Raw genomic sequence first — 266632 nt, 5'->3', positions numbered from 1 at the left:
GGCTGGGGCTGGGTCTGTGCTTGGGAATGGGGCTGTGCTTGGGGCTGGGGCTGGGGCTGGGTCTGTGCTTGGGAATGGGGCTGTGCTTGGGGCTGGGGCTGTGCTTGGGGCTGGGACTGGGTCTGTGCTTGGGGCTGGGGCTGGGGCTGGGTCTGTGCTTGGGAATGGGGCTGGGTCTGTGCTTGGGACTGGGGCTGGGTCTACTTTGAGCTGGGACTGGATTTGTGGTTCTGTTGTTGCTGCTGCTGCTGTGGTTGTTTGTTTGCCTTTTTTATACACACACACACAGACACACACACACATATACATATACATATACACATACATACTGGTAAAGAACTGTTATTCTTTTTCCCATTTCTTTGCCTGAAAGTCCCTTGATTCCAATATAATAACATTGGAATAATAATCCAAATTATAATAATTTGGCCATTCCAAGGGAGGTTCCCACCTTCCTTGGCAGACACGTGCCTTTCAAACCATGACAGTTGTCCAGGTCTGTGTCTCTGTACCCTTCATTTTTTGCTTCCCTCCTTTCCTTGTCAGCCCTTTTGGCCAGGTCTCTGATCAGTACCTTTGCCCCAACAGGTACCCCATGCCTGGCTGGGATGGGCTGGTGCTGCACCTTGCTGGGCTGAGCTCCACTGGCACTGCCTTTGCCTCTCTCAGGGCAGCAGATTTCCCCATCCTTGATGTCCTCGCCTTTCAGCTGGGCATTGCTTTCAAGCAATTTTTAAGCTACTGCTGGGCTTTGCTGCTCCCCTGGTACTGCCTCTGGGTGAGAATCCCGGCTCCATCACCTCCGTTCTTGCCACTGCCTCTGTGCTCCTGCCAGGGATGTGCAAACTGCTGCCAGAACTGTGGGAGGAGGCTGTCACATGCAGCCCTGGAGAGTTCCTGCAGCAGGGTGTGTCTGGCAGCACAGGCGTTGGAATAATCTCACTGAACCTGGGTGAGGATTAGATGATGCTGAAGAATTGATTATAATTTGCTGCCATGTCTCTTCTCTCCCTGGTTTTCTTGTTTCCTGCACGTTCCTGTTTATTGCACAGTGTCCAGAGTGTGTTGGACCCTTTGGAAAACCAGATCAATAAAGGAAAAAAGCCAGCAACGACAAATTTAGCTTGGGCTCTTTTATGTTGCTGACCTGAAGCATCTTCTTCAAGGCAGCCTTGGCAAAGGATGCAGCAGAGCACTTAACTCAAAAGTGATCTTGTAAAAAATGTTGATTTGCTTTTGTTTCCCTTCAACCAGAACCACTTTCTCAGTGAGCTCAATGGCCAGTTTATTATAAGCCTTTTTCTTTTATATTTTCAAAGATGCAAAGAGTACCTGAGACATTTCTACTTTTTTCATAGATGTTTGTAAAGGATGAGAAGAGATAAGGATATTTGAATTTTATTTGTAACCAAGTTGTCACTTGCTTCCAGTCAACCTCCCAGAATCCTTCCAGCCACTTCCATCATTCCTTGTCCTGCTCTCTGCCTGCCCTGAGCTGCATGGGCACCACTTGGGCCCTTGAGAACCAGGGCTTTGAAGAACTCTCCTGGTAGTGCAGGACAGGGAAGCAGAGGGAGGAGTGGTGGCCAGGCCCCAGCCCACTGCCCATGCTACAGGGCAGGGTCCCTGTCTCAGTTTGGAAAGACAGGTGTCAGCTAAGAAAGGCAGGAGCCTCCCCTGAAATGGAAACTGTAAACCCCCTCCCTCTGAATTGTTATAAATTTGAAATTAAGGGGCTTTCAGGCAAAGATATGGGAGCAGGAATAACTGTTCATTATTAGGGAAGAAAATATAAGTATAAAATAAAAAATGCAGTAATACAAAATAACACTGACAGAGTCAGAACCCAACCTGACACCCTGTGGGTCAGGCTGCTGGCAGCAGGGCCATTGGAATTGTGGCTCAGCCCTCCTGCAGTGCCAGGGCTGGTTCTGCTGGAGCAGGGATCCTGGAGAAGGGTGGAGTCTTCCTCTGAAAATCCAGTGGAAGAGGCAGCTGCTGTTCCTCTGGGGAATCCAGTGCAAGAGGCAGCTGCTGTTCCTCTGGGGAATCCAGTGCAGAAGCTGTGCTGGTGTTCCAGAATCTCCAGATTATATCCAGGTAGGAATGCTTGGCTCCTCCCTCTGGGCTCACATCTCCCAATGGGATGCTGTAGTTCTTATCAGCCATGCAGAGACATTCAATGGCCCATTATCAGCAGATGTCCCCCCGAAGGGAGGATTGGTTGTGGAAGAGATAAACTGCCCAATGAACAGAAAATAACTGCCACAGCTCTAACAGATGGCAAATAGAATACATCTTGCATTGCAATCCAGGACAGTCCCTCTCCCAGATCCCCTCAGTACCTCTTGTGCCTGGCTTGGGGATGCTGCCAGCACGATGACCTGGTATCTCAGTTTTGGAGACAAATTTCAGGAGGAAACACCCTGGAATGAGCATTTCCTCTAGAGGGAAAGGGCTTCAATAACTCCTTGTTCTACTGCCAATGAGAGAAATAGATATCAGGGGATGAAAATGAAAAAAATGTAAAAAAAATGTAAAACTATTTATTAACAAAGCAAGATACCCACAAAGCACAGGAAAAAAAAATTGAACCTTTCACCCTATCCCCACCTTGCTGAGAGGTAAAGATGCTGGCTGCCCTTATTTGTCTCTGGGAAGAGGTGAGAAAAGAGTTTGTGAAGTGGCCTGGGAACCTGTTGGATTTCTGGCGTGGGACTTCTCCTCACGGCAGGTGAAGTTGGTGGACTTTAATGTCCCTTCTTTTGCTGGTTTTTCTGGGGTTTGGACTGGCCAGGGCTGCCACTGCAGGCTCCTTGGGCCAAAGAAAAAAACGAACCAAAACAGTTCAAGGAAAAAAAAAAACCAAAAAGCCTCCAAAAGGATTTGCTGGTGAAAAGCCTCCAGGCCAGGGGAAGAAAAAAACAAAAATAAACACAAACAAACCCCAAAACCAAAAACAGTAAAACACACCCAGAAGCTTCTTGCCTAAATTGGCGAAAATGAATCCAGCAAAAGCAATGAAGTAACAATCCCTGTAGCTGCCTGTGCTAGAGAGACAGAGATTGAGCAGAGCCCATGCCTGAGCTCCCAGGCTCTGGCCCTGCTCCCTGGTTCATGTTAAAGATCCTGCAGACGTTTCTGGGCATAAAGCAGATGATGAGGGCATAAAGTATCATCATAAACCACCCCAACACCAGCACACGAACAGTGCTGAGCAGCATCTGCTGTGCCCGAGCTCAGGTGCCACAGCAAACTCACAGCTCTCTCTCTCTTCTTCCTCTGGGTGCTTCTCCCACCTCTGCTCAAGGTGAGGGGGCACCCCAACCCCATCACCTGGCCAAGGGCAGGAACATCATGCTGCCCCGCAGCTTCTCCCCAGAGCAGCACGCACAGCACACAGAGGTGACCTGGTTTTGGGAGCAGGTCTCACCCTTTGTGCATCGCCACGGGGAGGGGACAGGACCAGAATGGGAAGCAGATGCTTCAATACTGAGGGTGCACTGAGCTGCTGAAGGATGGCCCTGCCCAGGGCAGCACACACTTGAAAATTTTCCATGTCCAACTCTCTGACAGAGGGAATTACACCTGTTTTGTTTAACATGGCTTAGATTATGTCGAGGCTGTGGTAGAGCTCAAGGTGACAGGTCTGTAGTTCGTGTCCTTGGTACCTCTAATGTACTTGCTTGCAGCCAGTGCTTTTTCCCTATCCTCCTGCCCAGAAGCAGTTTGAGGGGGCTGCTTTGGAAATAGGGTTTTCTTAAGTCCCTTTTTGAAAATACCAAGGTTGTCTCAGAGAGGTGAAATTACCCACCAAGTGGCTATAAGGAGATATGCTTCCTCCTTCAGAAGTGTTCTTGCTATTGTTTTCTTCATATAAGAAGGTGTAAGAAAAAGTTAGGCATTGGGTAATAAAGAATGTTGTAGTTTGTGCATTTATGTTTTAATATCCAGGCCTGTGGATTATTTTCATGCAGAACTGGCCTCCGGAGCAGATCTCTATGTTATGCAAACGAGATTGCAAGAAATGTCCCGACTCCAGGTGACATTTGTCTGAAAAAACTCTTTGATTTGCTTGTGTCAAAGTTTGTCATTGTCAGGAAGTGAAACAGCCAAATCACCACATACCCCAATATCCAGCATCCCACAGGCTCACCTGGGGTCTCTCTGTTCCCTCAGCCAGTGGCTCTGCCCTGTACATCACAGTGGAGCAGTATGAGGCTGGGGGGATGCAGGTGTCCTGCAGCTCAGCCAGCTGGTACCCACAGCCAGATTCCGTGGGTGACAGCTTCCATCCCACTGGGAAGACACTACCCTGGATGACAGTGGGCTCTGCAGGGGAGAGCAGCATCATCCTGAGCAGAGGTGTGACCCAGGAACTCTCCTGTCGCTGCAGCATGTCCCTCTCAGCCTGGAACAGGGCTCAGCCCTTTAGTACCAGTATCAGCTGAGCCAAGCCCAGGGCATCGCCCCCCCTGAGCCGAGCCCAGGGCATTGCCCCCACTGTGCCCAGGGAGCTGAGCTCAGCAGAGGCCCCCAGGGCGTGTTCAGCACATGGGCATCTCCATTCCATTTCCATTTCAGCACAGGGCCATCTCCATTCCATTTCCATTTCTGCGTGCAAACAGCTGCGATTTTGATAGGGTTTGTGCAGCTGTGCTCCTAAATCCATCGGGAAGTACAGGCCGGGGGGAAAAGGAACAGCCTTCAGTGTGGCAGAGTTTCTACAGACCCCTGGCTGAAATAAACACTGGAACTAAATGAAAAAGGGAAAACCAACCTATGCCCTTAGTCTCCCCCACTGTAAAATCCTGTCCTACAGGTTTAGTATGAGAAAGAAATCCTTGTGTCTCAATTTAGCACCTAAAGATATTGAATGCATTTTTTATTTTCCCTTGTGTCACAGGAAAGCTCCTTTTTCACTGGATGATTTGTTGGATCGAGAGCCTCGTGGGGGTCTGGTTTGGCGAGTTCTGTGTGAGACACAACTTCTCACTTTGAAAATTTAAAAAGGTTTATTAAAATAACAAAAATACAGCAAAGGACTACATAAGGAAAAAGCTGCAGCGCTGGGAACTGCCCCTCGTGCACACCACATGGCCGGTTCATCTTCAAGATGGATGCTCAGTCTTTTATACCCCTGGGGGTTGCATCAGCCAGCCCTGGCCCCTCCAAAGTCTGTCAGTCAGCTCTTCTTTGCCATTTACCATTGGAAACTGCTTTCTTGTAACTGGATTGAAGGTCAGGTGTTGCCATGCCTCACCCCCTAAGCACCAAGCTTTTCCATTCCCAGCTGTCCCATGCAAGGGACACACGTGCACACCTTCTCTGTACCTGTCCTAGACAACCCAGCCTGTCTGATGGTCACAATACAGGGGGAAAGGGAACTATGGGGAGAACAGAGGACATCTAAACTACAATAACATAACTGTACATCACTAAAGCTTTTCTTAATATTCACACAGTAGTTATCTTTTAATTGTGAGAGCAAATAATCTCATTATCCATCTATAACATCTGGACCCCAGCTTCACCAACAAGGACAAAAGCAAAAGACGAGAGACGCTCTTCTTCTCAGGACGAATGTCCCACAGCTTTATTCTGGAACACCTCCAGGGAAAGAGAGAGTCTGGGAGAGAGGTAATGGCGTCCAGGAAAAGAAAGAGAGCCTGGGATGGAGCTGTCCAGGAGAAGAAAGAGCAGGAATGGCTCATGGTGGGAGATTTTAAACCCAGGGGAAGGGGGGCAGAGGAGAGGGGCTACAGCCAATGGGACACAACTGATGGGGGGGCGAGGGGAGGAAGTAACCTGGGCTAAGACCAGCACCACGGGGCTTTGGAGGAGAGGGGTGAAGGGACAAGCCATGTCATACAAACAAACCACTCAGTGCAATATAAAAACAACTCAGTGCACAATTCCAATCACCCAGTGCAAAATAATAACTAGTTTAATAATAAATAAACTACTTAATGCAACACAACAATGATTGATTTGGGGCTGGAAATATATCAGAGCAGAGATGCAATGGTGAACTGGACTAAGCATATACCAAATGCACTGCAGCAGCACATGCTTTGAGGCACATCAGTCCCTGCAGCCCTTCTGCCATGTGGGTGACTGTAACCTGCTGGAGGTTAATCAGTGCTGGGTGGAAGGGATGATTTTTAAATTATTTGCATTTCTTTATTTTCTTCATGGGAAAGCATCAGAAAAAAATAGGTAAGTTTTACTTTCCATTTTCCAGAAACTGGAGAAATCTTCAAATGGAAGTATTCATGGGTTGCATTTCTGGGGGACATTTGGGATGGAAATGGTTTGGATACATATAATGCAATTACTTTGAATGAATCAATTTTGTAATTTTAAGGACAATCATTGCAGATCCACAGAAAGTGTGGTGGCTGCAGTCCTTCTGCAGTGACAGGTGTGGCTCTGTTGAAGCAGTGATCCTGTAGAAGGGTGGAGTTTTCCTCTGAAGATCCAGTGGGGGTGTAGATGGGCCTGGTCTTCCTCTGGGAATCCAGTGGAAAAGGCTGACTATGGTCTTCCAAATCTCAGATTATATCCAGGTAGGAATGCTTGGCTCCTCCGCCTGGGTGGAGCATCTCACAATGAGATAATGTAATTTTATCAGTGAGACTCAATGGCCCATGAACAGCAGATATCTCCCTGGAGGGAGGATTGGTTGTGGAAGAGATAAACTGCCCAATTAACAGAAGATAATTGCCCACCTCTAACAGATGGTAATAGAATACACACCTCCACCCACATCTTGCAACCCAGGACATGCATATTCCCCTGCCACAGTGTGCCATCTCCCTCTCCCACTCTGCTTCTTCCTTAGGCAGCCCCCGCCAAGAGCTCCCCTGGGATGAGCTCTGCCCTGATGTGTTGGTTCCATCTCACCTGCAGTGAACATAGTTCTGGATCCAGACACAGCCCACTGGCACCTTGTCCTGTCTGATGATGGCAAAAGTGTGAAATGAGGTGACACACAACAGGACATCCCTGAGAGATTTAACCCATGCTGTGTGCTGGGCTGTGATGGCTTCACCTTCAGGGAGACACTATTGGGAGGTGAAGGTGATGGATGCAGGAGGATGGGCCATGGGGGGACTCTATAGAATATGTGAAAAAGAAGAATTATATTCTCTGGCTTGAATTTAAGCCAGAGAAAGGCAGCTGGGCAGGGGGGCTGCTGGCAGGGTACCTCCTAGCTCTCACCTCTCCTGATCACACTCTCCTTCCTGAAATCAGTACCCCCAAACAGATCTGGATCTGTCTGGATTATAAAGAGGGATGGGTGGAATTTTTCAGTGTTGGTGAGGGTATTTCTATCTTCACATTTCCACTGGTATTTTCTGAGAGAAAAAAAATCCTCTTTTGGTTCTATCTGGGTCCTGGGACCCCTCAAAATATGACTATGATGAATGTGAGGGAATGAGATAAGGCTTTTCTAGGAGAACTTGGTAGTTCATACTCACAGAGGGATTGAGGTTAGAAGGAACCTGTGGAGTTTCTGTGGCAACCAGCTGCTCCGGGTTGGGCTAACCTGAGGGCTGCCTTTGGTGTCTTTGGACCTTGTTTAGCTGAGTTGTGTAGGGTTTCCCAGGGCAGAGTTCTTGTTATATCTCTGGACCTCTGTCCAATGCTACCTTTCTCTCAAGGGTCTGAACCAACCCTTTCTCTTTGGTCAGAATTTCTCCAGTTGCAACTCGTGTTGTCAACTCTCCTTGTTCTGTTGAACACAACTTCTACTGAAAAGATGTTCCAGGAACAAGGATTTTTTTGAAATGTACACAATGAAATTACTTTGGTGTCATTTGTTTGTATGTGTATAAGCATCGTCTCTGAGCAATGTCTCCTGCTCCTTTCAGCCTGTGGGATTTGCAGGCACTTAGGAGAAAATGGCTTACTGCATCCTGCTGGAGCCAATAAATTCAGGTCAGTGGGGCAGGTCTGTTGGGGTAAGGAAAGGGTTACAGAAAAAACAGTGGCAGCAATATCATGTGTTTGAACAAACTACGCCAGCTGAACAAGAAACCACTTCAGAACAAGAAGAATCTGAAACAAAACAGTTTTTCTGCTCTACTGACTCATGACTCTGGAAAGAATAATAGATGTCAAGAGGACAGATTTATTGTGGAACTGTGATTAGTTTTAAGCTTGCAGTTAAAAATAGCTTTTGTGCTAAGGATATAAATCTGGTGAGCTTCACAAATGAAGTAAATCCACTTGCACCTAGCTTGTGTCTCTTGCCATCATACATCACAGAGATCCATGGCTGTGCTTGTCCCCACACCTGCCAGCAGCACAAACCCTGAGGATGAGTTCACCTGTGACCTGGTGATATTCCATACTGTGTGTTGGCGACGGAGAGAGACAGGGAGACTGACTCAGTGATGAGAATCCAATTTTATTGTGGGATACAAACACTTATATATTATTTCAGAGAGACTAGTAATGTGTACTACAATGATTAGGTTAAAATCACATACACAAACTTATGCATATAACAACATCTCTTGCTTGCAGAGTTTAATGGGATTTTCTTTTTCCAGTAAACCCGGTTGATTGAATCTTCTTGCAATCCAGGTCTAATTTTCAAAGTTCCATTTGCTTTTGCCAAGGCATCCTGGTATCAAATCTCTTATGTTAACCAGGTCCAAAGTCCATCATCTGTCTTGTGTCCCCCAACATTCCAACAACTGTGAGATGGGTTACTCCAGATTATTTTGCTGTAGGGGAAGCTCCCCCTGCAAAGGGAGGAGAGCAGTGTGTTCTTTCTCAGACATGATTTCACACCAGATACTCCAATCAACTGGTGTCCAGCAGGCATGGACCTTCCCAAGGGAAGGCTTCACCCAGATACAAGTGGTAAGGAAGGAGACTTCAGTACAGGTGGAGAGTTGCAACAAGTGCCCAGACCTTTCTCCTGGAGAAAAGGTAAATACCTTCATAAGGTGTGCACGGGTTTGATGATCTGTTATGTCACAAACAGGAAACAGTTAAAAGGCCGTGCAGTATTAGAGGACCTGAGATGGATGTGCACAGGTGATTTCAGAACCATGTTCCTCTGGCAGGCACTGAGAACGAGGCACCTCAGAGCTGGTGACCCACAGAAGCAGGGCAGTGCTTCAGTCTCTGCCCTCCAGCACCACACCAGACGCAGAAGGAGCATTTTAGCAGCTCTAGACACCCACGAGCAAGGTCTGCAAGGAGAAACTGTACCAGAAGCACAGAGGGGACACTGTAAAAGAAATGATGAGTGCTCACAGTGGGTGACTCTGTTAAGGGACCGTGAGGCCTTCAGCAGACAGCCATGTGAGGTAACCTACCTTCTGTCAGCTGAGGCCTGAGACATGGTTGAGAGTGTGCCACAACCTCTCAAGAGCACAGACTGCTCTCCACTGCTGCTCTTCCATCTGGCACAAATGACACACAAGCCAGAAACTGGGCAAAATCAAGAAAGATTACAAAGCCTTGGGGGTCCAAGTGAAAAATATTGGTGCCCAAGTAATCTTTTCCTTCATTTCACCCATAAGAGGAAAGGGGAGGAATAGATGTGCAATGCAAATCAGTTTCTGGCTTTGTGGCTGGTGCCATCATGGGGGTTTGACTTTTATGATAAGAGGACTTTCTTCAATGACTACAACCTGTTAGGGAAGGATGGGATCCACATGTCTAGAAGAGGTCAGGGAACCTGACAGCAGGCCAGACACCTTGGACAGCTAGGCTTTAAATTGAAGGACTCGGGGGCACCTCCACCATCACATCAAGGAATAAGCCAGGACCCCCAGAGCAGTGGCAAATGTTCCTTTGTGGCCTCTCAAGATGAGAGCAGAAGACCAGCCACCTCAGGGGTGTGTATGGGTGTTGTGTATCCTCTTGGACCCCTCCTGGCAAGGTTACCTGCTCCATTACCCCTGAACTGTCTGCAGGCCAAGCACACAGCATGGAGAACAAATGGGAAGGACTGGGGAGCTGTGTGTGGTCATAGGGCCATGGTCCGATTGCCATTACAGAGATGTGGTGGGATAGCTGGAATGACTGGAATGCTGGCATGGATGGCTACACACTAAGAAAGACGGGTCAGCAAGGAGAGGGGCTGGAGCTGCTCTTTACATGGAAGAGGAACTAGAATGGATCAAGCTGTGCCCAGAGATGGAGGAAGACCATCCTTCCAAGGTAAGAGTTTCTGGGTAAGAATTTAGGGACTGGATATCATGGCCAACAGGACTCAGACAGTGACTGTCCCCCTGTGCTGGGCACTGCTGAGGCCTCACCTCAAATCCTGGAGTTAGTTTTGGGCCCCTCATGACAAGAGGGACATTGAGGGGCTGGGGCATTCCAGAGCTGGGGAAGGGTCTGGAGCACAAGTCTGATGAGAAGCAGCTGAGGAATCTTGAGGGGCTCAGCCTGGAGAAAGGAGTCTTACAAAGGACCTTCTGGGTTCCATGAAGGGTGGTTCACCTCATTGCAGCCTCACTTTTTGCAACACCAGGAGACCCCAGACGAGATGGTGACAAAGAAGGGAAACATAGAGAAATACCCCAATGCTCCTGCCAGTGGGGCAGGTCAGGGAAGATATATGGGCACAAGGGGGTATCTCCTCATCAGAGGCTGGGCTGCTGAGGAGGTACCTCATCCTTGTACCAATGGCCTTAACAGCAGAGACTTTTGTGGGTGGAAGAACACACCAGGGGCTTAGAAGCAAAGAATTGTTTAAATTAGGAAGTACCTTTAAGATCACCAACACCACAAGTCCAACTGTTAACCCAGCGCTGTCCAGACCACCACAAAACCACATCCCCAAGTGGCATTTCTTTTAAATCCCTCCAGGGATAGTGACTTCACCACTGCCCTGGGCAACCTGTGCTATGGAATCCTCTGAATCTTTCTCCCTCAGGGAAATCCCCAGAGCATTGCCTTGGAGAGACTTACCATAGAGCTTACCCCACCTGGGCAGATGGAAAGGACTTCCTCATGGATTCTTCCTTAACACTGATCCATCCCAGCTCCTTCCCCCATATGTCCCAAATTCCCCATGTTTGTCCTTTCCCTGTTTCCTCATTGGTTGTGGTATCCCTGGTGGCCAGCCCCATCTTCCCTGAAAGCCAAAGCCCTTTGCCCTGCCCTTTGTGCCACCCCCATGCCCTCCCCCACTTAATCTTGTGCAGAGCACACAGTCCTGACTTTTGTCTCTGGCTTCCCTTCGGCGTGTTGAAATAAACCTTGCTGGAACTGACTGTACAAAAGGCCCCTCTGCCTCTCTTCACTGAGCCAGCCGTGCTGAGTGTGGTGTGTGTGGACTTGACAGTTTTGCCTGAATTCTTCCCCAAGTGGCTTTTCCACAGGAGATGCTCATTGGGAAATAAGTATAGGTAGCAGCAACCATGCTGCTACATCTAAACCCTGCGCTGCTACACTGCACCAGCACTCAATGCCTTTCAATCCTTCAGGTGAAGAAAAATTAGTGTAGGAGGTGAGGCTTGCCCTGAGAATACTCCCTTCCTGATCATGGTGTCTCTCCTGCCAGGTAGCCTTGCTCTGGCTAAGGCATCTGCACTGCAGGGGATGGCAGAGAGGAGCCTGAATCACCTCTCCCAAGGCATTTTGGGGGGCACTTTCCTCTCCCCCCTGCCTGGAGATGTCTCTGCCAGGAGCTGTTTCTGATTCCTACAACTCCTCCCTATCAGTGTTCACAGACCCCTTCCCACCTGCTGCATCCTCAGCACTGCCCTGCAAAGATCTCCTGGCAGCAGGACACTGCCCAGGGACAGAGGTGTGTGCAGGGCCTGAGGAGCAGGGCAGCCAAGTCCCAATGAGAATTGAGGTCTTGGTGCCTTTTCCAAAATGCAGTCTGCCGACTCAGGAACCAAGAGGAGAAAACACAATGCACAGGCTCCTTCCCTTTCATTCAACCCCTGCTTTGATATTCTTCTTCAAAACTGCCATCAGAAATATCCTGAGGATGATGTGGAGCTGTGAACAGCCCTGGCCCATGAAGCACCCTCTCAACTGAAACAGGACTCTGCCCTTCCCAGCACGGTTCCTTCCACCCCCAGCTTCTCCCCAGAGTGCTCTGGGAAGCTCCCTGGGCTGGCTGAGCGCTGACCCTGGCAGGCAGCAGAGTTCCTGCCCTGGCACACAGACCCTACTCAGAAGGACAGCCCTGGGTACCTCTGGGTACACACCTAGACTCACACCCTGCCAGCTCAATGTGCCACATTCTCTGCCCCTTTTAGCCTCCCTGGAGATGTCCCGGGGCTCCAGGTCTGACAGAATGGAAAAAAGGCAGCAGAGTCACCCTCAATAAATCATCTTTTAGCTGACTAAAATAATCACTAATCATCTAAAGAGAGGAGAGAGACTGATTCTGAAAGCAGGTTTGTCCTACCAGAGATGGATGTCTGCAAAAGGTGTAAATATTTCCCTCTGGTCTCTGGTATCCTTGACCCATAACAAAACAAGGACACACAGGCAGTGACAGGGAGGTGTTGGTTGAATCCTGTGCAGGGCAGGGACTCAGCTGAAGCAGTGCAGTCATCTCATCCCCAGCTGGAAGCCCTGGGGATGGAGCAGGATTCAATTTCCCCCATGCAACCCAGAGACGCAGAGCGTTGAGGGATGTCAAGACTAGCCACAACTTCCAGCCACTCCAGAATAGACCTCTCCTGCTGTGCTGCTGTAGCTCAGTACAGTACAGATCTGCCTAGCTGCTGGAAGCCAGCCTGGTGCCTTGTCCTCAGCTGGCAGAGAGGAGGTCACTAGTGTAGGTACATATGTGACACTCTACAGTCACAAGCACACACGTGTATGGATTCTGTGAATACTGCCACCATCTGCTCTCTGGTACCCCTGCCCAGAATGCATCTTGTCCTTTCTATTCACATATACACAGGACAGGGAGATGACACAGATCATTAAGAAAACACTTAACAGGAAGATAAAAGAAGAGTGGACATTCTCCACATCCTCTAAGCATTAGCCCCTGGAGACACCATCAGCTGGTCTCCATCAGATGTGGTGCCATCAGGATGTCCATCACTCCAGCTTCTTCAACAAGACTGGACGGGAAAAATCCTCTTGTGCCATCATGCAGTTCTCCCACATACCAACCATCTTCATCCCTGTCTCCAAAGATGTAAACATACTGCCCAGAAATGAGAGGAAGATCTAGTTCAGGCCACTCATTGGGACCATCAAGAGGATCACAGTTATATTAAGCTACAAATGCTCAAAGCTCTGCCAGTTGCTTTCTCACAGCCTCCAGGAGGATAGATTCCTTGCCTGCTTCCAGGTTAGCCTGCTGCAGCTTGGAAATGACAGAGCTGGATCTTTCTGGCCATTCCAATTCCTGAAACAGCTGCTGACTGCTTTAGTTTAGCTTCTCATACTGACCATTCAATTCAATCAGCCAGGCTTGAATCAGCTGCAGGGTTGCAGTGGAGCAGCAGTACTGCTCTTGGGTCCAGGACCACTCTTGCTCCAACTCAACCCATGGTGCTTCCAGCTCCCACGTCCTCACCTCCTTCTCCCCAAGGCTGCCCAGGGCTTGCTCCAGACCCCAGCAGGACAAAGGGTGACTGCATGCATGAGGCCCCCAGCCCCCAACACACCATGTCATGGTGTCAACCACCAAGCTGGTGCCAGGGCCTCCAACAATTTTGCTCCCTGTTTCTGTGAGGGGTGCAGACCCCTGACCCAGCTGCAGCCACTGCCACCCTTGCCCAGTGTGACCTGTGGGCTGTGGTGGGAGAATGTGCTCTTCTAGGCATGTTCTGGCCATGAGCTCTTAATGGACGGGTGAGATAGTATGGCCTGAGATGGAATGTTCTAGCATTTAGCTCATAATGGAAGGGTCTTAGATGGTTTGTTGTGGCCCCTCTGCACATCAGAGGGGTACACCATTTGACATAAGATAGTGTCAAAGACAGATTGCTTCCAAAACATGCTCAAGACAACTCAACCAATTGACCTCTTCTGTCCAAGTGAGTTTGCTGCTGGAAGAAACCAGACCCAAGTGCATGAAAGTATCAAATTTGCAACAAAGTTGTGCAAACTCAGCTCATAACTACACCATTAAGGGGGTAGCAAATAACTTCATCTGTGCTATCTTTGATACAGGCCAGGTACCATTGGCCTTCTTGGCCATCTGGGCACACACCAGTTGATGTTCAGTTGCTCTTGACCAGCACAGTCAGGTCCAGAGGAAGCATTAAGTACTTCAGCCTCTTCCTCATCCTTTGTGGAAATTTTTTCTCATCACAGGAAGGGACAGAGTGTCACAGACATCTTTTCACTAAAAATCTTTTCTTTAGGATTTTTCCTTCTGAGAAGCTAAGAGGCTCAGAGACAGAATGTAAACAATGGTTATCTGCTGCTGTGGAATGCAGCAGGTCCACCTGCGACTGGCCCATCTTGGATGTTTATAATTTGTTATCATTCTTTTCTTTTCTTTTCTTTTCTATTCTTAGCTTAGTTAGCATCTGAGGAAACCTTTTCCTTTCTTTTTCTTTTTAGTATAGTTATAATGTAATATATATATATCATAAAATAATAAATCAAGCCTTCTGATCATGGAGTCAACATTCTTGTCTCTTGCCTCATCCAAGAACCCCTGTGAACACGGTCACAGGACAGAGGGTGTCCTTGGCCCACCTGATGTATCTATAGAAACACAGAAAAGTATCAATTTATAACCTACAGCATGGGACAGATTAATTTCTAGCTGGGCTTTGGCCCTTCTAACTTTCTCCCTGCCTAACCTCCCAACATCCTCATAAGTCCTCCTGAGTTCCCTGCCCCTTTTTCCAGAGGTGATAAATGCTCTTTTCCTCCCTGAGTTCCAGCCAAATTTCTCTGTTCAGCCAGGCCAGTCTCTTCCTCACCAGCTTGTCTTTCAGCACATGGGGACAGCCTGTTCTTGTGCCTTGAAGATTTCCTTCTTGAAAAGTGTCCAGCCTTCCCGGACCCCTCTGCCCCTCAGGGCTGCTTCCCAAGGGGCTCTCAATCAGTCTCCTAAACAGACCCAAGTCTGCTCTCCAGAAGTCCAGGGTGGCAGTTCTGCTGTCCTCCTTCCTTATTTCTCCAATATCAAAACCTCTGTCACTTCATCATTGCTGTGTCCGGATGGCCTCAGCTGTCACGTCCCCCCCAGTCCATCTCTGCTCACAAACAGCAAGGCCAGCAGGGCAGCTTCCCTGGTTGTCTCACTTTCCAGCTGTGTCAGGCACTTCTCTCCCATGCACTCCAGGAACCTCATAGACTCTTTTCTCTCCACTGTGTTGAGAGAAAAGTCTATCTGTATTTCCAGCAGATATCTGGTTAAGCTGAAGTCCCACACAAGACCAAGTACCAGTGATTGTGGGGAATATCTAGCTGCTTATAGAAGGTTTTGTCTGCCTCTTCTTCCTGGTTGGTCAGTCTATGATGGTCAATGTTCCTCCTCCAATCCTTAACCATAAACCTATGCATTTAACCTTATCATTGGCATCATTAAGCTCAAAGCAGTCAAAACACTCACTCACAATATGGTTACCCCAACTTGGTTACTTCCTTGCCTGCCACTTTGGAATCTGCAGCACTCCAGTCATGTGAGTTATCCCACCATGTCTCCGTGGTGGCAATGATGTCATAGTTTTCTGTAGGATATGGGATAATAATTATCAGAGTGGTTACGGCTTACGCTCACCAGAAGGCCCCACAGAAAGGCACAGCCGCAGGCCGGATGGGTGGGAGGCGGCTGAGGGGTGAGAGGCCACTGGGAGTGAGGAGTCCGTCAGCTGAAACTGAGATTGTGATTGGCTGGAGGAACATGTGGACTGTGTATGAGCGGGAAGCTGATTGGATGGTAGGATGCATGGACAGCAGTGTGGCAGCTGAGCCAGCCAATGGGTGCCTTCTTTCTGTTAAGTTCTGTTAAGTCTCAGTTTGGTTTCAGTTATGTCAGGTTAAAATTAAAGGTAAATGTGGAAAATGTGTATTATATGATTGGCTTTTCACAAATATTAAAATGAATATTATATGTGTTATGTTAGAAAGTTATGCTGTATTAATCCTTTTAAATAGTGTATTAAATATAGTTTTAGGCTACAACATAATATTAAAACAGAGACTATGCGATGTAAGATATTTTTCTGACTAGCTCAAGGAATGGATAAGATAATCAAGAAATTCTTTGCACAGAGATAACAGCAACAAGACACTAAAATCCCAAAGAGAAGAATTATTGCCTCCTTATTGGGAAGAACCAGGCTTCTTCTACCTCCTTTCAAACTCCATGGACCCAAACCATGATTTACAAGAAGAACGGGGAGAAGTTAACAATAAACAGAAAAATCGCTAGTTTGAAAGGAATGTTTGCATCATGTATAAGATATATGAATATGCAACAGGCTATTGCTTTTAAGGGTTAATCCTTTGTTAGCGGACATGCTTTTTTGAGGAAAGCATCCAAACGTTCATAATTCTTTGCTTTTTTTATTGTCCTTTATTATCTTAACTCTGATTGTCCAAATTCTTATTGCTCTAATTTGTATTACTATTTTTCTAACCATTTTATTACTATTAAACTTTTAAAATTTTAAAACAAGTGATGGGCATTTTTCACAGTGAAAAAAGGGACTGATTCTACAATAAAGCGATCTCCTTTGGATGCATAAGGGGGTCCGTATCACTTTGTTCCCCACTGCTACAGTTTTCCAGCTGCACAATGGCTCCCAGAGTTAATTTTATTCCCAGGGGCTGGTACATCGTTGTGGTTTTTTGATTCATGAAGAGAATAATGTTGATCACACACTGATTTCATTGTTTCTCATTTGTGCTCACCCCAAGTCAAGGACTTTTCATTCTCTCATGCTCTGCCAGTGAGGAGCCGTACAGGAAGCTGGGGGGAACACGGCTGGGAAAGCTGACCCAAACTGGCCAGAGGGATATTCCACACCATAAAACATCCTGCCCAGTGTGTAAACAGGGGGGAACTGCCCAGGAGGGCAGTTCTTGCTGCTCAAGAGTGGGCTGGGCATTGGTGAGCAACTGTATTGGGCTTCACTTGTTCCTTTTGCATTTTATCTGTCTCCTTTTCACAACAATTAGTAGTATTGTGATTATTATTATTGGTGGGGTTCTTTTGTGTTTTTTTTTTTTATTGTTAAACTGTTCTTCTCTCAGCCCATGAGCTTTAACTTTTCCTTCTAATTCTTCCCACCAAGGGCAGGATGGAGGTGCGCGAGGAGCAGCTGTGTGGTATTTCGTTGCCAGCTGGGATTTAGCCATGACACACTCTCAATGTCCCAACACAGATCCTTCCATATGTCCAAGCATGGATCTGATAGATCAGCAGGCATCAACAGGCCTGTGAGACTGAGGCTAGAAACTGTGCTGATTTGGCACAGCCTCGTTCTTAGTATCGAAGAAGGGCCACAACAGTGGCTTCTCTGAGAAGCTGCTAGAAGCTTCACCATGTCTGACAGAGCCAATCTCTGATGGCTCTGAAGATGAACATGCTGCTGGCCCAATTAGAGAAGTTGGTAACACTCTGTGGTGACATATTTGAGAAGGAAATCAAAATGGCACATGGGAAGGTTTTTCCAAGGGGTGGCAAGGCGTGAGCCAGGGGCGATCCTGGCGCTGGGTGTGGCCATACAACCACCACAGCCACCACATTTTGGCACAGCCCGCGGTGAGCCTTGCCTACCTGGCCACTCCTAGCCAGCTGTGCCATGGGCAGAAGGGCAGGGGCAGCAGCAGCTTCCCCTTCCTGGTACATGTGGAGAGGCATTGAAAGGTGCCAGCGCCGCAGCAGCCGCCACTGCCTGTGCAATGGCAGCAGAGCCGCATGGCTGGCAGCAGAAGCATGACGAGTGATTCCCAACGTGGAACCTAGACGAGATCAACTTCTCAGCGCTGCAGGATCCTGCAGGAATCTTTGAATTCATGGGATTTGTTGGCAGTGGTACCTACAAGCAGTAGCTCTTCTTCTAGTCAGAGAAGAGGAGGAAGTGAGGACTCATGAGGGAAAACAACATGGAGGCACCAAGATCAGTGGTAAAGAAAGAGGGGGAAGAAGTGCTCCAAGTGTCAGAGCCAAGATTCCTCTGCAAGCTGTAGTGAGGACTGTGGTGAAACAAACTGTCTACTTGTAATGCATGAAGTCCACGGGGGATGAAGAGATCTACTCACAACCTATAAGCAAAGGTACTCATGCTGGAGCAGGTGGATCCTAAAAAAGCTGGGGTCTAGTGGGAGACCTGAACAAAGAGAGAGGGCCCATGCTTCCAAACTAGAGCACCTAGCCTTAAAAGACTACATCCCATGGACTAGTGACCCATGACATGCAGTTTTGAGAAGAGTCTTTTGCCTGTGGGAGGGACTCATGTTACAGCAAGCTGGGCAGGACTGCTACTTGTGAAATTAGAACCGTGCTGAACCACAGTCACTGAGAACTGTCTCCCATGGGAAAGACTCCATGGCACAGCAGAAGAAAAAGACTCCTCTTCCTAAGCAAACTGTAGAAAGATCTCAAGTGACGAACTGAAAGGCTTCTTTTACTCCTCATTATCCTCCTCTGACCCTGTTAATATTAAATTTACTTTATACCTTTAACTTTGAGCCTGTTTTGCCCCTAGAGTGTTTTCTTCCAATCCTTATCTCAGCTCATGAGCCCTTCATTATTATTTTCATGGGTGCCTGGTATCTTGACCAGTGTCAAACCACAACAGAGATAAATTCCCTTTTCTTGAATGCCCGTAGTCTTTAACAGCAAGGATTGCAAATGACACAGGATTTATGAGCTGAAACCTGTGCTTTGAATTACATTTGAAAACAAGTTGGTAACCAGTACATTTTAAGACCATCCTCTCCCCTCTGCAAAGGGCCACACACTGCAAATGAATGTTGGCATATCAAATCCTGAAAAAATTTACTATAGCTGTAATAGCTGCATTTCTGTTCTGTCCCCCCTAGAATGGGAATGCAATCCCATAAATTGGGCCCCACAATTTAAAAAGGAATGTGAAGGTCCTTGAATGAGTCCAGAGGAGTGGAACCAAGCTGGGTGGATGGCATGCCCTTGAGGAGCAGCTGAGGGCTCTGGTCTTGTCTCCTTTGGAGGCTGAGGGATGACACTGTTGCTCTCTGCAGCTTCCTGAGGAGGGGATATGGAGAGGGCAGTGCTGAGCTCTTCACCCTCAGGTCCAGGGACAGCACTTCTGGAAACGGTACAAAGCCATTCCAGGGAAGGTTCAGACTGGACATGAGGGAGCATTTCCTTATGAAGAGGGTGCTCAAACCCTGGGATGGGCATCCCTGAGAGGCAGTCAATGCCCCCAGCTTGTCAGTGTTGAAGAGGCATTGGGACAATGGCCTTAAGAGCAAGCTTTAGTTTTTGGTCAGCCCTGAAGGGTTCAGGCAGGTGGATGAGATGGTTGTTGTAGGTCTCCTGTAGCAGGCACAGGGCCTGCAAGGTCTCTCTGGTGGCCAGCAGCCTAAGATAAGAAATGCCTAGTCATGATGACTGGACCTAAGAAACCCCTCTTCTGCCCTCGGACCCTTGTTATCTCTGTAAAATGATAGGTCACTTTTGCCTCGACCCTTACTACTGGACTGTTTTCCAAAACTCCTATACCCATATAAACCCCTATTTCTGCCCAGTTCAGCAGAAGAACTGTCACTGGGACCCTTTGAGAAGATATCAATGAAGACACCTCTGTGGAACCTCACACAGCCTTCTCCTCTCTCTCCCTGGTCTGCTGAGGCACTTTGAAAGCAAAGAGCTGAAATCACTAAAGAGCTGAAAATCACCAAAGAGCTGAAAATCACCAAAGAGCTGATCTCACTTAAGAGCTGAGCTTGCTAAGATTGCCAGCAGCTTTGAGCCTGCCTGAGAGGCCTGGACAGGTTGTGCTTAACTGGACTTCCCTGTCTGGGACACTCATGGCAGCCGGAGTCGGTGAGACCCCGAAAACCCCAGAGCTGCATTATATCCTGCAACTGAAATATTTGAGTCTGTTCAGTTCCTAGGGCTAGCTGCAGGGCTGCAGGGTCCCACCTGTGCCATTGCAAGGCTTGGTGAAGCCCTGGCACTCTCTGGAGCAAGAGCCTTGGGGTGGGTATGAAAGGTGTATGCAATATGCAGCACGTGGCCACCACTGAGAGACGTGATGAGGACTCAGCAGCCAGTGTTCTGTTCGTGGTGTTACCTCAAGTAACACCACTTGCACACATTCATCTCAGTACTTCTGTATGAATGCCAGAGAACCTGTGAATGAAATTTAAAGGCAAATGAATGGAAATGAAGTCAGTTTTGTTTCTAATAAAATCAGCCATTCAGTATATCATCCTGAGTTTTGCTGCGCTGGCTGTGCAAGGGAAGGGGAGGATGTTCTGACACTCCAGCAGGCTTGCCTGGGACACTTCACCCTCTTCAACAAAAATGTCAGCAAGGAACCCTTAAGTGTTCAGTGACGTGAGTCCTGAGGTCCTGACATTCACTCTGAAAATGGTGCTACAGGATGAAATCACAGCAGGTATGGGCAGAGCCAAGCACTACAGAAAGGGCACTGGATTGCTTGCTGAAGTTGCAGTGTCTAATATTAGCCACAGGTCGGACACTTTAGAAAGCCTTTCAAGAAGGACAGAGGTTGTGGGACAGCTTTCCTGCCTGTAATCCCCTGGAGCAACACACTCAACAGCAGGTCTTTGAGGCTTGTAACCCAAATCCTGCCAGGCTGCGCAGAGAGTACAAATGGCTCTTGGATACTTAGGTCTGTATCTAAAATAGGAACAAAGCTGCTCCCATGTGCCTCCCCACAGAGCTGGGGGAGGGGCTCACATGATATCTGAGAGTGTCCGTGGTGTCTGCATCTCTCCTCTTTCTACTTCACTTACAAAGTTGTACCTTTCTCTCAAGATACTGAACTTTGGCACCAGGCAATAAGCCACCTTCTCTGCACACCCAAGGTTGTAAGGATATCCAAGGACAACCAATTCAGGCTGATACATGGCAGGAAGAATGTGGAAGTAAGACTGTGCAGCAGCCGCCAGCAGCAGGAGCGGGTAAGTGAACTGCCATAAGCAGCGATGGGTGTGCGGTGTGGGACGTGCTGTCTCTGCACAGAGAATCTGAGGTCCCTCTCTGGCCCTAAACATTAGGGTTCAGAATCCAAATGACACCATAATAGCAGACACCAGTGTCAGAATATTGGGGTGGGGGTGCCAGCGGGAAAGAGAGTAAGTGGAGTTGTGTCAATGGGCATCACCTGTCACTGCAGGATTTAGGGCAGAGTTCAGGTAGCAAACAGCTGCTGAGAGACAGATAAGGGGGATCCAATTAAGCCCGAGCAAAAAATTTTGCATCAGGCTTGAACAAACGAAGAAACTAAATGGCACAGAATTCAGGATTATCTAAGTGGGAAAAAGGAAAGTACATACACCAAAATATCAAGACAATGGTGTTAACAGGAAGCTGCATGTTAACTTCCTAGGAATAGTATGATCAAAAGGAATGTCTTGAGAGGGTGTTGACCCTCAAAGAGGAGCTGTTATTCCAGAAAATTCATAGAAGACATTGCTTCTACAGGAATAGCCATTGGTAAATGGAAGGAGACCTAGAAGATTTTCAAATTTTCCTATTTAAGAATGTTCTTTAAATCCCACCAGCCACTCTGCATTTCAGGGTAACTAAGATGGCAGAGACCTGTTCAAAGCACTCTGAGCACACTCTCTAGGAGAGTATGTAATTTATAAAGGTCCTGTGAGTAAAACTAAGCTCTTGCTGCTGTAGTGTGCAGGCTTCGATAGCATTCACAGATCCAGGCTCTGCACCACTGGCTCATACATTCCATTCCATTACTGCTGTACAGTTTTTTTTAATTGCTAGACTCCTTCTGCTTATATCATGTAAAACCCAATACCCCACTGGCCACAGCCAGTGCCAAAATGATGCCACATCTGGTACTGTGAGCAAGCAGATGTGGAGGAACCCAGGTGGAGCTGGAATTCACAGCCTCTACAGAAGGAATCAACAGCAGACTTGGAACAGAGATACCTGCTTTCTGTGAAGACACTGGGGATTTATTTTAATGACCTGTCTTAGCTGATGACATGACGACTTTAAGACTCCTCAGACTGTTAGTGTTAGGAATGTTGGCATGAGTAATGTCACTGATTCAGAACATGAGCATTTCTAGAGAGGAGGTTTGGTGCAGTTAATCATGGTTGGGCTCCTCTTGAGAAGCATCAGTGATGTGTCAGCCATAGTATCTACCCCCCTGACACCTTCATTGCCTGACCATAAACATATGCCTCACCATGATCTACAGGAAAGCCAGTTTCTGAGTTTGTCTGCTAGTGATGATTCTTTCAAAACTCCCACCTTACCCTGCTCTGACAAAAAGGCCATAAAGTGATAATAGAAAGGCATGTTCATAAGGATAGTCCTGTTAGCAACAGCATCTTATCAAATTTCAGGTGTAAATAATTGCACGTTCTTCCATGAACTACCTGTGCAGGTCCAGTTAGACACTGTCTCACAGCATCTTCTCTCAAGACCTGAGGAATTGCAGTATCTTCCAAAGACAAGCCTCCCCCTTTCTTCATAAACAGGATCTGTTTCAAGAGTAGATGAACCAATTCCATGAAAATGCTGTGTCCTGGTCTTGAGTTATAATGGCTTTGGGATCCTCACTAGGATGGAGAGGTGCACGAATAATGCAGTAGGATGAAGTGTTATGAGAGTCACAACTCAAGAGTGACTTAAATGCAAGAATCCACACAAGGTGAGATTTGTTGCAGATGGACCAATAAGGCTCCAGTGGGCAGCACTCTGCCCAGATCAGTGCCACAGCAGGCACAAGCATTCACTCACCATTGCCAGACCTGAGCACATCCAGCTCTAGGGGTACCAGTGCTCAATTGCATTTGGAATTTCATAGAATTACAGAATGGCTTGGATTGGAAAGGACCTTTAGGTCCATCTCATTCCCACCCCTGCCATGGGGCAGGGACACCTTCCACTATCCCAGGTTGCTCCAAGTCCCATCCAGCCTGGCCTTGAACACTTCCAGGGATGGGACAGCCACAGCTTTCCTGGGTAAAGTGTGCCAGGCCTCACCATCATCACAGGGAAGAATTTTTTCCCAGTATCCCATCTAAGCCTGCCCTCTGGAAGTAGGAAGCCATTCCCCCTTGTCCTGTTCCTCCACTCCCCCTTGTCCTTCCTCCTTGCCCAAAGTCCCTTCCAAGCTCCCTTGGAGCCCCTTAAAGGAATAAAAGGGGCTCTGAGATCTCCCTAGAGCCTTCTCCAGCCTGAACTAATTTTGCTTACCTCAGGTCCTGCTGACTGGGAGGAACTTAATTTTCCCACTCGAGGGTGCTGTTCCCATTGGCAAAGGCCACCCTTCTGCTTTTCCAGTGCCCAGCATCACATCCCAGAGCTCACAGACAAAATGGCTATCAGGCTTGCTCAGAGCTTCATTTGGACACACTGAACAGGGTTTCAGAGGGTAACATTCTTGTGGACTCTAACTAGAGGACTTGTTTGACCGCTGAACATATTATCATCCTGTTCACAGTGGGCATCTGCTGGATAAATGATTACATTTTTATAAACCTGTGTATACTCATAAATATATTGTCATATAAATACTAACCCAGCAGGGGTTCAGCAGTCCATATTCTGAAATGATAAGTGATTTTGAAGCACCTCATATCCTAATTGTTTCATGAAGTATTGAACAAACCTGATAGGTAAGAGACTGGGTGCCCATCTTTGTCCTTCAGACCCCTTTGGATGTCTCAAGGTACAGATCCCAAAAAACCTGGTATCTTTCAAGGCTTAAAGGCAGCACTCTGCAGAGGGATTGAGTAGCAGTATTCAGCACTTGTAATTCTAGACTCACCATGATTTATGATTATGGACTGCTGAGGCATGCAGGGTTAGCCCTTCTGAGCAAGGCTCTGCTCTGAGCTGCTTTGCTGTGCGGAGGTTGGTGCTGGGTTGTGCTGCTGCAGCTCTGCGTGCTGGGAACCCTCTGGTGAGGACACAGATGGGTCCTCCTGGGTGGGAGGACTTGGATCACATCTCTGTAACTAAAAGAGTCAAAGTGAACGCAAGGGAAATAAAAGGCAAACAACACCTGAGCACCTTCCTTTGCTCCGGGAGTCTTAGATGGTTTTGTTCCACCTATTGCACACACTGAAACAAGCAGACTTTTGCTTGTGGAAAGCCCAATCCCAATCCTTTGGAAGTCAGTGGGAGTTTTCGTCAGTGGGCTTCAGATCAGCCCCAGAAGAACTGGCTCTATAAATATGGTCATTGCAGATAAAGCACTGTTTTGAGATGGTTTCAGTGATGTCACACAAGGAGATACTGGACAACCACCTGCTTGTAGGTGTACAGGTGTCCCCTGGCGCTCTGAGAGGGCCAGAGTTTCCTGACAGGATTGTAAAACCAGGGCCCCAGTACTTTGTGCAACTATGGTCTCTGATATGCTGTGGCAACCTGGCTACTGTAACTGAGACTGTTTACAAGCCATCCCTTTGCCAGCAGCTGGACTGTGCATTGCCTAGTGGGAATGGAGCAGGTGGATTCAAATGGGTAAGCGAGAAAACTATCAGCAAGTCACGGTGTTTGTTTTAAAATTGTTCACATTTCTGTCTGCAAAGGTATTTATAACCATGCTCATCATAACCGTGCTGACTACAGCTTTAGAAAAGTCTGGCAAGAAAGAGCTGATGGACAGCATTTCAGTGAGACAAGGGAACAGCCTTAAGTGCTCCAAGAATGCATTACAGCACAGGAACAGCAAACAGGATCTGTGCTCCCAAGGCTTGAGAGCAAGAATGACGGAGTGGAATTTTTTTTGGCCTACGTAACACAGGACAGAATAGATCATCTCAAGGGGTTTTTTTTCCGGCCTTAAAATCTACACAGCTGTACTGCACTGATTCCAAAGCCGTGGTCCACAGAAGGAGCATTTTCTCCCTGTTTCTACTGAAATACTATGTATTACTTTAACCACTGTTTTCTGTGTAAAGACCAGCTGCAATTTCGCTGAAGGAGCCCCGGGTCCCCCGCGCCGAGATCTCCCCGCGCGGCCGCCCTGAGCCGCCCTGGGCCGGGCGGGCAGGGCAGCGCCGGGAGCGGAGCGGGGCAGCGCCGGGAGCAGAGAGAGGCAGCGCCGGGAGCGGAGCGGGGCAGCGCCGGGAGCACAGAGAGGCAGCGCCGGGAGCGGAGCACAGAGAGGCAGCGCCGGGAGCGAGCGGAGCGGGGCAGTGCCGGGAGCGGAGCGGGGCAGTGCCGGGAGCGGAGCAGACAGGGCAGCGCCGGGAGCGAGCAGAAAGAGGCAGCGCCGGGAGCAGAGAGAGGCAGCGCCGGGAGCAGAGAGAGGCAGTGCCGGGAGCAGAGAGGCAGTGCCGGGAGCAGAGAGGGCAGCGCCGGGAGCGAGCAGAGAGAGGCAGCGCCGGGAGCGAGCAGAGAGAGGCAGCGCCGGGAGCGAGCAGAGAGAGGCAGCGCCGGGAGCAGAGAGAGGCAGCGCCGGGAGCAGAGAGGGCAGCGCCGGGCCCGCCGCCGGCTGCTCCGCCCGGGCGCGCGGGGGCCGCTCGCGGGGCGCGGCGGGGTCCGGGCCGGCGCCGCCCGGTGCGCGAGGCCGGAGGTGAGCGGGGGCCGCGGGGGCCGCGGGGCTGCGGGGCCGGGAGCGTCGCTCTCACCCCGTGGCATGAAAAACGATGCGACTGAGGAAGATTTTCTTGGCAGCAATGAAAACTGTTCTCAGAGAAAAGGACGACAAAGCTGGGCAGGAGGCTGAGATATTTCGTTTGTGATTTGAATTGTTTTTAGAAAGATTTGTGTAATGAGCAAAATTCAAGTAGGATAACGACAAAAAACCAACCAAGCAAAGCAACCCTAATTTTAGACTGTAGTTGCCGAAGACCTCAAATCAGATACTTGACAGCAAATTCCACTTCTGGAATCGTTTAAAGCCTGACCAGCTGGTAGGTTTTAGGAGGTAATGGCAATCAGATAAGAGTAAACTCAGGTGTCAGGGCATGAGGTGAGTGTTTCTGGAGCAGACCGGTGTTAATTTGCAGTCTGACAGCTGAATTTTAGCTCACCAGATTGGAAAATGCATCTTTATCTATATCAGTTTATCATCTTTTAAAGGTAATTCCTTCTTTTGAAAATGTAATATGGAGTTTTGTGAGATAAGTTTGGTCAAAGTCAGATGGAAGGTGTGTGTGAGAGGACGCATGTGGTGAAGTTTGTCCTCAGAAGGAATCTACCTCTCCTTCTGCCAACAGTGAGAACTGGGGTGAGGTGTGAGACTCAGCTGGTGATTGATGAATCTACATGCTCAGGTTTATCAAGATAGCCATGAGGCTTGAAAATGCAGAGGATTTTTTTCTGTATTTCTGTTTAAAAGAAAAAAGAAAAAAAAGGACAAAGCTTTTTTTTACCTGGGAGTTGTACACTGAAAGATAAGACTTTGAGATGCTTATGTTCAGAGCAGCAAAGAAGCTGCCAAAATGGGAAAATGCAGCCAAAAGAGCTTTTTACTGAGAATCAAAGCTGCTGAGGCTTATTAGCTGTTAAAATCTGTTGATCTGTTGAAATTTGCATATAATATTAATTTTCTTAATCTTATCCCTATCTAATGTCAGAGTTTTGTTAAGGAGATAAAGCAGAGTAGAGACTTCACAGCTTGATAACTGCTTCCAGACAGGAAGGAGGGTAAACACCTGCAATGAAAAATTATTATTGTCCTTTTCTTTTGTTGTAGTCTACCAAAATCCACAGAAATGGCTTTGTTTTGCTGTCACACCAGTAACTACAAGAGACTTGGCTCCTCTGTTCACATGTGGCAAAGATTAGATTCATGCTGCCAACCTTTCATGTTGGGCTGAAGGATTTCAGCTCTAATCAAAATTAAAAACTCGTCTGAGTTGGTGTCCTTTTCCCATGTTGTTGGACGGTGTCTGGGAAGCCCCTGCATTGCCAAATGAGAGACAAGTGGTGCTTGAGGATGTCTCAGCTATCTGCTCTTGCTTCCCAAGTCTGTCTGGGGACACCAACCTGTCTGAACTCCAGAGGCTCACAGTTGGGTACTCGTGCAGGCATCCTCACAGGCTTCAAAGTTCAGTTTCCTGGTATCTGCCTTTCTGTTGAAATAGAGTTAAATAAGGCTTCTTTTTAAAGCTTCTCCTCGTGATGGAGCTTTTTTCTTCACTTCCTGAGGTCACCAGATTGATGGAGCGCATTTCCATTGGGTTTTTAAACACCACTTACAGTTTCTGATGTCCTTTTGAATGCAGAACTTAAATGATGTCTGATCTGAAGGAGAGCATGAGCTCTGGAAAGTCAGTATCTTGACAACATCCAATCTTTTATAAACCTGCCAGCGTCCAATAAACACAAAAATTACTAATTCAGGCATTCCTGCAATTTATGTTTTTTCTGACAGGCCGCTAATTAGAATCCTTGATCATATTCATGAGCCCAAGAAGGCTCAAGAAGCAAAAAAGTGTCAGGAAAGTGCAATTGCTTTCTGTTCTTTGAGATACATAACAAGAAAATGGATACTGTTTTTCTAAATTTTTATTTTCTATTTTAGCTCTAGCTTTTATAAAACCCTCGATTCTTCCCTGCGAAGCTCTTTGGGGGAAATTGCTTTCAGGCTCATAGAGTTATCCAAATTTTTCTTTTCTGACATGTTTATGGCAGAGAACAATACTTTGCAGGGCAGGAAAGGAAGTGAAAGCCTTTGTAGATCACTTATTTTAGCATTATTCTAGGAAGTGGCTTATGTGGGCTCAATATACAGAAGTCAAACTGCAAAGCTGCTAATTCTGCTTGTGAAAAGTGACTGTGGTAAAGGAGTGTTTAGTCAATACAGCTACAGATGACAAGGCTCCAGCCATCTGGGCGCACGCCTGAGCTTGGTCTCCTTTTCTTCCAAGGCAGTTCCAAGGTACAGGTCCATGGGACTTGTCTTTTTGGAGAGCACTGTGCACAGAACTAGTACACGAGTTGGGTTTGTGACCAGTGCTTGAAGCAGATTGAGGCACATCACAGCTGAGCTGCAGCAGCTGGGTTGCCACCTGCCAAGGTCATGAGGATTTGTCCAGACTTTGGAAGCAGTGGTTGTAAATGAAAGATCCCTCAGGGAATCTCCGGATCCTCATTCATAGCAAATTTCTCTGCAAGAGAGTAAAATGCAGCTAGAATGTTATTGGACGCTACTTTTTCAGGTCTAAGATGAGTAGGGGATAGTTCTTTTAACTTGTTACTCACTCCTGAGAGAAATAGGAGAAAAATACAGGCATGGTGTTTGGTGTGATATGATCCAGAGGGTCCCTCAGTTGTGTATGTACACCCAGAAATTGCTTGGGGGTGCATCTATCACATATTTAGGCTTAATTTTCTGGTGGGTTTTTTTGTGTGTGTGTTTTGGGTTTTTTGTTTGTTTGTTTGGGGGTTTTTTGTTTGTCTTTTTCTTTTTGTTGTTGGTGGTGGTTTTCGTTTGGTTTGGTTTTTTGGGTTTTTTTAGGTTCCTTCTGCAAAGGTCAGTAAGGACTTGATGATATGAATCCTGATATTTCCAGGTATGATGTAGCAGATGGGTGTTTGGAGCTCAGCAGAGGTACGGTTTCATTAGCTTGAGCTGTGTTCCTGTAGAGAGAGGTGCCACCTTTGCCAGGTCCAGGCCACATCTCATTTCCCCTTACAACTTACACCGAGCCTGCACAAATGATTTTGAAGCCGGGAGGTAAATTGCACTGAGGAACTGGCACGGGGTAAAATCACCCCCAAGTAATAAAACCAGAAAAAGTTTGGTTTAAACCCAGATCTTTTTCTCAAGCTGGTTCTCTGTGAAGCCTGACAAATCGCTGTGCAGAGCGTGGCAGGGTGGTGGCAGTGATGTGGGAGAGCTGGCCAGGAACGGGTGGAGGCCGGGGTCCAGTCTTTGATGGCTCTGTTGGTTTACTCTGGCTCTCAGTTGTAAGGAGCCTCTCTCAGCAGGGGGATCTTCATGCTGGAAAGAGCAGCAGTTTCATTTTAAGGACTGTAGTGGATCTCTCCACCCACTGATATAATCTTCAAGGAAGCACATCTGTTTCTTTTCCCACTCTGGTCCTCCAGTCTTAGGCTTTGTTCAGGTGAAAACAAACTTAGAAGAAAGGAGATTGTAGAACATGAAAGAACTGACATGCACAAGTCAGAACAAATAGTCCATCTTGATTTTCTGTACTGTAGGGTGTAAGTAACATGTAGTTGTTCTTTGAAATGCTGAGTCATTATATCACAGCATTTTCTGAAAAATCACATTTGTTTAATACATTTAGGCTCATTAGATATATCCAGACATTACTATGACATAACAAGTCCACACTAAAATCCAGTGGGGGTGCAGCTGAACTGAGGGGCATGCAGTTTTGAACTGACTCCCCTTTAGCTGTGAATTTAGAGCCTGTTGATAAGAACAAAAGTGTCATGAGATTTCTGGAGTCAGAATTGTTTATTGTGCTCTGTGTTTTATATCCTGCTTGTATTTCCAATGTCTGTTCCAGGTTTCTTCCCTGTGGGAGAAAAGCCACGCTTTCATGTAAAGGAAAAGTAGAAGTCAAAAGGCTTACTTCAAAATAGATTGCTCTTGAGGAAGCCAAAATCTTGTAATTATTTCTTACAAGTAAAATTAATTATCCTCGTTCTAGTTAATAGTGAGATATTGAACATTTCAGTGGCATCCATTGTAGGTGTAGAGTTTGCACATTTCCAGCCCCATTTCATTGCAATGCCACACACTGCAGGTTCTGTTGTAAAGGCTGGAGCTCAGGGAGCCCCTAGACCTGGAGTGCACCTGAAAGGAGCTGTAGGGGAACCTCTGCCAGGAGCTGGGCACTGCCCCTGCCCAGCAGCATGGACAGCCCTGGAATGCCCAGTGCACCTTCTGGTCCTGGATGAGTTCCAGGAGCTGCTGCCAGCCCAGGCTGGGCCTGTGTGAAGCTGCCACAAAGGGCTGAGGATGCAAAGTGTTGTTCTCCACTGGATGCATCCTGGCCACCACAGGTGTTGGCAGAGCTCCTGTCCTTGGGCCTGCTTGTGGTGTGACTCAGTGCTGACCTGGCTGTGGGGTGCTTTTCACCTTAACTAGGTGTCTGCAAGTCTGTTCTGTGCCCTTAGCCACCCTCCTCATTCAAATTAAGGTTTGCATTTTATTGTGGGTCTCTGCTCTATGCATGTATTCACCTTTAGTATATCTGTATCGAAAGTTTCATATTTAATTCTACTGGCATTCTATAGCAGGTTCTTCTTAAGTAAAAAGAAAAAAAGTCATAATTTTCCCAGTTTTGAAAGTCCACTTAAGGCTGTTCTGTTGGGGGTTGTTTTTGTAGTGTATGCCTCAGCAGGTTTGTCCAGAATTAAACAGCAATGTCAAGAACCCAGTGCATGTTCCCCACTCCTTTTCCAATATGCATTAGTTTTAATTAATCCAGGAGTTTTATTTGGAAAAATAGGAAAGACATTCAAAGAGGACTGCAGTAATTCCATAAACTTTGAGACTGATTCACCTTTTACCGAAACTGGTTTTGATCAGAGCTAGTGTCTTTGTTTTAAAAGTCAGTTCCAAAAATAAAGAAATTCTTAAAATACTTTTCTTTCTGAGGTTGCTGCGCTGGTAGTCACAGGTTATGGCATATGCCTTCCAACCCAACAAATGCCAAGGCTTTGAATCAAAGCAGATAAGGAAAAATAAATTGTGAAAGAGGTAAACTACAGGCTGCGTTCACATTGTTTTGTTTGTAATGAGCAGTGTTATTTTTATCCCTGAGGTACTATAAGAGCTTTTGGGACAACAGCTTCCCTGTCGTTCATCTGTCTGTCTTCATACATATTTGAAAGATCCTTCTGCAGGGTTTGAAAGATGAATTGTCAGAGTTTGTGTTTAATGTTTTCAAAGAAAAGATCAGAGGAATTTTTCTGTTTAGAGAGGATATTGAATTAAAAGCACGAAAGCAGAATTCCCCAAATAATCCCTTCTGTATGACTTTTCTTGTAAAGTTACTTGTGGTGAACTGAAGCAAGAAGAAAGTGACCCTCGGTATCAGCGTTTTAAAAATAAACCCTTAGCTCAGGCAGCTGAGCCAGGGCTGTGCCCGGGAGCCGGGGGTGCTGCTGGGATGGGGGATGGGGTGTCCGAGTTCTCTCTCAGACCCTTCAGCAAACACAGGCTCCTCAGTAGAGCAGGAGGGGGAGTCCGGCTTGAGGAGGGACTGTGTTCCTCAGAAGACCAAGAGGACCCCCAGGGCTGAGCAATCCCAATGAGCGCTGTCTGTGTCCAGCAGGATCCCTCATTGAAAGGGTGCCGCTGCACATGTGGTTATACCATCCCATAATGCCAGAATTACTGGATAAATAGCACAGTTGTTGCAGCCTTCAAATCTTGACAAGGAATACACCGTCCTACAGTGATTTGTTTATGTAATAGATAAAGCTCCATTGGAGGCAGGTTCTCTTCATGTTAGCCACCTTCCAGCAAAGAAAAGAGCTCAATGCCTATGGAAACAACTGGAGTTTTTCATTCTGCTTTATAGGCTGCTCCTAATACAGAGCTTTTAAGTTATCTGCACTAATGAAGAATAATTCATATTCACATTTGTTTTTCAATGAACATCATCATGTGATAGATTGCATTACTCATTAAGCAGTAATGCTTGTGAAAAGTGATTCTCAATGGTTTTAATCTTGGAGAAAGGCAAATCTTTCTACCAGTTGCTATCTCAATGTTTTTGACATATTTTGCTTTTGCAGTAATGTTGGGAATGTAGATGTTCTCAGATAAAGTTTTATGTTTTGTGTTTTGAAATGAAAAATCATGAAAGCATGTACTAGTTTTACAGGTAGGAGTATAATTTAAAAGAATCTTAATTTTAGCATAATTAATTTTTTTTTCCCTAAGCTTTGGAACAGGCTGGGGAGTTTGCAAGAACAAATACCTGGGAAACTGATGGAACAGTTGATACTGAAATTTAAAGACAACTCATAGAAAGTAATTAAAGCCTGTGTGTTTCCTGCATGAGGGAGAAGAACGAGGGTTGTGTGAAAAGTCATTTACTGTGTGTGTAGGTGTACTGCATTGTAATACAGGATGCTTCCCTCAACTTCACGCAACAGATTAATCCTAAATGATAGGTAAGCACTTTTCTAATCTATGTTGGCATTAAGGATGATCCAATTCCACTTTGCTGTTTGATCTTTGCGAGGTCTGTGGCAGAGGTTGCACAGATCGGTCCCTGAGGCCTCCTTGTTTAACACAGCAGGTTCTCTTGTTTTGACCCAACATTGGCTGTTCAGGAGTTCAGCGCTCAGGGGGATGCTCAGATGTGCTGGTGTGATGAATTAGAAAACTTGACTGGGGAAATGGCCTGGCTGGAGAAGAAAGAGGGATAAGAGTGCTTGATTCACTGTAGGGCTTGACTGTATGAATTAGGAGCAATGGTGACACTTTGGGCTGCAGGGAAGTAGGAACTGTAGGTGAAACTATGGATGAAGAGCTTCTGAGGGCTGCACAGACTGTGGAACCTGGGGTGTGGCTGAAGACAAAAGGACAGGAGAGGAGGAGCTGTCCTGGAAGGGACCAGAAGGGCTTGCCAAGGGTGATTCTTAGAGGTGAGGAGAGGGCCATCACAACAGTACGATTATTTAGGAATGTTTATGCCTCAAAAGCGCTGGAGAGTCAGGTAATGCATTGGAGAAGCATTGCACTGTCACATGAGCTCATAAGAGGCTTTATTGAGTGCTGTGTTGGTATTTTAATGTGATTCAAGTATGGCTTGGAAGCTTGAACCTACTACCTGCTTTTTGTTATTCTCAATTTTTAAGTTAGGATTAAACTTTTTAAGGCCTGGTATATGTTTGTAGAGTAGCAGGGTTAGTGATAATCTGTTGAGTGATTGCAGTTGGTAGTAGAAACAGTGTCAGGGGTATGTACTGTAATGAATTATCTGGACAAATATTTTTTGCTCCTCCAGCATCTGAACATCCATGCACATAAACTGGGTTTTAAGGCCAGAACTTGTCTTTGGAAGAGTTTCTCACAAAGTTATTGCTGTCCAGGCTCAAAGTCTTGAGCCTTATTCAGTGTGTATTCTCACAGTGTGATTCCTTTTTGTGCCTTTCTCTTCCAAAATCTGTCAAAAGGCTTCTATTGGTGCATGAACTGCTTGTTGGTACAATCTTTGTGGATAAATAGCATTTCTGTTTAGAGGCTTTTTGGCAGTTTTTACTGTCTCTTAATTCAGATTGAAGGACATGATCTTATTAAGATTGCCTGACTCTTTCTTTGATACTGATCAAATTTAGAGAAAGAACAGGTGAGCAGTTCTAGGAGAAGTAATCTCCCTCTTGATTCTTTGAGTGATCTTCCAGCCTGACTTCTTAGCTCACTGTGGCCTGAGGCCAATAACTTGATTTTCTTCCTCAGTTCTATCAAGTGATGTCAGACAGTGATGGCTGTTTCTACAGTGAGACTGGAGGAAATAGTAGGTGTCAGGAGAAAGAATGAAGGAAAAAATGCAAAGAAATTGATAAGTAGCTCCTTTGGGGTTTATAGGTACCTCCTTCTTATATTTTACATTTGCACTCTTGAGAAACCCACATAGGTCTGGACTGTGTGTTTTGTGGAGATGTTGTAGCTGGTGCTTTGACACCGGTGGTGTCTGATGTTCTTACTAAGCCATGATATGGTCTCTAGTTTTCTGCACAGGGATGTGGCCAAACAGTCAGCATGCAGTCTCCTGTGGTTTTCCGCTGATTTTTGTTTTGTTTTTGTTTGTTTGGACAGTTAATGTTCAGTAGCAGAACATTGTTCCCAAGTGTCAGGACAACAAGGTTTTTGTTACCTCACTCTGTCCTTGGAAGGCGTGTTACTTCATGTTAGCATGTAACAGGAATGTTACTGCATTTAATAATTCAGCCGTGAACTAGGTACCAGCCAAACAGCAAAAGTCTTCTTGCTTTTACCCTGATAATTCAATACAGCACTTTGTTTTTCAGACAGTTTTGTTTTTTTTGATGAGTGCTGCAGTTCAGCCCAGGTTTTTTGCAGCATTAGTAGGGAAGTATCGCCAGGTTCTTGGAGGAAAGATATGGTAGAAACAGCTGTGGTATTTCAAAATTTGAATCTACCGTCTTGGGTTTTTCTTAAGTTTCAGGAGAGGAGATTTGTGCTTCTTCAGGGATCTGCTTGGCAGGAGTTCATGGGAGACTCTCCTGGCAGGTAAAGGTGCTGATCTTCCAGGACCAGATCCAAGCACGTGTAGTCCATTGCAACATGCAAGAAGACAAACAAACATGGTAGGAGGCAAAGGAGCATGAGCATGGAGCTGTTGTTTGAGCTCAAACACAAGCAGGAAGCATCAGGAAGGTGGGAGAGGTATGAATGGCCAAGAGCAATATAGAAATGTTGCCTGGGGAAAGAAGGATGCAGGGAGGAAAGCTGAAGCTCAGCTGGAGTGAGGGGTGTGAAGAGCACCCAGAGCAGCTTCTGAAAGTACATTGGTAGCAAGAGAGAGGCTAAGAAAAATTTGGACACACTGCTCTGACCACCTTTTGACCAAAGACATGGTGAAGCCAGAAGTATCTGGGGCCTTTCGGCCTTTTTTTTAGCTGAATAAACTAATGCTTGTTTTTCACTGGGCAAAACCAGGAAGTTGTACTCGTTCCCCTCAGTGAGGGATGACTGAATGAGAAGAGCTGTCTGATTTGCATTCTGACGTGGTGAGTGACATCAGCTGAAACCCTGCTGTGCTGTGGGTGATACCTGCAGTCTGTTCAGAGCCAGCACTCACAGGCACAGCAGCCCAGCAGGGAAGGAGCTGGCAAGTGGAGCATAAGGTATGGGAGGTTAGTATGTACTTTATGCTGGGTGAGGAAGATGTTCTCTGCAGATCTAGGTAAGCAAGTTTGTCTATTGCGGGACTTTTATTTGCGGTTTCAAATGTTTAATTGGGCATTTTAGGGGTTTTCTGCAACAGAGCTCTCCCAAAAGATGGAAATTTTGGCCTTTGAACAGAGCAGCGTGTGACTTGGAAAATGAATTTATTCTTGTGTAAACAGCAGACATGAAATAATTTGGTAGGAAATGTCAGCTGGTAGATCTAGGTGAGGAGAACATCCAAAAGCTAGGAAGTTGAGGGTAATTGGACATTGGTGGAGAAACAAGGCTGCACAAATAATTTCAAATTTTCAGTTATCTTCCAAAAAAAAGGATATGGAGAACGGAGTCTGGGTGAGGAGAGTGAGCCTGGAGAACATAGTGTTGGTGATTACAAAGGTGAGGAGGTTGTGGTTTCATTTCTCTTGCTACTGGTCAGAGTTGAAACATCTTATTTGAGTCAAAAACAAATGGAGGTTCTGCCAGAAGCTGTAGTTTTAGGGAAAAGGGTATGTAGAGTCACAAGAGAAAGAGAGAAGAAGGCTGAGGAACTAGAGAAATAAAGCAGAATTATCTGCAGGTAAAAAGAGATTAATGACAAAACTTGTACACGTGGTTGGAGATTCTGCATCAGTTATGGCCAGAGCAAGCAGGCTTGTAAAAATCTGCAAAAGAAGTTCAAAGAAATAGAGGTGTACAGGGTGATGAGTTCCATAGGAATGTTACTTTGACAGGTTGAGGAAGCATGCTAGGAGAGCTAAGGCCAATAAGTTGTTCATGGACTGGAACTATATGGAAAGGTTTAAATATCTTTTCATTACCATGGGAGGACCTTCTTAGGCATTTTTCTTAATTGATAACTTTCAGCTGAGTCCCTTGGACACTGTCCATCCATGGTTAAATTTACATTATAAGAAAAGCCTTAAAATGGTGAAGAACCAAGGGAAACATAGTTAAAAAAGGGATCTCGGGCAGGGGAAGTGTTGTTTTGAGTAAGGTGATATCTGAAAGCAGATATGACTCCAGGATGCTAACAGAGATGAGGAAATGGAAATGAACATATCAAAACTGAAGTGAAATTTGAAAAGCCTAATATATTCCCTTCAGGCAGGTGACTCTAACTAACTAATCTCTGTCTCAGTATCCTGAAAATAATGCTACCTGTAATTAAAAATTTTGGAGCAGAGATTTTTTTATCCATAAATTTTACCAAATCTTTAGTGATTTTTTTTATCTATAAATTTTACCAAGTCTTGATATATATTAGGAGAAATGTATAAAAGATTTTACCAAAAAAAAAAGAAAAAAAGAAGCAAAAATTATCCTAGAACTATAATACTATAATACCAGTATTGTGATCATTAGTGTGAAAGTTTAAAAAAAGAAAAATCCTTGGAGATGGAGATTAAGATATTAAATATAATATGGGTGTTCAAAAGATAGCCTGTGCTATGTTAGTCAGAGCTTTATTTGATAAAATTATTTCTTTATACCTAAAAGAGACACAGTAATTTTTGTGTCTAAACTAGTAACTTCTCTTGGGTTGCTCTAACAAGTAGTTTTAGTTGAAGACATCAGAATTATGGAAAATATCAAACAAGAAACTGCCTAGAAAAGCTATCGGGAGAGAATTTACTCATGGAGTTCTTGGCTAATTGAATTCTTAGTAAAATGACTTAAAGGTTCAAAGACATAATAGGCAATGGAAACTCAAATTTAGGCAATATGGACCAGAGTAGGAACACAATGGCTCCAAATTCCAGTTTGAAATAACAGGAACCTTTAGAACTATATGGAAGACTTTGTTTCTCAACCCCAGTTTCTTGGGAAGATAGGACAAGCCTCTCCATTTTGGTCTCCAGCAAATCAAGATTGAAGAAGCTTTTTTGGTTTTCTTTAGCCTCAACCCCATGGAAAAATAAAGCAGCTTGACTCGAGAAGCAGCATAACTGCATCCTTGTGGTGGTGTGCTTCCCCATTAACTGGTGATTTCCCCTGTGGCAGTGCTGTGCTGCAGGGGATATTTGCATCCTGGGAAAACTGGCCCTACCAGGAAGGCTGCTGCAGGAATCCCCGCGCTGCTCTGGCAGCCAGGCCATTAACGTGGTGCTGCAATTAAACTAATAAGACTTGGCTGACCTAAATGGCTTGGCCCAGAGCCACTGCAGGGATGTTTGTACCTTTGGCATGGTTCACCCACAAACCTGTATAATCCACCTGCAGACAATGGCCCATGTCTGCTGTAATTGAGCACTCGAGGCCTCTGTAGCCAGTTCTTTCCAAGACGTGTAAGCTGTTTGTTTCGTCTCCACCCTTATCTGCTATAGTCACGCATGTAAATTTACATGAATATTTGTGTACCTATATATTAATGTTTTGCTTGGGAATGGAGTCTGTAAGTGAAGCAAGAGAGTAACTCTTTGAAGATGTAAGCAACAGTTAACATTGCCTGGGTAAACCTGCTTAGCCATTTTACCTGTGAGACGAGCAGTAACCTCCTTAGCTGGAGTCCTGCTTCTTCTCAAACAGTTCTGCTTTGAAAGTAAAACCAAGCACAAACCTGGCCCTGCAGGGTTCAGTGCAGTGGTGTTCTGTGGCTCAGGGTGGGGAGCCCTGCTGTGCTGCTCTGCTGCAGGCACTGGAGATGCAGCAATTCCTGCTCTCCTTGGAGCAGCCCAGCAAGCCCAACAGCAGAGACCTTTGCAATGCTGAGGATTCAGATGAGACCACTGTGTTCACAAAAACCAAAAAAACAAGCAACACCAGGAAAGGCAAGATTCAACAAAGTAAATACAGTGGATGAAGCCACTGGGCAGCAGAGTCCAGTTGCTTCAAGATCTTCTGGCTGTGTCACCTCAAAGGACCTCAGTGAAGTCTCCTCTTGGTGCACTATGGGCTCGGGAAGTGCTGAAGCCTTGTCCTCCCTTACCCAATGGTGTAGCTGTGATACTTCTCTGGTTTTGATTTCATCCTTACATGTACCTTTCTACAACCAACCTAAAGCTGTTCTTTCAGCATTTACTATTTTGTTGGTTGGTTATGAAGTCCTTATGTTGATCTGTCCAGTGTTTCCCACGGCTGTTTGTTATCTCTGCTCTTGCTGAGCTCTGTGTGAGGGGGTGTCTTCTCTGTTAGACCTGTGTTCAGAGCTGAAGGGTTTGGTTCTGCACATTCACAGTGCAGGATAGGTGCTGTGTGAGGTGTAAAGAACTGAGAAAGAATGGGCCCACTTACACTTTTCTGTGGGTGCTCAAAGGGCCTTTTAGACACACCATTGTCTTCAGCTTTCCAGCAGCCTTGACTTGAGAACTTGACCTGTATAAATTGCAAAAGATATATGTGTTGCTTCATGTAGTACCGTGTTCTGTATTTTTGGTTTTTTGTATTTTTTGTTCTGTATTTTCTGCAATGTGTAAAGACTGCTGCAAAGATGAAGAAATATTCCATGAGGGTGATCCTGCCTATCTGTGTTTTGCACACAAGAGTCAATTAGGTACTGGCTATTTGCTTCCTTAGCACACTGAATCTATATATCCCCCCTAAGCAAACTGGACGTCTATTTTATGTTCTTCCACAGAGAGTCCCCAGTGGAGTTCAGCTGCTGTTCTCTACCAGGTGTGGTTTTGTGTTGTTGCCAGATATAGACAGTTCTGGAGGGAGAATGTGGGAATGTGTAGCTGCAAAGCTGGCTGTGATGGCAGCTTTCCCCAGCATGCCTTCTGTCTGCACAGTGGGAAAACCTACTGAAGAAATGGTTTTTGAAGAGCTGAGTCAAAGAGGAAGTGTAATTTTTCCCTGGAGTTCTCCTAGGTATTCCTAATGATTTTCCCAACTAGAGCTGAGATTTTTAACAGCAGAGAAAGTTTACCAACATTTTGAGGTTGGTATGTTCAATGCCTGTAAAGTTCTTTGCAATTCAGACACCTCACTCTGGTTATCTGGCTCTTCAGGCTGGTGTCCAGTACTGTCTGAAGTGCACAAGTTGTTTTGGTGTGGTGTCCCCATGCTTCATGGGGACAGGATGTTGAATTCATCCTAGGCTAAGCCCATATACAGTTTGCTTCTACACAAACACATTTTTCTCTAAAAAATGCAAGCTTTTATGGAGAAACCTGGGTTCACACAGTCTGTAGGAAATTTGGGGACATCCTGAAAAAATGGTTCACCGAGGTCTGGGGGTTCAGCACAGGCCCCCTGTCCCGTGGGCACAGGGCTGTGTCACCCAAGTGGAGCTGTAGCGTGTTTACTGAGCAGTCTGAAAAGCTTTTTCTGGCAGGTGTGTATGTGTGCTTCAGCTAGCTCTGTCACCAGGGAGCCATCACCAACCTCCATGGTCCTGGCTCCAGGTGCTTTTGCCGGAGCACTAAAGGGAAAGGAAACTGTCCCAAAGGATCCTACAGCCCTGCCAGAGGAGCAGTGGTTGGTAGCAATGTTCCCACCTCCAAACAGCCTTGGTGGGGACAGGCCCCTGAGAGCTGTAGACACTCGAGATTTGGCAGGCAATTCCAAAACTGCTGCATCCTGCTTGTCGGGCTCTTAAAACAGGATTTGAAGAATCTTTAAACTCTCTGTATCTCCATTTAGTGGAGATGTGCCAGTGGTTTTTGTCCAGGTATTGTCTGGAAGAAGAGCTAGAAGAAGGAATGGAGAGCAGCCTGGAAGTGGTATCAAAACTGCAGTTTCAAGAGGCCCAGGAGCTACACCAGCAAGAAAATACTGTTGATTATTGTCAAACTGAAGTCTAGTAAAAACCTGGATTGTTCTTGACAGTGCTAGTGAAGCCATACATCCACTTCTTTTGGTTGCAGTTCTTCAGTATGTCAGGTTTTTGATTTTTAGGAAGATTTTTATGCTGTGGGTTTTACTATGAAAAGCTGAAATCAGGCAGTGCACAGTGGAGGAGAAGAATGCATTTTTCATAAGATGGTTTTCCTTTTTCTTTGGGGAAAAGAGGAATGTTTTCCTCCTTTCTATATAAGATATATAAATTCTGTATATTATATATATTTTAGGGATTAGAATTTAGGCTTTTATAAATATATAAGTGATTAGAAAGTTTTCATCCACTTACTATCAATTACACATATATTTTTAATCAGCTTTGTCCTCAAACCAAATTGGATATGCATGTACCAGGAGAAATGAGTCAAATCTGAAGAAATAGCATCCTCTCCTTCTCTGTTGTAGTCAGATAAAAGAAACATTGAGGGGAATAGTAAAGTCCAAATCAAGAAAAGATCTCACATTTCCTTCCAGTGCCTGAAGGGGGCCTACAAGAAAGATGGAGAGATACTTTTTCAAGGGCTTGGAGGGATTGGACATGGAGGAATGCCTTCAAACTGAGAGAGATGGGATATTAGGAAGAAATTCTTCCCCATGAGGGTGGTGAGGCCCTGGCACAGGTGCCCAGAGCAGCTGGGGCTGCCCCTGCATCCCTGGCAGTGCCCAAGGCCAGGCTGGACAGGGCTGGGAGCAGCCTGGGACAGTGGGAGGTGTCCCTGCCATGGCAGGGGGTGGAATGAAATTCAAGGTCCTGTCTAACCCAACCCATTCTATGACTCCAGGGCTGTGATTCAGAAAATATCCCTCAGATACCAAAATTGTAGAATGAGTTTAACAGAGAAATTGCATCAGAATTAAAGATATCTTCAAAATAAAATGACTGCTTAATTTTTTATTTGATAGGCAGTTCTTGCAGAAAATAGGCCAGGCCTTGGGACTGTGCTTGAAGAGAAGCTTTATAATACTTGGGCCAGACACTTACATTCTATGCTTTTTCCCTAGTTTCCTAAGGTGGCATTTCCTGTGCACTGTTCTGATTATCTCAAGGGGCATTTCATTCCCATATTCTTCTTCTGTGCTTACACAGAGTTTGTTTGACTTCAGAGCTTCTGTTTGGGATGTTGGTTGTTACCAGCTAAGAATGAGCAATGTGTATTGGAGGGTGGTGCAGCTCATATTTCTGTATGAGGTAGAGTTATCTAGAAACAGTATTTGTGTGTTGAATTGTCACATCAACATTCTGCTGTCCATTTTGCTGCTAAACTCACTGATCATATATTTAGATTCCACATTCAAGCATAGTCTTTAAAATTACCTTAAGAACACAGCACAAAATCCGCCTAGCACAAAAATTCTTACCTGAAGTACCTTCCTTAATAATTCAAAGCAAAAAGATGATTTCTTTTCTTTTCTAAGGCGAAGTCTCAGAATAATAATGCATATACACACACACACACATACACATAATGGAATTACAATCTGTAAATAGAATCAAATAAATGCAAAAGATCAAAAACTGAAAAATAAGGATACATACATAAAAAGTAGAGCAGACTTGCCACATCCCCACAATACCTAGCTGTAGAGAGGAATCTCTGAACTGAGAAGTTTGGCACTAATACTCTGTTGAATTCTGAGGCACTTTTCTCCATTTTACCCCTGTTTTGGTTCAGTGCCAGGAGTCAGCATTTCCCAAGCACACGATAAGGATCTGTGAACAGGTTATCAGTTCTTTGGGCAGTGCTGTGTCCCACAGCCAGATGCCACCTCAGCAAGGGTGTAATCCTTCCTTGGCTTGTGCTGACAGGTTTTCTGTGTGCAGGGCTCACTCGATTCTGGTCTCTCCTCCTTCCAGGATGGCTCGCTCTCTGTATGAGTGGCTGTGGCAGCACGAGTTCTGGCTGCCCCCAGGAATCACCTGGGAGGACATGCAAGAGTCTGAAGACACTCATTACCCTCAGCCTCGTGATCTCCTGCTCAGTATCCCTTTTGCTTTAATCTTGGTAGTCATTCGGTGTGCCTTTGAAAGGTAAGTTATTTAATACTGTTTGTGGTTTCTTAGGTACAATGGGAGCAGTTTGGGTCCAAAAGCTGGCTTTATTGTCTGTGCCAATGCATGACTGAAGAGATCCACAGAGACTCCATGTCACAGTCTGCTGGCATTTTTCAGCACCTTCCTTTCAGCCCTGTGTACTGGCTAAAGAAGTGTGTTGAATGTAGAGCACAAACCCTATCCTTAGGGTCTATTTGCAAGCACTGTGACTTTGTACACATTGAACAGATCAGTGTAGGTGAGGTTTATGTGTGTGTTTTGCTGGTTTGTGTGTGTTGCATGTTACTTGCTGTTTCTGGGTTGAGTGTGGCAGAAATCATGTTAAGACTCCATCATACAGTAAAGTCTCCTTTATCTTGGGTGATGGGGATCTGGAGTATTGCACCTGACAGACAAACCTGAGCAAGATGCATCAGACTGGGCTGAGCCCTGTGCCTCAGCATCAGCCCTGCCTGGCACAGGGGTGTGTGGCACTGATCCCCATGTGGGCTGGCAGTGCCACTGCTCTCCTCTGCCAGGGACAGACATTTGCAGCTGCTTCCTCTGTCTTGAAGTTGCTACAGACCCTTCAGTGCTGGGCTGCCAGGATTTCTGCTCCTCTCGTTCTGCTACCAAATCTGCTTTTGGGGCTGCTTTTTGCAAACTCTGTGATATCATCCTCCAGTGCTGGCACAAGAAGTTACTCTGACTCAAGGATCTTTCTGGCCAGAACCATTTGAATGTTTTTCACATTACATTTCAGCACAGAAAATTTGGGCCTTATGACAAAAGTAAGGGCCTTATGACAATAGCAAGAAATCCTGCAGGTGTCACTAACTCTGAGTTTAATCATTAAAGTCCTGAACTGGTGCCATTGCTTAATGCAGTTTGGTCAGTAGTTAATGTGGTTGGTGACACATGATTTGCTGGTGGAAAACAGATTTACTACAGCATTAACTGTTGATAAGACTGCAGAGCAAGTCCCCTTCATGATTTTGAATACACTTTAAAGTGGTTTTCAGTATATTCAAAACACAGTACTCTTAGTAGCTCTCTGAATAAGTAATAATTCAAAATCTTCATTGGTTTTAAGTTTGGAAAGAGGGGAAAATGACAATTTAAAAAACGTTTTATTATTCTCTTTTGAAAAGTGGGTGCACAACAAAATGGAAATGGACTTTTCTGTAGACTAGAAGGATGTTTCTTCTGCAGATTCTCTGTGACACAAGGGTAGCTTGGAAAAACCTATAGAAGTTGAAATGATTCAGAACTCTCCTATAAGAATGTTTTTATCTAAAAATAGTAGCTGTAAGTTGGGGTATTTTATTAAAACTAAATGTGTGAATAATTACTGAAATAATCATTTTAGGATGATACAAGATTGGAATTAAAATATCTTCTTTGTAAACAATATGTTCAGTGTGCATTCCATAAATTCCATGGTTTTTGTCCTACACTTTCCTGGGTACGGGGCATCTTGGTTACCTCTATTCATGTGGAAACCAAGGTGCTCTGGGTAGCCATTAAAACACAAGTGACTCACATTTCTTTCCTGCTGGTGCAGAGACCTGGCTGGATTCCTGCTCCTCCAGGTGGGCCCTGCTGGTGGGTGACACAGATGTGCTTCTGGTGTGGAGCTGGAAATGGGGCCCATGTGCCACTGATGGCACTTGGCCAGTTTATGGCTCCCCAGTGCAAGACATGGCCAGGAAGGAGGAGCCAAACTCTTCCCAGTGGTGGCTCCTGACAGGACATGAAGCAGTGGGCACAAACTGAAATGCATGATGCTCCATCTGCACACACAAAAACTCTCTTCCTACTGTGACGGTGGTCAAACATTGGAACAGTTTCCCCAGAGAGGGAAGGAGTCTGCCTGGGCAGAGATACACAACACCCAGCTGGACACAGCCCAGGCAGCTGCTGGAGCAGCAGAGCAGGGCTGGGTCATCTCCAGAGGCCCCTTTCAGCATCTCTGATTCTGTGCTTCTGTCACTCCGTCCCTTTATTTCCTTACCTCCTGCCACACCACTCCCAGTCAATCTAAATATCTTTTTCATCTGCTTTTAGATGCCAATGCCCAAGTAAAAAGATTTTTTTCTTTCCCATCCAAGTGCTGCCTCAGCTGGGAGTGTTTCCACAGGCCTGGTCCTACTCATTAATTTTAAAGCTGTTTTGATTCACAAACTTCATTAAATTAAAGCTGCATGTCACACCCTTGAAAAAGATAACATCACAAGCCCATTTTACAGGTCCAGGAAACCTATAATCATAGTACTATTTTACCTATGCAAATTACAAGCCGGTGTTCTGAGCTGTATTCTTGTTTGTCCTAACTGTGCAGTAATTTATTTCAGCATGACTTTTTCTCATTCTGAATCATTACTGTTTCACATCCAGTTCATGCCGGAGAAGAAATCTTCCCCTGGGAAGGTGAGGTGTGAATCCAGCCCTCAGTTTCTCCATTGCCTTATCTGTATCTTTAAACAGTGGCACTGGCCCTGTTTAAAATAATTTATACCAAGTTTTAGAACTGCAGAAGGAAACGTTTATTTCTCATTTTCTGTGTAGATAACCCTGACTGTATATTTTTGGACACCTAGTCTGCAGATTGAAATGAGTGGCTGTAACTAGGGACAGGTTTGGGTTTAGTGGCTGTAGCTTGCCCTGTGGCAACTTATTCTACCTTCAGCCACCACCAGCTATTACTTGCAACTCTGCATTGGGTGCCAAGTTTTTCTCTCTCTAGATAGTTCCTGGTGGTGTCTGCTTTGGGATTTCAGACATGTTATAATGTGATTCATGTGATTTAACTGTGAGAAATCCAGGTAAATAATAAGAGGCAGGGGAAGTCTGGAGGATTTTCTGCAGTGTGCCATCATTGGCCACATCAGCCGCTGTGCTGGGACCAATTGTTTCATCCTTTTTTTAGGCATTAAACTTGTGAAAGGATGGATTTTCCTCTCCTTTGCACCAGCTGGCTGAACTGAGGAAAGCTGAGACAGCAACGTCCTTCCAAGAGGCAGCGATGCTGGGGATGAGGTGGTGGCTGTGGGAAGAGGACCTGCAGTGTCTGGGTGTGCCTGGGAGAGCTCAGGAGGTTGTGGGTGCAGCCCTGGGGGAGAAGAAACAGCTCATGGGTTGTGAAGCAACTCCCCTGTGAGCTGGTTTGTACTGAGGAAGGTGGGGAAAGATGGATTCAGGGCTGGAGAGTAGAAATCCCATTTCTGCTGCAGTGCTGAGCTATGCCACAGTACTGAGGCAGGAACTGGGGGAAGCAGTTAATGATGTCCTAAGAAGAGAGAGGACCTAGAACTTGGAACCTCCCCTGTTCCTTTAATGTTTCCCGATTGCACTTGTGAGTAGGAGATATGTCCAGCAACCATAACTTGGAGCTTGATTTTACTTAGCAGAACTTTTCCCTAGGCATAGTCCTGCAAGGATGTTGGCTACTCTTCTAGTTATGTAATGTTTAAGACCATTTCTGTAAAAATCAAGTTCTTGGAAAGCTATGATATTGAAGGAATATTGCAAAGTGTTTCTTACCTGCATAGTTAGTAAAATGTGGCAACTAAAGTCCTTTGAGAAATAGTAAAGCCATTGAAAACCAGACTTTACATACAATTTTTGATTTGTCTGACTTTGGGCTTGTCCAGAAACTTTTGGGTGTTGGGCAATTGAAAGGAATTGTCAATGAACTTGAATCCACACAGCTCCCAGATTTCACTAGAAGAAGATTTTAGTCAGAAATACTCGGTCTCTTTGTGGGAGGGTGGTGCCAGGATGTGAGCCATATGTTATACATTTAAAGAAATAGACACTCTTGATCAGCAGGAACAGATACTTGAACTCAAAACCAGAAGAAGGAAAGGACACCAATTCTGAATATTTTATTTAGAAATGCATCTTTCTAAAGCTTATTTTGCATTGAGACTTTTGTTGTTGATCAGTAATCAGGAAGGATCTGGAAACAGTTTCCTGTTAAGGTCTTCCAGGCAGGGCTTGGTGCAGGGATGAGGGACACATTGCAGCATTGAACTGAAAACGGACCTGGCTCAGTCTGGACAGCAGCACTGTAGTGAATCCAGGCCTTGTATCAAATGGAACAGTCAGTTTAACTGGTGTGAAACATTCTCCTGCAAGCAGGAGAAGGCAGAGACTACACCAGGAGCACAGCAATAGCCCGCTGCCAAAGGAAAGCAAGGAGGCCAAAAGAGACTGTGCAGTTCAAAGAACAGAAGTTCAAATTGCTGCTATCACTGGTTCTGTATTTCTTAGTACTTGAAGGTATTTGCAAGCGGCACCCTTATAAATAATATTTTAAAAATCCACCTCCAAAGTCAAATATTTCTTTTACCTCACACTAGCTCTGAAAGCATCTGCAGGAGTGTAGCCCACTTTTGAAAGATGGGAGAGTAGCAGTTTAAACCCATTCATTTAAATCCACTTAGTTTCAACTTCAGGAGGTTTTGCACAAGACAGCTTGTTCTGTGATTACTGAATAAAGTGCCTTGGAGAGACCTCTGCCATGTAAAACATGGAGTGAGATGTGCTCACTGATGGAGGAGTCGGCTGGTGATGAGAATCATCTCCCTGACTGTGTCTGACTCTGAGAGGAGACAGTTTAGTCCTCAGATTTACCCTTTTGTCTTGCAGAGAGCTGATAAAGTGCCATGATGAGGCTGTCTCTGCCACTGAGATGACATATCTGTGATGTTGAAATCAGTAGAAGCATCATCCTTTTAGGGCTGTGCTTGGAACAGGACTGAACTGAGAATTGAGTCAGAGCATACAGCCAACACATGCAAATGTCCCTTAGGAAGAATTTCAGGCCTTGTTTTCCCAATGATGTTCATAAAAGTAGGATTGGTTCCATAAATCACGGGTAAACTCAAAACCGGAATAACAAAGTAATTGTAACTGGTTACACCCTGTCTTCATCCACTGCTAGTGGCTTGTTTCTGTTGCAGAGAGATTTTATGCCGCAACCATAAGAAATCATCAGAAAATATAGAGAAGTCAGGGATTAAACAAAATTAAGAAAATTTTCAGGATACTTTTCAGTAAAATAAATTTGTTGGCAAGCTGCATTGACACCTGACATTCTCTTTGTTTAATGTATCTGGAAAATGTCATACATTGCAGTTCCCAATATGGCCTGAGAAGAAGTGGCAATAAGGTAGTTTTCAACAATATAATTTATTACATCTTCCTCTTCAGAGGTGCTTATATTGATGCCTGTTCTTTGAAAGATCAGGCCCACTGTTTAATATAAGAACCAAGATCTAGTGCAGAGCTTAAGGTGGATGTTTTCCCAACTTCAGTGGAGTTATGGATACTACTGAAATACTGTGTTATTGTTCTTAGCACAGGACCTGCCAGTCCAGTATCACTCTTATTAAACCAATCACTTCATATACAAAAAAGTCATTAGATGCACTTAAAACATTTATTTAGAGCAGTCAGAGCCAAACCCCAGAATTCCCAGTGATGGCTATATTCCTTTGCCACCCAGCAGCAGTGCCAGAGTGCTGCTAAATTTCACTGAAACTGGTTAATGCTTCCTCGTGTTTTTGTGATCACTTTGTGTCTTGTTGCCAGCAAGCACACTTATACCTGGCCCTTCTTTTAGGGTAGAAACATGTAATTTTTGTCGGCCTTGGTACATCTTTGAATGTTCCTATAGCCAGTGATGCCAAAGGAATTTCCCAAAGATAATGACAAAGAGCAATTGATACACAGGCAGATGGGTTGGCTGTGCAAAAGAAAAGTGAGAGCTGTTATATGAGTGAGCAAAATGTGTACCCATCCTGTGGTTTAACAGAAGTTACAGCATTCCTTAGGTAGGGGGTCTTTTTATTTTTTTTTTTTTTTTAATACTAGATAATTAAATTAAGAAATGAGTTCTTGAAAAGAAAACTTCTGAAAGACCCATCTGGAGGATTCTGGACCTGAAATAGTCCCTAAAGATATGCATATGGAGTATAAGCTCTATGACTAGCAGAAACCACAGGTAACCACACCAGATAATCACAGCCATAAATATATCCCATACTATGTTGAAGTAGAACACCTTTAAGCACCTGAACAGTGAAATAGCTTTTGCAGCTTTTTTTAACCAAAGTGAAAGGAAAAAAATCTTCTTCTGTGTCCAAATCATTAGGGAGAATGGATCAGAGGACTTGCCTGGACATCAGGAGTGACCAGGCAGAGCAGGTGTGGGCTCAGCACTCACTGCCTCTGCTTGGTGCTGTCAGCTCAAAGCAGCTTCAGCACCAGTTTGCAGTAGCACAGAGACCCTTCCCCACTGGCAGTGTGTAAAAGGGAGCAATTAATAAGAACAGTTAATTCTTGAGAAATTAAAGTAAAATTCAGATTATTTGGATATTAAAAAAAAATTGTTTGACAAGTTTCCTCTTTGTGCAGTATTTATGCAGGATCTCACTTCACCTTCAATGAGGATGTTTTCTGCTGCTGAGGTAGAGAAGGGTGTTGGTAGTAGAGGAGTTGAATTGTTGAGCACAGGAATCCTCTGACAGTTTTCCTTGGATAATTTTTTCTATTTATACAGGGTTTTGTTGTTTTGTTTTGTTTTCTTTATTTCTTCAATGTGAAAGACTGAAGATGCACAGCTGGTAACTGTGTTTGATTTATATTAGGAAACATGGGGGTAAGTTACTCCAGGAAAGACCAAATGGCTTCCTGTTTCAGCAGGACATTTCTTCTGCATTAAAAATACACCTCTGGCAGAGCCTCCCTCTTGATCCTGAGCCTAGGCCTTAGTTCAGGTGAATGCCATGTATGCTCCATGTTCTAGATCAAGCAGGGAACAACATTTAGGCCTTATCACCAATGTGGTACTCCCCATCAGCTGCAAGGATGCCAGAGGCATGTGACTGGTGATTCAGAAGCTGACAAAGGAGGATATTGCATTTGCCAACCTCATGTAATTTTGAATATCACAGCACAGAGCTCAGAGCAGTAGGGTGCAAGTCCAACAGTTTCTACTGTAAGTTTGTGATTTTACCTGCTCAACATAATACTCATATTTAGATTCATATGTGGGAAGCAGCTGTTATTTCCTGCACCATGTTTTAACAGTGCTGCAAAATCAGAAATCACTGTTCTACTTTTGGCTGACCGTTTATGTTTTCTTTTGCAGAGCCATAGCCCTGCCCCTCAGTACCAAATTGGGTGTGAGAGACAAGCAGAGACCAAAAGCTCAGCCCAACCCCGTGCTGGAAACATTCTATAGGACACGCTGCAAGAACCCTAAAGAGGTGAGTCCCTTCTTTCTTTGCTTTCCTGTAGATTTAGTGTCTTTAGCCAAAGAAAATCCCATTTGGAATCCTGAAGTTTAGCAATGCCATTCGTATCTGGAAGCTCAAGAAAGGAAACACTGTCGCCCTGGTTAGCTGAGAGCAGCCTGCCAGGAGGCTCCTCCTGCAATTCCATCAGTGCTGAGCAGTGGCAGCTCCTGTCCTTGCTCACCCATACACAGCACAAGCTGCAGCACTGGGGGCTCTGCCTGAACATCAGTGACACCTTTTTACTGTCAAGGTGCCCAGGGAGCTTGGGAATTTATATCCTTGGGAAAACTCAAAGCTCTCTGGACATGGTCCTTGACACCTGGCTCCAGGCAGCTCCATTTGAGCAGGGCCCATTGGATGAGATGATTTCCATGGTCCCTTCCAACCCCAGCCGTTCTGTGATGGCTTCTTTTCATACACTGGCAAATCCTGAAAAAAATCAGCTGCCTTGAGCTCCCACATTGCTACTCCCTGCAGCTCAGCCAGTGTGTCTTGCTTGATCTCCTAGTCCTAGACTGGGTCATTCTGTTGCCATGCAGTCCCTGAGTTTGAGATTGGCCTTGCAAGAAGCCAAAGTCTTGGCCATCGTCACAGAGATTGGGAGGGGCTTCAGAAACCTGCAAACACAACTGGTGGGTAGTTTTCCCCTGAGGGGTAAGAAAAATGTTTTTCAAGAAATTGGCAAGATGACCCAGAGTTATAATGGCTGCTGCTGATGGGAAAAACCATTAGCAGGATTATGAATTGTCAGGCAATATTAGAATTCAGCCTGGTCAGGGAAGTCTCTGAGTGTGAACTATGTGGTAAGGAAAGCAATCTGATTTTATTTCAGCTTGTTTTTGTAGACTTTCTCTTGGCCTCAAAGCAATAGCTGTGAACTCATAGAGGATGGGTGAGTAGGGTGCTCACCATGGGTTCCATTCCCAAGGAACAATCCTGCTCCAAACACATTGCTTCACCAAGGCTTTTGCAGCATGGTTTTGCTGCAGTGGGGCATGAGGAGCCCCAGGATATGCAGTACCAGGTTAGAAATAAAGGAGAAGAGACTAAAATTAAAATGCAGGCATTGATCTGGGTAGTGCAGCCAGCCCATCTCTGCAGCAGGGGGAAGGAGTGTTCTGAGGGACACTTGTCAGTGGTTGACCTTCCTCTTGCCTTTCTGTCCACAAAATCCAGACATTTCTCAGTATAACTGCTGCTACGTCAGAGATCTAACTCAAGGCCTGGCTTTGCCAGCAGGTTTTTCCTGTGGCTCTTCCTGCACCCCTGTTGCACTAAGTGGTGCTTTTCTCCCAGCAGATCTGGGATACTGGAACAGATCCTCACCATGAGACAGCAGTATGAGGTGAAGCAGGAACTGCTGCCTGGCTCTCTCCACTCGCTGGGTACACCTCAGCCAGTCTGCTGGCTCCCTTCCCCTCCCATGAGCTCTCAAACCACTGCTTAGAGGCAACTTTTACTTGTCCAGTACAATATGAGATTTTGCAGCTCTTGGCAGCCATTTCTCGGGAGAATTCCACATGATGGAGCAGTTAGAGAATGTAAATTAGCATCTCCATTTGTCTCTACCTCCAGAAAAGGGCTCATAAAACAGCACATTTGAAAGCAGCATATCTGAAAATTGGTCATCAACTTATTTTTGTACAGCATGCTCAAAGTATGTAGGCCAGTCTCACATGATACTAATTCAGGTAAATGCATTCCATGAAAAACTATTGCTTTATTTAAAAAATAAGGTTATCCATGATGACACTTCCAAGTAGGAATATAAAACATGACAAACTCTCAACAGCCTAAGGACAAGAAGGAAGGTAATTGCAGGATTTCTGTGAGTTATATATTGAAGAATTACCCCAACAAGTTTACCACAAGAGGAGAATATCCAGTAGGAAAATGATGTTGTCTCTGTTTATGACATCCACCATGATGCTGCATCAGAATTGCTGAGAGGCGTGACAAGGTTCAGTGCAGAAGCATAAAATAGGATTTAAGCTGCAGTGATCTTTATTGGACTGACAGATTTTAAGGATTTGATCCCTGAAGACAGGGTGAGAAGTGATTAGGCAACAAAATCACGTGAGGAGACAAGACCAGTTTGAAACTGGGGAAGTTAACATAAAAAATGAGAACTTTCAACATTAGTATTTATAACCAATTGATTAGAGGAGAATGGAAAGATTTTCTGCTATCCAAGATCTTTACACTGGGAATGGAGAGCTTTCAGAAAGATGCCTTGGCTTGAACAGACTTCGGCTGGCCAGGGGCTCCAGCTGGGCTCTGTGGTGGGTCAGATGAGATATTGCCCTGTCTGACCTTTGAATCTGGATCTGAGCCTGCTGCCTCACCTCTTTTCCAGGGTGAGCTCCTCAGTTTAGCCAAGCAATGTGACTTGCCAGTGAGGAAGGTGGAGAAGTGGTTCCGGCACCGGAGGAACATGGACCGGCCCAGCCTGTCCAAGAAGTTCAGCGAGGCCTGGTGAGCAGGAGCACAAGCCATGAACTCAGGTTTTCACTGGAGCTGAGCTCCACAGACAGCTCACTGCCTCCCCCTGCCCTCCATCCCTCCACAGAGATCCCAGCTCCCTGTCTGCCCTCCATCCCTCCACAGAGATCCCAGCTCCCTGTCTGCCCTCCATCTCCCCAGAGAGATCCCAGCTCCCTCCACAAAAAGCATCTTGGGTCTCCCTGACCCACTTGGCTCTGCTATTACTCTCTGCTGCTTCTCTGTTAAGAAACATTTCTTGCTTTTCCCCCTTATTTGCAATCTCAAATCTCCTTTTGCTATTGTACCTTTATTCCTTACTGGGCCCTTGTTTCTGACCTTTCCTGACTTTGTCACACTGGCATCCTGCTTTGACACACATTTGAACCTGAGAAACTCTCTGCTGTTTACATCTTACTGCTTTGCTGTTGCTTCAGTTCCTACTATAAAGGCATCCTTTCTGTTGCCTTCCCCATAGTTTCCCTTTCTGCATAGATTCCTTCTGCTGCACCTTTTCTGCAACTATTTTGCACACTGTTGCTTTCAAAAGCTACAGGCAGCAGGCTGGATTGGATTCTGCTGTCGTTTGTCTTCAGCATCCTGAAAGTCACAAACCAGCATCCTTCCACAGGGGTGGAAGTTTGTGAGCAAAGAGCAAAAACTGCCTTGGAAACAGTTGTGTGGAAATCCTCCTTGTTATGTGGAGGCACAAAATAAATTTCAGGACAGACAGATTTGCATGTGAGTCCTGGCTCAGCTTTCCACAGAAAAGGAGGGTTCTCCACAGGCTGGTTGGAATGCCTCATTTACAAGGGGCTGCTCTGCTATTTGTGTAAGGAATTGGGCTCCCCCAGGAAGGCCACATAAGCAAAAGAAATCATTAAATACCTGGAGTACTATCTATCTAAAAGTACTATACCTGGAGTTCATCTATCTAAAAGTGTGTATCTGTATCCATTGGGTAGTCATCAACTTTGGGCTCATCAGCATGTGTTCCATTTAACAATCCACCTGTAATTTGAAACCCCTGCATAAAAACCCTAATTCAAAAAGAAAAGAATGTGTATTATTTAGAGTCTTTCCCCTGGCCCTCTGTTGCCATGTGCAGTCTGTAGACAGAATGTCTCTCTGATGTGACATAGCAGCTTTACAGAGTTTATTTTTGTCTTGGAATTCCTGGGGCTTTCATTGACAGGTGGAGTCTCTCAAAATGCAGTTATGTCTGAATTGTTATGGAGATTTTTGGAAATTAAAGGACTAGTTTAGGCAGTTTTACTCCTTTTCATATTTCCGGTGGTTCATTTATTAATAACTTGTTTATTCAGTTGGGCTGAAATTCCCCCATTCCTTACTATGTGTGTGAATATTCAGGTGACCTGCCTCTGTCCACTGAACTGGGCAAACAGTTTGTTGTATTTCTGTGTGGGTTTAATGTTGGAAAGTCATTTCTGGCTCCTCACTGGGCCAAACATGACAGTAATTAGTTACTGTACATGATAACAAATTTAGCAGGCTGGATCTCCAAAGGCCTAGGAGAGAGATTGGCATTGTTTCACTTTTACAAATGCATCTGCTACTGCTGGGAAGCTTTGGGATTATTCTCCTCAGGATTTTAATCAGCAAGATTCTTGTGTCCTCTGCCATCTCTACAGCAAAGGAATTGCTCTTTGTGAGGTCTGTGAAATGTGCTGGTAAAATGCAAAGAGCTGGTCCTGTTTTGGTCAAACCTTGAACATACTAACGTGTCTTTGCCTTAATAGTGTTATTCTTTTAATTAGTGTGAGACTTGCAGCTCAGGGCTTAATGAATAGGATTCTAATGCCCTTTTTTTTTTTTTTTTTTGTTTGTAGCTGGAGATTTACATTTTACATCATTTCTTTCTTCACTGGACTCGCTGTCCTGTATGATGTGAGTACACCTGCTGTTCTACCCAGCCAATGCCTGCGAGAATGGCAGAGTTTGTTGTCAAACATGCCTTTTCAGATCTTCTTCTAGAGGTTTTCCATACAGGTTGGTGTGTATCCCCTGCATAGCACACTTAGGAGACCACAGACATACTGGACCATGCCTATTTTAAGGACTCCAGAACCAAGATGTTTCCTCTTCTTCTGGCAAAGCAGAAGGCAGTTGAGATTGTATAAAAGTAAATTTCTGTAGGGTAGGAGATAGAACACTTACCTAGGCTGGAAGCTGCAGGGCCTGTTTGTGTGTTGTACCCAATACCTCTTTAAGGCAAATAAATTTGGCTTCCTTTGGAGCATGGACTGCAATTTAATAATTTTATCTGCTAATTTTGTTTTCCTTAGCCAGGATGTGATTGGTTGAGGCTCATGCCTCAGCCTTTTCTCTAATTTGATAAAGAGTGAGTTCTCTTCATACAATTTGTACTGCGTCATCAGGCAGAAGTGGTAACAGGAGCCGTGGGTGTGCTCTTGTCCCTGAGCTGTGGTCACTGAGCTGGGACTAGGGCACTGGCCATCTGCTGCCTCTGTTTTCAAGGTTCCCCTGACTCTTTTGCTGTGTCTGGTTCCCTAGGGGAGATTTGCAAAAGTCTTCTGGTACAGTCTGATGAGTTAAGCAATGTAAAATGTGCACATTCCAAGGCAACAGGCACAAACTCTCCTTGTAACCTCTCATTGTAACACGTGAAGGACGTTTCATTTACACAGATTTTTAAGTCAGATTTTAAGGTACTCAAAAGTATGAGGAATAGAGGATGAGCTAGCTGAGGAGTGAAGGTATCTGAACCCCAGCTGCAGTGTTCTGTGGATCTGTACATCGAAACAGAAGACTGTTCTTTGAGACCAGCTATTGAAATTTGGTCTGTATGATCTACTTAGCATTGTACAAGAGCCCTATGGCAACAAGGGACAAAATCATATTCTTCAGCATGTTGTCTGTCCATTATATGGATGAAATACCATTTTCACTTTTTGTGACCCATGTCTTTATTCAACACACATCTTACAACTTTCACAAAAAAGGGAGACATCCATCCTACAGATAGCACCTCTAGATCCTGTAGCAAATATATTATTGTTACCTAAATTGTACTAAAATGACTACTTTAAAAAGAAGGACAAAGAACTAACATGACAAGGCATATATACCTGTGAAATTTTCTAACTTTCACAGGTTTATTTTGTAACCTGAGCAGCTTTTAAATGTGTGTTTGTTTTTGTGAAACTCCCTTCTTTCTTTAGGAAAAAATCAAATGTCTAAATTCTGCATTAGTAGTTTTGGGCTGACAGCAAAAACCTCTGCCCGAAAGTCAGTGAAACAGCCTGTAACAAAAGAAAGTTATCTTCCAGCAGGCCACTAGAAATCAGCTATGTTTGCTGAGAATAGAGGAATGATGAAATTCAGGGATCTGGAGTTCCTTTCTAGCTTAGGTAAACAGTATGCCATAGTTGTTTCGCAGTTTTTACCTTGTGCTTTCTGGTTCTATATCACACATCTCTCCTGGTTCTGCACATGTATTTGCTGTAAATTCTATTCCCAACCTCACTCCCAGTCAGCAGGAACCGTGTCTGTTCCAAGTCACCACTGCACCTAAAACCACTGCCTCCTGCTTTGCCTCTGTATCACCCACATACCAGCAGTGCTCAGTGGGAAGAAGAAATGCTGCCTTCTTGCCTGAGCTCTGATACCTGGAACGCTGTAGAACTTAAAGAAAATTACCCTCATAGGTGTGAGGCATTGCTGTGCTCCGTGAGCTCTGACCCAGTCTGGGCACAGCTCCAGACAGAGCCTGCTCCATGCAGGGAGGACTCTTGGGGACTTTAGTTGCCATGTTTCTATGAAGGTTTCAAAACTGCCAAGTTCTAAACTACCAATTTTCTGTTGAACAGAGTAGGATCTTTTCAGAGGTTCATTACTTAACAAACTGCAGCATAACCTTCACTGTTAAAGGAAAAAAACACATACCTGACGCACCAGTTTTCAACCTTGTATCCACATTTAAGTGTTATTGTCTAAATCACAGATATTCCTAATGAAATATTTATAAGATTATTTTTAAATGGTCAAAACATCACCACCACCTCAAGCTTGTAGAAGATGGTAAAAAGTTGGGAGAAGTCTTCTCTGAGTTATTTTATTTGGAACAGTTAAATAGCGTGTGAGATTTCAGGCAAATAGCCATAATTTGGAAATGTCACAAGCAGATGCAAGTCCTTGTAGTTGAAATCTCTTGGCAATTGGATTCCAGACAGCGAGACCAGCTCTGCCTGTAATAAAAGACAACAAAGTCTATAGTAGTAACAAACTAAAGGAATTAGACAACTGATACGTAAAGAACTTCTCTGATATTCTCACATATGTGTTGCATTTTTGTTGCAGAAGCCTTGGCTTTGGGACCATAGAGAGTGCTGGACAGGATATCCACAACAGGTGAGTCACACAAGAAGGAGAATTGCTGTTATCAGTCTTGTATTTGTTTCTGTATTTTTTGAAAATCAAATTATAATAGTGACAAAAAGAGGACACTGAATTAAATTCAGACACAGAAAACCTAAGAATTCAAAGTCAGACCCTCATCTGAAGAGAACATCTTTGTACCTGGTCTCATCTAATGGAAGAGAAGATGAATTGGCAGAGCACTTTGTCACTTCTAAAAGAAAATGAAGACTTATGTTCCAGGGGTTTTGTCTGACAGTCAAAGCTAGAGCAAGACCCCTTGACTGTATGTGGAGGTTGCAAACCCAAAGAGAAAAGTAATGCCCAATTCTAACAGCATGAGGCACAGGAAATGTAATGAGACTAATGACTTAAGAGTGAGGCAATGCCTTGGAGGATGAGTCTCTGAGCAATCCAGTATTGCTTGAAGACAAAAATTTTAGGGGCAAGTCTGTAGTTCTGTGTAAAAATTAAACCATACAAACAAGTGAGGCTTGAATAGGAATGTAAGACTGCAAGGATCACTTGGCTCCCTCTGTCTCCTGCTCTGTACACTTGTGATCCATGTCTTGTCAAAACAATGGGAGCCTCCATAAGGGCACACTGTGATGGACTGACCCTGGCTGGCCACAGTGTGCCCACCAAGCCCATTTTTCTCTCCCCTCCTCAAATGGAAAGGGGGGAGAAAATATAGAAAAGGCTCATGGGTTGAGATAAGGACAGAGAGAGAGCATACCCAGTTGCCATCACAGGTAAAACAGGCTTGACTTGGGGAAAAATATTTTAATTTACTGTTAGTGAAACAAGAGTAGTTTAATAAGAAATAAACCCAAATCTTAAAAGCACCTTCTCGCACCCTTCCCTTCTTCCTGGGCTTAACTTCACCCCCACATTCTCCACCTCCTCCCCTGCAGTGGTGCAGTGAGATGTGGAATGGGGGTTGTGGTCAGTCCATCACACCTTGTCCCTGCTGCTCCTTCCTCTGGCTCTGGTAGAAGGGTTCTCCAGCGGGAGACAGCTCTCCATGAACCTCTCCACTGTGGGTCCTTTCCACAGGATGCACTCCATTAGGAATGGACTGCTCCATCCTGGCTCCAGCACAGGTCCACAGGTGCTGCCAGGAGCCTGCCCCAGCACAGGGTCTCCACAGGCTCAGAGCTTCCTTAGGCCACGTCCCCCTGCTCTAGTCAGGGGTCCTTCAGGGACTGCAGGTGTATTTCTGCTCCCTGTGGACCTCCATGGGTGCAGGGGCACAGCCTGTATCACCATGGCCTGCTGGGGAGTCTCTGCTCCACCACCAGGACCTCCTCCTCCTTCTCCTCCTGCGCTGACCTGAGGCTCCACAGAGCTGTATCTCATATTCTCACTCCTCTCTCCACACCACTCTTGCCCAGCAGTTTTTTCCATTCTTAAATACATTGTCCTTGAGCTGCTGCCACTATCATTTATGGACCCAGTGGCACATCCATCTTGGAAGTGTCTGGAGCTGGCTCTGTTGGACAGGGGGCACTTCTGGCATGTCACAGAAGCCACCCCTGCCCTTACCCCACTAGCAAAACCTTTCCATGTAAATCCAACACACTCATTTTCCAACATTTGTAACAACCAGAAAAGACCAAAACCAGGGTTGGTCATGTCCCACTGGGAAAAAGCAAGTCAAGGACAAACCTGTGTATTAGCAGGAACAACAAATGTATTAATTACAATTTCTACTAAACAGACCACACCGTGCTACAGACAATGACAAAAGAAATACCAGTTCTCCCAAATAGTCTGATCTTTGGGGGAAAAAATAGCTTCTGATCCAGAGCTCCTGTTTGGATAACCTGGAGGGTGACCAGCACATACCAGCTAGGGAGATGTTCATATCCTCCCTGGAAGCCCCAGGGCATCCAGGTGTGCTTCCTCTTGTGGCCAATTGCTGGTGCTACAAAGGAAAACAAACTAAAATTTATGAAGGCCATAAATAACCAGTTGGTATTAGGGAGCACGATACTTCATGCTCCTTTGAAAATGGTTGCAAAGCCACTTTAGTCATAGTAACTATTAATCAAATAGATTCAGGTTTAAAGAGGTCATGTAATGCAACAACAGCAAAAATTGCTTGTTAAGTAACAAAATCTTGCTGAGTGGGTCTAAGCTTTCTGTTTCCCAGCTGTAAAAGCCCAGATAATTTACCCAAAAGAATGTGAATTACATTTCCTGCTGGGGTTGGATTTTCCCCCCATTAGTTTGATTAAATTGGAAAATTTGTGACAGAGTGCAGGGTATCTGAAGCATCTTCAAGCCTAAAAAGGGAATGGTTTATTCAGCTACTCCTTTTCCACCATAATGAATTGGTTTATGTAGTTTTTAAAACTCTCTACTGTCTGCTCAGGAATCTGAATAATGTTGAAGAAATCCTAAAAATATTCATGATCTTCATGGTGGTTCCCTAAATGTTTGACATGGTGTGGTAAAGTTGAATTTCCCCTGCTGTTTGATTTAATCTTGGCACAGATGACATTTAGTAAGTGAGTGTGTTGTTCAGTTGAACTATTTCCCCCTGTAGCTGCGGGAGCCTGCTTTGTTGATTTGGTTGTAATATTGGGTTTTCGCTGCCTGTTTTTGGTAGCAGGGGGCTACAGAGGTGGCTTCTGTAAGAAGTTGCCAGAATCCTCCTCCGTGTCCAGCAGAGCCAATCCCTGGTGGCTCCAAGTTGAACGTGCCACTGGCCAAGGCTGGGCCAATTACAAATAGCGGTAACACCTCTGTGATAACAGATTTAAAATGAAGGAAAAAAAAAAAAAAAAAGTTATTGCACAGTTGTACTTGCAGCCAGAGAAGAGCAGGCTGAGAACATGGGAGAGGAACAACTCTGCAGACACCAAGGTCAGTGGAGAAGGAGGGATAGGAGGTGCTCCAGGGACCAGAGCTGAGGTTCCTCTGCAGGCTGTGCTGAGGACCAGGGTGAAGCAGCTCTGCCCCTGCAGCCCCTGGGGATCCATGGGGATGCAGAGGTCCACCCACAGCCCTTGGGGGTACACAGGGGATGCAGAGATCCACTCAGCCCATGGGGATCCACAGGGGATGCAGAGATCCACCCACAGCCTGTGGGATCCACAGGGGATGCAGAGATCCACCCACAGCCTGTGGGATCCACAGGGGATGCAGAGATCCAACCACAGCCTGTGGAAGAGGAGCCCACACCAGAGTAGGGGGATGCCTGGGAGGAGGCTGTGGCCCCGTGGGAGGCCCATGGAGAGAGGAGCCCTGCTCCTGTGCTGCAGCAGCCTGTCCTTGAGGGACTGCACCACATGGAAGAGTGACCCATGCCGCAGCAGTTTGGGAAAGACTGTTCTCCATGGGATGAACTTATGTTGTGCCAGTTCACAGAGAGCTGTTGCCTGTGGGCTGGACTCACACTGGAGAAGTTAATGAAGAACTGCTTCCCATGGGAGGGACCCCACAGCACAGCAGGGAAACCATTCCTCTCCCTGAGCAGCAGGAGAAGCCATGGGTGATGAACTGACCATAACCCCCATTCCCTTGTCCTTGTCACTGGTGTTTGAGGTAGAGCTGGGAAGGAGGGAGGGGCAGGGGGAAAGGTGTTTCTAAGGGTTTATTTCACTTCTCATGATCATGCTCTGATTTTGTTAGCAATTAACTTAATTCATATCTCTAATTAGAGTCTGCTTTGCCCATGACTATATTTGATGAGCAATCTGTCCTGGTCCTTGTCTCAACTCATGAACCTTTTGTTATATTTTCTCTCCTCTGTCTAGCTGTGCAGGGGAGTGACAGAGTGGCTTTGGTGGCTGCCTGGCATCCAGTCAGCATCAACCCACTACAGTTGTCTTTTGCCTTGGAAGGAGTTTTCACTTGCAGCCCTTGCACTAATGTATCTGATGGGTGTTTCCCTGTCTCTCCCTCTCTCACAGCCTCTCCAACCCTCCCTGTTCTGGTACTACATGCTGGAGCTCTCCTTCTACTGGTCACTGGTCTTCACCTTGCCCTTTGATGTGAAGAGGAAGGTGAGTGGCAGTCTCAGGGGAGAATCAAGTACAAACAGGACTCAAGCTGAACACTTAGGAGAGTGATCTCGAAGAGCATGTGTATAGTGACAATCAAGGTTTTGTGGCAGTCTCTCCTTGCTCATTCACAGGAATTTTCATTACCACTCATTGGAAGTGGAGAACACTAGCCCTGATATAGAAAGGTGCAAAGTACTGCAGAGTTCTCAATCCAAACTTAAAATCCAAATATAAAAATTGCTCTTTTGTAACTCTTCCAGGCTGCACTGATCATAGAGACGGGAAAAGAGGTGGTTCTCTGCCAGTAAAGCTGCTTGTGTTCCTGGTGCCAGTGTCCCAACAGACAGGGTGCAGCATCAGGCCATGGCTGGTGGAGGGAAAGAATGTTCTTTGTTGTGAGATCCTCAGTTTACACCATGAGCTCTTCATTCCTGGGTCTCCTGGTTGCCTACATTTCTAGAATACATTTAGTAAAATAATTATGTGGGTAAGACTTTGTAGAGGGAGGTTTCTTAGTCACTAGGTAGAGAGATATCATTGCTACCTGCAGGCACCACGTTTAGACTGGAGCAGGAGGTACATTATGCATTTTATTCTCTGCTGTTCCCCTTCTCACCAGGATTTCAAGGAGCAGATAGTCCATCATGCTGCAACCATCTTCCTGATCAGTTTTTCATACTGTGCCAACTACATCCGCATTGGGACACTGGTGATGGTGATTCATGATGCTTCTGATTGCTTCCTAGAGGTGAGCCAGGCAGAGCCTAATCAGCAATGGTGCTCTTCAGTCACAGAATGTCCTTCTGTCTAACACAGGCCAAGCACTGGGGTGTTCCACAGATCTTCTGCTGCTCTGCTGACCCAGCCAAGGGTGCCCAGCTGAGAGCTGGGCAGAGCTGTGGTTACCTGCACGCAGATTGTGTCATACATGTCTCATTAACCCCCTGGAGTGTGTGCAGATGCTGTCTTGGCTGCAGTTTAATTGTTCTTTTTCCTTCCAGCCAACTAAGATATTCAATTACATGAAGTGGAAAAAAACTTGTGACAGCCTCTTTATGATCTTCTCAGCTGTCTTCCTGATCAGCCGCCTGGTCATTTACCCCTACACGTGAGTCTGCTCAGTGAGGGGACATGGAGGAGCTGCCTCCTGAGAGACAGGAGGATTATCTGGGGGCTGCAGCCTTTGGTTTTTGTCCTGGAGCATGGATTCCTCCCCTTTGCACCTGCCTTGGGGTAAAAAGGCTGCTCTTTGGGTTCATAGAGCAGTCCTGGAGCCCTGGCTCCATCTCGTGTACTTCAGGTGGGGAACTGAGAACTGGGATAGGTATAGATGGAAGTGGCTGATCTGAAACTTCCTCTGTGACTACAAATTTCTGGGGCTTAATTGTGGCCCTGTTAACAACATGCTTTCCCTGCACTGCAATCCCCTCTGTTTTGCAGAGTGCTTTATAACACCTACTATTACTCCATGGAGATATTCCAGCCCTTCTTTGGATACTACTTTGTGAATGTTCTCCTGATGATTCTGCAGCTGCTCCATGTCTTCTGGTCCTGCCTAATTATTCACATGGTCTACAAGTTCGTCCTCCAGGGCACGGTATGCATCAGTTTGTACTGTCCTTTACATCACATGGGGAGGGAGGGTCCACCTGGACTGCTTGAGAATACAGGGGTCCATCTGGCATGGATTCCTTATTGTTCTATTGAAATTATACATGCATATTTCCAACAGTGAAGTAGAAGGAAACTCAGTTGTATTAGGGAAAGTTGACCAAAAAATTTTTTATGAATACTGGGTCCACTTCTGATGCTTATATTCAAGAAAATTATGGATTGGACTCCAGGAGAGATGTCTGTGAACAATGCCAGTGACTTCTGAGTAAAAATCCCAACACTTTGTGCAGTGTGATTTGCATTTGTAACGAGACTAAGAAATCAAGGAAGAGGAAATTGTCATGACTGGTGAGGTCAGTGCAAAAGTGTTTCCCTTATTGTACAGGATTTTTGATTACAATTGTGTTATGGTGCTGTAGATTTCACACAGTAGGTATTTCTGTCTAAACCAGCTGCCTGGGCTCTTCTTCCAGCAGTGGAAGGCAACAGGCATGCCCAAATTAGATCCATTCCATACTTCACCTGCCAGTGCTGCTCAACAGGCACAAAGCAATCAGAGATGAGTATCTGAGCTCCAGCTGTATAAACTGAAATGGAATGCATCCCGCATCTCACTCTTTCTGGCCTGTAGTATTTGCTGTGCAACCAAAGTGCTGCTCAGTATGTTCCCAAAATCAAAGCCATGACTGGCCACATGCCAAGGATAAAGTCCAAAGGTGACCAGTCAGTGCCTTGTGGGAAGTGACCTCAGAGCCCAGGATGATTTGTTTTATTAGTATCCAACTGAAGAATTCTGTCTTACAGGAACTGAGAGCAACCATTAAAGGCTCTTCTTTATCCTGATTGTCCCCATTTTATTTACCTGCCTTCCCTTAAAGTAGCACAGAGCAAATTACTAGCAGATCAGGAAACAGGGCCGGAAATGAAGATACAACTGAATACAGCCTTTTACTGTTTTCCTAGTTTTTGTATGGGCTGAATTACCACTGCAGTTACTGTCATGTAAAATGATGGGGTAATAAATAGTCTTATTAGAAAGTAAAGAACCAGCAGGGAAGAAAATCCTGAAGCATATCCGGAATTTTTCCTATTTTATCTAAAATGGATATGCCAGATTTGATATAAAATATATTTGAAAACTTTCTGTACTGAGCAGTAAAAAGCAGAAAAGAATTGTCCTAAACAGATCCGTTTCAATGACAATATTTAGTAGCCCAAAGCAATATCAGCAAGAATACAGGACATTCTCTCTTTGAGAGCTACAAAACTTTTGCTGCAATCAGTTCATGTTCTTCTTGCAGGCCTTTCTGGTCTCCACAGTTTTCCTCTCTGGCTACAGAATAATCTTTACCACCTTCTCACATGATGTTTCCTAATCCCAAGTAATTAGTACTCAGCCTAGATACTGAAGTACAAGTTTCATTCCCTCATAGAGGGAGGAGCTTTATAGTTCCTTTGGGAATCTTGCCAGATTTAAGGCCTCAGCCACATTCTCTGGCTATAAATGGATATATTTAGAAATATTGACTATTATTTGTCCTTATGCTGCAGGTCCAGACTCCTGCATATTTCCTGATCTGTCAGTTCCAGAGTGATCTAAGGTGCAGGTTGTTCACAGCAGATCCTATCTCCCACCCATATTGTCCTTGGAGGCAGAGTGAATTCAGTGCAAATTTAGATTTTTACAAATCCTGTCTGCATCTGGTTGTAGTGATCTCTGGAAAGAGCATGAGCTGAAATAGAGTTCTCAGTATGATTTGGGAGATCTCAAGAAGAATGGACAGCCATAAATGGAGACTAAATTTCTGGGCAGCACCTGATTTTCCCCTGAGCAGTTTCTAAAGCTGAGGTCACAGAAGGGGTTTGCAGCTTTCCCTCTCTGTCCAACAAGGAGTGTGACACTGTGAATTTGTCCCCAATATTGGCATCTTATATGGCAGAGTAGAGACAGCCTGAGAAGCCAAGAAGTGCTGAGCTGCTTTTTTCTAAGCTGTCATTTTATCCCATTATTTCTTTTTTGCCTTCCTTTTAAGGCAGATAATTAAATACTTAGAAGTGGATTACAGATCTCTCAGTCAATAAACAGCAAGAGGAAAAACCTGACCATAAACCTGAATGCAGTCAGAGTGGAGTGGCTTTGTGTTGAGCCTTTGGGAAGCATGTTTCCAGCCTGTCCCGAGTGTTGTCAGCCTGCAGCCACCCAGGCATGTAGGCAGAAAGCTCCTTGTCCCTTTTGGAAAGTGTAAACGAGCTTGACTAACTGCCTCCCCCATCCTTCTCCCTCGTGCCGATGACCAGGGCAGCAACGTGGATCTCCTCAGGCTCTCCACAGTTGTCCTCAGTCCTGGGCATTTGTGGTTTTGCTCTGCTTCACAGCCTGTAATTCCTAATTTCAGGAATTATGTGTATCAGGAATGTGTATCAGGGTCACAGATGAGATTCCAGTGAGACTGAAAGCAAAGAGGCAGGGAGAATCTGCTCCCAAGGGTAATGTGAAAGCTGAAGGGACCCTGTGCTGAGTGGCTTAGGCAGCAGGTGCATGGTCAGCCTGTGGCTCAGCCATCACTGCTGCTTGTGCAACTGCTGTGTTTATCTGGCTTCTCACTCACCTGCCTTTGTAGATGGAAAAGGACATGAGAAGTGACACAGAAGAAAGTGACAAGGATGAAGAAAGAGATAAAATTAGAGAAAAGGAGAAAAATGGGATCACGTGTTTCAGCAACGTCACAAGCAATGGTTACATCCAGAGTAACGGATCTGAGCCCCTGGACAACAGAGCTCACCGTGCCAATGGCCATGCCAAGGAAAGATAGCTGCTGTCCTGTGCTGCTGGCCTGGCCTCCAGCAACCCCAGGCCACCATCTGTACAAACAGTTTTGCTCACTGTGTAGATAACCTGGAGTGCAATTGCAGTATTGTAGCTGAATTCCTGCTTCCCATAAACCGAAGTGTTTATAGCCAGTGGATATTTGAAGGAAGTTTTTTGTCTTCCTTCAGTAAAAGCTTACTATAGGTTGTAGCCTCAAAACAGATAGCAAGGGATCAAAGTGGTTTGACTTGTATTAAGACTGTACCATAATTGTTGTCAAATGTGTTAATCTTGAAAAATACTTTAAAAATAAGACGGTGGGTAACTCTGGCAGTGTCAAGTTTTACCCACCTAATGTTTGATAGGAATCTGTTTAGCCTGGATCAGCCTCTGGAGGCCCTGGCCTATTGCCAGTAATTATTATGGCCGACGAGTAACAAATCTTATCACTGGGATACCTCTTCTGAGAAAACAGGTGCCCTGTATACACTCAAAAAATTAAAACTGAGTATAGTGAAATGAAAGCTTTTGGAAAGGCATAAGATAAAACATGCTCTTCTCAAAGGAAGTACTCTTTGTGCCAGTGACCAGTTTTGTAATGTGTGGATCTCAGTCCCTACTTACTGCCCCTAAGCTCCAAAGCCCAGGCTGGAGGAGTACCCACAATCACATTGGAAGAGCTGGGAGTACCACAAATCACATTGGAAGAGCTGGGAAGTCCAGACAGCTGTTTCTCAACACTTAGGAGTTGGACTCAATGATCCTTGTGGGTCCCTTCCAACACATAAAATTCTGTAATTCTGTGATAATTGAAAGTTGGAAGCACATGTTGTGTATGCTGTGATCTGAGCGTATGGTCCCACCTCTCTGCAGGTGCTGTGCTCAGGAGGGATATTGAAATGCTACATCATTTTGTACTACTGAATGTAAATGTTCTTTATAAATTACTTTTAAAGGTTTGATGGTCTGGTCTCTTTTCTACTTCTTTACCCACCAGGAGGTAAACCTGGCTGGCTGCACCTTACAGGTGGATGTGTGATGAGGGAGACCCATGTGGGTGCCATTGCCAAGGGGAAGATGCTGCCTGCACAGGACACACAGCCACACTGAGCCATGCCAGTAAAGACCTGCAGCTGCCACGTTTGTCTCCTGTTAGTAAGACTGTGTTTGGCCCTGTAACAAGGGACAACTTGGAACACCCCTACACTAGACTTAGGGGCAGGCCAGGTTACTTGGTACTGCCAGGACAATGGCAAGTCCAAGATGGCAACACTGGGGAGGTGCTTTGGCCTTGCAAGAGTAGGAGGAGAGAAATTAATATCTATTCTTTTTTTCTGAGGTTTTAGGAGGCTAGGAAAGCTCCCTGTTGTAAAATCACATCACCTCCCCTCCTAGGAGCAGAATTCTTCCCAGAGTCTGCATAATGCCCAATGGAGCCAGTGTATGTTAATGCCTGCTGGATTTGACCCTCAGGGCTTTGTTGTGTCCTTGAAGATTGAGATAAGCTTGTTAGGAGGCAAATCTGGTTTTTATGAAAGATACATCAAGGATACAGGAGAGCTGTTGGATTTGAGCAAGAATTACTGAGTGCTGCCTTTAGCTGAGCATAACAGTCATGAGTCATTGAGGCAGATCAGCTGATGAATTTGTTTTCTTGCCATCAACTTGCTAAGGCTTGAAGAAGCATTCAGCTCTCTCCCTGCTCCTCCACCTTCTCTCTTTATGTTTGCTCGAGGGCTGGGAAGCTTCTGAGTAGTGTGACAGTGTTTAAGACTTTAGTGTATCCATCCCCTTCTCTCTTCACACATGGGGCATCACAGCTCCCCCCACAGAACAACTGTTATAGAAAACTTGCAGCTAGTCTGTCACTTGTCTGCTGAGAAACCCAGCAGAGCATATCATGGAACCACCAAATCCATTAGATTGGGGAAGGCCTCTGAGATCATCAAGTACAGCCTGTGACCAGTCACCACTTTGTCAATCAGAGCAGAGTCCAATCACTTCTTAATTACTTCCAGGGACGGAGACTCCACCACCTCCCTGGGCAACCCATTCCAATGTTTAACAACCCCTTCCATGAAAAAATTCTTCTTGATGTCCAACCCATACCTCTCCTGGCATGGCTTGAGTCCACTTCCTCTGCTCCTGTCATCCTAATTCCTACCTGGCTGCATCCTCCTGTTAGGGAGTTGTAGAGAGAAGATCACCCTGAGCCTCCTTTTCTCCAGGCTGAGCCCCCCCAGCTCCCTCAGCTTCTCCTCAAAGGACTCACTCTCTAATGGAGAGTTCTGTTTCCAGATGGAGCACTGGGCACCAAGCAGGGCCTGACTCTCTTTTCCCCATACTTTTATCCCCCATATGCACTGATGAGATGTGCATCACACAGTGTGTGCCCACATAATGTTAGTGAGCAGCTGTGGGCGATGAGGCATCCAGCTCCAGGTGAGCCATGAGAAAAAGAGCATATATAGATGCTTCCAGGCTGCTATGAGGTGGGTGAGTCAAGGCTGCCACAGTGTGGCCCTCAGGCTGCTCTAGCCCAAAATTATGGCTGACGTCAATCTGCTGTCCAATCGTGGACATCTGCTGCCATTTTGGATCTTATTTTAAGAATAATTTGGCACGGTTGTTTCCTTCTTCCTGCACACAGTAAATTTCAAAGATCTCCATTATCATGTTATTTCACATTATTTCATTCAGAAATGTATGCCCAAGGGAACCTTTTCTTGGACGGCTGCACTTGGAACAGCATTGCTTTTCTCATTCTCACAGGTACAGCAGACACAGTGCCTGCAAATAAAGACAAGGCCTTGTTCAAAAAGCTGAAGTCATGTCTAAACAAGGGAAGGGACCTATAACTTTGTCAGATGAATGTAAGCAGGCCAAGAAATATCCTGAGAAACAACTTGAAAGGCAATATGAAACACTGACAAGATGGCTGGATTCAGAAATGATGGTGGCAGACAGCAGCAACACAGGGATAGGTCAGGCTAGAGCCAAGAAATGCAGTGAGCTGCCCTGTGTGGCTCCCCAGCTGAGGGAGAGAGGGTTCAATACCTGACATCTCACTGAGAACATATTGCAAGAGGATCCACTTCAGGCCAACAGGGGAGAAAATGTCACCTAGCACACAGATTACCTGAGTAACAGCAAACCTTCAAACCCACTGGCAGGAGGAAATTTGCACTTAAAGGAGTTCAACTACCAACTGTGGAATGCTGTTCTTTGTTTCAAATCATCTTGTTATCAGAAAAATTTAAGAAGGTTCCAGTGGGAATGTAAGAAACTTCAGCCTTCTGTAGTCTGACATGAAGACTGGTCAGAGCAGTAGATAGTATTATATGTGATAGAATGTTGTGTTATTATGCTCCCCCGGTTTAAGCTGGAATGTTCTGTTACCCCCTTTTTCTGTATAATGGTTCTGTCTGGAATTCCCCCTCTTTCCCAGTTATCTGTCCATCACCAGTTACCTTGGAAACTCGTGCCCTTTCTGTCATCCCCAAATGCCCCCCTTTTATCCAGAAACTTCGGTGGTATACATGGAATTATTGGACCGGGGACTGGGGTCCCACCTTTGAGCTCTCTCGGTTGGCTTCCCGTCCTGTCTCTCTGATAAAGCCCGCGCTCACGGTGGGCTCCCATTCGCTGCCTGTCTGAGCTCTCCCGCTCCCGTCTCTCCCATATAACACGTGTATTCCCTCCCCCCGTCGCCCTTCAATCCGGCAGCTCCCCCTGGCTGTTACTCCGCGTTCTGGAATAAAACCTGGACTAGTCCCGGTCGGAGGGACACTCTCCCATCCTTGTCTGTTGGTGCCGTGCCTTTTTATCCGCCTCTGGCAGAGCTGAACGCCGATCCAGCGCGTCCCTGAGACGGAGCGGCTCCCGCTCGCCGAGCCGCGAAACCGCGCACGCTCCCTGCCGCTCCGTCTGCTACCGGGCAAAGAGGCGGCGCAGGCGGGATTTTTAAAGTCACGGTTACCGCAATAGAATTTTTGGAAATAGATGTGAACGTAATAGGAAAGAGTCCCCACAGGGCGGGGGGGTCTGTGGGGAAGTTGTCTCACTCTGCTGGAGTTACCCCAAAGAATTGGTGAGCACATCTAGTGGAGAGAACCTGCACCCTGCTCAGCTTTGCAAAGGCATTCAGAAAGGTCCCTCACCAGCCTGATGAGGAAACCCACCTGAGCTGACTATGAGAGACCAACACTGGTCATTTGCAACTCTGTATCGGTGCAGGTGCCCCCAAAAAGGGGGAGGGAAAGACAAAGCAAAATCAGCTGATAATGAAGGTTCTTCATGATGGTGTTGCAGGCTGTCTGCTGCAGTTCACAGCGCTGAGAGACTGACAGAACACAGGTGAAGCTGAGTGGAGCAGAGGAAGGTGGTGCAGGAGAAAGGGTGTCCTGAAGTTCTGGTCTGTGTGTGAGCACTCCAGAACTGCTCTGGGGAGCAGTGCCTCAGCTTTGTGCTCAGTATATGAGGATTCAAAATGCAAAGAGGATGTGGGATGTCACTGGCCAGGATGAAGGAACCAAAACTGGGACTGCTGGGGCCTTGAAGATGCCAGAAGATTTTAATGGATGTAGACAGTCTCCCCTGGGACCTCCATCCACACCCTCTGCTGGGTGTCAGAGCTGATTAAGAGATGAGGGCTTTGCAGAATGAGAGGGAAAGAAAGAGGGGGGCAAAAGAGATGACTCTGCTGATAGTGTCACCAGGTAGGTGTCATCTGTGAAACAGAGTGAAATTGAAATCAGCCACCTCCTTGACACCCTCTAAGTTACTCTCGTGTACTAGGACATCTTGCCCGACCTCCAAGCTCACAGACATGTCAAAACAAGTGACGATATTTCAACTGGTCTGACATACTCATGGGATTGAGCAAGAGATTGGGACAGTGAGTGATGAGCTGTTGAGTTGGGAATCCTGATTTAGCAGTGAGCTTTATGCCTTACTAATACCTGCTTGCTGCAGGCAGCCATTGGTTTCTGTGCCCACCGTCTTGACCAGAATGGGAGTGTCAGAGGGGTCCTGGCACCATGAATACTGCCTGCCACCTGGAGCTATCTGGGAAGACTTGAAGGGGTCTGTAGACATACAGTACCCACAGCCTCAGCACCTCCTGCTCTGCATCCCTGGTGCCCCATTATTGATCTTTGATGCATCTTTGAAAGGTGAGTGCAGCACCTCTGGTTTCTCCTGTGCTGATTGCCACCAGTTTTGCAGGGCTGCTCCAGAATTATCCTTGCCTGCCTCCTGACCACTACAAAGTGCACTTGGGATTGTCCCCAAGAATTATGAATCTCTCTGCTTTTCATACCATATGGAATTGTATGGTATGGCAGCTCTTTCCCCTGCCCTCCCTCTCTCCTGTACCTGTAGTTGTGAAAAGACAAGTCAATCTCTCAGTCACACCTTAGCTGTGGGTGGGTCCCTCTGGAGACAGTCCAAGACAGATAAGGCAGCTTGCAGCACAGATAAGGGATTTACTGGGTATGTCAGTGCTGGAAGCCCCTAGCTGAGCCAGGGTTCAGCCTGATCCTAGAGGACGCTCCTGAAGGTGCTGTGTGAGCTCCCTACCCCAGAGCTCCTAGGGCTGCCGTGGGACCTCTTTGCTCACACCACTCTTTGCCCAGCTCTGCCTCACTTTCTCCTCCTGACACCAGAGAACCCCAGTTCTGCCAGGGGTGATGATCCACTCCAGGGTCCCAGCTGCAGGCTTGTCACCCCCAGGGAGCCTGAGGACTGGTTAGCACCTTCCCAGAACTTGTCTGTGGAAATGAGGCAGATCCACATTGCTCATCCCATGAGATGGATTCAGAGAGGGCTTTGAGCCCCTTTTTCAGGAACAAGGACTGACATGTGGGGAGGTGCAGATCAGACCTCATGCTCAGAAAATTGGAAGCTGGTCAGTTAAAGCAGGGCTGTGTGCCCCTGTGGGCAGAACTGCCAGTATGCTTCCCACCAGGCACAGCAGGACTCCAGGGGGGGAAAAGGGGAGGACATGAAGTATCAAAGCTGTGGTCAGCAAACCTGCCCTAAGCTGGGACAGAGGGTCTCTCCTGGAGGAGGCAGGGAGCATTGACCCATCTGCCCCAAGTGCTGGCTCCTGCCTGCAGTGCACAGCCATGTAAGAAGATGAGGCAGATGAGGGCTGTAGGAAGAGCCAGAGTTAATTCCAGGGTCATCAGGTCTTCCCTCAAAGAAGGGAAGGCATGTTGCATCTTCTTGGCTTCCTAGAAACAACATGATTTAAGACACAATGCCTCCCACTAGAGCTTTGTTGGGGTTTCCTGCAGGAACCAGCATATTCCCATGTGTTCTGTCCTTGGCTCCTGCTGCAGACAGTGGTCAGGTACCCTTGATACAGAGCCCCTGGGACACTCAGACACTTGCAGACTGTTTTTGTAGCATCCTCTGGACTGCTCAGGAGCGCAGTAAGGAGGGCCAGCATATACTCCAACACAGAGGCATGCTCTGTGTCCTATTGCCTCAGCAAAATTAATTATTGCTTATTTAGCCATCGTTACTGTTGTCTCCACTCCACCTTTGCTTTGGTGCTTTGGTGCCATTGTGCTTATGAAGAAAGAGCATGGACCTAGCAGAGGTACCAAGCCCTGAGTGTGCACTGGAGCAGCATTGGGAGCCTTGGGCTGTACCCTGAGCCAGGTGTGGGAGCACTCTGCTGGTGCTGGGGCTCTACATCCAGCACAGAGCATGGCACTGGCAGCATCTTCCTGTTGGCTGACCCTGGCTGCCAGTGTGGGCACACAGGTCCTCTCCTGCCAGAGCTCCTTCCTCTTACAGAGCCCTGACTCTGCCCTTGGGCAGGACACGGGGGTGAGCGACAAGCGAAGGCCCGAAGTTCAGACCAATGCCACACTGGAAGGCTCCTACATTCTGCTGGGCAGAACCCCCAAGAAGGTGAGTGTCTCCTGTGTCCCACTGTCCCAAAAGCCCAGGCAAGCAACACCTTCTCTCTGTCCCCAGGCCAGGCCAACCAGCCTCACAAGCCAGGCAGTTGCTGTTTGCCACCCTTCAGGGAAGAGATGTACCAACAGATATTGCAGCAGCTTCCAACATGTTCAGCAGCTGCAATCCCAGCACCCCTGACCTGCTGCGTGTCAAACACAGCAGCTGCTGTGACAGCTGCTGGCTCTGGCTCTACCCTTTGGGTAGAGTCTATTAAGGCTGCTTATTTTTGGCAGAACTCCAAGTCCTTCAGAATCACAGAATCATTTAAGTTGGAAAAGCTCTCCGAGATCATGAAGTCCAGCCATTCTCCCAGCGCTGCCATGTCCCCATGTACCACATCTACCTGTATTTTATATCTCTTCAAGAATGGGGACTCCACCACAGTCCTGGGCAGCCTGTGCCAGGGCTTGAAGTTTTTCCAATCTAAACCTCTCCCGGAACAACTAGAGGCCATTTCATCTTGTTCTACTTCTGCCAGGGAGTTGTAGAGAGCGAGAAGGTCTCCTCTGAGCCTCCTTTTCTCCAGGCTGAGCCCCTCCAGCTCCCTCAGCTGCTCCTTATCAGCCTTGTGCTCCAGACCCTTCCCCAGCTCTGCTCCCTTCTCTGGACATGCTCCAGCCCTTCAGTGACCTTCTTGGGGTGAAGGGCCAAAAACTGACCCCAGGACTTGATGTGGGGCCTCACCAGTGCCTAACACAGAGGGACAGTCACTGCCCTGGTCCTGCAGCCACACTGTGGCTGGTACAGGCCAGGTGCCATTGGCCTTCTTGGCCACCTGGGCACACCTGGGCTCACGTTCAGCCACTATTGACCAGCACCCCCAGGTCCTTCTCCACCAGGCAGCTTTCCAGCCACTCTACCCCAAACCTGGATTGTCTCATGGGGTTCTTGTGACCCAAGGGCAGGGCCCGGCCCTTTGCCTTGTTGGCCTTGGCCCATTGATCCAGCCTGTCAAATTGCCTCTGCAGAGCATTCCTGCCCTCCAGCAAATCAACATGCCACCCAGCTTGGTGTCATCTGTGAAATGACTGAGGGTGTCCTTGATCTCCTCGTCCAGATCATCGATGAAAATATTAAATGTGACTGGCCTCAAAACTGAGCCCTGGGGGAAACCACTGGTCTCCAGCTGGATTTAGCTTCATCCACCACCAGTCTCTGGGCCTGGATCATGACTCACACTGATGCATTGATTTTAAAAAATAATTTACTGTAATCATGATGAAGCTTTGTCAGATTAATTATAAAATGCTCATGAGCTCATCTTTACATTAATTTTAATCACAGTTTATAAACCTTAACTCTTATCATTGTTACGTTTGCCCAATTATCCCATCATAAAAAAAACCAAACTATTTTAGGTAGCAACAATTTTAATTGAATAGTTTAGAAAATATATATTGACAATATAATTTGATAAAAAATAAGGGATAATTTGGTTCCAATAATAGCGCATAAGCAAAAGATAACCATGGGGTACGGAGTGCAGGGCTCTGGACCCTTGCCACCTCACATACAAGCTTGCCAAATGAAGATTCCCCCTTTTATGCCATGTGTCAATGCCATCTCCTCCCATTTTCGATTCATCACACTTCTACCTCCGCCCTCATCACCACCTTTACCGCGCATGCTCCACCACTCGTTTTGGTGGTCGCACCAGTCTTTGGAGGTCGTTTTTGATGAAGGCCTCTCCTCTTCCTCGATGTCCTTTAATTCACCTTTGGGTTACACCTGTGCACCAAGCCAGTACAATGTAAGCCAAGACTAACATATTACTACATTTAAGCATCAAAGCAATAAATCTCTTATAGTTGGCATTTTCCTGGGACCTAACCAGATTTCCCTTTCTTTCTGTTAATTTTTAGTAACTGTTATCTCTTGTTATTTTCTCCTGTCCTTGAACATCTGCAGGAAGGGGGGGGTGGGGGGGGGGGGGGGTGGAACCCCTCCTCTCCCATTCTTTCTTGGCATTACGACTTTTAACTGTTTTATTTCCAAGTATTAATTACTGCATCAATATTGATTACTGTTTCAATTTTGTCAGCACGAATCATACCTATTTAGCACATCATGTTATTTGGAATTCATGAAGAAAATGAGAATGATAGAATTGATGCCTTCGAGCCTGTGACTGCCACTTCAACAGCTGAATGGTTTACTGACATTATGGAGTGAACCGTGTGTCTATTTCTTTATCTTTCCAAGTTGAAACTTCTTTTATCTTCAGCTTTTATCAATAGCTGATAATTATAAGCCAAAATTGTATCAGAGATGAAAATAAATGTATTTGGACTTTTATAGCCAGACATTACATCCCATTGTGTACAGGTGACAAAATTTAACCAGGGAGAGGCTGTGCTTACTTCTGAACCTGCATTGAGGTATGTCTGAATTGGAGTTTTAAAATGGCCAAAACAATCTGGGAGTTCACAAATGCAAACAGAGTTGATAGAATTTTTTCAAAGAAAGGTGTACTTTGGGCAGAGGTAGACAGGCAGAAGCAGGCCCTCCTCCTCCCTCACAGGGAATGACAGCCCCCAGAAGGTTCAGTCCTTTCTCCCTGCTCTGTTTTCCGGGAGGAGCTGGTTGCACTGGCCAAGCAAAGTGACCTGCCTGTCAGAAAGTGGAGACCTGGTTCAGGACCAGGGGGCCCAGGACCACCCCAGGTTGATGAAGAAGTTCTGTGAGGCCAGATAGTTGGGTTAGATTTTGGTGATGGAGACCTCCAGCAGGCCTGCACATCATCAACATCCTCTGTCCTGTCCTTACCCCAAACCCACTCCCAGGGAGCTGCTGTGGCTGCGAGCAGAGCCTCTGTCCCATGAGGGGAGGTCCCCTTAGTGCACACAGAGCCACACTGCAGCACTGCCAGCTTCCCATACTTACCGTTGAAAAGTTAAATTTGCCTCAACAGAGTCTACTGGCCTTGATGGAGAACAGGTTTAAATCTCAAAATCCCTCAGAGGGATTTTGAACACAAAAGCCGCTTGTAAAATGTGTTAAACTTATTTTCAAAGGTGATTTTGATACAAAATTAAAATTTTAAGATCTTGTCAGCATGGATGGTTGGACAGAAAATTAATCCATGAAGTGCAGTTAGGAGGCAGTGCAAGCCATGAAAGAGGGAGGTTAAAACTGAACAACCCAAGAAAGCACCAAAATCTTGACAGCTTTCCTTTTCCCTAAGTTGTTTGCTCTCTTATATTAAATCTTCCTGCATATCTTAGTAATGCATGGAGTCATGGTGGAGAGAGGAGTCACCAAGTGTCTTGATCAAGAGAATCAAGTTATCTCTGGTTCTCACCTTGAGGTTTAAGGCTATATGTACATAAAGACCCCCATCAGGTAAGAGATCTACTCCTCTTCCCCCTCTAAAAAAGAAATTATTCTGTGCTTGAATCATGTTATTATGTTTAAAAAAATATACTCTCCACCTGAAAGCTTGTGCATTGCTTCCTACTGCAGCATTTCTGAAGAAACTTATAAACGCCCCAGTATTCCTGTGCCATCACTGAGAAAAATTTGTTGCCTTCCACTGTCTGGGGTGTATAAGCATCTGATAGGTGATCTACAAACATCCACACAACAAAAGGAGACAGGGAGAGTCATCTTGGTAGTCTTACTGCATCCTCTTTAGCACTGATGGAATGCCCAAGGAATCTGGGCAAAGGGTGGATCTCAGCAGAGCCTGGCTGGGCAGGGAATACCCTGAAGCACATGCTTCCATGTGCCAGCAGAGCTGAGATTCTGCAAATCTCTGTCCACACAAGCACAGGTTCCCCTGTGGGCATCCTGAGCACAGCCTGGGGAGCTATTTCAACTCTGGAGGAGGTCTTAATTCCTTGTTTTCTGTTTTATTGGAGATTTACATTTTATTTCACCTCATTCTTCTCTGGACTGGCTCTTCTGTATGATGTAAGCATGTGAACAGGGTCATGCTGTGAAGTGACACCTTTCAAGGGCTCTTTGTTCATTGCAAATGAGGCTGATGGTCCCAGGCCACTTTAAAGAGCCCATCCAAAGACGATGGGTGGTCATGACTGTGGGTGCAAAGCCAAAGAAGGACAAATTCAGGGGTATGGAGCAGAATCATCCCCAATCCTGATTCAGAAGTTCCCTTCTCCCTGGATGGAGATGGCTAGCTGTCAGTGATGTCACTCTGCTGTTCTTGTCTTAGATCCTGGTGTAAGTGCTCCCCACAGATATCTACACACAGCTCCTGCATCTCAGACAAGAGCAGACCCTGTCCTGACTGTGGCTGCTGCCCACTGCTCCAAAAACTTTCCCTATGACATCTTGTACATTCACTAATGATAAATGCATTTTGCCAACCAGTTTCTCCAAAGCTCAGAGCCAGATTGGATCTAGCATGGGTACATTGAGTCCTTGCAATACCTCTTCCCATGGTCTTCATGTGTCATTAAAAGGCACTGGGTTCTTACTGCTGCCTTCTCTATGCACAGAAGCCTTGGTTTTGGAACCACACCAAGTGCTGGTTGAAATTTCCACAACAGGTGAGCAGCACATACATGGAATCACAAGATAATTCATATTGGAAGAGAGATAAGAATGATTCTTGTCCAACCTCCTGCTTGCAGAACTTAGCTGTGAGATCAGATCAGGTTACCTAAGGCTTTTCCCACTTTAGGTTTTCCAGTTTACTTTCGAAAACCTTCAAGTATGGAGACAGCACCACCTTATGACAAAAAGCTTTATACTCATACCTCACTATATCCACCTGTCTTATTTCAACACCCCTCTGGTCTCTCATCCTCACATTATGCATTATGCAAACAGTTTGACACCTGCTTGATGAGCTCCTCACATGTGCTCCCACATGACAGCCCATGGAGAGCTCTGCTCAGAGCAGGCACCTCTTCTCACTTTCTCTGTCACCCAAGACTTTTTGGAAGCGGCTGTCTGTGCCACAAAAAGTGGTCAGGACATCTGACACTTCAAAGCAGGAATAAAGATGAGGTGTCTGAGCCTCTGAAGAGGGGAGACCCCAGCTGCTCCCAGTTCAGTTGCAGACAGACCAGGGCTAGTCCTGGCTTTGGACTTGTCAGTACATCAGCAAACAGTTAAGTCAGTGGGAACAGGAAAATTTAGGCATGACCAGCACCTGCTGTCCCAAACATGGGTTGAATGAAGAGGAAGACTCTTCCCCTCTCCTGAACCCAGGCCTAGGCAGGGCTGTCACACTGCCTGTCATTTGTCTTACAGCCTCCACCACCCATATTGGGCTGGTTCTACCTCCTGGAGCTCTCCTTCTACTGCTCACTGGTGGCCACCCTGCCCTTGCATGTGAAGAGGAAGGTGATTGACCACAGCACAACCAGATGGTTCAGTCAGCCCCCTATGCCCCTGCCCCACTGTCAGCTCCCTGGGGGTGCAAAGGAGAAGGCACAAGTGCTGCTGTGAAGCCCCTTGTGCATGTGAACCCCTTCAGCTCTCAGAGCACCCTGCACTGGGCCCTGCTCGTGTGTGGCACGGCCTTCCTGTCTGCCAAGCTGGGGAAGTGCTGGGGGCCCAGGGCTGGTCAAGGGTCAGCACTGGGTGAACATCACAGCCTTTCCCAGCTCTCAGGTGCTGCCTGCACCACAGGGCTGTGCCCCCCGATGGGAGGGACCTGGCCTGCCCTGCCCTGATGAGGGTCCTGTAAATGTATGTGTGACTTTTGCAGCACAGTCAGCTGAAGAAGCACAGGCAATTGAAGAGCTCCTCCATTATAGCCAATGGGTAGGACCTGCCCCAGGCCAAGGGCAATCTGCTGTCATTACAAAAGGCCTTCAATACACAGAGGAGGCATCTGGAAGAAAATATGGGGTATTAAGAAAGCAATGTTGGAAGGGCAGATTGATTCACGAAAACTTAAAAAAATCCATCTTACAGCATGTTTGCACCTACATATGTCTCATGGGTATTTATCTGGGTTTCCATAAACTGGGCATAAAGGACAAAATCCTCTTCTTGAGATTGTGCAGGACCTCAGAGAGCTGTAGTGTGGTGGGGAGCACTGATGATTTGTGGAGATGTTTGACACATCCTAGTGAAGCAGCACTGTGCAGGATCAGATGCCGCCAGGGCAAAGTAAGACTGACAATCTCTCCTCTCATGACAGGACTTTAAAGAACAGATTGTCCACCACATCGCCACCATCACTTTGACCTTTGTCTCCTACTGTGACAATATGATATGGTTTGGGATGGTAGTCATGCTGGTCCATGATGCCTCTGGTTATATTTTAGAGGGGTGTTACCCTCACCTGGAAATCATGGAATCACTGGATGGTTTGGGGTAGGAAAGGACTTTAAGGCCCATCTCATTCCACCCCCCTGCCATGGGCAGGGACACTTTCCACTAGATCAGATTTCTCCAAAACCTATTCAACCTACCCCAAGGATGGGGCAACCTCAGCTTCTCTGGCCAACCTGTGCCAGGTTGGCAATTATTTACTCTCTGAGTAAATAATTTCTTCCTAACATCTAATCTAAATCTCTCCGAGTTTAAAACTGTTGCCTGTGTAAAAAGTCGCTGTCCCAGTTGCAGGCCTGTGCTCATGCCTGTGGGCAGCCCTGGCAGCTGTGCACATTGCTACACATGGCACATGTCAATGCAGTGCCCATGAGTGGGACACGTGAGTTGGTGACAGAGAAATTAGGAAGTACTTGTTCTGCTGCTCTTGGGGAAAGGTAATTGGATGCAAAGAGACTAGGACACATCCCTACAAGCCTGGTCATCCTTGCAGGATGTGGGAAATCCCTCAGCCCCTAGATGGAAACACAGGCACAAGGGACATACAGAAATTTGTTTCTCTACAGCTTGCCAGGATACTCCATTACCTGGAATACAAGTGGGTCTGTGACGAGTATTTAATGGTTTTGCTGTGGTTTTCATCATCTCCTGGCTTGTCATTTTCCCATTAATGTGAATAACATTTTGATGTCCTCTGCATGTGGGTGTTATGCGTTGTTAGAGTTCCTGGATAGGTGACCCTCCATGCTGAGGGAGGAAAGGCAGAGAACAGAACACTACAAGTTCAAAAATTAATTCAACTGGAACAGAAGAACACACAGGGGGAAAAAAAAAGCCCTAGGGTTTTAACTATATTAATGAATTAATTCTACTAATTAATCTAGAGCCACAGCCTCTGCTCCTCTTCTCCCACTCCTAATGTTATAAACACTGGTTCCTATTAGAGAGAGAAGGTGCAGACCATACTGGTCAGAATTTCCCAAGAAATTCTTAACAGACTAAAAAAGCCTTAAAGCTCAAGGTCTACTAAGATACAATTAGTATACCAAAAAAAAAAAAAACCAAAAAAACAGCACAGTAAATTTAAAGTTGCCCACCATGGATCTGAAATAAAACAAGAAAATCATGAGGCATTCAGGGCATGCTGGGAGGGCAATGGCAATGGTTCCTCCAGAAGCCACACACAGGTACCAGCCTTGGAGAACGGCTTTTGGATACACACATCTGGCAGCTCTTCCAGCCTTTAACTGGGCTGAAGTTGTTCTTTTTTCTTTACCTTTGCCAAGCTGCCTGGAAAAGCTGATAGTGACTAACTTCCCATAAACTTATTCCACAACACTAGCATTATAGTCTAATCTTTCTGTTTTCTTTCAAACCAAACATTTCATTTGTTACACCAAGAAGAATTTTAAAAATAGGGCATGCTATACACACAGAACGGGATAAGTCTCTGTTGCTGTCCTTTGTCCCTACCCTTGCTGCATACCACCACTGAAGATGCTGAGTTTTGAACTATGGTCATGTTGCCATTTAGTCTGGATGCCTATGAGGCTGACTTTGCATGACAAGTCCCACATTCTGGTTGTTATAAGTAAAAGTTATGTTAAAGTAGGGTATAGTTCAATTATATTGTATTAATTATGTTATATTAATTGTATTATGTTAAGAGTGGGCAGGGGGTTATTAGAATGTTCTAGGAGAAGGGTCCAGGGTTTGGTGGAAGGGTGGTCTGCCGGGGCAAGGCGAGGTCGAAGAGGGATTGGATGGAAGATCTGACCAATCATTCGAAGCCCTGCAGAAATGATTGGTCCAGAATGAACGGTGTTAAAGACCAATGAGAAGCCTGGAAATGGACCAATCACCATGTGGATCAAAAATGGACCAATCCTGGACTCAAAGGGGGCTATAAATGGAGGAAGTTAGATTGAACCAGGGTTCTTTTTGGAAACTTGCTTGGTGCAGGGGGCCTAGTGCACTTGGGATAGCGCACTGTTCTGTTTTTGGCTTGCTTTGTGGCTTATCCTAGGTACTCCGTTCCTTGCAGCTATTTTAATAAACGAGGACCTGTTTCTCCAGAGACAGTTTGGCCTCGTTCATATTCATAACATGGTGGTCATATGTCTGCCTTAGAGAGAAAAGCACTAAAAGCTTGAGGCAACTTTCCTGAGAATAAGCACAACTTAAGTTGTCTCCACTACTAAGTGTGAAGTCCCAGAATCCCAAACTGCTGTACCATAATGTAAGGACAAAGAAGGTAAGAGGTGTCAGACTAAGGGTCCCCTGAGATCAGCACGTCTCAGCACCAACAGCAAGCAGCAGAGATCGAGGAAGGCAAGTGCAGAGCAAATACATGCTCTGTCCAACAAGGTTTCCCAGCATACAATATATTCATGTCATAGGTAATTTGTGGAGGAAGACATACTAGCAACTCATCATTTCTCTCCTGTGCTGAACTGCTCTCTGTCCTGTCTGCTTTCCATTTCCAACCCAGTGCTGTCCTCTTTTCTGTTCTCATCACTGAGGATACCAACTTTCTGTGACTTTTGTTAAAAATAATGCTGTGTCTAGCTGGTCATCTGCGCCCTTAACTCTTCCCTAAATTCATTTTAAAAAGCCATTATCTTTTTATTTAAGTGAGGTCTCCTTATGGTTTCACTTTTCCCCATTGTTCCTCTTAAGATTTAGTTTAGGAGAAATGTTGCCAGTTCCTGTCTCTTCTAAGGGAGCATTGCAGGTGTCTGATAACTGACCTGTTTGCAAAGCCTATTGCATTGCTGGTGATTTTAATACAGAGCTTCAGCAGGTCCTCTGAGACTTGCTTTGTGAGAGCTGGGCACAGTGTGAAGCCTGGTGGTGCCATCCTGGTTCAGCTCAGCTCTGCCCTGGGAACACCTCAGCCAAGTCATTCTGCAGAAAGACACTTGATCCTTGTAAGTCTGAAGATACTTAACCTGCTTTCTTTACTCTTGTGTCTTCTGATTTGCCTCTCCCTCTCTTTCCCACAGCGTACATTATTATTTCATTACAAAAGTTTGGTTGTTCCCCATAAGCTGTCTCATACATGCTTTCCTGGTGATCCTATAGTTGTTACACATTTTCTGGTCCTGTGTGATCATCCAGATGATCTTCAATGTCATCCTCTGTGGTGAGGTATGAAAAGTCTTTGTCTCCTTTGTGCCACCACTGCTCATGAGAGAACGTGAGGTTCAGGGTGACTCCTACTTGCCTGCAGGAAGGAAGGAGAGAAATGAGATTGCCCCACAAACAGCTAACAGCTTCTTAAGGCATATGTTGGGAGCTGTATGGATACCTTATCTCACAAAGATCAGAGCAGGAGCTCACTTCTAGCTTGCAGCTATGTTCTAGTGACATGGGAGCCATCCACAGACCTTTCTCCTCACCACCTAATGGCTTCTCAGTATGTAGTATCAGAGAACTGCAACCTGTTGGTATGTCCAAAGAGGAGTAAGGAAGGAGCAAACAGGTAAGCCTGGCAGATAGCACACTGTGTATTTGGATCTCTGAGTTTTGGGTGCCTTCCACAGGCTCTTGGTTCATGCCGGAGTTTGTATAGGGTTCACTTGGACAAATGTCATCAGAGAGGGCAGCTCCCTAGCCTGCCTTGCTAACAGAGGGAGATGACATTGAGGGAGCATCTGAGAAGATTTTGTGAAAGCTTTGAGGACACGGGGTGAGAAAAAACCTCTCCGCCATGTTGGTGCTATGCCTTCAACTTCCTTGAGTTACCCCTTCATCAAAGCTAAATTACAAGAAAAAGCAGTTTTTCTGAGGAAATGATGGAGGACACCTACTAGTTGGAAAACAAACCTGTGGGAGCTTTCAAGTAAGAACTACAATTTAATAGGAAAATTAAAATAAAAGCAGAAAACACTGGCTTAAACTGACAGTCAGGATACAACCTGACACACTATTAGTCGGGGTGGTGGTGGCAGTCCCATTAAATGGTGGCTGCAGTCCTCTTTTAGTGATAGATGTGGTTCTGTTGAAGTGCTGATCCCGTAGAAAGGTCTGGTCTTCCTCTGAAGGTCCAGGGAGGTTATGAAGCTCTTCTCCTCTTGGAATCTAGTAGGTAAGGCTCCTCACGGTGTTCCAAACTCAGATTATACCCGGGTAGAAATGCTTGGTTCCTCCCCATGGGTGGAGCATTGCACAGTGAGATGATGTAATTTTTGAGTCATGCAGTGAGACTTGATGGCCCATTAGCAGAAGATATCCCCAGGAGGTGTTATCAGGGCTGAGTCATGGAAGAGATAAAGAACACGGCCCTGCCTGTTTTTAACAGTTTATGAAGATGATGATAGAATACATACTTTTGGTTACATCTTACATTGTAACCTGAGACAGACACGCTCATGGATTGTAGACAATAGCAAAAGAAGGAGTCCAGTGCATATGCTTGCTGGACAAATCTCTGTTGGCTTTCACAGCTTCAACAGTAATATATTGCATAGAAAAATATGCTGAACAACTATATGTAGAATAAATACAAACTTATTTTCAGGAAATCATATTACAAGACACATTATCAGGGCGAGAAAAATTGGGTGAAACCATAATAGAGTTAACACCTGTCAGTTTAAGTCAATCTCCCAATGCAGGGACAATGAGGCACTGGCTTTAATGACATGATCACACCTCTTTTATTTTAGCTGCCATGTTACGCCCTGAGGGCAGTGAAGGAATATAGGACTAGTCTTCTTAAATACAATTTAAACTTTCTTTTCTTCCAAAAAGACAAGATGCCAGAAGTGACACCAAAGAGAGTGACAAGAGCAAGGAGAGGATCTGGCAAAGAACAAAGAATAACACGGGGCTTGCTGCAAAACACCAGGATCCAGGGCAGTGCTTGGAATGCAGGAAGGCTGAACAGGAGTTGGGAGAGAGGCTGGACAGGGTTTCACTGCAGTGTGCCTGAGGCCTAGGTGGTGAATTTCATCACATCTATAGGCAGTTAAGTCACTTCAGGAGTTGTTTCCTATAATTCTTCTATTAGGATTATTCTTTTACTATTACTCTATAGCCTTTAATCCAGGAAGAAAAGGGTATACTAGCCAAAGACCCACTGTATAAAGAGAAGATGGGTTGAACAAGCTGCTGAAGATATGACTCCTATCTGTGATTATCTGAAAGCCTTCCCAAAAGGTTCATGAGATAATAAACTAAAACTGGGGAAGATTTAACCAATTTGCAGTTTCAAAAGACAGTGGCATTCATTGCCAGCCACCCCACAAAAGGACTTGCGTGTGAAAGGTACTGGTTTGAATGGCAAATAAGTTTTCACTTGGGAAGTATAAAATGGTCAGGCTCTGGGATAAACCATTTCTGCAGCTAAGGCCAGGTTAAATTACACAAGCTGTATTTTCTGTATGAATTATTCAAAATAGCTCTGATGTCTAGAAGATTTTGCTTACTGCATGTCCACTCAGGGAAAAGTCTCCTAAAATGGAAAGGAACTAAATTCTTCCAAAGGCACTTTTTTCTATCAGAAATTATACATAATAAATGAAAGCTTTCTATATGGATGTAATAATTTTGTTGAGATTTCAGTTTTAAAATTGGAAAATAGGAGCATTACAACACTATCATTTTACCTGGATAGCTTAGGAGTTGGATGATGCTTCATCTTATAATTTCTTGCATAAGTTCTAATTTTCAGAATTTATAGCATAACAATAAATTTTAAGTAAATGTAAAAATTAATTACACCCAAAAAAGTCTGTTTTATGTACATTTTGCCTGAAATCTTTTTACACTAGCAGACCATATGTCAGTAGGAAAATCTTTGAAGCTTGCTGGCAGCCTGACATCATGTAACTCAAACATTGAACCAGCTTTCACTTGAAGGACACTGGAATTTGGGTCTGCAGGCTGCAATGCTGGAAGGCAGGCAGTCACCCTCTCTCATGGAACATCAGCCTTGAGCAGGATGTCACCTCATCCCCACTAGCTGCCCTTTGGTGAGGTGAAAGACCCTTCATGGGGATCCCTGTGTAAGGGTTTGCCCATGAATTAATGTACCTTCTCCCTTCAAGTACGATGCTTTCTTTAAAAGCTCCAAATGACACATGAGAATTTCATAATTCAAAAGACTTATACAGTCTCCAGGGCACAACTGGCCTCTGGGCCCAGAGAACAGGCCCAGCCTTGGCTGCTGCAGCCCCATCATGGGACCCCCAGCTCTGGGAGGGAGCTGGCAAGGAGAGGAAGCCAAACCAGACCTAGAGGGCTCCATGTCTGCAGGCCTGCTGTCCTGACAGAGCTGTCACAGTGGCAGGATTGTTTTTCATCAACACCTCTCAGTTTTTAAGGCCTCTCCCCTTCTCTGGAGATGATAATAACTCAGCTCAGGAGGTCTCTTGCTGTGTCACATCAGAGAACAGACTGACAGCACAGATGACAGCAGTGCTTGCAGTGCAGCCTCCCAGCTCGTGTCTGTTGCACCAGTGGGGCTGTCACTCTCTCCCTCTCCACACTTGGGAGGCCCGAGTGCCCTTGGAGATCAATCCCTACCACCCTAAGGCCATAGTTCTGCCCAGGAAATGCTCTTCCTCATACACAGTCTTTAATTACAGCCATGTGCAGGACCCTGCCTTGCAACTTCATTTTCGTGCTTTGGGATGGGCATTTTTATTCTGAGTCTCTGCAGCTGTGAACCCAAAGACAACTAAGGAAACTGAAGCTAGATTCTTAAGACTCAGTGTGCAGAAGTTTGTCATCACATACCTGAATCCATAAGTCCAGAACAGTCTCCCTCCTTCTGTGGTGCTCTTCAGCCTTGACTAAAGATAATTTTAGCCATAATTAACCTGTGAAACTTGCTTATTTCAGGCTAAAATGGTACTGGATATTAAGTATGGCTTGACAGCAATTGCTGTTTGGGTTTTTGGCTCTGTCTACAGCACTATGGGCTTATAACCATGCTGAAGATTCCCTTGACACCCATTTGATTATTTAAATCCTATGATATTTTCTAACAATGAGGCAGTGATTTTCCAGCTGTTCAAAGAACAGAGAGACACAGAGGTTAAAGGTCAGAACAGCCCTTTACTAAGCATCAACCCTAAGGAGTTTATATGCCATAACAATACCAATCACCATTTCAGCCTTTGTGTAGACAAAGTTTGCACTGGCTTTTGCTTCAAGTTCATTTGTCAAGTAGAAAAAAAAAGATAAAATTACAAAGGAATAAAATTTTTTAAATGTCACAGGCCAAAGTTGATGCAATCTAACTCCCTTCAGCTGTAAAGTACATATCTTCCACTCTTATGCCCACGTATCAAATCTTCGCACAGAGACACAGCCATGAATAGGAAGGGGGCAAGGGAGCTTGTTATCTATGACCTGGCACGCATCAGTGTAGGGATCAAAGAGGACTGCAATGGGGAGGGTGCTGTTTCCCTTCCTCTGTCCAAGAAGATAAATTTGTCCATTCACGGTGCTGCATCCCATGAAAAACTTCTGGGTCAAGCATTCCTCATTCACCTGGGTCCATTCATCTGTCTCCACATCAAATCGAAAAGCTTCCCCTCCTACAGTGTACAGAGCCCCATTCAGGGATGTGATGCAGAGGTCATACCTGAGAGAGAAGAAACCCTTGATCAGAATCAACAGAAAGATTTGGCCCCTGAAATATTCAGGGTGATCTTGGTCCTCAGATCAGAAGTCCTATTTAAACAGAGAATCACAGAAGTGTTGCAGAGACAGAACTTATGGATTTCTACACTATAACCTCTTCCTGGAGCCGGATCAACACTAGAATCCTTCATCTTCTGCCAGGTCCCAGAATATTATTTCTTACCTTGGAAGAGGGGAGAACGAGATGACATCCCAGCTGTCTGTCTCTGTGTTCAGCCTTTGGACTCCATCATACACGTGTCCATTCTCATCCAGGCCACAGACCACATAGATCCTGGTTCCCACACTGGCCGCGTCGCCTCTCTCCACAGGCTGAGCCATAGGACTCATGCTTTCCCACTCTGACTCCATCAAAGCCATGCGCTCCACTGCTGGGATTATCCCTTCATCTGTACTCCCTCCGAGGACATACAAGTGGAGCCCTACTCCTACTGCACAGTGGCTGTTGCGGGACTTCTTCATGGCTGGCCCTTCCAGCCAGCAGTTGTCCAAGCAGTTGTAGATGAGCACCCAATCCACACTGTACCACACAAATTCATCCCGGAAATATCCTCCTGTCACAAAAAGGAAGCTCCCTGGAAGCACAGCAAAGAAAATACTAGTCATGTGAAGGCTAAAAATTGCTCCTGATACCTGGGGTTCTCATTTCACCCTGGGCTGTACTGATAAGGTGCAAGATGAGGAGAGAAAATCACTCTTCTATCAGTTTGTAGTATTTAATTCATTGGGCCTATGGAATGCAGCCAGTCTTTCCAAGCCTGCTCCCATTTTTGAACAGAATCATGGAAACACTGGTTGGAAAGAACCTCAGAGATCTTACTTCTAAAAACTCCTACCAGAAATGGGACTATTGCCAACACTAATACAGGAAGCCATAGTACTGAGCTGGCTTGAAAGTCTCCAAGCATGAAGATTTCCCAGCATCTGTAGATAAGTTTAATGTAATGGCAACTATAAATCAGAATTCACCTGTCATATGTCTAAATCACTACAAAAGAGAAGGCCAAAAAATACACTTGGCTTTAAAGCCAAGTCCTTAGACTAATTCCAGATAAAGTCAAGGTAAGGAGCTTGGGAGACTGCATAGTTTCTGCTATAGGAGAATAGTATTGTCTAGCACTCTCCCAGGACTAAGGAAGAAAAAAACATTCTTTGAACAAATGTGAACACCAATATGAATGAGGTTTTAGCAATGCTGAGCACAACAGTTTTACAGCAACAGTTGAACTCCCTGCATTTGGGACTCAGTCTCAACTTCTGTTTGCATCTGCTCAGTCTCCCTCCTCTGTAAGTTACCTACTGCTGCCACTGCATACTGGGTGAGGTTCTTGCGCTGCAGTGGAGAACAAGCCTGCCAGGTCCCTGTTTTAGGTTGAAAGAGAAATAATTCTTGCTGTTCCTTGTCATGCTTTCCTCCCAGGACATATAAGGTGTCATAGCTCCGGCCAGCATAAGGGCACAGTTTCGGATTTTGCCAGCTGGGTGGGGGACAGCTGTCTAACTTCTTTATTAGTCTGGAAAAGATATCTGTCTCTCCAGCACGCTTGCTGCGTTTCACCAAGATATCGAGGAAGGACAAACTCAGAAAAGTGACCCTGACTTCGCCCACCAAATCCAGAAATTCTTCCTCTCTTGTTGCTGGGTCCTCCATTATCCAAATCACAATACTGTCAAAAACCACATCCTCTCTTGAAATGAAGAGGTCATCACTCTTCAGGAGCTGCACCAGCATTTCCTTGGGTAATGCCTTAAATTCTTCCTGGCATATCACATCCCCCCAGTGAGTGAGAGCCACATTCATAGCAGACACATATAACTCTGTAAAGGCAAATTGCTGTGAGTAGATCATCAAGCCCAGGCAGTTTGAAACATGCAGTTCTCTCTCCAGAAATTTCTCACACAACAGTTTCACCCTATCAAACTGAAAAAAATCAGCTGTTTCCAGTAAGCTGGTCACATTTTCTTGACCTATGAGCACTTGGGCTGTGCGAGTGAACTCAAGTAGTGCCTGAAATGGCACTGCATCGATCCCTTTGATCACTATGTGCTGTTCAGAGCTCTCTCTTGCTCCTCCAAAAAACATGGCTTCAAAATATCGACTGTGTACTGAAAGCACCCTACGGCTGACCTGGAAGAGTCTCTCTCCAACCTCAAGAATTGTGTCTGCAATCATTTCTGTCTGAGGTCCCAGCTCCTGTGGCTCTTGTGCAGGCTCCATGCTTGTATACTGCCAGGCAGTTAATTTTAACTCAGTCTTATGCAGCCCTTTCCATCTCTGGAAACACTATCTCCCTGGCTAGGATAAGCATGAGATAAACCAATCTTGTCCTAAAAATAGCATGTTTTCTACTCTCCTGCTTTGTTCTTCTGTCTTTTCTGCTGCTTTCTGAACAGCATTAGCAGAACAGCTGTATAACCTAAAAATTACAGATTTGACTGGCATCTACTTTTACCAGGTAAGGCCACAGCAAATAAGGGGAGCTGTTAGCCAAGCAAAGAGCCTGGGCTAAAAAGAAAAAACTGGAGAAACAACCAAAAGATTCCTAAGCAGTGAGTAAATATAAAGAAGTTGTAAAAAACATTAAACGCATTTGGAAAAAAACAACTATTACCTCATCTTTCATTAGTTCAAGTTTAACCAAATACCAAAGTGATTACAGTTTTTATTACATATCTAACTTTATACTTTAGTAAGAGAAGGAGTGAGCCCCCATTCAAACCCAGATGGCTTCACATGTTCAGTCATCCTCAATCTGAAAGCACTAAAAAAACACAGATGTAGGACAAGCAACAGCTAATGCCACCATGAATTTTTCCAAAGCTATTGCATGAAGAGACTTGCATAGGGATCTTGAAGTAGAGTCCCTTACCCAAAGAGCCCATACCAGCAAGACTCACTCCCAGTTCTTGGCAGAGCTCAGCAAACAGAAGCCTTGCCAGTGTCTCACCATGCCATCATAAAAACTTTCTTCCTTATTTCTAGTCTGGATCACCCTTCTTTTAGCTTAAACCATTACCCCTTGTCCTATCACAACAGGCCCTGCTAAAATGTCTGCCCCCTATTATTTTCAAATTCTTCTTTTCAGGTACTTGACTCCAAAGTATAACCTCAGAGTCTGTGCTGCAGAAAAGGAGAGCCATGCAGCTCACAACAAAGACCAAGCAACCAAACACCTGAGCAGGAAATGTTGGGAACATGCCCCTCTCCAGAGTTTACACACTTGACCCACACCTTCAGGCAGATCTCCCAGCACCGAGAGCCCAGAATCCAGCCCAGAGAGCCCCAGCAGGCCTGTTTCTGATGCTATACTTAGAGTGCAAAAATAGCACAGCACGTTATTGGCATCAACACCAGCAATCTTTCTCCCACCTAAAAGGACAGTTCAAGACTCTGCTCAGGCCGATGGCAAGCAAATTCTACTCCTCACACTCTAAATAAGGATTATCTTTTGAATTGTGCAGTTTCACAAGCAAGTTTTGTAGCATTAGAAAACTAGGTTGTGAGGAGCACAACTTTATAGACAGCTCTGTGAGTCCCCAGATTAAAATCCAGACGCACCCAAGTTCACACAGGCAACACATCACACACAACACCAGGTCCCTAGTTTCAGAGCCTCCTGGAAGTCAGATTCACTACAATGAAATTTACTCTAAGTTCCCACCCATTTTGGAGCTGACCCAGGAAAGGTTATGCATGGGAGAAAAGTGCTGTGGCCAAAATAACCAAAACAACCTGTACTTGCCATGTGTTCTTGACACCCTTCAGGAACAAAACTGCTGCTGCCAGCAAAACAATTCACTCTGCCACAGCCTCCTCATAAAGGGTCCTCTATAAAGGCAAGAGCAGGTAGCAGAAGCAGGTTACAGGCTCCAGGCACATGCCTCAACCAGGTAGTCTTTAAAATGCTTCAGAAGAGGGACAAGATGCTCTCAGGCCTTCTCCATCAATTCCCTGTTTGAAGTACGGCTTCTGCTCTGGTCCCTCCTGATCCTGCAGTGTTTATGCACCTCCTGAACTAATTTTATTTAGATTTATGGCTGGAGAACTGTAATGTCAGCTGTAGTGCACTTTTACAGACTAAAAACCAGACATTTGGAAACAGATCAATTTGTCTTTATTCACTCAGAACTCCTCAAATCTTGCATTTTCTGCAGTATAAAAGAAATAAAAATGTTTACTTACAAATCAAGTTATAACAGGCAAAACCACAAGTGGATAGCTACAATATAAAAATATGCAGTACTTCCAGACACTGCCTACAATTGAACAAATATTAGGATATTAAATATTCTCCTCCTAAAATTCCAAGTAACAAATAGCTACCTCCATAAGGTTTAGGTCACTTAACCAAGCATTATCCCACAAGTTAGACCAATCCTCTGTAGAAATATGTGAGCCTGCTGATACACAGATCACAGCCCACCAGTTCTGGAACAAGTGCTGAAAAAGACCTTCTTGGCTACATCCCTTGTAAAGGCGATGACACTACACAAGGAAGTAATTTTCCTGCACAAGAGACTGAACTCAACAGCAGAAGACTACAACATAATGCTTCCCCAGTTGAGTACTGATATCTAAGAGGAAGAAAAACATGTTCTACTGTATTTAGGCTTTTAATTTCGATTAAAGGCATTTTAATGTATTTAAAAATTGAAAGAATATAACCAATATTCAGGGCATTCATAACTAATTTTATGGGGTTGTTTCAAAACTCACAAGATCAAGAAGGTCTCAGACAATTCATGACAATATGTTCTCTTCTGTCAGCTCTAAACAACATAGTTACACGCTTATTTGGGGGGGGGGGAGGAAAACAAGAACATGCTTCTTACATTCCTCATCCTCTCATCATTTATGAAAGCCACAAAAATAAAAGTTGACTTCTTTCACACTAACAAATACACATTCAAACTTCCCCCCAAAACAGGAAGCTTCTCACACACTGATAGTTTTCTCCAATGACTTGCACCCCTGAAGTTTTCAGAGACAATCCAAAGAAAGCATTAGCCATCCTGCTGCTGAATGAAAGGGTTTGGAATAGCTTCCATTCCATCCTGTGGACAAATCAGAACCACAGAAGTTCCTCTGCAAACCACAAGTCCCAGCTGACGTGTGTCTTCTGTTAATTTAAATTGATCATCCGGATCTAAAAAGCAGAGATCCATGGTTAGAACAGGAAAATAAGAAAAGGAAACCAAATTCCATCAACTTCAAAAGGCACAGACATGCATGTTCTTTCCTGGCATAGCTGCTTTGTTTTATTGAACACATGGATCATACAGGTGATGCAGCAGTGACATTTGATGTTTTCAAGACCTTACCTACAGTAAGCAATAACAAAACTTGCTTTGTATGCAACAAAAAGCAGAACACACTTATTAAAGAATTCATAGGCCTCTAACTAATAATATACATGCAAGTGATTAATAAAAGTTCTTGATCCCATTTCAAATGTCATTTTAGACAAACAGTTGGGGATTAATGCAGATCAGAAAAAGACCCTGACTTCTCAATGCACTAGGGAAGAGAGCACCAGTCCATTCTCAGACCAGGCCAAACAGGGCTGGATTGGGACAAACACAAACCAACCACTTCTATCTTCCATATAGAGATATCTCTATAGTCAATAGAAATGAACAACACATTTCAAAACTCTCTTTTAAAGATGAAATTCAAAGCTTCTGTGCTCCCTTTTAAACAGGTAGGAGAATACTCTTCAAAAACATTGTCCTATCAAATGATAGCTTTTGTACCAGAGAAGAAAGAGACACTGCTTTATTGAAGCTTTAGAGGACAAGGGCAGCCAATGAGATAACTATAGAGGAGCTCAAGCAAGGACTACCAGGGATGTTCTATCACAGGGAATGTGCTTAACCTAACTTCTGCTGCAGAATCACCTTTAAAGGTCATCTAGTACAGCACCCCTGCAACAAGCAGGGACATCTTTAACTAGACCCAGTTGCTCAGAGTCCCATCTTTGAATGCTCCCAAGGATGGGGCACCTACCACCTCTCTGAGCAACTTGTCCCAGTATTTTTATCATACTCATTATAAAAAAACTGTCTTCCTTATATCTATATCTTCTGTTATATCTACATTGACCCTCCTTTAGTTTAAACCCATTACCTCTTGCTCTGCCACAATAGGGCTTGCTGAAGCATTCACCCCCTGGCATTTCCTTTTATGTCCCTTTAAAACTGAAAGGCCACAATACCATCTCCTCAAAGATCTCTCTTCTTCAGGTGAGCACCCCCAGCTCTCCCAGGCTGGCTCCAGAGCAGAGGGGCCACAGCCCTTGGAGCATCTCTGTGGCCTCCTCTGGCCTGGCTCCAGCAGCTCCACGTCCTCCTGCTGCTGGTGCCCAGGGCTGGGGCAGCTCTGTTCATGGGGTCTCATCTGAGCACAGGGGCACAGGGGCAGAATCCTCTCCCTGGGGATGAATCCCCTCCCTGGTAGAAATGCAGCCCAGGATACAGCTGGCTTTGTGAGCTGCAAGCACATATTGTCCAGCCTCTCATCCACCAGCAAGTCCAAGTCCCTCTCAGCAGGGCTGCTCTCAATCTATTCATCCCCCAGCCTGGGTCTTGCTGAACCTCATGAAGTTCATTTGGGCCCTCTTCAAAAACTTGTCCAGGTCCCTCTGGATGCAGGGTCCCTCTGGATCCTTCAGGTGTGTCACCTGCAGACTGAGGGTGAACTTGATCCCACTGCCTACATCACTGATGGACACTAAACAGTACTGGTCCCCAGAGATCTCTGAGGGACACCCCCTGTCCCTGATGTTCATAGGGACATGAAGCCATTGACTACTACCCTCTGCATATGACCATCCAACCAATTCCACATTCACCAAACAGTCCACCCATCAAATCCATTTCTCTTCAATTTAGGGAGAAGGATGTTGTGGGGTGTGGCAGCAGCTCTCAGGCCACAGAGAGCAACAGACAACTTTCTCAGGCCTTTCTGGAAAAGGCTGTGAGAAGATCAGAGAAAAGAGTGAGAAATAGTTCTTATCTTGGCCTGCTGCACCTGTTATTGTGAACATGTGGAATGTGTTATGGAGATTTGTTTACCAAAGGATGATTTCTTAATTAGCCAATGGTGATAGCGTTTGGATTGGAGGACCAATTCAGTCCAGGTGTAACGTAACGGTCTATAAAAGCAATGGGGTTCTTAATAATGATATATATAAATACATATATATACAAAATAAAAATATTGATCAGCCTTCTGTGAACCATGGAGGCAATGCTAATTATTACCCAGCCGGGGGCCCACTGCTGTGACAGTGGGGGATTGTGTCAAAGGCCACTGGGTTGTTCAGACAGGATTTCCCCTTGGTAAAGCCATAGTGGATGTCTAAAATCACCTCCCTGTTCTCCAAATGTCTTAGCAGAGCTCTAAGGAGGATCTTTTCCATGATCATCCCAGGCACAAGAGGTCAGGCTGACAGCACAGTAGTTCCCAGGCTCCTTTCTTCCCTTTTGAAAAATGGTTTCAATGTTTCCCTCTTTCCCTTTATCTGATTGCCATCACTTGTTAAATGTTTTAGAGGAGCCTGGGAACTGTAACAGCCAATTCCCTCAGGAACATGTTATCAGGTCCCATAGACCCATCACCTTACGTCTTTCTTTAAAAGATAGTTATCCCAAGCATGCTGCAGTTTGGGTGATGTTAATCTGCCATTTCTGCTTATTCATTTACAGAACTGTAAGATTTCTGTCAAGAAAATCACCCAGGGAAGGGAAGCTTTCCAAAGATCGCACATTACTTACCTCGCATATACTCAATGGTACCATCCAGCACAAGGTTCAGAAGAGGGTCAAATCCTTTCAAGACACCACTTGCTATTGAAGACCACACAGAAAACAATGATTAGGACCAAAACAAGGTATACAGCAACATAATACTTCATGAAAGGTAGATTCAGTTCTCCAGGCCTCTTCCCTCCTTCAGGCAAGTCCAAACAAATGAGGCCAGAGATATTAAACAGTGTCTTCTTTATCAATGGCAAGTACACAAGAGCTGGTCTGCATTGCACCAATTAAAAGTTACAGATTTTTCAATCAATTCTTCCAAATGTTCTTCAAGACACTAACTTTCTTGCTTTCAGACAACTTCAAGGGCACTTTAAGAATACTGCATAACAAATCAGTACAAGGCACACAAAGAAAAAAAAAAAAGACAACTCCAACACAAAATACATATCCTTAATGAAAGGTTATGGTTAAAAATGAAGCAAGACCATATTTTAAGTTCTTTCCTCAGAAACCCCATCTTCCAGGTGTCCTCCTGGCACATCATGTCTTTAGCATAAGCACTGCCTCACGGGAAGGCACTGCAGATAGACCAGCACTTGGTCCTAACGGAGAACGTGATTCCACAAGACTAGTCACTTAATATATCACAAAATTACACAGAGTGACTTCCTCGTTTGACAAATACACTTCTCAGTAAGGAGTTCGAGTAACTTCCAAACCCTTATAAGCACAAGGTTGCAGTGGAGTTTGAAAATGCAGCACATGGTAAACTCAGACAAACAAGTGCCTGCGGGTGGCACCAAGTGCACTGGGATGTACCTGCCCAGCTGGGAAGGGACGGGGATGCAAAGGCACCGTGGTATATATTGAACCACGAACTCTGGGCATGCTTACCATGTCAAGAGACGAAAGGCACGACAGTTGCATTAATTGTTACATCCATAAATGTTTCTTTGTTCCTTTAAGTGCATCCTTGCAATCCAAAAAGAAAGAAAAAAAAAAACCAAAAAAACCCCAAAACAAAACAAACAAACAAAAAAACCCCAAAAATAAAAACAACAAAAAAACCCCCAAAAAACTAACCCCAGCCAAAATAAGGCTGTTCAAAACAACTAATAAAAGAAGAGATGCACAGATGAGCCATAAAAGTGCACCCAGGAGATCAACGGAATACTTAAACGAGAGAAGCTTCGCACCATTAACTACAACCACTAATAAGTAAAAGCACCCGCTACTCCTCCACTTCCCTTGATGGGAAAGCAGTGTGAGCAGGAGGGCAGAGCCCACAGGCATCGGCTGAGGAAAACGCCGAGAGGCCAAAGAGCTTCGTGCTGCAGCCACGCGCCAGGCTCACCTTCCCGCCCGCCCTGGAACTTCACCCGGATGGTCTTGTCGATGTACTTGGAGAGGTCCAAGATGCTCTCCTTCTTCTTCTTCTCCTTATCCTACGGCAGAGCACAGGCGGCTCAGTTAAAGCGCGCCAGCCGCGGAGACACAGACCCGGAACGCTGCTGCGGGATGCCGCGGTGGCGGGACGGGGGCGCGGGGGCGCAGGTGCACCACCGGCACCACCGGCACCACCGGCACCACCGGCACCACCGGCACCACCGGCACCACCGGCACCACCGGCACCACCGGCACCACCGGCACCGAGCCCACACTACCCCGTTCCTCACCGCCATCTTCCCCGCACCGCCGCCACCGCCGCCACTCGCCATTTCATTCGGCACCGCCAGAAGTGACGTCGTGCCCCGGCGGAGCCGGTTGGCGGCTCGGGGCGCTGGGGCGGGACGTCCGGGGCGGGCTCTGGGTGCCCGGTGCGGAAGGGTCCGGTCCGGCCCGGCTCAGCTCGGAACAAAGCGGCAGCGGCGCGGCAGGCCCGGCATGGCGGCGCGGCCGGCCCCGCTCCGCCTCTGGCTGTTCCTGCATCTGCTGCCGCAGGTCAGTGGCCGTGCCGGGCCGTGCACTCCCCGAGCTACGCGCCCAGCCCGGCTGAGGGCGGGGAGCGGCCCCCGGCGCAGCCCGGCCCGGGCGGGCTGTGCGGCGCGTCCGAGCCCGGAGCCGCCTCCCGTGGGCGCTCGGAGGCGCTGCAGCCGTCCCGCAGCGGGCCGGGGCCGAGCCGCGGCCGCAGGAAGGCAGCGGAGCGCATGGGGCTGCCGGCCCTGCCCTCCGCGATTTGGCAGTATTGATATATCTGTGGGTCTGGGGTTGTTTGAGACTTTTTTGTTCTTTCCGTAGTAACTAGCGTTTTCCTCGTACTTCCTAAAACTTCGGGGCCCCCGTGGGCCCAGCCCAGCATCCTCGCCAGGCAGCCCCAGGGAGGGGAGCGCAGCCGAGCCCCCGGGCCAGATCCCCGCAGTGACGGCTCTGGCTTTATCCTGACTGCCAAACTCCCTGAGAGGAAGCGTTCAGCAAACAAGAAGGGATTTCTGCTGACCCTGACTCTGTAGTCTGTCTTGAGTCTTGTATTGTCATTACTAAAATATTATTTTGTGGGATACGTTTCTAAGGGTGTGACGAACTGGGCATGAAATCCTGATACAGGAGAGAGTGGATTTCTAGCAATTGCACTGCATGGTATATAGCTTTTGCCTTTTAAGTTCAGTGTTTTGTGTTCTGAAAATTTTGAAATGTCATTTAATGTGTCATTTAAACTTCTTGACTGTTTGTTAGGTAATTTGGAGTGTATTATGGCTTCTTGAATATTATTGGTGTAACATTGTAACATGGAATTCTAATTTTTCCTTCTTCTCCTTCTGTCTCCTTACTGTTTCCTTGCCAATAATCTTTAGTTACAGAGTAGTCTGGTTGTCAGCTATCTTCTTTATTTCTATATCATTCCCTTTTTGCATCCATTATCCTTATCTTCATTATGTGTTCATTATGCTCTTGCATGCGCCATTCATTTTGTCATCTCCAGTGAGGCTTCGCAGGGACTGGTAGTGCCAGTGTAGGCCCAACAAATTAATAAGATTTAATTAACGAATTAACAAGAATGAGTCAAAGACTGGCATGGAGTCCGTTTGATCCATCAGTTTGGGGAAGGTGAGCATATGGCAGTGCAGAAGGACAGTGGGTGGATAGTCTTGGAGGTCTTATGTTCAGCTCCATGCATTGCAGCACGTTCCTGTCTGTAGACATTTGGTATATTTGTGCAGTGGAAGTGTTAATGTAGTTGAATAAGCTTGGGCGGACTGGCCAGGGTGCTGAAGCAGTCCTGCTGCTGCAGTGAAAAGTGGATGTACTGTGTGCTGCCAATATGTTTCTGTTAGCCAAGCTCATGTTTTAAAAATTTGCTTGAATACCTTGTATTGTGCCTAACTTCTGCGTCTCTTGTGCTTGGACTTGTTGGGATGGCTTGAGTAACACATCCTCCTTAGTGTGAGGCAGAGAGGAGTGCTCTGGTGCTCGTGTCCTGGTTTGGTACCCCTGTGACTGATGGCTGGAGTCATTCCAGGGGACAGTGCTGACAGCTGTTGTCAGGAGCTGCTATGTGGGTTTTCTTTGTGCCAGCTGTACTCATTCTCAGTGCTTTACTCTTGCCTTAGTGAGCATATACCTTTGTCTCCCTCCTTGAAACAGGATAATAGAAATGTTTTGTTTATTTGTTTTCCCTGGGGCAAGAGGAGGTAATGTCCACATTTGCTTCTATCTTCTGATTTAGGGAGAAGGATCAGCCTGGCTACTGAAGCATGGCTCTTCCAAATCTGGGTCCTTATCTGGGAACACTTTAAGGGTGGTGTGATCTTATAGATCCAAGTACAATCTGCACTTAGATCTTGCTTTGGTATTTGAGTTCTCACATTTCATTTAAATTCCTGTTCTTTCCAGGTATTGTTACCCCTCAGTTTCCTGTAACAACAGCAGATATGTGAGCCTTTGACTAGTGACGAACATAGCAACATGATCTGCAGCAAGTGTGTTGGATCTAGCTGGCCTTCACTATAGCAGCTTTCAGCAGAATATGTTGAATTGAAGTGATGGGTTTGTATTTTAAATTAGGGCACTCTATGATATGGGTCCAAAGAATTGGAAAGTCTGTCTGAAATTCTGCATTATGGTGGTGGCTGACAATTTAAGTCTCCTGGAATTATTGCATTATGAATATGTAGCTCTCTGCACTGTGTTTGTTGAAGGAGTGTTTTATTTGTGTGCAGCTTTGCTGCCTGCTGTTGCTGGTCTCCAGATGGATCAGTGCAGTTCATGGGAAAGAATGACTCCAGCTCCTGGGAACTCAGACATGGTACCTACTCTAGGAGTAGGATAGCTCATTCATTCCTTCTTCAAGGAACACAGCTCCCAGTGTCTGTGAAACCTCTCTTGAGATATGAGTGGCTAGGTCAGTTAATAGAGCTACTAAAGCAGAAAAGGTGTATAGGACATCCAGTGAGTGTGGGGCCAGAGGCAGGGAGGAACAAACAAGACAGACATTGGGTTGGCTCAGTCACACACACTGAAGTTTCTTGAAATACTGGTGAACTGAATTCTTCCTCTCTGCCCTCTTCTATCATTTAACTTGCAAGTCCAGTGCTTGCCTCTGAGCTGCATTAATTCACCTAAAAAAACTTGCACAGCAAATAAACTGGGGAGCATTCTTGTCTTTTATGCATTGATCTGTGGAAGGCCCTGATGAGATTTAGAGCTAACAAGTATGCCCTTCTATTACCACAAACATTAGATTAGCTCATCTGTCTGTTAAATTCTGCCCTCAGATTTTACATTTCTGTTGTGTGAAAACCCTTTCCAGTTTTGCAGCTTTATAGAAAACACTTCCTTTTGTGTTAATTTTACACTATTGTGTGCTTTTTAAGCCACAGGATCAATAAGATGCAAGTATTATAATATACCTTATTGTCACAGCAGCTGTTGTTTTCTGTGTTTGAAAAAGGCTGGACTTGATATCCAAACACTTGGAAAAGAGCCTTTGGTGTTGTAGGCACATTGTATAGGATTGCACAGGAGATGATATTTTCTCCTGGGTTAATCTAGGATATGAAGTGGTCTCTAGGAGTAAGAAATCATTATAAATGTTCCCACTATGCCAGTGCATCAGCAGCACTGCTCGAACTTTTGTTGTCTCATACCTACTGACATGAATAAAAACAAACCTGGATGCATGAAAGTGGATAAGAACAAACTTCAGAACTATGCTTTGCTTCTAAGTGATAATAGCTTTGTAAAAATGTCTGTTAATCCACATTATCCACAGATTATGTTCTCTACAGAGTTTCTAAAACTCTCTGTTCCCTCTTCTGCTTTTAGCCCTGCTCATATTGCCTTTAATTCCTCTCATGCTTGACTTTCGTTTGGCTTTTGGAACACAAATCTACATAGCTTCTAAAATGTTTTGAGCATTTCACATTAGGAACCTTCTACTCCCTTAATATTTCTTTGAAGAATGTCCATTAAATGGCTCAGAAAGCAAAATTGTGTATAACTGCCTCCCAGGTGCCTTTTAGGAATTATTCCTGAGTTCCAGTAATGCTTATCTCCACAGAAATGTAGCAACACACCCTATAGTTACTCTCATTTTAAAGATGTGTGCCATATATTTCATAGATGTAAAACTTTTAACTGTACAGCTTGATTGTTTCCCATATGCATAAAGCTGTTCAATTACAGGAGAGCTCCTACAAAACTGCCTGAAGATTTTGGAGAGAGTTGTACATGTAATATTCAAAGCTAAGATACTTCATGTTTTGTTTTTTATCTAAGCCTAGTTAGATTATGTACAATAAGCAGGGAGCATTCTTTTGTTCTTGTCTTTTGTGTATGACTGTATTTGCATCTCTGTTGTTTGATACTCTTCAAAATCAAATTCAAGATAATAAGTACAGGTTATTTTTCTAAATTATTTGTTTCTGTTGTTTAGGTGCTATGGTTGGATACCTGAGATATGAGTTAACAAGTCCACTATAGCAAGGAGCTGGAGTTCTTGTTTCCTCACAGCATATGCACAGTAGTGTCTCTCTTTCTTCACAGATATCTTGGAAACTTGCACTGTGCTCAAGTGGCTTTAATCTGCACTGAGCTAATCGGTGTGACCTCCCCTATCAGCATGCTTCAGGACAAATGTCATTGGCTCTAAAGGACTTAGTTAACACTCATGTTATAAAAAAGGGAAAAAGTTGCTGCATATGTTAACAAAGACCATTTATACACAGAAGAGCTAAATATAAAAATCTCTACCTCCTGTATATTTTTACAATGACGTGTCTTTACTGCTTTGCTGACATCTTGCAGCAGAATGCTGTCATTGCCTCTGGGCACACTGTGTGTGTTAAAGAGGGATTTTACAATGTAGGTGGTAAAAACTGGCACAGTGTAAAATACTAGTAAAGCACACAACTCCTCACTGTGTCCAGAGAAGAGGTAGGTGTCCCATCCCTGAAAGTGTTCAAGGCCAGGTTGAACAAGGTTTGCTCTACTTGACAATTTCCCAGCCCATTGCCAGGGATTTGGACAAGGTGACCTTTAAAGGTCCCTTCCAACCTAAACTATTCTGTAATTCTCAAAAGTTTTCCAAAAAACATCTTTTTACCCTGAGTGTCTCCTAGGGATGCATGATAATTTCTGTGTAGTAGGGTTTGAAATAAAGAGGAAGAAATAAATGCAATGGATTCTTTTAATGGATTTTTGAACAAGCATGTTAAGATACGACATTTTTGCTGACTCCAGTCATCTTTAGCATCTTGTTCCTCGGCTGCTACATGAAGAAACAGATGTGTTAGGTGTATTTGTAAGAGTGTAACTGCATAATTATCATATCATTGGTGTGTTTAGGTTAGGAATGTTAAACTAGATGTTGACAAATTAGTCTGTCACAACGTTCTAATTAGTAGCAGTGATGGTTAGGGATATGATATTATATTTATCTCCTGAACAAAGTTTCATCAGTTCTGGTAGGCACAAAGTGATTTCCTTGAGGAAAACTAAAGCAGAGCAATAGACCAGTTAAACACATCTTCAGTCAATGACTTCAGTTTTGCTTGAGTGCTGGACAAGAGAAAGAGAGAAGGAAGAATGGAAAGGAAGGAATTGGATGTGTGGGTATGAGAGGAATATGACACAAAGGGGGATGGTAGAAAGATAAGATGGTTGTGATGGGAGGGGGCTTGTTTGGTTGGTTTGAGGGGATTTTGGTTGGTTGGTGGATTTTGGGTTTTTTACAACTTCCAAGTGCTAAGTGCTACCAAGGATTAGTGTATGTCCTCAATAAAATGGAGAAACTTCCCATTACAATAGGAAACAAATGCTCTGGGAACACAAAAATGATAAGAGGAAGAATCCAGTCACATTAACAGTGTTTGGTATTCCTAAGGACTGGATTTCCAAATCAGTGAGCTGAAATAGTATTTTGAGACTGCTACATTTAATATGCGGTCAACTTCTTCCTGACTATCTAGTAGCTTGTATGAAGCTAAAATACAGATATGATTTGCATTTGCTCTCAGCATCATCCTTTTGTAATCTATTACCAGACAGCATTTCTTGAACATTGAAATTGCTCTGTAAGAGCACTGTGAGGCTCTAAAGCAGCAACTGAAGATCAACAAGACTCTCCTTCAAAAAGAAGCATTGATCTGGGTTTGTATAATTGAATTACATTTTTAAAGTTAGGTTTTGTCCTGCTTTCTGAACACTACGTTTGTATCTTAATGTATTTTTATGTGAAGCATTAAAATCTTTTTGCAGCAGCTGGTCAGATCTTAATCTGAAATTGAATTCTTAATGTGTTGATGTTCAAACCTGACCAGATGGCCCCAGAATGCATATAAGCAAACTTCACACTGAGGAGCTGATGTTCAGTATTTTGTATAAAGGAAAGACTTCTTGACTTACTCTTTTTCAATGAGTGGAAATGGTGCCTGACAGTCCTCCCAAGACAGAGCCTGCAATCCCTGTGTTGCTGCTCTGAGGAGCAAGTGTCCGGTGGACTTGATGGCTGATTGATAAAGCGATGATGCTCTGATGCCTTCTTGTTCAAGCAAGGACAAGAGCCTCTTGTCAGAGAGAGAAGCATTGCAAGGGACCTGTTTGCCACTTAGAAATGGCCCAGAGGATTATTTCAGCGTCCTTAGAACACTACAACCAGACCTCATCATATACTTTGTGTTTCTTAACCATTTCCAAGATCAGGGAGGATTTACAATTATTTTGACTCAGTTAATACAAGAATGAAATCAACACTAATTAAAGGAAACCATCACTAGTGATAGGGGAGTTGTACGTATTTCCACTGTTATTTTGTCTTCCTACTTCCCGATTCCCTGGGTAAACATCTATTAGGACTTGGGGTGCAAACAGACAACTGCATCAACTCCACAGAAGTACTTTATTTTGCAGGTTATGTATATATATACATATGTATGTGTGTGTGTATATATATATACTCTTGTAGGTGATTTAGGTTCAGCTTTTTGGGTGGAAGATGAGGAATATACCTAGTACTCACAAAATTGTGTCACTATACACAGGGAAGGGAAGGATAGGAGTAGATGTTTAAAAGAACAGACCTCATCATGAAGAATGAGATTTGTGAAAACAGCTGTGTTAAGGAAATGTTTGCCAGTACCTACTTGTGAGCCCCCAGATCTTCCAGTTTTGCTGGGAAATGGCCTGGTACAATCTGACCTAACCAAAATAATGAGGAAATTACTGTGTTTGCTGTGGTTTTTTGTTTGGTTGGGTTTTTTTTTCAGGGATGGGAAGCTGAAAATATTTGTGCTAAAATCAGCACATCTTGCAGTTAGGTGTAGTATGAGCAGTTCACTGAATGAGCAAGTTACATACTGTGTATCACAACTGAGACGTCTAAAACTGGTAGATTTGCTGCATGTTACTATTTTTATTTTTTGCTGTAGTTCTTGTTCTCTTTCTGCATGTTACAACAGGATCTGGGTTCTGTTACCTCAGTTTCCATGAGTTCTTCAGGAGAATTCTAACATGTGCATGATGCAAAAGATAGCTAACCTCCTTATAAAAATGAATGTGATATGCTATGGATGTGGAATATCTCCTTGTTGAATCATCTGCCTGGTTGGGACCCCTTCCAAACCTCTTGGGCATCTATTCACCAGGTGAACAGGGTGAGAAACAGAGAAGGCCTTGACACTCTGCTCACTGTTCAGCAATAGCTAAAACATTAGTTTGTTATCAGCATTGTTTTGGGCACAAAACTAAAACACTGCAACATCAGCTGCTATAAAGAAAACTAACTCCATCCCAGCCAGACCAAGGACAGGCCTTTAATTATAAATATTAGATACGTAATCTCACTACTTACGTTGTTGCAGATGTCATTGGAGTTTTGACAACAGTGACAACTGGTCATTGAAGCAGTGATAAATAAATGCAGTAGGTAGACTTGAGAGTCTACATCTACTACCTAGGACAGAAAAAGAGCTGCTGCTGCTTTGGGGTCTTGCCACATCTTCAGCAAAGGTGTCCAAGGTTGAGTTTTGGAGTGATACAAATTTAGAATTGATCATTATTTCAGGCTGTACTTTCAGGAGTTGGTATCTTATTCATAAAATCATGAAACGCTGTGGTTATATACATATGTGCATATGGTTATACATATATACATATGTGCACCAGTGTTGTTTGAGGTTGGCTCTTTTGTTTGTTGTGTTTTTCTTTAAACACATCCAATATTGTTTCATTTGATTCTTTAGCCAATTGCTGTGTAGGAGGGAATCTGTCTAATGTATCTAAAGTCCTTCTTTGAAGCATGATGGAAATAATAACAAATTCCACTGTACTCCCTGCACAGATATGGAAACTTTTTAGACTCTTGTTTTTCTTTAAAAATATAAAGCAGGCCAGTCAACACCAAGTTACTCCCTTCACTTCTGATATTTTATGTAACCTAAAATTCTTGTGAAATTTTTGTTACATTTTCAGGTGTACTGTGAGTATGGGATGGTACATGTCCTTTCAGAGAAGGGGAGCAGCAAAGGAAAAGACTACTGTATTCTCTTCAACTCTCAGTGGGCCCATTTGCCACATGATCTGGGTAAAGCTGTAAGTACCTAGCTAACTGATGACAAAAAATGTATAGAAATGCCTTTGTTACAAGGAAACTTCTGATTTCTTAGTTGGATTACTAGAATTTGAAGCAACTGCTTTGTTTGCTTTGCCTAGAAAGTGTTTTATCTCCTAAGATCACTAGGCAGTGCTAGGATGGCAATGTTCATTTCCAGGCATTGTGCAGAGATAATGACTGTTGCTGTTCAAAACAAAAATACTCCTTTTCAATGGTGTGAATGAAATTAAAATGGCACATACCTGGGCTTGCAAAGGAGTTTTTGTAGTCAGCATGGTACAAGAAGATATCTCATGGCTTTTCTTATATAGTGACTGGGGCCTTTAGTGCTTTCTCAGTGTCAAGTGTAAGATTAGGTAGTCATAAACTGTGTCAAGCTTTTGCTGCATTATTCAAAGCTGTATGAGCTGAAAATGGAGTAAATTCTTCACTCTTTTCTGTGAGACAAAGTTACTGGCACTGAATGATGAAATCATTAAATGCACTTTGAATGAGCCCCACAGAATTATTAGAGTTCCTTACCAGTGTGTAGGCAAGTCTCAGTTACTTCTGGTGGGTTTATTGCACCTGTAGATTAGTCCCTAGATACATCAGTAGTTGTCTTTGCCTTGTATAGACTCAGCTAATAAACTCTTGCAGTTGCCCTGACTGTGTAATGTGAATTGTCACATGCATGACTGATGGTGGTAGTTGTGAGACTGTACTCTAGACACCTTGTTTAAATCAGTCTCCTATAACTTCACTAGATTCATATCTCAGTAGCTCTGCAGGAGCCAGTACAGTCCAGAATAGCTTGCACAGGCTTGGTAGAGTATGCTATATCCCTTGCCTGTCCCTGTCTCCTTCCTTGGTTCTTTCCTGCTTTTCTCTTCTTTCACATTCTTGCTCCTCCTCCTTCAGTCCTCCAGCAGTACAGTTCATTCACTGAGGCCATGCAGTGCAGCACTCTGAGCTCACTCTGCATTTGTGTTGTGCTCCGTGCTCTGAGTCTTGCCTGGCCAGGAAGTGTGGGTTGGAGCATTTCACTGTCTCCAGAGGTCAGGCTGGAGACAGCAGTTTTCTGAATAAGGTGGAAGCTCCTGACAACCTGACACTTCCCTTCCCCTCCTAAAACTGTAGAGTTCATTACACAGGTATTGTATGTTGTGTACCTGTGGATTTTTAATACAAACTGTTCCATTTTTTCACGTTAAAACTTTACCTTGACTCTACTCAAATCTGACAGCTCTCCTCAGCAAGGGCTGAGACCTGCTTCTCTTAGCACAGCTTGGTTGTTTGGTAGATAATTGCAGTTTTCTGGTAACTTGCAAATAGAACTGGGCAAAGATGCTGGTGGTTGTTTAGATTTTGCAAGGAACAATTCATGCCAGTGTTATTTCTAAAACCTTGAAGTGTCTTTGGGATGTTCTTGTTGAAACACACCAGATTAGATGCCTTTGGGTCTGAGGAAGGGCAAAATTAAGGAATTGGGACAGGCTTGCAATGTCTCTGGATCACAAGTGGTGAGAGAAGTAGCTTAGAATCCAGTATTCAAGTACTTGGGATGCAAAATCTCAGGTCACTGGATAGAGTAGGTTTCAAGATGGAAGTTTATTCCATATGCTTCTGTACTTTTCCCCAGCCTGTGTTTTAGTTTCTAGCTGTTCATACTCTCCATCATCCCAGCCTGCCATTCTGCTACACAGGCAAAGATAAAACCTTGCTGTACTCCTCCCACATCCTGGCCGTGTGCATCAGAACAGCAGCAATGCTGAAGAAAATAGATGCAAGTGAAGGTCATATTTTATTACCAGCAGAATTCTGTACAATAAGGTGAAACAAGGCAGGTCCCTACATAATAGAGAAGACTGCATTGTTTCAGCTTTCATTTTGTTCTGAGAATAGTCTACCACTCCATTACTGGAAGGTTTTAAATTACTCTTTAGAGACTCTGGCTTCTGCTCTTGACTTCTTTTATTATTTTATGTTATATATATGTATTTAACTAATTTCTTTTTTTCAGTCACTCCTGCAACTGCAGGATCAGACAGCATCTGTTTTGTGTTCTCCTTCTGATGTACCTCATGGGGGATTTAATAATCAAATCCCCATGGTGATGCGAGGAAATTGCACCTTCTATGAGAAAGTGAGGCTTGCTCAGATAAATGGGGCCCGTGGGCTGCTGATTGTTAGTAGAGAGAGACTGGTAAGTTGCTTTTTATCTTCCTATGCTGCTGATACTCCTCTGATGCTAGATATTGTCTTGTCTTTGGTGCACATTGCTGGTATTTGATGTTCCTCTTTAAAGTAAATAATGCATGTGTGTTCCTGCATGTACATATGTTGCATAGTTATGTGTGGAAACCATACATCTGATGGAAGAATGAATGAAACAAGAATCCTCATTTCAGCAGGAAGGGTTGGCAGCTCATGTGAAATTCAGGTTAAGGGCTCAGGATTATCCTTGTTCCAAATGAAACTGGAGTCAAAGGATGAGGTTGGTTTGTGACTCCATCATACTACCACACTGAATCTAGTGCTTTAGATTCAGCTGGAGCAGCCACAGCATGTATTTTGTAAAATTAGTAGTTTTGAAAATAAAATTAGTAGGTTTGAGTCCTGGTCAATACTAGAGGCACACATCAGTCATAAACCTGTGACCCTGATGTGCAAAAAAACTGCTTGAAATTTGGTTGCTTCATTTTGCTGTTACAGTCTTATATTACTTCTGTTTTACTGGGAGCAGGCATATATTTTGACTTTTGAGTGTTTGCTGTCATTAAGTTCCCTTCTAGAGTATTTTTTCAAATTAGCCAGAACAGAATTTGCAACTTTAACCCTTTTGAACCAGTAGAAGTATTTCCAGAAATAAACATATTCTTACCTGGTCTGAACTGTCTTTCAGGTTCCTCCTGGAGGTAATAGGAGCCAGTATGAAGAGATTGATATTCCTGTGGCTCTGCTTAGCTATACTGATATGTTAGATATTGGCAAGGTAAACTCGATACTAAAAGCTCTCATTTATATTATCTCATGTAAATGAGTCACTTCTCAACAGTATTAAGTCCACCTTAAGAGCTTTGAATATGTAGAGAGTGTATTCATGAAGATTGCATTATTGTGTTTTGGAAAAAAAAATCTCTTGGGAGGTTATTTCTCATCTTTGGAATAAAATCAAAGTACAGCCTGGTGCTGGAAATAAATATCACTAATAGAAGAGCCAATAGATGGCTCTTATGTGTTTATAATAAAGCCTGATTCTGAGGTTGCTTAGTGAAAATTAAGTAAGTGAACCTTTGCTAAGGTGGATTTTTGGATGTCCTTCCTAACTTGTAGTTCCCTCCACAGAGCTTTGGCAGCTCAGTGAAAGGAGCAATGTATGCACCAAATGAACCTGTGCTGGACTACAACATGGTGATTATCTTTGTCATGGCCGTGGGGACTGTTGCAATTGGAGGCTACTGGGCAGGAAGCAGAGATGTGAAAAAGTGAGTAACTAAATGCAATATACCAGTTTTCCTGTATTTTTCACAGAACAACAAAAAAAAGGTGGTGTTTATGTAAGCATCACCTGGCAGCTCTGCTAGTGAGGTTAGGAGACTCTAGGGAAAATGCTGATGTGATGTTTAAAAGGCCCTTTTGGTGCGATGTTTAAAAGGCCTTGCATTGGTTTGGTCACTGTAGGAAATCATTAGAGTTTAAATTGCATGTAGATTTTTTTAGGATTTTGCCATGTTAAAAGACCAAAAATTTGAAAAACTCAGAAAGAAAATTATTAAGTAATAGGCTTCCCTTTTGCAAAAATTCACCACATAAATGCTCTGTAAAAAAATAATAAAATTTGCTGTTACTGGTATAGGGCAAACCAAATTGTTTGGATGGCTAATATATGCTATGTTTGTTGCCAACTTTTAAACGAAGTTTTATGGTTACTTTTTGGCAGCAAGTGGGATTGGGAGAAGGTGGTCATTGTCCCACACTAATTTTAACATTTATTTTGTATACACAACCTGATTCAAGGATTTCTTCTGAAGTTAACAAATTATTCTGTGGTAGTTTTCAAGATTCAGTTGAGTTTTTAGCAAATGAAATAGTTCTCTAGATAAGTTAACACAGCAGTTACTGGTTTATGCATTTGTGTTACAGCTGATGTTCATACCTCCATGGAAAATATGGTGTCCCACTGACTTGAGTGGGAATCAAAGCAGGCATTGGTGTTGTTTCAACCCCTTTTTGAGGGGTTTTTTTTTGCTGAAGATTCAGTGTCCTTGTGTATTTTGTTGCAGAAGGAATGAATTGATGGTAGCCATGTTACTCTTTCAGGAGATACATGAAGCACAAGCGCGATGATGGGGCAGAGAAACATGATGATGAAACAGTGGATGTGACTCCCATAATGATCTGTGTGTTTGTAGTGATGTGCTGCTCCATGCTCGTCCTCCTTTATTTCTTCTATGACCACTTAGGTACTCTTAAGGTTGTATTTGTATTGATACATCTTCAATATCACAAGGCTGACATCGTTCAATGTACACTTTATTGTGAAAATAATAATGAAACATCTCTCTTCTGTCATGTGTCTTCATCCCAATATGATTTAAAATACTGTAAGAAAACTTACTGAGTAGATTTCTAATCCTTCTTTTTGTGAGGTCGATCATAAAGCTTCTTTCAAACGTTAAAGACTATTAAGTAGATAGAGACTTAGTATTTTCCACCTTTTATTTTTGTTAAAGGGGTTCTCAGACCTATTCTTTCTCTCTATTATTGTTCAGTTTGAAGTCAAGACAAGGATCATTTTTTTGTCTTTATAAAGATTATCATTTTCTACTGATCACTTATCAGATTGACAAAACATGAGAGCCTAATGCTTCTTCATATTTTTGAGGAAGTAGTGAAACATGCATCCCATCTGTATTGATTCATTTTGCTACTTAGTGACTTTAATAGTTCCTTATAATGCTCCTGTGTACTCATAAAGAGAAGATAAATGCTTCACCATAGGTTGCCTTTGAGGCTTATGAGTCACTTAAAGAAGATTAGGATAGAGGTTTTTTACTTTAAGTAGGTATTGCATAAAGTGCACCTGAGTAAAAGGAGCTAGAATTAGATACTTAAAGAGCACAAATCTAATCAATCATTTGAAGTCTCTGTATTTATCTTTCACTGTTGAAATGCAAGCCTTATTTCTCATTTAGTCTTACTGACTGACTGTTCTTTATTCAGTCAGGATATGCAAAAAGCATTTCTTGCCTTATCCTACTTGGACTTAATACTTTTTTCCCCTCAGTCTATGTTATAATAGGAATATTCTGCCTGGCTGCCTCGATTGGTCTTTACAGCTGTCTGTCTCCCTTTGTAAGAAGATTTCCCTTTGGAAAGTGTAGGTATGTGGCAAATTTCAAACTTTTAATAGGGAACTTAGATTTTTATACTGTTGGGTAGGTGTGGGGTTTAAAAGGTGGTTTCATGCTTCAAAGTGTTGATAAAGGAAGAGGCTATTAACAATTGTAGCTTTGGTGTGATTCTTTTTCAGAATCCCAGACAACAACTTGCCATATTTTCACAAGCGTCCCCAGGTCCGGATGTTGCTCTTGGCAGTATTTTGTATCTCTGTCAGCGTAGTCTGGGGAATCTTCAGAAATGAAGATCAGTAAGTGATCTGTGCTAAAAAATTTTCTGTGCTAAAAATTGTAATACACTTTATAGTATAAATAACTGACATCCACAGAAGTCTACATATATCCAGAAATTAGGAATGACAGGAAAAAAAATAAAGACATGCAGAAATTCTTAGTTGTTCCTTATGTACTTCATTTTTTTCTTGTTCATTTAAATTACAGAAAACTGTCTCTTGTTAAGCTTGAATTTCTCTTAGTCTCAGTCAGTATTCTGATCTTTGACTTAAGACAGCTTTTCAGAAGTGATATGGAAAGTTGGACACAAGTTGTCTAACTTATTTCTTAATGAGAATAAGAACTGGTAAGATTGTCAGATCTTTAGTTTCTCTCAGCTTTCTTGTACAAGTCAGTAATTCTCTACAACCAGTGTTGCTGTAGTACCTAATTGTAGCAGGTTCTTACCACTTTTGTTAGAGGTGGATCTTTTACAGTGGTGTGTTTTTGTTTGTGTTTGGGATTTTTTACCTCTTACCTCACTCCCAGATATTCCAGTTTTCCCATATATACAGGTTGTGTTCATCTTCTTGGTTCATCTGTTGGGGGTTCAGTATTGGAACTGAAATGCTGGCTGTGTTTCTGTTGATGATATCAAAGATGTCTGACTTGTGCTTTGAATGCATGTTAGTGCTTATGTGGGATCTGTGTTCTGTGTGGACCAATCAATGACAGAACTCAAATCCAGGAATTATCAACTCTGAAAGACCCTTTAGAGAGATAAGTGTCAGACTGAGGAGCACAGCAGTACTATAGAAATGTTCCAAAATACTTAGGACTAGGAAATCCATTTTCTGCATCAGAGCTGAAGTGGGCCTGAGTGTTTCCTGCAAGAGCTCCATCAGCAAGTACACATGTATTGATCCAACAGCACCATCTGTCATTGTACCTAGACCATAGCAATTTTTGGGAAACCTTAGTGTTGTTTTTGTCAGATCCTCCTTGTCTTTAACCCTAGCCGTTGAGAGTAAAGCAAAGAGCACTTCTATACTCAACTTGCAAAACACAATTGAAAACCAGGCCCAGCTGTAAATTTGCCTCAGCACACAAGGGTGCACACCAATATACAGGACAAAGGACCCCAGCACTTCCCATTTCGCTATCCCCTGACCTCATTCAGCCAGTTTTCAGTCCACCTCACTGCTCATTCAGCTAGTACTTCCTCAGTTTCTCTGTGAGGATTTTATGGAAGATTGTCAGTGGAAAGCCTTACTGAAGTCTAGATAGACAATCACACAGGTCTTCCCTCATCTCCCAGGCATTTCTTTGTGGAAGGTTATCAGGTTGATGAAAAACAACTTCCCATTTGGAAACTCATGCTGACAACGATGTCAAGCAAGTACTTTGAATAAAAGGGTTTTTTCTTTGTCTCTTGTCCCTTAGTGAGGACAAGGCTTGGTCTGTTTTTCCTGCTGTTTCCTGCAAAAATGTTCCTTTTCTCTCTTTAAGGTGGGCCTGGGTTCTGCAAGATGCTTTAGGAATTGCTTTCTGTCTTTACATGTTGAAAACAATTCGCCTGCCTACATTTAAGGTATGAAAGTTAAACAGAAGTTATAGACTTTCAGAAGAAAGTTAAAGAGAAGTTTGCATGTATATGTTTGAAGAGGAGTCACTTAAAATGGAGTATATTGTCTTGGAAATGCAACTCCATTCATATGTCAGCATGGAAAAAAGGGATGCAATGAGTATAATGAAGACCCAGAAGTGGTATATGATTGTTCTGTAGATTCTGTTGAGTGTTGACTCGTAAATCACACACCACCTCTTTATTTATGTATTTGGTATTTGGGTATTTTGTTGGGGGGGGGGTGTGTTTGTTCTGGTTTGATTGTTTTGATTTTGTTTTTCAAATTGACATACAACTAATGCATCAATCTAGTGGGTTTTTTTCCAAATCTTTCTGACCTTAGTCAGTATCCTAAGACAAAAATTAATATTAGTCATTTATTTGCCCCTTAAGCAGCTCTTCAAACTCTTGTTTCAAATTGTCTTCACCTATAAGTTTGTACAGACTGACAGTAAATGGTATATAGTGTTTCAAGCTATGCCTGGCATCTTCCAGTGCAGAGCTACTTCATATTTCCCAGCAAACTGAAGTGGCACCATTTTCAGATTTTACACAATAAAGAATTTTGGGCAATAACATGTAATTTTGTGGTTTATTATATATGGTGCATGCAAGACTCTATTCCTTTATCTAAAATATTTAGGAATTAAGAAAAATACATTACTGACTTGTTTTAGTCTTTGCAAGCTTTTTCTTTTAATAGCCTTCTAATTATTAATTCTTTGCTGTTTGCCAATGCGTTGTATGTAAATACCAAATATCTTGTCTCTTCCTTCAGGGTTGTACCTTACTCCTCCTGGTTCTTTTTGTGTATGATGTATTCTTTGTATTTATCACACCTTTTCTAACAAAGGTAAGTAAGGTGCTTCTCTATTGCCTGCTGCCCACAGAGCAAAGTGTAATGACTTGTTTCTCTGAGTGTTCCTAAATGATCCCAGAGCTGCTGAGTGAAGTGCTCATTTACAATTTTCCCATTTTTTCTTTAGACTGGGGAGAGTATAATGGTGGAGGTTGCTGCAGGCCCATCTGATTCTGCCACTCATGAAAAGGTACTGCATGTTGGCTGAAAATCTGGCACTAGCTTTCAACTATTACACTTTTAACTTCTCTAAAATTCAAGACCACAAAGCTGAAATGAAGATGTCAGTCTGAAAAGAACTTAATATGGGAATAAGTGCTCCTGAATGTTTATTCTGGAGGGGCAAAGCAGACTTGTAGTGGCTCATCACACCAGCTTTGGTTTTCCTTTATCTTTTTTTGACAGGGTTTCAATATAAGAAAGCTGGTGAGCTCAGCTTCACACAAACATGACCACATCTGTAAATATTAACTTGTTGCTAATTAAGCATGAGCATCTTTTCCTAAAGAGATAAAACATATAATCAGTCTGTCTCTTCCCCCTCCTTCCCTTTTTTGACATTTGCTTTATGAAAAGCTGAGGCTGTAGGTAAAAGAGAGAAACACAGATTGGAGACAGAAGAAAACAGAAGTCAGTGTTCAGTGGGTTTTCACCGTTGGACAGCAGCCAATTGCATGAACACCTTACAAGATGTGGCTGACTCAGGGAGGAAAGTATGTGAGATATAGGAGATAGTGAGATTTAGTGAACAAAACAAAAAAACTAATCAGTAGGAAAACCTAGTTATGTTATTTTAAGGATTAATTTGATCTATTTCAGCAATGAATGTAATAGTGTCATGTGGGAAAATAGCAAGGAAAATAGTTGTTTGCAGGATGTGGATCAATCCATACAGTCCATACTAATTTCTTTGACTTCTTTTGTTCTTCTCTCCTGTACCCCTTTAGTACCCCTTTGGATTCAACATTATGTCATGAAAGTATAAGTATATAAAATTATTTTGGCACTAATATAAGAAAAAAAAAAGTTTCTTTAATGTACTGTAATAAAGAAAATACAGGTTTGCAATGGACCGTGGCATACTGTGCCTCACATTGCAATTTATGTAATAAATAGGAACACAGGGAAGAGTCTTTAAAGTGATTTGAAAAATGACTTTTTAAAATTATTCATGTCTTGGTCTTCTGAGACTTTTATTGCACCCAGGTGAATGAACTATATAAATTATTATTTCCTATGCATGTAGCAACTTACCTAAATTTTGCACATACGTGCAGCTAAAGCAGAGTTGATACCCAAATGTATATGAAAACTTTGAAGTTAACCTAGTATTTAGAAAGTATTTCATTGCTCCCATCTTAAATGCATTTTGTTAGTTGTCAGTAATATTGTATGTAATGAATGTATAAAAAGATCCATTTGATGTATTTGAAACTTGCACTTTGAGTACAACAGAAACAAGTTCTGGTAGGTAGTGTCACTGTGCTTTTCATCAGACATGTGTCTCTCTCATTCCAAGCTCCCAATGGTCCTGAAGGTTCCACGACTGAATTCCTCACCATTGGCTCTATGTGACAGGCCTTTTTCTCTCCTAGGATTTGGAGACATTTTAGTTCCAGGTATTGTTTAGCATGTTAAGAATTTTACATGTTGCATTGTCATATTAGTTTATTCTTCTTGTACTCCTGCTTCAAGTGGTAGGTTTGATTTTACTACTGTAAACCTGATAAGTTTTCAAGTATAGGGTTTTTTTGTGCACTGTTCACTTTTTCAACAAGAAAAATGCACATTAATCTCATGGTTCACTTTCACATGCAGTGATGTCAAGAAATGTAGAGAAATTGCAGGAGTAGATTTAGCAACTGATTCTATACTAGAAAGCATCTTTGATAGTGTGGTGATAGAGGAAGTTATTTGTCCATTTGCACACGGATTAAGTACGGATGCTTGACCACTCAAAACTTCCTAACTGTTAGTCACACTACACCCAGTATTTCTGCCACACTTTATCTCAAATTTGATTTTAGATAGTATGTAGAACTATACCTGGCATCACTGCAGATGAAAGAATTATGCACCTTCTGGCTTTCAGATTTCTTCTGCAAAATAATTTGTTTACTTTCTTGTATTTTGGGAAATATGAACTCTGTCATGCCCATTAGTCTCCCGTCCTCACCCCAACCTGAAGCAGGCATAGTCATTAACCATAAAATTCTACTGTCTTCAGTACCAGCTCAAAGGGCTGAACTTACTCTTGCTCTTGTCGTGAACACTGTATTTTTGCAAATGTTTAGTAGGGATGAGATTACATTTTTATCTATGATCTGCATGTTTGTAGCTGTGTATTTTACTTTTGGACTGCTTCCAATACACGGGGCTTGTACCATCAGATAACTGGTTTGTAAATTGTGCAGCCTCCTGGATATATTGTCATGGTGCTTATACACAGGGTGCCAAGGAAGTTTTTCGGGAAAAAAAAGTTCTTGCAAGTTCCTAGCTGGTTTGATGGTTTTATTTTTATCATGAAGTGTGTGACTAGGTTGAAAGCATATTGTAACTGTTCTTTCTTTTCCTAGGCTTACTGGTAGCCTATTGCCATAGATTTGATATTCAGGTGCAGTCATCCAGAGTCTATTTTGTAGCCTGCACAATAGGTATGTACCACAGTGCCACCTGAACACAAGACCTACAGGAGTGGCTCCCTCTAAAAGCATGTCATCAGTCTTGCATGGCATATTTGGGGGTTTTATCCTGTTCCTCCTTTTATTATTAAACAGAAACATTTAACAAAGTGCTTTCAAGGCTAGATCTTCCATCACCAAACTAGCTGATGTTGCTTTTCTGAGCTGTTTTGCCTGCCTTACATAAGGGGAGCTCTTGTTACCATGGCTGCCAAGGGTCTCAATCTACCCCTTGTAATTACACTGTTTTTACATGTGCTCAGCTACTCATTGAGGTTTCTTGATTCCTGAATCTTTGAGTTTATTGTGCATGAGAATTCAGGTTCAGGGATATCATCCTTTGACTTTGTTCTTAATTTCTTGTGTATTCTTAAAATCCATAACCTATGATTTAGAGAATTTTATTATGATGACTATAACACCTCTAGATAAGTTTTCTTTAGTTGTAAAATCCAAGGAATTATGTGCCATGAACATAAATACTACTGATGAATAGGATCTGACAGATTCCTGTTGTCTTTACAATGCACTTCTGCTAGCAAAGACTTCTAATGCTTGCAGTGAATTTCATGACAAATTGTCATTAACAACTTCTTTAGAAATTCTTCTGGGAAAATATCTAGGTTCATGGACACTTCTAGCAGGGGTAGAGAGATGCTTTTATTGATGTTCCAAATCACTGTCTCATATATAGTAAAACAAAATTGTTGTCTTATCTGGTACTTTAAAAATACGTTTGCAGAAATCGGAAAATGTTGTATTGATAAAGAGGCAGCAGTGTGCTATTGCAGCACTGAGAATGAGCCACATACAGGGCTGAGTTAGCAAGATGTAGTCAGCAGTTATGAGAGGAATGATTATTCCTCAAAATTTGTCACTTAAGACTGAGTTAAGCAGGATCCCTGGTGCCAGACAGACATTGACATGCTGGAGTAAATCCAGTGGAGACCGTCAGGAGGGATGAAGACTGGAGCACAGGGTTGTAAAAAGAAGAGAAGGCAAAAGGGAGATTCTGTTGCTTCCCACAGCTGCCTAATGGGAGACTGCAGAGAGGACAGAGAGGCTTTTCCTACAGGTGTGAGGCAATGGACTTAAATCGTTGTAAGAAACAATAAGAAATAATTATATATACAGAACTCTCAATAATAACAGAATATGCCCCTGCCCAAAAAGCATTTTCAAGAGCTGTAAAAAGTTATTGATTATTCTAATCACAGCCCTCTGAGATCATCAAGTCCAGCCAGGCCCCCAGGACTGCCAAGCCCACCTCTAACCATATCCCTAGATGCAAAATCCATACATCTTTTAAATGCCTGCAGAGATAGGTACTCCATCACTGCTCTGGGCAGCTGTGCCAGGACTGGAAAACCTTTTTGGAGAGGAAGCTCTGCCTAATATCCTAAACCTCCCCTGGCAGAACTTGAGGCCATTTCGTCTTCTCCTGTCCCTTGTTCCCTGGGAGCCCACCTGGCTGCACCCTCCTGTCAGGGAGTTGTGGAGAGTGAGGAAGTCCCCCTGAGCCTCCTTTTCTCCAGGCTGAGCTCCTTTCCCAGCTCCCTCAGCTGCTTCTCTCAGACCCTTCCCCAACTCTGTTCTCTTCTCTGGACAGCCCCTCAATGTCTTTCTTGACTTTCTGAAGAAAAATCTGGATCTGAAGAAAAAGTTGGATTAACTTCATTGTCTTGAAAATGTAATTGAAAATAATTACATTATGAGATCCAACCTACTTCTGTTCTGCTAAATAAATTTTGCCACATTTATGCAGAAATTAAATAGAAAGTAATAAAAACATATAACCTAGAGCAGGCTGGCTTTTTTTTTTAGCTGTGTGGCAGGATAGGAAGAAACAGCTAAAGCCAACCCAAACAAGAAGCACATAATGGTCAGAATATTTGTCTGTATCTGCTGAGTTCATAAGTATAATATGATGCACAATATTTCATATATTTATTTTGCTTAAGGTAATTATTTAATTGTACAGTATGGACTAGGCCAATCACACTACTTTCACATGTTATCAATAGAAAAACTGTAGTAGTCCATGTTTACATGGTGTAAATAATGCTAAAGAGGCCTGAAAACTTCTGGAGATGTTGTACATATTGCTTAAAAAAATAATCCAGTGAGAATGCTCCTTTAGCCAATTATTTAGTTGTGCTTGAGCAAAGCTATATCTGAATGACTGTGTTTTGCTGGGTTTGTTTTCTTCCAGCATATGGCATAGGCCTTCTTGTGACCTTTGTTGCCTTGGCACTGATGCAGATGGGCCAGCCTGCTCTCCTCTACCTGGTGCCCTGTACTCTCCTCACCAGCTTGGTGGTGGCCCTTTGGAGAAGGGAGCTTGCCATGTTCTGGACGGGCAGCGGCTTTGCGGTGAATACCAGTTTGATATGAGTGTCTTCAGGAAATACTAATATTATAAAAACCTAACTAGAATTAAAGTTGAGTAAAATATTGCAGTATTATCACACAAACACAAAGATTTTGGTTTTGCTTGATTGTTTGCTTTTTTAAATAATTTTTTTGCCTCAGTAAAGGTTTTCTGTTTTTTGCAATGTTTATGGCCACTTAAATCAGAGTAGTGAAAAGTAAAGTAGATCTTGTCCATCCTTGATTCTGCCAAAATGTTACTTGTTTGATCTCTCTTGAAAGTATCAGTAGTAGTAAAAGGTTATAATATTATATAAAATGTGGGGTTTAGTACTATATAAAATATACCCTTAAAATGCTTTCTTCTATTTTTTCATAGCATATTGTTTATGAAGGTGGAAATGTAGTTCAGTATTGTAAATTATCCCTTTGTTTCACTGTGCTGCAAGTGAAATGAACCTGATTCAAAAAGGAATAATTTCTATCATGCATTATTTTAGTTTTTGAATACTTACTAGAAGGCCAAATTTATGAAGCTGGAGGTTCCCCCAGTGAGTTTTATTTTATTATTCAACTATTTGTGATAACTTTTACAAGCTTCCGCTAGAGAAATTAATTTAATTGTTAGAGATCATCTGAAATGTTATGTAAAAGTTGTCAGTTCTTGTACAGTGATAGTAAAGGTGGGCAGAACTGGATAGTGGCCAAGGACCAAGTGCCTGTTGCTGCCTTATCAGCAGAGCACATCTGAAACTGGTAAGGAGCAATCACTCAGAAAGCAAATACTTTTCTGGAAGGAAAAATTCTCCTGGTGTCCTATAAAACACAAAGAAAGGATAACTGTATGCATCTGTCCACTGCTGGAGAATGAGAACAGAGTTGATGGACCTTTAATCTTCCTCTTGTATGACCATTACCTTGGATAACTGGACACAATAGTTCTTGTTTTCCATCATTTTGACTGTGGTCTTCCATTTACAGAAAGACCTACCTCAGCCTCCTGTGGTGATAGCTCCTGTCAACTGCCCTCAGCTTCCCAAAGACAGCAGTGTGCCAGCCTCTCAGCAAGACACAGAGCAAATGACCAACCCCACCCTCCACGTGAAGGAGCTGCACGGCTCCGCCTCGGCTGAAGAGGAGCTGGCTGATACCAGCACAAAGACAGACCAGTCAGAAATCTCTGTGGCCCACAGTGAGGAACCAACCGCTCAGAATAAGGATGACCTTGAAAGCAAATGCCTAAATGCAGAACAAAACCAGTTGGAATAAGTGATGTGATAAGAACTCCTTAACTTTCCCTCACAAACATACATAAAACCAGTATGTATTTAGGACTGGTTTAGTAGGGTTTGCTTTCATTGAGGAACCTCACTAGGAGTCTGATCATCAAATCCAACAAGGAATGTTCTGTCTCCAGCTTTGGTACAGCTATATACTTAAAACACCTTTCTGAAATATGGTGCTCTCCAGGAGTTCTGATGTGTGGGTTTCAATGATCGCTGTTAGTGAATGCCTTTGACCATTTGTTCTCTTTGCATTAGAGCAGGGTGGCATCAAGAGTCCTTATTTACTCTGTGCTTGTATGGCTGTTTCACTGCTTCACCATGATGTGGGGTAACATGGAGGAAAAGCATTGAACAAGTCTGCTACAATGCTTACTTGAGAGAAATATGGTCTGGTTGTTTGTTTTTTGGGGTTTTTTTTGGGCACTTTCCCTATTGTCACCATTTACTTTACTTCTCCTGACTTGTCAAAGCCATTGATATAAGGGAATGCATTATTATAAACTGACATTCAGGAAATGCAGATAATGGTTACATTACCATTACTCCTAAAGGCTTTATGCTACCATGATGCATTAAATGCATCTCTTAAATTTTTGTCTTTGTTTTTACTTCTAGGAACCTGAGCTACCAGTCTAGTTTAAAAGGCAGGTTGAGTAGAGCTCCAGGAAGCTTTCTAGGCATTCATATGAACTCTAAGGGCTCTGATAATAAACAGGGCTGGTCACAGAATAATGCCTGGAAGCAAATGCATAATAGGAATGTTTAGAAATAAAATATAAGCCAAATAGGTGAAAAAACAATTAGGTAGTAACACTATACTAAGCTTAACAGGCAGCATTTTCATTGGGAAAATGTTAAAGCGCAAATGTTCTTATGTTTGGGGCTTTGAGCTTCTATTTGTTCTTCATTCAAGGAATATAATTGTGATTTCTGATTCTGAAGAAAATAGTCTGATTTTTCATTCCCAACGGAGCACATATGGTGCTAGAGACAGGTGTGATTTAAAAGCTACTTGCTGCTCAGTAACTTACCAACTGCCTAAGTCATGTTTTGTCTTTGTCCCAAGAATAGCCAAAGCATCGTCTGTCAGGTTCTGGAATGAACCTGGGAGCTCACTTATTATTTTGTCTTTCTTGCTACATTGTGAAGGAATTTATGAATTTAAAAATTTTGGAGTGCAGCTGGTCTTACTTCATATTCCTGAAATTGTTTGTTTTCCTGTATAACATGATTGAGTCTTTTATGCATCAGCTTTTGTACATAGAAAGATGATGGGATTTGTGTATTACTTGTTCCATCTAAGTACATTTGGCTTTATCAGACGAGTCTGTTCTGCACTTATGTTGCAATTCCAAAAAGCCTCAAACACTTCACACAAAAACTGAAATAGAAAATTGAAGTATTATAGGATCCTTGGATATGATTCCAGATTGCAAGGAAGAAATTCTCTCGAGTATTTGGGAGCCCAAAATGTAGTTCACAAAAGTATTGTTGCAGTGATGCATTCAGAGGCGTTGCTGTTGAATTGAGATTCTCCATTTGGCATGTTGAATTGGACTTGAAGGGCTCTCTTTTCAAGAATGTCAGTTAAATATCAGCCATTGTCTTTTTGGCTAGATCTTCCAAAATTTTGCCCTGTGCTTTTTGGATGAAAGCTTTCGTGGACAATGGTAGCATTCTTTCTCTAGAATTGAGCTGCTTTCTCTAAAACCACACTCTGGCTTCAGAGTTTTACCAGCTTCTGCTTAAAGCTTTGAACCTTGTCTGATAGGATGATTAATGAAGTTTCTTGGAAGGCTCCCTGGGTCCAATGGCCAACACAATGTTTAATTTACAAATTGCCCTAATGGAAGATAGTACTAAAGCAATCTGCTATTCAGTCTTCTCTTTAATGGACCCTTACTTTGGCCAGCAGTAACCTGAACCAGTTATTACTAATAAAAAGCAACAGAAACATTTTACTGAAAACTTCAATTAGCTGGATTATGCCTTAAGTCTTTGTGTAAGTATGGTTATTATTAAATTAAGAAAGCAATCTTGTGTTTAAATAATGAGCTTGACAAATAGCAAGGTAAATTGGAGACTGACTCAAAGTTCTATTGGTTTTTGCCTTGATCATCTCTTAGTCAGAATGTTGTTTGGAGTAGCTTTCTACATATTTAAAAGCCAGTAGCTTTCTGATGATGAAGCATTAGGTATTATCATCTACTTGAAAGTGTACTTTCACATTTGTTCTCCTGTGTGGTTAGGAAACAGTTTATTTCAGATTGTTCATAGCTCAGTTAAAACAGAAGAACTGGTCACACTGAACTAGGCATTTCACAGTTGTATTCTGGACATTCTGCTTCACCTCAGGTTTTGAGGAATTTCCATCTATTTTTAAGTGTAATTTTTTTCTCTCCCAAACAACAAAGAATGCAGGAAAAAAAATCCCAATTTCTTCTCAGTGCAGTACCTCCAGTTAAAGCATGTGAAGTGGTAACAATTTACAGACTTTGACTATCTCAGTACTGTACAAATCAGGTGACCCTGGTGCTCCAGTTTGGCTGTGACTGTTTGGACCCTGATCCTTGGGCAGATCAATCCCTTCCATCAAACAGCAACGATGGGTTTTTTTTATCTTTAAAAAACTTCCCTCTCCAGCTTAATTTAAAACTTAATGTTGTATAGGAAAATATGCCTATCAGTTCAATGTGACTGACTCTGATTTTATTTGATGATTTCCGATACACATTCCACACCAAACTTGAGTTTTAATATTTAAAGTAATTAAAGTAATATTAATGTTAAAAATAATGTTGATAGGCTTCTTGTTTATGTCTTTCACATACTAAGCCTTATCTGTCTAGAAATTCGGTAAGGGTTCTGTTCCTGAGAACTTGTATGTGTTCAGGGGAAGCACTTCTTTTAGTCAAAAAAAAAAAAAAACCCAAACAAAACACAAAAACCCCAGTAACAATCAACACCACTAAAACAAAAATCCATTTGAGAAAATGTGACTCTTTGGACCACATAATGAGGGTCAGATTCCTTCCTCAGGTGTTTGTTTTGGTCTGTTCCCTGCTGAAGAACTGCCCAAATGCAGCTGAAGGTAGAGTGGAATATGAAAGACTACTGAGGATGACAAGAGAAAAGTATCTCAAACCCTCTTTAAATTTTGCAGATTTTCTTTTTCTTGTCAGAAATGAAGAGCATTTTAAATGAAATATATAAAAAAGAAACAAAAGAATAGATTTGAAAATATATTCTATGTTTACCAGTGGCACTAAAATAAAAGTGCATCCACATATATAAGAATTACACTTGGAAAAATATTAAATGTTTTCTCTAAACTTGGACAGATGCCAGACAACAGAAAATCTGCTGCACAGCCTATTTTCCAAAAGATTTATTAACATACTTCATAGAAAACTTCATTTAGAAAACTGTTTCCATATTTCTTGAACATTTTCCATGGTCTTGGATAATTGGTCAAGCTTTTCCTTCAGAGGATGATGCTCTTTCCTTACAGTACCCCTCAATATGGCTCTTGTTAAGAATGTCTTGACAGTATTTTTCAGCCATGCACATTTCAGTGTTTCAGCTTTGATTTTTGCCTTCCAGCTGCATTGTTCCAACTGGGAACAGATCATGACTACCATGGTAGTGCCTGTTGACTTCTGAGTATGCTGGAAAGTGGTGCTGACATTAATGAATGCTGCAGTCATTAATGAATTTATCTGCCTCGGGGAGATGCTGTGAATTTACCTGCAGCTCTTTAAAAAAGCCAATATTGGATGTTTGAGAACAGTGTTGCCTTGAAGTCAAAGCTCATGTTTTAGTGCAAGATCCAGTGCTTTTGTTCTTGTCTTTAGCCCCTGTAGTAGTGGCTGTGTATGTGTTTCTGGTTTGTTGCACTACACAGGCTGTATAGGATGTAAAGCCCGTGATACTTCTTTTTAACAGCAGCTTCATCGATTGTCCATGAGCAAACCAGAGTATTTTGTACATGCTCTCATCATTTGGTGTGTTATTTGTAGTGTGCTGAAGGCTGAGTATGCTGGCCAAGCAGCAGTGTATACAACTAATGATTATCAACACTTGGCACATAGCACATTGACACAAATGTGAAATACAGACATACCAGTAGATCCAAATATACATCCAAGGCCTGCAAAGATGGTGCTTTTTTCCATGACAAGTATTATCTCTGATATTTTAAAAAGAATGTAGGGCTGTGTCTTCAGGCAGATGAGGACAGGAACTATTTTCAGAGGTCCAGAAAACATCATCAACAAGGAACAATTCATCTTTAGGTATTTTAATCTTGCATGTGGTTTCCTAGCTGGGGCAAGACATGAAGAACAGAGCTGCACTAACAGCTTTCCAGTTTAGGTTTTTGCCAGTGGTGCTGGGTAGGGTGGAGAAAGGGAAAAAACTTGAAGATTACTCAGAAAGCATGAGGAGACACTGAACAAGAAAGGCAGTGGAAGAGTTTACTACAAAGAGATCTAAGGGCATGATAAATACCCAAAAATCTGAAAGGCTGCTGCAAATTGGGAAAACAGTTTGTCAAGTAGGGATGACATTAGAATTAATAGACTTAATAAGGAAATTTTGGTGCTGGCGGTAGGAAAAATCCAGGAGTGGCTGACAGGTGAGGGGCTCAGCCGGACAGGGCAGTGCCCAGTGCATGAGCACCCTTGGTTCTGCCAGGAGAGAACTGAACCACACCAACCAGAGTCATTTCGTGCCACTGGCAGTTGTGGCCAGCCAACAAGCCCTCTCCTCCCTGTCGAGATACAGTCTGAGGGTCAGGATTCCTGGTTTTAATGAAGTTATAGCATGAACTTCATCCCAGAGTACTCCGTTTATATTCATGAATGCTGTCAGGGTGTTCTGTACCAACTGTGATGGACAGTTCAGCTCTTGTGAGACAAAGACTGCATTTTCTGCTACTTAAAAGTGATAAATCTTCTGGAAAGCACATCAATTTTAGTCATTTTTGTCTATGTTTAATTTGTTGAATTGCTTCTGGCAGCCTGGAACATTTTCAGAACAAGACAGCTTTGTGTGCTACCAGAAGCTTCCTTTGCCCAGTGGCGTAAAAGAATTTTCTTTTCATTTATCCTCTCTATCATCTCTATCAATGATGTGCTCTTCTGTGAGGGTTCCACCTTCTCCAGTTTTGCAGTTAAATATTCAGATTATGTGGAATAAAGATGGCATTTTGCGATCTGTAGATTAGTGATAGGTGATGAATAATGTGTTTAAATTGGATTTTCTTGAATTGGGAACTAGTGTACTGTACACAATAATCTATAATTTCAGGAACTAGCAGAGGACTTAACTTCATGTGATTCAGGGGCTCAGGCTTGGTTCTGTTTGCCAGAAGCTGTTGGTGGGTCCAGCAGCCAGGGGTTACAGGTGCACAGGCTGCTGCAATTATTTGGAGCTACCTTCCTTAGGTGAAGGTGGCGTTACAGTTTTATCCAATTTTCTCATAATATTTTTCTGCATGTCAGCATGCAAGTTTAGCTCCAGATGGCAAACTTCATCCAGGTGTTTGTCTCTGAAAAATTCTGAGATTATCTGCTAGCTAGATTTTTTTTTGCTTAAGAACTGCTTCCTGCTGACAGACATGCATTGTATGTTGTGAACTGACTTTGAGTGTTTCATGTAAATATTGGTCAGCTGGGACATGCTTTCAAAGTAAACCAGCTCATCACCAGCTTATGCCCCATCCCTGGAAGTTCAAAGCTAGGTTGGATGTAGCCCTGAGCAACCTGAATCTAGTGGATGGCATCCCTGCCCATGGCAGGGGCTGGAATGAGATGATCTTAAAGTCCCTTCGAACCCAAAGACCATTTTGTGATTCTAAGATTCTATCATGACTCCTAAAAAATTTGACGGCGTGGGCTGGTAGGAGCCCTGCAGTAGCCAACACCTCACAGTCAAGTGCTGCTGTAAGATCTCCAGCCCTGAGAATGTGGCACTTGGCATGAGCAGCAACACCCTGTTGTGCAGCAAGGGTTCCCAGAGCCTGACCCTGGGGTAGGGCTGCACACGAGAGTCCTATCTGATGTTTTCAATACACTAACTTCTTTCTTGAGCCAGAGGTTTGGAATGGATAGAAATAGCTCTTTTCTTCTGAAACATATGTCTGTAGTCAAGAAATTGCCATAAACCTGCCCCTTCTCCACTGTGGATTCAAGCCTTGAGCACTGGGATGGTGGGGAGCTGGTGCTGTTTGAGGAGTACAGTCCTTCACATGCATTCCCCAGCAAGGAACCAGAAGAGAATTTTATTGTTCTGCTCTGACTGAAGTTGTTCTGATTTATGTTGAAGAAAAACTTCAAAACAGTTGTTCAGGTTTAGTTTGACAAAGTAAAAAACAACCCATAGTGGCACACTTTAATTTGGTTTGGATCATAATCTACTTTTTTCATAATCAGTAGTGGACACCACAAAAAAATGTTTATCAGAGATGTTACAGCAGACCCTAAGCTGGCAGGAAGCCTGTGTGGGAAGCAGTCTGACTGCTCTGATGGCCAGTTAGTGCTGTGCTTGGCCTGTGCTGGGGTGAGCACGTCACCAATTTGTCTTCTGCTCATTCTTTGCCATTTGTCTCCTCCAGCAACCTTTTACTCTCATTGAGAGTCCCACAGCCAGCACCGGTTGTGGGAGAGCAAGAAGGAATCTCTGTGTCACAGAGCACTCCTGGTGCTGTAGGAAAGGCATGAAATGGAATTGGACCACTCTTCTCAGCCTGGGGCCTGGGCCACATGCTGCATTCCTCATGGGGCTGAACACAAAACCTCGATCCTAAAGCCACTGATAGGAACTATGAGCTCTGGTACTTTCAGCCTAGGAACACAGGAAAGCAAAACCTAAGAAAAATCTGAATTTACAGCCCTGCCCATGGATGCTCTGTTCATTGCTGACCATGTTCCTTCAAGGCTGGAGGAATTGGGGTCTGATAGACTTCCAGCAAGCCACGAGCCCCCTGTGACCCCTGCTGGTGTTACTTTACTGAAACTGAATCAGAAGTGCTTTGGATGTGGATTGGTGGGAAGCTGGAAGCAAAAATTTCAAGCAGTATAAAGATGATTTAGAAGCTAAGACCCATTTGGATGCTTGACAGTAGCTGCTTTTAGAGAGTAAGTTGATTCTTGGAGATAACATTATCAGTCTTAAATGTCTGGTGTCTTTGTGGAAAGACTTTGTAATGGTGTTCAAATAGTAGTATGTAGGATAGTATATGAAGAGTGCAACCTAAAAGATAGTTAAATTTAGCACTTGCAAATGCATCTGTTTACCTCTACATATGTACGCATGAAGAATAAACTTTAAGCTCATTTCAGGTACTGAAGGAAAGATTTTCTCTTGATCCAATGTGTTACATGTTTTTGCTGTTCTAAGATCTTCTATGCAGCTTGGCCCCTTAATAATTTAAAAAAAAATTAGAAAAAAAACCCACATTAAAAAATACCCCCTCCCTCCATAAAAAGAACAGCCAAGGAAGTTGGCCAGTGTGGGAGACTGGTATGAAAACTTACTTGGAGTATTTTTCCTGCAAAAAAATTTTCAAACCCACAAGCTATGGAAATGAAGTGCAGATGGGACATAAAGAATGAGGAATTTAGTTGTCTGTAAGGATGTAGTCAGTGATGCTGATACAATGAATGTCATTCCCTGAGTCCCTGGTTCCTATCTTGTGTTCTTTACCTCATCAGTCAGTCTGTCAATGGCATACACCACGTGGATCAGTCCCACAGCTGTAGCTGATTGTGGGGTTGTTGATTCCCCATGGGAAGAGGGTCCCTCTCCCCTAACTCAGGCTACTACTTGATGACTTGCAAAATTGTGCATATTGCATGATATCTGCAAGGATAGGTAAATCAGTAATTCTATGACTTTTGTCTATGATACAAGTATCTTCTATCTATGGTACCAAGATATTTTTTTCTGCTGTTAATGTTTGCAAGTAGTATGAAGTACAGACTGTGTCACCTCATGGATCCCTTCCTGTGCTGACACTAGGAGAGAGCCATTGCAAAAACCAAGGGAAAAAGCAAGTTTGTTCCTAAGTAGTAAAAAACCATTTTTGGCAAACATTTCTGTTTTTCCAAAACTGTAGGTCTTACCATAGTACATGCATCTGATTTTCAGTTCAGTCTGGGTGGCCTTTTCCCACCCTATGTCTGTATGGATCTTTATGGTTTTGATACCAGCCCTCCCTCTGGCTGAATTACAGCCTTCTATCCAATTGCACAGCACATCATTATATATATATTTTTTTTATATGTAAATACATTGTAATACATAGGATTTCCAGTGACCAGATGTAGATTAACTTTCCTTCTGTGATGTAACATGGGAAAAAACCTATTTCAAAATTAATGAGGATGGCAGAATCTTAAGACAAACAGACAGGAAATATCCCAAGGGTTTCTGCAGAGTGAATTTTCTGTGGAATAAGGAAGCCCGATTCGGGCATATATAGATACAATGAAAGAAAGCAAACTTGAAATTGACTGGTCAACTAGTCAAATTGCAGGCATTTAGTTTTTTCTTTCTGTTTTGCTTTTAAAAAACACTGGAATTTCCTTTAGTCTGTTTTAGTTTAAAACTGTAAAAAATTTCTAAAAGTGTAAAATAAAGTTACCTAATTTTTGAACTGAGTTTTGCTATTTTATATCAACCTTAAGTTTGAAACACTTTTTTTTTTGTTTGTTCTGGGATGTGATAAAATGTGGGTTGGAATTTAAAGTTCACTGTGTGCAGCTCCCACCATGAGCTGGATTCCATGCAAAATTTTTAAAACTTGCTCAATACCAGAAACAGTGTTTGACATCCCCACACGGTCCACACAAGTAATTTCTTTCCCTGGCTTTTGTAACCCTGACAGAATTCCAGAATAGTTTGGGTTGGAAGGACCATAAAGCCCATCCCATCCCATCCCATCCCATCCCATCCCATCCCAGACACCTCCTGGTCCAGCCTGGCCTTGGGCACTGCCAGGGATCCAGGGGCAGCCCCAGCTGCTCTGGGCACCCTGTGCCAGGGCCTCCCCAGCCATTTAAAGTTGTGTGATCACTTGTACTGATAAATTGGGTTTGTTTTGACTACTCTGTTGCACGTTGAAGTGCTATTGCTTGGGAAGGGAGGTGTTTACTAACAGTCCCTTTTTCTTAAAAAATGCTGAATATCTACTGAATTACAAGGCAAGTCACGGGTGTATCCAGGAACAGTACAAACTGACAGCAGGTACAATTCCACCCTGTGTTTCTGCTTAGCATGTCCTGCGTTTCACTTGTAAATACACAATATACCTGAGAAGAGGGAAATTGAGAAATTTCTTGTGATATCTGACTCTAAAAAGCAACAACAAAACCAAGCAAACAAACAGAAAGAAAACTACACACACACACAAAAAAATTCCAATCCACTAAAAAATCCAGCTGCAGCAAGACAGCTTTTCTATCTGGACTCTCACTGGGAACCAAGAGACAGCTGCTTCCATTCAGAAAAGGCAGGTTCAAAACCAGAAAGACTGGGTTCATTTTAAATAGAGGGTAGTAAATACTAAGATACAATCTGGCCACAAAGCTCATCCTAAAGTATTGTAAACCTCAGCAGATATTATCTGAAACAGTGCCTGGTGTTCTAGATTTAGATGTACATCTGCAAAATTGTGTGACCTTTATATTCTTGTACTTGGTTATTCCTGTATCTTTTGAATAGACAAGGACAAGGATAGAGCATTTGTTATTTCAGGTTTTGTGGGTTTGGGTTGGTTTGGGTTGGTTTGGGGAGCAGGTTGTTGCTTTTTGGTGTTTTTTTGGTTTGTTTTTTTTTTTTTTTGCCTTTTTTTCCCCTCCTTTTTTTTCTCCTTTCTTTTTTCCCAGGGGGATATTTGATTTGGGTTTTTTTTTTGCAAAAACCCATATTATAGGTCTTGACACAAAGAAATGCTCTAATGGGGAATGGCACCATTCCAGCAGGAGCTGTTGACTGAACTGCTGCTCTGCTGAACAATTGTGGCGGAGCCCACAGTCCTTCCCACAGTGACACAAGTGCAGATCCATCACTAGTGAAGATCTTGACATTCTAAGCCCCCCCTGACTCTGCATTTGCTAAAGATTTGTCCTACGTGACCATTTCTGCATCTGCAGGGACAGTTTGTGTGGAGTATTCACAGGCATTTTATCTCTATACACCTTGCTGAGTTTTGCAGCAAAACCCCCTCAGGCATCTCAGGAAGGAGGGGCTGAATTCTCCACATTCTGCACCCAGGATGATGGCTCAGTTAAGTACAGGGATTGCCCTATGCACAGGAGCTGCCTGAAGCTCGGTTTCAGGGCATACTGAAATTCCCACCTGGAGAGCTCCTGTGCCAACTGCTGAAATACATTTTTGAGAATGTATTCAGTCAATTCAGTCAATTACCAAATTTCAAATCAGCTCATTGCCTCACTTATGCAGGTGATTAACTGGGGAGTTCCTGGACCACCTGGGGACCCTAGGACTTGGGTAAATCTGTCCTATTTTTCTTCTTGTGGGAACTTTAACGAGCCATATACAGTATTGTGGTCTCTGGTTTTTCTAAGTACAATTTCCATATTCATGGTTTGTCAGTCTCACCTCCAAGACAGATTTGACTCTTTAGGTCACCTCTGCATACTGCTCTCCATTAGAAGAGTTTCTTGGAAAGAGATGCAGCCTTCAGAAGAGTGTGCTTTATGTCTCCATTGGCTCCTTGGAGTCACCCCGTTCCCAGCAGATGCTCCTGAGGTTATGTTATAGTCAGGTATGTCTGCATCCTCTGCAATGCAAACCAGCCATTCAAATGTTTCCTGTTTTCCTCTGTGTGGGGCAGGGGAGGACTGCAAGGAAACACTGCCTGAGCAGCAAGAGTTGGCTTGCTGCCCCCTCCTAGATCAATCTGCTCGGCAGCATGGGGTTGCGCTAAAATAGAGAACATTAAGGAGCTTGATGGACTCTGTGCCATGAGGATTCCAGAGGAAGAATTTTTCAGTCTTGTTGAACTTGAAGAGGTTTCTTTTGCTCTGTCTGATGTACTCTGTTACATTCATCAGCCAGAGTCAGGAGCTCTTTAAAGCTCTAAAAATAAAAAATATCCACAACACCTAGTGTATAGTGATGAGGGCAATAGTCCTATTCACAGAATCCCATAATTGTTTGGGTTGGGAGAGACCTTAAAGCCCATCTTGTTCCAGCCCCTGCCATAGGGGGGACACATTTTGCTATCCCAGGGTGCTCCAACCTGGCCTTGGGCACTGCCAGGGATGCAGGGGCAGCCCCAGCTGCTCTGGGCACCCTGTGCCAGGGCCTGCCCACCCTGCCAGGGAACAATTCCTGATTGCCAAGATCCCATCCAGCCCTGCCCTCTGGCACTGGGAGCCATTGCCTGGCTCCTGTCCCTGCAGGCCTTGTCCCCAGTCCCTCTGCAGCTCTCCTGGAGCCCCTTCAGGCCCTGCCAGGGGCTCTGGGGTGTCCCTGGAGCCTTCTCTTGTCCAGGTGAGCTCCCCCAGCTGTGCCAGGCTGGCTCCAGAGCAGAGGGGCTCCAGCCCTTGCAGCATCTCCTCTGCATTTGCTCCAACAGATCTGTGTCCTTCCTGATGCTGAGGACCCTACAGGTAGGTGTAGTGCTCCAGGTGAGGTATTTCAAGTGAAAAATTAATTCCAAATGACCTTCAGTAGGCCAAATGAAGAGTATATTTATTCTGTGTCTTTGTACCCCCTGGATGGAGATAGAGAAAGGGCACAATTCTGTGGCGATTACAGAATCGCTCAATGGTCTCAAAAAATTCCATCAAAATTCAAACAACTTTCATTAATAAGTTAGTGAGTCACTCAATATTTCTGTGATATTTCCATAGGGGAAAAAAAGAGAGAGGGAAACTCTAGCAGAAGAAATCCACAGAACCATCAGTTTTCTCTGTTTATTAAAATGAAAAGTGCAGAATTTAATTTTATGAAGAAAAAAATTTTTCTCAAATGTCTCTCATAAAGTTATGAGTATCATTTTTAAAAATTCCTGTGTTCTCTTGTATCTTGATTAGTTTATCACTCTGAAATCAAGATTTTAAATTTAATTAAATCAACCAATACTTTTTCCCCTTCAAGAATGAGAAATGTCTCTACCCATGCAGGAAAAAAAAAATGAAACAAGGAAATCTGCACTTAAAATGTCTTTTGGGGGTGGTGCTGTGTGACATATGTCTTGATGTGTCAGGATGGGGTTTGCATGAGAAAAAGCTCTTCATTTCTAAACTGTTTTCATAGGCTGGTTTCTGCCCCCATTCTATTTCTTAGTTTTTGTACCACAGGGGAAGAACACAACCATTTAACCTCACGTTCATTTTTTCCATGCCCTCAGTAAAAGGGTATTCCTGGGAAGCAGAATTAGGTGAATGGTCTTTGAAATCCTTTCATCTAAATTTCTCCTTACTGTGTTTTTTGCATCTAGAAATTTTCTTGACCATAGAAATAATTCCATATCCCATGCACAGCATTTTCCAGCATTCCAACGTGAAATGTAGCAAACGATCTAAATACTATTAAAGACATCTAAGTCCTTTTAGTGCACCACAATGTTTTCCTGATTGTTCTATTAAACTTTGAGTATTATATTGCTTTAGTGCAGTGTTCATTTTATCTGCACACTGTGACTGTGTGTGCAACAAACATAAGAGACAAGAGTAGTCCCAGCTGCCCCTGTTGAGTTTGGTTGCCAGAGATGGCATCCACAGTGACTTGTCTTCTCACTTAACTTTGATGTGTTTGCTCCCATCTCCTTCAGCAGGAGTGCAGAAACTGCTGCTCCTAATTTCTTACTTATTTAACCACTGATAGATTTTGTTGGTTTCTTCTTTTATTGCAGTCTTATTCCTTCTCCCTCCTCCTCCCTTCTCCTTCTCCCCTTGCTACTTTTGGGCTTTGATTGTGCAGTTTTTCATCTCCATTCACACAAAGATATGTGCAGATCCTCTTTATCTGATGAACATTAGAAGGATGTCACTCCCTCACTCAGCTCTTTCACAGGGATGTACAATTGGTCTGAAAGGACAAGAACTGCTTGTGGTGTTTACGGGCTCATAGCCAAACATGTTCAGATTCAGAGATTGCAGCATTTTTCTGGTTATTGGCTTGGTGCTAATAAGACCAAAGTTCTGGGTTTGATCCTCATATGGACCGTTCACTTAAGAGTTGGACTCGATCCTTCTGGGTCCCTTTCAGCACAGACCAGTCTGTAATTCTGTAACCAGCCAAATCTTCATTATCGATGCTCAGCAGGAAACCTAAAACAGATTTCGGTCATTGTTGCTCAGTCTGGAGAGATCCATGGGACAGCAGATGTTAGGAATGAATGGATATACTCTAACCAAAATCAACTTCAGAGAAATCTCTATGATAATTTTATCATTTTAGGATCCTATGTTCTTTCCTTGCTTTGCTACCAAACACATGAACTGCTCAAGTTTGCTGTTAATGTTGAAGATACTTAGGGACAGAAGTGGCTATTGGATGAGAGATGACTTGTGCAGGCCAAAACTCAGACTAAAGCAAAACAAGTTCTCAGCTTTTCATCTACTTTTTGCCTTTTCAAGATGGCAGAAGGGTCACTTGTGGGCTTAAATAAACTTCAGCACAAGGAACTCTGTCCAGTTTTGGCCTCTGCTGTGCATGGGTGTGATGTTGGATAATCCCTGCCTGTTCCTGTGCAGCAGTTAGGCTGCTCTAACACATAAATGATGACAAATAGGATTATAAGGATGGTAAATACAGTATGAACTGGAAGGGCTATGGATGTCTGACTGAGGAAATCAGTAGTGATTTTTGGGAATCCCTACGCTCCCTTTATGGTTTCTGTGTGCACGGTTAAGAGATCATCCCGTGTGGGAGCTGCCGATGGGGGGAAATTCAGTGGTGCAGTGCTGCAGGTATGAACCACCCCACTTCAGGCAGCTCTTTTCCTTTAGGTGCTGCTGCTGGAGAGGATGGGAGTCGTACAGCGAACTGCAGGAACGTCTCGTGACTGGGGAGATGCAGGGGCTGGGGCATCACTGGTCCAGCCTGGTCCAGCTCCCAACACAGGCAGCTGGGGAGCAGGCGGGGGGGAGGGGGGGGGGCTGGGGGTGGAAATTACTTAATTCCAAAGTTCAGTGAAAGCAACAAACCAGCTCTTCAGGCTGAGCCGTTCCTGTCGCTCAGCCTGTGCCTTTAAGCTCCGCCGCGAACTCCCCCAGTGCCTCCCACCGCCCCCGCCGGCGCCCCGCAGGCCCGGGCGGGTCAGCTGCCGGGGCAGGCAGCTGGCGGCAACGGGAAAAGCAAAGCAGGTGAGTCCCTGCTCCTTCTTAGGAGCCCTTTTTACTTCCTTCAAGGTGCCGGGCTTTCTTGCCTCGGAAGGGAAGAGGAAAAACCCGCACCTTTCCCAGTGGCTGCACCCACCCACCCCTGGGTGCTCCTCGCCCCGCGGTCCCACCGCCCAGCGCGATCCCTCCTGCCTGGCAGCCCTCCTCCTCCTCCTGCTGCTGCTCTTTTTTTCACCTCCTCCTCCTTCTTCACTACCTGCTTCTGTTCTTCCTCATTGCTTCTCCATCAGGGTCAGACAGGTTTGCTGCCTGCACCCGCAGATTTTCAGTCGAGCTGGAGTTTGAAACTCCTTCTCCACGCTGGATCTTCCCCCGTGCTTGGGGAAATCCCTCGTGCTTAGCTGGCTCTGAGCAAACTGCCTGTTTCTGAATTTAATGCCTGTGGGGAAAACAGCTCACCTTTTATTGAAAGTGGAAAAAAAAGATTGAAAGATGGAAAAAAACTTCTGTGCTTCCTTTTAGTCGCTTATGGCTAAGTAGTTTTCCTTATGTAGTGCTGGATTGCTTTTTAGTGCTTTTCGATTCTATGTAACTCTAACATGATTCAGTGACTTCTAGACCCTCTTCTCTGAAAGTACTGGTTAAGAGAAATATCTTAGTTACTTAAACACTTCGGAAACCAAATGCAGAGAATGGTCTATATTATTTGAAACCTATAACAAATTAGGAAGTATTCTAGAAAGAAAACTCAAGGTACTTCACCAAAAACAAAAAGTGCAACTTTGACAGTAATGCAGACCCAAAAGCTGAAAAAATCAATATTATCAATGTAGGAAATACAAGAGTGAAACAGCCGTGGCAGCGAGCAGCTTCGACTTAGGCATGGGACAAACTCTTATCAACAACCTCTATGGACCTGTAATAGCACCATCATTTGAGCTTAAGAAATGTTTCTGTAGCTGGATGGTTCTTTGTTCCCATGGTTGAAAGGGCTTGAGAGTCATACTGCTTCACACCCACTTGTCTTCCAGCCCTGAGGCTGCCCTGCAAAGAGCTCGGGCACAGCCCCTGATCCGGCTTAAGGGAGGCCCCTGTGAGCGAGGAGTGCTGAGGGAAGCCCCTGTGAGAAAGGAGTGCTAATGGAGGCCCCTGTGAGCAAGGAGTGCTAATGGAGGCCCCTGTGAGCAAGGAGTGCTAATGGAGGCCCCTGTAAGCAAGGTGTGCTGAGGGAGGCCCCTGTGAGCGAGGTGTGCTGAGGGAGGCCCCTGTGAGCCAGGAGTGCTAATGGAGGCCCCTGTGAGCGAGGTGTGCTGAGGGAGGCCCCTGTGAGCCAGGAGTGCTGAGGGAGGCCCCTGTGAGCCAGGAGTGCTGAGGGAGGCCCCTGTGAGCCAGGAGTGCTAATGGAGGCCCCTGTGAGCCAGGAGTGCTAATGGAGGCCCCTGTGAGCCAGGAGTGCTAATGGAGGCCCCTGTGAGCGAGGTGTGCTAATGGAGGCCCCTGTAAGCAAGGTGTGCTGAGGGAAGCCCCTGTGAGCCAGGAGTGCTAATGGAGGCCCCTGTGAGCGAGGTGTGCTGAGGGAGGCCCCTGTGAGTGAGGTGGGCTGAGGGAGGCCCCTGTGAGCCAGGAGTGCTAATGGAGGCCCCTGTGAGCCAGGAGTGCTAATGGAGGCCCCTGTGAGCGAGGTCCAGCCAGGCAGCACTGCCCAGAGCAGGTCCAGGACTGGAGCAGCCCCTGTGTGCCTGCGTCTTGCGGCCTCTGCCCGGTGTGGCCTCCCCGGGCAGGAGCGCTGCCCAAAGCTGGGCACAGTCACACAGCTTCGGCGCTGGAGATCAGCATGTGGCACTGTCCCATATCGATACACAGAGAGTTTCACTCTCATTGACTCAAGTGCATGAGAATGCACTGCTTGACTGATACTGTTCATCACTTGCTGGTTTCTCTGTGTGAATTCTTCCTTTGAGGGAGCATGCATTGCAGGTAACTGATTCCAGGGTTGCTTGGGGATTTCATATCTATGAACACTAATGCCTACCTGACAATCTGTAATAACAGCTGAAGCTAGGGTAAAAATGTAATTTACACGTTGCTTCTAATGTATGTAAGCTGGTAAGAAAGAATAAAATGTGATTATTTGCAAACTGAAGACCTCTACCTTAGCCCCTGTTTCTCCAAGAGCCTCTGGTCCCAGCGTGTCCATCAGCTTCATCGGGACCAAGATTTCTCCCATACCGTCTGCACTGGGCCAGGCAGTATTCAAGGGGGGTGACTGAATGTCTGTGGAGGAAATGCCATGAGTTAAGCATGTGAGTTTTTCTTGGCCATTCATGAGCTGAAAAGTATCAAATTATATAGTGCTCCTATTGTGGAAAGTAACAGACAAACATGGACTTCCTGGCTTACTGGATACTCCCTATGTGTATTCAGTATTTACTATCTGTACTGAGTTTTCAAGCCAGCAGAACTGGGGGGTAAGGGGGGCAAGGCTGCCTTTATTTTATTGTGTAACCCACGGCTACAAGTTTAAGAAGTAATTGCAGGTACAAATCTGCCCAGTACTTTGTTACCAGAGAGAGAGAGCTCAGGGTTGAGTGTCTCCAAGGTGGAAGTGATGTTAGAGCCTTTGTTACCTGTGACAATACGAGCACTGGGGAACTCAGCTTGTCTGTCATGCCCCGGCTGAGACTGCTGAGCTGGCAGGCAGGGAGAGGATCTTCTTACTTGTAAATTGAGAGACATTTGTAGACCAAGAGGGACAATAAACAAGGCCAGCACAGTGTCATTTGGCTTGCTGGGAGCAGGACTACAGCTGAACCAGGTGCATCTCCACAAGTGCTGCAGATGAACAGGGACTCAGGATCCTCAGTACTCTCAGGGGCTTTCAGATTTGCTCACTTGCATGATCTGGGAGCTTGCAGTGTCAGGGCTTTTCACTCACCTCAGTAAAGAGGTGTCCTCAGCTCAATCTGCATTCTCTTAAGTGACAAGAGTTTCTTTCTGCTTTAAAGTAGGGTTTAGCCTTTTAAATGCAGCACATCCACTTCTAAATGTTAACCTGCAGAGAGGTGGGGACATGGATATACTCTATACATCCATTACAGAAACTGGAGATGGGTTAAAGCAAAAGGATTAGAGAAATGCTATGTTGGCTGGTCCAGGGAACCAGCGTTGTGGTAGGTGAAGCTCATGTCACACAAAACAAAAGGCCATGTAGCCAAGCCTGTGTCTGCTGGTCATGGTTTGCCTTTGATGCTGAGAGCTCTGTTCATCATAACCCATCTCTTACCTGTTTGACCAGCTGCTGCTGTCTCTGCATAGGCTTTTTTTTCATGACATAAGATCATCTCATCAGAAGGTTTAAGTGGAAATATATGGGCTCACCAGGAAACAACAGTGTTGGGATAAATTCCTGCACTCCCTTCTCTGGAGCCCCACTCAGAGAGAGAGTGAGCCATAAGGATGGACTGGCACACAGTTCTTGCCATCTCCAGACTGACATGGCCTCACACTGCACCACCACCCAATAGATACCACTGGTTAGAAATCCACTCCCCTACAAAAGTATTCTACCCTTCTCAGTACCTGCTGGCACAAGTTCTGAGCTTCATTTCAATGCAAATAAATTCTCAGCTGTAAGGATAAAATCACTAGGCTTGATGCCATTTTAACAGAGATATTTCAGGTTGGCTGTTCCCACCACCTTGCTCTGCCAGCAGATCTGTTTGCACAACCACATCTGTTATCTCCTGTGGTCGTGCATCTCACAGCAAATGAGTGTCTTCTCTCCTGCTCAGGCTCAGGTTTGGTGTCATATGTCACCAAAGGTTTATTGTTTCGGCAGCTGTGATTTTGGATGGTGAACCTACCAAGTGAGGCATATTGGAGTCTGCTTTCTGATTTTGGGGTACCTCCTTCTGGAGAACTATCCTGCTTCTGCTGTATTCCCCCTCTGAAGTTCCACAAGTCTTATCTTGGTGATAAAATCAATGGTCCTTTATTTGCCTTTGGCCACAGACTCATTATTTGCTGAGGCTTCAGGCAGATTTGCTGCTGAGCTTGTGGTCTGCCTTGGCAAGTGGCATGTTTTTCATATTTGTGCCATCATTTTGCAAAGGCTCTGTCTGGGTTTACAGGATTTACAGGTCACAGTGAGACAGTTTTACAGCCCCTGTGTCTGAAGGCTCAGCAGACACCGTATTGCTGTGCTAAGAGCCACACTACCCCATTATGGGATGAAGCAAATATTCTATTAACACTTGGGTATTCAAATGGTTGCAGCATATTGGCTGCCCTTTATCATTACAGTGTGGGAGAAACCAAGCATGCTAGAATACAGAAATGCAGCACAAAGACCCCAGAGCAGCCCAGACTTGCCATCGAGGGGGGGTGGGGATGGGGCAGTGGTTTTCTTACATTATCCCTTGGGGGACATCAGGGTTTCCTTGCATTAGTTATCTGTAAATGAAGTTGACTTTTGAAAACACAGGTACCACTATTTCTTTCCTGTCTTTCTTTCCTCTGGCCAACAGTTCAGAGCAGGGCGCCTCAGCTTGCCTCCCTGTGGTTGAGGGCTGCTGGTAGGGGCTGGCAGACTGGGAATGGGAGAAGCTGGAGAAGAGCAGGAGGAAGCCTGGGGCAGTGCAGTGCAAGACAGGAGTGTAAACACTCCTGTTCTGATGGGAGAAAGATTGCAGAAGGCTAAGAAGGCAGAAGAAAAGGTCTCAGGAGGTGAAAACATGAAGGTGAAGACATGGTGAGGTGAAGGAAGAGAAGTACCAAGCAGTGGAAGAAAGAAGGTCAGGGTCTGTGGAGGTGAATGAAGAAAACCAGCCCTTTTGCTGGGCAGTACTGGGAGCTCACCACTGTGCTTTAGAGTCAGGAGCTGTGGCATTTTGCAAGAAGACAGTTTCTACCTGGAAACAGGAACCTGCACAATTTGTGCTGGAGACTGGGCCAGCCCTGCAGGTCTGTGTGGAATCACCTGGGCTGGAGAGGCACCTGCCACAGCGAGGCTGGGGCTGTGGCCAGGCATGGGCCAGCAACCAGGGGGCCTCTCTTGAGGCCCTGCCTTGTCCCTCTGCTGCTCCTGCAGGGGATCTTCCCCCAGCATGCACAGGCATGTTCTGACACACACGTGTGCATGCACACACACACCACACACGATCACACACACGTGAGGTCACACACACACTCGTGTGCCTACACATGCACGCGAGGTCACACTCACACTCTCACACACACACAGTGTTACACACACACACACACACACACACACACACACAGTCACTCTCACACTCACACACACTCACTCTCACAGTCACACACACAGTCACACACACACATACACACATTCACATGCTACTTTTCCTCTTTGACAAGAAGAGTGGGTGTTAGTGACTGTTTAGCTAATTGGGTAAAGGAATATTTTTACCATAACACTTTATATTTTACAATGTCCTTGGTTGAATCAGCTGAGAAATAAAAGACATCTTCCAAAGAAATCCTATGGAGTGACTCAAGGCTGCCCTAGAGAAAAATTCAGATTTCTGTGGAGAAAACAAACCCTATGCTGCCAAGCAGCAGCAGCAGAGCAGGTGTGGTGGCCAACTCCCAGCACTGTGGCAGATCCTCAGGGAGAGCTGGAGATGGTGACAGTCTGCAGGACAGCTCTTGCTGACTCTGTGCTGCACATCAGACATGCCTTCTCTGCTAAAATGGAACAGTGAAAAGACACCCCCATGGTGCAGGGACTCTCTTAGGTCAGAGTTCCCCACACCCTGCTTACAAGGGCATATTTTATAACCACTTACAATTTATAAGCTGACAAAAAAAACATAAATGTGCTTTTATTTCTCAGTATTCCTATTGGAAATTCGTGACTGTTAATACTCTCCCAATTTCTGCCCTACTAAAAAAAATCTACTTTTCACTCCTCTGATTTTATGTCACAATATTTTTCACTGTGTATAGTTTCTTGCCACAGATCTCCACTATGTATTTATAGATGATCCTTATTATCTTTCAGAAAAAAAAAAAAAATTGCAACCTCTATTTTGCTATTTCAAAATGGGCTTTCCATTTACATGTCCTTTTAATTCTTTTTTAACTCACACCACTGACAGCAAAAGAAAATAAACTTTCCTTTTGCCAAAAGGGAGAACAAAGACAAATTTTGATTGTTTTGGGAAGTAGAAAGTTTCTCTAAATAATCTGTTTTCCAGTTAAAATGCCTCTGCAATCACTAATGCAAACTTTTTTCTAGGGTTCCAAGTACCTTTTTTTGTAGTATGACTTTTACAAGCAACTAAGATTGTATTGTCAAAAAAAAAAAAAAGCCAGAGCCAGTTTTGTCTGCAATTTTTATTGTTTTCCTCAGATACATCTGTTCTACCTTTGAGGTCCATTGAAGTACACTGTTGCACTGGGCAGCACACCTGAACTAGATTTCTGCGTGCCCACATTCAGCACACTGCAAGAGGGACAGTGACTCCAAAACCTACCGAAAGAGGGAAGGAGAGATTCCTCATCTGTATGTATTCAGGCCACAAGAACCACTGGAGAAAAGGTTCCCTACTTGTCTCCCCTTAGCCAGACCTGAATTGTCAAACAGAGATATTGTTAGCAGAACCCAGGGGCCACAGTGCTGATCTGTGCCAGGCTGAAAAAGAATATTTGGGTGTCTGCTAGAAAAAAAGAGGCATCTTGGACAGACTCTCCCTCCCTCTCCCCTTTCTCTGTCTGCTGCCTCACAAAGAAGTGACCTTCTAAAATCTCTTATCTAGAAGCTTCTGTTTAAAGAGATGCTGACGCCTCTTGGAAAACACTGAAAAGCTCTTCTGAAACAGGGAGCTGCTTCTCCCTGTGTCCCTTTCCTCCCCTCTTCCTTTCATTGCTGGATGCATTTACATTAGAAAAGGCTGTTCCTCTGCAGCTTCTCTGAACTCCCAGTCTGATTTACAGCAGCAGGGAATCGCTGCTGTGGCAGCCCAACCTCTCCCAGCACAGAGAGGATAGGAATGTGACATGTGAGATGTCCCTCAGCAGGGCAGACTCAGGAACTGAGGAGGGAAGAGCTGTGTGGGTTTTGTACTCTTGACGCTGTCAATATCAAGACAGAGTAAAAGTTTGAGGTGATTGTGCCTTGCTAAGGCTTTTCTGGTGTCCTCTGTAAATGTGAGTTTCCCAACAGTTAGAGGTTGAGTCCTCAAAAAAATCACTCTGCAGCTGAGGAGCTCTGGACCCTTGGCCAAGAGGAGTGGACTTCTATGGATTTCCACTCTGATCTCACAAATTGTCTGAGACAACTTCAACCTGCCAGTTTGAACAGCAGCATTGTGCGTCTTCTTCATGCCTATGAGGGAGAAATATTAATACAGTAATTTAATACATTTTAGGACCACAGGAAATCAGTGTCCCTCCTTGTCTCATCAGGCTTGTTGCAGATACTAACCTGTCTGAATGATGTAGTAACTATGTATATTACAGGCTGGTTTCATTCCTAGTAATACCCAATTGCTGATGATGTGCAAATAAAGGCCAAATATAGTCTGGCTCGTACTAGAAAAACTGCAGAGGAAAAAAACCAAAAAACAAGAGAGATACTCTCTATTTTTGGCATTTTTGAATTCACACTTGGAGCAACATAACCCATCTGAGCATCTTCAGTGCATGCAAAACATTGACATACTGAAACCAGTCAAGCAAAGGAAACCGTGGAGGCAGAAAAGGTGACATGAAGGGGCTTTGCTTCGGGTGCAGGACCACTTGGGGCAAAATACTGGAAGCACCAGTGCTAATGCTGGCCACAGGGAAGGAGAATCTGCTCATCAGGGTAGCAGCAAAGCTGTAAGCAAAGGACATATTAATTGCTCTACATTACTAGGCTTTGGGAGCTCTCAGCTAAATGCTGTAAAGTGGGTGGGGGGAATCACCCACTGTGATTTTATAATTCATCCAGAATTCCTGCAAAAAATGTGGAATAGCATTGGGCCATATGAAACCTCACCTTGAAATCTGCCTCATGAACAACTACAGGGTGAGGTTTATTACTTAGAGAGTTTTAATCCATATAACATGCACCTTGGGGATACACATAGCCTAATGCCAAGACTTCCATAGCCAGGTCGGAATGGTCCAGCAGGAGCAGAAAATGATGCTCCTGTGGTAACCTTAGCTGGCATGACAGATTTCATCCCAGTCTTGTCATTTTCCTCCTCTTCTTTTTAATCACAGAGCCCATCTGTAGAGCTGCTCAGAAAGCATGGACCAGATAAAGCCAGGGCAAGGCAGCCAGAGGAGGAGACTGGGGGCCTGCTGCTGGAAGGTAACTGCTGCTGCTGTGGCAGGCAGTGCAACAGCCCTGTGCCTGGGGATCCTGCTGGGTGAGTGTGCTGCCAGGTACATTCTTTCAGTTTATCACTCCAAAAGAGAAGTGGTCTGCACTGCTTATAGCAAAAATCCTCAAAATCCTCCTACTGAGATCAAAATGGAGACACCTTTCTGCACAATGCACAAGAACTACAAGGGGTGTAGTCAGCTCATGTTCTCAATATGTGACTTTGGAGCACTTTATCTTCAGTGTCTCATGATACATATGCTCTATTCCTTTCCTGCTTGACCAATCTGACGTCCTTCTATGACAAGATGACCTACCTAGTGGATGAGGGAAAGCGTCTGAATCTGGTCTATCTCAACTTCAGTAAAGCCTTTGACAGCATTTCCCATAAACATTTTCTTGGAGAAGCTGGCTGCTTATGGCTTGGATGAGTGTGCTCTTTAATGGGTAAAAACTAGCAGGATGACCAGGCCCAGAGGGTGGGAGTGAATGGAGTCACATCCAGCTGGAGACTGGTGACCAGTGGTGATCCTCAGGGCCACTTTGAAGCCAGCCCTGTTAAGTATCTTCATCAGTGGGGATGGAGGGCGTCCTCAGTCAGTTCACAGATGACCCAAGCTGGGTGGGATGTTGATCTGCTGAAGCAATAATGTGGCCATCAGGATCAGGGCAGTGACTGTCCCTCTGTGCTCAGCACTGGTGAGGCCCCACCTCAAATCCAGCGTTCAGTTTTAAAACATCTCATGACAAGAAAGACGTTGAGGGGCTGCAGTGTGTCCAGAGAAGGGAACAGAGCTGGGGAAGGGGCTGGAGCACCAGAAGCAACTGAAGGAGCTTGAGGGGCTCAGTCTGGAGAATAGGAAGCTCAGGAGGAACCTTCTGGCTCTGCACAACTCCTGACAGGAGGGTGCAGCCTGGTGGGGTTTGGGCTCTGCTCCCAGGGAACAAGGACAGAAAATATGAAAAGGCCTCAAGGTGGCCCAGGGGAGTTTAAGATTGGACAAAGGGAAAATTTGTTCACTGAATGGGCTGTCCAGACCTGGCACAGGTTGCCCAGAGCAGTGGTGGAATCCCCATCCCTGCAATTTAAGCGATTTAAGAAACATGTAGATGTGGCATTAGGGAACATGGATTAATGGTGGCCTTGGCAGTGCTGGTTAAATGATTGGACTCAATGATCTCAGAGGTCTTTTCTAACCTAAACAATTCCATGATTCTATGATTCTGTCCTGTAATCTGTCTCTGTGAGTTTGAAGTTTCTTGTCACTGTACCTTGCTGCCTCTGCCATTTCCTATCACGACCACTTGCAGCCACTGAGCACTGCCTGTTTTACTGTCCCACTCCAGAGCATGGCCACCATCTCCCTCCCTCTTCCACCTCTCTCCTGCTGCTTCTGCTGCCCCATGGCCACCTCAGGCCAGCACGCCAGTGAGAACCCCAGCATGACATGACTGACACATGCCACCTGTACAGTCACAGTTTCTGAGGTGGCTTCAGTACCTAGCAGAACCTTCCCAAGGCTGTTCCTGCAAGGATAGGGCCAATCTCAGGTTGCCAGGCTGTACCCGTCTGTTCATGAATTTCTGTCTCAGGCTTGACAAAAACCCACTGTTTTCAAGTTCAAACAAGTTCAGTACAAAATGCTATTCCTGCACATGCACAGGGTACTCCAGTCCAGTTATGGGGCACCCCCGAGGCAGCTGGGATGCTCAGGAATAGTCAAGCTGCTTAAAACAGGGGGTTTGAAGGACAGGATGATATTCATGTTGCAAAGCTGTGAGGAAAGCTGCCTCTGACAGACACCTTCCCTTTCTGGCAGCCTGCCATTCCACAGGAGAGGCCAGTTTTGAGCACACAGTGGAGCTGCAAGGAATCCCATTCAATAGCAGCTTACAGACAGAGAACTCAGACTACTACAGGGTGCTGACACCTGCTCTTGAGAGGCTGGTGAGTTATCTGGGCCTTCTGGGAAAACACTTGTGAAATACTGTGGTGGTAGCACCAGCAGAATCTCTAAGCCAGGGGCAGGAGGAAAACTAGGACTTCTTAAACATCAGCAGGGTACACTGTGGGGCTGAACTACACTGTGAGAGGCCCTGTCAAGGCCCTGAGAGACATTCATGGAATGGGAAATGTGTGTTCAGGCCTATTCCTTACATAGAAAAAAGATGTACTACCTCATGCCCTAAAAGCCAGGGTGGGAAAAAGTTTACGTATGAGCTTGACATGGGTGCTTCTGCTTACAGAGCAAGAGACCATGCACCAACAGCTCCACATTCCAGCAAAATCCCAGGAATCATCTATTCCCATCTCCTTGGGGTCCAGTAAATGTGTGACCATCACTCTTTGCTTTGCAGTTTCTCTCCAGTCTCCAGGACTCCCAGCTGAACTGGAGTTGCACTGGTTGCACCATCCTGGGCTACAGGTGAGTGTAGACAGCTATCTCTGCAGACCCTACAGCTCCTGTTTCAGAGAATTCTGACAAGCCTCACCAAGAAGGTGAACTCATACCTGTGCTCTTGTTCAAAGCTAGTACAAAGAGAAACTGGTTTTTGCTCAAGGCTGGATTTTCATCTGGGATTGCAGCAATGTTCTGGATTTTTAAATTTCAAAATGCAGTCAGAAGGGCAGAGGAAAAGAATTTTGTTCAACCACAGCTTTGGGCCAAGGGAAAAAAAATTTCAAATGATCATGTCAACCCAGAGCACATCCCCAGAGAAACCTTAAATTACTAAGAATCAAAATATTAAGAATAAGATTTGTTTCCTTTGAGTTCCCTGTAGACAGCTAGCACAGGAACCTGACCCTTGTACTGACCATGAAGCCAAGTTTGCCCTTAATTCTCTGTCTCCCAATAGGAATGGAAACTCCAGTGTGATCGTCCATTTCCGCCTCCTCTTCACCCCCCAGGATTCCCAACCCCTGAGCTCTACCTTGGAGGAGGAAGCTTTCAGGCATGGGCTGGCAGCTGCCCTGCACAAGCAGGGTTTCTCCCTGGCTGCCTACGGGACCATCTCCTCAGCCTCCCTCACAGGTATGGCCCTGCTGCCCCTGCCAGGCAGGCAGAGCAGGGGGCACACAGCTAAGCCACCATGAGTCAGCCAAACTGCTGCAGGGTTTTAGCTCTGAATGTCCAGTCAAGGCTTTGTGTCCAACAGCAGTGTTAGAAATTGGGGTGCTGGCAGGCACCCAGCAAACTGATAAAATGATCTGCCTGGCTGCCAGCTGCTCCAGCTTCACCAGACAGCAGCAGAAACCAGCCTAGATCTTGTCAGCTTGAAAGAGACATTTGTGGAGTCCCCAGATACCTCTCCAACACTAATGCTATCCAGCTGCTCTGCACTGCAAGAGCAGGTTGAGGGACCCACAGCAAGAACAGAACCTAAAGCATAAATTGCAACTGCTTTGGCTTTTCTTGCAGCACCTGAAATCAGTCTGAGGGATAGGGAATGAAGCTCCAGGAGGTTAATGGCTGGGTTGTCTGTACCTACCTGTGCACAGCAGCCCTTAGGCAGACCTCAGAGTTGTAGCAATAACTACAGCTCAGGTTGCTATTTCTCATAGTTGAATTACTCTCTGAAACCACCTGACAAGAAATTCGCCTTTCCTTCTGTGACTGTGGAGTTGCATGTGACTGTAGGACTCCAGGTCCAGCAAATTAAAAAAATACCCATGAGCCTGGGAAACAAGAAGGTGTGGGCTCCTCTGTAGCTTCCTCTGCACCCTCTGCCAGAATGGGCAGGATCCCTGGATCTCTGTGAGCCTTGTGCTGCCCAAATGGAAGGTGCTGGGAGTCCCCTTGGCTTTAGGCAAACAGCTTTGCATAGCTTCAGCCCCAGTCTGCTCCTGAGAGGCAGCTCACTTCCACAACTTTTAGGAATTTCTCTCTGCACGTGAAGTCACCCCAAAGCCTGCAGGGCACTAGGGAGCTGTGCCTCCCCTGCTCTGTGGACATGGGCCCTGCCTCACACTGGCCACAGGTGGGCACAGAGATCACCAGGCAGGAAAGGAAGATGCAGCAAAGGCCGGGGCAGCCCCAGCCCAGGAACACAGTTCCAGGACCTGAGGCTGGGCTGCCCTGCCCTTGCTGATCCTGATTCCTTCCTCTTTGTCCCAGGTCCCAACAAGGTTTCTTCCCACAGACCTGGACTGAAATCAGGTAAGAGCCAGGCAGCAGGAAGAATCACCTGCACTCTGCAGCCTCCTCCTCCTCTTCCTCACCAGCAGCCTGGATACAGATACAGGCTTGGGCCCCATCTTGTTCATAACCTGGTGGTCCAGGGGCCTGCAAGCTCAAAACAAGCTGCAGCTCTGCTCCCAGCACCATCCTGCAGGGACTCTGGGGCAGACAGGGAGCAGAAGGACAAGGATACAGTGGTGGTTGCCCCTGGGGAAGGCAGGGGATAGTTGCTGCGTGGACTGCAGAAGACATGAGTGACTCAAGCCTTGCTGTCCCCAGGGAGCTGCCCTTGGGACACAGGCTTGCTCCAACATCCAGTATGTGAAAAGAAAGCCCTGAATGTGACAGCCAAACAGGCTGTGCTGATGCCTCTGATGGAAGGGGCTGTGCTGAATCTCCCACAGCAGGTCTCCTGGACATAGAACCTGCCACAACCCACTGTTGGCAGACTTTGACAGGTGGGACACCAGTGGCTCTCAGGCACTGAAAACAGCCAAGGACATGCCATGACTTTTCAGGCAATAGTAAATGGCTGCATCGGGATGAGGAACACTGTGCCCTGGAAACACCTTGGTCCCATCAACTGTGATGGGTTGTGGTGACAAGGTCCACCTTACTGGTGGGCTGGCACAATGGACAAGAGCCACATGCCCATGAGCTGCTGGAAGCTTATCACAAGGCAGTAGCTAAGCTCATCAAACTAGTCAGGATGCTGCTCTACAGTTTCTTGCTCTAGAAGAGTTTCAGGGAGGATGTTGTAATGGCCCAGTGCTTTGCAGTGCTCTTCCCAAGCCTGCAGGGTAAAGGCTGCTTTGTGACATCCCAAGTACCACCCTGCTGCTTGAGCATATGCCAGCAGCACACACAAAGCTGAAGCAGCTTTTCCCACTTGCCCCCAGGAGCGTGTTGCTGGGGTGCAGTAGCAGGATCCTGAGGCACTGAGTTTCTCCTCCCTTGCAGACTGTGGGAGTCGTCCTGCCATGCAGACTGCCAGCAGGATAGTTGGAGGCTCAGAGGCATCCAGAGGGGAGTTCCCATGGCAAGTCAGCCTTCGAGAGAACAATGAGCACTTCTGCGGCGCTGCAATCCTCACAGAGAAGTGGCTGGTGTCTGCTGCTCACTGCTTTACTGAGTAAGTTTCAGTCACACCACTTTCCACCCTCCATCCCTGTTCCAAAAGCTGCCATATCTGCTCAAGCTCCCACTGCACCTCTCTGCCCCACCATGGGGAGAATGAGGAGTTTCCATCACTCCTGGAGTGGATGGCAGGATGGGCAGTAGGCAGCTTGGGTTTGCAGGACAATGTTGTGGCTGCAGATTCACATGGCTCCCACTGTCTCTCCTCTAGGTTTCAGGACCCAGCCATGTGGGCAGCTTACACAGGGACCACCTCCCTCAGAGGCTCAGATGGCAGTGCAGTGAAAATGGACATTTCACAGATCATCCCACACCCCTCTTACAACGCTGACACAGCTGACTATGATGTGGCTGTGCTGGAGCTGAAGAGACCTGTGACCTTCACTAAGTACATCCAGCCCGTGTGCCTGCCAGATGCTGGCCATCACTTCCCCACCAGCAAGAAGTGCCTTATCTCTGGCTGGGGCTACCTCAAGGAGGATTTCTGTAAGCAAAGCATGGCAGGCAGCAGAGGAGATGTGGTGGGGTGTGAGTGGGGCAGAAGGCATCAGGGGAAGGGAACTCGGACCTTGCTCTGGCCAGCTGAGGTGGGCTGTACCCTGAGCTGCTGATCCTGTGCAGGGCTTCCTGCACTGAGCTCATAACTGTGTCTTTCTCATTCAGTGGTGAAACCGGAGTTCCTGCAGAAAGCAACAGTGGAGCTCCTGGACCAGAACCTATGTTCCAGTCTCTACAGCCATGTCCTCACAGACAGGATGATGTGTGCTGGCTACCTGGAGGGGAAGGTTGATTCCTGTCAGGTAAGCTTTGCCCAGAGAAGATGGCACACCTGCCCACATAAAGCTTTTTCCTCCCAGTATGCATCAAGTGACACTTCAATAAGCAGAACTGACACTATGGTCACTGTTTCCCAATGAGGTTTGAGGCCCTGCCTCGGACCCAAGCACAGATCAGTGACTGCAGAAGACACAAATGAGGATATGTTCGTTACTGCTTAGAGCAGGGTACTGTTTTTTAAGGGGCTCTTTCAGTTAATTAACTACTTTTCTCGTCTTCTTGAACTGTCATCAGGGCTGGCCCTACCAATATTCCACACAGGTCTTCAGATAAAAATCCAGATGGGCAAAGGGCAGCAGTGGAAACTAAAACATACACAACAGTTTTTGGTGAACAACAGAGTGTTTTTTTAGTTTTTTTCCATCCTGGAACTGCAAGTGGTGAGCTGGAGACAGGCCTGCCTTTGATAGTATGGAGAGAGGAGAACTGTGATGCCAGAGGAGGACTGATTTCCAGGTCTGTCTCTGTGGCTTGGCAGGAACGTTCAAACCAACAGAAACCAGCTAAACAAATCTGCACCAAATACAGCACAAACACCAGAGAAGGGGCCAAGAATTGAAGATTCAAAGTTGGGTGATGAACATGATCCATCTGGTTATTAATTACTGATCTAGAGCAATCTCATCCCCAGAAGGCATTACCAGCTTCACAGACACCACATGTCCATCAGTGATAGTCACAGGGCCCCACAAGAACCAAGAACTGAACCGCTTCTGACATTGAGATACAAACATTAATGTGGTCTCCCTGGGTTGTGTATCAGGCAATGAACACCCATCATCTGGTTGTGTATGGGCTGCTAGGATTAACCTTTATGAGGTTTAACAAATTATTAAAGCAGTAGAAATGCTTAATCCTAGATTTTACAGATTGTGTCCTTTGTTCTGGCATATAAAGGGCACGAGGCTTCTGTGTAATAGCAGGACAGCATGCCCACATGGAGGAACACCCAAAGGCCAGCACCCAAATGCTCCACTCATCACTAGGCTGGAGCAAATGTAAAGGGACAGAGAGACTCCAGCTGGCAGAGGGATGCTGAGGGTGGCCAGGGCAAGCTCAGTGCATCGCCAGGGAGAGCTCACCATCTGCTTTCTCTTGCAGGGTGACTCTGGTGGGCCTCTGGTTTGCCAAGAACCATCTGGCAGGTTTTTTCTGGCGGGAATTGTGAGTTGGGGTATTGGATGTGCTGAAGCCAGGCGGCCTGGGGTTTACACACGTGTTACCAAACTCAGAGACTGGATCTTGGATGCTATTTCTGCCTTCCCTACCTCCATAGCCCGTACTGTTCCTCCAGTGCACTTCAGGACTAACAGTAACATAGTCAGTGCTGAAGAGGTCAACACCACCACTGGAGCAACCCCGACCACCTTACCAGCCCCAGCTGCCAGCAGGCCAGGGGCTGCAGCAGGACCACAAGGTATGAGCACCCACAGTGGGTGCACCTTGGCAGGCAGAGTGGCTGGTATAGGTCCAAACATCAGGTTCATTCCTCCACTAACCTAAGCTGACCTTTTGTAGGGTGAGCCACACAACTTTGGCAAAGTGCTGAGGTACAAAGCCACTATATGGCTGCCCTAGCTCAGTCCAGAGCAACCTGGCAAAGTCACTCAGTACTTCTGCAGTTCCATGCTCTCCTTTGCTTTTGTGACTATGTGATCTTGCTGTGTAACTGGTCTGCTCTGGCAGGCCCAGAACAGGTCACTAAGGCACAGCAGCATCTGACAGTATTTAATCTGTTGATCACTTACTTTTGCTTGCCACCTAAGGAACTCCCAGCAGTTCAAAACTGATAGCTGTCCCTTCACAGCAGCCATGCTCCCTGAAGGGAAGGAGGGCAAGTGCCTGTAGGATGACCTGTCCACTCCAAGGAGTGCTCCCAGCGGCTTTGCAAGGAGATGCAAATGAAGGGTATTTTTCTAAATCTAGAATAATATTTTATCTGGAATGGCAAGGCTAAAAGGCATGGAGCTACTGATTACTCTGCCTTCAAGAAAGGCCCAGGATTCACAACTTGCTGAGAGCAAGATGCAGAACAGCATTTTGTGTGAAAGTCCAGCTGTACATGGCCACCATCAGGCACTGCCATTATCAGCCAGCAGGGCTTGGGTAGATATCTCACACCTCAGGCATAACCTATCCCTGCTAAGCCTTACTGGTTAGAGAGAGTGAAGTCTTTCCTTGCTTATCCTCTGCTAGGAATACTCACAAGTCATGCTTTGACTTTTGTTCAGAGTGTGGAGGACGACCTGGGTTCTCTAAACCCAGCAAGATTGTGGGAGGAACAGATGCTTCCAGAGGAGAGATCCCTTGGCAAGTCAGCCTGAAAGAAGACTCGAGACATTTCTGTGGAGCCACCATCATTGGGAACCGCTGGCTGCTGTCAGCAGCTCACTGCTTCAATGAGTAAGAGTCCATCCCTGTCCCTGCTCCAGCTCACCTGCCCACCGGCACAGAGCTGCACAGCCAAATCCACAGTGTGGCACTGGGGTCAAGAAATGGAAATCAAGGACAAATGTTGGACATTAACTTTTGCTATAGCTAGACATTCATAGCAAAAAGGAGTTTGTGGGGAGGTTGGAATGAGGCAGAGAAAGGTTAAAGCAGCCTGATCAGGGAGAAAGGACAACATATCTAAGAGGGGCGGAAGAAAGTGCCGCAAGAGAGTTTCTTTAATAAACTTAACCTTAAAAAATTGTAATATGTGAAATAGAGACACATGGTCAGCTGGTAAAGGGAAAATGGTCAGTTAAATCCTGCAGAGTTCTGTTAAACTGCAAGAACCCAAGCCTAGGTTTATAAGTAGCCTAAAGAAGTGAGTAGCAAGAAGATAATGCTTGTCAAGAATAAATTCCTGAAAGCAGAAAAGGTGGGCTACTAATTCTGAAGGATTTTAAGACAACCTCATGCATTAAACAACTGGGCAATAAAGGAGCAAGTGAAATGCAAGGTAGGCAAGTGTGAAATGAGGTACACAGCACAACCAATAGTGCTGTCTGTCTGTGAATGAGGATGAGCCTCCATCAGCTATTGCAGTTCAAAACAAGAGGTCAGAAACATGTGGATATTGCCCTGACAGCAGCAGTCCTGTGGCAGAGGCAGTTAATGAGCACAGGAATGCAGTAAAAAATATGGGAGATGAGTGGGATGTTGCTGGTAATGCACAGCACACCAACTGCTCCAACATCACAGGGAGGGCAAGAGTAATACCATGTGCATGTGTTCACAAGGTTCAGGGATGAGCAGGGTGTGGAGCAGCATCATAACAAGCACAACAAAAGAGATCAGACTAGACCTGGGGAAAAAAAACCAACTAATGGGAAGGCAGTGTTTGATGGGACTGTACAATAATGAAGGGTACAAAATGTTTAGGGAATGCCTTTTGACTGTCTTTTTAAGATACCAAATAATCACTAAGAGCAGGTGGAAAACAATCAAAAGGAAGCAGTTTTTCTAATAAATGTAATTAAGCTAAATATTTAAAATTCATCTGGGGATAAAAAAAGAATAAAACACAACTTTAGAAAAATCCAAATAAAACCAAAAAATCCAGCAAGATCTACTGAATAGAGAGACACCACCTGTGTGCCAGAACACTCCTGAAATCACAAATTCCTGAAGGTAAAGAGAGGATTATTACTGCATGTTTATTTGCTCTTCAGGTGATATCCAACAGGTGCCACTGTTGGAAACAGTTCTTTGGGCCTGACTTAGTAGGGCTGCTCTGCTGCATGCTGCTCATGTAAAGCTGTCTCTAATTTCAATGTCAGAATTCATGCCAGGGATAAGTGTGTGAGTATGCACATTTAGGTTTATGTATTTGCAGGACAATGCCAGAAGAGATTGAAGCCTATGTGGGAACAACATCAATAAACGGAACAGACGAGAATGCAGTGAAAGTCAATGTAACAAGGGTGATCCCACATCCCCTCTTCAACCCCATGATTCTGGACTTTGATGTGGCTGTACTTGAACTGGCAAGACCTCTTGTCTTCAACAAATACATACAGCCTGTGTGCCTCCCACTAGCCATGCAGAAGTTTCCTGTTGGCAAGAAATGCCTCATTTCTGGATGGGGTGACCTCCAGGAAGGGAATGGTAAGCAGTAATGCATTACCTGCTGATTTGCCTTGGAGCAGTGATACCCTGAGCAGCAAAGCCCGTGCCCAATCCACATTCCTGGGAATGTATAGGACCAGGGGTCAGTAACAGGGACAGTCAGGAACCGACAGAAACACAAGAATAAGCAAGAATAAAGGCACACAGAGCACTACCTTAAGCCACAGTTACCTAGGAGAGGCAGCTTGGTGGGAACCAGGAGAAACCTGCCGGACTGCCCTCAGTAGCTCTACTGTGCTAAACAAGTGTCAGGTGCTTGCCTCAGAGCCTGCTGCAGCCCCGGCAGGATGGTATGTCAGCCACTCAGTCACAGAGGTGTTCCAAGCAATGAGCATAAGCAAAGATCCCACTATAAGGAGAAAGCCTGAGAGTGGCACATGTGCTACCAAAGAGGTCCAGCTGACAAGAAGCCCACAAACTCTCAGGAGCATGGGACACAAACTGTGCAGAATCCTTAGCACAGACACGAAACTGCACCCTGGGGTGAGCCCCAAGCTTCAGGGCTGCAGAGAAAACAGGTTTTATAGGACTCAATTCCCACGTGGGATTAGAGCCTGTTTTCCCAAAATATGTGTTGAGTCAGTCTAAAAGCCATTAGCTAGCTCCTTCCCTCTGCTGCACTCACTAATTCTGTGATTTTCATGCAGACACCAAGCCCGAGATCCTGCAGAAAGCATCTGTGGGCATCATAGAACAGAACACCTGCAACTTCCTCTACAACTTCTCCCTCACTGACCGAATGATCTGTGCTGGCTTCATGGAGGGGTTGGTAGACTCATGCCAGGTAAAAGTGTGGGATTTCTCTACTCTGTAGATTGTTCTCGAAAGCTGGGCTAACTCTGCTTTCAGCAGATCCTTGTGAAATATTTACTGAGCTGCTGTAATCCAGCTGTGTAATTCACATGTACTTGAGCACAAAAAAAACCCAGCCCACTTCTTTGGAGATTTAGGAAAGCAAATAAAGCTCCACCAAGTTGAGAATTACTTAAACCAACATCCCACCACTCTGGCCAGACAAATCCTGGATGAAGCAGGTCTCCTCCTGGCAGTGAGTCAGTGGCAGTTGGTGGCAGCTGTGGAAAGGTGCTGACAGGAGCCAGGTTGAGTCACTGACCCCAACTTCAATTTCTCCACACTCATGCCCTGCATACACACTGCATGACAGCAGACAGGCCCACAAGGCTGGAGGAAGAAGAGCTGAGGGTAGTTAAGTCCTTCTGGTGTGTCTGAGGGCAGACCTGATTGGACTGAGCAGCCATTGCCTTGCTTCTTCTGCAGGGAGATTCAGGTGGGCCTTTGGCCTGTGAGATGACTCCAGGAGTGTTTTACCTTGCTGGCATTGTGAGCTGGGGATTTGGTTGTGCCCAGGCTATGAGACCTGGTGTGTACTCCAGAATTACCAAACTCACAGACTGGATCCTGGACACTATCTCCCAGTTGCCCAGTGGTGGCACAAGCATCCCTTCCAGTTCAGCCATCCCTAGAACTTCTACCACAGCCATTTTTATCCAGCCCAGCACAATGGCTGCAGGTCCAGCCAGCAGAACCACCCTGCGGACAAAGATGAGTTCAACCATGAGCGAAACTTCTACAGCTCTGAGAACGACCGAGACTGCCAAGCCTACCCAAACCCCAGGTAAAACTGATAACTGATGCATTGACATGTTGGCAGGAGGCCTCCAGCATAGAGGGTACTGAGCAGGTCATGGGTTATTGCCTTCTAGTGGTGCCTTGTACCAGCCTCACTTTCAAGTGTTCCAGCAAGGTGTGTATTGGAAAAGAAAATCCTGAATGTGATGGTGTTGTGGACTGCAGCAATGGCTTCGATGAGCACAACTGTGGTGAGTTCTTCTCTGTAGCCCGTGGCTGCTGCCAGCTCTACATGACCTGGACTCCACAGTGGTAGCCACCATATTAACACTGGCTGTCTTGGGCCCAGACACTGGGGTCCTAGGCCAGCCCACTATGGTCCAGATCGTACTTGCTCTGCCAGAGCCTAAAACAAGATACAGCTGGATGAGCTGAATCCAAATTTACTGCCAGAAAGTGCAGCCTCTTCTACTCTGCTACAGACATTAGAACCCATTTCCCAGCACACAGGCCTTTTGGCCAGTCAGTCTGGTAGCACAAGGTGGCAAGACGGGTTTGCGCAAGATGGCAGCCCAGAAAGTGTCTTGGCATCCCTGGGACTGCACTTTGGGCCGCACATTCCTTGCTGTTTGATAGCTGAGCCGGGCCATCCAAATACCTGCTCCTCACATACCACATCCCTGGAAGGTGCGATCTGTGATAACAAGTCTGCAAAATACACCCTGTCCATCAAGCCTTGCCTCAGCTGGGTGAACCGAATTCATCACATCCTACTGTCCTGTACATGCTCCCCCAGAAGGCTGTCCCACAGCACAGGTTATGGAAGGCAGGAAGTAATTCCTTCCATTTATGGTTATTTAAAACCATGGTGCTTCTTCCTGTGTTCCAGACTGTGGCTCAACAACAGCTCTGGCCTTTAGCAAGATTGTGGGTGGCAGCAGCGCGGCTCGAGGAGAATGGCCCTGGCAAGTCAGTCTCTGGCTTCGGCGGAAGGAGCACAAGTGTGGGGCTGTCCTTATTGCTGACCGGTGGCTGCTCTCTGCAGCTCACTGCTTTGACATGTAAGTCTGAGATAAGCTAGTTAAGTCAGCTGGCTCTTGCCTCAGTCCCATCAGCCAACCTGCCCTTCCCCTCCCTCGTGGTCCAGCATCTGGCTGGCATGCTGTGCCCCACAGGAAGCACACACCCCCTATCAGAGAAATGCCCCTAGAGGTAAGTGTGAAAAGGAATGGATGGAACAAAGCCTGAGTACACCCATTGGTTCTGGATACAGGGGTCCTGACCTCCTAAGGTGTGGCCAGCCCCACAAGTGGAGGGATGGCCCTCCTTGTGAGGCTATGCTCCTAACAGCCAGGTTTGCTGTCTTTCTGCAGTTACAGTGACCCCAAAATGTGGGTGGCTTATCTAGGAACACCCTTCCTGAGTGGCATCGATGGCAAAATGGAGAAAATATTTCGTATCTACAAACACCCTTTTTACAACGTCTACAGCCTAGACTATGATGTGGCACTACTGGAGCTGAGCACACCTGTCACGTTCAGCAGCACCATCAGACCTATATGTCTCCCAGACAATTCTCATATCTTCCATGAAGGGGCCAGATGCTTCATCACAGGCTGGGGCTCCACAAAGGAAGGAGGTACTGGATAAAGAGGGCCCTCCCACAACCATGATGGCCAAGCTCAGTGCTTGGCCACCTACACTGCAACACTACAAGCCCAAACATCTAAGTTCTCACACCACTGCCCCAAGCACTCCCATCCTAGGCTATATGCTGCAGAGGATACCAAGCTGGGCAAGGCCTGGTGTCACCATCATCTCCTCCCCAGCTACCATTCACACTACTCCTCCATTTTATCACACCTCTTTCCTCTTGAAGCTTTCCCAAGCTTTCTACATGTCAGCCACTGTGCTCTCCACCCCCACAGCAGCTGCTCCAGCTGTGCTTCTGCAGTACAAGGACCACCCCAATACCAAATTGGACCACTCCAATTTGTGTCTGGTCAGTCAAGCTGCCTGACAAATGACACACCCAAGGGACCTTCTGGAGTTTGCTCTGCTGAACCAGGTGACTCACTTTCCCACAGCAGGTCTCTCCCTCTGGCAAACAAGTAAGAGACCCCACTTCACATGCTGCTATTTCTCATGTGCTCTTCACCCAGCTAACAGCAATACCTGTCTCCTCAGGTCTCATGTCAAAGCATCTGCAAAAAGCAGCAGTGAACATGATCGGAGACCAGGCCTGCAAAAAGTTCTACCCCGTCCAGATCAGCAGCAGGATGCTGTGTGCTGGTTTCCCACAGGGCACCGTCGACAGCTGCTCAGTGAGTACAAGAGCAACAAATGCTGTGGCTGGGACAGAGCAAACTCGTGCCAAGTCCCTAGCCTATATTCTCTCAGGAGGGCCCTGCCCTGCCTCCCCTAGCTCAGATGTCTGTCCATCAACTGGCTGCTGCTTTTATCCACGTCCATCCTGCATACACCTCATGCTGCTTGCCCCACCAACCTGTGACAGGTCAGGGAAATACACAGAGAAGTAATGCTAGGAGATCACATGGGGCCTGTTTCATGACCCTACTGTACCTCTAAACACACTCTTCTATATTCCAGAACCCCAGCTTCAGATTGTTCATGCAGGTACATCACTGAGCAGTTCTTCGGCTTGGAATGCAGCTCCTGGGGAAGTGGGGAACAGGACAGCAAATGTCTATGCCCCAGAAAGAAAGAACATTTCCCAGCTGGGGGAGCTGCACTGCTTGTGGCTTGATACTGGATCCTTTTCCTCTCTCTGCAGGGTGATGCAGGTGGGCCCCTGGCATGTAAAGAACCTTCAGGGAAGTGGTTTCTAGCAGGAATCACAAGCTGGGGCTATGGCTGTGCCAGGCCATACTTCCCTGGTGTCTACACCAAAGTGACAGCTGTCCAAGGCTGGATTGTGCAGAACCTCAAGCTCTGAAACTGCATTTCACCACTCAGGGAAGGCGATGAATGAGAGGAATAACTGCCAGAGGATGCACTAACCCCTCAGCTACTGTACATTTTTCTGATGCTGCAAAGGGGTGAAGACAGCCTTGCAGGTGTTGTGTGACCTGCTGGTTGTTATCAAAGCATTTGATAACTGCTTTGCATAGAAAGGTACAAATTCTAAACTTTTTCTATAAATAAATGAAGCCTATCTCATCTTAAGACCTGGCCAAATATACTGCGCATTAAAACATGACCTTCCTAGTTGGATGGGTGCCGGAAATATCTGCCAAAAATTCATGGAGTTTGGCTGACCCCTGCCTATGAGCTGTCAATCCCATGGCCAAGCCAGCAGACTTGTGACCTTTCCCCCAGCCCAAAGTTATGCCCTTGCAGAAGCTTCAGACCTCACTGACTCGATGGAGCTGTTGTGCTGTGCAGTGGCTTTTGGGAAGGGTATGATGCTGTTTCCAATTAGTGTGTGGGACTAGAGAGCTCAGTGATGACCTCCTAGCACACCATTTGATCCTAAGAGAATGCAGGACTAGAACACTTGGGAGTTCAGACTGCACAGGCCCTGACGTGTACTAGAGTGTAAGGAGGGGCTTTTCACACACCCCCATGCACGCCGTTTAGCCTTAGGTAACAGGTGATTAAACTGGCAAAGATTAAGACATGGCCACACAGACCACTGTCTGGCTAAGCTAGGTGGGAAAAATTTAAAGTGCTGAGATAGTGGTGCAAGTACACTTCTTCTGGTCCTACCAGCCAGGATAAGACACATAGACAACTTTGTTCACAAGCAAAGAACTGCAGCAGACCTCATGTGCTGAGTCTTGGGCAGAGCAGACTTAGACATGTCCCCATTGATTCAGCTACCAAAACTGAACAGCTGCTTGTACCTCAAACCCCTTCCTCATTTTTGGTGCTTGAAGTTCTGCATCTGGGCATAACAAGAGGTCTCCTCCATCCCAACCCAGCTGGCAGCAAGATCTACAACTTTCTGAGGCAGAGCACCAGCTAGGTGGGAGAGCTGGCTTCCAGGCATGGCTCAGCTCCAGATGGGTTCAGATGCATGGCTACAACACCTGTGGGATGCTCCCATGAATGAAATGGGACTGCTGCACAGCCAGTACCACAGAATTCATGCAGCCATAAGGAAAAGGAAAAAGCCCCCTAAGCAAACATGTCTGAAAGCACTTTATTTTCAAATAGTCATTCTTATAGTCTAGAAAGGAAACTCCAGTTTCAGTAAGTCCAAATACCCAAATATCTCCTCATAGTTTACCTGGTGTGAGAACACTTTAGGTTCTACCACATCCCAGTGAATGTCCTAGAAGGTACGGAGATGTCATTCTTCCAGTCTGTCTCTGTGTCCAGCAAACCATGAAATCTTTTATAAAATACATAAGAGCTTCAAAAGAAAGTATTTAAAAAGAAAACAAACATGGGCACTGTTGATCTCCAACACTCTTTTCTTCCAGCTGTTGTATCCACTGCTGACCACGCAACATGAACCCACCTTTTCAGGAGCAGTGTGGAAGCACAAAAATAAGAGTTGTGCCCCAAAGCAGACCAACATTCCCTGTTGCAGACATGCTCCTCCCTCAAGAAAAAATATGCTTAGGATATAGGCTCCAAGATGGAACATCTGTGCCAGAGCCAAACCAGAAACTACTGAGTATTAGAGCCACACAACACACTTTATTCTAGAAAGAAAAGAACCTAAGTACTTCCCAACCCTGCATGCCTAGCTGTGCTCATACAACTATTTGCAAGGCTGTCCTGCTCCCCAGCACTGTGCTTTAGCTGAGTCAAAGCCTACAAGCCCCAAATAACCCCACAAAGCGCTACACAGATATAGGAGATGAGAGCCAAGGTGGAATGTAGACAATCTTCTGGCAGTTTTTCCACTAATGAAAAGGGACTGAGTAATGACCTTATGGATGGGTCCATGCTGGAATGCCAAGCAAGGGTACTGTGTCGCTGGCTTGGCTTGGCCCCCGTTTTCCACAGAAGGCTCCTTGCCTGTCACAGCCCTTTCAGCAGGGATTTATCAATTGATATAATACCTTGGGCCAATCTGGACACTTGGGAAGGACAAGAAGTAAAGCAAGCAGCTCATGGAAAAAAAAATCACTCTCTCCTGGAGCTGGTGCTAATAAAAGCCAATAGATGCAAAAGGTTCAGCGAGGTTTTATTGCTCTGCCATGGCAGGGGCTGGGAAGGCAGCAGGATTCACCCCTAACCACCTGGACTGGCCGCTGTCCCTTCCCCACATGGTCCCTTCTCGGCCCGGAGGCCGGCAGGCGTCACATGTTGGCTCTCTCCCGCTGCAGCCGAGAATTGTAGGCTCGCGAAACTGTGTTCCAGGAGTCCATGTACCGGTCCATGCACATGGCGATGCACTTCTGCGGGACACAGAGCCTCAGCAGCAGCCCCGAGCTAAGGGGCCGCGGGTGCCCAGTTCTCCCGCCCGTCCTCACCTGCTCGGAGTTGTCCAGGGCGCCGCCGGGCTTCCCGATGCACTTCCGAAAGCACTTGTCCGTCATCCGCTGCGGAGAGAGGCCGTGAGTGGCAGCGCGGTCCGGGGGCTCCGGCTACAGCCGCCGCCCCTGCTGCGAGGGGAGCGGGGCGGCCTGGCCGTTCCCCGCGACCCGCACCGGGACCGAGCCAGCCCCGCCGCCCCTCCTGACCTGCAAGAGTTCCTGTGCGTTGGCCACGGCGATCTGCACCTTCACCTGCTCCATGATGAGCCCCGGGTCCAGCTTCCCCCCGCCGCCTCCTCCGGAGCCGAAATCGGAGCCGAAGCCGCTCTCCATTGCCAGAGTCACCGCGGCCGAGCCCCTGCGCTGCCGGAGGGAGAAATGGCGGCGCCCGGACTGCGGTTCCCGGCGGGCCCCGCGCCTCCTCCGCCTCTGCGCCGGGCGGGACTGCGCGCTCCGCCCGCCCCAGCAGAGCCGCTCCGCGCCGGCTCCAGCCCGGGGCCGCCCGTCCCGCCGCCACTCGCGGCCCGTGGCCCCGAACGCTGGTGTCACCGCCAGCGAGCTCCCAGGGGACTCCCCGGGGCCGAGCCGGGCCCGGCTCAGACACCAGGGTTCGAGTACCAGGGTTTAGCGCAGCGCCACGAACGAGGGCAACGGGAAGGGGCTTTAAAGCGGCATCACCAGAGACACAAACGCTGCCCAGTCGCACCCCGTGGTGACCACCAGCTCTGCTGAGATCCCCGCAGAGAGAAGCTCCGCTTTGGGTTCTCTCTGGAATTCATCCTTCTGCTCTTCGAGGCTTTCCTCTGCCTTACGTGACTCGGGTGAGAGGTCCATGCCCTTAAAGTCAGCTTCATTACACTTCCCTCCATTAAGTAAGAATGCTGCGGGACGAAGTAGAAGCGAATGGGAGAAGACCACGCTACGGAGCTCTTTTTCATGGGGGAGATGTGATGTGCAGGTAGGAGATGGCATGAGAGGAGGGCACTGAGTAACACAGCAGAGCTGAAGCCAAAACTGTGCTCATCTTCACTAGCCTGAGCCCACAATCAGAGTATTGCAAACGATATCATCCTGTCTTTGGATCTGCCCACTTCAAACAGAAGGCATTCCTACCACCCTGCAAGAAGCATCATTAGCTAGTGCTAACGATGGAGCAGCCACCTAAGGTACTAGTTTAAAATGAAATTAGTTTAAGGTACAAGTTTAAAATTAATTTAAAATGCAATTTTTAGATGCATTTGCCAGCCTGGCTCAGCTTCCAGCCCAGTTTCAAGTCCATACTCGAAAGTGGGCTGGAAGCTGAGCCAGGCTGGCAAATGCATCACCTCGTGGCAATGCTTCTGTCTATCCCTAAGAATCCATCCCTGCCAGGGATCAGTTTCTGCTCTCATTCTTATTTAGCATCAAGTAGGTTATATCAAAAAATCTCTTCAGTGCCACGGTGATGAGAAAGCAAGGGAAGGTTTATCTGCTCTAGCTCCAGCTATTCTTCCCCCTGCTTTTGTTGGTACTGATCAGAGAGGACAGCAGGTTCCACCAGCATTCCGTCAAGTTTAAGGAAAGCAGTTTGTTGCCACACCCCACGATCCCTGCAGAAACACAATTCAGCTGATCACTGTCAGGAGCGCAGACAGCAGCTCTTGGTGTCCTCTCTCCACACTTAAAGGCCTCCTTGGATGAATCATCTCAAACAGCCCACATTACCTGTGTGTTGGGTAATAGACAGAGGGAAACCAATAAAATGCAAAACATTTATTTGAGTGTGTTGTACAAAAAGTTTCCAGTCATAAAATGTATATTACAAATCATTGAAAAAGACAAGACATTTGGCATGCATATTCTAAAAAGAAAAAAACAAACCACTTTGAAATGATAAAGTCTAGGTCATGATGTAGTTTTTCTAAGTTTCAAGTGAACCCTTTCATTGTTTTGTCTTTGTGTTTCTGTTAACAGCCTTTTTCATAATTCCCTATTTAAAAAACTTCAACCTTCCAAAAACTCGTCTGCAGCAGCTGACTGGAGGTGGTTACTGCAGTGCCCTCAAGCCAGACCTGTCTAAATCAAAATTTTGTTTAAAAATTTTAAAAATAAAAATCACAATTCAAGTCACCAGGCATCACTGCTATGAAAATAAGAGATCAACTGTATTTTGTGCCCAAATGGAAAGCATTTTGGCTTAAACTTGCTCAAAATAGATTATTGCTTGTAATTTTAGTGTAATGATCTGGGTATCTGAATATATAGTAACATCTGCCTTACCAAGATGGACTTGTCACTTCAGTAATAGCTAACAATAAATCTGGAAGTTCAATAAACAATATCTTTTCTGGAACTCCAAGTCAATTCACTACTTGTGCTATTCTGAATGGAGGCTTTTGCATCTTTTTCACTCTAGACCTTAGCATTTCAAGAAAAGAATTACGTTTACAAATAATAATTGCATGTAAATATGATCTTGTATAAAAAAAAAACAACAAACACCTTTAAATAATTTTAAACTGGCTTAAAGCTAAGCATATTGAAGGGCAAATAAAAATTCTGTTTCCCAGGCCAATATAATGAGAAAACAATCTCTCCAATATAATTTGTCCTGACATTCAGCTACAACAGTGCTTTGGAAAATGCAATCACTACCTCACCTTCCGCTCACTGGTTCACAAGGCTTTGCTCACACAGAGTTTGGACCCAACAGTGTCAGTAAAATGCAGGATCAAATATGGATATGCCTTTGTTTAGAGGTAAGACTTTCAAAAGAAGATACAGAAAGAAAAGATAGAATGGTTTAACAGTGAAGACATGAGAGAAGTGGCTACAAGAGATCTAGAACATACAGCATGCATGGTTTCCTGCAGCATCAAAACCTTTCTGATGCGCAGAAAGGTAACAGATTCTACAAGGTCCTGGGGTGTAGAGAGGATTTTTACAGGTCTCTTCTAACCTGCAACCTCTGTTAAGGTTGCAGTTAAAGGGCCTTTATACAGGATGAGCATAAAAAAGAAAAAAGGGTGTATAAAACCCAGTAACATCCCTGAACTAAACATGAAGTGTCCCATTGCTTGAGGACAGACAGCACACAGTGATCTCCTTTCACATTGCAGTACAATTCCCACACTACTGCCAGCTTGCACACTCAGCTGGCTTTTACATCACAGGAAGCAGATATTTATATTCTTCCTGAGACTTTTGGTTCCTGCTGCAAACACAGACTATGCAGCCAACTGCCCATCTAATGGTAACATGGAGCTGAAGGTAAGTGAGCAACATCTCAGTGCAAATGATGGGTTCTGTCAGAGCCAGCTGGAGCCCCATGTAAGCATAAGGAGATCTGCTGGGAAATAGAGCTGTGAAGCAACAAAGGGAACAGGAAATACACCTGTGTGGCAGCAAAGGAATCACAGGAAATATGGATGTGCAGGAACAAGGGAATCCCAGCCACTCCACTCCTTGGAGTATGTCACTGCAATGCAACACTTAAAGGAACAAATGCAGAAGCAAGGGAGAAAAAAATGGCATGAAATGCCAGGGACTCTGAGGGCACAATTCACTCCAGAAGGTACCACATTCCCTGACAGGTCTGCAAATAGAGGGACTTGCTCTGAGACAAGCATTTTCACATGGCATGAGCTTAGGAGGAGGCAGGATGTGCTTATTGTATTTTATATGATATTCTGTTATGAGCTACACATAGGAAAAACTATTTACTATTTCATTCAGAATAAGATTATATTTCTGGATTAAGAGCATCCATATTGATAGTTATGCTTAAGTAACTACTCTGATAAAAGCTTCATTTCCCTCATCAGAGATACCTTAAAATCATTTGACAAGTCAAATCTATTTCTCCTTCAAGCTTTATGCCAGGTACCAACACTGAAGTAGAACTGCTGTCCGCCCTTCTAATTTCGTCAAGACTGATTCATATACAGGATCAAAGAGAAAAAGGTGGCAAGGAGACACTGGATTTTATATGAACAAAAAACTTTAAATATCCTGAAAATGGAAAGAAATCTTGGAAAGACAGAAAAAAAAAGAAACAATGCTTTTGGGGTTGGTAAAGCCACAAAACTGCCTCCCAGTCTGGCTGGAATAGCACTGTTAAGACTGAAGCTCAGCATCAGAAGCAAGAGGCTGGGATGGTGTCTGGAGAAGGCAACACAAAAAACAAAGTACTTGGAATACAGTAGTTCTTGTGTGACTTGTAATTTACAGCCAGGAGTTATTTATCAGATTTGCAGTAGCCTATTAAAAAGCACTGTGGTAACAGAATCATCCACATTCAGACTTGGCTTTTCCCACAGTATCACAGGTTTATGTGACCTGTATATACCCAAGCATGCTCCTAAAGAATCAAATAAACTGTTTCCACAGTTAATGGATACAATTCCAATTCTAAGGACATATTCTGCAAACTGTTACTCAAGGTCACAGTGCTCATTACAAGAAATCTGCAAGCACCAGTTCTTAAGGCTACAAGAAGACATATTCCTCATACAGTAGCTGCTAGGAAAACTATGGCTCAGGTAGCAAGAGGTTTTTCTTCATTTGAGCTGCCTTTCTGAGGCCATTCTTTACAGGAAACAAACAAACCCAAAACCACAGAAAAAAATGTAAATTAACTACACATTCATTACTTTAGTATTTAAGATCACAAAATAATCTTAAATTTACAGGACAATCTTAAAGGAATAAGCAGTCTGAAAACTGGCCCATGTAAAAAAAAAATAAATACAGATCTTTAGGAAAAAAGCAAAAAAGCCCTCAAATGCTATGTCAGTATCTTATAGAAGCTGTGGGTCAGAAAAGGGAAATGGTGTCCAGTGGTTGGAAGGTGTGTTGCAAAAATAACTCTACATTGATTGCATTCATTTGCATAACAATGAATTTAGAAATGGTAATTGTAACAGTATGTCTGAGAAACATAATTTCACTAGATATATCTTACAGAGAGAGAGACATGATTTACTACATATTTAACCTTCTACACAAGCAGAGTGGGAAAATTACATCAGGAAGATGGCCAAGTACATCAATTCAGTTATCCCATCAGTCCAAACAGCCGAATCTTTATCCTGGCTTTTTGTAATGGGTCTTCTCATAATGGATTAAAACATAATTCTAAATGTCTATTAGCTTAACTTCAGCAACTCAGTTATCCCACTCAAGGAAAGAAAAGTAGCATCTTTATTTTTAAATGACAAAATAAATCCTGAAGTTAAAGCCCCTTTAGTTCCCACCCTGCTTGCATAACAAAGCCATCAATCCGAGCCACTAAACTGACTTTCTAGGTTATATCTGTCAGTCAGGATACTGTTCAGAGAACATAATGTCCAAAAGCCACCGAAAACATCCAAACCTTGTCACTTGTCTGATGAGTTTTAACATTTTGAATGACAAGATCAGAGTTCAAGAGTGCAGGTAACAACAGGATTCTATGCTGAAATCAAATGGTGTCCAAATTTTTTATCCAAACTACTAAGTTTGTTTTTCAACTAGTAGTTGAAAAAACATTTGCATTCTTTGGAGCAGTCAAGTATTTTTCCTCGTGCTTAAAGATTATGGGACTCAGAGTTATCTCCAGAGAAATGCAGCAGCAGAAATGGACCTAAATGGACACTATCAGGTAAAAAATGCATCCTCAAACTAAAAATCATCTGCTACCCATACAACGCATTTTTTATAAAAAACATTATTCTCCCTTCACTCCTTGTTAGACTTTAGCACTTGAATGCTGCGTTGCTTACATCCTTAACAGAGGCAGTTCCTTTGAACTGTTTAAAAGTCATTCAACTATTTCTGCTCTATTTTGCAAATATTGCTCCTTAGGATACCTGACAATGCCCCTTTGAACCTAACAGAAGTAGGAACAAGCTATATCTAGCTCTGATTAAAAAGGTCAACATTTACATTGGATAACCTTTAAAATCCCCAATATTTATCACTGCCAAAAGTATAAATATGTTTTACTTCTAAAATCTTAATCAAATATTTTTAAAGCTGAATATGTTGAAAGGATTAAATTATAAATACTGAATATCACAATTTGTGTCCATGATTTAACTTGTGACAATGGCAAAACTCCCTAATAATCAAACAGTTCAACCTCTGGGTTTGACACTTCCAACTTAGGATGGTGCGTATATTCAGGAAGCAGAACTCACCATTCAACTTCTGAAATGATGACATGGAGCTCAGGTGTGACAGACCCAGATGTTTTACCATTAGGCTGTCAAACCTTGGAGAAAGACACAATGGCAAGGTCCTGAGTCAAAAATGCCTAAAATGAAGTTTCCCCCGTCACTGCAATTGTGGGGCAGCACTTTGAATTAATCTATGGTGTAATTTTCCTAAGCTGGGAATTGCTGAGGATACCAGGCAAAATACTAGCTTTTCTACAACTGTTGAGGAAACACTCTGTGAATCTCTCCCAGGGCCCTGTAAATGAATACACTTCATTAAACTTTTTTTTCCAGGAGTATTATACTGATTATATATGTAATTATAGATTTACCGTACACTCAAGGAGTCTCATCTCATTTTAGCTAAAATCTCTTTTCTGCTTTAGGTTTTTATGTAAGACTTTAAATTCTGTATGGGGAAAAATATTGTATAGTGTTTCAACAAAGAGGGAAAAATAAAGAAATCTATTAAAAATCCTGGCAATTTTGTTCAGTAAAGTTTTTTTGAAATTTTTTTATAAAAATGTACCAAGGAGTAAACGTCAAAGAAATCAGGTGATGCATATAAAAATAGTTTTCAGTGGCTCTGGAAGGAAAAAATAGCAAAAATAAAAGGAAATAAATGAAGAGGGAAAAGCGTAAATAATAGTTTCTTTCTTCTTTCTTCACATCACTGAGCATCCTCTAGAGGTTGTTCTGGGATCACCCTAAAAAAGGATAGACAGAGTTGAATTCAGTTCTTACCAGCTATTCAGACTGTAAGCCTAGACTCTGGTTATCATCTCAATTGCCAAAAGCATTTTTTAGTAGTTTAGTTACATTAAGGGAACATCAGTACATAAGAGGAAGTAAAGCACATGCCCCAGTCTGCTGCCAGGACTGACACACTGCTCCTCTGGTTGTGGTTTCCTGCAATGGGTTGACATATTTCCAACAGTGATACAGATGACAAATGAAAGTTGTGATGTCATTAGCTCGAGACCAGCAAGTTCCTGTATTTCAAATGCTGATTTTGTTTGAGAGCGATCTCTGCTCTATAGCTGCTTTTTTGGGTAAGAAAAATCAGTTGTTTTATACTACAAATACACTGCTAAATCTTTGGGACCAAAAAAGCTTTGAGAACTCACCTGCAAACCTGCACAGAATGGGTTATTTGTGAAAAGACCTACTAATGCCCATTGATCAGAAGAACAAATCCCTTAGGTTTCAAATTTAAAATATTTTCTGGCATCACCTATATATCCTTCTCCTTTTTTTGTTCTGTCAACTCCTGGTCGTTTATTTCACATTATTAAGCTGAAGGTTATCAAAACATACAGGTGGTATTATTAAGAAAAACCAAGCTTATTTCAGGTGTAGAAGCTATATAGTGTCAGAAAATAAACCAATAAGCTGAAGCTTGCAGCAAGAGAAGCATCCCCATTGCTGGTTTTCAGTGGTTATCTGGTAATATCCTGCTTCCAGCAAGAATGCCCCAGCTCTGTTGCACAGAGCAGCAGATACTGGGAGGAACAGTGCCTGCTAATGCTCAAACTGTGTGAAGCACAGATACCCTAAGCTGGCATCAGCCCCTGCCTGAGCTGTACGAGGATGGATCCCAGCAGTAATTCCTGGCAGCACTGCTCACACTGTCCTCTCCTGGTGCACTGCAATGTTGCAAGCAACCATGGGAAGAAAGGAAGAAAGGACCGGGAAGCTCAGAGTTGGCAAAAGTTGAAGGGGAATCCCCCCACTAAATCTTATGCTGGATTGATCCAACTAAGGAGGCACAAGTTAAACATCTGGTCTGCATCTGATTACCTGTTGGTTGAAAAGGTCTTCCTCTCCATATTCTGCTTCGTCTTCTTCCTCTTCATTCTCTCGCACAACTACTGATTTAGTAACGCTTCTCACTGCAACTTCCTACGCAAAATGACAGATAAGGAGATGGCCAGGAGTCTTTATCTATCTGTTAAGTTTTTGCCATATCATCAATATAATATCCTTATTAAATTTTCGAGAGTTTAAAGCAACTTGGCCTAGACTTAACCACTAGCTATCCAAGCAAATACCAGCAATATCCTGCAAATTACATCATTCCTATTTCTGTGCACTAAAAGGCATGGTAATGTAATTCAGCCACTTGATTTTTTTTTCATTACTCTGGGATTTAAGAGGAAGTAGACATGTTGCAGGCGATTGTAGTCAATTTTACACAAGGTCACAGCAGAAACAGGTAGGAGCTGTCTGAGATACAGTGTAAGGTGAGAAACCAAACTTTCTCAGTGTGATTACACAACATAAAGAATATTCCCAGTTTCTGATAAATATTCAGTGTTAATTGCATATGTTGGTTTTCAGCATAGTTCTACAAGCCAGGCACTAAAGAAAATTCTAAAACCCCAGGAAGCTTCCTTTATTACTAAATTATTTTTAACACTTATAAATAGTAAGAAATTCTTCTGCCTACTTGCACCATGGAAACCACAGATGAAAATCTGTAATTGTGGAAAAAGTTGCCCTTAACATACACTCCTAAGCAGGGATATTAAAAGTAACCATAGTGAAAACAGACATGGATTTGAAATTTTTTCAGATACTAGTTTGACCACACAGATTGAATATGGAGAGCATTAGCTTTCTGTTTGTACAAATTACCCCCCTCCTACCTCATCCTGTCCACCAAATTCTTCCAGAAAACTGCCAGCAAGAAAGGCAACACAAAAACTGATATGACTGTCGTCTGTTTCCTTTTCCTACTGCTATCAGATTGCTGGGATAATGGTTATGAGTAATAGCCAAGGCACAATTCTCCCTTGCAAAAGTCATCTGCAGAGACGGTTTTAAAAAAATTAACTGTAGGCAGGTGTAGGATAATGCAGAATGCTAAGGAACGTCTGCCAAACGAGAACGTACAATATGCTTCTAACATGGAAAGGACAATTATCTTCCCACATTAATATTTACAGTGCACCTTAAAACATCATAGGGACTATATAATGGAACTGTGAATTGGCAGAAATGCTTCTTTTCTTTGTCTCTTCTGAAGTACATACTCAAATTCCAAACAAATTCTCTACTAGCAGGGTATTCTTCTAAAATAGGAAAAAAGTGTCTATGGGCATAATCATGATGGTCACAGTTTTCAAAAATATCCCCAAAATGTCAGATATGTACATAAATAATATGTAATTATGTCAGTGTTATAAACTGTCATATTAAAAGACAACAGCGGAGATCTTACAATCAGGATTTTGTCATTGTGTCATGTCACCCCACTCTGAAATTAAGAGTTTGGGAGATAACCCAACCCATGGACACAGCCCACCTCTCCTTCAGAGTTGACGAGGTAAGTGCGGATATTTCCACCAGTGCCCCAGCTGCCTTGATTCTTCCACACGAGAACAGAAGGGGGGCTATGAGACACACCTGCATCTGCACCCCAGATCTAGAGAGAATGACAATCTGTAATTAGCTGTTTATCCAATTTTTTCTTTTAAATATACATATCCCCCTAATTCTCCTACTTCTCTCTACATACTAGGCTTCTTTTCTGAATTCTGATGGCAGTTTTACCCTACTTTTAACTACACTATTACTTGTAATAAGGTATTAAAAAAATCTAATATTGCAGTCATGAATTCTTTTCTGAACAAATTTCTCCTACCACTGTCTCAATAACCATACTGTATGGAGCCAAGGCAAAAAGCAGCATGTAGTGCATCAACTTAAATCTTTTATATGTATCTGAACAATTGATACTTAATTAGAAATAGCTGCAAGTGATTGAAAGATACATTTGTTTCTTCCTAAAAGAACATCTGTTGCAGACTGAAAATAAAATGCAAAATTATTGAAAAGCAGCTGTTCTACAGCATTAACTACAGTTAATGCTGAGAATGTCCAGTCTTAACTACAGTCTGGATGAATGCTCTGAACTGTTCCCAATTCTTTAAGAGGTTGAGCAGGATTAGGGTTCTAAACCTGGGCTAAGGTGTTTGGAAACAAATAGCTCTTGACTAATCCCCCAAAATACCTTTTTCTTCAACTTTCTATGTGCCCAAAGAAATGGTCATAAATACTGAAGTACTAATATAGAAACAAATTTTTTGTTTTGCATTTTTATAACTGAAATCCTGCTCCTCTAGAGTGAGACCCATGAAACCAATTCAGGCTGTACCAGACTTCAAGATTTCCAATTGCCACAGTATGAACAGAAGAGTATGTTGTTGACATACTGTAAATACAACTTACTGTAACAGTCTGCCCAGCTCTGAGGACATACTTAGGAGTAAATTTGTAAGCAATTTCATCTCCATCTCCAATTTGTCTTTTCAGTCTCCAGTTACCCAAAGACTGATCCTAATGGAGAGAGTCAGAAAGTTATTCAGAGTGAACAAAACAGAACAAACAGGCATCAGAATCTAGGTCTTTGTTATTAAAATAATGGGAATATAAATTTATTTATATGGTTGTTAGGCATTTGCATTCTACCTTGAAAGTATTTGCCCACATCCAGTCAGAGTCTAAAGGGTAAATCCCATAAGGTCATGCAGTAAAATATTAAAGATAACCATTTCACACAACAAAGTTCTGCTAGACAGCAGGCTGTTTCTGTGAGCAATGTCCCAGCACACATTTGGGACACAGATTGTATTCTCTTCCTGCCGCATGTTAGCCCACCATTATGTTCAACTTTTCAAAGCCCCCATTAATTCCTGCAGGATGCTGCACCTTGAGATGCTGCTCCTGCTCTCCACATGGCCGCACCTACTCATGCTGCAAAGGGCTGTGGATCATAATTTAGCTCCTGCTTGTTTTCTGTGAGTTCTGCTGATGCTCACCTTCTCTGAGTTGTTCTTAAGCTGAACATACTTGCCCTCCAGGTCTATTTCTTCTATGCTGATACTTCCTGTAGCTGAAGCTTGCTGGGACATTTGAAAGCTACTGCTACTGCTGCTGCCACTGATACTCCCAGTGCCGATCCCACTAGTTCCACTGCCAGAGAGCTCCTCTGCTTCAATACGTTTTCTCTTGCCTCGGGAAGAGCGAACAAGTGAAGTGCTGCTGCTGCTGCTGCTGGAGGTAGCCCGAGAGACTGTGACACGGGAGGAGGGACTTGGAGAGAGCTTCAACCTTAACACAACCAAGAAAGCATCTTAATTAACTCACCCAGAGAACCACAAAGCTACAATATCCTCAAGTAATCAGACCGTAATATGTTCCAAGGCAGACAGTATTCTCACTCTGTATGTCAAGAGGACTCCATACATGAGGAAGAGGGGGCTACCCATCCCTGAGGAATGTTCTGGCAGTATGACCATATGACATGGAAAGCAGTGCTACTGACAGCAACAGTGATCCCTTAATCCCTCCCTCCAGTACAGCTACTACTGAACACACTATTCTTGGGCCCCATGATTTCAAACCATAGAAGTACAAGCATTTAAGTAAAAAGATGATATGAAGACCAAGCACAGAATGATATATTTCACTGTACTCCAAGACCATTACAAAAACCCAAAATAAGGACAGTGTTCAATTGAGAACAAGTGCTCCATGCAACAACATTGTGGTGTGAACCTGATATAATTTCAGTGAAAGGTAATCTGTGCATTCCTGTTCAAGTGGTAAAAAAATAAGGGCAAGAAATGAAAATAACACTTGAGAGTCCTTAGAAAAGAAAGTGGAATCTTTACACACCTTTCCTCTTCTCCTTCCAGGAGTTTTCGGTAAGCACTGATCTCCATGTCCAGTGCTAATTTAACATCAAGCAGTTCTTGGTACTCCGTAAGCTGAAGCTGCATCTGGTCCCTCATGTCTGTCATTTCCCTCTCCTTTGCATCCAGCATCTTCCTAAACTTCTCCCGCTCGCCAGCCATCATTTCCTCCAGTTCCCGAATGCGATCTTCTGCTGCACTGGCCTAGGCACACAGAACAAGAAAAAGCCCACCTGGCATCCATGCAGGCCCACTCAAAAAGTTAAAACCCTTCTCCCTCCCAAATGAACCTAACAAAGATTTCTCTGTGCAAAATTCAGAAAATATGAAGGGTCAGAAATGCTAATAATATTCACACAAAACAGCTGTGTATTTGAGATAAAAGCCAATTTAGGCCCTTTACCTGTTTCTGAAGACCAGAAAGCTGGTAGCTGAGAGCTTCTATCCTCATGCGAGCCTCCTTCAGCTCCTCTCGAGCTGCACCAGCAGCTTTGTCATTTTGGTCAGAGGACAATTTGGCATTCTCCAGCTGGAAAGAAAGTTTTATACAGGTCACTTGTGCTGAGTTAGAAATCCTGAAATATCCTTTTGGTAAAAAAGTAGCAACTATTTAAATTTAGAAAATTTTAAATGGTCTGGTAAGTTTAGGATAGGAACTGCATAACATTAAGGAATGCCCTAAGAACCGAAGGAAAACGTATTTCAAAATTTGCTTATGCTGTTAAAAAACCACTCTATTAGCCCTTCTATTATACAAGCAAACTTGGTTTCTAAAGAACTGACCATGTGCTCTGCTTGTTTGTCCTAAGGCAAATCACACTGGGTGACAGCAAAGGCTGCCTACCTAATTCATGTCCTGGTCCAACAGCTCCCTGGATGCCCAGAGACCAGCTCAATGAAATACTTCACGGGTATTATGTCTCTGCTGGCTATAGGCAACTCAGGGACCTCCTCAGTCAGGGACAGTATTTTACTGCTTATTATCTCTCAGTGGATTTCTCAGGCAGGAATTTGTCTCTGCTTTTTGAATTTTTGGGGCAATGAGTTTAGCTCTATATTAAAGAACAATACTTTCTGTTTCTTCTCTATCTGGACATTCTCTGTCCCTGCTCCTACTGAAAAAAAAACAAACACTCCTCATTTACCTTCCCCCATGCTATTTATCCCTTTACAGACATCCACTGTATCTTTCACTTCTCTCAATGTACCTCTTATCCAGGTGAAGTTTTACTTAAAATTTTCTCACTCATGACTTGTTTCCCACTCTAAATTGTCTCTGTGAACTCTGTAGTACCTTTGCAAGAAGCAATAAAACTACTCACAGCACTCCAGATGACATCCTGTCCCAGAGGCAAAACAATGGGTTTGGTTTTATTCTCTTTCTGTAATAGTTGCCAATATATGATTTGGTTTTAATTTTTTGTTAAATTCACCTAGTGAACAGGCTTAATTTCTAGTGGTTAATTTTAACCAAAACAGAGAGAGCAAAACCAGAACTCTTACATGGTAAATTTCATGAAAGCAGAGCTAGAAAAACCATCCTTTGCATGCTTTAGAGCTGACTTCGACAATTTTGCCACACCATGGAATCCACTCAAAAACTAAACCAATCTAATTCTAAGAACAGTTATAGGCAGATGTTCTTTAGCCACATAGCACAAAGGTTTATAAAATCAATCTTCACTAGCTCTGCTGTTCGCTAGGTTCTGAGCAGCACACACAGAGCCTTCTTTATGCTACAGATTTTGAAGCAACTTCAACTGCACACTCCATTACTTCTTGTAAAGTTTAAAATTAAAAAATATTTGAAGTCTGACAACCATTCACTACCTTACAGTCATGCTGGCATAGTGCCAAGTACTCATACTTAGGATTTCTATTGCTTGTTATCACAGATCATAATGATCTTTCTTAGAAGCCCTTTTTAAGTATTCAAAAGTCACATTCAAATAAGATGTCCCTGGAGAGTTCTCCTGTCCAAGCTGAACACCCCAGCTCTCTCCATAAGAGGTGCTCCAGTCCTCAGGATCACTTTTGTGGCTTCCTTTGGACTTTCTCCAGCCACTCCACATCTGCCCTGTGCAAGTGTGCTTTTACCCAAGACCATCTCATCGTGGAGCTGCTCAGTAGCTAAACCTAGTGATTTGCTTTGACATCATGTTCCTCCCCAGCTCTGGCTCTCTAACAGGGACACGTACTTGTTCAGAAATCACAAAATTAAGTTCACAGCTAAACCCCTTTCCCTCCATATTCCAACTTCATCCATAACAACCACCTTTATGCAGGGAAAAAGCAGCTTAATTTGTTCATTCCCCTGTTCAAAGCTTGTCACTTTTTCATTCTCTAAGTCTGTATATTGCATCCTTTTTATTTTTTTTTTCTACTACGCATCTTTTATCCTGGATCTCCTTCAGACTGTGGCAAGTCAATCCAAATAGTTCCTTACATGTTCCAGAGTTCTCTGAATAATTTCAACCCTGCCACCTGTGTTGCGGGTTTTAGTTTTAATTTTAATTTTGGGGTTTTAGTATCTATTATCTATATGGTTGCTGCCATAAGTAATAGTTAAATATTTGTAGATCAGTATTTCTTAAACCAAATCATCAACTCAAAGAATTCAAAGGGAGTCTCAGCGAAGGGTGGGAGAGAACAATGTTAGCAGTACCATCATTCTTCCAGCACAAGAGAACAAGAAGTGGCTGTAACTATTGACAAGTACTTTCAACAGCCAGAATTGCCAGGATGGGGCTCTGAGCAACGTGGTCTAGTTTAAAGATGTTCCTGTTCAAGGCAGGGGGCTGGACTAGATGGCTTTTAAAGGTCCCTTCTAGCCCAGATCACTCTATGATTCTATGATTTCCAAATTACATACCATGATTTTCATCACCAAAGCTGGTCAAGAAAGGTCTGAGATCTTGTCTGAAGTTTCCCTGTCACCAAAGGATTCACAGCTGCATCTAGTAACTTTCCAGTCCAGAACTACCTTAGATCATTGAAATGTTGCAAGGCTTAGAAATATTTAAAAGTGCATTGGCATGATTAAGAACACTGCAAGGGCCACAGTAAGAGCAAAGTGACAATGCACCCTTAGATAAGAAGCCCCTTCCAGTGTGTCTGTATTAGTTTGCAAGCTCACTGTATCCAAGCAAAAGCCCATACTGAGACACACTCGCTTCCAAGCTCTCCAATCCCCCCCTCCAGCTTCTTATGCACAATGTATTGCACATATTGCAAGTTTTCCCAATCCCCTCCATTTGTGAAGAAAAACTGGATCTACTGATGTAAAAAAAGAACCCTTATAGCAAAAGACATTGTCTAATCAGAATAGTGGATGTCTAATCTAGACATCCACTATTCCCACTGTGTTTTCTGCAGAGACCAACAACAGCTCCACATGTTTTCTCACCAACTGACCTCTCTTGGCTAAAGCTATTGCTCGCTATTACCTCTGGCTATAACCCCCCTGGAAATGCACCTGCACACAAGTCCCAGGGAAAGCATTTGAACATTTGGACAAAACTTCCTCAAATTATAGTTACTCATCTCCTTAAGACCAGTAGAGCTGGTAGAAGTGGCTTTTATCTCACAAACTGGGCTTCCAGTCTGACAGTGCTGTGGACAGCAGTTGTTACCTTAGCCTGATATGTCTGCTCCAGCTCCATCTTATACAGTTTGACTTGTTCATCATGTTGATTTCGCAGATCCTCCAGAGCCTGAGTCATTTTGGATTCATACTCCTGTTGGCGGCTTGTGTCCACCTCAATCAAACGATGTTCATGGCGTTTTCTTGTTTCCCTTATTTCCTACATACGCACAAAAGAAGAGGGACAAATTCCCACACTAAGGTAAACAGTACAAGCAGTTACATTCAGACAACAATTAACTACTGCAGTACTAACTAGCATAATGGAGCTACAGTACTACAGGCATTTAAGCCTGGGAATTGCTGTATGCAGTAACAGATTCAAGTTACTGTTCTCATTTGTCAGGATGTAATTTTTAAAAGTGATCCAACTTAACACCAGCTTCAAAAATAGCCATATACTAAGTAAGGGGCTGTTTCACTGCTTTGCTACCTGTCCTTCTCAATATATATCCTGACATTACAATAGCAGTCTACAAGGAATCAGATGAAAATGAAAAGCACTTGTGAACATTATATATATTAAAAAAAATTATAGAGAAAAACTGCATCTTCAAATTTCACTCTTAAGCACATGTGGGTCTCATCTACGTTCTATATACTTGATGACCCTTTCTTATTAGATTTTGATTACAGCATTAATAAAGCAGCAATCCAAGCAATCCTGAAGACATAACGTTTTATGATCAGAGTTTGCACTAAGAAATTTGCATTTTTAGAAATGTGTGAGTTTTCTGTGCTTAAGAACACTGGTTGCAAACTAGTAAGGTAAGGCTTACTCATGCACTTATTCATGCAGAGATCTGGCCAGGTCTGAATGTGTGGTATGAGAAAAACAATTTCTTCCTTCAGGGCAGGACAAACAACCAAGGAGTGGTTCTGAGTACTGGGAGGAGGCCTCAAGTTACAACAGGGCCATGAGGAACAACAGCAAGTGAAACAAGGCTCAGTTTTGCTAGACTGGAGTCATATAAGGCTAACACATACTCAAAGCAACTTTACTAGTTGTTTTGCAGAAATGCTCTGCATCTAAAATAGATCCCCAGAAACATGTCCTTTTACTAAGCAGCAATGTGCTCTGAAGTGATATGGAATAAGCTTTTCTTTCTTTGGTTAATTTTTACACCAAGAAAACTAGCAAGCAGCAGTCTCTCAGTAACTGTAGGCAATGACAGCTCAGAAGCTAAAGGAATGTCATGGGGGACTACAAAGGATCAGGGGAAGGGCTGAGCTGATCCAGCAGTTCAGTTCAGTTCAGTTCAGTTCAGTTCAGTTCCAACACCACTAGAATAAGCAGGCCTCACTTGCCACACTCCCAAACATGATGACTCAATTCTAATGGAGATTTGGACCCTTCAGTAAACCAAATACATTCACTAACGTAAAGGAAATCAATTTATTGCTTCATGTGTTGAACTGGTGCATCCAAGAATCAAAAAGCTTCAGGGATGGCTAAAGAACACACCCTTGAGCACAGCAAGCTTTAGGATTAGCTTCTGCTGTCTCATTTAGTTTTACCTTCAGTCAATAGCAACACATTTTTCCCAAGAAGAAAAGTTATTTTAAGATCCTACAACCAAACAAGGATCTGTCACTGCAGTCAGTGTACCAATCCAAGTACTCCAGAGCATGGAAGTGAGACATTGGTCAGTACATCTCAGGCTGATCTCCCTGGTTGGTTTCTTTGCCCTGCTCCAGCCCCTGTCCTCTGTCCTTAGCCTCACAGCCCCATCCCATCCCTTAAACCAGTCTGAGCACTCATTTGGATTCTGTGGTAAATCAACTCAGCCACTAAGCAGTCAAAAATTAAACTCAACCAAGAAAACTTCAGTATGTTTCTAGTTAATCTGGCTGAAATGGTTGGGTGAACAATGAGCCAAGCATCACACCTGGAGTAGGGGAGATGAACAGCAGAAGCTTGTGGCGACTGCTCAGCAGCCACTCATTGAATGAGCTTGCAGAATCACCAGAGATGGAATAAACAGACATAACACTTTGCACTGGGTACAGAGAGAAAGTCATGCTTTCCTTTCCCAATTCCCAATATTACAAAAATTTTGGTCTTCACTAGTACTATTCACTTAACAGGCAGAAAACTACCTCTGCAATAAGCAAGGCAGCTGCATACTATTCTAGTCAATAAGAACAGATTATAATCAGGTCCAGCAACCAAAGTTGATGTAAGTAAAGAGCAGGGCCATGCTACCAGGTCCAGAGAGAGGGAAAAGGATTTTCCCTTTCCCACAGCAGTCAGCTGGCTCCAGTTCACCTGCCCATGGAACAATACTCTTGTCACTTGGCTGTCATACTGACTCCACCACTGATTTACCATGTAAAAAGGTGTAAAATCTTCACCTATTTTATTATTCAACCCATTTATAGGAAGGATAATACTGATTTTCTCTACCTAGACTACTTAGTAGTTGCTCATAGTCAATTTGATTAAAAGCTACATTAACTTTGGACAGTGGCAAGATTACTAGATTGATAATACCTCTTCAAATACATTCTTCCTGAAATCCAGATCCTCTTGCAAACTCTGGCACCGATTTTCCAGGTCCACACGCATGAGTGTCTCCTTCTCCAACTGCTTCTTTGCCACAGCATGACCATCTTCAGCCTAGTAAAGAATTTTAAAGATAATTTTGTCTGGATTCCTATCTTCCATCCATAAATCTTTTACAGTCTTCATCTGATGTCTTTGGAGCAGTTACTCATAATAACAAAACTAATGTCAAGCCACCAAATAAAGAAAACCAATCCACACCACCACCAGAAAGAAACACAATAAATAAACAAAAGCCCCAGAAAAAAAAAAAAAGAACCAGTGTGTGTGTGAGTGTGTGTGTTAATTGACATTTAAACCAAGCTTATAAGTTTGCATACCAGCTATTTAAAATGCAGGATTAGTTCAATACATTCTGATAGAGGAGCTGAGGATTATTAATTCCTCAAGCACAATATGTTACTCTTTCTTTTTCTTGCTAGCATGGTCTCACAGGGTACTCCAGCACAAGTGTAAAATTATACAGGACCTTACAAAGGACAACATTTAATGACTCAAGATATAGAAACATCAGAAATTTTAAAACAAAAGCTTCCGACAACCAAAATGTCTAAACACTGTGTTGCTTTGGTTGTTTTACATAGATTTCTTACAATTTAGTTTTGTATCCAAGAAGGGCAGCCAAAGATTCAGCAGTAAACAAGGTGCATCATTGATGTTCAGAATATAAACTAACTGCAAAGAAAAAAAGGAATTTATGCTACACAGCCTGTGCTGTGCTGAAGCAAGAGCATTCCCTACCATACCTTAGCAAGCTGGGCACGTAGATCAGCCACCTCTGCTTCCAGACTGCGTTTCTCATTCAGGACAGTATTGAGTTCTGCCTCACTTCTATGGAAGAGAACTTCCAGATCCTTGATACGACCCTGAGCCACAGACAAATCTGCATCTTTCTTCTTGTAGCTGGAAAAACAAAAGTACATTATACTTATACATGGGTGCACACGCATCCTGAGCATGTACTGGTTACAGCCACAGGTATTTTGTTACCAGACACCTTTTATCAAGCCCAGCTCACCACTATATGGCTCTTGCAGTATCCTGCAAATGCTGCTGATCATTGACCTGGAACACCCCCAAAATGTGCAGCTGGTACCATGTTCTGCAAATGCATGGCACAGTAAAAAAAATGTCATGGACAGACAAGGGAAAAACAAGAAGGCAACTCTGGCAGCTAAGAGATGGTAATACACACAAGGTATAAACAGTACTTCTTCATCTGGCAGCTACACAGCTGATATCTTTTACTTTAGAGTACAGCCCACAAAGCAAAGTACATGCAATCACCAAAGAGGCCTGAACATCCCCAAGGTTTTATATCTGAGGTGGTCAAGGATATTCCTCATGATGTATTCCCACAAAAAGCAGTAAAATAAAATAATCCACTATAGAAATGTGGTCATCTTTCAGGAATAAACCAGTATTTCTTCAGCAGTATTCATTATGGGCAAAGCATGTCCGAGTGCTTTAAATATCATTACTTGAGCTGTTATATCCAACTTGCAGATATGATCAAGATTATCTTCCTTCTGCCCACTAAGTAATTTTATCAGTCTTTTCATATAACATAGTGACTTTCTGCAGCTTTTCTCAGCATGTATCATTATGTTATTAAAAAACCGATCTGTTATGTGCTATAATCCTTCCTTGTTGCTGCTTAAGCTCGCTGTTCTAGTCTCACACCACCTGGGACGAAGGGAACAGTTTTATTATTTTTTCCCTTAAGTAACCGCAGACAATTTTTCTCCTGTCCTTTCTTCACACTTCTAATCTATAGTTATGTAGTTTGGACCTGTGGTCCATAAGCTGCTTTAAGGGCCCACAGAAATAAGTTTGAAGAGAATTCCTACTACATATAGGCTTTTAAAAGCTCTGTATTCAATCTGCAACTCCAAATGTGGAAAAAAACTATTATGTTTGCAAAGAGAAAAAAAGAAGCTGAAAACCAGTGTTCTAGATTAATACAAACCTTGCTGCCCAGCCCAGATCCTGAAGCTTGGTTCCCAAAATCCTTATCACTTGTACTGTCTTCTTGAATTTCTGATTTGCCTGAATTGGCCAGAATTACTTAATGAAATTATGGGGTATTGGTGGATCCTACACACAGTGGTTTGCCTTTGGCTCGTACAGTGGTTTACCAATGGTTTACATGGTTCAGCATGATGTGCTTCTTTTTCTAAGCTGACATCTTTATTCTGTGATGCATTCAGCTTGTGTTTTCTCTCTGCATTTCATGGTGTGGATCTTAGAATTTGTTTTCATTTAACTGTAACCAATTTTTCTTATCATCAGTCCAATCTGTCACTGTGAATTCTGTTCTGCAACATATGTGCAGTGTCTTCACACTCAGCAGCTTGCTGGAGGCACAGACAAAACATGGCTTGTATTTAAAAGACAGTTATTTAGCAGTAGTCAGAAGGTCACAAGTGCTATGTTACACATGTGCTGTAAAACAAGCCACTGTGCTTGTATCACAACCAATCAGACCTGGGAGCCTTCTGCCTGTACAGCACTCAAAGGGCAAATGCTGCTTCACTCTGATCATGAACAGCAGTATGCGCTCACACAGCCTCCTGCTTCCACCCACCTGCAGAAGCCAGGCAGCAAGAGACTGCTTCCAGGGATGGGAATGAATAAAAGTGTTTGATGTACAGCTTGAACCATAGAGAATTCTTGACAGTGGTAAGTAACTTTGGCCCCCTCAAGGACACTGACAACATGGCAAGCCATTTTAATTTTTATTTTCACTTATAATTTTAGCCTGGTTTATTGCCTTCATGCAAAAACGTGACAGAGGTTTTACAAAGGTACAACTGCTTTTGGGGGTCTCTGAGATTTTAAAAAGTTCCCACCAGCAGTCAATCCACCTGGTGAGATGTGTCAATGCTTCAAGGAACACCGAGTAACTCTCCAAGTAAGGTAACTCTTGAGAGCTCTTTTTTTCCCTAGAAAGAGCCAAGTTTGCTCCAAGGAAAGGTTTCAGTGACCACAGAATCACAGCATTGTTTAGGTTGGAAGGGACCTTAAAGCCCATCTCATTCCAACCCTGTCATGCTCCAAGCCCTTCCAACTTGGCCTTGAACACTTCCTGTACAGCACTCAGTACACACAGGACAGGGCAGCTACAACTGCTCTGGGTAACCTGTTCCAGGCCTTCACCCCCTAACAGGGAAGAATTTGTTCCTAATATCAAATCTAAACCTACTGTCTCTCAGTCTGAACCATGCCCTGTTGTTCTGTCCCTACTTATAGCTAGGTAGCAGGCAGAGGAAGCCACAGCATGACATGCACCCCTCTCAGAGCCAGGAGCTCCAGCAGGACTGCTATTACAAGCAAAATGATGGCACCTGACAGATACTGACCTGCAGACCTGGCTTGATCTGGGGAAGAGTGACACTGGCAAAGATAGGAACTCACACCTCATGAACAACAGGACAGGAGACTTTCCTGCACCATGCCATCAGTTACCTCTGTTATCAATGAATGGACCTTATTCACTTCACCAGGTCTGGGTCAACAGTCTCGTGGGAGGGTGGTGTTCTACCCAAACAGAAGTTTTGTGCACCTCACCAGTAAATTAATTATTCCCATCCATACCTCCTCCACTTATCCCCTCCCTCCAGTAGTCAAAAGTTTTGTCAAACAGCTGAAGATGAAAACACAAACACTGGAAGCCATTACACAGCATACAGGATAGAACCATACATGCTACAGAATGAGAATGGCTATTTTTACAACAATATTTTAATTCTAGATTTAAAAATATGTCCTTACACCTGATACAAACATTTTTAAACAAAAATTAAGCTGTTCCTTACATCATATAAATGGTGTTTGAACATCCTAAAGATATTTAACTTTTTATAAAATGAAACTACCTAACTGCTTTATGAACCTAGTTATGAACTTGGTTCAAAAGAAAAAATTTTACATTCATGAGTTGCATTCAAGTACAAATAGTGGATACATATATGTATGGTAGATGTAAAATACACAGAATCCACAGAATGGATGGAAGGGATCATAAATCTCATCTTGTTTCACCCCTCCCATGGACTCATGGACTGGGACACTTTCCATTAGACCGGGTTGGCTCCAAGCCCCATCCAGCCTGGCCTTGAACACTTCCACATAGCTGTGGGCAGCCACAGCTGGTTGGATATTATGTTCTTCCCCCAGAAGGTGCTGGGGCATTGAACAGGCTCCCCAGGGAACGATCACAGCCCCAAGGCTTCTGGAGCTCAATGAGAGTTTGGACAAGACTCTCAGGCACACGGTGGGATTTTGGGGTGTCTGTGCATGGCCAGGAGTTGATTTGATGGTTTTTGTGGGGTCCATTCCAGCTCAGGATATTCCATGATTCTGTGATTGAGTGCCTCACCACCCTCACATGGAAGAATTTCTTTCCAATATCGCATCTAATGCTGCCCTATGTCAGTATGAAGCCATTCACCCTTGTCCTACCACTATTGCCTTGTCCCAGTCCTTCTCCCTCTCTTTGGAGCCCCTTTAGGCTTTCGGAAGGGCTCTGAGGCTTCCCTGGAGCATTCTCTTCTCCAGGTGAACACCCTCAGCTCTCCTACACTGGCTCCAGTGCAGAGGAGGTTCAGCCCTCAAAACACCAGGGCATATGGCCTCCTCTGGACTCACTCCAGTAGCTTCACATTATTCTGATGTTGAGTCTCCAGAACAGAACGCAGTACTCTGGGTGGGCTTGAGGGGGCAAATAACCTCCCTTGACCTGCTGGCCACACTTCTTTTGATGCAGTTCAGGGTTTGATCAGCTTTCAGGGCTGCAAGTGCACATTGTTAGCTCAAATTCAGTTTTTCATCCATTGATACTTGTATCTCCTCAGGGCTGCTCTTGATCCATTCTCCACCCAGCCTGTGTCTGTGATGGGAATGACCCAACACATATGCAGAACCTTACACTTGGCCTTGATGAACCTTCATAAGGTTCACACAGGCCTACTCCTCCAGCCTGTTCTCATCTCTTTAGATGGCATCCCTTCCCTTCAATGTATCAACTGCACTACACATGTTTTGGTTGGCTGCTCTTTCTTGTTAGAAGGAAGTGCTTCCTGCCCCATGCCCCCCTCATGCCCTAGTTTCACATTCAGTTTCAGGGTACTCTGGAAGTCTTACTTCCAGAGATGATGAGCTGGTGGCTCCTGAGATAATAGGAGCCAACAGGGAAATACAGTGAAATACTGCCAAGAAATTAAGGGGCATTCATCTAAGAAGACGATACAGCCAACAGTCCAGCTGTTTCTCTATACCAATGTATGCAGGGTGGGCAATTAATTAGAGGAGCTGTAAGTCACTGTGCTGCAGGGAAGCTGCGACCTAGTTGCTGGTAAAACTTGGTGGAACGAATCTCATGACTGGACTTCAACTTTCAACAGCTACAAGCTGTCAAGAATGGATAGGTGAGGAAGGAGGGGTGGAAGGGTTACTCTCCCCAAGAAGTGGATTGAATGTGAAGGGCTGTCTCTAAAAAACTGCCATCAGCATTTTGAAAGCATATGGGTAAGAATCAGAGACCAAGGCAACAATTGGAACCCTTGTGGTTGGCATCTACTCCTGGCTGACTGATCAACTGGAGCCTTTTTGCTCCAGCTACAGGAGGCAGTGCACTCATAGACTCAGCCTGATGTGGGACCTCAACCATCCCAGCATCTGCTGGAAAAGTAGCAGGGTGAGCTGTAGGCAATCGAGGAGGCTGTTGGAGAGGACTGAGGATAGCTTGTTAAGCCAGGTAATAAAAGGCTCTACCAGATGAGATGAGATACTGGACCTGATGGTCATCAACACAAATGAGCCAACCAGTGATGTCAAGACAGGAGGCAGCCTGAGTTGCAGTGATCATGCAGTCCAGGAGTCTGCAGTCCTGAGAGACATGGGTCAAGTGAAGAGAAATGAAGAATGAATTTTAGGAAAACAAACTGCCTACTGTTCAAGGAGTTGGTCAATAGCACCTACTGGGAAACTGCCCTCAGGGACAAGGGAGAAGAACTTTTAGGAAATTTTCTACATCACAAGAGCTCTTGATCCTCAGGACTAGAAGGCAAGAGACCAGCATGGATGAGTTGAGACCAGCAGGTGAAACTAAAAGGCAAGAAGATAATGAAGAGACAGTATTAGTATGGGTTGGTATCCTGGCAAGAGTATGGAGACATTGCCTGGTTGTGAAGGGATAGGGTCAATGAGGCCAAGGTGCAGCTGAAGTCAAACTTGGCAAGGGACACAAGAATAACAATTTTGCAGGTATGTTAGTCAGAAAAGGAAGGTCAAAGCAAGTGTACTTCTTCGATAAACAAGCCTGGCAAAGTGGTTCAGACGAGAAAAACGTTGATATACTCAACAACTATTTTGCCTCAGCCTTCAATGGCAACCTCTCCAGTAGATGGACAACAAAACAGGAACTGGGAAGGCAAAATAGCTCACACTATAAGAAAAGGTTAGGTTTGTGATCACCTGAGAAACCTGAGTCCATGGGACCTGACAAGATGCACCCCAGAGTCCCAAGGAATTGGCTGATGTAGCTGCCAAGCCACTCCCCATGACATTTGAAAACTCATGGCAGTCAGATGAAGGCCCAGGTAAAAGGGAAACATTGCACCCATTTTTCAAAAGGATGGGAAGGAAGACTTCAGGAGTTACTGACCTGCCAGCCACACCTCTGTACCTGGGAACATCATGGAACAGATCCTCCCAAAAGCTCTGCAAAGGCATACAGAGCACAGGGAAATGATTCAAGACAGCCAGTACAGCTTCTCCAAGGTCTGCTTGACCAACCTAGTGGCCTTCCCTTGTCCACTGATGGAGTCACTTAATTGTGAAAGGGCTATGAATATTGTCTGTCTGGACAATACTTTATAAGGCCTTTGATAAAGTCCCCCCACAAAATCCTTCTCTGACTGCACAGGTAAAATTAGACAAAGGCATCAATGAAGAAAAGTAGCGGGCATATGCATAAACATAAAGAATTTGAAAATTCACAGCTAATTTGGCTTTTGTAAAGGAAGGCAAGGAGCGTAAGCAGGGGTAAAAACCCTGCACAGAAGGGCTCTGAGAGGGCCTTATTCCACCTCTGCCTAAAGAGGCCACAGCAAATATGGTTACCACAAAACACTTCTGAGTTCTGTAGCACTCCTGCCACTCACTGGGGTTCTTGGGAGACATCTGATGTAAAATACTACCTGGAGCTTACCCTTCTTCACACATCAGCAGCTCAGAAGCACTCAAAATGCAACTGTGTTTGAGAAATTATTCATAAATAAAATACAGAACAAGAGATAGAACACTGTTATGGTACAATAACATCTTGAATATTGGCTGAAGTTCCAATTCTGCAGCTTTCCTTCCCAAGAGGATACACTAAAACAGTAAAAATGACAGAGAGGATAAAATGTTGATTGAAAGCACAAAGCAGCTTCAGGAGTAGAAGCAATTAAGCAGTAAGATGTTTCCACTTGAAAAAAAGAGATCATTAAAGAGAAAGTCCTAGGAGATATGAAGACAAATACAAAAAAAAAAAGGGATAAATGAACAAATGAAAGGCAGATTGAACAACATGTTTATACAACAGATAGATAAACTCAGAATCTCCTTGCTTTGTCTAAGAACTCCACAAACAGCTGGTCTCAGAATACTGGTCACACTATGAAATGCAAATCCATGATGGCTATTACACAGAATCCGGCTGGACATCACAAAGTCCCTCAGCTGAAGGGAATTGTTGAAGACTGGAAGAGTATTCCCAAGAGCTGTTGCTATGCATGTTACATTCATCTCTTCTCTAGACAAATGGCTTTTCACAGAGATCAATTAACAGGCTAAGTAGACCTTTGGTACAATTCAATACAAACTGTGAGGGCTGAAGAGCCAGCCAAAGAAGGGCTTCCTGCACTCCCCTGGAGGGCTAACCCCCGAGCCACTGACTTTAGGGCCAGTAAATCACCCCCAGAGGCCTCTGCAGTTCTGTTAATCCCTTGTTCCTCATTGGTCCTCCCCTCATGCTCCACCCCTGAGCCCACATCCCATTGGTTACTGGTTTTGTCCCGCCCCTCATCTTCCCTACATAAGTCCCTGGTTTTCCACAGTTTGGAGAGCTTCTGTTCCTGCTTCGCTTTGCAGAGGTCCCTGCTTTTAATAAAGGCCACTACTCTGTGGAACACCATACAGAGCCCCAGTCTCTTTCTCCATATCACCTGAGAGAAGAAGCCAGAGCTGATTATCACTGGGAGAAGGACGTGCCTGTGCCCCTAAGCCGTCCTTCTCAGGACACTCCTCAGGAAAGTCACAGCACCCTCAGCACCACCCCACCGCAACAAACAACTCTAGAAAAAGCCTTGGGATGCTTCTTGTTGACTTAGTAGGGAAAATTATATCCAATTATCTCAAACACTAAAAATCCCCCAGAAAATATTACCACATTGGTAACACAGTAAGAGAAAAAAATCTAAAATAAATATGTGCCCCAGAATCCAAACCCTGGGAGTTGAATTTGCACTCATACGGAACCCTGGTGTAGCCTTATCTGTCAGTATTTGAACAAGATACAGAAAGACATAAGCAGAAGTGCTTTCTCTTACGTCCATTGCATTGACAGAAAAACCTTGTTCTTTCCTAGACCACAGGTTCTGTCCCAAATCCGTGTGCCCTATCCAAGACTCTTGATGCAGGTTGGTCAGCTGCTTCACAAGTTGAAATTGTGCAAGTAAACAGCTCCAGGAAGGAACTAAACACAGGGTAAGCTTCAGGCACCTTTGGGCACAAACTAGGCCTGATGTTACCACCTCCAACCATACCCTTTGGCTTCCCTGGAGCATCTTCAGTGCCTTCAGGGCTTTCCATGCTCACAAACTCAGGCTTTGGCAGGAAAAAAAAAAAAGAAATGGGGAATCTGCTAATAAACCAGGAGGCTGACTGTGATCCTATGTTGCAAGGGAAGTCTATTTAATCTCCTGTCCCAGCAACCCAATGTATTCCAAGCAAACAAAAGAATGGCAGTGTTTGGGATCGCTCCTGGCCAGACTGTGCTGGCATTCTTAAATCTCTCCTCTGTTATGAGCTTGAAAGAGAGGGAGAGGCAATAGTAGTGAATATAAACTTATGCAATAACCTACTCTTCCACTACACAGTTCTCAAAGCAAGTTTGGTCTGAGATGTGGTAATCACATATTCTCTGAACAGAAAGAGACTTACTTCTCTCCAAGGATTTTCCTGAGAAGCTATGAGAAAGCTCAGAGAAAACAATTCTTATCTTAATCTCTGCACCTGTTGTTGTGCACATGTGGAATGTGTTACAGAGATCGTTTACCAAAAGGTAGTTTCCTAATTGGACTCTGGTGATGGTGCTTTGCTTCATTGACCAATTGGATCCACGTGTGTGTATTGGACTGTCTGGCAAGGGTGAAAGGTTTTTAATACAGTGTAGTGTAGAGTAGTATAGCTTAATAAAGCATTTGATCAGCCTTCTGCAATCATGGAGTCAATGCTCATTATTCCCCATCCAGGGGCCCACTGCTACAATACTGAGAGAAGCACCATCTGACTGTCAGCTTCAGTAATGAGCTAGATGTCAAGTGAACACTGCAAATCAGACAAAAAATTCAAAGTTTCACTTATGAGGGTCATATTTAAAATCTGGCCACATCACAAGCTAGACACCCCACAAACACTCCAAGAACATTACCAGCATCTCAATGGACTGGAAGGAATTAAGTAGAAGAAACTCTGACACTGAGGAATTCGACTCTATTGCTATGAACTGTAAACACAGAGAGAAACCCAGAAAACCAGGTTCTTTTTCCTCATCTATTGCAGAAGACAAGCAAACAAAAAGCTGAAGTTAGTTTGGTCATTGAAGTGACTGGTAAGGGGCAACTCAGTTGTCCAGACAACGGTTGAGGGGGGTGATCCAAGGGAAAACACTATCTCCATCACTTTACATGCACAATTTCCCACCACAAAGTATTTTGTACAATCTCTTAGGGCTATCAAAAGTCTAAAGAACAGGAATCAACTGGATTCTCATTATCTGCCAAGTCAAGATACTTCTTACAAGGATACCTTAATCAAAACAGAGAAATATGAGAGGTGAACCAAATTCCCAGTTACTACTATTGCTCTCTTATGGGGCTTGCTTTAAAAGCCAAGCAAGAAGAGTACCTGCTATCACAAGATGAGAGAGACAACCTTAAAGTCCATGTGCCATGCACATGCCAACTGCCATGCAAAATACACTATCCAAAATAAATGCCAAGACTGCTGGCCTGAGGCTTTGAAGAGAATACACAGTTCCAACAGGAACATCCCAGTAGGGCTGGGTGGGATTCACCTCACTGCACTTCAGGGGTTTTACTGCTGACCTAGTTACCAGAGGAGTTTGTCATGGTTAACAAAAGCTGAGCGAACCAAGTCCACAAATACCAGCACACAGCTTGCCTGACCACATGCAGGCCTATGGTATTGGCTGTACTTCAACAGACTTTACACCAACTCAAATGCAGATGCTTACACTATCACTATTTCATGTCTGGACAGACGTTTTAGGGCAAATTCCAAAAATATCTCCAATGGCTGACTTTAAAAAAAAGGGCCCAGCAGAGAAAATGAGTATCCAGTGATATAGCAAAATTTACAAAGAAAATGTGAAATACTTTATCATAAATTAACTAGATAGTCAGAAAAAAAAAGACAGGGGAGGGAAACACTTAAGTCCTTTTATAACCACTTAGTTGCAAATGAAGAGATGAGAGACTTACAGTAAGTCTTAGTGGCACTGCCACATTAAAACCTATTTAATGGCTGACAACATTGATGAACAGGTGATGTACATAATGACCTGCTCAGGAAAAATCTGTAATTCCCAAATCTTATATATTAAAATAGGTAGCAAAATTCAATTAGAAGCAAAAATTTATTTTTCCACTACATATATTAATTTTTAAATGAAGTTTCTACTGCTAAACAGTATTTGATAACAAATAATTCCCATGGGAATTGAAATAATGAATTCTACTTGGTTTCAGGAACTAGTTTATTATGCCAATTCTCTGTGATACAAACTGAATGGCAGTTTAAAAAAATTTAGTCAGTACAAGGCCTTCTCCCAGCACATTTACATTGTAGCTTCATGTCTTCTCAAGGCAACACTGCTTCCATATTCCCAAACTGCTCAGGGCCAAGCCCTTCCCTTTTCTTCCATTTCTCCCATCACTCATACAGTGAACCAGACAATAAAAATCATTAATGAACCCTCCTTGGATGGATCAGTTTTAATCTAGATCTCTTTCTCAATCCAGTTTACCAAACAGCTGCACACATGCACATTCACGTAAGGGGAGGCAGGACAGGACAAAGCAGGTACAGCCATTTGCTTGAGTCTCACATCACATGACATTCATCTAATATTTACAAATACACTTGTGTATATACTGCTGGAATTATGCGCTCTGACCAGCTGTACCAGCAAGCTGAAGGATTTTCCCTCTGACAAACCTGTATCTTCTCATGGATCTGCTTCCAGGAGGTGTTTGAAGAAGCATCATTAGTATCATTTCCACAGCAAATATTGCCCATTCTAATTGAAAGAAAAGAAATTTAATACCCTCCTCACCTTTTATTGAACTCCTCAAGTTCTGCTCTCAGTTTTCCTATTTCAATTTGTAATCTAGCCCTCTCCTTGGCAGTTTCATCCAGAACTCTTCGAGCATCAGCCAGTTCAGACTCATAGAGACTCTTGATTCCACTCACCTAAGGGGAAAAAAAAAGTATTTGGGTGTATTTGTATTTGTGCATTGTAAAAGTATTGTAAAAGTATTTGTGCGTTGTAACATCACAACAACTATCAAAGAACTGAAACATAGGACGAGGTTACACACAAGTTTCTTTGAAAAAGGGTGTATGATATGATTTCTGCCATTTAAGAATATTCTATACTGAACATTTTCAATTAACAAGCAACCCAAAGATTTCGTTTTTATTACCAATGCAACAAATACTATGTTTGAAATGTCCAGACCTTCCCAAGAGATAAACTGAACAAGATCAGTGCACCTTGCAATCTTAACTTCAATTATTTGCCCTTATTCCCAATACTGCTGCTGTGGAATACAAGCCCAAGGACCCATTTTGACTTGGCTGTTCTTACACTACAAAGGGTCTGAAACCACATGAACTACAGAAATGTGAACTGTTCAGAAATGAGCTTCCACTCTTGTTCTCTATCTCAGAGGATAAAGAACTACAGACTTCTTCCTGTCCCAAAATAACCTATCATATAATCAGTAATACAGACTGCATGAGGCACCTTGAAGTCTGCTATATCTTTATATTTTTTATAAGACAAGATTATTTGAAAGTTATATCAGACAGCTAAAATGTACAGACCATGTAAGATTGCTACTTTTGCTTCTGTGAAAGGATGCCAGAACAACTTTCATAGAGTCAGAGAATATGCTGAGTTAGACCTGTCAAGAGCATCGAGAGTCCAACTCCTAGCCCTGCACAGGGCACCCCATCAATCCTACACTGTGCCTGAGAGTGTTACACAAATGCTGCCTGAGCTTGGTGCTCTGAGCACTTCCCCGGGGAGCCTGTCCAGTGCCCAACCACCTCCTGGGAAAAAACCTTCTGACATCCAAGCTAAACCTCCCCTGACTCAGCTCCATGCTGTTTCCTCAAGCTCTCTCATTGGTCATGAGAGTGTACAGGCTGGTCCTGCCTCTCATGAGGAGGCTGAAGACTGCATTGAGGTCTCCCCTCAGTCTCCTCCAGGCTGAACAAACCAAGTGCCCTCAGCAGCTCCTCATACACCTTCCCCTCTAGACCATTCCCCATCCTTGTGGCCCTTCTTTGGAGGCCCCTCTACTAGCTTAATGTTTTTTTATACCGTGGTGCCCAAAACTGCCCCCAGAACTCAAGGTGACGCTGCTCCAGTGCAGAGCAGAGAGACACAATCCCCTCCCTCACTCAGCTGGCCTGATGCCCCTACGGACACGGTTGGCCATCCCGGCTCCAGGGCACTGCTGACTCGGATCCAACTTGCCATCAGCCAGAACCCCATGGCTCCTTTCTGTAGCCTCTCTTCAGCCTCTCCTTCCCCAGTCCATCCACACAGCCATGGCTGCCCCATCCTAGGGGCAGCATCTAGCACCTGTCCTTGTTAAGCTTCACATGGTTGGCGATTTCCTATCTCTCTGGTTGGTCAGCATTTCTCTGGAGGGCCCCTCTGCCCTTGCAGGTCTTGACAGCTCCTCCCAATTTAATGCCATTGGCAAACGTTCTTAGAATCCCTCTGAGTCCTGCATCCAAGGATCACTGATGAAGATGTTGATGGGCTGAGGTTGGAGACCCGTGGCACTCCACTTGTGACCAATGTCAGCCTGATGTCCCTCCATCACTATAACCCATTGTGCCCAACTTGTGAGCCAGTTCCTCACCCAGAGTGTGACAGGGTTATCCAGCTTTATGCTGGACATTTAGTCAGGTGGATCCTGCCTCTCTGAAGCAGTTGTGAATCCTGAAAGACAGTTCCATGGTCAAAGAATCAAAGAATGAGTTGGGTTGGAAAAGACCTTAAAGCCCATCTCATTCCACCCCCTGCAATGTGCAGGATCACCTTCCACTTTCCCTGGTTGTTCCAAGCCTCAGTCTGGCCTGAACACTTCCAGGGATGGGGCAGCCACAGCTTCTCTGAACAGAGCAGAGGTGCAGAATCTCCCCTCCCCTGCTGCCCACACTGGGAGCTCAGCCCATCACAGAGGTGGTTTCTGGCAGCTAGTGCCAATGGTAGGAGCAGGTTCAGCCCCTCACCCACCAACACCCCCAAGTCCGTCTTCCCAGAGGAACTCTCAATTCCATCTCCACCCAGCCTAAATTTCCACCTGGGGTTTGTTGGTTTGTTGTAGAATCCAAAAACCTGTTGCCAACAGCAGTTGTGTAATCCAGAGTTGATCTACAGGATCTGCTTGGCTATCCTCAAGTCCTTCACTCTCCACACACCACCTCTGCTTTGATGCCAATGTCTTTCCATTCCTCCCTAGGAATGGAAAATGTGATCCCTTCTCCCCAAATTATTATAACTTTGAAATAATGGGACTTTCAGGCAAAGGTATGAGAAAAGTAGTAAAGTTCTTTAGTAGTATGTTTACGTATAACAAGGCAAACAGCAGCAGCAGCAACAACAAACAGAACCACAGCCCCAGCCCCGGCCTCTCTCGGCACTTTCCCCTTTGGTGCAGTTCCGGGCACAGCCGGCAGGGGCGCCGGCGGCTCCCGGCCGGGCGGGGCAGGTGCGATGATTCCCCCGCGGCTGCAGGGGGCGCTGTGGCGCCTGCCCGGCCGCCTCTCCACACGGCAATGGCGGCTGAGAGAGAAGGGGCTTTCTTTGCAAACCCTCAGTGGGCAGCCGGTCTCAGCACCACTTGGGAAGCTGAATGGCCTGGAGCAGGAACTTCAGAGCAGCAAGCTGGAACAGCAGCAGTAGGCACACCCAGAGTGGCAAACACAGTGTAGCAAAACTCAGGAGCTGTGCCAGGAGAGGCAGGGGTCAGGCAGACCCGGGAGACACCCCCTCAGAGGGGCTCAGGGTTCCAGGTTTTCCCCGGGGGACCCGAGCAGATGATTAGGGTCCTTCCCAGTAAGGTCGGGTGTTGAAAAGGTCACAGTTCAATGGCGGCTCTTATAAGCAAAGGCTCACCCTTGGTAGTAGAAGCAGTGCAGGACAGAACTTCGTGGTGGCAGCGAATTCTCCCTGCAGTAGCAGCAGCCCAACTGTCTGCCTTCCGACCCCGAGAGTCAGTCCCTGAGCCCCCAGCCAAAATCTCAGTGTCTCTGACCTTCTCAAGAGAAAGTCCCACCACAGGGACTGCAGCCACCTGCACACCCTCCCCACATCTTGGCCACATCCTTTGTCTTTCTCAAGTATCTATAGTTCCAGTCTCTTTGGCAACAAATGGGAGAAAAATTCCACCAGAGAAAGAAAAGGGAAAACAACAACAAAACAAACAAACAAAATAAAATCCCAAAAAAGCCAAACCAAAAAAACCCCAAACAAAACCCACCCCTAACCTCCAACGATCACCCAGAGCCATGTAGTTATGTTTGATACTCTTCAGGTCCGTCTTGCTACTAGCACTGGACCCTTTATTGAAGAGCAGAAGGGATGAAACTCATTTGGCCCTGTGAGCTTCAGCAGTCTCTCTACAATGTCCAGAATACAAGCCCCGGGAAGCAGCAACAAACCTTCCCAGATGACAGGTTAGGCCAGCAAATGGGTCCCTCAGCTGTGAAAATGGAAACCCCATCTGAAGTCAACAGAAAAACCCTAAAATGTTCAGCACAAAACAAAAGGACATGCTGCAGCCCAATCCACTTCATGTCCATGCGCCCAAGCGTAAATCTTCCTTCACAGAGGGCAACCTAGACACCCTTATTGCACCACAAATGTGCTTTCACTTTTTTACCCTCTCTTTTGCTGGCAAAAGAGCTTGTGAGTTGTAATTGGGCAATGCAGGGAACAAGGAAATAGAAAAAGAAAACAGAGATGCTTCCATAGCAGACTGAAAGACACAGCTGCCAGATGCTCTCACCTACCTGTGCTGGGAGCATTCAAAGCTCACTAGGTAGTGGGTCAAGGGCAGATACACTGACACAGACCCTCCCAAAGCAACCCCACTTGAGAAAAGCTGCAAGGTGTCACTCAGTGAAGACTTGAAACACGTCAAGAAGGCACTGCACCAACATGCTAGGCAAGAAACATGTTCCAGCCAACCACAAGTGACTCCAGACAAATTTGCTGAGGAAACGTTAATCTCATAAGAATACATTAACATGCAAAGCACAAGTGTATTCCCACCAAGTGTGGCTCAGCATGTTCTAATTTAGCCAGTTATAGACTGACAAAGGACTGCCAGTCAGCTATGGTTCAGGCCCACCAAAAATATCAGTCAAGTTCTCAAGAATAACGAAGATGTGTGTTATGTCACCTCCCAGATGACACCTACAGTGCCAGAAAACCATTTAACCCAATATTTTAGAGGATGCAACTTGAGTGACCGACCCAATGTCCACAGCAGCATCTAAGTATGTATTTTGCAGGTGACAACTAGGCAACACCAGACCTTCATATCCTGGTCAGGACAGTAGCTCTGGCCACCACACATGGTGCACACGAAGGGCATGGTAGCTCCAACACTGGCAGGTAAGAGGAAACCATGTGAGATTGCAGCCACGTGCACTCACACCCACAGAGATGGGAAGACACGAGTGAAGAGGGAACCCCACAGATCCTCTTTTTGTTACAAGGGCAACTGCTGTCAGCAGCTGAGGCTCCCGAGGATCTTATTTTTCTAATTCTCCTTTGAGGGGGTGAGCACAGTGGGATGTCCTCAGAACAGTGCAGTAATCCCTCCTGTCCCCATCAAAACATCTGTTCCAGAAGGCTACAACCATAAGCACTGCAGAAGAGGGCAGGGAGTCAGTAAAACAGAACTGAGGAGAGCTCTAGGATTGTTCTCTTAGCTCTTCCAGTATGTCCCCTCCCAGCCTCGCAAATCAGATTATTGCAACAGTGACCCCAACATAGTGAGAATAGCATCAGTCATGTACTAAGGATGTAGAAAAACAACGGGATGAGCTCAATTTCTCTTCTGTCACAGGCTAACTTACACAAGGGCAGTGATGGAGGAAAGCAAACAGAGAAGGAATGAGGACAGTTAGAGGTTCCCTCAGCCACATCTGCAAACTTTTTTTTTGCATTTGTCTGAGGGCTTACAGTATACACTTTTTATTTGTCTAGGTGCCTACTGCATACAAGTAAAGCAGCATTGGAAAAGGTTAGGAAAAAGGCTATAATTAATAAAGAACTAAAGATTAATCAACTGCAAAGCTCCTTTTCTCTGCTGTTAAGAGATGGCAGCCCTGTGTTCATCAAAAAGAACAGGAATTGTATTGTTCTAAGACCATGCTGAGATTGCCACACAAACAGCTGCTTTCTGCAATCTTGTTCAAATTGGTAGTTGAAACAACGAGGAAAAAGAACATCCTGATCAGCTGATGATTAAAGAATCTCTGGCAGAACAATAACTACACTCCTTGCCCGATCAGCATCAGTAGAACTTCTCTCATCCAGAAGACACTACCCTAAACCAGAACTTTGAGCACAGAGCAAAACTGTTCCCATACACGCAGGGTTGGGGCAGGGGGTGTCAGGAACGGTCACCCATTACTCAGGACATGTCATGTCAGTAAGTAACAGTCTCTGCCAGCTCAGGTATGGTCACTGTGGGATACTTGAGTGACAAGCAAAGAACAAACATCTCTCTAACCATGATAACCATGGTTCTGTATACTGCTTGCCACAGCTGTCCTTAACTTTGAGAAATCCACCTTTGATCATGGACCCCATCATCTGCTCTCTAGGCAAAAGTCTCAGGTAGTAACCAATAGCCCATTGGTGAGCAGTGCTTCCTGTCTGCTTCCCACTATGTGCACGATACCACCTACCACAGTGGCAGGTGACATCTTCTGCCATAACCAAAGAAAAGCCAAAAATAACAGAATATTCAATTAGCTTTTATAAATAGTAAATAAGATCAGACTTAAATTTACACACTGTTGAGGACAACAAACGGGAATTTGCATTTTGAACACTGTGGAAAAAGAAAATAGTCTCCTATAAGCATGCAGAGCTTAGATGCTTACATATATAAAGATTTAATAATCTTTAAATCTTTCTCTCTTTGCAGAGAGAACAGTATGCAAATTTCACTGGACTATGTTTAACTGTGCTTCTACACAGAAGTTAGAGCTGCTTTGGGGTTTGTTTGGGGGGAGGTTGTGGGATTTGGAGGGTTTATTTTTAATTAATATCTTATTTCACACTACGCCTAATAATTTTATGAAGGCAAATTCCAACAGTTAATAATTGTTGGAATTTGCTGAATTGCCAGCAGAAAATCCAATTTACTAGGTTGGTCCCAAAAGTGAAAGGACAGGATTCTCCCATTCAAGTAAATAGAAAATCTGACAACTCTGTGAAGGCTTACTGCTTCCACAGTCCTAAACCAATGTCCACTGCCCAGCACTAAAACACTAAAACTACAAAGTTTCCTTCTGTGGACATATGTAAAGAATAAATAAACCTTCCTAAAGGGATGAGGAAAGTACTTAGCAAAGGTGGTCCAGAGACAAGCCAAAGCATCATTGCCAAAGAAGAGCTTGATAAATCCTGAAGAAGTTTGTTATGTCTGAGGATTAAGACCTTTTTGAAGTCTGGATGAAAAAAACAGAGGCAGAAAGCTCAAAGTAACCAAAAGGCTCCTATTCTCAAGTTTATTTTCTGATTACTGCATCAGAATACTTTTCAGAATTGCTCACACGGTACACTGTTACAAACTGGTTTAAACTCATGTTAAAAGTCCAATGAAATTATATCAACGCTGTCTGCTTGTCCTCTTACTCCTGCCATGAATAGAATTACATTCTCACTCTTGCATTTCAAAGGGATAGTCCTTCTAGACTCCAGCGATCTACAGCTTAGAAGTTTCCTAAATTAGATGTGTTTATTTTGTTTATAGCATGATTTCACACGGTAAGTTATGCTTCATGCTTAGAAATAGCTAGCGATTTTGAAAGCATGGAAGTTACAATGTATCATTAAGTGATACAAAGGGACTTTAAAGGTACTCTGGTTTGGGCATACATGCACTGATTGCACGTACTCCAAACCATCCCCAAATAAGACATTATAACATCTGCTCTACTTAAACAAAATTAAATCAAATCCTCCTCCCAACACCCCGAGTATCATCAAATCAGCATCTCAAGGGGTGAAAAAAGGAAAAATAACAACAAAATTTAAAAGCTACACAGTGGCACAGCGATCCATCACATCCCAGAAGTGACAGTCCAGGCTGTTTATTGATAGACTTTCCACAGCACCTTAACATCATCTCAGTGGTGGGACACCGCACCTTGCTGAGGGGGTTTGGGCTTGCCCAGGACGGGACTGTCCCCAGTGTGTCACCGACTACATCCTTCCGCCACAGGGGAAGGAGAGTACCGCGGAAAGCAGACGCCACAGAACAGGGAAAAGCAAAGCTTAGGAAAAAAATCAAGCAGTTTTGCTTCCAAAATTCGAGGAAACAAATCAGAGTCACTTACACGGACTTGATTCCGAGTATTTACGGAGTCTGTAAAAGATTTCCTACGGTCAGAGGCAAAGCCAGCCCAAACCTTTTCAAATCTCCCACCCCACTGCATCAGCCGTCAAGACAGAGGCCGTAGGGGACACTCAACAAGCCGGTACCAGAGTACGCGTGTGCTGTGGGCGCGGGGCATTGGAGGACTCGGACTGCACGCGACCCCGGCCGAGCCCCGCCCGCGGCCAAGGGACCCGCAGCGGGTTCGCGCTGCGGCCCGGCCGGCGCGGGAGCCGCCAGTCCCGCCTGCAGCGCCGTGTCCGCCCCGCTCCGCTCCCGCCACCGGCACGGGCTCCTCCCCGTGCCGAATCCCGGCCTCAGACGCCTCCAGTGTGTCGCCAGTAGCCCCTCAGCGCGACACCGCGGCCAGAGAGCCCCCGGCCGCCCCGAGGGGTCGCGCGGGTAGGTGCTGGGTCTTCACGGCCCCCGCTCCCCGCGCGGCGGACGGGCATGGCGCGGCGGCCACACGGAGCCGCCACAGCGCACCGCGCGGGGAACGGGCGGGAGCTGGCCGGGCGAGTCCCGGGCCGCGGACCCGCCCCGGGACGGAGGCGTGGGGCGCCACAGGAATAGTCGCTGCTCGCCCCCAACTCCGGCCGTACCTCCCGGGTGGTGACCTCCTCCTTCTCCGATATCTTCAGCAGCAGTCGGTCGTTCTCCAGCTCCAGTGCCCGCACACGGTCAATGTAAACGGCCAGGCGGTCATTGAGCTGCCGCAGTTCCTCCTTCTCCTGCAGCCGGGAGATGCGGGTCGGCGACAACGGGGTCCCGCCGGGAGTGCCGCGGCTCGGAGTGCCTGACATGGCGCTGGGCTGGCGGGCGGGCGGGCAGCGACTCATTCAATCCCGCCGCACCGGGGGAGGGAGCGCTAAGATGGCGGGCGGGCGGCCCCTTGCGCCGCGGCGCCGCCTGGGACATGCAGTCCTGGCGCCAAGATGGCCGCGGACGGCAGTAGCGGCTGCCATTTTGCGCCCGATCGGGTCTTGCGGGTGCTGTGCGGGCTGCGTGTCAAGGACAGAACCGGGCTGGGGCCTGTTCTGAAGCGAAGAGGTTTTGGTGGCAACTGCGGAAGAGACCGGAGCCACCAAGAGGACTGAGCTTCACCCGCTCCTGGCGGAGCAGCAGCCCGGATCCCGCGCGGGGCTCAGGCCTGTGGGTTGACGGGTTCCCTGAAAGGGTGGGTTTGTGTGTTTTCACTGTAGCTCCCTAAAATGTCGTCCACAGCCGCCTGTGCACTGTGTGATGTTGCCCTTCTTTGCTGTCGGCTCTGCACAGGCCAGGGTCCAGATCTGTGCTGAAATGGAGAAAACATGGATTGGACGTCCCCGGGGTCGTCCTGGTTGATATTTTTAGGAGTGCCTAAAGAGATGTTTTTTGGCTACGTAGTCAAACTTTGTATAAACTAAAATTCACTGATAAGTTGTCTGTTCCTGAATATTTGGAGCAGTATTTTCCCCCAAAACCTCAAATTCTGTCAATTCTTGCACATTAACTAGTATAAACTAGATTACCATTCCCAAAAGCTGTTCCTGGTCTTGTGCCTTTCAGCTGAGGGAGCTGAAGGGAGGGCTGAGAAAAAGGAGAAGTTGAAAAAACAGACTGAAAAGTCTGTCATCTGTATGAAGAGCAAAGAGAAAAAGTAGCAAGAGCATTATGCAGAGGTGGGAGTATAGGTGTGGATAGAGAAACCAGAAAGACAGCAAGAAAATACAGAATACAATGTGAAAACTTAGGGACCCAGTGTGAGAAAGTAGGTAGTAGTTATTTGGTCTCAAAATAGAACTAAAACGATCTTCATGTGAAATCCTAGTATCAAGTACACCTCAAACTGGAAAACCTTGGAATAAACCCAGGAATTCTGGATGCTTAATATCCACGTGGGCAAATAGCTGTAAGTCTCTCTAGCAATCACTGCATAAATCACAGGTTTTCACCTGAATGTGCTTGCCTCAAAATGTCCATCTGGTACTAAACTATTTGTCCTGGCTGTGTGAGACAGCAGAGTGCCTGTCCCACCTGCCCGGGCATCTCCTCTCCCGGGACAGCGCTGAGTGTCCCTTCACACCTTCGCCTCCTACCGAGAATTTCCACACCAGTCTGTGGAGCTGTGGGTATCAGTGGGTTCCTCGGAGGGTGTTTGTGAGTGACAGCAAAAATGGAACCAAGAACACTCTCCGTGCACTTTCTGAAAAGCACAACCCTCTACATGAAGGTCGTTGCCGGCAGGGCGCTGCCAGTGAGAGCTGATGATATGATGGGTGACTTGGGTGAAATTCAGCTTTCTGCCCGAATCGGGAAAGGAAGCAGAGAGCAGAGACTACAAATCCCAGGGTGCTGTGCTCGCTGCTCGCAGGGAGGTCGGATCCTGCCCCATCCGCCTCCTGCGCTTTGTTCCAGCCACGCTCGGGAGTTGCAGTACAGTACAGCGCGTGTTTTGAATTTTGGCGCCTGTCTGCAAACTGTAACCGAACTGCTGCTGGACCAGCTCCAGCCACAACCCCAACCCCTTCTCCTGCCCCACGTAGTCCGTGTCGTCTCTAACAGCATTGTCTTCCCCCGAGCAAACCAAAAAAAGACCCCTGAGCATCAAGCAGTGCACTTAAAGTGAACTTTTTCTCTCTTTAACATTCAGTTTCCAACACTAGCAAATTTGTGGAAGACCAGCTATAAACTCTGTTTGTGTTAAGACAGGAAAAAATATTTTAAGAATGATGAAAGCCACTGTGTAAGCATTTTTGTGAGAAGTGTTAGCTCACTTCTCTTGTTATTTGATGCGATCATCTGTACATCTTTCATATTTTAGAAATTCTTTTAAGCTTTTTGCCTAATTTTGATTGATAATGTAAACGAGATGTAAATTCCCTAATTCCCTTTGTTCATGAAGTTGAGAAAATGGCTTAGAAACTTTGTTTCAAGAGTTTATGTGCTTTGGAATTTTTTTTTTGTTTGGGGTTTGGGGTTCTTTTGTTGTTGGTTGGCTTTTTTGTGTTTTTTTGGTTTTGGGTTGGGGGTTTTTGTGTGGGTTTTTTTGTTTGTTTTGTTCCCTTTTTTGTTTTTGTTTTTTTTTCTGTTTGTTTGGTTTAGTTTTTTTTTTTTTTTCCTTCTAGTGTTACTGGGTATTTTCATAGTGTTGCTATCAACTGTATTGAAGTAAAGGTTTTTATCAAAATATACTTCCTGAAATATGCATCGATAATTATACCTGATATTTTCTACATTTTTTAGAAAGTCCATTTCTTTAGCAGTAACCTGGACACTTGCACAATTTCACCCCTGACACCAATCTCCACTTGTTAACAGAATATGTATGTTCACTTTTCCTATCTCTTCTAAAATGAACAGAATGGTTTGGGGGTGAGATGGGGAGAGGAAGCATCAAGGAAGAAAGGGAAGTGGAAAAGCTGAGTGCCTGCTCACCAGCTGTGTTTTCCAGGGAGTGCAACACAAGTTTCAGTTGTGGTTTTGGCATCTGTTTAAATACTGGTCCTCTTGGATCCCTCTTATGATAGGGATTTAGTATTGAACCACAGTCAATATGGTGACTCATCTCTTCATATTTAGCAATTAATTTTTCATTAGAGACCTTGACAGGTCTTTGCTACCCAAAACAATTTTACAATAAACTCCTGTTTTGAGCAGGTAGAATGGATTTGTTATCCCAAGACAAAATAATTTAGTGTTTGACAAAGGGATGGTGTAAGGATGTGTCAGCCTCACCTGGCTAGGAAAACAGATGTTAAAAAAAAAAAAAAAAAGAGTACACTGCAGCTTCTGCCTTGCCCACTCTCCCAGGCTTTCCCTTTGTGGAAAGTGGAGCAGAGGAGGAAGCTGCTGCAGATACAGATCCCACCCTGATATAAAGTCAGGAACTTGGAAGAGCCCTGGGTTCAGTATTGAAGTTCTAGCTCAAAGACACTTGCAACATTTCTGACTGTCTGCATAGGATAAAAATAAACTTTCGGGATGTCAGACACAGACAGTAGAGATTGGCTCTGTTTAGGTCTGGAGTATTTCTTCCACCAGATAAATTAAGGAATTGCTTCTAGTACGTAATAAAGACAAAGGGAAACCTTGTGTACCTTTTGATGCAGGGCACCTTCTCATTCGTTGACCAGTTTCCTGTACGTTTGGGTGTAACAAATTTTCTGATGCTATCTGGGATTTCATAATGACTCTGACATTTTCATAAATCTGAAGATACAGGATTTCCAATGCTATTTCTTAACTGCTTTTGTTTCTCAGCAGTTGCTGCCACATTCTCCCATTTCTCATTTTACACTCCTTTATTTGTATGTCTTGAATAGGATTATTTCTAGCTTTCCTGTAGTCACCTAACTCCCCCTCTGCCTCATGTTCTTCACCTTACTCAAAAAACCAGACAATGTTTCATTGATTGTCTCAGATATTGTCATTAATTTCAGGAAGGAGAAAGGATTGAACATATATCACATAACATTTTCCTATCAGTCCAAATTCAATCTGGCCTCAGTATTAGTGCTCAAAAAATTGCTAGCAATGAGTCCAAGTCTGGAAGAAGTACTCATATCTCACCAAAGAGTTCCACTCCTGAATTTCATCTTTCATTGAATAAAATAGTTTCCAGCAGTGTCAGGACAGAAAGCACTAAAGCAAGTCGAGAAATGAATGGTATACCATGAGTCATGGATGAAACCTTCCTCATGCACTACGAGGAAGTTTACTGAGATGTAGAAAAGAGCAAAGAGGAACATGGCACACAACTGTGGGCTTAAAGCCAACAGCAGACTGACTGTAGGACAAGGGCTTTTTTCAAGACAAGACATTATGCTGTAACGTGTAAAGGGTGTGTTTTTTCTGAATCCAGCATGTACTGTTTGACAGGAGTTTTGAAAAATAATATTCTTTTGCAACAGCATTTACCTCCCTACTGAGGCAGAATTCAAGCTGTATCATGCTGGGGGAAGTGCCAACCAAGTCTGGACAGAGAGAACTCTGGTCTGTGATTGGAATTGTTCCCTCTTTTGTGGCAGGAAGGTGAGTAACTTCCAAGTGTGGCCCTTCAGACTCGTACTGGAACCAGACCCTGTTCTCATGTGATCAGAAAGAAATGAGAATTTAATTGAAAAAAACATTACACATTTCCCAACATTTCAACAGAAAAGGGGCAAAAGAAGATGCTGAGGGGTCAGTGCTCGGGGCCTCCCAACTTTCCACAATTCCACTTTCTCATTTTTTTTTCTATAAAGTGATTTGTTTATAATAGCATAATAGCATGTAATAGGTTAGAGTTTTTATTTGGTTTTTCTTTTCTTTTAGGGAATTCCCCCCTCTCGCTTTTTTTTTTCTTTTTTTTTTTCTTTTTTTTTTTTTTTTTTTTTTGCTAAGAAACAATAACGATCAGGTACTTACGATCAGGTACTTAAGAAGGGCAAAAGAAATTGCCAAGATCAGGGGAGAGAATGGTATCTGGCTGCACTACTCTTATCTGAAAGTTTCTCTCGGAGGGGCAGAGATACTGTGGGAATTGGGCTGGTAAAAGAAAGGGACGGGGAAACTGCAAGCTCGCTTGCTCTCTCGGATTTGGAGGAAGGTTGGAGCTGCTGCCTGCGGTGGGAATGCGCTGCCCCTGCGGGAGCCCAGCCCGGTCCTGCTTCTTCTACTTCTACCGTGGGGTGATGCTTTTGCTCGTGACCGCAGCCACTGAACTGGGACGTTATTAACACCTGCCTCAACTAACAAAGGACCCTCCCCATCTACTCGGGTGCCTCAGGGGAAACCCCGGGATCCCCGAGTCCCCTCCCGCTCCGAGGGAGCCTCTCCCGGCGGTGCTCGGGAGCCGAGCGGCCCCTGCCCAGCCCCGCCGCTTCTCTGCCACTGCTCCGGGTTTTTCACTGCCCTGTAACTCAGCAGCCCTGCCTGCCGGGACACCCCTCGGCCCCTGCTACAGCTGCGGAGTTTCTGTTACATTTCGTTTGCTACTCCGGAGTCTGCTCGTCCCTGCGGTTCCAGCCACCGCTCCGAGGCTCCTGCTGCAGCCCCTTGCCGCCATCCAGCCCGCCCGCCATTGCCGTGTGGAGAGGCGGCCGGGCTGGCGCCACAGCGCCCCCTGCAGCCGCGGGGGAATCATCGCACCTGCCCCGCCCGGCCGGGAGCCGCCGGCGCCCCTGCCGGCTGTGCCCGGAACTGCACCAAAGGGGAAAGTGCCGAGAGAGGCCGGGGCTGGGGCTGGGGCTGGGACTGGGGCTGGGGCTGGGGCTGGGGCTGGGGCTGGGGCTGGGGCTGGGGCTGTGCTTGGGGCTGGGGCTGGGGCTGGGGCTGGGGCTGGGGCTGGGGCTGGGGCTGGGGCTGGGGCTGGGGCTGGGGCTGTGCTTGGGGCTGGGGCTGGGGCTGGGGCTGGGGCTGGGGCTGGGGCTGGGGCTGGGGCTGGGGCTGGGGCTGGGGCTGTGCTTGGGGCTGGGGCTGGGGCTGGGGCTGGGGCTGGGGCTGTGCTCGGGGCTGGGGCTGGGGCTGGGGCTGGGGCTGGGGCTGGGACTGTGCTTGGGGCTGGGGCTGTGCTCGGGGCTGGGGCTGGGGCTGGGGCTGTGACTGTGCTCGGGGCTGGGGCTGGATCTGTGCTCGGGGCTGGGGCTGGATCTGTGCTCGGGGCTGGGGCTGTGCTCGGGGCTGGGGCTGGGGCTGTGCCTGGGGCTGGGGCTGTGCTTGGGGCTGGGTCTGTGCTTGGGGCTGGGGCTGGGTCTGTGCTTGGGGCTGGGACTGGGTCTCCCCAGGATTCAAGAATTCTTCCAAACTTACAGGAAAACAGATTTCTTGGCAGCTGAATACCATGAAAGCACCACTGAAAACAGATGAGCTGTCCAGGTAGAAAAATGCCACTGCTTCCTTCCAGATTGTGTCAGCCTTTGGAGCAGACCATGGGCATGCCTTGTGCAGAGCAGCTGCTATCAAAAGAGATAAAGAGTAACATTATTCTAAAATGAAGGAAGGAATTATTCACATCACTTTTAATGAAATATTAGGCCAATAATCTCTAACACGGTGAGTTTTGTTATTCACAACAGAGCTGGATTCTATTCTCATTAGACTTCCAGTAATCCAATTGTTAGGGTAGCCCCAATTCTCAGCAACCTGTGGAGTTCAACTTCCCTCATTTCCTGTGCCAGCCCCTCATCATTTAGCCATTCGACAGTTTGGAGAGGACAGTGACGGAGGGTGGGGGCTGGCTCTGAATACAGTTCCTCTGATTTCAAAAAGCTTGCATTATCAGCCAGGAGCAATCCCAGCTCTGCTCCAAGAATCCCTTAAATCATTGCTATGCCAGTGGAGCTGTGGGAGGGGAGCATGCAATGCTCACACCCCTGCATTGTTATTATATAAAGCCTGGCACTCATCTGCTAAAGAAAACAAACCCAGCATTTTTTTCAAGACAACCACTTGGTGCTTAATTTCCATATCCTCGGCCCAACTGCAGCTGGCTAGGTGCCCACCACCATAGAGTTATTTACATATTTTCCTCCAGCAGCTGCAGTAACCTGTTCTGTTCTTCATGTCTTGCCAGCTTTTGTCATGGTCTCACTGGAGAGAAATATTTCAGTCTTCTGCTATTAAACAAACAAACCAGCTCCCACCGGAGTTCAGTTTTTAGTGCAGAAAGGTCAAAGTAGAAACCTTTGATTCCACTTTGAAAGAGAATTATCTCCTTATCCCATCATGCACTGTAACATGCTACGTGTATTTGGGAGTGCTGATTACTTAAGCCAGAGGTTCTGTCAAAGGTAAAGTTTGCAGAGTAAAACATATGTGAGAAGGAAGAAGACAGGCCTAGGGAGATAACGAGGTATGTGCATGGGATCAGTCTCTCTTGGATATATTGCATGATTTATCAAGGAGATGAAAGGAATGCTTTCTGCAACTCCAAAGTGTGCTCCACCCAAGATCTCAAAAGTATTTTACAAAGGATAATTCATTAAGCTTTATAATGATCTTGCAACAAAACTAAGATGACTATGAAGATTTTTCAGTTAATGTCTGTATGTTTAGAGTTTCATGGAGTAGCTCTTTGAAGCTGGCTTTCATGTCACAGAGTAATAGAATCACAGATTGATTTGGGTTTGGACTGGAAGGGACCCTAAAGCTCTTCTTGTTCCATCTGCTTGCCATGGCCAGGGACATCTTTTACCTTCCACAGGCTGCTCCAAGCCCTGTCTAGCCTGGCCTGGGACACTTCCAGGGATGGGGCAGCCACAGCTGCTCTAGACAACCTGTACTAGGGCCTCACCACCCTCACAGGGAAGAATTTCTTCTCAATATCCCATCTAACCCTGCCCTCTAGCAGTGGAAAGCCATTCCCCTTTGTCCACGCCCTTGTCCAAAGTCCCTCTCCATCTCTCTTGGAGCCCTTTTAGGGGCTGTCAATACATCTGTCTCATGGGAAAATGTTTTTCCAGTCTACAGCTGGAGACAACAGTGAAGTGCTGGAGCACTGCCTCAGTTAACACTTGTGTTGGAGCTGCATGTCCCTAAAGAACAGCCCCAGCTAACCATGAACCTACAGCAGGAAGCCATTGCTGTCTTGAGTTTGGTACAGTCAGGAGAGACTGTGCCCTACCCCACTCTCCTGCAGCCTGTGCTCTGTACTGAATTTTGAAGGCTAGTAGCATCACATCACTTCTTTCTTTACCATGAGAATGCATGTAGATGGGCAGGTGCAAGAATCAGATGTTTTGAGCAGCCATGAGAGATTTGCTTGGATGGACTAAATAGGCAGAAGCTACAGCAAATGAGGAAAAGCTTTTATTTGATAGTGATATTTCCAGGCTTCCTCTGCACCGTTAAACCCCAGTTCTGAGTATGAGAATAGCATAGATTTGTAGAATTTAGTTTGTTTTATACTGTCTGGAGAAAGTTTGAATGTACAAAAAAGATCAGCTTCAGCATGGCCCTATGTAGTGTAGTGTGACAGGCTGGCACGCAGAAAATTGTGCCCTGGAAAGATCAGAGCCACTGCTCGGGGGCTGGGTGGATGTCCTCACTCGGTGGATAATCTGCCCAAGTGCAGGAAATTAAGGCTGGGCCTGTTCTGACTGAACCTCTGAGCTTCTTCAAGTGCAAAAGGTATAACCCCATGGAATCCAGAAAAACACCTGCTGTGATCAAGGTGTTGGGCTTCCCAAACTGTAGAGAACTAACAAGTGGCATGGATTCACTGACAGTCCTTCCTGTGTGCCAAGGAGACCAGGCCAGTTCTCCTTCAGTATACCAGGAAATATTGCCCCAGTTTCACAGGCATGGTGTCCACATCTATCTCTCCCAGCAGTGTGGATAGATCTGTGATACTCCCATCATAAATGATCATCCATCTGTGGGGATTTACTCACACCATTAACAGAGATGATCCCCAGACCAGTGCACGTGTGTGCAACCCCATGACACATGTGGCCACATCCTTAAGGACTGCTTGAGGTCTAGCACCAATTTGGCAATTATCTTGGAGAACAGTCTACCTGAAAACACCTGTCTGACATGTGAGACTCATGCTCAGCTTTAAACATGGAATTAATCTGGTATTTGCTGGGTAATAAGGAAGCAGTTGATAAACCATGATGCAGCTGTTGCTTGGGTTTGCATTTTTATAGCATGTTTGGAGTGGGAAGTCAGGGAATGCTAGAAAATTGCAGACACTTAAATGGTCTCAGAATGGAGAAAGGCAGAGAGATCAGTTTGAGGCTACATGGCCAGTGAGGCCATTGACAGTTTATACTGACAATTTAACTTAAAAACCAATAAAGAGTTAAGTCAATGATGCATGCTGGACATCGTGTAGATGAGCCTCCACTTGCAGGAGTCATAGTGCAAATGGCTAGAAGTGTGCATCTTCTCATCTGTGCCAGTATCGATCTGACCGGGCCTGGAGAAGCAGAAGCTCAGATCTGCTCAAGCCTGGCAAGTTTGCATGTTGCAGAACATAAATCACTATTTTCCCTCTCTACCCCTGCTAAGCAAATATGTTTGGATATCCCTGGCTGTTCTGGTTCAGTGGCCATCCCAACTTGTGGCAGGGTCTGGAGGGCTGGCCTGAGGCCAGTGGGGAGAATACCCTCACCTTACATCTGGCAAGGAGCCGGGAGTCCTTCCACTGTAGTACCTGGGCACCTTCCAGTGTAGTGCCTAGAGGTGCTCAGCCAGCCTCAGGATATATTTGGTTTCATAACTAGGACTCCCAGGAGATAATTCTGTGTGAAGAATCCATACTTCTGTGGGCCACCCATGGGCACTGGGACTACTGAGCCCTTTACTTTTGCTCTATTGTTGCACAAATCTCTTGAATTTCATTTACTTTTTCATCTAGTTTTCTCCTTCTCACCCTGCACGTTTCTCCTTCAGTGTCAATGACAGGTAGCACCCTGGCCACACCAGCCAATTCATGACCAATTTTCCTTTTAGTTCTTGTAAAAAATACCTTCTCATGTAAAAGAAATAGCAACATTTGCTTTCTACAGGACTCTGCTGTTGGGATATATATATATACATATATATATACAAGGAAGGACCAACATCTTATTGGAAGATGGATACCCCATTACTTTTATCTTCCCAGGAAACAGTCTTGCCAGGTTGTCCCTGCAGTCCTTGGCATATTGGTGAGTCTTTGTCTGAATGAACTCACTCTAGGAAGGACCTCCCCTTTGCAGTTCCCCTATCTTCCTCAACCTTTGCATCATTCTTGCTGCTTTTCTGACTTCCTTTGGCTTCAGTACCTCAGTGACCAGTGGCTGCTGCCTGCCCTGCAGAAGGTCACAGGTATGCCCCAGACACTGCAGATGCTCCTAGTCTGCAAGGATAAAGTGTGGGCATCCTTCCATGTTAACAAGGAGCAAGAAATATTAGAATTCTAAGCTTTTGTTAACCATGTTGTGTCATGAGCTCAGTCATGAAAACTGCTTTGTAGCTGCCTGGTGGTGTATGGTACAAGCAAATAGCACAGCTGAGAGCCAGCTCACACACAGCTGCTCCTCTGGAATGGTGTCACTGACTGGAGAATGAAGAGGAGCTCTTCTTGCCTCCACCATGGCCACTCAAGGCCCTCTTGGGGTGGGTAAGAGATTTACCATTGCTCAGTGGGACTCAGCCTGGGCAGGCAGTGTCCAAACAGCTTCTCTTACAAGAAGCACCTGGGGCTGCTCAGGTAAATGAGCCCACGTCACCATGAGGCTGCAGGAAAGCTTGTGCCAAAATGGTGGAGGATCCTTCATACAGGCACTCTGCCTCTGCAGATATGCCTACCTCCTTCCTCTGCAGCACCTATGTGAGTCCACCTGCGCAGGGCACAGCAGTTTGCAGCAATTGTCCCCTTCACTGGCTGTAAGTGCTGCCCATGTCTCTTGTCCATGCTGCAGACTGAGCATCTCAACCCATCTTCCCCTCCAACCTCCCCTTCACAGTCAGGTTACCCAAAGGCTCATACTGGCAACCCCTTCTCCTGTGCGATGTTCCTGAACAGCAAAGAGCTGCATGCTGGCCCTGGAGGACTGCTCCTGCCTGGGCCCCCAGCACCATGCCCGGGTGTCATGGTTTGACACTGGCCAAATGCCAGGCACCCACAAGAGTCGTTTGCTTACCCTCTCCTGCTACAGTTGGGCAAAGGAGAGGGAAAAAAATTAATGAAGGGCTCATGAGTTGAGATAAAAACTAGGAGAAAAACACTCTAAGGGCAAAGGGTTTAAATTTAAAGGTACAAATTAAATTTTTTATTAACAGAGTCAGAGGAGGATAATGAGAAGTAAAGCAAGTGCACCTTTTTTCCCCCCAGACCCTCCCTCCTACCCACCAAGAGCACAGGGAAACAGGGTGTGGGGGTTTTGGTGAATTCATCACTTGAGATCTTCTGTTCATTCAGGGAGAGGAGTCTTTTGTCTGCTATGCCATGGGGTCCCTCCCATGGGCAAACAATCATCCCAAAACTGTTGCGGTGTGGGTCACTCATCCAAGGGGTGCAGTCCCCTAAGGATAGGCTGCTCTAGTTTGGAAGCAAGGGCTCTCTCTCTCTCTATCTCTGGAAGCTGGGGCCCCTTCTCTCTATTCGGGTCTCCCACTGGATCATGGCTTTCTCTGGCATCTACCTGCTCCAGTGTGAGCACTTTTCCCATGAGCTACAAGTGGCTCTCTTCATCCCCCGTGGACTTCATGCATTACAAGTAGACAGTTTGTTTCACCACAGTCCTCACTACAGCTTGCAGAGGAATCTTGGCTCTGACACTTGGAGCACTTCTTCCCCCTCTTTCTTTACCACTGATCTTGGTGCCTCCATGTTGTTTTCCCTCATGAGTCCTCACTTCCTCTCTTCTCTGACTAGAAGAAGAGCTACTGCTTGTAGGTACCACTGCCAACAAATCCCATGAATTCAAAGATTCCTGCAGGATCCTGCAGCGCTGAGAAGTTGATCTCGTCTAGGTTCCACGTTGGGAATCACTCGTCATGCTTCTGCTGCCAGCCATGCGGCTCTGCTGCCATTGCACAGGCAGTGGCGGCTGCTGCGGTGCTGGCACCATTCAATGCCTCTCCTCCTGCAGGGCAATGGGAAGGGGAAGCTGCTGCTGCCCCTGCCCTTCTGCCCATGGCACAGCTGGCTAGGAGTGGCCAGGGAGGCAAGGCTCACCGCGGGCCGCACCAAGACGGCAGCAGCTACAGCAGTGCATTGCTACATGCTACGCCAGTGATGGCCCCAGTGGCGGTGCTTCACTATCCCTGAAAAAAGCTCTGTGTGTGCTGTGTTGATTTTCTTCTCAAATATGTCATCACAGAGGTGTTACCAACATCTGTAATTGGGCCAGCAGAATGTCCATCTTCAGAGCCATCAGAGATTGGCTCTGTCAGACATGGTGAAGCTTCTAGCAACCTGTCACAGAAGCTACCCCTGTTGTTCCCCTCCCCAACCCTCCACCCTTTGCTACCAAAAACCAGGCTGTGCCAAACCAACATACTGGGTCAGGGAGAGGTATGGGGCGGGGCAAGAACATACCAAGCTAGAAATGAGGACCAGCTTCAAACATTTGTCTGAAGTCTGAGGTCCTCACAAGCTCCACTGAGATGCTGGTTTGTGCTTTTGCCTCTCTCTGGAAGCTCTTTATGGCTGGACAGCCCAGGACCCCACTGGTACAGAGTGACAATTGGGCAGAGTTCATCCAGCCTCCTGGTGCTGCCCAAAGAGGCAATGTCCCCTGGCTTCTCCAGCCACACCATCCAGCCTGCTCCCCCTTGACAGCAGTGACTTTCAGCTGCCCCACCAAGGGACTGAGGTATAGCCTCATCCCCACAGAAGCCATTCCTAGCTACATGGCATCTGGCCATTGCAAAGCATTGGCCACCTTGTAAAAGGCAGCAGGAATACAAATGGAACTTGCATTTGTCCAAACTGACTACTTCCAAGGGAAATCTGTGGGTCTGTAAATGGTGTCTCCCATCTGATAAGGGTGAAACATTTCCATCCCCAGCAAGACCAGCAAGGAGGAAAGGTCAGTTTCACATAGTCACACTGCACCATAACCAGGGGAGCAGCAGTGTAAAACTCCCTGTACCAATGGCTGTAGGAGGAGAAACCTCTTTTGTGTGGGTCCCTCAGAGAAGGCAGGGCATTGCCTTCTCAATGACAAAAATAAATGTAGTTTATCCAAGGACATACTTTTAATTTGGAAGTGATTAGCAACTTGGAAGACCAAAACTAAGGCATCAATAATTGCAGAAATGGCTACAAAATCAGGGAATTCCATCGCATGGCAGCAGAGGTGAGGCTGTTAAATCAGTGTTATAAGGCTCAGTGCAGCCCCAGAAGGGTTAAATCCTTTCCTTCAGAAGACAAGAGCAGCCTGCCTGAACTGGCAGCTGCAGTCCTCTGCTCAGGCTGAGCAAGCAGTTGGACTGGCCAAGTGGTCAGAAACCATAATTCAGCAGAGGCTCCAAGGCACAGGCAAGGGTTGTTTTCTGGGTTTTCCTAGAGCAGCTGGATTTGGGAACAGTTGCTGTCTGTGGCAACGTAGATGACAGATTTAGCAGTGTGCATGTGCTGTGAAAGAAGACCTTGCACAAAACAGAACATCAGAAATACAGGCACCTATAATACCCTGTTCATGGGTGTTATATGTAGTGACCAGGGAGCTGCTGCAGGGGCAGCTGCCTTTCTCCTCCCCACAGGAGGGCACTTGCATGTCTCCTCTGTGTGTGCCTGTGTCCATGCACATGTGCTGCTCCAGAAGGGAGACAATGGCTTGAGCAGAGCTGCTGGTGCCCTTGCATGTGGGGTGATGTAGGAGAAGGATTTAGCCTGCTGTTTCTTCTGGTTTTGGTGGTAGAGGCTGTTGGTTTCTGATCTGGCTGCAAAGTCTTGCAAGTTACCAAATACTTCTGGGGAAGACTGTCTAGACCTCAGTTTACTTACTAACAGGAGCATTTTCTTTAAAGTCAGGTTCAAATTCTTTCACCTAGAAGACCCAAGGACCACTGCGAAAACTGTCCTATGGTGTGATGTGATGTGATGTGATAGGATGTGATGTGATGTGCAGGGCAGTGTTTTGTTTAAAAATGTGCTTGAGCCTAACTAATAAACCACCATCAAAGACAGTAGTTAAAGTCTCTGACTGCCTCAAAGCAGGGCTTAAAATCTCTGAGAGAGCCAGTGAGGAACACAGTAGCTGCACAGCACAAGGCAGCCAGAGGCTGGCCTGGCTGAGCTGAGATCGCTGCAGCAGCTCCCCATGCTGCAGCAATCACTGTGTGGGAGAGAAAACAGCGTGGCATTAGCATTTTCTGAAAAACCTCTTCACCCAGGATTTTTCTCCTGGGAAGCTGAGAAGCCTCTGAGAAAAAGGAAAACAATTTTATCTCATTTGCTTCTCCTCTGTTTTGCTCACATGTGGAATGTGTTTGGAGATTGTTTACCCAAAGGTGATTGTTTCATTGGATGCTGCTATGGGTTGTTTTGACTCTTTGGCCAATCAGTGCCAAGCTGTGTCAGGACTCTGGAGAGAGTCACGAGTTTTCATTATTATCTTTTTAGCATTCTGTAAGTATCCTTTTCTGTATTCTTTAGTATTGTTTAGTATAGATTAGTATAGTATTCTTTAATATAATATAGTATCATGAAATAATAAATTAGCCTTCTGAGAACATGGAGTCAGATTCATCATTCCTTCGTCTGAGGGCAACACAAATTCAGTAAGACAGCATCCAAAGGCAGCATGATCGTTCCAGTGGGAGAGGGCTGTTTTTATTAAAAGAGGTAGCAGTAAGGACTCTGTAGTGACCTTTACTTGCCTACCAAGGAGTTTAAGCAAAGAAGCCTTGTGGATGTGACAGCCTGGTCAGAGAGCGAGAAAACTAGATAAGTTTTCCCAGAATTGTCTTGAGAGACTTTAGGGAGTTGAAGATAAACAATGATAGATTATTATTATAAACAACCTGCAGATACTGTTTTCCTACTCTCTGTTTTCTTGTTTTTCTCAAAGATTCTTTATAAGAAAGGCATCTTGTTAATTAGCCAGTCAGGTGAAATGTATTGATCAATTGACCAACCAGGTCTATCTGTATCAGAACAATGTATAAAAAAAGAGAATCTGAAGTAAAGATGGGGTGCTATGCAAGCCAGCCTTCTGGTGAGTCTGTGTCATTTCTTAATAGGGACAAAAATCTCAGTTTGGCTCTGATTGCTCTCTGGTTCTATTACACACCAGGGACTCATCCACCTCTGTCATCTCACCAACAGAGGCTGAACAGACCCTTGTCCAGCTCTCTCCTGCCCAAAACAGGACAATGAAAGAGCACAATGGAATATTAGTAGCAATTACCATCAAGTGCCCAAGCAGGGCCATGTCCTGGTTTAGGACAAATTTGGGAGAAAACCTCCAAAAGGGGCCCCTCCAGAAAACAAACCCACACGGCCCCTCCCCCCAACCGGGTCGGGAAGGATTCCTCGGAGAGAAGTGGAAAGAACCGGTTTATTTAACAGGCACAGCACCCCCCAGCACACAAAAGGAACAATACCAGATGACACCACTCTGTCACCACTCTGAAAAAGATGACGACTTCAGAAAGTCTCTCCTGGGGGTGGTTGCTCTGTTATCAGTCCCTCCTGTGCTGGGGCAGCTGCTGCAGCCACAAGGTGCAAACTCTCGGTGTTTCCCAGGTCCCAGTCTGGAGCAGGTTCAAGTAGGTCCAAAAAAGGGAAAGGAGAAACAGTCCAGGGAAAATTTGGACTGCTTAGCTAAACTAACTAATGAGCAGGAGCAAAAAGCAAGAGCAAAGCAGGAGCAAAGCAGAAGCAGGAGCAAAGCGAAAAGCAAAGCAAAAAGCAAAAGCAGCACCATGTACTGCCCTGTCTCTCTGTCGCGCCAGCTGTGGGGGAGCAAAACCAAACAAAACATTCGCTCTTCAGAGCCAGTCTTAAAGGCACAGAACATGATATCCAGCATAAACAGAACACACGGATGGGGATACAAGCATCATAACGTCACCCTAGGACAGGCATCACAGCACTGCGTGCCTATAAGAGAGGCCTTGCTCATCATCATCACAGGTTTTGTGTCTTACGGCCACAGCCACTTATTAGCTAGTAAAAAGAGATATCATTTCTGTTGTCCCCACATCCTCTTTTCAAAGCCATATTCTGTTGTGCATGGGAATAATTCCATCCCAGACTGAGAGGGCCACAGTTGCAGAAATATTATGTGTGATGAACCCCATGCAGAGATTATTGATGGCTGCTGTTGTGAGTAATGATTTCCTGGAAGACAGAGAGGCTTCATCACTTGGGGAAATACTGTGCATGGACATGTGAAGCACAGGGCAGAACCACACAATCCTGAGCCTTGCAGAACTGTTCCCTCCAATCCTGAGATCGAGACAGAGAAGAACTGAATCCATCCCCTCACACCCCAGCCAAAATCTCGTGATATCTCTGCTCTTCCAAAAGAAAGCCCCCTCAGCTACAAGAGTGCAGCTGCGCCTTTCACAGAATTCAGAATTCACAGAATTACCAGGTTAGAAGAGACCTTAAAGTTCATCAAGTCCAACCCAGCCCCAACACCTCAACTATACCATTGCACTGAGTGCCACATCCAGTCTTTTTTTATACACATCCAGGGATGGCCACTCCACCACCTCCCCGGGCAGACCATTCCAGAACTTTATCACTCTTTCTGTAAAAAGCTTTTTCCTAATATCCAACCTAAATTTCCCTTGGCGCAGCTTGAGACTGGTGTCCTCTGGTTCCATCAGTTGCTGCCTGGTGAAAGAGACCAACCCCCACCTGACTATAACCACCTTTCAGGAAGTTGTAGAGAGTGATAAGGTCACCTCTGAGTCTCCTTTTCTCCAGGCTAAACAACCCCAGCTCCCTCAGTCGTTTCTCACAGGGCTTGTGTTCCAAGCCCCTCACCAGCCTTGTTGCCCTTCTCTGGATGCACTAAAGAATTTCAACATCCTTCCTAAACTGGGCCCAGCACTGGACACAGCACTCAAGGTTTGGCCTCACCAGTGCCGAGTACAGGGTCAGAATGACCTCCCTGGCTCTGCTGGCTACACTGATACTGGCCAGGAGCCATTGGCCTTCTTGGCCACCAGGGCACACTGCTGGCTTTCTCCCCACCTTGGCCTCTTCTTTCCTCTCTTAAGTACCTGTCCTTATTTTCTCTTAGCAACAGATGGGAGAAAAATCCCTGAGAGAAAAAGAACAATCCTAACCTTCAATAGGCTCTCTCTTCATAAACTTGGAGCAGCCAGGGGAGGGTAAGGCGCTGCACTTTTCCTTCTTTCCTTGATCTTCAGTGAGGTCAAGAGGAACTCTGGCTTTTCTAGTTCTACTCCTGATGTCCTTGCAACGCCACTGTATGTCTCTTGGGTACTTTTTTTGATGCTGCTTCCACCCCCCACATTCTTAATTTTTGTATTTAAATGTGATCCAGAATTTTCCACTTAGTCTGTCTGGCCTCCTGTTGTACTTGCTGAACATTGGGATTGATCATTCTTACACTTGTTCTCCATTGGTTAATCAGAAATTCACGTGGCTGTTTTACATCTACCTCAGCTCACTTTTACTTCTCCAGGCTGAAAAAGGCTTGTTCCTTCCACTGCTCCTCATGCTCCAAGCTTCAGACATCTTCATGGCTTTCCTCTGAACTTATTCCACTTAATCCAAGTTTTTCTTGCTTTGCAAGGCCTGAACACAGCATCACTGGTGCGATCTAATGAGTGCCATGTAAAGGGAACAATCCCTTCCTGGCCCCTGCCAGGTGCATCTGTCTATGCAGGCCAGGACATCACTGCAGCAGCCAGGGCACACTGCAGATGTTCATCCTATTTATGGTCCACTGAGCCCTCCCTGTCCATCTCAGCAGAGCCAGTCTGTCCCAGCTTTGGATTCAGCTCAAATCCCAAGGCTTCCTCTACCTTTTTTTCTGCCCCCCTGTCCTTGGGCTCACCTGATGGGTAATACTTTACTTGTAATACCTTTAGGAAAGTAATTAGACAAAGAGTGAAGAGATGTAATGCAGAATCCAAAGAAAGATCTAGTAGAGATGCAAACCATTTGCAAACACTGAGATGTGGAAGAAGGCATTTAGCAATGTTGGAATGGGGCAAAAGCTTCTGGAAACTGAAACCCTGGATTTTCTATTAGGAACTTGGTGAAGGCAACAATAGGAGGCAAGAACCCTTGTCTTAGGAAAAAGGCAGGATTTGAGGGGTGTCCAGTGCAGCATAGAAAGATCAAATTATGAGTAACCCACTGGGAGTCTGGGAACTATAGATCCATATGTTTCTGCATGAATGGAAAAGATGTCCTGAGAGGATGGTAGCAATAGTCAGGGTGTGAGAGGGAAGAGCCCCATGCAGATGCTGCTGGTGGGCTGGTGCTCACAGACCAGGCAGAGGGAAGCAGCCAGTGCCGCTGCCTCCTCTTCCAGGCAAAGTTTATTTTAGGGCCACCTGTATTTGATGAGGTCACAGAGCCAGAGCGGGTGAGGGCCCTTCTTCAGCACATTCAGAGGTGAGTGAGCAGCCATCCTAAGGCAGCTCCATGCACATCGGCAGGGGCAGGAAAGGTAACAGGAGAGGTGACACCTCCCCCAGCCCAGGGTTGCAACAGCTCCTCCTGTGAGGAACCCAGAGCTCGTGGATGGGGAGACCTTTAGCTGTCCTGTGTGATAGTTCTCAGTAGCAAAGATGATATCAAACTCATGTTGATTTTAGAGGTGCAGATTGACAACAAAACTGGCATTCGTAACTTTTCTTTGTTGACTTTCAGAAACATTAGGAAATATATCAGAAAGGCAGCTCCTTCTGCCTGTGTAGGACAGTCACCCCCACCCTGCAGACGCCTGCTCGTACGCTGCCCTCCTGTGGAGAAAGGCATCGGAGTCAGACCTGTCCCACCATCTGAGCCATGAACATTCCTGCCTGCAATCCGTGCCGTGAGGGGGTGACAGAGTCCAGCAGCTCCGAGTGCGTGAGCTGGGACTGCTGCCCTGGGATCAAAGGAACCAGTCGTGCAAAGATGAGCTCTACAGCAGGATGTAAAATTCCATAATTTGTTTCAAAATCCAAGGTTTTCAATTTCAAGCCAATATTTTCCATTTCAACAAATTAAATTGTCTTTGAAAGCAGAAAACAGTTGAGTTGCACAAGTTCACATCAGTTCTCTTTCAGAAGTAAGAAAATCCAGTATATTTTATTCCAACAAAATCGTTTAATCTATTCCTTAAGGTTTGTCTGTCAAACGTTATCAAATCCTGGCCAAGTGATACCAAAGTTATAATTTATGGGGAAAAAATCTACGTGCGGGGCTGCGCGGCTCTGTACGGTGGGCACCCAAAGCCCCCCGGCCGCAGCTGAGGGGAACCAGCAGTTCTGTCGGACCACTCACCGCGGCATGATCCTCCTCTCATCCCCGCTGTCCCCTCACAGCCACAATGACCCCACCGCGGGCTGATCCTCCTCTCATCCCCGCTGTCCCCTCACAGCCACAATGACCCCACCGCGGGCTGATCCCCGGCCCCTCATAGCTGTGACACCAGCCGTGCCGCCAGGGAGCGCCCTTTCCCTCGTAATTTCCCCAGCGCGCCCTCGGCCCCGCCCACCGCCGGACATGGCCACGTCCCGGAGTCCCGCGCGAGCTCGTTCCTTCCGGTGCGGCGCCATCATCGCGGTGCGGTCAGGCCGAGTGGGTCTGTGTGCATCCGTGTCCATCGGGCCCGGGCGCCGTAGCCATGGCCATCCGCTACCCCATGGCCGTGGGCCTTAACAAGGGCTACAAAGTGACTAAGAACGTGTCCAAGCCCCGGCAGTGTCGCCGCCGCGGGGTGAGTATGAGACTCGGCTGGGCGCGGTGCCCTGGGCCTGCCTCTCCCCCTGTGGGGGCCGAACGAGCCCGCTGCTCCCGGTGTGCAGCGCGGTTGTGTTCATGTGTCCGGTGCGGAGCCGCCCATGGCCTCCGGCCCCGTCCGCGAGGCTGCGGCCTGCGCTTTCGCCGCGGGAAGACGGAGCGGCTCAGAACCCGCGCGCTGCCCTTGACTGCGGGGCGGGCGGGGTGGTGGGCTCGGCCGGGCAGGGCTGCGGGGAGATGTGAACTGTGTGCCTTCTTGAGTCTCTGCGATTTTGCTTCACTTGGTAACGACAGGCAATCTTCCATAAAACTGCTCCGAATTTCCCTACTAGGAGCTGTCTAGGTCTGATAGACGCGTGTTACGGGACACGATGCAATGCATCTGGGCCCATTATTCATTCTTACTAAATGCTCTGTGTAGCTGTGGTGTCTCCCGTGTGTTGCAGTGCAAATCTTGCTTAGCTCACGGACCTGTTTTTTTCCAAAAATGCTGGTTTATGCCAGTGTGTGACACAGCCGGACCTGAGCCTGAAGACAGACTGGCACACTTTGCTAAGCTCACATGCTCCACAGGATCTGTCAGGGATGACGTTTTCTTGGGACACGGCAACAGCATGGGCTGGTTTTGAAGCCTAGCTGAGAGTATGCCACAGCCCCTTGCAGTCCCCTCTGTGCAGTGCCTTGTAACCCGCTGACCAAAGTCTTCCCTCCCTTCCCACAGCGCTTGACCAAACACACCAAGTTTGTGCGAGACATGATCAGGGAAGTCTGTGGCTTTGCGCCTTATGAGCGACGTGCAATGGAATTGCTGAAGGTGTCCAAGGACAAACGTGCTCTGAAGTTCATCAAGAAGCGGGTGAGTCAGTCAACTAACATGGATGGCAGAAACTACTATGTCAGTTTTCTGTTTTCTGCCCTCACCTAGGACTATTTGGCTTTTTAATTAATTACCTTTATTTTTTTTTGTTGGTTTTGGAAGTAACTGGTGTAATATGATGGAGTAGAGAGAATGTTCTTGGGCTGGGCAGGAGAGCAGGAGATGGATGCAAAGATACTTTGCTAAAAAGGCCCTGAGCTCAAGGATTAAGGCTATTTTTCCATGGTTTGCATGTCTGCTGTGGGGAGAATGAGAGCAGCACTGATAGTGGTTGGATGCCATTAACTAGGAGACTAAATAGGGTTCCTTGAGTTGTAATGATTATGAGAGCTGAAAGTAGCCCCTTTCATGTCCAAATAACTGTTGAGGTATTACTGAGACATGATGGCAAACTCCTGGCTGGAGGTTGAGGTCCATTTTTCCAGGACTTTACTGTCCTGCCTGGTTTTGAGGTGTGACAGCAGGGACCACTTGCAGCATTCCCAGTCTGTCGAGTCTGCACTGGGTAAAGACTGACAGCTCTGCTCTCTCCCTGCAGGTTGGCACTCACATTCGGGCCAAGAGGAAGCGGGAGGAACTCAGTAATGTCCTGGCAGCCATGAGGAAAGCTGCTGCAAAGAAGGATTGAGTTGCACAGGCTGCAACACAATAAAGTCCTTTCTCCCAAAACCAGGGTAGTGAGTGTTCTTGGTACATCTACTTCAGTGGGTGCTGCTGGGGGATGCTGACAAGGTCCAGAACTCCAGCCATCAAGAATTTGGGTCAGGGGTTTATTGTACCTGCAGGTGGAGACACTGATACTGGTGCTGCTGTGACCTACTCTAGAGGGGAATCCTCTGACTATGTGCAGTCTCAGGACGTGGAAATCTCTGGAATAATGCCTTCTACCTCCTAGTCTGTCTCCAGACCTAGATGGTGGTAGGGGGGAAGTGGGCAAAAATGGCTGTTGAAAATAGTAACTACTTTGCACTTCTTCCCCAGGGCACATCAGCCCATTCCCTATGCTTAGCCTGCTCCTGTGTTTCCCCTTGTACTCTATTCAGGCCTGTGTTTTGCAGTGTGGTAGCAAGAAGTCATGACACCTGGAGTCAGCAAGAGCTCCCTGGACTTCAGTAGCTGGATTCTTTATTGTCCCCTAAGGGCTCCTTTGCTGAGATGACAAGAGCTGTTCTTGGCTCAGAAAGTACTTTTCTTAAGAGTTCATTTGAAGATGAAGTATTCAATTTCTCCAGCCTCCAAGCCTGTGTTTACTGATGTACAACAGTCAATATATTTAATTCCTTTTCTGACTCCCTGAATATCATACAGCTGTTGCAGAGGGGCACAGGCCCTTGCTGGTGCAGCACAGTGCTGCTGACTGGTGATGCTGAGCATGTTGCTGATCTGCCCTCTTTAGCCTGGAGTTCCTTCTGGTGGTATTGACTTGGTGACTGAACCTAGAGAACCATGTCCCTTTATCAGCTGACTGTACTAGCTGTGCTGAACTATCTTAGGATTTCAGTGTCCTTTCAGCCCAGCCCAGGCTTCTAAACAGAGACAGATTGTGAGAGCTACTTGCCTTCTACCACATCAGGAATAAAAGCTGTACATCAGCCTAGCTCTGGGTGTACTGTTCAGTCCTTTCCCACAAGTCATACAGAAATTTACAGTGAAATAGCTGAAACATCTTCAGTGAGGAAAGACCAGACTAGCCCCCCTGCTGGTGGCTGATAATATGCCCGTTCCTTTGGCAAAATTGGAAATCCTTTATTGTGGATCATAATTCAGTATTAAAGACTGAGAAATACTTTATTCTAGCAGAGCCATAATTCATTTTGGCAGCTGCGCAGCAGCAATAGCTTCATGTCCCACTTCAGGATTGCTCCATGTCACCCATCTCTAAGTGGGGGCCGAGTGCTTAGGGACAGAACACCTTCCAGCCATCAAGGGCACCGCATGTCATCCTCCAGTGAGATCCAGCTGTGAAAATGCTATATCAAATACCTCTGTGTAGTGCTCCACAAAATGCACTTCCAGTCCTTCTGTAATGAATCCAGCAAGGTCATAATAATCCTTTTTGTTCTCTGATGGCAGAATGATGCAGGTAACACCTGCCCTCTTTGCCTGTGGGGAGAAAAAGTTGGGCTGTTGAGTCCTAGGAATCCTTCCATGTACCAGGAACACCCATCCCCATTTCTGAAAGCAAGAGCAGTTATTCTGGAGCATGATCCAGCTTTACTCTCTTCTATGGAGAGCACCAAGGGCATTCATGACAGTTATCACCAGGGTGAAGCATGTTCTGGATCCCCCCCTCAAGCCTCAAAACATAGTCTCCAGTGCCATCTCAGTTGCAGGGACAGATGAGGAGGGGAGGCATTTTAGTTGGATTATATCAGCAGCTTGGGGGATTGTTCAGAACATTCATACTATTTTACAGAGTTCTAAGTATCTGTTCCAGCTTGGGTGACGATAAAGCCTTGGATGAAAGCAAAGTTAGAAACAGCTTGTCAAACCAACCTACCCCATCAATACCCTTAGTACAATTCTACAGAACCTTTTCATAGGGACACCTTCCCTGGAAGGAGCACAGAAAGCAGAGCTGCTCCTCCCAGGACAGGTTTGTACCCATTGCTTTAGGGATGATCCTGTGTTTAGGCCTGTGGCCACTCACACTCCTCCTGCAAGTGCAGCCAGTCAGTGCCATAGCACAGGTTAGTCCTGTACTGACTGCTACAAACAACTACTTGTTTTTAAGTCATACAAGGAAAAGAAATCACACTGTACAAAGCTGTAGCCCAAATATATTTGGTGACAGAACACTGATGTGAAGCCCCAGCTGAATGGAGGAAGACCTAATAACATTCTTGACTGAAAAATATGTGTGGTGCAAGGCTTATGTAGGCCAGAATTGTGCAGGTCAAAAGTAGGGAGAGAGCCTGAACGCTTGGAAAGAAATTCTGAAAACAAAATAGATGAAGCCAAAACTACAATTACTAAATCTAAGTTCCTCTTATCTAAGACATCTGTATAAAATTTCAAACAAGTTCACACTGGAATTAGGGAACAGAGCCTTGATTTTTAAGAATATTAGTTAGAGATGTTGCCAAAGCTCCACTGATGCCCTCTTGAAACAAGCAATTCAACACAGCACAGGTGATTGCACTGCGCTAGTCTGATAGAGCAGACAGCTCTGACAGCCAGTTAAAGCTGTCAGTCACCTTCACTTCTGCCAGTGTAGGTGGAATTGAGCTAGGTTAACATACATGCCTTGGCACAAAGCCTGGGGTCCCATCCCTTTCCTCACAGCCAGGGACACAACCAAGATCCCACAGACTTTTCCAGCCTGTGTATGGAATGAAATCTGCCTCTCCCAGTTCAAGGAGCAATCCTCCCCTGGCTGTCCCTGTCCCCACTGAGTCCATCCCAGGGCTCTGCTGTGGACAATGCACAGAGATAAGAGCTCTTACTGCAATAGTCTTCTCCTTGATTCCACCAACAGGAAGAATTTTTCCAGTCAGTGACACTTCTCCAGTCATGGCTACATTCTGCCTCACTGGGCAATTCATGGCCAGGGACAGCAGAGCTGTTACTATGGTACATCCTGCGCTTGGTCCATCCTTCGGGGTTGCTCCCTGTTTAAAAAAAAAAAAACAAAGCACAACTCCTCTGCTCATTCAAGAAGCAGCAGAGTCAGTCAGTACTCTTGTCCTTGTTGTTTTAATGTTGTCCAAATTTCATGAAGCCTCATAAAGTTTTTTTGCGTATGTGTGTGATGGAATCCACTATTTGAATTGGCTGATATATTAACAACTGTGACATTCTTCACCTTATTCATGAGAAATAATCCACAAATGAGTTCACAAATGTGGTTTCTGGCCTGATGCCACCGCCATACTCACTGAGCTCAGGTCTTTGAGTAAGCAAAATCAGTGGAAAAAAGAGCACAAACACTTTGAAGCTCTTCGTTAGACCCAAGTCTAACATCACAAGGGGAGAGTGTCAAGAGTAACAAAGTAGTGGAAGACAATATCAAAAATCATTCAAGGCAGAAAAGATCAGTATGTAAAGCCCCACAAAATCCAGGCCTGAACTAGTGACAGTCTGGATTTATCTGAGATCAAACCTCTTTGTAGTAAGAACAGAAGAAATCAATGTTTGAAGGAGTAGAGACAGAGATCATGTCTGCTGTTTTCTCATCTTTCAGGGAATGAATTCACAGACAACAACGCGTACCTGGACAGACCCAGAGCAAGATGCAACAAAGACATTGCACACAGAGCACTCATTGATCCAGAAGTAAAGCTGGGGCACAATCACAGCTCAAAATCTGTCTTCAGTAAAGCACCCGCCCAAAGCTTGTTACACAGCATGTGAGCCATTGAGCACTGTGGGCATTTATTTTCAGCCCCAAATATTGGACAAAAGCAACCACTGCCATTACATGGACTAGAAGCATGGCACGGAGATCAGGAATAGTATTTCCAATCATGTGTAAATGACTTGAAGCCTTTAAGAAGGCCTGGTAACACAGAGACCTAAACTTTGATGTCTTTGTAACTTCATCCAAGCATTTATCCCAATCACTTATCTCTATGTCATGGCTTCCCCACCTGCACAACAGGGCAAACAGCTGCAACAAAAGCTTAGGTTTCTTTAGAAAATTATCCAAGCCCGTGTATTCTTGCCACATGCTTGCTGTAGAAAGGAATGGAAACATGGCTCATAAGAAGACCCTCACAGGAGCCTGAAGAAAATGTCTTAATTCCTTGGTTTTACTGCTAGAAGAGAGCATTCTGCACAACATATGGACAAATGAAGCGCCTTCCAGCTTTACATCTAAGGGAGCAAACCAGTCGGGTTGCTGTACATGCTCTGTGAACTCTGCATCAGTTTACCTCTGGCACATGCAAGTGGATATGAGAAGATATAAGAAAATCATTGTTGGGGTCCTTCTGCATCAGAAAGGCTCTTGCAAATGTGTATGCAATTTTGGCACTCTCTTTCATTACATCTCCCAGTTGCCCTGTTACTTCAAGTGACCCATCCTTGTTTTCCTTGTCTTTGGGTCGCCTCAGGGATGTTTCAATAAACAGAGTGGAACCTCCTAAAAAAAGAAAAACAACATCTGAAAAAAGTTGAAGGCAAATTAAACTAGAAGATTTTGGTGATGCAGAAGCTATGTCAGGCATTTGGAATTGCTGCTCTCTGATGAGACACTAGCCCTTGAGTAGAGAGCAGCTGAAACCTGTTCCTTAAATACCTTCAGGAAGGCCAGCTAGAAATCTCAACAGTCTCCATTCATTGCTTTTTTGGACTTCACCTTCTAGGAACACAGATGCAATCCCTACTTAATGGCAAAAACCAAGTTCTTATAATGGTTTCATGTTCTTTGTTTCCTCCAGAGAGTAAGCTGAGTTCACAAAACACTTTTAGCCACTTCAATTCTTCAGTTCTCCAGTGCCACGTATCTATTTACCTTCTCTGCCATACTGATAATTTCCCTCTTAACTACTTGAATTCTACCCAAGGTCAATTTGAGTATGAAGAGGTCATTTCCTTTGCTGTGTGCTGTATTTCCATCCTGTAGAGCACATAAGCCCACAAGTTACTAGGGGAGTAATCCAATGAATGGTAGCAGCCAACTGCACCCACTCCACAGAGTGCTGGAACACCTATACCTGCCCTCAACACCAGAAGCCAAGTCAGTGTTGCACATCACTGACGAGACACGGCATTCCTCAGCTGTGCCTCAGCTGTGCCGTGTCTCACAGTGGCACCTCCTGCTGCTGATGTTCCTAATGTACATCATTTGTATGGGGTATGGAGCTTGAAGAGAAAACATGCTGGCCCTAAGCTAAGATGAGCCTGGGTAAGGGCCAAAGAAAGGCTCACTTCTTCAAGGAAGTAGTATTCAGGACCCAAAGGCCAAAGGCAATTCCTTTTACTGATGCCTGTAGAAGAACATCACTGGACTCAGTTCTGTTTGACTATTACATTCAACTTTTGAAAATGACACAGAAATGTAGGCATTCACCCAAAATTAATTTTGTCTCACCCATAGCTGTCCAGGCCAAACCCATCACCACTCCTGGGGGAGTGGTTTCATACATGCGATCCACAGTGAAGATGGGCTTTCCTACAAAATCCTGCAGGTTTTCGGGTGTTACTTGGACCATCTCTGCTTCTCCACTCACAATTTTATAGGCAGATTTCCTCAATACCTGGGCGAGATAGTAATTTATCTCTGTAAAAAAAGCTGAGAAAGCTGATGCACAGTGGTCACAGTTACACATAACTTCCCCATACCTTTTCTACTTGTTTCTGCAGATTCCTCACCCCACTCTCTCTGCAGTACTGCTTGATGAGAACAGTCAGGACATCTGATGTGATTTGAGCTTTGTTTTCATCCAAGCCACACAGAACTCGTGCTTGAGGGACCAAGTATCTCTGAAAGAAATAATCCCCCACATCCTTCTCTTAGTATTTGTGACAAAAGCCTAGTGGTTCCAATTCACTCAACTTTCTGCTGTTAGCTCAATGCTGCTTTCTGGTGTCCACAGCCTATGGCAGACAGGAGTTACTTTAACTATGTGTTCAAATCAAAGGAACTCTGTTCAAAATACCATGTGCCTAATTTTTTAGGACATAGTTGGATGTAAATATGTAAGCCTAAATCTGTCAAAAAAAAATCTACCAGATATAATTCACGTAAAGCACAACAGTGATTTCTCTTACCTCTGCAATTGCAAGTTTCTCCTCTGCTACATATCCTGACACATTGATCACTTCCATTCTATCTCGCAGTGGCTCTGGAATGGTTTCTGTTACATTGGCAGTACAAATAAAAAGTACCTGGAAGCATTAAAAGATCCTATTAAGAACTTTAATTAACCAGTTGTTTTACCCCAAGTACTAGCAAGATCACCCTATCTGTGGAATTAGTTTTTAATCAAAGTCTGGATTTTAGAATTATGTAATAGCATGTTCCATACTCCCAAAATAAATGTTTAGAAATACACAATGCACAAACTGGGAAATTGGAATGGTTTGATAGGGACCAGAAAATGGGAGATCTAGATCTCACTCAGAGGTTCTTTCTACCTTCTAGGAAATTAGCTCAGAATGACCCAATTATCTATACCTATTCCTAATATGTCAATTCTGTAATTTATGTCAGCTGCACAAAAAGTGCAACAGTGTGCAAAGATGACCAATTTCAAAAGCTTCACAGCATTAGGCCACCTCCCTTGACAGCAGCTCTGCCAATCATCACGTAAAGGAAAACTTTTGCCTTTTCTAGTGGAAACCACACATCTGTTTGTCCCTGGCTTTACAAGGAGTTAGGGCTACAGGACATATGTGGGTGATCGTGTTCTTTCATGTACAGACACTTCAGTTAAAACCAACTCCTACAGAGACAGCTGTGTACCATTTATGTTCCATCTGATTTTCCAATGGAATAAAATGTCAGCATCTTTTCATGGACAGGAAATCTCTGCAATGAAACACATTCAGACGTTCTGGCTCTACAATCTCTGCAGAAAAGAGAAATACCTTTGACAAATCCACAGGAACATCAAGATAATGATCCAAGAAGTTAGAGTTCTGTTCTGGATCCAATAGTTCTAGAAGGGCTGAGGATGGATCCCCTTGATAGCCTCTTCCTATTTTATCTACCTGTGGGAGAAAAAAATTTAATACTCTAAGAAGTTTCCCACCATGATAAATTCTCAAGCAAGATTTTTTTCAAGGCTCCATCTGAAAATGTTCATGAGTGTTCATTAACATCCAATACCAGTCTACCACTTTTCTGTGCACTCATCCAAGTCCCCACTATCTTCCTGTGTGAGCACATGACACGCCTGAGAAGACACAGGACTTTTGAATGTTGCAGAAAATCACTATGAAGTCTCAGGCAATGTGCATACAATAAAAAGCACTACTACTGGTGGGCTACTACTCGTTAAACTGAGATAAGCTATAGGCACAGACCAGAACACTTACTCCACAGTGAGAGGACTAGAGTGCTAGCTTACACCACTTCCCTAATATGCAAGTGCAGACACACTCCTTACTCTGCTCAAGGTGCAAAAAGCCTACACACAGCCATTCAAGCAGAGCCACATTAGTGACTTGGGCTGTTGTCATAGTTATAAGTTGATTGAGGCTCATGGGGACTTCCTGAAGTCATCTTGAATAACCCCACAGCTCAAGTAGGGCCACTAGAGCCAGCTGCCCAGGACCATGGCCAAGGTCATTGGCTTGTCTAGCAATGTGAACTTTCCTTCTCAGGATACAAACAGGGCTGCTGCTTCTTCTCCCTTACGAGCAGCATTAACTGGATGGCCTTAATGAAATTCACTGCTACAGCCAAGGCAGGTCTTCTGGCCAACACCAGTCAAGTATCATAACCTACAGGTTCCATTACCTTTCAAATCACGATACTCATTGGTTACATCATGCTGCAACAGATGACAGTTTATTGGTCCCACATACCATTCCTCCCAAGAATCTGCTTATTGTAGAAACAGGCAATCCCCCAGCCAGGGAATAATGTGCTCTGACTCCATGATTCAGGAGGCTGAACAAATGCTTTATTAAGCTATACTATATTACACTAATGCTATACTAAATTATATACTAAAGAGATACTATACTAAAGGATACTATACTGAAAAGATACTACAGAAAAACCCGTGACTGTCTGGAGATAGTCTGGAGACAGCTTTGACCCAATTGGCCAATCAATCCCAACAATCATCAGCAGAATCCAATTAACAAACTCCTTTTGGTAAACAATCTCCATAACACATTCCACATGTGCCAAACCACAGGAGCAGCAAGTAGAGATAAGAATTGTTATCTCTTCTTCTCTGAACTTCTCCCTGCCTTTCCCAGGAAAAATCCCGGGACAGAGTTGTGCCTGCTGCTCTCTGTGAAGAGACCGGAGGCTACATCTGCTGTTGGTCCTTCCCAGGCATGGCACACAAGAAGGCCATACCTTGAGTCTATTCTGAACACCTGCTATTATATCCTGTCTTTATTTGCTTTTTGACAAAGTATTAGGTTGGTAGCCCTAACTCATTTATTCTCAAATCAGACCACAAATTGACTGTGAGCATCTTATTCCTTAGAGTCCTGCTTTAGACCTACTGAGAGTGACTCTTGCTAATAATCCCACAGGCAACGGTGGATTTGTGCACAGTGATGTGCTCACACCTATGAAGGAAACACAAGAACTACAGAAACTCTGAATATTCAGCCAGGTCCATTACAATCCAAACAGCTATAATTTAATCAGAAGGACACAACTAGAATTTTAAAGCTGGAGTCTGCTATAAGGAGAGAAAACAAAGCATCTAAGGTACCAGTGTCACCCAGAGAACTTAAAAGCCCAGCCTCATATGAACAAAAAAGATCCTGGGATTTTTAAGAGTTACTGCTTCACCTATTCTCTGGGGATCACAAATTGATACAAGTCTTTAAGAGCAAAACTTAGAAGAAAGACCAAATACTTCACCTCATCAATCAGTATAAGTGGATTCTCTGTCTTGGTCTTCTTCAGACACTGGATGATTTTTCCTGGCATTGCTCCAACATATGTCCTCCTGTTTTACCAGAGATTGTATTTAGGGAACCACTGAAAACCACAGCATATATCAAGCATATGTCAGAGCATATATCACACAGGTGACAGAACAAGAATATCCTGCTGGGAAACAAGCCTTTATTTCTTCAACATCTCCAAAAGCATTCTCCATCACCATATTAAGCACCAAGACCCACCTAATCTGTTTCTAGTCATGAATTTTGGCAAAACACTCCTGGACTACAGTTTTTATCTTTAGTTTAAACCACTTCTCAATTAGAGAAAAGCAAAGAGGTTAGGCTGAGAACAGAGATGTTTGATTTTTCATAGGATTTGGGAAAGAAATGTTAGAAGAGGTAACATTTCGCTTCCTCACTTGATAGGGACAAAAAGACCAGAGTAAATCAAAAGATACTAAAGGAACAAATTGCTAATAGCAAAATATAACCTTCCTGCTAGAGATTGTTTCTGGTATCCAGAAACAAGCAGAAGCAAAGAGGGTAACAACAGAGTGAAGGCCAAGAGGCACAGAACAGAGAACAACTGAAAAACATAAAAAATATTTTTCTCTGCTTCTGGGTAAGGCAGAGCCCTGCAGGTTCAATTTACTCTGCAGAGTGGCTGCTCTTACAGTTTTGAAAACACCGCTGGTTTTATGTTCAGATGCAGACCCTCTACTCTGGTGAGGCCACACCTGCAGTGTCGTGCTCAGTTCTGGACTTAGGAGTTCAAGAAAGACAAGGAACTGCAGGGGAGGGTCCAGTGGAGGGCTGCAAAGGTGATTAGGGGACTGGGGCATCTCTCATGGGAAAGGCTGAGGGAGCTGGGCCTGTTTAGCCTTCAGATGACCGAAAGGGGATCTTATCAAGGTGTAAAAATATCTGAAGGGTGGGTATCAAGAGGAAAGGGCCAGACTCTTGCCAGTGGTGCCCAGTGACAGGACACAGGCTAATGGGCACAAACTGAAACACAGGAAATTCCACCTGAATACGAGGGGAAACTTCTGTACATTGAGGGGGGCAGAGCCCTGGAACAGGCTGCCCAGAGAGGCTGTGGGATCTGTATCTCTGGAGACATTCAAAACTTGTCTGGACACCATCCTGTGTAACAATGCCACCGAGTGCCACATCCAGTCCTTTTTTATACACATCCAGGGATGGCCACTCCACCACCTCCCCGGGCAGACCATTCCAGAACTTTATCACTCTTTCTGTAAAAAGCTTTTTCCTAATATCCAACCTAAATTTCCCTTGGCGCAGCTTGAGACTGGTGTCCTCTGGTTCCATCAGTTGCTGCCTGGTGAAAGAGACCAACCCCCACCTGACTATAACCACCTTTCAGGAAGTTGTAGAGAGTGATAAGGTCACCTCTGAGTCTCCTTTTCTCCAGGCTAAACAACCCCAGCTCCCTCAGTCGTTTCTCACAGGGCTTGTGTTCCAAGCCCCTCACCAGCCTTGTTGCCCTTCTCTGGATGCACTAAAGAATTTCAACATCCTTCCTAAACTGGGCCCAGCACTGGACACAGCACTCAAGGTTTGGCCTCACCAGTGCCGAGTACAGGGTCAGAATGACCTCCCTGGCTCTGCTGGCTACACTATTCCTGATACTGGCCAGGAGCCATTGGCCTTCTTGGCCACCAGGGCACACTACTAGCTCATGTTCAGTCAGGTGTCAACCAGTACCCCCAGGTCCCTGTCTGCCTGGGCATTGTCCAGCCCCTCTGTCCCCAGCCTATAATGTTGCAGGGAGTTATTGTGGCCAAACTGCAGAACTCGGCACTTGGACGTATAAAACATCATCACATTGGACTCTGCCCATCCCTCCAACTATTCCAGGTCTCCCTGCAGAGCCCTCCTACCTTCTAACAGATGGACACACGTTCCCAGCTTAGTGTCATCTGCAGATTTACTAATGAAAGGCTCAATCCCCTCATCCATCTGGTCAATAAAAATATTGAACAGAACTGGCTCCCCCACAGAGCCCTGAGGGACACTACTGGTGCCTGGCTGCCAGCTGGATGCAGCACCGTTCACCATCACTCTCTGGGCCAGCCATGCAGTTCAGTTCTGAACCCAGCACAGAGTGCTCCTGTCCAAGCCATGGGCTGCAGCTTTTGCAGGAGTCTGCTGTGGGAGACAGTGTCAAAGGCCTTGCTGAAGTCAAACGGACAACATCCACAGCCTTTCCACACAAAATCCAGAGCTTTTCCTGCATCCATCAGGTGGGTCACTTGGTCATAAAAGGAGATCAAGTTGGTCAAACACAACCTACCCCTCCTAAAACCCCTGCTGACTGGCTCTGATACCCTGGCGATCGTGTAAGTGCTGTGTGATGACACTCAATATAAACTGTTCTATTATCTTACTGGATACTGAGGTCAGACTGCTGGCCTATAATTACCAGGATCCTCCTTCCCACCCTTGTTGTACATGAGCATCACATTGGGCAGCTTCCAGTCATCTGGAACCTCCCCAGTGAGCCAGGACTGCTGGTAAATGATGGAGAGCAGATTAGCAAGCTCATCTGCCAGCTTCTCATCACCCTGGGGTGGATCCCATCTGGTCCCATAGATTTATGAACATCGAAGCAGCTCAGCAGTTCTCTGACGGCCTCCTCCTGGATAACAGGGGGCCCATTCTGCTCCCTGACACCATCTACCTACCCAGGAGGACAGCTGTCCTGAAGACAAGCCATATTTCCACTAAAGACTGAGGCAAAGAAGGTGTTAAGCACTTCTGCCTTCTCCCCTGCTTTAGCAGGAGAATGGTCTAGACGATCTCCAGAGGTCAATTCAATCCCAACCATTCAAGGATTTTTTGTATGTGGAAGGAAAATAAACCTATGGAAGGGTCAGATCTACCCATTTTTTATTAACTTCTTGTTTTCCCCATGAATCTACCAATTTTTTATTCACTTATAGTTATTCCCATGAATGTTCTTGTTTCCAGGTTTTCCTCATGCATCATTTCTATCCTGATTATTTGGAAACCAAGTCTCAATCACATCTGAACACACACGTGAATGACCCTGTTTAAACTGTCACCATTCTCTACTTCTGACATCTACAGGAACTCATGTATTAGCATTTATCATCAGTCCAATGGTTTTGGGTAGCTCACTCAGCTTTTCAAAGCTGAGAATACACAAGAAACAGGGAGAAACTGCACTTAAAAGCACAAATATAATTATCTTCCAAACTCCACCCTTTGTTACCTTTTTCACTTCCTTCTGTATCTCAACTTCTGTCAGCAAGGGTTGGCAGAACAGAGATGAGAATTACATACATTGTCCAACTTCAGTTAGATTCCTATTTACTTTAGTAAAAAACTGCTGGATAGAGATACTTCTCAAGTTACACTGACCTGTGTCCTTTTATTTCTGCAACATCAGTCATCCCTCCAACACTGAAGCGGAAGTACTCTCTGTTTAGGGCTCTGGCAATGGAGCGAGCAATACTGGTTTTGCCAACTCCAGGGGGCCCATAAAAACACAAAATCTTCCCCTGGGTGGTTCCTCGCAGCTGGCTGACTGCAATAAATTCCTGTAGAACAGATAAAGCACCAGCAGTGAACAGAAGGGAACATCAGCAACACCAAAACACATTTGTTATCAGGTCAAGCAGTGATTACAAAATAAGCATCATACACAAAACTGGTTCTCAAAGGACTTGGGGGAAGGCAAAGGGAGAGGCTAAGTCAGGATACTGATGCATCTGTTTTGCCTCTGGTTATTTATATGCTTGGTTGTCCCCAGGTTCTGTGCTCTGTATCAATCTCACCAGAAGAAGCAGACTCTCTCCACTGCCTTGAAGTGAGAAGACAGAGTTTAAGTTCTTCTCCCAGCTTCTCTTGTTCTCACCTGAGTCTTTCAAGCTACATGTGAGCATCTCCTACTGTACCACTCCCATGCGCTAAGTTAAGCTTGTCTTATTTCACACTTCTGTGACAGACAACCCTCAAGTAACACTGAACAGTTGAGGAATCAAAAGATCACAGTTCAAAACTGAAACCTCAACTGATTATACACTTACAGTGAAGAAATAACTGTGCAAGTTATTTCTTCCACAGCATTTACTGCAAACCAGAATCCTCGCCCAGCATTTAGTGCAAACCAGAATACTGCAGTTTGAAATGAGAATGCGACCTTCACTGCCACAAGTAATTAAGCACTGATTACCAGAACATTTGGGTCTCTCATGCCAACTTTCTGTTTGATGCATGAATTAACACCAATTAAATGGCAACTGCAATCTAAAACACATCCAAAATGCCTGATGTTAAGCAATGTGAAATGGGACACAGGGCCTACTCCTGCCTTACCAGAATTCGTTTCTTGACGTCATCCATTCCATAGTGATCCTCCTCCAGAACTGCTTGGGCTCTAGCCAGCTCCAGGTTCTCCTCGCTACACTTACCCCATGGGATGGATGTCAGCCAGTCCAAATAGTTCCGTGTAACACTGACAGAAACACACAAATGAGAGTGATTGACCAGCTCATGTCTTCCTCCACCACCTTCCAAAACAACCTCATCCAGAACAAGTGGGATATAAACTACTCATGGAAAAGAGCCATCACTATTTGGGCTGTCACCACTAACCTTTTTCACAGCCTTCAACCTCCTCCCACAAAAAAAAAAAAAACAAAACAACAAAGCTTTTTTTCACAGCTTTTGCTTTTCTGAAATAAAGAATCTCCAACACCACAGAGAAAGATTTAAGATGAGGAAAATGATGCCAGTATGGAAGTTAACAGTAGAGATAATCAGCACAAACAAACTGAAGAGAACACAGCACTCTACTACAACAACCACTTCTCACTGTTCTAAAACTACGTACTTAGATCAGGAATTCAAGTCTACAGGAAGGTCTGCACAATGCAGTAACTATCAAATTGTGCACAGTCATGGACACAGGGAAGCATAGCTGGGCTGTCTGTGCCCAGGATCCACCTGACGACAATTGCCATGCCACCAGAGCTTTGGCTTTTTTCTCCCAAGTACTTGCTTTGCAAATTTGCAACCACTGTTACAACTCTGAAGGAAAGGGAAAGGTACTAACACTGACTGTGAAGCTGAGTATGTCTTTTCTATGATTGCCAAGATGCTGCTCATCCAAAGGCATGCTTGCCCTTAAGCACAGTCTTTTACTCTGTAAAAGATACTTTTAAAAGCAGAGATGCAGAACGTTAAGAGAGCTGATGAGTACACCAACTGCTGTATAATATAGCACACCCTGACTCAACAGACAAGAAATGTTCACTTCAACCTCAGTTTCTGACAATTCACATCACAGAACACATATTACAAACTATTCATTCACTTCTTAGCAATTCCAACCCTGCCCCAATACTTCAGGGACCAGCTCAGGTAGCCAATGACATGTATCAGCTTCTCTCACATCTGCCGAAGACACCAAAGTACAAGAAAGAAGAGCCAAAACAGGGCAGAAAAAGAATCACTGCACACTTCACGAGGAACTAACTGCACATTTTGTATCTCTAGCATCAGACTGCAAGAGAAGACAGAAGACCTAAAATGATCAAAAGAGGTAGACTACATAAGTAAACACAGACAATTTGGAGAAAAAATACTATAATGCAATGACATGCTACAGGGAACAGAGGGGCGGGGAGGGACTAAGGTAAGTGCTTAACAGAACTGCACTGATGTTTCACTCTCCCAACAAACCCTGACAGCATGACATGGCCATGCACTCACTTGAATTCTGAGGAGTGATTATCCAACAAGCCCAACTTGTTCAGCTCTTCATCAATCACATCCATGACATGTTTTGGCACTATCAGCTCCTTTAGTCGCTCACGGAATTTCTCTTCTATAGCATCCTTGTCCTCTTTTTCCAGACCTAGTTCTTTCTTAATGATCTTCAACTGCTCTTGAAGAAGATACTTGCGATGTGTTTGCTTGATCTTCTCCTCAACCTAGACAAAGCAACAAATACAGTAACTAACGTGCTCCTGGTACAGCCCATCTACCTCAAACTCTTCCAAATACTTCTCAGTTATGACATTCCCAGCAACTGAAAATACTACGTGGAACTCGTCTGCAGTGTATTCTAACACAAGAAATGACTTAATAACATACTCCAGCACCCTCCATATCTTGGTGGCCTTCACTGGCCATGATTCAGTGCTTCAATGTTCTCTTTGTGTTGGGGAGACCAAAAGCTGGGCAGAGTAATCCAGATGTGACCACCTAAGTACCAAACAGAGAGGGCTAACCACTACTCTCTACCTGCTGCCTACACAGGGCAACTGAAGCCCAGTATGCAGTTGGCAGTTGGCCTTCCTCTACTAATTCTACTAATTCACGGTCAGCTTCCCTCACATCAGGGCTTCAAAATCCTTTCCTGTATAGCTATTTTCTATCATGATTATTCCAGGCCTGGTCTGGGACTATGAATTTCTTGTGGCAGAACTTAAGTAGGTTCTTACTGACTCCCCAAGGGGATACCACTAGTAGCTGGCTGAAGTTACCACATTGATCACAACCTTTTCCGCCCATTATTCTAGCCAATTTTTTTTTTTCACCAACCTCATACTACATACTTCCAGTCTGTAATATCCCAATTTAGTCAGAATACTATTACAGTTGACCTCAGCAAAGGCCATGCAAATATCAAGGTATACAACAATCATTGCTAGAATACTAGAATCATTTAGGTAGGAAAAGACCTCTGAGATCATTGAGTCCAACGATTAACCTAGCACTGCCAAGCACACCATTAAACCATGTTTCCTTTCTGTGTTCTTGGCCTTCTCATAAGAGAAGACAATTAGGCAGTTTGCTTTTGGGAAATCTGGCCATTCCATGTCCTTTTGCATGTGCCTGTCCAGGACTTACTGGAGAATTTTCTCCATAATCTTCCCAGGGGTTGGGGGCAGGCTAACATGCCTACAGTCTCCCCAGTTCTCCTTCTTGGAGATGGGAATGGCATTTACCTTTTTCTGTTTCCCAGAAACCTCTCCCATGACCACAGTGCTTTAATGATGAGTGAAAAAACAAAATAATGACATTGATAAGCACTCTCAGCATCCTTGGATGTATATCTGGTCCCACAGACTGCATCTGTTCAATTCACTTAAGAAGTCTCCAACCACTCCAATCCTGGTCCAAAAGCATTTTGCACTTAATATGAATTCTAAAAGCCCCAGTTACTGGGAGTTAACAAACAAAACACAACTCAATATTCTCAGATATTTGCACTTCACATACTTCATTACCATTTAGAGGCAGTTATTGTATTCTGATTAAATCTTACAACAGACAGAAATTATTGCAATTCACAAGAGTTAGCAGAAGGTAATTTGAAATAACATTGTGCAATTTACATTAGTGCACGCTACAGACAGTATTAGGCTGTATATTGTTACACCGATGCTTGGTAAACTGCAGACCTCTAGATTTATCTGCTTGCATGAAATGACAACTTAGACACAATTTAACAGCAGATGCTGTAGCCTCCTGTCTTGTTACTTTTACCATGTGCATGAAAAAACATGTTTCTAACACAAGAACAGAAAACCTTAAATCTAAATAATGCACCCTTTAGAGCACATACCCATACTAAGCATCACAGTGGTGGACACAATACCAATACACACAAGGTATTTGTTACTCCAGAAGCTTACCTCTCTTCCAAGACGCTGCTGAAGTTTGCTCAGCTCATACTCCTTTTTCAGAAGGGAAAGAGCTTTATAAAGCCGTTTGGGAATCTGCAAAAGATAGACACAGAATGAGTTCTGAGATGCCATACCCTTGTTAAGTAACACACACACACACACATATATATATATGTGTATATATATATATACACACTCACACTCATATATATACATACTTTCTCCGTCCCAGAGAGAAAGGCAGAATAAAAAACTCCAACAACAGGTTGTCTGGGAGAGCTTTACAGCACTTGCAGATATGGAAACACCAACATGTAGGAACTCCACAGCATGCAAAGAAAATTATTTGCTGCCAAAGATGCACAGCACTCTGATTTACCCACAGTAAATCAGTACTAATGACCTACTATTTCCTTCAACAGGAATCTAGTCACTGATATTAACACATCATCAAAAGCAGCACTGAAGTCTCTTCTGTAATGAGGCTGGTAAAGAAAAGGTGACATCCAACAGATGTACTGATTCCATTCACATTGCTTGAGTTAAAAACTTCATCTTACACTGGTTTCTTCCAAGATGTCTTGAAGTTCGTGTGACTCAGCCCCTGTTAGGGCTGCACCCATGTCACTCAGATAGATAGGGTTATCTACCACACGCTGTCCAGCCTGCATCATCTGAAGTACAGACTCTCTGAAAATAAAAGGTAAAAAACCCCAAAATGCTGTGTAAATTTACATTCAAAAGGGAATATCCTAATTTACTTGTTAAGACAGTGCAATAAAATGAAACATAGCTCAGTTTCATAGCAAACTATTTTTGAAATTTGACTGCATCAATACTCAGTAACAAACAGATAAATCACTTGGTTAGAGGAATGATCACCAATATATAAAACTAAGTATCTGAAATGCTCTCCAAACAGTTATGTAGGATTTTTTTGTGCCAGGGTTCCAAAACTTTGATCCTGCTTGTAAGACATGGATCAGATCATGATGCTTATTGTGAAGTGAAACCCACAGCTTATTGCAGTGGGCTTCACTTAGACCCAGATCACCTGCCTTAGGACTTAATCATTCTATGATTTTTCTAAATTGCCCATCAGGTTTTCAAAACTTTGATTCCAACAACAGACAGAGTTTACATTCCAAACCAAAAGTCTATGTAACAATTCAGCAAATATCTCTACTTCATTACAACAGAAAGGCAAGTGGTATAGAAAATGTCAGCATCTACCAGACCGAGAACATGCTATTCCCAAAGTGGGGCAGCATGAGAAGGACATACCTGTACAAGGGGTTCAAGGCAATGATGTCCCGGATTGTTTTAACAATTTCTGCAGTAAGTGCCTATAAACACAACAAAATCTAATCACCAAAAGAATGGAAAAGGATAGGGAAGATCTTAGTACAAATATATAGTCCAGCCACTCACTGCAGTGGTGGGCTGTCATGGTTCTTGGTACTGGGGCAATTCCTGCTCTCAGGAAAGGCAACAAGGCCTAGAAGCTGGCTTTCTGCATGCACAGAACTTGACTGGCTCTTGGCCAGAAGATACAATCTGGCTGAACACCCAAGCCACCTCTGAGGAAACACTCAGTTTGATGGAGGTGATCACACAGATTTAAGCACAGACCAGCCTCTTCATTCAGCAACTTTTTGAAGTCAACTGTTTTAAGGAACTGAGCTGTTATATTGAAAATTCTTTTCTTTCATATAATCCCCTTGTGCAGTGACTGTGAGAAGAAGGGAGTATGTGCTAGTTTCTGCAGGCGTCATTAGAGCCTGATTTTAGAACTTTTTCTTTTAAGCAAGAAGTGTAGGTGCAATTCTACAGGACGAGTCCAAGTTTGTAAACTAATTCACTTACTTTAACCTCTTCTGTGATCTGAAAATCTTCATGAATCACATTCTCTACTTCTACCATGAGAACTTCCTTTGAAGAAGCAGCTACAGGATCTAGTACCAACTCCACAGCTTGGTCCTTTGCTCCAGTCTCATCTTCAGCCTCCTTCTTAGATCGCTTCTGTTTCCTTCTAATTTTTTGTTTGTTCTCAGGTTCCTCAGGCTCAACCTCTAGTTGTTTGTTTATACGAATCCTGAAAGCCAAAAGAAACCAGCAACAATCTATCTCCCTATTACATGTGATTTCAGCTCTTCAGCAGGAAAAGGACAAAGACTAAGTTGTATTTTGAGCAAGCTAAAATTTAGAAAGGACACACATTTGCAAGACATGATGCTTCATTATTTTGGCTTTTATAGAGGAGTTTCCTTTTCTATGTGTTTCCCTATTAATGCTCCTCAAATCTGGTACCTAGTGTGGTTCCTATGGAGATGATTGACCAGTGCTCCATATCTCAATCAAATATAAAGACCAATCCCCAAGTTATATCTTAGGAATACCAAACCTGTCAGAGTTATAGGGAAATATTTCTATTCCAAGTAACCCCAAACCAGTAGCTCATTTCCAAAATGCATTTAAACATGGTTGTGCTTTGATAATGCAGCAAGAGGTCTAAGATTTCATTTGAAAAGGAATTGACTTGTGAATTCACATGAATTTAGCTTAGACAGGACTGCTTATTCTTTGCTATCCAGAACAAATGCAAGTGAAGAAAAGTGAGGAGATGGAAAAAACCCCATGCTTCAAAGCAAAACTCACCCTGGATCTGTCTCTTCTGCCATGTTTCTGTCCTTGTATTTTTCCTTCTAATGGAAATTACTTATTTGATGCTTTTAAAAATACAATTTCTTAACTTTGTTAAAAATATCTAGCATAAATGGCTAAAACTAGATTTTCAGCAATAATCGTATTTTCTTCATTTCAGTTCTGGGGCAAAATTATGTCTGGGGCAAGACATAATTAAAATTCTGGACCCCCCTCCACTCCTTCTTTTTTAAAGCAAAAATACTGGCTTGAATTAATTCCAGAGATTTTTTTTCACCATTACTAAGCCTTGCTGTAATTGTCAAACTGCTAAACTTCAGCTTAATGAATGTTTGCTTGCATCATATCACAGTTGATATGACAATGACATGCACTGTCTCTTTTGTTTTGCAGCTAACCTGTCACTGTTGTGACAGTACATGAAATATCCTGACACTCTCAGGATATGGCATGGTAACAAAGCAAAAACTTGCCATACACAAGTTGTGTAGAAAAAATGCATGTATGTGGTGAAACTGATGTCTCTGTTTATACAGCAGTCTGGTGAGATGCGGTGAAGTACAAGTAACCAACCTTCGGTGTCCCATGACTATCATGCGCAACTTGTCTCCAAGATCCTGCATTTCATGAATCTGGACAAAAGTTCCCATTTGGTATATTTCATTCAGATCCTCCACCACATCAGATTCATTGCTATTGAGCAAAAAAAAATTGGAGTAGATATTCAGAAACTTGAGATAGCAGGTCAGATTTAAAAAGAAAAAAACAATCACTGATTGCAGAACTTTCAACTGGATTTAGGGGCAAAGACACTTAATCCCCATTGCTATCACCATGTAACCCCTTTCTAAATCACCCAAGTATCTCCTTCCCAAACAACAACACCTTTTTCTAAACCAAGACTCCAGCTCCCAGCAGGACTGCTGGTGGCAACAAAGACCTTCATAGCATGAGGATGGTCCAAGACCAGCCACAATTTCTGCAATGCTATCTAAGGCAGGCATTTAGGATGGCAGCTTTTAGTGTAAATGCAACCTGGACAGCTTATTTCTGTATTTTTTAAAAAGATCAAGACAAACAACTTACTTGTCATCCTTTTTAAGAAAAACACCAGCATAAGGCTGGGCAAGACGAACTTTCCTCCTCAGCAGTTCAACCAGCTTCTTATTTTTCACCTAGGACAACAGGTATGCAATCAGAGGTGGATTTTCTGTTATCTTTGCACTCCCAGGGTGTAAGGCCAGGCACGATGACACCCTACAACTAAATTATGAAGTTGGAGCATGTACGGTTCTAGTCTTGTCTCCATTAGAGCACAGTAATATAGAAGTGGAAAAAAAGGTAGAGAAACATGAAATTTAAGTATTTTGAACAACTCACTTCCCAGTCAAAATAAGACAAGCTCAAAGGCTGGGGAAGGAACTAGACCTAATCTGTACAACTCTTACAGGCAAGAAACCTGAGTTACTTGAACAGTATCTTATAAATTTCTTTTGCCATCACTGTTCCCTTCCCCTTCCATACCTGTACGTCCTAGCTCTCTGTGCCTGATGGGGAGTTAGTTCACCCTTCCCTATCAGTTGCCTGAATTCTGCCCAAAAACTCTAGTTAAAATCCTCTTCTCCAAAGCCTTCTCTGCTCAATTCCTCTCCTACACCCACGAGTCTGAGTTCCTGCCTTGAGTTTCAGCCAGTATTTCTTCCTAGTTTACCTTCTTCCTCCCCTCTGATCTCTAGATGCCACACACTTGTCCCTGGCAGATCTCCCAGCACCACTGGAACTGTAATCACAACAGGCTGAATCCTCAGTGACCAAGGAAATAACTCAATGTGAATTCTGCTGTTGCATGGAGTCACCCTGCCAACCACTGGGTGCTCTTCAAAGTGATGAACATAAGCTGCATTGCTCAACACTTTGCTAACAACCAGCATGGTTCTGACAGAACAGCACAAGTAATACCACCACTGCTGGCCTATTCTAATCTCAGCACACCTATTCTAATTTTGCACAATGTTTAGAAAAATATGCTCACCAATGTCAGAGACATTAACAGGAAGAAAATTAGTAATTCCATAGGCACTATAGAGACTCAACCTTGTCAGGAAAATTGCAGCACAATGAACTCACAGGATAAGAGAAAACATTTAACAATTCTGTGAGACATTGTTGACCCAAGCATTGAAATTGATGACTTCTGTACATAAGTCTTGTATGACTACACGCTCTTAATAATATATAATCTTCTCCTTCCCCCGACACATCTATAAAGACACCAGAAGCTGCACATATTAGATTGGGATATGCAGAAAAATACTATAGTAGAAATAACATTATGCTAAATAATACTACAGGAACAAGAAAATATTGATTTATTTCATACTACATTTACATCAAAATCAGACTAGCAACATACCAGAGAGGCACAAAAATACAAGTACTTGTTCCAGTATTTCTGGCCTGTAAGCTCAAGTCACACATCAGTGATATAATTCATAACTCTTAAAATCTTTATGGGGTGCAGAGGGAAAAGATCAGACTCTGAAATGGTGTTTACCATCCCCATCCCTCAACACCTCTCCCACCGCAGCTGTACTGCTCTACACCGAATTCCTGCTTTTTCCTTGCAGCTCACAGCTTGCTGCCTTCACCAACACGGGTCTCGGTGCTCTGACACCAACCTACGGCGCCGAAACAAGGACACGTTTGCTTAACCTTCATCAGAGAACACAAAAATGACAGCGAACTTCGAGAGATAATGTGCGAATCGCCGACCTTCTCTGTTAGAAGCAGAGCTGCTGACGCAATAACTGTGAAACTTCAACTGGCCCAAAAGAAACCGTTATCCTGACAGGACTCGGTTACAAAGCTCGAGCCAAAGGCCGAGCAGCGGCTGCCCGTGGAGGTCACGCACGCGGCTGCCTTGCTCTGAAGTTCAAGGAACCTGCCAAGGCAAAGAGAGCGGCCCGGAGATGCGGCGCCGCCAGCGGCGGGCTCGGGCGGTGACCCCCGCACGGCCTGGGGTGATACCACCCCGGGACCCCCGCCCGAGGCCGCAACGCTGGGCTGAGCCGCCTCCGGCCCCTCTGCGAGCCAGCCCGCAGCACCTCCGGCCGCGGCCCCGGCGGCCCGCGGCCCCTCCCACCGAGGGCTCGGCGGCAGCTCACCTCGATGATCTTGATGAAGCGCGGGAATACGGGGTTGCGCGTCACGGCGATGAGCGGGACGTTGGGGAAATGCTCCGGGACGAGCAGCGGCGTCAACGCCGTTATGACCGGCCCGGCCCCGCTGCCGTCCGCACCGCCACCGCCACCGCCGCCGTCCTCGCCGCCGCCTTCCAGTGCGTCTCCCCCCGACAGACCGCCAGGGCTGCGCTGGTGCCAGCACGGGCCGGCGCTGAAGGCGGCGCGGGGCGGCGGCGCGGAGCCCAGCGGGGCCGGGACGGCGGCGGCGGGGGCCCAGAGGCGGCGCCGCGTGGGCCCCAGGGCGGGCCCGGTGACCGCAGGCCGCCAGCGCCCGCACAGCCGCCACCAGCGCGCGGCCGCCATGCTGCCGGCCCGCGCGCCTCACTTCCGCTCTCCCGGCAGCGCCCGCCCCTCCCGCCCGGGCTCGCGTGGCGGCGCGCACGTCTGAGCACCCCCGTGAGCGCGTGTTCGAGCCCCGGTCCGGGGCCCGGCCGGGCGGGTGCCAGGGGGAGGGACGCGGCCGGCATGACTGTGGCTTTGGCCACTGCCCAGCCTTCCCTTTCCTCCTCGGTTCCCTGCAGTCGGCTGCCCAGACAGCTGCCGAATATCTCCAAGAATAGCGACTCCGTAATTTCTCTAATGACCCTGTGCCACTGCTCCGGCAGCTTCTGTGTAAAAAAGTCTTTCCTGATATTCCGAGGGAGCCTCGCGTGTTTCGTTTTGTGCCTATTGCTTCTTGTCCTGTCACCAGGCACTACTGAGAAGAGCCTGGCTCTGTCTTCACACCTCCCCTAGGTAGGTATTGCTCTACATTTATGAAACCCCCGAGCCTTCCTTCAGCAGGCTGCAGTGCCAGGTGCCCCAGCCTTTCCTCAGGGCAGATGCCCAGTCCCTCCATCATCTCTGCAGTTCTCCGGACTCTTCATGGTGTGTCCATGGGCACTCATAGTGGGGAGCCCACAGCTGGACACAGCTCGCCAGCCGTGGCCTTAGCAGTGCTGAGGGAAGGCTCCTGTCCCTGAACCTCACCAGGCCAGGACAGGCAGGGGCACAGCAGTGGCTTGGGTTCAACTCAGGCACCGGCAGAGCCCTTAGGTTCTTCTCCGCAGAGCTTCTCTTCAGCAGTTTGGCCCTTGTGTGTCCTGGTGCCTGAGATTATTCCTCCCCAGGTGTGGGACATTGCATTTTTTTTTCCACTGAACTTCATGATATTCCTGTCAGCCCGTATTTCCATCCTGTTGAAAGATTAAATTCAATTTAAAGATTCAAAGGAGCCTTGAGACTTGTCTCAGTGGTATTTGGTGAAAAGACAAAAGGCAATGGGCACACATTGAAAGACAAGAAATTCTATTTAAACAAATAAAAGCATTTTTACAATGGCGGTGATTGAGTGCTGGAACAATGTGTGGAACGTGCATCGTTGGGGATGTTCAAAATCCAATCAGACTAAGTCCTGAGCAGCCTGCACAAGTTGCTTCTGCTCTTGAGCAGAGGGCTTTGCACTGGGGATCTTCAGAGACCCCTCAGCCAAGTTGCTGCTACCACACAGGAGTCTGCATGGCTGGGGGGCAGGAGAGGTGGGCTAGATTGCAGATGTACCCCAAGAGGACTATTAGGCCTTAATGGCCCTGAGCAACCTCCCTTGGGACCCACACCTCAGACCTTGCTATTGTCTTATGGTCTGACTTCTGAGTCTGTGCTGTTGCCTTTCTTGGATGCTGTGGGACTGAGGATGCCCTTTCCCCATCATCCCTGTTATTCAGCTTGATTCCTGTCCCTTAGGGAACAGAAAACAAGAACAAGGGATATCAAGAGGAGAACAAACAGCTTTCACTTTCTGCAGATGCTATGCCATTAATGCAACATTTTAGCAAGTAATGTAAAACCATTATTGTTTAAGCCTCTGAGATGGAAGTATGTGCCTATGTGCTGTTTGGTGCAGATGAAGCAAACCTCATGTAGCTTTGTCAGTTTATGGACATATGCCAAAGATGGCATCAAAGAAGAAGCTTTAGGGAAAGGCCTTGTCAAAATCTGAGATTGGTATTTGACCCATGAAGTAGGCACATGGAGATAAGAAAGTATAATACATCATGCGAACACGTCTCTGACTTTGGAAGGTCACAGTACTGAGGAAAAAAATAGAAAAAAAATAATGTAAAAGTATTGTGGAAAAAATTCCCTTTATTTTTCAAATATGGAAACTATCTGTATTAAGACTGAAAATAACAGCATGACGAAAAAGCCCTCAGGAATTAACACAGTCAAATTGCACAAATGCCATGAACACGCTGTACAGTACTCATTTCCAGTTCTTCTTTGGGCAGAGCAGAAAAACATACAATTTCAGGTCAGTTTTCGTGGGCAGCTCTTACTCCTGGAGCAATGTTCAACATACATAAACTGACATGTGGCCTAACTGAAAATCCATATTCTTCCTGGATTTTCTCTCTTCAAATTAGTATTGAAGAGGTATGTCCTTATCCAAGAGCTACTTGTGTATTTTAGCATTGAGATAGCTCTCTGTTTCATCCCATTTGTAACCATTAGGAAGAGATCTGTTTGCAAATAGGAGAAACTTAAAGTTTCTGCAAGTAGAAGCAGCAGGACTGCAGTAAAGAGTGTATAAGCTCACAAATATCTGGTAATTTTAAAAGAAAGTGGATAAAATTATAAAAAACCTTTCAATTATCCAGTTTTGAAGGCTGAGTTAGTACAAGGTCAGCACTGGATTTGGAAGAAGTACAAATACTTTAGTATTCTTGACTGAGCTCTGAAAGCTTGGCCTTTGCCAAGACTGATGCAGTGCGAATGGGGGTCTTTGGGATGTGTACAAGACAAGGACACAGTGGAGAGTTTTTTCTATACATTGAGAAGTTCTCATTTCATCACTGGAAGGTACAAGTCTAAATTGGCATGCATTGAGCTCCTTTCTGGGAAGTCTGGCTTTGAAAGACTCGTTTCTGGAATGAAGTAGAACAGCCTCAGTCTTTTTTTTTTTTTTAAGTACGGGGTTAAATGAGTAAATCCAGGTGGGCACCAAAATGAAATATGCAGCTTTACACATAGTGAGACTATAATATTGGCTTTTCTTCTTGGATTAGTAACAAAAAATTTGATTCTATGTATACATACGCTTGCACACACAGACCTCTTTCATATATATGTATAGATATATATTAAGTATACGCAAATTTCTGACAATATTTTGATGTTCAGGTACTGTAAACAGATAATTCCAATCATAATCTGGTTAACAGCATGGGTAAACACCAGAGCTAAGAGCTATAAACTGAATTCTGAAATTCCCAAAGGAATACTGGTTTGCATTGTTGGAAAATGAGGCATCTACTTGTTTGTGCTCTGTTAATCTTGTGTGGAAAGCAGGAAATCACAAATGACAAGGCTTGGTGCATATTGCTTTGTGGGAACATCTGTGAACATGTGGATGCAATGTGGTATGGAGAGTCCCTTTTGTGATATATGTACATGTCTGCTAACAGGAACTGAAAACAGGTTAGACTCCTGCTGAGTTTTATTAAAGTATCATTAGAATTGTTTCAGATAGCTTTTAGAAATGATTGGGTTGGAAAAACCCTTTGTGATATCTCTAAGCCAGAAAGCACGTGCATATATTATAAAGCCAGAAGGGACCCTTATGACCATCTAGTCTGTGTAACCCAAGCCGTAGGACTTCCCAGAATTCATTCCCATTTGAGCTAGAATCCAATCCAACAATCTTCTGATTCATCCTTCAGTTTGCCCTTTTTATACAGGAAGTCACTTCAAGATTAGAATTCAATGTTTTCTTGAAAAGTTGGACAAGTAGTCTGAAAAAAAAAAAAGAAAACCAAGAAGCAGTTCAATATGGACAACTTGAAATTACTATACTTTAGTAATAATAATCAACTGCACAAACACAAGCTGGGAAATTGCTTGATAGGCAGCAGTCCTGTTTAATATGATGTGGGAATTATTATATATTACCACTGGACTAGGGTCAATGCTATCATGCTATTGTTAAAAAATAAAGCACTTCATTAAGTTTTATAAGCAGGTCTGTTCTTTATGAAGGTTTAGACTCGTCAGCTGAGCAGTGTTATTGATAAGCTAGTGCTGTTTTAGCTCACTATAGATACAAGCTGATGCAGTGTATCTGAAAACTCTTTGATTAAGATCCAGTCCTCAGATAGAGCCATCTCATTAAAGTAAGAGTCTAACCTTGCTAAGAGTTAGGATAAGATGAACAGACTTGAGTTTGCTGTATGTATGCATCAGGGGCAGTTATCCTGATCAGCTGATGCATAGCCTGCTAACAACCATGGTAACATGAGTCCAAGGTCTAAATCTTAATGTACAGGAAATATTCTTTCCTCAGTGCTCAGTAATAATAATCTTTAGTTGGATTGTTGTATCAAATTTTAGTCATTCCACTTCAAGAAAGATGTGGAACAGTAAGGAGAATGTCCAGAGGAGAGGAACATGAATGATTATTACCTGTGATATATACAGGATCTGTTTAGTCTAGAAAGGAGAAAAGCAGACATTATAAAAGTATTCAAACAAGATTTTAAAAAGTGCTACAAAGAGAAGGATAATCATTTGTTATCCAGCTCACTTGCTTCCTGCTAGAGTAGATCTCTTGTCAAAATAAGCAACCTGCCTTCCACAGTGAGCAAACAACTTGCTGCCTTACAGTCTGGAGCTAGCCACTGCTAAACAGAGCTACAACACACTTCAAGTTACCCTGTTCTGCTACCAGTCTAACATGAAAGAGATGCATTTGTGTATTTATCTCAGGTTCCAAGTAATTGTCCAGTCCATAAAAATAGAATACTCTGCCTACAGGATGTGGAATGTAGCAGCACCAATATATAACCCTGCAGTTTCTGAACAACTAAAAAGAGCCTCATGATCTGGCATTGAACATCTCAAGAAATGTGTTTGAGGAAGCTTTGTTAGCGCTGGTGATGGCAGCATGGGCAGGTGTGCAGTTGTGATTGGCAAACTTGACTCCGGCAATGCCTCTGAGGTCTTCGTTCCACAATGTGCACCTCTGAGTGTATGGTTATGGCTAGGTATGAAAAACATCAATGTGTAAAGCCAGGGTAGAGGGGTGTAAGTGACACCCTGGGTTGGGAATAATGAGCAGATTTCAAGTGAAACCAGCTAGTTGAAAGAGTACCTTGATGGGTCAGGAGGCTGCTCACTGCTATTCCTGCTCTTAGCCACTGTTAAAAGCAGGACAGCTATAATGCAGCAGCCCCAACACTGTGGATCCTTAACATCTTCCTGGTTAAGTTATAGACATTCATTTTTCTGGATGTTCATGGACCTGGATGTTATGGAACAAGTCCTAGTGGTCCTCTTCACTGGTGTGAGAGATACCAGCTGTATTCCCGGCCATGCCAGGGAAGGGGGAGAGAGCATGGATGAAGCAGGTCCCTACTTATATCTTTAGACTATGAGATGTTATGGCTGTAATTTGGGCTTATGTCCAAGGGTGTTAAACAGAAGCTGAATTCCATTTGGTTGGAATCGAAAAATATATCCTGAATTTTTAAGTCTGGGATCTGGCAAACCTGTGCAAGTGCTAAGTGATTTGTCTCTGCCTATAAAAGATAAGGATCTGTAGAAAGATAGAGGTGTTTGAAAGCACATTCTAAAGCAATGTGACTGAGGAGAAGTCACTTCTGAAAGTAGGCAGAGATGACCACAGGAATCATTTCCTTAGGAATCCTGTGATAAGGAGTGAAACTGTTTTCTGAGCAAATCTTGCATGGAAGGCAGTCATTCCTGGCATGGATGTACCACCCAGCTGCTCAGATGGGCAAATTGTTCTTAAACTTTGTGTTTCCCCTCCTAGTTTCAGTAGGATGAGAAGAGCTTGCTAAAGAGAAATTAAGTTAACTGGGTTTTGGCAGAGCTTGGGAGAGGAGAGAGCTGTTTCAAGACTGAATAATGGATATAATACATTTGGAACTGTTTGCTTCTTTCACAATCCTTTAGGATCTTCCACTAATGAGAAGCCTATTGATCCCTATTGGTGCTACTAGCCAGCTGTCCCAGCTGTATGATCCCACATTCCTTCAGGAAGTGGGTGACTCTAGTATCTGCAACCAAACAGGTTGCCAGTGGAGTTCTCAGGAACTATCAAGTGCATATCTATGCAAACACCAGGACTGTGAGCAAGGAGATAAATGCTAAAAGCTTATTTGGGTGAAGGTACTAACCAATTGAAGACTTTGCAGCTGTATCTTGCAGGACAGAATTACAGCAACAGTTTGGTGCCAGTCCACAGATGGTGGTGTTCCCAACTCACCTGGCTACCTAGTTCAGAAATAAAGGAGCTCCTAGTCCAGCTCCTTCACTAGGTCTTCCTTACTCAGGTCTAACTACTGGGCCTCATAAGAATGACTAAATCAGGCTTTCTTTGCACTTTATTTGTCTCCTTTTAATGCCAGTCAGAAATAAGAGAGCAACAGGATTAAGGAAGAGACTGCATGTGGCAGAGGCAATAGAAAAGTGAGCGTCTTGTACAATGGATCTTTCTCTGTCCTCCACTCTGGACTTCTGTTTCATTAATGCTTTTTACAGCATTAACTGCACTCTGCTGCCCGATTTCACAGTGCTGTCTCCCTCCTGGAGTGCCTGTGGGTGTCATTCTGTGGGCAAACCAGGTGGGAGAGCTGTTCTTTCTCCTGTATCCCAGAATTACCAAGTTCGCAGTCTTGCGCATCCAGCTCATGCCGGGAGAGATGCTCCACAATGCCAGCCCCCAGAGAGTCCCCCAGGACATTTGTAGTCGTTCTAAGGCGGTCCCTGAAAAATCAGAGAGAAAAACAAAATAGAGTTCATAGTAGCAGCTAAGGGGATGAAGATTATTTCAAGAAACATCTTCAGTGAAAATTTTTCTAAGTCATTCTAATAATGGATAATTCAACACTGACAGGAAAATTACTCCCAGAGAGACTTCTTTGATTGACATCCCTGAGCTCAAGCTTCACATTCATTCCCGTTTTATTGCATTCCCAATTTATTACTGAAAAGTTTTGGATTTGACACAAATTAAGATGAAGGTTGCTGTGTTTATACATGGACTCTGTCCTTTCCAAAAGCCTTGCTGCAGACTCAGATGGCCTCAACACATCTGTTTAACTTAAGTTGCATTTTGTTTTACAAAAAGTGCTGAAATTCTGGTGCAATCCTATGACAGCACTGCTGTGGACACAGATTTCTTCAGCATGGACAGCATGGGGTAAGACAAGGCACCAGATTCTTTGTTGCAAAGCAGCACATCTAAAATACCCTTTGCAATGAGATATTCTCCTCAACCACAACAGTATGTCAGAGCTGCTGAAGCTGTCACCAGTCCAGCGTGCCGTCAGATCCTTCAGTAGTAACAACAGAGACTGATTGAAATAATCTACTCTGAGTAAGCACAAGAAGTAACCTGGCTTATTAGGAGGCAGGGCTCTTCCCAGCCAAGTCTGTTCTTATGCACAATCCACAGGAGAAGTGAAGGTGTTCCGCAAAACTGTTTCCAACAGGTAAGCCATGGCTGGGAGCAGATTTTGGCTGCTTTGGCTACAAACCAACAATACAAGATACAGAAGAACAAAGGAGATAACACTGACAGTATCCATCTGTCAGGATTTTGGTGTTTGAGAAGACAGAGAGGTGGGACTGTGCACAAATGCATTCTTCAATATGGTTCCTAAGAGCACTCCTATAAAATCACTTGTCCCAAGTAATTTTATTTAAAAGGGAAAGAAAACTGAAATGTAGCAATGTGGCTGACTAGCTGCACCCATGTAAACACTCTTCAACTTCGTACAGCCCAGTCTCATCCCTCTTTCAATGTTTGGTAACCCAGAACTATCATTCTGTAGTGTGGATTTGCTTATTATTGGCACAGCTTTTCCCTATGACTCTGCAAATAATTTCTGGATGCATTTTAAATAAAACAAATGGAGGACATTCTGTTAGGTCACCAGGCTGATCAGCAAGTGACCTCTGATGCCTTGAGTCACTGAAGCATATGGCAAAGACTCCAGCATGGGCAGAGAGGGCTACTGTGCAAAGGTCTCAGGGATACAGGTGTGTTCTAACCTTAATGGTTCAAGTTAGTGAGCGTGTTTTTAGCAGAGACATCGGGAATACAGATGATGTCTGTAAGCACTGGCAGGAATGCAGGGACGTGCATGGCTGCTGGGCAAGGAACTTACAGAAACCAGTCCACAGCGATGATCAGTGTAATGTCCTCAGTAGGCAGCCCCACTGATGTCAGCACTATAACCATTGTCACCAGTCCTGCCTGGGGAATACCTGCGGCTCCGATGCTGGCTGCTGTGGCAGTGATGCTGGAGAGAATGGGAAAGCAGAGCTATCAGCAAAGGGAAGAAAAGAGCTGGTGGCCTTTGCAATAATGTCAGGAATTAGCTCAAACTCATCATTGTCTTGGCAGCCTTTCTGCCCTGGTCACCAAGAAGGATCATGACACATGGGACATCAACATAATGCCAGGCTGCCCCTGCCAGACACCCCCTCATAAAAGACTGCACACCACAGCTTTTCCTAAGACCTGGACATGTGAGAAGGGCTCAAGTGGAGCCTCAAAGACATGGTGTCCACATGTGCTTTGACACCTGGATCTGTAGTACAACCCTTCTGTCCCATACTTTTTTTTTCCTTATTGTCTCTTCTGAGCAAAAGAGGAACCTGATCACACCTCAGATAAGCCAACAAAACTGAAACCCTTTCTGTAGTCCCAAAACTCTTTCAAAAGTCACCTTATTGTGATGATTTGCCCAAAGTCAAGTTCATAGTTGTTGACTTGTGCAATGAAGATGGCTGCAAGGGCCTCGTACAGAGCAGTGCCGTCCATGTTAATTGTGGCTCCCACAGGCAGCACAAACCTTGTGATGCGCCTGTCCACACCATTGTTTTCTTCCAGGCACCTGAAGGTTATGGGCAGAGTCGCTGAGCTGAAAGGAATTTACAAAACCACATGAATTGCATGTATGCCGACTTTGGAAGACGGACTAAGCCTCTGCCTGGTTTATGAATTTACCTGCCTGCTTTTTCACCCTGCCATGAGAGCCAGAGGCCTGAAGCTGCTAGAAGAAAGAACAGTCTAAGCAAAGTTTCCTCATATATGATGCATGCTGCAGTTACACATTCTGACATGGCTTTTCTCAGAGTGTTGGGACAGGGGCTGTATAACCCTGAGGCTATGATGCTGGTATAACACCAAAAAAGGAGGATTAAGGGTACACAGGGCAGAGTGTCAAGACCAGAACTCCTTTTTCTGCTGTTAAAAATACTTGAGCCCTTTCTCATCCCTCTCAGTCCATAAGACAAGAATGATACATTTTGAGAAAATATCTTGCAGAGAAAGCAAAGAACTATTTCTGAAAGAGAACATGAGCAAGAAAAATGCTGTGTGTTGTAGTATGAGAATGTATGTGGAAGAGCCTGCTATGTGCTTGCCAGGACACCAATATAACAAGAAACATAGCACTTAGTGAAATAAGTTACCTACCATCCCTTGCTTTGGCTGTGCAACATGGCAGTGTGAGTCACTGAACATACTGGTGTTGATGCCTTTGCCCAGGTCTCTGGGAAGTTAATGACAGCTGCATACAGTCTGTGTGCCTGAGAGAGACGGGCGTGAAAATATCTGCAAGTACATGTGTGTGAGAGGTATGTGCATGTGAAATAGTACTGTGATTCAGCAGGATATTTGTCCTGAGCTCAGTATTTCAGTGGCAAGCAAATTCACCCTCCTGTTGGGTCAGGAGGGATATGGCCATTCACTGATGGTCAGAGCTGGTCATGTGAGTAGGGCTCCTGAGCAGGGCAGTGGGAACCTTCTCATTCCCAAATGAGTTTGGCTGGTTCACAGCAAAAAGCTGCTAGTGCTAGAAATTGTGAGACCACAGTGCTGCATTGAGAGCAATGGAATGCTGAGATGTAGCATCTACATAGTATCAGCCCAGACCCCACTCCTACATAGCCATCATACCTGGAGGAGGTGCCCAGGGCTGTGATGAGAGCCTGAAGGAGCCCTGCAATGAACACCCAGGGGTTTCGGTGAGTGACAATGAAGTAGAGCAGAGGCAGGATGCAAAGGGCATGAATGAGGAGTCCAACGATGACAGTGAGCGTGTACATCCCCAGCTGGCCTCCCATCACTGCTAGGTCATCCATCTCCAGGATTTTGCCCGCAATTAAAAACATGATCCCAACTGGAGCATACCTGTGACAGAAACACAAGGTCGATGGTCAGGACTGGCTCCCACACTTTCACACCAAATTTAACACATGCTGTCTGGATAAATCCCCAATAAGCCAGCATACCATAAGTGGTCACTGAGCCTAACCACTGGATTACACTGCTGGTTTCTTTTCTAGAAACCTGGAGAGAGCTGGGACTTGTTTACCCCACCATCAAAAATCAGCTCTTGTTGCATGCCTGGAGACCTCAGCACTCTGTTTTCCACACAGCATGGGCAGTGGTGGTTTCCTCCTCCTTTTGGGTTTTCTACATTTCTACAACACTCTTTCTAGAATGGATAAGGAAGATTATGTAGAGACACCTTCAGAGTCCCTTCCTCTCCTACCAGAGCTTGGGCTGAACTAGGAAGAAAACATGGGCTTCCTGGCCAACTTCTTTGTCCTGGAGCAATGTCTGAGGTCACAACTTTCACAATGTCCACTTAAGCCCTTTTGGTCTGACTGACAGAAGAAGGGATTTTTTTTTTTTTCCTGAGAGGCACAGGAAAATACAGGAGAAACAGGGAATCAGGGAGTAAAAGCAAGAGTATCCTATAGGCTCTGGGATATCAGCCTTGCTACCTTCAGTTGCTCACATTTAGGGAATATGAACATCTAGGGATTCCAGATCTGGTGTAACAAGGACTGGACACACAACACCTGTAAAAACAGCCATGGCTCAGATAAAACCCCATTTTGAGGTATCCCGCTATCTTTTCCATTCCTCATGTCTTTTCCCCCCCGTCCATAACAACGCAGCTGACAAGCAGCACTGAGATTCCACAGAAAAGAAGACATAAGTCAGATATGGAGAGAATCATGGGCACTAATATAATAATCAGACCAAAGAAAATTCCAGCTCCATGGCCACATCTCTCAGGGCTGGGACTCTGCATCTCAAGAGCTCACATGCATCTCATGCACAAGGCTCAGAGTTCCACATGCCAAACTGCAGCTTAGCCCAGGAGGTTTGGAAAAGTTTCAGGAAAGGATTTAATAAATATTTCATTTCCTCAGATGTTCCTGTTAGAACACATCCTTGGCTACAGCCAGTGATCAGATCTCCCCAGGAAAAACAAGCTCCTGGGAGATGGTCTGCAGAGCGTGGCTACTGGAAGGCATGCATGGGCAGTGTCCCAAGTGTAATCAATGTTCTATACATAAACACCCTGCCTTCCTTCATCTAAAGGGAGGTTTAAGGAGGGGTGTCAAAGGTCTCTGGAGCAGTGTGCATGTCTATTTGTTCCACTGTGCTCATGCTCTCACTTCTGTGCCCCCAGGCAAGTCTTACCTGTTCTTAGGAAAGCAAAGCCCCAAATTCTGGTTCAGACATGGAGTAAAGGGTCCCAGGGGTGTGGGGCTTCCCAACATCTCCTATGAGCTCAGAGATATTCTTCCCCTTTATGCCTTTTTCTGTAAGGCCTGTCCTGCTGTGCTCAGGACTTTGCTTTGAGATAAAAGACTGTGACTTATAAGACTTAGAAGACTTCCAAAGAAAGGAAGCTGGAGTGATCTAAAATGGGAGAGGGTGTCAGGCTGACAGTTTTCTTCCCTGTCAGACATTTGCACATATTCTGCCAAAGCTGCATCTGTCCTATTTTTCAGTACCTGGCAAAAGTTTGAGCCCTAAGTGGGTAAAAAGCTTAAAATAACAATAGTTGTTAAAATGCTGTCTTCTAGAGTAGTCTTGTCTCAGCAATGCCTTGTTTGTCTGCACCATGTGTCATAGGCAGCCTTACACAGAAAGCAATGAGCAACTGAGCTCCAGAGGAGTCATGATCTGGGAAGGATCTGAAAGGCAGTAACTTTGAGCTGATCCCATCAACCCAGCTCAGCTCTCAGAGCTTTGCATTACTACATACAGCTGCCACCCTGAAAGCAGGAAAGGAGCAAAGGGTTACTGTGATTCATAGCTAAGTCAGACTCCTGGAGCACAGTTGGAAGGAAAGCTTTTGGTGAGAAAGCCCCACACCCTACTCCTCTTGGTAAGGCTAAGAGATCTTCCACTCCAGATCTCTGGTCTTTCAAGGATGTTTCCAGAAGCCTCCAGAAAAGCAAGTCCTGGTGTACCTGATATTTCTAAGGGAAAAACAAAAAAACAAAAAAAACCCCAGGAAATGAAATGTGAACAAATATCCCATCCAGACTTTTCCCTCCAGCCTGATGGAGCCAAAGTAGAGCTGTGCCCATCTACTTTTCCTGTCTTGTGCATGAAATCCTTAAAGCTACCCCACTTCTCATCATGTCAATAGAAACTGCACCTGCAGACCTCCTGCTCCAACCGGCCGTGCTCCTCACCAGATGATAATGGCCACCAGCCTCATGATGGCTTCGTTGAGGCAGTTAAAGAACTCCCGCAGGGCCCGTCCCTTCTGCTTCATGCTGCCGATCATCAAACCGAAGCACATGGAGAACACTACCAGCCCCAGCGCGTTCACCCCATTGGCTGAGCCTGGGATGGGAATGACTTCTTCAAAGGTCAGCACCTCGGAGATGGTTCCCAGGGCATGAGTGACATTCTCCATGATGCTGGTGAAATTCTCAGGCACAGGGATCTGAGTGGTTGCCACACCTGCTGTGGCATTGCTGCTGTGGAGGATGGTTCTGGTGAAGACCCTGGTGCTGTACTGAGTCTTGTACTGAAAAGACACAGATTATCAAATGCACTCACAGGCTCCAGTTCAGATGATCAGGACACATGCTGGGCTCTTATATGCTTTGCCTTTTTTATGTTCTCAAGGTCCCCAGTTTAGTGCTTTCACCAGAAAGGTCAGAAAGTTCATAGAGCAGAAGGTCAAAAGAGACCATTAGAGCATCTCATGTCGCTAGAACTGAGATATTCTGGCTTCTCTGATAACCTTTTGTGCTGCTTCTAAGGGCACTAGCACTGCAGAAGAGATAGATTCTTGGAGAATCTATTCCATATCACTGCCAGCCCAAGCTTGCAACCCGAGATCATGCAAACTCTTCCTGCCTCTGTGGGATGGGAGGGAGGTTGAAGCCCCTATGTACAGACAGTTTGAAAAGCTTGCATGGGGGATGCTATAATACAGACTAATGTTTACAGTGCCTCCTGCAGCAGTCAGACCTGGGGAATAAAGTGCTATTCCATCCCTCAGAGAAGTAGATAGGACCATGGTCCAGGGTACAAGGTGCAAAGATGAGATTTCATACCTGTTTGAAGCAGGCTTCTACCAGGTTGGGTGGGAACATATTCCTATAGTAGATAAAACAAAGAAAGAGTTATTGTCCTGTTGAACTAGGAAGAAAACATGGGCTTCCTGGCCAACTTCTTTGTCCTGGAGCAATGTCTGAGGTCACAACTTTCACAATGTCCACTTAAGCCCTTTTGGTCTGACTGACAGAAGAAGGGAATATGCTGATCTTGCAACTTGTCAGACTTCCACTACCTGTTTTCGGACTCCAGAAGGTTATTCAGGTATGTGGAAAGAGATGACACACATACTGCCCTGGGATATAGGTACATTGTAAAACCATCATCAAACCAAACCGGACCTTGAAACAGTACCATACTACAATGATTAATACACTGCCTTGCTCTCAGCCTCACCTCTATAGCTGTCATGTGAGCTCTCTGTTATCCTGTACCTCAAAAACCACTTGACATGGTACAGCTTTGCAATTCACTGAGTAAGGTCAAGCAAGGGAAGAAAAGGCAATGTCTTGGGAACCACTTCCTTGATTTCCTCAGTCATTAAAGATGGATATTTGGAGTAGCCTTTGCCAGGAGAATTTCTGAAACCTAGGTAGCCCACTGATGGTTTTCATTTCTTGTTTTGTGGAGCACACCATGACCTCTTATATTAATACCTCTGGAGAAGGGCTGGATTCCAGGCCAAGTACTCAGTCTCAGAGTGGCAAAGCCAGTTAGCTAGACTAAACTAGAAATACTAGGCTTGCCAAGACTCAGCCTTTAACCTCTTTCCCTAAGACTGTATGCTTAAAGCTGTGATACTTCAAAAGGATGCTCCATGGAGGAATGTAATCTCACTGATACGGTCTCAACATGAGACTATCTTGTTTACCTACCTCACCAAGTCCATGAAGGCATCTGTGGTCTGCACCTGCTCAATTCTGCCTTCTCTGTGAAGTTTGTCCTTAGATCCTTTTCCTGGGTGTATGATGATCACCATGAAGATGCCAATGAAGACAGCTATGATTGTGGTTACCATGTAGTAGATGATAGCCCGCATCCCCATCTTCCCTGAGACTCTGCTGTCCAGTGACGCCATTCCTGGGATGTCACACAGAGAGACTATGTGAGGAAGCCTATCATCTTAGAGAGAAAAGGAAAACTTGAGGAAGATTCAAAGGGTGCAAGGCTCGTGCATGTTTTGGACAGGGAGCCAAGGTCTCTAGGAAGCACAGCCCACAAGGAACAGAATTTGGAGTTCCAGGGTGATGTTGATATGGAAGAATGTGGCTTGTGGTCATGAAGAAGCATAGCACTGGTGGATCTTAGTCTGCATTTGAGAATGTAGCAATTTTCTTTTAAAGTTCTCAGAAGGGAAATTACCCCCTCCTAGTACATTGGGCCTTTCAATCCCTAATGGTGGGAGGTTTCAGCAGGTGGAACACCTTGCAATCCCTACTGCTGTCTGAAAACTTGTCTGTCATGTCTTACTTGAGGATCTGGGTGAAACAAGCCCTCCAGCCGGTGATCAAATGCAATCCTTTTGTACTAACAAAAATTAACCTTCTCTAGTTTGGAGAAAACCTGAAATTTACTTGGGCAACAAACTTGGATTAAATTCTTGTTAGTGCTGGGCAGTGGAACCACTGCATTGTATTCTCCCCAGTCTTCTGAGAAAGCACAAGTTCTTCTGCTTCTCTGCACTACTGCTGAGCTGGCAGAGGTCTCAGTGTGGATCATGTTCCCTATGGCTGTAGATTCAGGCTCATCACTACTAGCCAAACTAATGCAAGCACCTCCAGCTGGGTCATGAAGAGGTACCCAAACAACAGCTTTGCTGACCACTGTCTTGGCTGAAAGCAGCAGAAAGTACTTCTCACCTGTAATCAAGCTAGAGACAATGAGAGGAAGAACCAGCATCTGGAGCATACGCATCAGCAGCTCTCCAGGGAAGGAGAAATACTTGATCTGGCGATAGGTCAGCTGGTAGGGCCGGAGGGAGAAGGCCAGGATAATTCCTGTGGATCAGCAAGGGATGAGAATGGAAGTGGCACAGTGTGATCCAGTGGTCTGTCCCTCAGTCCTACAATGTGGTTTTTCTCTTCTCATTTACTCTCAGTTGCTCTTCTTTACAAAGGAACAAATGCTCATTTTCTAAAAGGCTATCATCCAGTTTTTATTATACGCTCTCTCTCTCTCTCTCTCTGACATATTTATGTGCAGAGGAGTCTTGTGCAAAACCACAGGTCTCCTTGTTCTCTATTGCTCTTGCTCTATTGCTCTTCTGGAGTCTGTTCCCAGGAAGCTCATTAATACAAAATGCTGTGATGAGAGATATGATCTCACAGACTAAAATAAGTGTGACTACATAGTTCAGATTCTTTGTCTATCCACCTCTTAAAGCTGAGTTCAGCCAGTTAGAGTCATGTAGCCTGGATCAAAAGCTAGGGACAACCTGCTATCTGCTAAGCAGATTTGGTTTGCATTGTATCACGGCCATTTGCAGCATTTCTGGTCCTGTCAGGCTACACCTTTGGGACAAATCTGAAATGCCCTTGTGCCTACAGCTGCACTCACAAGATGCCTCTGAAGAAACCTGGATGATTTGTACAAGGATTGGTTGAGTTGGACCATCAAACTCTTTCTATCATAGAGTGTTTCTATACTGCGCTAGAAAGGATCAACAAGGACTCCCTCCCACACACACACTCTCTGTTGGGTCCCTTGATCTTGCACAAAAGTACTCATGATGTGGGCAGCACTTTGAGCTGCCAGCTCATCAGCTTCAACTCCTCAGTCAAATCGCTGTGATAAAATAAAAATCTTCATAAAATAAGCAAACATTTCCCCATATTTATAAATGGTGCCTGGTGTTGCCACCAGCTCCATACCTAGTAGGACCGCAGCAATGGTGAAGAGGACGAAGGCATTTCTCCTGAAGAAGCTTTTAGCACTCTGAGCAGTGATGCTGTGCATCCGCTTCTTGGCCCGCGCTGCCCGCTTGTGCACAGCCTGCTGGAACCGCTGCACCCGGCTGTTGGCGTGGAGCCGCTTGGCTGCATCCTCGTTGAGGAACAGGCTGTTGACGTGGGTCTGCTCGCTCATGGTCAGCACAGCTGCTTAGTCCTCCAGGCACAGCTCTGCCTAGGCTGGGCAGGGAGAAGTACAGGCAGGAAAGCATAAGCTGTAGCACATCTTGCCTTCATCTTTAGGTCATTTCCCTGGGGCCTGCTTGCAGAGGTTTATTTAAAGTTGATTAATGACCTCCTCTGACCATCTGCAAGGAGCAGCCCTTGGTGAAGGCTATGTAAAGGGCTGCCAGGGTCTTGTCACTACTGCTTTGGTGCCTCTAGAGAAGCTCTGGCCCCTATAGCACCCAAGCTGGACTGAGGAGTGTTTTATGTTGGCCTGGGCAGCCAGAATGGGTTCCGCAGCCAGCCAAGCTTGTTCAAAGTTTGACTACTTTGGAATGGAATTAATTTTTATCACCTGGCAACAAACTCTCTTCCCATACCCCACTCTTCCAAACAAAACCAAGCAGCAAACAACATTTCTGATGGACCTCCAAGGCGGACAAGTCCCTACCACAACAACTTTCCCCATAACAGCAATTGGTGCTGGCTGTTTCTGTAGAAAGGAACATTATCCCCTTGCCTTACATGAAGTCTGAGGATAAGACTTTATTTACTGACTTTCCTTTGAAACACAACAGGACTTTCAAGTAGTATCTCTTGTAAACTCCACTAATGGGATTAACCTGATGTTCTGTCTTGATAAATACTAAGACTGAAATCAAACCTACTCCAAAGAGATAAATAAAGAACTAATTCTGCTCCATTGCCAATTGGCTGAAAGGCCTGGACAGTCTACTGTAATTTATCTGTTTAGTTTTTACTGTTATTTCTATATTCCTCAGAACAGAAGAACAAGGAGGCTGCACAGGCAAATCAGTCCCCTCTAGGTGCTAGAAGGCACCAGCCACCCAACAGTTCACACAGTGAGGAAGATTATTGCTGGACTATGCAGGTGCCATTTTCCTTCTGTCACTGTGCCTTAACAGATGGAAGGTCTGAAAATTATTCTTATTCCCAGGAATTTGCAAAGCTAATACAAACCTAAATGAAACCAAAGAAGAACAAAGTCACCTTAGCACATCAGCAAGTGCTGGAAAACCTTTGGTGTTGCAAGTCAAATAAGAGCTAGTCCATTTGTAATCCTAAATTTAAATCAAAGAAATCCTTACAAATGAGACTATGTTCTCCATAAATTACACACCTAGTATCTTCCACTTGGACCCAGATAAATGCCTATAGTGAACTGAAGACATTGCCTTTAAGAGGAGCGTCTTTGTGGTACAAGATTGCAAGGTCGTGCACAGAAGGTGGAGATCAACCTCCATTCTGAGATAAGGTTTGTTTGCATAGATGCTAATGCCTTCATGAGGTTCAGAACAGCAGACACACCTGAGGTGGCCCAGCCAGGTGACTCTAAGCCCTCCCAAGGCTAAGCTGCACAAAGGCCACTGGCAATGAGGATGTGTATTTGCTGCAGGAACCTAGCAGTGCTGCTGTGGTCACCCCAGCTTTTAGGTCAGCAAACAGCATTCCATGGATTTTGATCCACTCATTCCAGCTTGACGAAGCATTCCATTCCTTACTATTACCATTACCTTACCATTACCCCACTTTTATCTGTTGGAGACAATACACACTAGGCTGTGTGAAAATTTGCCTATCTTCCTTCCTTTCACTGCCAGTCCTGTTTTTCACAGCTACACATAAGAAAAAGAAACAGCAAGATTCTTTCAGTTCATTGAGATTGTGCCACCTGAACCTGACAGTAGGTTTAGAAACTATGAATTCAATCCCCTTGTGTCCCACAATAAACTCATATCATTTATAGCCTTCCAGATATAGAGTTCAACAAATGACCCAGAACAGGTGACACTGGAACACACCTAGGTGGGTTTAAATGTCTCTAGAGGGAGACTCCATGACCTGCTTGGGCAGCTGTTTCAGTCCTCTCCCGCTTTTAATGTCAGGAAGTGCTACCTCATTCTGACATGGAACTTTTTGTGGTTTCGTTTAAGGCCATTACTCCTTGTCCTGTTGCTTGGGCATTAGGACTTCCTAACATCCAGTCTGATCATTCCCTGGCACGACTTTGGACCATTCCCAGTTGTGATGCCCCAGGATCTCAGAGAGAACAGTCCAGCACCTCCCTCTCCACATTCCCTCCTGAGGAAGCTGCAGAAAGCAATGCATCCCAGCCTCCGTTTCTCTGAAGAAGACAAGCTCACTCAACTGCTCCTTGTAGGACATGCCTTCCAGCTCTTCACCAGAAAGTTCACTCAACATTCCCTTCCCCTGGACATGTTTGAGGACCTTCACAGGTCCCTCTCTGCTCTTCAGACTCTCCTCTCCCAGTTTAGACTTGTACTCAGTGTTACTCCCTCCCAGCTGCAAAAAATAGCACTTGGACTACTTCCATTTCATACCTGAGATAGCCCAATGGTCCAATTCATCAAAATTCTCCTTTGAGGCCTCTTGTTCCTCAAGAAAGTCAATGGCACCTCCCTGTTTGATTTTGTCAGCAAGCTTGCTAATGGGATATTCAATTCCTGCATCTGGATCATGGATAAAAATACTGAACAGTACTGGCCCCAGTGTTAAGCCCCAAGGACACCACCAGTGACCACTCACCAGCCAGACACAGCCCCATTCATTACAACCATTCAAGCCCTGCCGTCCAGCCGGCTCTTTACACTGCACATCATCAGCTTGCCCCTCCCACAGCTGGACAACTGTCCAGAAGGATGCTGTGATGGACAGTATCAAAAGCTGCACTAAAGCCAGGAGAACTGCATGCACCACCTTCCTTTATCAACTTGGGGTGTGACCTCATCCTAGAAGGAAATCAAACTGGTTAGAGAGGACTTTTTCTCTGTAAATCCATGTTGAAGATTGCATTATTCTTCAAATACTTTTCAGTAGTATTCAGTACAACTTTCTCCATGATCTTTCTAGAAACTGAGGTTAGACTCATCGGTCTTTGTGTGGTTCTTTGTGTCTTCCCTTACACCTTTCTGGTGGATTAGAATAACACTGGCTTGCTTTTTAGTCAGCAGGGATGCCATGTGGCTTCTTACAGTAGAGCAACCGAGGCAATCACTTCCAAAAGAAGAATCACCAGAGAAACTTTCAAGCCCCAGACACTCTTCTTCTTACTCCCAAACCACTCACTCTTCATCAAATGACCCAGCACACATTGGTAATGTGAAGTACTACCTTACTTTGACGTGGAAAGCTCCCAACAGTTTAGTGAAGTCAAAAGACACATTGATTACTCTAAAATCACCCACTTCAGACTTCCTACACACAAACCAAACTTTTCCTTTGCTGTGGTGACCTGAGAGAAGACCCAGTAGGGAAAAGTGGGCTCCTCCTCCTGCAAACCTTGCCTTTCTTAGTGTTGGACCATACCATAGCAATGGCACAATTTCCTGTACAGGGAAGGTGGGAGCAGAACCCATAGATATAAAAGGACTCACACAATTTTTTCTCCAGATGTCTCCCCATCTGGAAAATGTATTTTTGTCCAAACAAAATGAAATTTCTATTTTGATATGAGAAAGTACATGATTAATCATTAGATCCCATGTTGCACCATGTGTTCAGCTGCCTTTTAGAGCAAAAGTTATTGCACAGAAGGAACTCATTAGCAGATCTTGCTCCTTTGATGTCCCCACCCTCTTGCTGTCTTGCTCCCTTTGTCTATTTGCATATTTTGCAACAGAGCAGCCCCCTCCACAGCACACTCTCTCTGTGATGCTGGTCTGGAATTTTGTAAATGTTCTATTGCATGAGCAGGAAGTTCTCAGACTCTTGCAGTAAAGTCGCAAAAATTCTCTTGTCCATGGCTTGGATTTTCCTTCTTGTGAGGAAGAAGGTGGCTTTGCTCTCTCGGTGAAGGTTGTTCTATCAGTGACTGCGTCACCAGTCTACACTCTGCCAGAAACACCAAGATATTTGACAGAGTATTTTTGGTGGTAATGACAAGGTTTGAGCAGGGAGCACAAGATATTTTGCAAGAAGAATCAATGTTGCAAAACTAATACCTAGTTCCTGGCAGTGAGGTTTCACATAAACAGAGGAATTTTGGCTATTTTAGAGGTATCAGTCTGATGTTGGTGAAAGTAAAAAATGGGAAGGAAGGCTTCTGCATTACATTTTGTCCTGCTCTTTGCAGATTTTTCTGTTTATCTCCCCCATCTACCCAAGGAGATTTCCAACATGGGGGGAGGAGTGCAATAGAGCTTAAGCACTTATAAAGAGCTAGAAAACAGGGAAGCACTGCATCAACTGAGATGCATCTGTTCCTCGTTGTACTGAACATTGAAGAACATCTGTCCTCTTTATCTTTTGTCTCTGTTAAAGCAGCGAACATCAGAAAAGCCAACATCAAAAAAGCATTCAGTGTGCAGCATCTTCCTCTGAGCATGTTTTAAAGATAGAAGGTATTAAAATTCTGGTTGAAGGGAGATTGGAGATAGCCATGGCACACTCACAGTGCTGGAGAGCCAAATGTGGAAGCAGCAGGGCAGATTTGCATCCCATTCTCACAAATTGTATAATTTTGGTCCCACAAAGTTCCACATTCAAAATCCGAGAGTAAAATATTGTACCCAGCAGAGAAACTTCTTGAAATAGTATCTTGAATGTAATCTTTGACAACAGGCTCTGTAAAGACACACAGCCTCCCACATTTTGACCATGCCCCTATCCCAGAGAAAAGGCTAGCTTGTTTAAAAGAAGAACTAGGGAAGCAGGAGAAGTAAAAAGCAATGTTCAAATGCATCTAGTTGAAGGAAAATCCACATCAGTAAGGATATGGCTTCAGTGTCAGATCAGTTAGGGTTTTTAAAAACTTTTGTAAAGGGTTACGCATGAAAGGTTTTTAAAGCAATGGATATGAAAGGGAATGAAAGGGGAGATCCCCTTTTCATCATCACTTTTGGTGAGAGGATGCCAACAGAGATTTCAGTTGAGATTTCCAAAAAGAAAGTGTGCAGAGGGCTGAGCTGTTCATCTGCACACAAGTGACAGGAAGAATGATCTGCTCTATGCATAAATGAAAAGCAGTAAACACAGAACGAAAAACTCTCAATTCCAGTTTCTTTGTGAGTTGACTCACAAAGAAACTGGAAAGACCACAGAAAAGCACAGACTGACAGAAGAAAGTACTAGGAATTATTTGGGAGACATTAGGGGACAAAGAAGAAAATATTTCATCCCTGAGAGGATGAGTGGTAGCTGGGATGGAGTTTATTTTCCTCCTAATAGTTGGTACAGTGCTGTGTTTGAAATTTAGAGTGAGAGTAATCTCAGACTTTGTCTTCTGATAAAGGGAAAATGCCAAGACATGAATCTCACTTGTGGGAATGATACAGCTTTCACATTGCAATATTAAATGCTTGAAACTTGTATTTAGAAACCCATATACACATCTTAAATATTGCTACATTACAACAGCAGAAGAAAAATGAAATTATTCGGACAAATTTCAAGTTGCTTGCTGAAGAAATTTTGCATTTAACTCACATTCTAGGAAAGTTGCTCTGCAAGTCTTCAATTACTTACTTTCTTTGTTGTGCAGGCTCAGCTTCAGGAAAAACCGAGCCAAGTTTGACTGTTATAAAGTTGTCATCACTGAAATGTTTCTACATTCAGTTATTCAAACATCAAGAGGCAGGCTATAAGTATTTATAAATTTCTCTTCATGTGCTGCAAAGTTTTGCACTGTCTGTATTAAGACAGTTTGCATCCATGGGAGCTCACAAGCAAGCTCCTCCTGAGCCGTGCACGTTTCAGACTCTCCGCAGAGATGGAGGGCAGACTTTCCTCAGAAATGCACTGGTCATGAATCCAGTCTGTCCCCGGGGCAGGCGGGCAGACTCTCAGTCTCTGTGTTCTACGGTGCTGGGGGAGCCCTGCAGAGCCCCATGGGTGCGGTGCCTGTCACTGGGCAGTATCAGCACAGTGCAGAGCCCAGTGCTGGGGCAGTAGGGCCGCATCTGGAGGCAAGATCTGGGCAGAGCTGGAGGAGATAGGTTGCATCTGCATATGCAGATATAGACAGCATGTAGATCTGCAGGGGGCACAGTTCCACATGGAAAACATCTCTCAAGAGGTCAGGGCAGTGGGGCTGGCCAGAGGAGGTCAGTTCTGTGGAGTGGTGATACATTGAGTTTTGCCAGGGAGAATAGACAGTTCTGCTGCCTGCAGAGAAGCTGTTTGACTGTTTGGAACCAAAGGGGATAATTCTCTGTTTCACGTGAGCTTCTCATGCTTTAATGCCGCTTCATGGCAAGAAGAGAAACTACATGTAGGGAAATAAAAATAAATCTACTTCATGCCTGTAGGCAACTCTGCCCTCATTCCAGAGACATGCAACAGCTCAGATGACACAAAGAAGCAAGTGTTCTGAGCATGGGGGTGGGCTGCAGAGATCTCTGGCCTAGCTTTGTCCAGGTAATGGTTAGAGAAAGGCCATGTTGGATGAAGAAATATATCTACTTTAAATGGTCCAGATAAAACTCAACATCAAACCCCTAATAACAGTTTCTTAAGGCCTGCATCTGGTACATCACCCCTGGGACCACAGAACTCCCATGACATCCCAGGTGGGACCAGCACTAGAGTCCAGAAACACTTCTGTGCTTGTGCCAGCAGGTTGAGAGAGGTGATCCCTCCCCTCTGACTCAGCACTGGTCAGGCCACAGCTGGCATTCTGTGTCCAGGTCTGGGTTTCCCAGTATGGATATAGGGAAGAGAGTCCACTGAAGGACCACAAAGGTGATGGAGGGACTGGGGCATCTCCCATGAGGAAAGACTGGGAGATCTGGGATGGCTCAGCCTGAAGGAGAGAAGGCTTGGGGTAGGTCTTATCTATGTACACCTGCAGGGAGGGTGTGAAGAATTCAGTGCCAGACCTTTCTCAGTGTTGCACAGTGATCATGAGAGGTGGCAGACATGAATTGAAGTACCAGAAAATTCTCCTTAAGAATAAAGAGTGTCTTTGCTACTGCAAGACAGACTGAACACTGAGGCAGGTCGCCCAAAGGGGCTAGTGGGGTGTTCTCCATTCTTGGAGGTATTCAAAAGCTGTCTGTACACAGTCCTGAGCAACCAACTGTGGCTGACTCTGTTTTGGGCAGAGGGATTGCACTGGATGATGTTTAGGGGTCCCTGCCAACCTCAGCAATGCTGTGACCGTCCTTCTGCTGATGTGCTGTAAGACAAAGCTTTACGAGGCTTCAGACAGCACTGACACATCCTGTCCATGGCAGTGTCCTGGAGGTGATTTACATTTATAATTAGCACAGAGACATGGTTGGTTCTCCACTCTTCTCTGACCCTCTGACCCCTGCACAGCACTTCTGTACCACACTGAAAGACAAACAAGAAAATGCTGCTTCATTGAAACAGCCAAATGCCACTTGTGTCTGTTGGACAGATTGTGAGGACTCAGGGGTGACACAGCAGAGGGGGAGCAATCAATCAAGTGGATCTACTGTGAGATACTCCTCTTGGAAAGGGGAAGGTCCTGACCACTGGCAGGACATGGCATTACAGGGCACTCTTGCTATGGTGTGTGGGATTGGAAAAAAACCCAAAAATTTCAGATGAAGACTGTGTCTGCCTTCTTGCCCTGTGCTCCACTATCTCATGAGGCAGAACACAGCTGCCACTCATGCCTGCTTCCCCTGCCCTCACATGGACATGCTAACACAGCTTTCTGATTACTAATGTGTCCAAGAGATATCAGTTGATGATCAAATAAGCTGCCCCAAGAGAGGCAAAAATCTGCATGTCACGCACAGCAGAGGAGAGCTCCACTCTTCAGAGGGTTCAGGCACTTGGCTGGGACAGGTGCAGCTGTCAGTATTCAGAAAAAAAGGATGGGAAACAATGACTAAAATGCAGCTGCTTTACACATTGTCCCACTATTGCTAATGTCTGTGTAGAAGAACACAAAAAGGGGTTAATCTAATTAGCCAGTTTTACTCCTGGGACTGGCAGAAGTCAGCCAAAATAGAAATGCCCATTGCAAACCCTCTCCCAGGTTTACCAGCCTCCAGGGGCTGGTGGAAGAGAGGCAATATAATCCCAATACAGCAGTGTTTGGTACAGTGTGTACCATCACACCCTGCCAGGGGCATGGCACATGGCACTCGGTCAAGCCATGCTGCTGAAAGGATGACACTGGAAAAGCATGTCAGGTGTCCCCCTCAATGACAGCTGCCCCAGGCTCCCTCTTCCCTCTGCTAATGCAACCCCATTTTAGTTTTCGTTGCTGAAAGCCAGACAGACTGTGAAATAACCAGTACTTGGAGTCCACTGTTTCTCTTGTCTCCAAGGAAACTCTGCTTTATGTTCAACATCAAAACCAGCAGAATTTTCAGTGAGGGAAGTCTCTTCAGGTGGCAGCAAGGAAGCACCCAAAGTGGGAGAAGAAGGAGAAATCTCTGCAGAAGGAGAGGCTTTGGAAAGAGTTATGCACAGTTAGGCAGATATGGAAGGGCAAGGCAAGGGGTTACTGAAAAATCTGTGCCAGTCTTTCCGAGGTGGACTTCTGGTGCTGGGTCACCAAGGGAGAGGAGTTAAATAGCCCATCCTCACATGGTGGGAGGGGAGGCTCAGAGCTTATGAAGAAGGGGCATGTCACTCTGCTCAGTGGTCTGAAAGTTGCTGTTGGCAGCTCTCAAGTTCTACTGGCTTTTAAGCAGACCATGGGCACTCCAGAGTGGGAAGCTACAGTCCCCCTACTGCCAGCTGAGTAAAAAGAGGCTCTTTGTGGGGATTGTCTTTGCAAAGATGGCAAAGGAGGAGCAGATGTCCCCACTCCTACCTGACATCCCCTCATCGATAGCTCAGTGCCTGTGATCAGGCTCATTAAATCCAGCCATTGTGCTATTGCCTGGGCTTTTTTTTTTCAGTCCTGAGGACCAGGATCTCAATCCTCACAGGGTTCATAGACTCCCCTTGGCTGGAGGCATCCTCACCCCTCATGCTATTAGATCCTTTGCAGCCTGGCCTATTGCTTGCCCTTGGGAAGGGAAATACAAGCTGAAAGCAGTGCAACCAAAGAGCCTATGTTGAAAATTCCCATTCACAAGCCCAACTCAGCCATCTTTGCATTGCTAAAGCAGTCCCTGGAAGGGTTTTCTGCTCAGTAGGGCATTTCTCTTTCTTGATACCTGTCAGTAAGCTACCTCCCAGACAACTCCTACCACAACAATGGACCCAGGAAGAGAACAGATCTGTTCAGGGCCCAGCCACTGGCCCATCTCTGTGAGAGAGTACCAGCTAAAGGGAGAGGAATCTACAATAGGCAGGAATTTCAGCCCAGTTGAGCTCTACAATGACAGTGATCACCAGTGGAGCAGTGGGTTTGGGACCTAAGTACAATACTGGAGGGACAAGTGCCACTCTCCACAATGCTCCCTACTCATGCCAAGGTCCTGTGGTAAGGTTGTCTCGCTCAAGCTTCCCACCAGGCATTTAACCCCAACCCAAGACACAGAGTCCCATTTTTATAGCACCCCCCACTGGGCAGCTCCCTGTCCTAAAGCAGATGAGAGCTATCCCTGCCACTCTCATGCAGATGCCCAAGGAAATCTTCCCTGCTTCAGCCCCTGGTACTGGCATCACTCTTATTCATGCATTCAGATTCACTGATAAAACCACTCACCTGGAACCAGTGCAGGTTTCCAAGCACAGAGGGAAGCAAGTAGTTTTCGTCTTGGGGGATTATTCTGCGTTGTTTTGTTCTTTAATTCTTTCAAAGGCAGGAAGCAGGATTTTCTCCCTAGAAAAGTACAGTGTTAGCAGAGACCTCTGAGCAATACCTCCTGAGAGAGGAAAGGAAGACTGTATATGCTCAGGATACATGGCAGAAAGGGGTGGGGGAGTGGCATGTAGGAGGAGACAGAAAAAATCTTTGATGATTGCACCAGACCAGAGCACAGAAAGCACCTGTCATCAGGAGGTTGCATAGAGCCCTTATTGGGTTTCACAGTACCAGTGGGTTTGCACTTTCTTCTGTCTCCTCACACAAGCTTCAAGGAGAGCTAGCAATAACAGAGAGCAAGGCAGCTGTTAAATGAAAATCAAATCTCATCCCCATTCCATTCCTGCCCTTACAAGGGTTCCTTCCACAAGGGAGGCTGCATGCATCCAGCAGCAACAGCTGAGTATTGTACAGGCAGGTCCTTCACTGGTCCAGTCTGTGTGTACAGGAACTCTGAGGTCCAGACACTCCTGTGGTTTGTCCAGATCAGCCTTAGGGGATAAGACATGTGTCTGTGCCTCAGCCAAACTGCTGCAGCTTCTCTTCAATGTATTAGGCACATCTTATGGAGGAATCAGTTCACTGAGCATGCAAAGGAAATACAGTAGCTGTAGAGTCTGTCAGGGAAACAGACTCTGCTTCCAAGGAAGCAGGAGAAACTTCCACTGCTCACTGGTTTCTTAAATATTGATTCCTGATGCAGTTTCTTAGATAAAAGTCCCACACTTCAAAATTTCAATCAATGCACTATGTCAAAACCACAAGTCAGGTTACAGGTGTGAACACCACAGAGACCACTCTGGCCTCTGAATGTGGCAGAGTGAAAAATTATATCAAAAAATCGAGCCACAGCATTAAAGTTACAACAGCACCTCTGTTTCTAGTCCTACCAGATACATGCCTCACAATGGACATAGTTGTTTAATGAAAGTAGCCTTCTCCCTAATTCAGGTGGCCCCAGTGTAGGGATTTTGCTGTGTGCTCTGGCTTTGGCATACCAAGGCTATGTTGTGTCTGCAGCTGGAGCTTGCCACAGAGTTTGAACTCATCTAGTCAGACATAGGTCAAAGGCAAAGCATCATGTTCATTTTATAGATGACGCTGGAAATTAAATCCCCCCAAATCTTGTGTCCTCATCAGCTGTAGGAAGAGGAGAACTGGACCTCTTCAGCCCAGGTTACAGAGAGCAACTCCCAGCACCAAATGGCTTTTTCAGACATTGATCATAGAATTGTTTAGATTTGAAAAGAACTTTAAAATCATTGAGTGCAACCATAAATCAGGATGGTGATTAGATGGTACTTTGCTCAATGAGCCATTTGGAGTC

The 266632-nt window shown here is 44.8% G+C and overlaps 10 protein-coding genes and 1 pseudogene across 13 annotated transcripts; 5 read left to right on the top strand and 6 right to left on the bottom strand.

Moving 5' to 3' along the window:
* The first annotated feature begins 25574 nt into the window (after nucleotides 1-25574).
* LOC136566873 (ceramide synthase 4-like) lies at nucleotides 25575-65333 on the top strand. The gene is made up of 11 exons (XM_066566219.1): nucleotides 25575-25658; nucleotides 41575-41748; nucleotides 48911-49028; nucleotides 51415-51533; nucleotides 53390-53447; nucleotides 55881-55931; nucleotides 59858-59950; nucleotides 60570-60698; nucleotides 60952-61058; nucleotides 61391-61547; nucleotides 64186-65333. The coding sequence occupies exons 2-11, from the start codon at nucleotides 41576-41578 to the stop codon at nucleotides 64375-64377; spliced, it is 1197 nt and encodes a 398-aa protein (XP_066422316.1). The 5' UTR covers nucleotides 25575-25658; nucleotide 41575; the 3' UTR covers nucleotides 64378-65333.
* Nucleotides 65334-69384: 4051 nt separating this feature from the next.
* LOC136567103 (ceramide synthase 4-like) lies at nucleotides 69385-82536 on the top strand (annotated as a pseudogene).
* Nucleotides 82537-84645: 2109 nt separating this feature from the next.
* LOC136566960 (kelch-like protein 24) lies at nucleotides 84646-87474 on the bottom strand. The gene is made up of 3 exons (XM_066566363.1): nucleotides 86553-87474; nucleotides 85420-85831; nucleotides 84646-85197 (listed from the first exon to the last, which is right to left on the bottom strand). Exons 1-3 carry the CDS (start codon nucleotides 87472-87474, stop codon nucleotides 84885-84887), a joined length of 1647 nt encoding a protein of 548 aa, XP_066422460.1. The 3' UTR covers nucleotides 84646-84884.
* Nucleotides 87475-89354: 1880 nt separating this feature from the next.
* Nucleotides 89355-94817, bottom strand: LSM7 (LSM7 homolog, U6 small nuclear RNA and mRNA degradation associated). Its single transcript, XM_066566096.1, has 4 exons — nucleotides 94694-94817; nucleotides 94372-94462; nucleotides 93033-93104; nucleotides 89355-90403 (listed from the first exon to the last, which is right to left on the bottom strand). The coding sequence occupies exons 1-4, from the start codon at nucleotides 94733-94735 to the stop codon at nucleotides 90261-90263; spliced, it is 348 nt and encodes a 115-aa protein (XP_066422193.1). The 5' UTR covers nucleotides 94736-94817; the 3' UTR covers nucleotides 89355-90260.
* On the top strand, nucleotides 94818-126141 carry SPPL2B (signal peptide peptidase like 2B). Of its 2 annotated transcripts, none has more exons than XM_066566094.1 (15): nucleotides 94818-94958; nucleotides 102924-103043; nucleotides 105068-105250; nucleotides 105950-106039; nucleotides 106393-106532; nucleotides 107368-107510; nucleotides 108335-108431; nucleotides 108581-108697; nucleotides 110169-110250; nucleotides 111065-111139; nucleotides 111273-111335; nucleotides 112665-112764; nucleotides 113722-113799; nucleotides 116039-116199; nucleotides 117178-126141. In XM_066566094.1, the coding sequence occupies exons 1-15, from the start codon at nucleotides 94902-94904 to the stop codon at nucleotides 117463-117465; spliced, it is 1794 nt and encodes a 597-aa protein (XP_066422191.1). In that variant the 5' UTR covers nucleotides 94818-94901; the 3' UTR covers nucleotides 117466-126141. The 2 variants fall into 2 exon arrangements, with proteins under 2 accessions (XP_066422191.1, XP_066422192.1); XM_066566095.1 differs by having other exon boundaries at nucleotides 116039-116267; nucleotides 117178-117292.
* Nucleotides 126142-140050: 13909 nt separating this feature from the next.
* TMPRSS9 (transmembrane serine protease 9) lies at nucleotides 140051-155182 on the top strand. The gene is made up of 18 exons (XM_066566324.1): nucleotides 140051-140181; nucleotides 141956-142083; nucleotides 142494-142561; nucleotides 142995-143170; nucleotides 144254-144295; nucleotides 145277-145448; nucleotides 145665-145939; nucleotides 146117-146253; nucleotides 147392-147707; nucleotides 148522-148693; nucleotides 150114-150385; nucleotides 151054-151190; nucleotides 151685-152042; nucleotides 152131-152247; nucleotides 152886-153057; nucleotides 153370-153635; nucleotides 154184-154320; nucleotides 154791-155182. Exons 1-18 carry the CDS (start codon nucleotides 140061-140063, stop codon nucleotides 154950-154952), a joined length of 3228 nt encoding a protein of 1075 aa, XP_066422421.1. The 5' UTR covers nucleotides 140051-140060; the 3' UTR covers nucleotides 154953-155182.
* Nucleotides 155183-156145: 963 nt separating this feature from the next.
* TIMM13 (translocase of inner mitochondrial membrane 13) lies at nucleotides 156146-157850 on the bottom strand. The gene is made up of 3 exons (XM_066566264.1): nucleotides 157657-157850; nucleotides 157447-157515; nucleotides 156146-157371 (listed from the first exon to the last, which is right to left on the bottom strand). Exons 1-3 carry the CDS (start codon nucleotides 157780-157782, stop codon nucleotides 157273-157275), a joined length of 294 nt encoding a protein of 97 aa, XP_066422361.1. The 5' UTR covers nucleotides 157783-157850; the 3' UTR covers nucleotides 156146-157272.
* A 1336-nt stretch (nucleotides 157851-159186) lies between these two features.
* On the bottom strand, nucleotides 159187-195586 carry LMNB2 (lamin B2). Its single transcript, XM_066566203.1, has 12 exons — nucleotides 195350-195586; nucleotides 187160-187296; nucleotides 176280-176436; nucleotides 175462-175587; nucleotides 172957-173127; nucleotides 169728-169853; nucleotides 169308-169528; nucleotides 168449-168740; nucleotides 167859-167966; nucleotides 166933-167052; nucleotides 165426-165527; nucleotides 159187-164332 (listed from the first exon to the last, which is right to left on the bottom strand). The coding sequence occupies exons 1-12, from the start codon at nucleotides 195584-195586 to the stop codon at nucleotides 164291-164293; spliced, it is 1839 nt and encodes a 612-aa protein (XP_066422300.1). The 3' UTR covers nucleotides 159187-164290.
* Nucleotides 195587-214877: 19291 nt separating this feature from the next.
* Nucleotides 214878-216637, top strand: RPL36 (ribosomal protein L36). The gene is made up of 3 exons (XM_066566135.1): nucleotides 214878-215068; nucleotides 215813-215947; nucleotides 216507-216637. The coding sequence occupies exons 1-3, from the start codon at nucleotides 214976-214978 to the stop codon at nucleotides 216594-216596; spliced, it is 318 nt and encodes a 105-aa protein (XP_066422232.1). The 5' UTR covers nucleotides 214878-214975; the 3' UTR covers nucleotides 216597-216637.
* Nucleotides 216638-217693: 1056 nt separating this feature from the next.
* Nucleotides 217694-239174, bottom strand: LONP1 (lon peptidase 1, mitochondrial). The gene is made up of 18 exons (XM_066566134.1): nucleotides 239004-239174; nucleotides 236926-237014; nucleotides 236413-236532; nucleotides 235042-235270; nucleotides 234460-234521; nucleotides 233736-233865; nucleotides 233185-233268; nucleotides 231254-231474; nucleotides 229856-229994; nucleotides 228899-229077; nucleotides 225468-225555; nucleotides 223502-223624; nucleotides 222683-222799; nucleotides 222254-222394; nucleotides 222003-222168; nucleotides 220843-221051; nucleotides 219415-219579; nucleotides 217694-218071 (listed from the first exon to the last, which is right to left on the bottom strand). Exons 3-18 carry the CDS (start codon nucleotides 236487-236489, stop codon nucleotides 217907-217909), a joined length of 2295 nt encoding a protein of 764 aa, XP_066422231.1. The 5' UTR covers nucleotides 236490-236532; nucleotides 236926-237014; nucleotides 239004-239174; the 3' UTR covers nucleotides 217694-217906.
* A 2013-nt stretch (nucleotides 239175-241187) lies between these two features.
* On the bottom strand, nucleotides 241188-265385 carry LOC136566841 (excitatory amino acid transporter 4-like). Of its 3 annotated transcripts, XM_066566161.1 has the most exons (12): nucleotides 265207-265385; nucleotides 255345-255602; nucleotides 254334-254471; nucleotides 253350-253554; nucleotides 252474-252516; nucleotides 251598-251938; nucleotides 249049-249282; nucleotides 247814-248008; nucleotides 247250-247384; nucleotides 245740-245843; nucleotides 243519-243545; nucleotides 241188-242851 (listed from the first exon to the last, which is right to left on the bottom strand). In XM_066566161.1, exons 2-11 carry the CDS (start codon nucleotides 255556-255558, stop codon nucleotides 243541-243543), a joined length of 1614 nt encoding a protein of 537 aa, XP_066422258.1. In that variant the 5' UTR covers nucleotides 255559-255602; nucleotides 265207-265385; the 3' UTR covers nucleotides 241188-242851; nucleotides 243519-243540. The 3 variants fall into 3 exon arrangements, with proteins under 3 accessions (XP_066422258.1, XP_066422256.1, XP_066422255.1); XM_066566159.1 differs by lacking the exon at nucleotides 243519-243545; XM_066566158.1 differs by lacking the exons at nucleotides 241188-242851; nucleotides 243519-243545 and having other exon boundaries at nucleotides 245543-245843.
* Nucleotides 265386-266632: the final 1247 nt, after the last annotated feature.

Source organism: Molothrus aeneus, chromosome 27 (genome assembly GCF_037042795.1).
Source record: "Molothrus aeneus isolate 106 chromosome 27, BPBGC_Maene_1.0, whole genome shotgun sequence".
In the NCBI taxonomy this organism is placed as follows: Eukaryota; Metazoa; Chordata; class Aves; order Passeriformes; family Icteridae; genus Molothrus; species Molothrus aeneus.
Note: the sequence above shows the minus strand (reverse complement) of the source record. Positions and strands in the feature narration are given on the sequence as shown.

What these genes read in the sequence shown, in the direction of transcription:
- LOC136566841 (XM_066566158.1), bottom strand. Translation starts at nt 255,558, where the DNA reads ATGAGCGAGCAGACCCACGTCAACAGCCTGTTCCTCAACGAGGATGCA. An exon ending in GCCTTCATGGACTTGGTGAG is followed by an intron (nt 252,517 to 253,349) that starts GTAGGTAAACAA and finishes TATCTACTATAG; the next exon opens with GAATATGTTCCCACCCAACC. An exon ending in GCCCTGGGCACCTCCTCCAG is followed by an intron (nt 248,009 to 249,048) that starts GTATGATGGCTA and finishes AATTCCTTTCAG; the next exon opens with CTCAGCGACTCTGCCCATAA.
- TMPRSS9 (XM_066566324.1), top strand. Translation starts at nt 140,061, where the DNA reads ATGGACCAGATAAAGCCAGGGCAAGGCAGCCAGAGGAGGAGACTGGGG. An exon ending in CAGACCTGGACTGAAATCAG is followed by an intron (nt 144,296 to 145,276) that starts GTAAGAGCCAGG and finishes CCTCCCTTGCAG; the next exon opens with ACTGTGGGAGTCGTCCTGCC. An exon ending in CAAGCCTACCCAAACCCCAG is followed by an intron (nt 152,043 to 152,130) that starts GTAAAACTGATA and finishes ATTGCCTTCTAG; the next exon opens with TGGTGCCTTGTACCAGCCTC.
- SPPL2B (XM_066566094.1), top strand. Translation starts at nt 94,902, where the DNA reads ATGGCGGCGCGGCCGGCCCCGCTCCGCCTCTGGCTGTTCCTGCATCTG. An exon ending in GGAAGCAGAGATGTGAAAAA is followed by an intron (nt 106,533 to 107,367) that starts GTGAGTAACTAA and finishes TTACTCTTTCAG; the next exon opens with GAGATACATGAAGCACAAGC. An exon ending in TTTCCCTTTGGAAAGTGTAG is followed by an intron (nt 108,432 to 108,580) that starts GTATGTGGCAAA and finishes ATTCTTTTTCAG; the next exon opens with AATCCCAGACAACAACTTGC.
- LMNB2 (XM_066566203.1), bottom strand. Translation starts at nt 195,586, where the DNA reads ATGAGTCGCTGCCCGCCCGCCCGCCAGCCCAGCGCCATGTCAGGCACT. An exon ending in CTGGAAGGAGAAGAGGAAAG is followed by an intron (nt 168,741 to 169,307) that starts GTGTGTAAAGAT and finishes GGTTGTGTTAAG; the next exon opens with GTTGAAGCTCTCTCCAAGTC. An exon ending in AAGACCTTTTCAACCAACAG is followed by an intron (nt 164,333 to 165,425) that starts GTAATCAGATGC and finishes ATCCTTTTTTAG; the next exon opens with GGTGATCCCAGAACAACCTC.
- RPL36 (XM_066566135.1), top strand. Translation starts at nt 214,976, where the DNA reads ATGGCCATCCGCTACCCCATGGCCGTGGGCCTTAACAAGGGCTACAAA. An exon ending in GGCAGTGTCGCCGCCGCGGG is followed by an intron (nt 215,069 to 215,812) that starts GTGAGTATGAGA and finishes CCCTTCCCACAG; the next exon opens with CGCTTGACCAAACACACCAA. An exon ending in TGAAGTTCATCAAGAAGCGG is followed by an intron (nt 215,948 to 216,506) that starts GTGAGTCAGTCA and finishes CTCTCCCTGCAG; the next exon opens with GTTGGCACTCACATTCGGGC.
- LSM7 (XM_066566096.1), bottom strand. Translation starts at nt 94,735, where the DNA reads ATGGCGAGTGGCGGCGGTGGCGGCGGTGCGGGGAAGATGGCG. An exon ending in GTTCCAGGGCGGGCGGGAAG is followed by an intron (nt 93,105 to 94,371) that starts GTGAGCCTGGCG and finishes GGTCTTCAATAG; the next exon opens with CAAGTGGTGTCTTGAAAGGA. An exon ending in TACCATTGAGTATATGCGAG is followed by an intron (nt 90,404 to 93,032) that starts GTAAGTAATGTG and finishes TCTGCTTTTTAG; the next exon opens with ATCCGGATGATCAATTTAAA.
- LOC136566873 (XM_066566219.1), top strand. Translation starts at nt 41,576, where the DNA reads ATGGCTCGCTCTCTGTATGAGTGGCTGTGGCAGCACGAGTTCTGGCTG. An exon ending in ATTCGGTGTGCCTTTGAAAG is followed by an intron (nt 41,749 to 48,910) that starts GTAAGTTATTTA and finishes TTTCTTTTGCAG; the next exon opens with AGCCATAGCCCTGCCCCTCA. An exon ending in GGACAGGATATCCACAACAG is followed by an intron (nt 55,932 to 59,857) that starts GTGAGTCACACA and finishes CCTCTCTCACAG; the next exon opens with CCTCTCCAACCCTCCCTGTT.
- TIMM13 (XM_066566264.1), bottom strand. Translation starts at nt 157,782, where the DNA reads ATGGAGAGCGGCTTCGGCTCCGATTTCGGCTCCGGAGGAGGCGGCGGG. An exon ending in ACGCACAGGAACTCTTGCAG is followed by an intron (nt 157,516 to 157,656) that starts GTCAGGAGGGGC and finishes CTCTCTCCGCAG; the next exon opens with CGGATGACGGACAAGTGCTT. An exon ending in CCCTGGACAACTCCGAGCAG is followed by an intron (nt 157,372 to 157,446) that starts GTGAGGACGGGC and finishes TGTGTCCCGCAG; the next exon opens with AAGTGCATCGCCATGTGCAT.
- LOC136566960 (XM_066566363.1), bottom strand. Translation starts at nt 87,474, where the DNA reads ATGGAGCCTGCACAAGAGCCACAGGAGCTGGGACCTCAGACAGAAATG. An exon ending in GTATGCAGTGGCAGCAGTAG is followed by an intron (nt 85,832 to 86,552) that starts GTAACTTACAGA and finishes CTGTGCTTCCAG; the next exon opens with GGAGCTTCCTTTTTGTGACA. An exon ending in TCGTTCTCCCCTCTTCCAAG is followed by an intron (nt 85,198 to 85,419) that starts GTAAGAAATAAT and finishes CTTCTCTCTCAG; the next exon opens with GTATGACCTCTGCATCACAT.
- LONP1 (XM_066566134.1), bottom strand. Translation starts at nt 236,489, where the DNA reads ATGGGAACTTTTGTCCAGATTCATGAAATGCAGGATCTTGGAGACAAG. An exon ending in GCAGAAATAAAAGGACACAG is followed by an intron (nt 225,556 to 228,898) that starts GTCAGTGTAACT and finishes CTGGTAAAACAG; the next exon opens with GAGGACATATGTTGGAGCAA. An exon ending in TCAAGGAGAAGACTATTGCA is followed by an intron (nt 218,072 to 219,414) that starts GTAAGAGCTCTT and finishes TTCTCCCCACAG; the next exon opens with GCAAAGAGGGCAGGTGTTAC.